Source organism: Schistocerca americana, chromosome 7, assembly GCF_021461395.2.
Source record: "Schistocerca americana isolate TAMUIC-IGC-003095 chromosome 7, iqSchAmer2.1, whole genome shotgun sequence".
Taxonomy (NCBI): Eukaryota; Metazoa; Arthropoda; class Insecta; order Orthoptera; family Acrididae; genus Schistocerca; species Schistocerca americana.
The window spans coordinates 590,035,958-590,273,552 of NC_060125.1; the positions used below are offsets into that span (position 1 = coordinate 590,035,958).

General features: G+C 39.6%; 2 protein-coding genes across 2 annotated transcripts; one reads left to right on the forward strand and one right to left on the reverse strand.

Moving 5' to 3' along the window:
- Positions 1-21,040: 21,040 nt before the first annotated feature.
- Positions 21,041-67,553, reverse strand: LOC124621999 (T-complex protein 1 subunit beta). Its single transcript, XM_047147546.1, has 9 exons — positions 67,440-67,553; positions 63,442-63,751; positions 63,136-63,265; positions 48,164-48,366; positions 42,953-43,181; positions 30,742-30,916; positions 23,215-23,392; positions 22,876-23,079; positions 21,041-21,453 (listed from the first exon to the last, which is right to left on the reverse strand). The coding sequence occupies exons 1-9, from the start codon at positions 67,440-67,442 to the stop codon at positions 21,281-21,283; spliced, it is 1,605 nt and encodes a 534-aa protein (XP_047003502.1). The 5' UTR covers positions 67,443-67,553; the 3' UTR covers positions 21,041-21,280.
- Positions 67,554-67,618: 65 nt separating this feature from the next.
- On the forward strand, positions 67,619-190,743 carry LOC124621962 (anaphase-promoting complex subunit 4). The gene is given in 13 exon segments (XM_047147490.1): positions 67,619-68,038; positions 82,227-82,377; positions 89,336-89,464; positions 92,986-93,248; positions 102,101-102,178; positions 102,180-102,347; positions 130,521-130,756; positions 139,826-140,114; positions 152,046-152,230; positions 153,994-154,117; positions 158,247-158,510; positions 176,058-176,399; positions 190,208-190,743. Coding segments are annotated over 12 exon segments (2,346 nt in total). The 5' UTR covers positions 67,619-68,038; positions 82,227-82,268; the 3' UTR covers positions 190,367-190,743.
- The last annotated feature ends 46,852 nt before the right edge of the window (positions 190,744-237,595 follow it).

Here is a 237,595-nt window from a genome sequence, read left to right on the forward strand (position 1 = left end):
CCCCCCCCCCCCCCTCTCTCTCTCTCTCTCTCTCTGTGTGTGTGTGTGTGTGTGTGTGTGTGTGTGTGTGTGTGTGTGTGTCAGAAAAAAGATTTCTTGCACCTTACTTCCTCAGTGATGCATTTGTGCATCGCAAAAACAATTTTATTAGTCAGCTAGGATTACAATGAATCACATGAGTGACTATCTGAATGCACAAATGAGTCAGCACATGTAACATTACAGTTAATTCTTATGTAGATAATAAACAGCTGTCATAGTGAGAGTGCATCCAAGAATATACACAAAGGAACTACTGTTATGAGATACAAACAAAGAACAGTCCATTACATGGGCTCTACATACATGATTGATAGGTACCATTCCGGCATCCACTCTGTGACCCTGCCCACTGCTCTGTTAGGCAGTGGAGTAAGAGCCTGTGGAGTGCAATTTTGATACCTCCTATGGTTACAGTGGCTGATTGTTTACATGTGTGTCTTCAATTTTAGACTCGGTCATTTGATGCTTACCACTCTAAATTTGACACATAGGGTCCAAACTTGCAACATCTGTTGCTGTGACAGCAAGCCTCGTACTGGAATGGATAGCTCTGTGGCATACCCAGCACAGGAGTCGCCTCATGTTCTCACGAGGAGACCATGCCTTCTTATCATCACCTATTTCGTCCAGATTTATGGTATATGGAGGGAGTGGCCAGAAATGAAAGACAGAAATGGGAGGTCAGATGCATTTTTGGCATGGATCAGGTGAGGCATTAGCCACTTACGTTAGTGTACTTACCAAACAGCATGGCAGTTGACCACAGCAGTAAAGATTACAGAATGGTGATCTGAGGTTCATGGGGTCGAGTCTCTATGCAAAAACTTCTTAATTTCAGTTTTTACATTACTTACACTGGGAACCATGCATCCATGGACCTTGCCATTGGTGGGGAGGATTGTGTGCCTCAGCAATACAGATAACCATTCTGTAGGTGCAACCACAATGGAGGGTCATCTGTTGAGAGGTCAGACAAATGTGTGGTTCCTGAAGAGGGGCAGCAGCCTTCTCAGTAGTTGCAGGGGCAATACTCTGGATGATTGACTGATCTAACCTTGTAACATCCACCAAAATGGCTTTGCTGTGCTGGTACTGTTAACAGCTGAAAGCATGGGGAAACTACAGTCGCAATTTTTCCAAAGGGCATGCAGCTTTATTGTATGGTTAAATGATGATGACATTCTCTTGGGTAAAATATTTCAGAGGTAAAATAGTCCCCCACTCAGATCTCTGGGCGGGGACTACTCAGGAGTACGTCATTATCAGGAGAAACCAAACTGTCATTCTAGGGATCGGAGCGTGGAATGTCAGATCCCTTAATCAGGCAAGTAGGTTAGAAAATTTGAAAAGGGAAATGCATAGGTTAAAGTGAGACATAGTGGGAATTAGTGAAGTTTGGTGGCAGGAGGAACAAGACTTCTGGTCAGGTGAATACAGAGTTTTAAATAATAAAACAAATAATGGTAATGCAGAAGTGGGTTTAATAGTGAACAAAAAAATAGGAACGTGGTCAAGCTACTACAAACAGCATAGTGAACGCATTATTGTAGCCAAGATATACACGAAGTCTGTGCCTACCACAGCAGTACAAGTTTATATGTCAACTAGCTCTGCAGATGCTGACGAGATTGAAGAAATGTATTATGCAGTAAAATAAATTATTCAGATAGTTAATGGAGATGAAAATTTAATATTCTGGGGGACTGGAATGTGACTGTAGGAAAGGAAGAGAAGAAGTAGTAGGTGAATATGGACTGGGGGCAAGGAATGAAAGGGTAAGCCACCTGATTTAATTTTGCACGGAGCATAACTATGTCATAGCTTTCACTTGGTTTAAGGATCAAGAAACAAGGTTGTATGCATGGAAGAAGCCTGGAGACACTGGAAAGTTTCAGATAGATTATATAATGGTAAGGCAGATATTTAGGAACCAAGTTTTAAATTGTAAGACATTACCTGGGACAGATGTGGATTCTGACCACAATTTATTGGTTATGAACTGTAGATTATAACTGAAGAAACTCCAAAAAGGTAGAAATATAAGGAGATGGGACCTGGATAAACTGAAAGAACCAGAGGTTGTAGAGAGTTTCAGAGATAGAATTAGGGAATGATTGACAAGAACAGGGGAAAGAAAAACAGTAGAAGAAGAATGGGTAGCTTTGAGAGATGAAATATTGAAGACAGCAGAAGATCAAGTATGTAAAAAGATGAGAGCTAGCAGAAATCCTCGAGTAACAGAAGAGCTATGGAAATTTAATTGATGAAAGAAGGATATATAAAAATGCAGTAAATGAAGCAGGATAAAAGGAATACAAATGTCTTAAAAATGAGATTGACAGGAAGTGCAAAATGGCTAAGCAAGGATGGTTATAGGACAAATGTATGGATGTAGAATCGTGTATCACTAGGGGTAAGATAGATACGGCCTACAGGAAAATTAAAGAGATCTTTGAAGAAAAGAGAACCACCTATATGAATATCAAGAGCTCAGATGGAAAACCCATCCTAAACAAAGAAGATAAATTAGAAATGTGGAAGGAGTATATAGAGGGTCTATACAAGGTGCGATGTACTTGAGGAAAATATTAGTGAATGGAAGAGGACATAGACGAAGATGAAATGGAAGATATGATACAGTGTGAAGAATTTGACACAGCACTGAAAGACCCAATTCAAAAAATGGCCCCGGGTATAGACAACATTCCATTACAACTACTGATAGCCCCAGGAGAGCCAGCCATGACAAAACTCTTCGATCTGGTGAGCAAGATGTATAAGACAGGTGAAATACCCTCAGACTTCAAGAAGAATATAATAATTCCAATCCCAAAGAAAGCAAGTGTTGACAGGTGTGAAAATTACCAATCTATCAGTTTAATAAGTCACGGTTGCAAAATACTGACACAAATTCTTTACAAAAGAATGCAATAACTGGTAGAAGCTGACTTCAGGGATTCCACAGAAATGTTGGAACACGTGAGGCAATACTGACCCTACAACTTATCTAAGGAGATAGGTTAAGGAAAGGCAAACTTATTTTTCTAGCATTTGTAGAGTTAGAGAAAGCTTTTGACAATGTTGACTGGAATACTCTCTTTCAAATTCTGAAGCTGGCAGGAGTCAAATACAGAGAGCAAAAGACTATTTACAAATTGTACAGAAATCACATGGCAGTTGTAAGAGTCCAGGGGCATGAAAGGGCAGCAGTGGTTCAGAAGGGAGTGAGACAGAGTTGTAGCCTATCCCTGATGTTATTCAATCTGTATATTAGCAAGCAGTAAAGGAAACAAAAGAAAAAATTGCAGTAGGAATTAAAATCTATGGAGAAGAAATAAAAACTTTGACGTTTGCTGATGATACTGTAATTCTGTCAGAGACAGCAAAGGACCTGGAAGAGCAGCTGAACGGAATGGAGTGTCTTGAAAAGAGGATATAAGATGAACATCAACAAAAGCAAAACGAGAATAATGGAATGAAGTCTAATTAAATCAGGCGATGCTGAGGGTATTAGATTAGGAAATGAGACACTTAAAATGGTAAATGAGTGTTGCTATTTGGGGAGCAAAGTAACTGATGATGGCTGAAGTAGAGAGGATATAAAATGTAGACTAGCTACGGCAAGTAAAGTGTTTCTGAAAAGGAGCAATTTGTTAACATCGATTTAAGTGTCAGGAAGTCTGTTCGGGAAGTCTGTATGTAGTGTAGCCATGTATGGAAGTGAGACATGGACGATAAACAGTTTAGACAAGAAGGGAATAGAAGATTTCGAAATGTGGTGCTACAGAAGAATGCTGAAGATTAGATGGATAGATCACGTAATTAATGAAGTGGTACTAAACAGAATTGGGGAGAAGCGCAATTTGTGGTACAACTTTGAGTAGAATAAGGGATCGATTGGTAAGACACATTCTGAGGCATCAAGGGATCATCAATTTAGTACTGGAGGGAAGCGTGGAGGGTAAAAATCGTATATGGAGACCAAGAGGTAAATACACTAAGCAGATTCAGAAGGATGTAGGTTGCAGTAGTTATTCGGAGATGAAGAGGCTTGCGCAAGATAGAGTATCGTGGAGAGCTGCATCAAACCAGTCCCTGGACTGAAGACACCAACACTGAGAATAAACTGAAAATGCTCAACATATTGTATTTATTAATATTTTTGTAAAAGGCTTGGAAAGGAAAGGTCAACAAAAACAATAATTCATCACAAAAACAAGTGAAGCAGAAATTTTTCTTCTTAACTTGCATATGTTACGAACGCGGCATTTTTACAATTTCATGGTGGTTTGAGAGTTTCTACAGAAAAACCAACTTGGTTAACATTAGTAAAGGGTTCTCTCCCATCACACAGTGTGGCTGCTAACAATGCATACTTCATTTCACCAAATACTGGCAATGGTATTATTTTGATGTGGTCTTCCTGATTTCTTTCTCTCTCTCAGTAAGATGGGATAGGAGCAGTTTTTAAGCATTCTCATCAAATTTTTTATCTAAAAATAAAGATAGTCATCACAGGGTTGCACTAGCAAGTGTGTTTAGAATGGGGGTTTGGAAGAGTGGGGGAATTACTTTACTACTCCATGTAGCAATCCTACAGCTTTACCAAATTTTCCTTGGTCTTTCCTTTTAATGTCTTTTCTGAAAATAATATTAAATACAATATACTGAACATTATTTCAGTTCATTTGTAGTGTAAGTAGCAAAAAAACTGAAAATTTAAAAAAGTTTCCGCCTCGCTATTTGACACTACAGCTCTTGGCGTTCTGTACTCTTTCTGCTACGCCAACAGCTGCATGCAAAATATGCTGCCACAAAATGCTCATGCCTCATCCAATCCACGCCTAAAATAAAACAATCAAAAATCAAGGATGGAATGTCACAACATTATGAAAAGGAAACTTGCTACTCACCATATAGCGGAGATGCTTAGTCGCAGTTAGGCACAACAAAAAGACTCACAATTGAAACTTTTGGCCATTAAAATCTTCATCAACAATAGACGAATAGACGACACACACACACACACACACACACACACACACACACACACACACACGACTGCAGTCTCAGACAACTGAGTAGCAATGTGATTTAGTTGTCTGCGACTGCAGTTGTGTATGAGAGCTGAGAGAGAGAGAGAGAGAGAGAGAGAGAGAGAGACAGAGAGACAGAGAGAGGGAGAGGGGGGGGGGAGGGAGGGGGCTGAAAGCTTGAATTGTTAGAGTCTATTTGTTGTGCCTATCTGCGACTCAGTATCCAGGCCCTGTACATACCATAAATTTGCGTAAAATTGGTGACAAGGAGTAGGTACAGATATCTTGTTTCTGCAACATCTGCTTTTGGGGTAATGTTTGTGCTCACGCATCTCAATGTAAACTCTACAGTTAAAAAGCCAGGTAGTGAGCTGCCCCTTCATTATTGACAGGTCTGCAGCGCTTGGTGAGCATCAGATATGCATATAGCTGCTGCACCTTACAGGCAGGCCAGTACTGATTTCCATTGTGGTTGCTGATGCTCGCAGTGAATGCTACTCGGGCACTTCTGCTCTCCCAGCCAAGTTAGGAGATTCAGGTGACATTGCTGAGCACAATATTATTGATACATTTGGCTTGAAAGTAAGACGGTTTTAAGGACAGTCTATGTGCTGTTTTTGCATTCCACTTGTTGTTGTTGTTGTGGTCTTCAGTCCTGAGACTGGTTTGATGCAGCTCTCCATGCTACTCTATTCTGTGCAAGCTTCTTCATCTCCCAGTACCTACTGCAACCTACATCCTTCTGAATCTGTTTAGTGTATTCATCTCTTGGTCTCCCTCTACGATTTTTACCCTCCACGCTGCCCTCCAGTACTAAATTGGTGATCCCTTGATGCCTCAGAACATGTCCCACCAACCAGTCCCTTCTTCTAGTCAAGTTGTGCCACAAACCTCTGTTCTCCCCAATCCTATTCAATACCTTCTCATTAGTTACGTGATCTACCCATCTAATCTTCAGCATTCTTCTGTAGCACCACATTTCGAACATTTCTATTCTCTTCTTGTCCAAACTAGTTATCATCCATGTTTCACTTCCATACATGGCTACACTCCATACAAATACTTTCAGAAACGACTTCCTGACACTTAAATCTATACTTGATGTTAACAAATTTCTCTTCTTCAGAAACGCTTTCCTCGACATTGCCAGTCTACATTTTATATCCTCTCTACTTCGACCATCATCAGTTATTTTGCTCCCCAAATAGCAAAACTCCTTTACTACTTTAAGTGTCTCATTTCCTAAACTAATTCCCTCAGCATCACCCGACTTAATTCGACTACATTCCATTATCCTCGTTTTGCTTTTGTTGATGTTCATCTTATACCCTTCTTTCAAGACACTGTCCATTCCGTTCAACTGCTCTTCCAAGTCCTTTGCTGTCTCTGACAGAATTACAATGTCATCAGCGAACCTTAAAGTTTTTATTTCTTCTCCATAGATTTTAATACCTACTCCGAAGTTTTCTTTTGTTTCCTTCACTGCTTGCTCAATATACAGATTGAATAACATCAGGGAGAGGCTACAACCCTGTCTCACTCCCTTCCCAACCACTGCTTCCCTTTCATGTCCCTCGACTCTTATAACTGCCATCTGGTTTCTGTACAAATTGTGAATAGCCTTTCTCTCCTTGTATTTTAGCCCTGCCACCTTCAGAAATTGGAAGAGAGTATTCCAGTCAACATTGTCAAAAGCTTTCTCTAAGTCTACAAATGCTAGAAATGTAGGTTTGCCTTTCCTTAATCTAGCTTCTAAGATAAGTCGTAGGGTCAGTATTGCCTCACGTGTTCCAATATTTCTACGAATCCAAACTGGTCTTCCCCGAGGTCGGCTTCTACCAGTTTCTCCATTCGTCTGTAAAGAATTCGCATTCCACCTGTTATGACAATTTAAATAAAATAGTTGACACATAGTAGAATGTTATTTGTTACATATTACAATACTTTGTCTAATGGAAGTTGTAGCTACGTTGTAGCTACGCATTCACAAAACCTGAAGGAGTTCGATGACAATGGGACATATATATATATTTTGAAATTACAGTCTTTACCTTTGTTTTACTGTACACAGGTTCACAAACTTTATGCTGCCACATACCTAAATGAAATGACATGAATGCTGCTGAAAGACCCTTGCTGCACAGAATAATGTCTATTGCATTTAAACTGCATTTACACTTACATGCAAGATGTAACTTCTGGTAATCACAAAAGTCTTTTGTGTTTGACAGCAACAAAAGCCTATGTCTACCACGCTCAAGTTTAGCACTGACCTCAGTTGCTTCTCAAACAGACTGTTTGTGTGGTCCACTGCTTAAGTGCCTTTGAATGCTTGGCAATCACTTGGAACTAGGTAGGTTCCAAATGTTCCAGTGTATGGTTCCAACACTTTCACATGGTAAACACCTAACTACCAAGTCACTCACACACCATACCTCAGCAAGGTCCATGGCTCATATATCACAACTGTTACACTCCTGATGTTCCTGTTGATACATTCTTTTCATTCCACATTTTTATATACTTATCTACTTGTCATATTAAAGATTTTGGCTTCAAAGCCAGCTCACTAGATGTTTCTTCTTGAACTGTCCTCTGCTTTCAGCAACTCTTATAAATATATCAAGCACAGCAGCTACTTCATTCCTGGTAGGCAGAGGAGTTGAGATTGTTGTATCAGTCCCTTCTTCATCGGATTCGATATCTGACAGTTGAAATTCCTCTTGTGGCTCTCTCACACTTTCCACTATCTGTTAGTCTGATATTTCTTCGACTAAAGGTTCTTTATTGTAAACATTTATTCAGTCACAAAACTTCATCTCATGGCAAATTTCTTATTTCATCTTGAGCAACACCTAGCATGGAGGCTTTTGGCCAGAGTTTTCACTAAGACTTCCAAATAGTAGCAGTCTAAATTTTACAACAGAGAAATTCCGACGACAGCTGTAATCGGGCATTGAAATAAACCAAACAGCAACAAGTGAAAATCTGTGTAAGACCAGGACCAGAACCCATATTTACAGCTAAATATATGCATCTTGACAGCAAATAACGATATCTTGCAGGTGCCCTCTTCGTTCAACCTCTTGTGAGAATCAGGGGGCATTGCGGGCAATGGGTATAATGAACAGGGGACAAGACGCGTGTAGTGTGCGACGTATGGTAATTTGGTTGGGTGACTCGCAATAAGTGGGAAATCAGGTTTCGAGTCCCTATCCAGTACACATTTTCACTTGCTACCATTGGATTTATTTCAATGCCCAGTTGCAGCTGATGTCAGAATTTCTCTCTCATCATGTATATACAGCTGCAGCATCATGCCAAAAAGAACAGACACTACACATACAAACAGGCTTGACTTTATTCCAGTGGCTCCAAAAAGCTTCTTTAATGTTAATTTTTTAAAATCCCTCCCTGAACAATTCAAATTGATAAGCTCTTGGAGAAAACATGCTCTGTAAAAAGCTTTGAAATTTTGAATTACTGCCAGATCCATTGATTGGATCAGGGAAATAAGCCATGAGTATATTTCCTGAGATCAGTTCAGATGCTGCAGGGTGAGTTGTACAGTTACATAACAACAGTACAGTCCTCTATTCAGACAAACCAAGGCTTACTTAAAAAATCTCTCACAGAAGGTACAAAATTATGGAAAAACAAGTCCTTAAGAAATTCTAAAGTCATCCATGTTCTGGAATGAGCTCCATAAATTACACGAAAATTTAAAATGCCTTCAAAACTTCTTGTACTTTCCACGGCATAGAAGTCAAAATATGGTCATCTGAAGCATTTGAAAACAATAAAACTGTCAACCAATACTTTTTTTACCTTTGGTGCGCTTTCCAGCTTTACCTGCCGAAGCTGAAACAAGCAAACAATGCCAGATTTGATGCAGTTATGGAGTTCAGCCAAGTGCGAAAAGTTCCTTCATATTCATCAGCTGCATTTTGATCTGGAGATTGTTAACTTCCCATCTTATGTCAAACTTCCAAATTCGTGATGAGTTTCGAATTGGTACAGCCTACTACGAGAAAATACACATTCAGTTTCTGATAACCCCAAGTCATCACTGATCTGTTTACCTTTTTCCGTAATCATATGCCCTGTTACAGGTTTCCCTTCAGAACTTTTAGCACAGAACCACTTGCACAAAATTTCATCCAACTGATCTAGTTTCGGTTTTTTCAGTTACTCGTGATTCAGTGTCTTTTACTGCAACTGTCTGTGAGGCAAGCTTTTGAACCTGACCTTTGTTTTCTTTATCATCATACATTGCTGAACAACCAGTTTTATATTTTTCAACAATCTTATTTCTATTCTCACCTTTCTCAAAAATACCACTACCCACGTGCCACTCGCCGATTCTGCTCACTGCGAGATCTAATGTTAACTTACCAGATGTTGAAGCAAATGCATTAATATTATTGGTTTTGTACACAGTTGAGATGTAAGGAGACACTTACTTGTAACTGTGAGCTTCAGGAGACGAAATTATTTATTCTCCATAAAAAATAAAATACGCAACTGGAAATTTGTGTCATTCTTCAGTGGGACTCAGTTCTCCAACTGTTGAGTTTAGCAATATTATTGAAATATCTTTACGGGCACATGAGCCCCATTTTTTACTGTTAATTTATAAGAGAAATATAAAGTTTAGGATTGTTAACTACATGAAATCAAAACTTTCACTGGCTGGACAATGAGGAATGTAGAGAACACAGACTTTTAATTTTGAATCATCTTGTGAAATGCAAGTTGTATTACAGCTGCAGAACAATTCTCAAAGTCTCAAAACTGAAGGTTATAAAGAATATGTAGTTCATTAATATTGCATTTAAGTGTCAAAGATTCTCCTTTAGACTGCACAAATAAGTTTCGTTGTCATTCCTTGATCACACTATCATGCTTATCTAGAAAGAAGTAATGTGTTAAATCTGAGCAAAACAGTACTGCTTGTGACAATAGTAGGTGCGCTGCCCGCAAAGTTAAGATGTTTACCGTCTCAGAATTTTTTATTTTACTCAAGATTTTTAAAGTTTCACAATATTTTTTCGAAGATATCGTTAAGCACATACATGAAATACTATTTGTTTGCAACTAACAGTGGTTGTACTTAAGAACATCTACAGAAATATTTAGAAAGGAAGCAAAATCTGCTTCTTAAACTTATTTATCTCAATGTGAAAACTATATTTTTATAACTCACCTAATCCCTATACACACTCTATGCAAAATAAAGAATTATGTTTGTAATGTCAGGACACAAAACCCACTGCACGGTGTAATATTTGTCAGTAAATTAACTGATTATATTTCAAAGACGTTGAGCAGATTTTGAAAGCTTTCTAGTGTTAATCTGTATGTGAAGATTTTTTTACCACCATAATCCGTATCAGAAGAGCTATATAACAAAGAGGAAATAGACGCCATGGAAAGTGAGTGGGAAAACTATGCGACTGCAATAGTCTGCATTTAAACAGTAACTTGTGAGACATGTTTGTGTTACTTTTCATTTATTTCATTTCGTATATAATTGTGAGAAGTATTCCTATAGCAGAAATAAACTTGGCTTGTTGAATGACAGGAGCTAATTTATGTCTTCAACAGAAAAATATGGAAAAAAATCACAGCCGATCTCGAGATACAGTAAGTCGTGTGCCGAATACACTTGGCGCGCAGCACTCTAGCCAAACACAAATCTACCCTGATTTACATCACTGAAGATACAGTGTTGCCAATTCCATGATACAGACAGGTCAGTTATCATTGTAGCGTCGCCTCCGACATCTGCTGACAGACGGGAAAACTATTTATACAGTTACCTGTTTCACCGTAAGGACGGTCAATCTGTTTCTTATGTGATCTGGGATTTCGAATGTTGGTGACCGATCTGTTCTGTGTTTGCATTCCTGGACAGGGCAAATGAAAAAGAAATTTAACAACATAGACAAAGGTCATAAAGTCGTAAAAATTATGACAATTCCTGCTGGAGCAACCTGCATAATACAGCCGCTTGACATTTACACATTCAGACGGTGGAATAATTTTATAAAACAATTCTCTGATGTCATGCTACTATACAGCTATGGCGTAAATTTGCACCTGAGGAATAATATCATGAAAATTCAATCTTTGATTCATAATCAGTTTTCATACCCTCGATTTGTGAACATGTCTAGGTACGCGTGGTTCAAGACCGGATACATCACAGAAAAACCTGATATCTGTGAACCTCTTGTTAATCGTTGCTTTAAAAATAGTGATACATGCTGTAAATTGTGCATAATCAGATGTGAATGGTGCACAATGTGTATGTATATGCAGCACTTCTTTGCAATGGATCCCCTCCTTATTGCACCGACTGTCAAAGGTAATGCAACGCAACCTAAGTACTGTAAAATAATGAAGCAGATTTCAACTGTAATATCCAAAACCAAACAGTGGAGAGATAATCTACAAACAGAATCCCCTTTGCATCCCAGAACACTGATGCCATGACCTTTCCCACCAAAGTAGTTGTCTTTGCTTTCTTTGGTGGCAGAGAATCAGCATGTTTCCAGTGCTTTGACTGTTGTTTTGTCCCTGGAGTATAGCTCCCTGGGGTATAGTAGTGCACCCAAGTTTCATCTGTGCTCACAAACCGGCACAAAAAATCTTGTTCGTTTTTCCTAAAACAAGCCAAACATTGTTCCGATATGTCCATTCTCACACATTTTTGATCCAGCGTCAAGGGTCGCACCACTCGTCTTTCAGATAATTTTTTTCATTCCTAATTCTTCACTCAAAATGTGATATACCCTTTCAGATGACATCTGGCAGGCATGAGCAATTTCCTGCACTTTCAACTGGCAATCCTTCATGACCATTTTGTGCACTTTTGCAATGATTTCTGGAATAGTGACACACCTTAGCCGACTACTGCGCGGATCATCTTCTAAGCTCTCCCGACCAAATTTAAATTCATTTGTCCACTTGGCAACAGTTGAACAGGAGCAGAGTCACCCAGCATATTCTGGAAATTGGCATGAACGTCCTTTGCTTTCATACCTTTCTTTACAAAGTACTTAATCACTGTTCGAACCTCAATTTTTTCCAACTTCGCAAATCACTATGCGGGAACAACAGAGCCACGTCACCGCCACAGCCCTCTTCCAAGAGCACTAACATGGCATGTGTTTACAGGCAAAAGTCCAATGAATATCACGTGAACAACTTGTTGCACTAGCGCTGACCTCTCGTGATGATTCCAAGAACTTTGAAAACCACCCTGTATATTCGACTACTGTGATTTCGATATGTGACTTTATCATACTTAGTTGCATTTGTTGCTAAATATACTATTATGAATTAATAGAGGGAAACATTCCACATGGGAAAAATATATCTAAAAACAAAGATGATGTGACTTACCAAACGAAAGCGCTTTCGTTTGGTAAGTCACACCATCTTTGTTTTTAGATATAAATATACTATTAGATTTATTACACATAAACTTTTTACCATTTCAAAAATTGTGAGGTGAGAGGAGGATCAAAATGTTTAAAGACGTGATTGCAAAGTTGTAAAGTACAGCAGCAACCACGGACATTATGTTTCAATTTTTTTTTCCTTTCTTTATATCTCCTACTGTTTCGACGATATGTGCTCAGAAAAAAAAACAACAGTGTTGTCTTAAGGAGGGTTTTCAGCACTTCAACAGCCATATGAGCATGTATAAAAAATGTGTGTTTTACATTTGGACCTAGATTATAACATATTCGAAGTGTATTGGAATCGGTGGGTGGATTTTCATGGCTGGCTCACATTTTGTTTTGAGAGGTGCTTGGTTGAGAAAACATTCCCGCAACAATATGCAGCACTACTGTAACTGTGATATAAATGTCATGTGGCTAGGGCCTCCCATCGGGTAGACTGTTCGCCTGTTGCAAGTCTTTCGATGTGACACCACTTCGGTGACTTGCGCATCGATGGGGATGAAATGATGATGATTAGGACAACACAACACCCAGTCCCTGAGCGGAAAAAATCTCCGACCTAGCCGGGAATCGAACCCGGGCCCTTAGGATTGACAGTCTGTCACGCTGACCACTCAGCTACTGGGGGCGGACATTGTGATATAGAATATCAATAATAGTTACAACACTTTTAAACACCAGTTTTTAATTGTTGTAGGCAATTAGTGCAAGACAGATGCTATCAGATACGTGACCAACAATTGTTGGCACTACATGACTCAAAATCGTTTACCACTGCCAAGCGCGATCGAATTCCGACAAATGTATCTGAAAAATAAGTATTTACGAAGTGATGCTAGATTATGGTACTGAATGTGCCAGACTGTCTGATGCCAGATTAACATGATTTTTACTGTACTTGGATTATATCAGCGTAGTTGAACCAACGCTCGCAGATCAAAGCAGCAAAGGTACGTCGCTAGTGTGGAAAAAAATTCTCAAGCCAGCTCTGAACATACCTTTTGAGTGGACTACTGGATAATGCCTTAGAATGCTACAAAAAAAGAAGCTGTCAGGATCATCACATCAAGCAACAGATTGGAACACTGCGATCCTATATTCACCCAGTTAGGAACAATGACCGTTTTCACTCAGTATATTATTCATGTCTCATCAGTGTAAAAGGGGACCAAGGAATTTTTCACCACTAGGCAAAAAATACATTATGCCACCCATGACATAAGAAATACCAAGCTGTCAACTGTCTGGAACAATCGTGTCAGGATGTAGTCGATGTATATGGAGAATAAAGCAGCACCATGACTTACGGGATATTTTAAGAGATACAAAGAAGGGCAGAAGGAACGCGCAGAGGTTTTTTTTGAGAGGTCACTAAGAAGCTGAACAAGCTAAACTGGTAGACACTTGCAGACTGACACACACACACACACACACACACACACACACACACACACAAGAGTACTTAGAAAGTGTCTAGAATCAATTAAGTGATGAATCTAGGAATACATTACAAACCCCTACATATCCTCCCATACAGACTGCAAAGACAAGACTAACTACAGTGTGCACAGAGGCATTTCAGCAATCATTCTTCCCATGCTCCATGGGTGAAGGAAAAGGGAGAAAGCCCTAATAACAGGTAGAATGGGACTCATTCTCGGGCATGCATTTGACACTAGTTTTGAGAGTATAGATGTAGAAAAATTGTAGCCCTGTACAGAAGGGAAATGTGGATGGTAAACCATTCAGATGAGAACAGAATCTTTTGTAACGTGATCCTACAGAAGTATGCTGAAAATTAGATGGGCAGATTGTGAGATTAATGAGGTGGGTTGGAATCTAATGGGGCAAAAAGAATTTTCTTGCACAAATTGGCTAAAAGAAGGGATCAGCACATCAGATACAATGGAAGGTATCAAGGAATTGTGAATTTGGACTGGAAACAATAACAAAAAAACAAAATTAGACAAATTTAATTAAGAGAAATGAAACCTTTGTTTGCCATGCAAACGCCCAACAAAGGTGATGTTTACATTAAAAAAGTTTGTCTCACTTTCACTTAATCATGTCATTCGGTGTGATATTTTATGGGAACTCATTATGTCGAGCTTCAGTTTTTCACATTCAAACCCATGTAAAACAAATTATCTATGATTTAAATTCAAGACTTGACTTCCAGAACCCTCTTCAAAGAAATAGATATGTTAATTAGTACTTCTCAGGATATTTGTCCCATAATGAAATTTTTTTAAAAACTAATAAAACTCTCACTTAAACTGACACACCAGTTAACAAATCCATATTATGAAGAAGAAAAAGCTTTGTAAGGACCTGGCCACTCATTTTGGTCCAGGAAGATAACCATTATATAGGACAACAATTTGACATAGGCTGCCAACAACCATAAAAAGGTTAACAATGAATAATGTACACTTCAAATGGAGCCTAAAGGATCTGTTGGTGGTCAAATCCTTCAACTTCGCGAATTAATTTCTTAGGAGAATCAATTGGTATACTAACTATTAAGCAAAGTCTCTTAAATTTAACCTTATGTAATATCTGATTTTGGCACAGCTTGAATGCAGTAAAGTGGTCTGTGTAAGTAAGCCCTGCTAACTGTTTTTGGTTTTGAAAACACTTGGCTATAAGAGAAAAGGAATTAATATATGCACTTTGTTATGTAGATACTTAAAGCTGTCTTCACACAGAATGAGTTAGCTAACATTGACATGGCTCTCTACAAGTTTTGTGACGTCACTCCCTGGTATTTCATGTTGAGGAGCAATTTTGTTGCACGAAATAAGTTATGCAATATTTCGACAACATGTTCTGTAAAATAGAACCAATAGGAAGTAACACCACTCCCTAAGCCACAACCAAAAAGTGAGACATCATACAGTATCTGTCGTGTTCAGTAGAAGCCCATACTCCCAGCGGGTTGTGTTATACCTTACACACTATGAATATATGCTGTTCCTAAGCACCAGCACATTGAATGTCTCAAGAACAAATCATTATTGGTATGATTTGTTGTAATAAAATGACATGAATCATCATAATGGTGGTCAAAGAATTTTCATATTTATTTTTTCATTATAACTTGCATGTTATGAAAGTAAGCAGTTTTAAGGCAGCAGCACGGAAGATTAATGAAAAACATGTCATTCTTATGATGATTTGTTATAATTAAATATCATTTAATAAAATTTCAGTTATTAGAGACTGTAGAAGTCCATAAAAGACTAGTTTGCTGGTAGCAGATCTGAACAGCTTAGTTACTAGATGCACCAAGTTATGGAACAGAGGGTACACTGGTAGAGGGATCACATTGTGCTGTATCCAGTTTTTTTTCTCTTTTTTTATTTTATTTTCCACCTTTGGCTTTTCTAAAAGGTTGTGTGACATTCTTATGAAATCAAGATAGATAATTTCTTTACTATTTGATGTTGTGTAAATGTAAGTGGACACGCTGTCAGGTGCGAGTTTGTTCAATTTGGAAAACTTTTATTACTTGATGTCCTTTTTTTTTTTAAGTCATCAGTCTTCCGACTGGTTTGATGCCGCCCACCATGAATTCCTCCTGTGCCAACCTTTTCATCTCAACGCAGCAACTGCAACCTATATGTCCTCAATTATTTCCTGGATGTATTCCAATCTCTGTCTTCCTTTACAGTTTTTATTCTCTACAGCTCCCTTTAGTACAATCGAAGTTATTCCCTGAGGTCATGTCTTGTCATCGTGCCCCTTCTTGTCATTGTTTTCCATATACAGTGAAACTCTGCTTCTACACATTTCAAGGGACTTCAAAAAAATGGTGTAAACCGTGGGAAAATTTAAAATGTGGGAAATAAGTTTTAAGCTGTAAAAGATACGTAAAGGAAACCCCTTTGCACTTTATGTATGATATATGTACATAACAGGCATCAAAAGACTTGTCAGGGACTTTTTTACTATCCAATGAAGGTTGTTATCTAATAAAAACCGCTGATGTAAGTGGAGCTGATAACTGTCTGGGAAGTGCGAACGTCGACTCGATTTCATGTCATAATCAGTGTTTTTGAAAGCCTGCAGCTGTCATTCATTATTTAAATAATGAAATACTGCTCTAGTTACATATTTTTTCACGCTTACAATGACACGTTTCGAAGATTTTTTTGTCGTTGTCAAGTGTAAAAATCTAAATAAGTATTTTGTATGGCGTTTGAATATGTGTTATTCTGCGTCTCTTGGACTGTAGTCGTCTTTTTGAGGTTATCAGGTACTGTGCCTCATCAGTTATGTAGAAAATGATACACACACACACAAACTATCACTCACATTGTTTGTGTAACATCACAAAAAATACATATGTAAATACTGCACTTAACAACGAGAATAAATTCTCGAAACGCGCTTTGCTCAGCATGAATACAATATGTAACTGGCACTGTGTTTACAATAAAAACAACTGAGCAACGCAAAGTGAATGACTGTGTCAACTAGCACTCCACGTGGCCATATGCTGAAACACACCCATAAGGTTCGACAAAGGTGTAACTATGATCACAACAATCACGAAATTGCATTTGCGCAACAGAGACAGTTTGGAAATGGTTGCGATTGGTCATGATATCTTCATTCGAATGAACCTAGTTCCTCCCATCAGCCACCATGCCAAGTGGAGCTTGGCAGCGGTGGGAAATACGACACGAATTGTTACAACTTTTACTCATTTACTGGTTCAAATTCATTGAGGAGAGTGCCCTGGTGTCAAGAAACTTAACCATGCAATATTTGTAAACACTGCTGGACAGCCAACTTCATGCCAGCATCATATTTTCTCCACAAACATTTTTTCGTAATGCATAAATCGTGGGAAAATTATAAATATGCTGACGCAAAATCATGTGCAAATTAACATAGTGGGTATAGGAAATTTCACGGGATCAATAAAAAATGTCGTAAACAGCAGGAAAACGTTAATTCCAGGAACGTAAAAGCGGGGTTACACTGTAGTCTTTCCTCACTGATTTGGCAAACAGCCTCCTCATTCCTTACCTCACAGTCCACCTAATTTTCAACATTCTTCTGTAGCATCACATGTCAAATGGTTTGATTCTCTTCTGTTCCAGGTTCCCCACAGTCCATGTTTTACTATCATATAATTCTGTGCTCCAAACGTCCTTTCTCAGAAATTTCTCTCTCACATTCAGGCCTATGTTTGATATCAGTACACTTCTCTTGGGGAGGAATGCCCTTTTGGCCATTGTTAGTCTCCTTTTTGTCCACTTTGGTTCATCTGTCATGGGTTATTTTGCCGTCTAGGTAACAGGATTCCTTAACTTCATCCACTCATGACCGCCAATTTTCATGTTAAGTTTCTCACTGTTCTCCTTTCTGCTACTTGTCATTACTTTTGTCTTCCTACAATTTCTCTCAATCCATACTCTGTACTCATTACACTGTTCATTCCATTCAACAGATCCTGTAATTCTTCTTCACTTTCATTGGGGATAGCAATGTCATCAGCAAATCTTTTCACTGATATCCTTTCACCTTGAATTTTAATCCCACCTTTGAACCTTTTATTTCTGCCATTGCTTTTTCGATGTATAAATTGAACAGTAGGCAAAAATACTGCCCTGTCTTATATCCTTTTTAATCCAAGCACTTCATTCTTGGTCTTCCAGTCTTATTGTCATCTCTTGGTTCGTGTACATATTGTACATTACTCATCTTTCCCTATAATTAACCTGTATTTTTTTTCGGAAATTTGCACCATTTTACTCTGTCAAACTCTCTTTTCAGGTCGAAAAATCTATTGAATGTGTCTTGATTTTTCTTTAGTCTCACTTCATTTATCAAACGCAATGTCAGAACTGCCTCTTTGGTGCCTTTACCTTTGCCACCTAACAAATCCTCAATTTTCTTTTCCATTCTTCTGAATTTATTCTTGTCAGCAATTTGGATGCATGACTGTGTAATAATTCTTGCACTTGTAAGCTCTTTCAGTCTTTGGAACAATGTGGACGACATTTTTCCAAAAGTTTGTGAGTATATTGAAAGTCTCATACATTTACACACCTAACGTGAAAATATGTTTCATTGCCACTTCCATCAATGATTTTAAAAATTCCAATGGAATGTTATCTGTCCCTTCTGCCTTATATGATCTTAAGTCCTCTGAAGCTATTTTAAATTGTGATTCTAATACTGAATCCACTATCTCTTCCATTCCGATTCCCGTTTCTTTTTCATGTCATCAGACAAGTCTCGTAATCCTTCCACCTATTCGCTCTCTCTTATGCATCCTTAATATTACCGACCTTGCTTTTAATTCCACCAAAGGTTGTTTCGACTTTCCTGTACGTCAAGTGAGTCCTTCCAACAATCATTTCCGTTCCTATTTCTTCACATTTTTCATGTAGCCATTTCACCTTAGCTTCCCTACACATCCTATTTATGACATTCCCAAGTTCCTTGCATTTCTATATTCCTGAATTCCCCTGAACATTTTTATACTTCCTCCTTTTGTTGACCATCTGAAGTATTTCTTCTGTTTTCTATGCTTTCTTTGCAGTTACCTTCCTAGTACCATTTCTCTTTCCAACTTCTGTGTTTTCTCTTTTTTCAGATGTCCATTTCCATTTCTCTTAAACTGAACTACCTACTGAGCTATTTGTTATCGCAGTACCTATAGCCTAAGAGAACTTTAAGCGTATCTCATCATCCCTTAGTGCTTCCACAGCACAATTCTCTGCACAATGACTCTTCTTGGTATGTCTCTTAAGATTCAGCCTTTTCTTCAGCATTACTAACTTGTGATTCATGTCTATAACTGTTCCTGGGCATACCTTACAATCCAATATCTGAAATCTTCCCATACCTTTTACAAGTGTATCACCTGCTCTTGTGATTCCTGAGCAGTGTTCGCTGTTGCCATCCAAAATTTATTGCAGAACTCAATTGGTCTTTCTCCTATCTCATTCCTACTACCAAGCCCATATTCTCCCTTCAATCTTTCCTCTACTCCTCCTCCTACAACTGCATTCCAAGCCCCCATGGGCATCAGATTTTCATCTTCCTTTATGCATTGAATTATCTGTTCACTATCCTCACATACTTACTCTTTTTCTTCAGCTTCTGCTTGGGACAATGGCACAGAGCTAAACTATTGTCGTCAGTGTCAGTTTGCTGTCAAATCTGATGAGAACAACCCTATCACTGAACTGTCCACAGTAGCTCACACTCTACTCTTTCTTCCTGTTCACAACAAATCCTACAGCCGTTATACCATTTTCTGTAGCTGTTGATATTCGCGACATCCATCCAACTAGAAATCTGTTTTCCTTCCATTTCTCTTCAGTAACCCCCACTGCATCTAAACTGAGTCTTTGCATTTCCCTTTTCAGATTTTCTATCTTCCCTACCATGTTCAAACTTCTGACGTTCCATGTCCCGACTCTCAGAATGTTACTCTTTCATTGGTTACTCGATCTCCTTCTCATGGTCACCTCCCTCTTGGCACTCCGTTCCTAAAGATCTGAACAGAGGACTAATCTGGAATCTTTTGCCAATGGAGAGCATCAAGACATTTTTTCAACTACACGCCATATGTCCAGTGGAACACAAAATGTCTCTAATGCAGTGTTTTCCACTGCCTTCTCCATTCTCATGCTAGTGATCACTGCTGGTTCTTCCATCTTTTAGGGACAGTTTCCCACCATAAGAGCAAGGCAGTGCCCTGAACCTGTGCCCCATCTTCTGCACTCTTTGACAAGGCCGTTGGCGGAACGAGGGTAACTTCTTATGCCAGAAGTCTGGAAATTTACCTTTACTTTTTGTCCTATTACATGTTCACGGATATCTAAGTTTTTATTTATACATACCACAATAAGAATATACGACTAGCATATGGATAAGGGAGGAAATAAGCATTTTAACAGAGCAAATGCAATAATTTTATGCGCATACATTTTCATGAACAAACTGTGTGGTTTGTGAGCCAAATAAGGTGGACAGTTGTCACTGGAGAGTGCATAGAGCAAAATTTTGATAACCACTCCTCTCGTGCACAAATGGCACTGTTTCTCATAATGCTGGATTTTCCATCTGTGTGGATCTCCAAGTTAGCTGCTTCATCCCATGTGACAAAAGCTTAGGTGTTTGTGTTAAGTTATTTAATTGCTGTGTAAATTAAAATGTACATTTTTTAACTTTTCACTTTATTAGTGAGGATGTTATTCTTGTGCTGCTGCACTCTCAGACAAACACTCTACTCAACATGTCAAATGCAAATTAAACGTGTTCAATACTAGATGAAGGTGAAATTTTCTAAATGCATATTCTTTAGACTGGATGTTGATATCATGAATATTAAATCGAAGATAATCAGAACTTTCACTTATACATTATTACAATTAGTACCTGAATGACAATTTTGCTTAAAAATTTACTCTAGGTGTTATTCAAAAAATCGTAGCAGTTCTAGAAATACTGACATCATAATAGTTGATCACATTTGTTTATTAGAACTTAATCATAACAGTGTAACAAAAATTAAACACTTAGTTACTTACAAAAGCAATTATATGATAAGTCTTTTAAACTGACTGTAGTTCAGTAGCCACTCAGCAAGAGTAATTAATATTTTTAGAGGGTGGTATAAATATGTTAAAAACTGTTGAAAAGCTTTCTTCTCTGAAATGCAATGGAAAAAAGGAAAAAAATACTTAAATTAACAAAATGTTAACAACGACCACGGTCCTGGACACGTTTGCGGGGTGCAGCTTTTATGATATTGTCCACTCTAAGAATCATCTCTGCAGCCTCAGCTGCAGAAAGAACAACTTGACGCTTCACAACAAAAGATTCTGTAATACCCAGAGCTTTCATGCAACCAATTCTTCCATTTTCCATATCTGTGAAAAGAAATTCATTCTTTAAAAGATGTACTTAGCTTTTACTATGCAAATTATCTAAACATCAGGTGTTAAGTTCACAATCTATGATTGTTTTTAAAAGAAATGCTGATGTTCACAGCAAATATAGTGGTTAAAAGGAGCTTTATTAGATCTAAAGGAAAATTCTACTGAGATAATTATACACTTACAAGACGGGATACTTGGCCGGGACTTTCTTACAGGAGGTAAAAGTCTTAGTACTGCTCACAAGCAAAAATGGAAGTAAAAGAAATTATCCTAGATTCTGAAACTATTACTTCATTTCTTTGTGGGAAGGAAGGGTAGATGAAAGGGCCTGTTAAAAGGATGAGGTGAGGAAAAAAAAAAAACCAGTATGTTGGTAAGCACTCCAGTCCATAAATGGTGAGGACACACTTGAGAACTAGAAAATTTCATTTCTAGTTAAGTATTTTGACAATACTGAACAATGGAAAATCCAGGATGGAATAATGACAATATTATGAAAAGGATAGATTTCTACTCACAATATAGCAGAGATGTTGAGTCACAGACAGGCACAACAAAAAGACTACTGAACACATAAGCTTTTGGTCAGAAGGCCTTCTACTGAAGCGCGTGCACACACACACACACACACACACACACACACACACACACACAGGCAAATGCAGCTCTCACACGCATGACCACTGTCTCTGGTTGGCATCAGCACCCTATTTGTTATGCCTGTCTGTGACTCGACATCTCTGCTATATGGCGTGTAGCAATCTACCTTTTTCATAATACTGTCATTAAACAATGTACTGATAATTACATGACCCATTTCTGTCCAGCATTTGTCAGGCATTGGACACTGGGCCATATTGTATTGACAGCTACTTTCCATATTTTGATACGTAGTATGTTACCTGCTCCACTTTGACAGAGAGATATCCATTAACAATGATGCAATCAGACAGGCCCAAAGAGACTGCAAATACCATCTTCCTCCAATTATTTCCCTACTGTAATAGGATTCTTGTGACTGGAGTTATTTCTTACAAAAATTTAAAACTGGTACAGTGACCTGTTCAATCTCTGAACAAGAAAAAGAAGCATTTCCTCAAAGCATTAATGAACTGCCAGTCTTAAAAAACTACACATCTGCTCACCAGTCTCCTTTCTCTTAAAACAATTAACACTAACCAATCAACAGCTGCCATAAAACTGAAAGGAACAGCTCAAGCCCTACCTAAAATGTGTGCATGGTTACGGAGTTGATCCAAAAATAAAAAGGAGTGAACTAAAGTGGATTAAATTTGAATAATTTGGTCCCTCTGTGGGCTGAGTATGTGTATCACTTTATAATAAGATGAGCCGTCTTGTGCCCAACTAAACATGGAAATATCTCCCCCCTCCCCACCACCCTCTTTTACTCACCAAGACCCATTGTATGAGATCCCTGGCTGTGTGCAGCCCTCAGCTCTGAAATCAACTGCGCCGAATCATAGCCTGCATTATCAGCTATTGCAGTAGGCAAAGTCTGTAGTGCACGGGCAAATGCCTCCATTGCCACAGCCTCTTTGCCAGGTGTTTTTGAAGCAGCTGTCATCACTTCACCAGCCATAAGCATTTCACTGCAACCTACCCAAACACAAATAAAAGAATATTATGTCAATTATGCACAATATAATGTTTGATACTCAACAATAATATAGTTTCCATGAATCACTAAAACAAAATGGCTTAAAACCAATATAGCCAAATGTCATTGTTTACCTCCCCCATAGACCGTGCGAGATTCTTTGACTGTTGCTGCAAGTACACACAATGCATCGTGAAGAGATCTGTCAGCTTCATCAAGGATTTGCTGAGTCGCTCCACGGATCACAATGCTGCATGCTTCACCCAGAGCAACACCTCCAAAGTGCAGCAGTGTGTCTTCACCAATCATGACCTATTGTAAGAGCAAAACATTTTCGCTTAGATTTTAGCTAATTAGCTAAAAATATTAAAAATACAGAATCATAGTTGCTGTTAGAAATCTCCACCATAAAATAGTAATCAGCCTCTGACAGTTTATAATGTAACTGTTAGTCATAGAGTTTCTCTGAAGTGTTTCTTTAGAAATTAATGAGAACGACATGAGTACCCACGCAGAAAATATTCTTACTAATTCATACTACTAATTCTGTCTGTACTAAAATGGCAATCAGTTCCTTATTACAGAAGTTTTGCATGAGAATAATGCTCCTCTAGTATAAGTGTTTTTACTTTTTAGCATTCGCTGGGCATTTATTACACAACATGAGCACAAATTCTTTACTGAAATATTAAATTTGTTACACTGGTCTAGTAAAAAAGAAAATAATAGGGCTGCTTGTAAATGAGAAACTTCGATGAAAGACATGTCTGATGTAACATTAACTTCTTCAGGCATTTCCTGCTCTCTTGCCTTTTACCTGGTAGACCACAACCAGGATAATGTGCTCTTTATGAAGACTTGTCTCACCCTATTCACAAAATATTTCTCTGTTCTGAAAGAACAGCCACCTCAGTTGCCTTCCACTCTTGTGCAATATGTTTGCATTCTTTTTAAATTTTATAATAATAATTAACAATAATATAATAATAATAATAATATAATGAAAAACATGTTTCCTATGCTCCACCTTGTTGTAGGAAAGGCAGATGCAAGCTAAGATTCATTAGAAATCTAGTTGAATGTAATACGCCCACAGGAACTGTTCTACTGCCAATTTTTGAGTACATCTCGTCAGTCTGGGATACCTACCAGAAATGTTTAATACAAGAGGTGGAGGAGCTCCAATCTGAATCTGTGTATTTCCTTAAGGGTTCGTTTGACAAGCACAAGATGTTCAACCAATAGCAGTGGCAGACACTGCAAAAGAGGTACTGTGAATCTCATTGCAATATTCTATCGATATTCAGAAGACGCACATTCTAAGAAGAATCAAACAACATAATTATTATTTCCTCCATGACCACAGCAGTAAAATCAGAGAAATTCGAGCTCATATAGACGCTTTTCAGCAGTTATTATTATTATTATTATTATTTCTTTACTTTCTCAGACGTTAAGTCTGGTTAAAAATGGAAAGTGACGAGGACCTTGATCAAGCGTCACTTCCTTTTAACTGTATGGTATGTGTTATATTGCAGTTAGGAACTTTCAGGTAATTGAACATGTATCAATAGTTACAGATTTCTGTAGTTGTATATATAAGTTTGGATGTAGCTGTATTGTATTGATGTACTGGTGGATATTGTGTGGTATGACTCCTGTAGTTGATAGTATAATTGGTATAATGTCAACTTTATCCTGATGCCACATGTCCTTGACTTCCTCAGCCAGTTGGATGTATTTTTCAATTTTTTCTCCTGTTTTCTTTTGTATATTTGTTGTATTGGGTATGGATATTTCGATTAGTTGTGTTAATTTCTTCTTTTTATTGGTGAGTATGATTTCAGGTTTGTTATGTGGTGTTGTTTTATCTGTTATAATGGTTCTGTTCCAGTATAATTTGTATTCATCGTTCTCCAGTACATTTTGTGGTGCATACCTGTATGTGGGAACATGTTGTTTTATAAGTTTATGTTGTAAGGCAAGCTGTTGATGCATTATTTTTGCTACATTGTCATGTCTTCTGGGGTATTCTGTATTTGCTAGTATTGTACATCCAATTATGATGTGATCTACTGTTTCTATTTGTTCTTTGCAAAGTCTGCATTTATCTGTTGTGGTATTGGGATCTTTAATAATATGCTTGCTGTAATATCTGGTGTTTATTGTTTGATCCTGTATTGCAATCATGAATCCTTCCGTCTCACTGTATATATTGCCTTTTCTTAGCCACGTGTTGGATGCATCTTGATCGATGTGTGGCTGTGTTAGATGATACGGGTGCTTGCCCTGTAGTGTTTTCTTTTTCCAATTTACTTTCTTCGTATCTGTTGATGTTATGTGATCCAAAGGGTTGTAGAAGTGGTTATGAAATTGCAGTGGTGTAGCCGATGTATTTATATGAGTGATTGCTTTGTGTACTTTTGCTAGTTTCTGCTCGTTCTAGAAAGAATTTTCTTAAATTGTCTACCTGTCCGTAATGTAGGTTTTTTATATCGATAAATCCCCTTCCTCCTTCCTTTCTGCTTAATGTGAATCTTTCTGTTGCTGAATGTATGTGATGTATTCTATATTTGTGGCATTGTGATCGTGTAAGTGTATTGAGTGCTTCCAGGTCTGTGTTACTCCATTTTACTGCTCCAAATGAGTAGGTCAGTATTGGTATAGCCTAAGTATTTATAGCTTTTGTCTTGTTTCTTGCTGTCAATTCTGTATTCAGTATTTTTGTTAGTCTTTGTCTATATTTTTCTCTTAGTTCTTCTTTAATATTTGTATTATCTATTCCTATTTTTTGTCTGTATCCTAGATATTTATAGGCATCTGTTTTTGCATCGCTTCTATGCAGTTGCTGTGGTTATCCAATATGTAATCTTCTTGTTTAGTGTGTTTTCCCTTGACAATGCTATTTTTCTTACATTTGTCTGTTCCAAAAGCCATATTTATATCATTGCTGAATATTTCTGTTATCTTTAGTAATTGGTTGAGTTGTTGATTTGTTGCTGCCAGTAGTTTTAGATCATCCATGTATAGCAAATGTGTGATTTTGTGTGGGTATGTTCCAGTAATATTGTATCCATAATTTGTATTATTTAGCATGTTGGATAGTGGGTTCAGAGCAAGGCAGAACCAGAAAGGACTTAATGAGTCTCCTTGGTATATTCCACGCTTAATCTGTATTGGCTGTGATGTGATATTATTTGAATTTGTTTGGGTATTAAGTGTGGTTTTCCAATTTTTCATTACTATGTTTAGGAACTGTATCAATTTAGGATCTACTTTGTATATTTCCAATATTTGTAGTAACCATGAGTGGGGTACACTATCAAAAGCTTTTTGGTAATCAAGGTATGCGTAGTGCAGCGACCTTTGTTTAGTTTTAGCTTGATATGTCACCTCTGCATCTATTATCAGTTGCTCTTTACATTCTCGCGCTCCTTTGCAACAGCCTTTTTGTTCTTCATTTATAATTTTGTTCTGTGTTGTATGTGTCATTAATTTCTGTGTAATGACTGAAGTTAATATTTTGTATATTGTTGGTAGGAATGTTATGGGGCGATATTTAGCTGGGTTTGCTGTGTCTGCTTGATCTTTAGGTTTCAGATAAGTTATTCCGTGTGTAAGTGTATCAGGGAATGTGTATGGGTCTGCAATGTAACTGTTAAATAATTTAGTTAGATGTGAATATGTTGAGGTGAACTTCTTTAGCCAGAAATTTGCTATTTTATCTTTTCCAGGGGCTTTCCAATTGTGAGTAGAATTAATTGCTTGAGTGACTTCATGTTGCAAAATTATCACTTCAGGCATTTGTGGTATCATCTTGTATGTGTCTGTTTCTGCTTGTATCCACCGTGCATGCCTGTTATGTTGTACCGGGTTTGACCATATGTTCCTCTAGAAGTGTTCCATGTCTGTTATGTTTGGTGAATTGTCTATTTTAATGTGTGTGTTATCTATTGTCTGGTAAAATTTCTTTTGGTTTGTGGTGAATGTTTGGTTTTGTTTCCTTCTATTTTCACTTTTTTTGTATCTTCTAAGTCGTTTGGCCAACGCTTGTAATTTCTGCTTCTTTTCATCTAATTGCTCTATCGCTTCTTCTTGTGAGATTTTACCTAACCTTTTTCGTTTTTTTTCTGACATCTCATTTCTTATAAATTGTGTTAGCTGTCCGATGTCTTCAGTTTTTCTATTCTGTGTTGCCATGTTGGTTTTGTGGGTTTCTTCTGTGTGTTGGTTGGTTCTGATCTCTGCCTAGTGTGTATATTTAGTGTAGTGAGTGCTCCTATATAAACCAGTAATTGTAACTCGTCCATAGTTGTGTTTTCATTTATTTTGTTTTGTATGATTGTGTTGATAGTTTTTATTGTTGTTTCGACTTGTGGGTTATTTGGCGGACTATGCAAGAATGGTCTAATGTCTGTATTTGTGTCTTTGTATTCTATATATGTCAGCTGAAATTTTTCTTCTATATCTAGCATGTGTGTCACTTCGTGTTCTATTTGTGCTTGTTCTGGTGGCTGCCTTGAGATTTCGTTTTGCTCTGATTGTTTAATTGATGCGTGTTGTTCTTTGTTTGTTTGCTCTGGGATGTTTGAGTCCATTACTGTATTTTCTTCTTCTTCTGATTGCACATTATTTTGTTCCAGTATTTGTTGTACTTGTTGTTTGATGTTTTCTAATTCTGACTGGGGTATCCTGTTATTTTTGATTATTACACGGATCTGATCAGCTAGTCGTTGTTCTGTTAAAAATTTTAATTCTGGGTATCTGGTAATAAATGTTGTGTATACCTGTGATCTGTATCCAGTTGTGTTGGTTTCTAGGTTTGTTGCTTGGTAAAAACAGAACACGAGGTGTCGATTAACTTCATCTGACCATCTCATCCTCTGTCTTTGTTTTCCTTCTAGGGTGGTTGCAGGAAGCATATCCTGCAAAACACCTCTATTTGGATTTAAATCATTTTCCAGTTGGCTAGCACTTTCGTTACCATTGTGGGCGGGCATAGGGTTCAAGCGTCGTCCCCGACCATGACAGCGCTTGTCCGAGGCTTCTTTAGTTCTGTCCTGAACCAACTAATCACACTAAACGGGGGGTTAGCCCTATTAGTGGTTTGTTCTTTTCGTCGCCTTTTACGACTGGCAGAACATACCGGAGGCCTATTCTTTTCCCGGGCCTCCACGGGGTTTATTATTATTATTATTATTATTATTATTATTATTATTACTTTTAATGTGAGTAGTCCATCAGACTGTGTGTAATGCTGTGAAATCTATGCAAATGAAAAGTTCACCACTGCCCTAGTGTGCGAACAGTGCTCACAACAGAATGCTCTATGAGCTACTCCTTCACAAATCCAAGTACCAAGTAACATGGCATGTACTGCATGAGAAATGGACTACATAAAACACCTGAACATACAGCACAACCTCAAGTTAATGAACCTGCTTTTAAGGAAATCCCACATTAAATAAATATTTCCGCCAGTCCCGGTGAAATTTCCATACAAACAATGTTATTCCTGCCTACTTTTAACAACCCCCACTGTAAAAGGTAGTCCGCTTTTAGGGTATAAACATTAAAACTTTCTGCAAATTAATATCCAGTCTTTATGCAATTCGTAATGTGTCCAAATGAGTTTCCAATTTCTATCAGTTTCAAACAGGTCTTTTTCACTGTGTGATGGCAGTATACGGCCAACTATTCTTTCAGTTGACACTATCAGATCTCATTCCCATGTGGCAATACAGGAAAAAGCATTTAATGAACCTGAAATTATTTCGTCCTGCCTACCATGCAACCCTGGTCACATGATAGGCGTCACTCTCACTGAGTTACGAAGTGTCAGCTGTGACATGATGGCTGTCGTTATTGTCGAATTTATCAGTTATACTTTTGTGGCATAATGACATAAAACTTTCAAACATGGTGAAGAACTACTAGTCAACACCACCTCCATTGGGCAGCATTCTCAAAAACAAGGAAACACTCTTATTATTATTATTATTATTATTATTATTACTTTTAATGTGAGTAGTCCATCAGACTGTGTGTAATGCTGTGAAATCTATGCAAATGAAAAGTTCACCACTGCCCTAGTGTGCGAACAGTGCTCACAACAGAATGCTCTATGAGCTACTCCTTCACAAATCCAAGTACCAAGTAACATGGCATGTACTGCATGAGAAATGGACTACATAAAACACCTGAACATACAGCACAACCTCAAGTTAATGAACCTGCTTTTAAGGAAATCCCACATTAAATGCAAAGGGAAGAACATTCACATGTCAGTGTTCAGTGATGTGGAAACTATTCTTTTAAAATGGTTTCAAGGAAAGGGAAGAGGTAGCATTCATGTAAGTGAAAACATAATGCAAGAGAAGGCTCAGGAAATCTCCCTCAAGATCATAGTTGAAAATTTCAGGGAATTCAATGGCTGGTTAGAATGGTTAGGCTTATGAGCCCAGACACATTTTTTAATGCAGATGAAACTGGCATCTTTTGCAATTTACTTCCTGCAAAAACATATTCTGTTCCGAGAGAAAACTGGCATGGAGATAAAAGTAAAGAAAGAATGACTACGTTACAGTGTTTCAACAGTGATGGAAGTCAAGTTGCCTTCACTCATTAAAGGGATTTTAAATCTCCCAGATATTTTTTTACAATGTAGAAAAACTATCTTGTATCTATGAGTATAACAGCAATGCCTGGATGGCATTGTAAATCTTTACAAGATTTCTCAGGTACTCAGGTATTTAGGTGCCATGATGGGTGCAGCAGACATGAAAATAGTGCTCATTATTTACTGATGAATGTAAATGATGTGATTCTTCAATTTCTCCAGGCATATTTTATGACAAAATAAATCTCGTGAGAACAGCTTGGTATGAGTGTGCATAGAACACAATATTTCAGCAATCGACCACATTGCCATCATCAGGTGCGCTGATGATGGCAACATGGTCGATTGCCAAAATATTGTGTCCTATGCACACCCATACCACGCTCTTCACCCAAGATTTATTTCGTCAATGTAAATGATGTGTTCCTTCCACCGAACAGCAAAAATCAGCATCAGTAACTGGGCATAATACACACTGTTAAAGACAAAATTACATTCCCTGAGAGGAAAGAAGTGATGAGAGTCAACATCCTGCAGACTATGCATATGGTTGTTGCTGCCTGGAATTGTGCAACACAATCAACTGTGTTAAACTGTCTCCCAAAGGTTAGTTGTGGCACATCAGTTGCTGTTCAGGACGACATTGCTCCTGAAGAAAAATGGAGTAGAATCACAGATGTTCCCAAAAATGTGGCATTCCAGAACTGTCTTGTTATAACATCCTGACTGCCATACCCTAAATGGAAGTTGAGTGAGATGTGTATAATGCTAGTGAAGGAAAATTTAGGTAAGTGGTGGTGGTGGTGGTGGTGGTGGTGGTGGTGGTGGTGGTGGTGGTGGGGAGGAGGAGGAGGAGGCACCTGTTGAATCTGATCACCATCCAATTGAATGTGAGTCCAGTGTCTTACCATCGTGCCACTTCACTCAGTCCAGCATAAAGAGACTCCATCAAAGATATGAAAATGAACTTGTGATCACAACAATGAATTTACTACAGAACACTAAATGGAACAGAAAAACTTCTCACCTAAATTCTACATACCTGCTCAATAACATCACAATGTCCCAGTTTCACTAGTTCTGGGTTGTCAAAAGTGGAAACAATTTCACCTCCAGTTACAAGTGCTAGCCGTTCAATGCCATCGAAATCTGCATGTTCTATAGCCATAACCCCAGCATCTGCAAAGAGCTGTTCTGGGTAGTTATAGATGAGCTGCCTGTAACAAAATGTAGAATATCTGAGTAACTTGTTCTACACTGCTTCAATGCACACATATAGAAGACACTCAGTATCTCACCAAAACCAGCGGTATTCTCAACACTACAACTGTAAGTAATTTGAAGAGTATCAACTGCTGTATTAAATCATTGGCATGTCAGCCTGAATGCAGAACTGCTGATTATTATAGTAATGGCCGCCTGCCTCCTGCACGACTATGTCACATTTTATTACAGGTTATATACGCAAATAAGAAAAAAAATTCCCAAATTTCACAGTTAAAAATACATTTTATTCTGTGTTAATTAAAAATATATTTCCCCCCAGAGCTGTGAAACTTATCAATCCTTTGAATAGTAAAGGTTTTATACACCAGCATAAAACTTCCTGGCACTTTAGGAAACAAACCACAGCAAAAAATAACATGCTTTGGAAAGATCTTTAATGCATGGAAACATGTAAATTGCATATTTTTTGTATCATGAAAGTCGAAATGTGAATTCCATCAAGTACAGCATGGTAGCTTCCGAAGCACTGAAATCAAGGTTGCAATGTGATCTTGTCAGTCATTCACATCTGATGTCAGGTGATCTAGCCAGACAATGACAACAGACATTCAGAGCAGATGACACATAATGTAGTCAGCAAATAACAACATCACCGTCAAGTAACACAAACATGCAAATAGGAAAAGTTGGTTTAAATTAATACACACATGGTATAGCTATAACAAAAGCTAAGCTTTCACTTACAGTGTTGATCTTTTTTAGCGTGTATTATCCCTTAAGTTATACCAAACACAAAAAAAAAGTGCCATTAAAATTTTAAATAATAGTAGAAATAGCTGGTCTTCTGGGTCCGAAATTTTTCTAGCTGGATGCTTAGTTAAGTGTTAAGTTTTGAATGAGAGTCAAATGATCCGTGAAATTAAGAAATTCATCACACATTCTCACATGCAACATAATTTATCTTGTGTAAAAGGAAATTTACTTTGAAACTTTGAAAGCAATGCTTCTCAAACTACCATTCGCAATATTTTCCTGCTATCTGTTAAGAGCCCACACACTAGTGACGGATGGCAGTGATCCATCAACTGCGGTATCACTTTTAACTGGTCACTCGCCTTGACACACCAAGCACGAGCAATTTGTCAAGTAATTTCGATCAGTATAATGAACACCATTGTGTCAGGAAATTCTGCTACAGAAAATGAACTGTTTAGCAGCAGTTGCAGCTGATTTTTGTATCCCCAGGAATACTTGCAAAACAAATTTAAAATAAAGGATAATTATAATTTATTAAACTTGTTTTGAAATGCTTTTCCTGGGAACTGCAGGTTACTTAACACAATATGTTACATTTTTTATTGATGACAAATGGGTTGTGCAGATTGTTCCAGTGTGTATAGAGATGTCAATAGCAGCAATACTTATTACCGTAACTCTTGTTATAGATTGTATGTAGAACAATTAGATTACATGAACAAAAGGTAATTGAGTACAACTGTATAATATAAGGAGGGACTCAAAAATAACTGGAATCTAAGAGTCACACACACATGCTTTGCAGTTACGCGTTGTGCCGCTAGGTGGTGTTAGTTTGGGGTCTCCCATGCCACTCGGTAAACAGGCGTCAGTCGTAGTTAAGTGGTTTGTTTGTGGTGCTCTGTTGATCGTGTTAGTATTTCAACCCTTTGGCGATTAATGATGTGGTCATCAAGAAGGAATAAAGCGACTATTTGAAATTTTGTTTTCTGTTAGGAAAATCTGCAGCCAAGGCTACTGGTATTCTGTGGCACGCCTTTAATGATGATGCTTTGAGGAAATTGCATGTCTGACAGTGGTTTTCGTATTTCAAATCCAGCATGTCAATTGAAAACATGTGAGGCCCCTGTCCCTCAACAGCAATAAATGACAAAAACATTGGCACAAACATGCAATTGATGAAGATTGTTGAGGACCTTAATTTTTGAGGAAACAAGAGTGTCATGGAGCACGGTCCAGCAAATTTCAACCGAAGATATGCACATGAGAAAGGTGTCTGCAAAATTTGTTCCTCACTTGCTCACAGACGACCAAAACCAAAGAGAAAATTATGTGAATATTTGCCATGACTTGAAGAGTGAAACGCAGTGAAATTTTCTTAAAAGAATAGTGAATGGGGGTGAGAGTTTGTGCTATAGGTACATTCCACAGGCAAAGCAAGTGGAAAACTAAATCACCACCATGACCCAAGAATGCACATCAAGTGTGATCCAATGTGAAAGGAATGTTGATTTGTTTTCTGATATCAAAGGCATTGTCCACAGGGAGTCCATTCCTCCAGGACAAACAGTGAAGCAACATTTTTATCTGGGTGTGTTATGAAGGTAATGAGTGCGTGATGAAAAATGGCCAGAACTGGGGAGAAATGGGAACTGGTTGCTCCAACACAACAATGCTCCAGCCTACACAGCTCTGATGGTCCAATACCTCATGGCAAAAAACAACATGGTGCTTGTGTCTCAGCCACCCTACTCACCTGATCTGGCTCTGTCTAACTTTTTTTGTTTCCACAGGTGAAGCAAACTCTGAAAGCAAAGTGATTCAGTGACATGGATGACATCAAAGAAAGCATATTAACTGCTTTGAACAGTATCCTGTCTCAAGAGTTCCAGAACTGTTTTCAGCAGTGGCAAAAGCACTGGCACAAGTGCTTTAATGCACATGGACAATACTTTGAAAGGGACTAAGGTATTGTGAACGTAAAGTTCAATAAAAATACGTGACAACAGAAATTCTGGTTCTTTTTGGATCCCCCTTCGTAGATTTGCCCTGAAGATTTAAATAAAAATGTCCTCTTAATACTACAAGAGGCACGAACATCATTCAGTTTGAAGTTAAAAACTTTAACACAGAGCATAATTATTTCATAAATAATTCAAAACCATAAGAGGGAGCCCACTGTAGCAAGAATATGAACTTTCCATCAATTCTTCTACAGCACAAGCTTCAAAATGCTAATCACTGCACAATCTATGGGTATATTTTGTTTTGCAACTCTGGCTTCCACTTCACTTCTCTAGGTAGTTCGTTGTCCTTACATAACCATGAATTCTAATGTAAATTTCTCACTCAACTCGGCAATGTGAAATGAAACAAAACTGTGCAACCATGCTTAATAACTAGAGAAACAAGTTACTGTCATACTGCCTCACACCACTCTTAACCAGCCAAGCAGCCATTTTGCGTGCACGAATAGCGTGTGTTAGCGATCAAATTGTCTGGGTTCATATTATTTGGGATTTCCACACAAACAGCTATTGGTGACCGGTCACTGTAATTTGCTCACACACAAGCGATCTATGAAACAATCATTCGCCCATGCGACAGATTGCTGTGATCCATTGCTTGGGCATGGGACCCTTTAGATACGTAAATAGCTGTGATGTCTTGCTCATTGAAAGTAGTTTATTAATAAGAAGTATTGCATAGTCTTCGTATTAAAGCCTGTGACACTTTTTGCTGTAAGCAGACACTAATGTGTGCAGTGTATTTTGTTGTTGTAAATGGCACACTTTCTTTGCAACTGAAGTTCTGTTTTGGTGTTATTCTCTCATTTATGTACTACTGCTGCAGCATTGTGCTAAAGTAAAATTCTTTGTTAGAGTATCAGTTCATACCAGTCAAAGTTACAAAGATTTACCTGAAAACAAACAATGAACAGAATTCTAAAAAATTCCTGGGTTTTTCCCAGTTTTCCCAGGGCATATACACATTGTATTAGTAAAGATATATCTGGAAGTAGACACACATTCTGTTACCCTAACTGGCTGGTATAAGTAAACAACTACAGCTTCTGACATGGTGGTTAGTGGCACCGATTCACTGGTAGTGTAAGAGCGTGTGAGCGTACTGACTGCTCCAAATGTTCTTTTGGTGTTAACGCGATTTGTACAGGAGCATAAGTAATTTTTAATGGCAGGCAGTTGGGCTTTTGAGAACTATGTCTCTTTAAGGGTCACACCAACTGCAAAGTGGCCATAAATTGTAGTTCAGCCAGGCAGTGATAAGATCCATTCCGTTTCCACTGGAGGAACATCAATTTGGTATCTGAGAAAGCAGAGAAGGCAAAAATGGGACCACCAGTACTCAGACTCAACCTCATGGGGGATGGGGGCTGGACTGACTGGAGCAGCACAATTTGGCTAAAATTTCAATTTTTATTCTGGTTTCTGTGAGGTTTCAGTTTCTGTTATGATTTTCCTGTCTTGACTTCTAAGACAGGAGAGGACCATTCTTTTCTACAACCTACAAACTGTGGATCTGTCAGCCACTAACTGATGGTTTACTGCTGGTCTGTTTCATTCTGTGAGTGGGGCACTTTAATAGGTGTCCTCTTCAGTGATGCGAGAGCAGGATGAGGCATCTCCGTCATGATGTCACTCATCTGATTAGAACACTCACCATGGGCACCTCCCCGCCACAGTAAAGTCTACTAGGCACAGTAGCTGTTGCCTTGAGCTCTGATGCCCCAGATTAGACAGGCACCTACTCCTTAATGTACAGGAAGTTACAGCTCAGGTATCTGCAGAGTAATCCCTGTGTTATCCAGAGGCTACACCTGTGGGGCTATATGACGCCTTCTCCACAATGGATTGGCTACTGCATTGGATTTCATGTACAATCATAAAACCATTATTAGCAGGATACGATATGAACCTTCAACAATGGCAAGTGAAAAATCCTTCATGGGAACCATATGTAATCAAATCAAAATGGTGGAGTGAAATGTAGTGAACTGAGCAAAACAGAAAGATGTACTAATAAAAACTGTGTCATCAATGTAAAATCTTGACTAGATATAACATCTTTTAGATGCTTCCTATAACAGGCAAGGAATAACAGCGGATCTATTCTAACAGCCGACACTACAAAGGGTAAAATATAACCAAATACAAAGCAGTCAACACTATTTGTTTTTGTGCCTCTAATTGAATATTTTTAGTAATTTCCATGAGACGCCAATGCTACACACAAATTTGGAGAGTATCCTCCACCTTAAAAAATATTTGTCAGCACTGTGTCCCTGGCTACTACAAGGAATAATATCCAATTCTGCAAATAGATCAACTCTTTCACACCTACCCCACTCCTGCCATACAGATCTAGCACGGTACTTTCAAATGTACTGTCTCATCATTCACATTAAATCGCTCAGGGACACAGGAAACTTAAAATCTGGGTGACAGGATGTGGGTTTGGAACATGCTCTTTCCAAACATCAAACCAGCGTCTCAACTTTGTGACAGGCTAAGAGGATGATGTCATGGTGTAAAGTGTAACCATCAGCACACGATCATCATAAGTCATCTTGTGCATTGCTGAGCAGAGTGACCCCATGTATCAAGTGTCTTCATCCCGGAAGGTTACCAGCTTCTCGTAGAGCCTGCTGAAGGAGTAGATCAGTGATTTTGATCTGATCTATCCACCTGCTCACTGTTCTTCCCTTCCATAATTATTTTCCTAAATTTTCTCTGTCTCTTCTCACAATATGGTCAAACTGGAGAATTATCTGGCTGACATGAGAAGAAAGGTGCCTGGAAATACTGAGTTAATAATGGACACATCTTTTGGTCCATTTTAAGCACAGTATCCTGGCCAGCACCAAAGCTCAATTTCATCAATACACTGCTCGCCTCTCATCTTAAGAGTTCATATTTCGTAACCATAAAAGATGGAAAACACGAATGTTTCAACAACACCTTTGTGGTGTTTGTTATTGCTTTGTTCAGCCACATTTTGCTAATCTGTTTCTTAACCATTCACCTTAGCATGATCCATAGTCTTCTCATCTTCACAGCCTGCCATGTTGCTGATGTCTGACCCAAGATACGAGGGCTATTCAGAAAGCAGGGGACGTTTCTGTCTGACGCCGCTAGACCTGCACCAATTGCGTACATTTTGGTATGTGCATACTCGGCAGCTCAGTCGGCATCCATCCATGACAGTGGGATCGTCTCTGCGTGTCTGGTTTTTTCAATATTCAAATTTGAAATGTGCGCTGCAATCGAAAATCCCGCCAGTTGTAAGGTGCGGTCTATGACACAGTTTTTGTGGCGGTCTGTGATACGGTTTTTGTGGCAAAAAACCTAAAACCCATAGAAATTTATTGTGAAATGTGCGAAGTGCATGGACACAACATAAAGAGTGAATGTTCTGTCTGCAAATGGTGCATCCGGCTTAAAAATTATCGAAAAATGTTCATGATGAAAAGGAGAGCGGACGCCCGAGCACTGTGACTGACGATCTTGTCGTTAAAGTTGATGAAACTATTTGTGAAAACCGTTGCTTCACAATAACGGAGCTTTTGCTTCCTTTTCCACAAGTTTCACGGACTTTGTTGTTTGAAATTGTCACTCAATAGCTGGGCTACCACAAATTTTGTGCACGATGGGCGCCAAAAATGCTTACAGAGCACCATAAAGAATAGCAAATTGGGGCAACATTGACATTTCTGGAGGCCTACCACAAACATGATGATTCATTAGTGGATCGAATCATTACCAGTGACAAGACTTGGGTGAAACACGTCAATTGTGAGACAAAATTAAAGTCCATGGAGTGGGGGCACAGAAGATCCCCCCAAAAAACAAGAAAATGTTTGCAAACCTTGTCAGCAAAGAAGTTGATGGTGACAGTGTTTTGGGATAGACAAGGTGTGCTTCTTATTGATTTTCTTGAACGTGGAACAACCATAAATTCTGTCCAGTACTGTCAAACTTTGCACAGCCTTAGAAGAGCAGTTCAAAACAAAATGCCGAGGAAAGCTGATGTAGAAAATTTCGTTTTGGTGCAACAATGGCCGACCTTGGATGACAAACCGCACTAAAGAACTCCTTAATTCATTCAAATGGAAATTTTCCTTCATCCGCCCTACAGCCCCGATCTTGCACCAAGCGACTTCCACTTGTTTCTCAAGATGAAGAACTGGCTTGCAATGCAGCACTTTGATGACGATGCGGAACTCCAGGTGGGCGTGACTCACTGGCTGACGTCTCAGGCAGCAGAATTTTATGACAAAGGTATTTCAAATCTTGTCCACCGCTATGATAAGTGCCTCAATGTGTTTGGTGACTATGTAGAAAAGTAGTATGTCAGTCCTTCTTTCAGAACTATATAATAAAATGTATTTCTTGTACTTACATTTTTTAAATGCCAAAACGTGCCCTACTTCCTGAATAGCCCTCATATATGAAAGAACGCATGACTTCCAGTTCCTTTAACAGACCAGTGAGTTGAACCTGTGCTCTTCTATCAACTATCGTGAGTTTGGACTTGTTGAGACTGATGTCTAATCCACGTGATACACTTACATCCTTTACTTTTGTTAATAGTTCAGTAAGTTTGTCTTCACGGCTAGCAACAAGCACAGTGTCATGAGCAATCTGCTAGGTCATTAATAGTTTATCACCTATTAGGATGCCTTTAATCCAACCATCAAGAGCACTCCTAATGACATGTTCCACATAGATTTTGTACAGTTGGGGGACAGAAGAACCCTGCCTGCCACTTTTTGATACACTGAAGCAACCAGACTTGCCAGCACTTCGTCTTCACAGCTGGAAGGCAATGATTGTACAGACTTCTGATCACAGCAGTCAAGTGTGGTGGGACACTGAACTCTGTCAGCCCTGCCACAACTTTTCCCAGACAAAATAGTTAAACACTTTCCTGTAGTCAACGAAGTAGATGAAAACAGGAACTCTTGTGATTTATCAGTTATTTGTTATGTTGGGAATCTGTTCACAAGTTCCTTTTCCTCAACAACAAAATGGTTCAAATGGCTCTGAGCACTATGCGACTTAACTTCTGAGGTCATCAGTCGCCTAGAGCTTAGAACTAATTAAACCTAACTAACCTAAGGACATCACACACATCCATGCCCGAGGCAGGATTCGAACCTGCGACCGTATCGGTCGCTCGGTTCCAGACTGTAGCGCCTAGAACCGCATGGCCACTCCGGCCGGCCCTCAAAACACCTTCTTGTCCTGTTCTTATGTGAGACTGAAAATACAGTTTCAAACACTAGTTCAAAATTTTGCTTGCATGGGATATGAGGTAAACAGTTCAGTAGCTAAAGTGGTTCCTGATTGACACTTTCTCAATTAGGGGGTTGAAGACGGACTCCCACCGATCTTCTGGCCACTCCTCAGATTCCCTTATTCTACACAACGAATGCAATACATCAACACATTCCTTACCCATTTCTTTGATCATCTCCCCAGATAAACTGTCTAGACAGGGGATTTATATTTCTTTAGATCTCAAACTGCACTCTCTCTTTCACTGCATGAGACTCTAGGTTCCGATGTAGAGTGCTCAAATGTGTGATTGCTTGTACTGGTGCTAGTTCCAGAATACAATGTTTCACAGGAATGTTTCCACCTCACAACGTACAACCAACAATAAATGAAAAGCACCAGTTTGCTTTTGTTCCACAATGTTACTTTATTATGTTAACCGGTTTTTGGCTTGCAAGGCCATCTTCAGACATTTACTCAGTACTGTCAGCAAAGAAGTAACAATGTTACAAAGTAGAAACACTACAACTAAAAACACAGTAATACCTGCTTGCTCACAACATCCCATAGCTCACAAACATACAGCTTTCCACTCAATGGTGCACTGTCTCATATCTATCCCCGTGTCCAGAGATGATTTTGAAGCACAGTTAGGTGCAATAAAATGTATTGCCACAACCAATGGCTACAGTCCACAGTTATTACTGACCACATCTTGCACAGGAAACAAAAACGGAAAATTATACCCCTCCTCTATGCCCCACTTGCTTCCCCATCCTGTGTCTGCAAGAAATGGTGCACACTACCATATCTAGGTGTGGTATCACAGATTGTAGCCAAAGCACTGAAAGCCTGCAAGTATACGGGCTTTCCTACTATGTTAAGAGCACGACAGCCCAGTGTATTTTTAATAGCAAAGATAAGATCCAGTTACTAGCCAATAGTGGGGTACACAAATCCACCTATCCTGATTGTGACAAATTTTACATTGGCCAGTCAGGCAGAGACATAGCAACTAGGCTGGCTGAGCATGAACGCAGCTGGAGGTCGCAGAGTTCTGACTCCGCATTTGCTGAGCACGTACTTAGTGAGGGTCACAACTACCAGCCAGTGTCCCAAGTACTTCAATTATCAAGCCAAGGCCATAAACTCAACTTGCTGGAAGCCCTGGAAATTAACAAATGCCTAGCCCACAGTCCAGATCTAATCCTAAATGACCAGACACAGCTCAACACTTCCCCTCTCCTAAACTTCAGATAATCATCTCTGGTGTTCTTTACTTCCCACGCTGTCTGTTCCTACATATTCCCATTTTCCTGTATTCATTAAGTTCTTTTGTTTTATTGAAGTTGTCTATGTATTCCATACGTACTGTAGTTTTAATACGAGGGCTATCCACAAAGTACATTACGTTTTGGAATTAAAAATAAAGTATTGGAAGCTGTGCATCATCATCAAAACGCTGCATAGCCAACCACTTCTTCATTGCTGGGAATAAGTGGAAGTCGCTCGGTGCCAGGTCGGGACTGTACGGCGGATGAGGAAACAACCCCACTTAAAAGATTCGAGAACTTCGCAAGCGGCATTTGCCGTGTGGGCCCAGGCGTTGTAGTGAATCAGCAAGATCTTTGAGCCCAACTTTCCCCTGCACTTGTTTTGTATTGCTCTTCTGAGGTTGTGCAGAGTTTGGCAATACCTTTGAGAGTTTATTGTAGTGCCTCTTTCCAGGAAATCCACAAAAATCACACCTTTTCTGTCCCAAAAGAGGTAACCACGTGGTTGAAGGCGCAGGTGGCCAAATTTTATGACGAAGGAATTTCCAAGCTCGTCCATCGCTACGATAAGTGCCTTAATTTAAATGGCAACTATGTAGAAAAGTAGTATTTAAGTGTGGCTTTCATCTGTATATAATAAAAAAAAATTCCAATACTTTATTTATTTTTAACTCCAAAACATAATGTACTTTGTGGATAGCCCTCGTAGTTAGGGCTTTCTTTTAACTGGTACTTGTATTACTGTCCATGTTTAACACCTCTTGTAGTTGTCTCATCAGATATAGTTTGTATTTTACTTGGTTCATTTATTTAATGCAAATTGTACATAGCCAGAGTTTTGAATATAATGTTAATGTTGAAATGCAGTACCACCACACTCTCAAAGATTGCATTTACTGTATGTTCCCTCAGACTCCTCCACTTCCCAGCATTTATTTATTTCTGTTTACCTTATTGATATTGCTTAAGTTCCTTATGTATTCTGTAGCTATATTGATTATTGTTTCTTCTTTTAATTGGTTTATGTATCACTCTCCATGCTTTATACCTCCTGATGAAGCCTTGTCAAGTACTAATTTCATTTTATTAGTTTTATTTATTAATATAAACTGTTATGCAGGCATGCTGTTCCTATTTTGTGTTAAAGTTTTTTCCTGTTACTCCATTTTTATTTATTTATTGTTCAATTTCCTACTTTTTCATTGCATTACCACCACACTGTCAAAGATGTTACTTACTGTATGTTTCTGCTTCAGTCTAGACATGTTACTTCTCTTCCAATGTTATTTGCAAACATTGTAACTTCTATGGTTACAATACTCAGTAACTGTCTGAAAATGGCCTTGTAAGGCAAAAACCGGTTTAACACAATAAAAGTAATACTGTGGAACAAAAGCAAACTGGTGCTTTTAATTTACTATAATGTTGTTCCACCAAGAACCGATGCAAGATTCTGTTAACATAATACAACCAACAATGTTTTCACTTGCATTTTTCTCCCAAGAACTTTGGTTCTTGAATATCCTGGTGACATATGACTGACCTCTGTTCAAAAATTAGTGGAGTACTCCGACAGCATGTTACTGGTCTTAACTTGTCCTCTGGCACATTGTCTTCATATGAATCAACGTGGTTCTTGAATAAAAAGGAAAATTCACTTGAGAAAACTACAGAATTACAAGACAATTGCTGGGCCAGAAGTTACATTCGAGAAGTGAAATTGCAGCACTGCCAATAGAAACATTAAAATACATGTCACAGCTTTCGGAGCTAGTATTTCCTTCTGTAGGGAAGAAATAGTGGGGCATCTTTCTAAGGTCTGTGAGGAACCGCATCAGGAACGGATCTTGAGCCTGAAACCTTTGCCACTCACGAGCAAATTCTCTACCAACTGAGCTATCCAGCACGACTCATTGCCCTCATAGCTCTACTTCCACCATCATCACTCTCTTGCCTTCCCAAATTCATTAAGTTGCGCATATGTTGCGGGACTAGCACTCTTTGAAGGAAGGATACTGCAGAGAAATGGCTTGGCCACAGCCTCGGGAACTGTTTCCAGAATGAAAAGTTATGGGTTCGAGTCAGTGTCTGGGAAACAGTTTTAATCTACCATTTCCTCACATTTTTTGCTGTAACCATTTTGATTTACATTCCTTACATTTCTATGTTAGTTATACTGCTGCAATTACTTCTCTTCTTTAAAATTTCTGTACTTATCTCTTTCATCAATCAAGTGAAGTTTGATATTCCCACGAAGAAACAGAATATCTGGTCAATACTTACTTTCAGAAGACAAAATTCCAGTAGAGCTGACAGACATTTACAACTTATTTGTTTGAATAGTGTAGCTAGTCTGAGTGACTTGTTAATATTTTTTTAAATGAAACTTAAAAGTCTCACTAGCTCTAAAAGGTGCACTGAGATTTTGGTCACTACCTAGACTGGGTAAAGTGGAACTTACATCAATACAAAACATGGTGAAAGACATGAAATAATTATAAATAATATTGCTGTGGATTAAAGAAGTGTTACTCATGAGCGCATTTCTTGAGGATGAACTTTCACATCAGATCACTGAGCACAAACTTGCCAAAATCAGAATTAATATTTATGAAATCCACTAGAGAACTTCTCTAATTTAGGAATTATCAGTATAATGAAACATTGTCTCTAAAAATGAAAGCAATGCAAATGTTACCTGTTGATGAACACATTGCAATTGTGTTTCAAGATCTTGGCTACTTTGTCCTTCATTTTTTCTTTCTCGGCAAGTTCCATCTCTGCAACTTTGGCCATAGAATCTACTCGTACCCGTGATCCAAAGACCTTGATTTTGTCTGTGTCCATTGGCGTATTTGCAATAAGTATTCGAGCATTTTCAACACGTTTTGGTTGGTGAAGACCCACTTTCTTGTCCAGCAGAAAACCTGTAACATGTATATTATTATAGGCTTTGCCGGCATACAATTATTTGAACAATGGAAAATATTAACAATAAAAGGAAGCTTCGATGGTCTGAGCTACTGGAGATGGCAATTATGTGTGCGTGTCTCCCTTTATAATGAAATCGTCAGCCGAAAGCGAAATGTGTAACAGTCTTTTCATTGTGCCTGTGCAACTCAGTATGTCATCTTTACGGTGAGTAGCAATCTATCCTTTTCTGTATGATTATTTCAAAATGTTTTTAGATATTTAGCCAGATTACTAATGACTAGGGACAGGAAACTTTCGCATTAACTACAACATGAGGACAAAAAAACATTTTTAGCAACATATCACAAAATTAGCTCTTTTTAACAAGCTATCGTGAAATTTGGCATTTTTCCAGTTTCTGTATAAAAATTTCAAAAATATTGGTGCAGCAGTATATTGCTAATGGTAACTAATAAGTTATTTAACACTAAAACTGGATCTTAAGCCTCAAATTCACAAACTATAAAAATGACCATTTCTCACAAAAACATCTGATGTCTTACAATTCATTTAAAGTGTCTGATGGAAGACCAAAGAAATCAAGTATACATCTTTGAGATTACTTGGAGGACAAAAAACTCCGTTCCTATCACAGTGTAAACTCAATTTAAAACATATATAGTAACCACCGAAAATGTTGTTTAATAGCAACTGGTTTGTGTGGACATCACCACGGAAAGTAGTTTGATGACTTTCTGTGCCAAAAACGAATTATTTACTACTATATTTACTAACTCAAAATTCATCTCACTCCAAGATCTCTGGCCGTGCATAATAGCTGCTCTGTTTCACATTTTTGTCCAAATAGCGCACAGTAGTGTCTATTATGTTTTCTTGTATTTTCTTTCTGTTTACTTTGATCTCGTTCACAGAAATAGTTTCCATAATTGTAAAAAAAAGCCGAAGCATGTAGTTACTACCAATGAAAGAACACAGAAGTTTGAAGCTGATGTTCTGTATGCTCCCAATAAATATACAGTATTCTGTAAATACTGCAACATCAAGATATTTTGGGGCAGAAAAGATAATGTACTGAAACATGTGCATAATGAGAAGTACAAATGAAATAGATCCAGGATTTCCAATGTGAAAACAAAGTGCAAGCTTCGATCAGGGACAGCTTTCAAGTCCCAAGAAAAATGAAAACTACTGCAAACACCTGGCTTGAAGGACTGTGCAAACGTTTTCGAAACTGAACATTTCGCTTCACAAACTGGAAAAATAAAGATTTTCGCCAGTGGATGAATGAATTCATCCAAGGTAATCTGTGTTTACTGATAGTACATAGCGTGATAAACTAGTTTCCAGCTTCATCAGGTTACCTTCCATTAGGAATGTGGGTGCACTCAGCGACTGTGATATGATTTATAAATTATAGAGCGCAGCAATCAGTTGTCCTCCTTTTGCAGGTTTTATTTGGCAAATCCAGATTTCAGCTAGTGCCTAGTCATTATCAACACACTATTTTCTAGTCTCAAAGCATGTCAGTTCCCTGTTGTTCGGGCACCAGTCAGTATTCAAAGAACTGTGACTGACACTCGAACAAGGAAATCTATTGGTTTAATACAGGGTACGGCAGTCAAACCTGCATTTTTAAATGAATGTAAAATACGCACGGATGCAGATATCAAAATTTTATTCACACACTCTTATTCTACATTGAAAAGCATTTAAGAAACATCAAAACATTTTTTTCTTTGTTTGGAAATAACATCAGCAAGATGACATCCTTCTCGATCACGGCATACTCTCAGGCAATTTACGAAGCAATCCATCACATGACAGAGCATACCCTGAGGAATTCTCTAGATTTCCAGCCCAATTCTTGCTTTGAGATCACCAACATTATGAGGTCTACCTACATACACTTAAGGTAACCCCATAAGGGGGGGGGGAGGGGGGAAACAGAAAGCTGTAAGGTCGGGGGAGGAGGCAAGCAATCACTCCATTCTTGGAAATCACCCAGTTAGGAAAAACTTCATTGAGAACATTAATACTCACATGGGTTGTGTGACATGTTGCTCCATCTTGTTGAAATAATATTTCATCATTCACTGCATATTGACTGACGACGCTGAGGTATGAAGAATGTCCTCAACATTGTTGAATAGTGCTCAGCATTCATGGTAACAGACTGCCCTCTTTCGTCCTCAAAAAAATAAGGGCCTATTATTCCCGATAAGGACATTGCACACCAAACTGTTACCTTGACTGAGTGGAGGAGTTTCTCATAGAGCTTGAGAGAGTTCTGATCACTCCAATATCTAAAGTTCTGTTTGTTCACATATCCATTAAGGTGAAACTGTGCCTCGTCACTCATCTAAAGGTTGTGAACAAGCTCCTCGTTTTCTTAAATCATTTGCAAAAGACTTGTACAGAAATGCTGTTGGACCACGAAGTCATTATTATTCAAAGTGTTAACCACTTGGATTTTGTATGGGTGGTGATGTACCATATTTACTCGAATCTAAGCTGCACTTTTTTTCCAGTTTTTGTAATCCAAAAAACCGCCTGCGGCTTAGAATCGAGTGCAAAGCAAGAGGAAGTTCTGAAAAATGTTGGTGGGTGCCGCCACAACTAACTTCTGCCGTCGAATATATGTAGCGCTACACAGGCATGGTTTGTAGGCACAAAGATAAATACTGGCGCCTAGACCTCTGCGTCAGTAAATAAATTTAAAAAAAGTGGAAGACGAGCTTTTTTTCCTCCGCCCCGAGTTTCGACCACTGTACTTTGATATATTATCCAACAAAGTAAATACAAATTCCATATTGTTCATCTTCGAATGTAGCAGCATTTCAATGTACTACAAAAATCCGACTGGCAAGACTGTTTGGGATGTTTGTCAATATGGCCAACTCTACGTTCTGAATTTTTTCTTACCTGTGAGAAGAGATGGTCGCTAATAGGAAATTTTATGAATTGTGAATCACATGCAGTATTCTCTTCACCATAAGAATAATATGAACATAAACATTTTGACATGTATTGTTTCGAGTTTGCTGCTATCTCATTTAAATCCTGTCTGCTTAATAAACTACGAAACTAGTGAGACAACAGCAAATGCGGAAGAATATAGATATCATGTCATGTTTATATTCGTATTATTCTAATGCCTAATAGTGATACAGTCAGAAATGAAGCACGGAAATTGACTAGATTTTTAAATCTAAGATGACTAATTTCTGTGCAGAATGTAATGTACTAAAGAGGCGCCTGCAAAGATTTTCAAACGGAGAAAAATTTTCGCTAAACTCTCGTTCAGAACATTTTCTATCATACGCAGTCTATTATTTGGTTCTTGTTGATCATTATCAAAGAAAACAGCAGTGTAAGTAACAACAAATAGCAGTCTCTTGTCATTGTTTCGCTAATGAGACGACTCCTCTCTTTTTCATTTTTTTTTTAACTGTAAGCGGCGGTGGAGCGCACAAAAGCAAGCCATGCCGCGAGCGGTGACAGGCCGTAAACATGCACTATCAGAATGCGACAAACAATGCATGACACAGTACAGTAATGCATTTTCAGCTTAGAATGATGTAAACACCTATAACAAAGAAAACCGCGCCTATCAGATCAAAGAAAAATAAGCAATCAGTTCAAACCAGACGAAGCACGTGAAAAAGGAAGGGTATCCGTATAAATATGGATGGAGCGCCTGACGCATAGCAATGGCTACCTGGTAAAGCTTAACTGCTAAGCTTACGACTCCAACCAAACTAATGTAGCTGTATCGTCATTCATTCGACCTAAATTGTGTCTCATATTACAATGGACCAACTTTGTTTCGATTTAGAGATGCGGCCTAAAACTTTTCTCTCCCCTTGAATTTCGAGTCTCAAATTTTAGGTGCGGCTTAGATTCGGGAAAATTTTTTTTCCTTGATTTCGAATCTCATTTTTCAGGTGCGGCTTAGATTCGAGTGCGGCTTAGATTCAAGTAAATACGGTAAGTCTAACCTCAAAATCCTTCGGACAGTCCTATCAGAAATTCCAAGCGCAATAATCTGTCTACGCGCTGATCTCCGGGGCCTTCTTCCCACAGCAGTTCTTGCATGTTCCACATTCTCAGGAGTATGCACTGTCTTCGCTCTGCCACCTCTTTTCCTTGTCGTTTCACCAACATTTTCAGACTTTTCGACCCAAGTTTTTATAGAGTTAACCAAAGGCACTGGCCTATTACGATTAATCTGAAAATGCACCAGGAAACAACGCTGAGTGGCTACATAGCTAACGCTTTGGTAGAACGCTTTCACTGCAAACGACCACTGCTGCTTAATCCACTGCTCCAGGGCAACTGAAATGCTTTGTATTGGGGAACGCAGTGGTCACCTTGGTTACTCGCCCCCCACTACTTCCAATGCTTCCGCGCACTAATAATAAATGCAGGTTTAACTGACATACCCTGTATAAATGTTTTATCTTTCTGTATAGTAATATAAATAAATTTTAAGTTTAATCTAATATATACAACAGAGGTATATTTTCATTCTCAACAAAGTACTGGATTACAATTAAATGAGAAAAAACAACAATTATAAATATTTGTTGGGAAGATTTCTTTTTTGTCCAAAAATTGAAATAAAATTTATTTTCAATGTCTATCAAATATAATTTAATTGAGAGGTATGTTATCATTTATAATGTAGCGCTGAAATAAGACAAAAACAAAGAAGAAATTTGAAAAACATGCATTCAGAAAATATTACCGAATGGCAAAAAATAACACTGAAATTGGCTACAAAATCAAACAATTTTTTCCTGAGCCTGCTAATGACTAACCAATCAGGACTGCCTGAAGATGACAGGAAGTCATTCTGCCGGAATATCAGCCAGTCTGGCTGACATCACTTGCTTGGCCGAATACCTGAACATTTTTGTAACATATATTAACACCTACACAAGACAAATAGCACAAAAAAGAATTTGTAACATACCTTCATCGAGGAATGAGTCTTCAAGGCAACCACCAGTCTTCTTTATAATCTGAATGGCTGAAAGATTTCCTGATCCTTTCAGTCTCAACACAGCAGTAACTGCAAGCTTTGCAAAATGATCCTTGTGTTGCGACAGAATTTTAGAACTAAGGGTAGTTGATGCAATATTGTAGAGATCTTGATGAAATTTTGCCTCATCACCACTACAATATAAGAAAAGAAAAATCATATTAATGGTTTCCTGGAAAGATAAACTAATAGCATAATGTGTTAGCTTATGTTCTTAGAACAGTTGCACATTTCAATAGAATGAAGTTTGCTTCACAGTTACAATGTCGTACAGATCATATAGATACAGTTGGTGGAATTTGTTATCTGGATAAAGCCCAAGTCTATGGCTCAGTTAGGTGTGATGGGGGTGCCATCACAGTTTGTTCATGACTTAGAGAATTTTAAAAATATATTTTACTAACTGCATCTATCTAGTGGGAGGAGGAAGAGGATGAATGATGTATACTTGTTATGTCATTCAATACATACGCTACTTTTCTAATGTCCTCAGTTCGGTTACTGCCTCAATGCCATGAAAAAAATGGGGAATGTAAAACTGTAACTACTTGCCAACCCCAGTTTTCATGTGCCACATATCATTAGACATTTGATAACAATAATTGTAATTCAGAGAAGTAATGGAAGGAGTAAATGTAACAACTCACCATAGAATTTAGGCATTCAGTTTTTGATTTCATGTAAACAAGACTGAAAATATTGCTAAGCTTCCAGACAATGTCTACCTTTACAGACAAGCACTGTTTAGCAGTGTTCATAGCCACTGTATATCATATGAATGGCTTTCAGGGCTTCAGTTTTTTGCTTTTTCACCATATCAGCAAGCCAATAGGTGTTCTTGTGAAACTTTTACTCCTTCTTATGAAATCAAGCTGTGCTGTTACAATGATGTGAAGTCTTCCGCTCACTGAGGTCAAGTTGCTAAGTTTATGATTTCAGCTTCTCACTTGTGAGAGGTGAGGCTCTCTCTTCCAAGTTTGTACTACTATCAGCAGTATCAACTTTCTGCCTGTTTGTCATTTTGATTGGGACATGGGGTGTTGAATGGGTTGGTTGATCTGGGGGAGGGGACCAAACACGAGCGTTAGTCTTCTTTGTGCTAACCTGGTGTTGGCTGAAGGGCACTATAAGAAAATTTTACATCTGCCCGCAATACATTTCTGCTGTGTAACAATATTTTGGGGTAACAGGGAATTCGCAAAGAATATTACTTTCCAAAGAAAGGATGAGAACACATTGTGGTGGCAATTTGCAAACCTTCAGCCATACACTGCTCGAGTGTCAGAATTTTGATACAGTTGTCACCGTGCATATATACTGTCTTTAGATTTGTGTTTAATGAAACAAAAAAAAATGGGAAGTGCTTGAAGGGCACAGCAGTACTGTTGAGCATACACCACAGAGAGGATGGAAATGAAGCAATCAGAAACATTTCAAAAGCCCGGAAGATCAATGAACATTAGTTGGCTCAAGAATGAGACACTGATAAATAAAAAAAATCCTTAGTAATGAGTATAACACATCGAAAAGTGAACTGTCTGGCATGTATGACACGAGGATGGTTTGAAAAGTTCTCAGAACCAAATAGGAAAAAAGTACTTACATCACTGAAACTTTTTATATTTTTCAATGTAGTCTCCTTGTAGATTAATGCACTTGGTCCAATGATGTTCCAGTACCTTGATCCCATCTCGGAAATGAGTTTCCTAAAGCCTGCAAAATAGTTGTCAACTCTGGCTACCAATTCTTTGTTTGATGCTAATCTTCGTCCACAAAGAAAAATTTTCAATTTTGGGAAGAGATGAAAGTCTGATGGAGCCATATCAGGTGAATAAGGCGGGTGTGGCAACAATTCACACCTTAGTTCATGTAATTCTGCCATGGCGGCGGCACATGTGTGCAGGCACTGGTCAAAAGGCACGGCACCTATCTTGCAGATAATTTTTTCATTTCTATTTCTTCAGTTAAAATGTGATCTACCCTTTCAGATGATATCTGGCAAGCGTGAGCAATTTCACGCACTTTCAATCGGTGATCATCGATGACCATTTTGTGCACTTTTGCAATGATTTCTGGAGTACTGACACATCTTGGCCAATCACTGCGCAGACCATCATCTAAGCTCTCCCGACAAAATTTAAATTCATTTGTCCACATGGCAACAGTTGAATATGAAGGAGCAGAGTTCCCCAGTGTATTCTGGAAATCGGCACGAATGTCCTTCGCTTTCACACCTTTCTTTAGGAAGTACTTAGTAATTGTTCTCTATTTTTTCCATCTTCGCAAATCACTACACGGGAACAACAACAGAGCCACGTCACCACCACAGCCCTCTTCCAAGAGCACTAACATGGCACGTGTTTACAGGCAACAGTCCAATGAATATCAAGTGAACAACTCATTGCACTAGTGCTGACTTCCCGTGGTGATTCTGAGAACTTTTCGAACCACCCTCATAACATTAGTTGTTGCTAAAAACTGTCACTGATGGAATGACAGAAAAAGAATTGCTAGGGCAGGTTAGCTATATGTACGTAAGACAGTTCGATGATGATGTAGTACACAGTAGTCCTATTGGAATGAAGAAAATAGCTGGCAAACGAAAGGAATGAAGATCTGTATCAAATCAATCTTAGGATTCATAATCATAATAATACTAAACCACCAGGAAGGAACTGCATCATTAACCAAATGAACACTCACTGCTACCATTTTCTTTTCAGGAACAATAAATTACATATCTTGGCAAGGACCAAAGAAAACAAATTGATATTAAGGTTAATTAACAAATCATAAACAGTGCTGAATATGACTGTCACACAGCCCTCTCACATTTCAAGCACTCACATTCTCTCAATTTATAGACACATAATCTGTATCACTTCAGGCAGGGGGGAGGGTACCTTAATAATCTCAGATGTTATTCAATTTAGCACATGTTAAAATTCAGGAGTAAGTAATAAACACATATTTTTTTGTTTTCTCCGAAAAAAATTCCTGCGCTGAGATACACGCCTCCAAAGATGACACTGCGAACATTTTGAAGATGCGATTATCAGAAAAGATTTTTAAGATGCTGTTATCTCTGTAACAGTTCCAGATACTTTATTAGAATTGTTTTATTTGAAAGATAATTGCTTTGTGGTTACAATGGTATCTTTGGACACATCTGTCAAAGCTCTTTTACTGTCACCTTTTGAATCTTTTTCATAATTCGCAGATTTTTTTTTTTCAAAAATGCCAATCCAGAAAAGTTAGATTTTTTTCCTGTTGATTAGTACCATGTAGTACTATATTCTCTGTAAAGGAGAGCTTCCCACTTTTAAGTTGGACAGGTTTTATTTTAAAAAATCTTTTTTTAACTTCCAAGGGTAATGTATGTCTTCACTGAAGTTGTTTCTTACTAATTTCTTTGTTACAATGTTTATTTCTATTGTCTTTGTTCCATTTATTACTTATCACTTTGTTGCAGTTATTTCTTTTTACTTTCATTGTTGTAGATATTTCTTACAGTTTGTTGTAGTTTCTTGTCAGTATCTTTGCCATGGTTGTTCATTGCAGGTGTCTGTATTGTAGTTGTTCAGTGATAATTTGTTTACTGAAGAGGCTTCTAAGAAATCTGAGACAATCCAATTAGTTATGTGTTTTTTGTGAGGAATTTGCCAGTTGACACAGTTGCAGTATGTTTTGTGAAAAGGACTGTTTGAAATGTCTTCTGACTGGGGCCACAGGAGAGTGATGTGTGCTGACTGCATATCCATAGAAGGATAAACAGACTATGTTGAGGCTGGGAATAAGTGTTCTCGTTTGAAGACTCTGTTTCAAAGTGAAGATGTTTCCAGTGACGACTTTTTGTGTTCCAAATGTTTTGCCAGAACAACAACAATGATAGTATCTGTACAAGGTGATGTCTCCCATGGTGCATATGATGCAAATTTTGCATCAATAGAGGAAGAATTAAATACCCTGATTCAGTCAACTGCAGAGGTAGGTATTAGTCCTGTTAAGAAATCATGGTCAGTGAAGTCGAGTCATAAGCTCTATGCATCAACAAACTGCAGAGATATTACTAAAGCTGTGGATAAATACACTACAGTAAAACTGACCACACTCTTTAAAGTAGAAATTCCATCTTCAGAAGAAAATGAACCAAAGCACTCTTTTCAGGAATTTTTCACAAATATCAATTCAGCTGTTGAATACTGTGCATCTTGCAGTGAAAAGGTGCAAATTTTAACTATTATTCCAGAGACATTTTCAAAGAAAACAATTTTGAACCATGTTCCATCAGTATCAAAGCACATGGTCAAATCAAGAAATGTGAGATCTGTAAAAGGAGTCTTTGGAAGACCAGATCCCTTTTATGGACATCCTGTAGAAGCAGCTCAAGTTCAAACAGTGCAGTCATTTTATGTGGAAGATAAATGGGACTGTTCTCGTCAGAGTGCCAACAAAAAAGACTATAGCTGTAACAGTTGAGGTCAAAAAGTTGTGAAAGTGAAGAGATACATGACTCGCAGTATTAAAGGAACTTTTGCAATTTATAAGAGCATCTATACAACTTCACATATTGGAAGAACAAAATTATATGCAATACAACCTAATGGGTAGTTCCACACCCACCTAGAGATGTCTGCTTATGTGTGTACTTCGCAAATTTTGAACTTTGTGTGGTAACTTTGAAGAACTTATTGGAGCATGTGACATATGACACCTTGGTTGGGCATGTAAAGTCATTAGTGGTCTGTGACACATAGCGAGAGACCCGCTTGTATCAAGAATGTGGTGACTGTCCTGGAAAGGGAAGACTGTCTTTACAGACACTTGGCCTGGAAGACACAGCAGCTAACTCTGCAGAAATATGTGACATGGGAGGAAAATAAACAAATTAAGGAAACTGTTGCCTTTGACAGTTTCATTGATGAACTTGGTAAATGGTCAGTGAAAGCAATAACACAACAGCATCTGAAGAAATTGCAACAACACATTGCAGAAGTGAAAGGGTGTGTACAGGCTGAAGACTATGTTTAGTGCTTCACTGTGATTTTGCTGAGATTTGTAGTTTATTGTCAGTGTGGAAGGATATTTTTATGTGGTGCGGTGTGAAGAGATTTGCAAGTTTATATAACACTTTGCCAAGGAATGAAAGACAGACAAGTTTTGGTATTTCTTTCCTGGTTTGTAATGGTGATGGTGGTTGCTTGAGTTTACTATGGATTTTTTCATCTAGAGTGTTTATCAAAGAGGCATTATAACCATTATTTTGGGCTATAGATTTAAGTATGTTCATTTCTTTACATGGACCTTCTTCACTGATTGGGGTGCGGAGCATATGGTTTACAGATGACCCGATGAAAGCAGTTTTAAGTTTGTTTGGGTGGCATGAGGTATTGTTAATGGTAACATCACTGGTAGTGGGTTTTCTGCGTATTTGGAAAGTATGCTTGTTAATGTGAGTGAAGATAGTCATGTCAAGGAAGTTATCCCATCAGTGGTCTGGTATTCAACTGTGAATTTAATATTTGGGTGCATTTTATTCATTTCCTCTGCTAGGTTACTTATTTCTTCTTTTGGACCCTTGAAAAGTACTATTGTGTCATCTTCTATAGTACAAAATTTTGTCAGTAAATTGTGGGTGTGTTAAGAAGTCTTGTTTCAGATTATGTATAAATATGTCAGCAAGCAAGCCTGCAAGGCTGCTACCCATTGCTAGACCGTTGTTTTGCATCTGATATTTGCCACTGAATGAAAAGTAATTATGTGAGAGGACTAATTCAAGCAACATCTTGAGTTCATAAATTTCTGTATTGTTTAGCTTTTTGTATTTGATTAGATTCTTTTGTATTATTGCGAGAGTTCCTTTGCAGGGGATATTGGTGCAGAGGTTTATTATGTCAAAGGAGGCAAATGTTGCTGTGTCTGGCACTATTAGATTATGTAGTTGATTAACTCAAAACTGTTTTTCATTGAAAAGCTGTTTTCAAAGGTGTAATTTTTCTTCAGTATATCATGAAGTTTGTATCCTGGACTGTCTACTGTACTGGACATATGGGACAACCAGTTTTGTGAATCTCTGGCTGAGACCTTAACCCAGGAGTCTGTGGATTCATTGTAACACAGTACTGAGCTTCATTACTGGTCAGTAGAAAACTGCGGTTTTTAAGTCGTCTTTTCAGCTTCTCTTGGTACTTTTGGGTGGGGTCTGTTTGTAGTTCAGTGATATTATTAGATTCAAAAAATTCAAGGGTTTTGTTACTGTAGTCTCTTTGGTACACGATAACTGCCCTGTTGCTTTTATCTGCTTTTTATTACTAGGGCTTCATGACTAGTAAGTTTTTTATTGATGTTTGCAAGTATTATGTGCCCACAGTGGGCTGATTTTGAATTTTTATTTTCTATAAGATTTTTCTTTATAATTCGGTTTGCTTTATGTGCTATGGCGTTCTGTGTGTTGTGGCTTAGTTTGGCTGTGGCACAGGCCATTTTTGGTTCTAATGATTAAATTTTTGATATTTTTCTTATTGAGAGCAATGTCATGCTTCCGCCCTTTGTTTAGTAGGCTCAGCTAATTACTGTTAAAAGTTATGTCAGTATTATTCACAACTCTATGATGAAATTTATGTGGTGTACAACAAGATCAGATCTGAAACTTTTTTTCTTTTGCTTTCACTCTACTTCCAGTTGTACTTTATTAACCTGTGCATCAACACTGTCAAGAAATTGTGTAAGGCGACTTGGGTCGATGACATCACATAGTTCAAAGTGCAACTCATACAGCTGCTTAGTCAGGTCGGTTGGTCTGTTTGTAGTGCTTTCCTATTTCCGATTTTAGCCATAAGATTCCACAATTTCTTTTGGCCTTCTGTGCTGACTTGCTGTTATTGATCTTTACATTAATGTGGTTTGGAATGACGTTTTCAGTTAGACATATCTCATTAAACTTGACAGCTTGGGTGAATTTTATCAGTTTAAACTTTTTGTTCCTGTAGGTGTTCGTTTTACCTGGCGAGGTAGTGGTAATTTCAGTATATCCATTGTGGATGATGAACTGTGACTTATTTAAATTTGTGTTTATCTGGTAATAAATATGCAACCAGTCGCTTTTTTATGATTTGTTCAACCATGAACATGTTTTTGAGCCACTGCAGGCTCATCTTCATATGGAGGAGTTACAACACAACAACATAATGCTTGTGTAACATCTCCATCTGAAAGTAAGCCTGCAGTGGCTCGAAAACATGTTCATGGTTGAATAAATCGTAAAAAAGTGACTGGTTGCACATTTATTACCAGACAAACGCCAATTTAAAAAAAAAATCATCTTGAACCCATATTGAATTGTATACCATAGGAAACTCATCGAAAGTGCTGAAAACTGACATCTCCAACCATTTTAGCTAAATTAGGAGAGTTCCTACAGCAATTTGAAATTATGGTGATGTAGGGTTTTTCAGTGATTTTTGAAGACTTTACATCGCAGTATTTTCATAATGAGTCAATGGATTTTAACAAAATTTGTTACTTTTCTAAATCTATCTGTCTGCTACCTTTGCGCCAAGTTTCATCAAAATCTGAGCTGGTGAGTAAAATTACTGTGCTGATTTAACAAAATTGGGTATTTTTCTTAATCTATGTGTTTGCTACCTTTGCACCAAGTTTCATCAAAATTTCAGATGGTGAATAAAATCACAGTGTTGATTTGACATGGAATTACCCTGCAACAATGTATAATCTAGCATGCACTACACATTAACTCACAGTGAATCCTATTGTTTGCAAACTATTTGCATTTCATATGGTGGCCACATATTTTTGAAACATCACAATAATTAAGACCATTAACGAGAAGATAAGTCAGTTCGCGATGAAGCAGACATATGGGACTCCAAGTAAGGAAAGAAGCAAATTTTTTTTCACTGAATAGTTTATTGAGAATTGTGAGAGACAGAGTAACTGGCATGCAGGCAATGCTGTGGCAAAACAAGTCCTATATCATTGTGAGAGATACAGAGGTGAGTGAGTGAGTGTGCTGAGACTTGCCCCAGTTCACAACCACTAGGGCCACGTAAGGTGTGTGTGCTTAGCATACAAAGGATTGCACCCTAATCTAAGAGTGAGATTAAAAATTAAAATAACTTTTCCAAATTTTGTCAATGTATGCTTCACTATATTAATGTCAACACTGTTAAGTCTCAGCAATAAAAAGTTACACGACTGAACTTGACTGGAGCGCAATATTTTGGTCAAAATCGGCGTTTTTACAAAAAATTGAAGTGCTAAATATCAGACACCGAAAGATCAAAATTCATATGTAGCCTCAGTTTGACATAACAACTTTAACTATGTGACTCCATTACACTACCTCTATTAGTTTTTAAATTATTTGCTAAAAATCAAATTTGGAACAAAAACATCCCTATTCATAATAGATTAACTATCGTTTGTATTGTTATAGAAATTTCTAATTTCAGCACTTGATTACATGATGAAATAACACAGCTGTACCAAGTTTCAAGACTTTAGTGTAAATAACAATTATTACACGGAATCTAAAACAGGCAGCTCAGGGTTCATGTTCTACTGTTCATTCCGTTCCAAAAATTCTAGCCAGCTATGACTTTTTATGAAACTAAAGCCAACTTAACAGCGTTCATATAAAAATTAAGAAGACTATAAATTGTTGCACAACCGAGATATTAATTAATGTGTGTCCAAGAAAGGGGATATTTAGATGTAGGACTATCAACAACGTAGGGAAAGATAGATTGTTATGTATCATAAAGAAGACATGTTAAGTTGCACACAGGCACAATTAAAAGACATTTACACAAAGCTTTTGGCCAGAGCCCTCATCAAAAAAAGGGAAACAGAGAATGCATCCTGGCCCCAGTTGCCGGTCATGTGTGCGTGAGGTATGCTTGCTTATTTTTCTATTTCTCTTTTGCTGGCGAAGGCTATGGCTGAAAGATTTGTGTTTTGATTGTGCCTGTCTGCAACTTACCATGTCTTCTTTATGGCAAGTAGCAATCTATTATTCCCTACATTGTTGTTACTGACTTAATGCACCAACTGATACAGGAGTCATCATCAACGAGTACTAGTGCTCTCACAGTTAGTAAGCTGTAGGTTCAATTTCCCATAAATTCAAACGGTGGAACACATTGTTAATATTTGGCAGGTTCAGGGTAGTGCTGGAATGTGTACAATTTGTTCCGTACATAATTTCTGAGTTGCACCAGATATTCCATTGAGCGTTTTAACAGCAGTAGCAACAGAGCTTGGAGAAAGAAATGAGTTGTAAATTGAAACATAATTCACAGGAGACTAGTGTTTACATGGCTGACAATGAACAACTAAAAACACAGCAGTGATCAGCAGCTGTGGTACTTTTTCATGAAATGAAAAGTCCTGTTGCAGCTCGCAGGTGGTTGAGGTGGTTTCCAAAAATAGTTTAACACACAGTGGGCCCCTTGTAAGAGAACCATTCACAGGCTGTATGATCAGTTTGTACAGAAAGATTTACTATAGAAGTGAAGCAGCTTCAGCTATTTGTTCCCAGAGAATACTGAAGCAATGCAAGTTGCTTTAGCGTCCATTTGAAGTGATCCAATGAGGGTTGTTTGACCATTTTTAAATATTTTTATTATTTTATGTATCATTAAGCTACAATTGAGAAGTTCAAAACAGTTTAAAATTACCTTGCACCATTACTGAATGTTGGCTATTTTTATCTCCAAGTGCACAACGGTTTTTCAATTTGGAGAAATCTGCATCAATTTGAAATCTCTGCACTGAGTTAAGCTACAACATTGCAATTGACATGACTGAAGTCTCCTCTACAACATCGTTTATTACCCAAAACACCTTAAATTCAAAAATAACCAGTCAACATTATCTCCAAGTTTGGTGCTGAAAGTGTAGAAAATCCACTTTTTAAACCCAAAAATAACTACCAAGGAGTGATTTATCAGTGTGAATTTTTTTACTCTAATTAGATATCATTAACAACTAGCCTCATACAGAGCAAGAACACTGACAAATGTTTTCTTAATTTTTTTTAATTTTGAAAATCTCTATTTTTTGTGAAGTTTGGGGCTAGTTAACTCTGGTGGGGCTGAATATAAAAAAAATTGATTTTTGCACACTTCATACACCTATATGATAGCAAAGTGCTTTAAAAATTTCATCATTGATATTTGACTGTGAACGGAGGTACGGATTTTTGAAAATAAGGAAATAATTCACATTACACTGCAACTGATCTGATGTTGTTGCCTATTTAATTGGCTTATTGTTTCATTGTAATAAAATTTAGCTGTAACCTACATTTAGTTAACACTATCACCCTATATTTAGGTAGTATTATTTATTTCAATGGTAAAATATTAAACAATAGGAGCTTTTCCTTTAGTTTTATGTTAAAAAAATGCCCATTGATATCCAGGTTTTTTCTCATTACAACATCATTACAAGTTCAAAATGATAAAAATTAAAATAATAAACACGCGGAATTTCTCTATTGTTGAGAAGGCTACAGCTTTGTGCATGAGTTTAGTCCTCAGGACAAGTGTGTACAGGGACTCAGGGGACAGAGTAACAAGTCTGCACATGAACCCAGTAGTCAGTGACAAGTCTGTACAAGAACTGTGTACCCCACTACACTCATTTGGTATGGCATTGTTGTAGTAGGTCTGTTCAGAAACAGTGGATGTACATACTTCATTGAGGGTGTAGAATATTTTATGTGGTTTTGGTGTGAGTGTAATTTTTAATTAACTAAATCGATTTTAAAATTAAACATTAGCTAAATTTGAAAGACCAATTGCAATGCAATAAAATGGATGAACAGTGCTCTAGCAGACAGACAGTAATTGAAGTGTGTCACAAAACATTTTATTGTTTAGATTCAAAAATCTTAAAAAATGTTGATGACTTCAATGAAGACAGGCAAACTTTGTTTAAATTACAAAGTTCTTCTCTATCATCAGTTCATGAGTATCTTGAAAAAATATATACATTCTGAAGTACAATTACATTTTTGCAAAAAGGCTCTGATACACTCAAAGCTGAAATACTAAACACCTTTTTCCAAAGCTGTTTCACAGAGGAAGACCGCACTGCAGTTCCTTCTCTAAATCCTCACAAGAAAGAAAAAATGGCTGACATCAAAATAAGTGCCCAAGGAATAGAAAAGCGACTGAAATCACTCAACAGAGGAAAGTCCACTGGACCTGACGGGATACCAATTCGATTCTACACAGAGTACGCGAAAGAACTTTCCCCCCTTCTAACAGCCGTGTACCGCAAGTCTCTAGAGCAACGGTAGGTTCCAAATGATTGAAAAGAGCACAGGTAGTTCCAGTTTTCAAGAAGGGTTGTCGAGCAGATGCGCAAAACTATAGGCTTATATCTCTGACATCGATCTGTTGTAGAATTTTGGAACATGTTTTTTGCTCGCATATCATGTCATTTCTGGAAACCCAGAATCTGCTCTGTAGGAATCAACATGGATTCTGGAAACAGCAATCGTGTCAGACCCAACTCCCTTTATTTGTTCATGAGACCCAGAAAATATTAGCCACAGGCTCCCAGGTAGATGCCATTTTCCTTGACTTCTGGAAGGCGTTCGATACAGTTCTGCACTGTCGCCTCATAAAGTAAGAGCCTACGGAATATCAGACCAGATGTGTGGCTGGATTGCAGAGTTTTTTAACAAACAGAACACAGCATGTTGTTCTCAATGGAGAGACGTCTACAGACAAAGTAACCTCTGGTGTGCCATAAGGGAGCGTTATGGGACCATTGCTTTTCTCAATATATATAAATGACCCAGTAGATAGTGTTGGAAGTTCCATGTGGCTTTTCGCGGATGATTCTGTAGTATACAGAGAAGTTGCAGTATTAGAAAATTGCAGCGAAATGCAGGAAGATCTGCAGTGGATAGGCACTTGCTGCAGGGAGTGGCAACTGACCCTTAACATAGACAAATGTAATATATTGTGAATACATAGAAAGAAGGATCCTCTATTGTATGATTATATGATAGCAGAACAAACACTGGTAGCAGTTACTTCTGTAAAATACCTGGGAGTATGCATACGGAACGATTTGAAGTGGAGGAGGTGGCTTGCAAAACACTCATTTGACCTGTGCTTGAGTATTGCTCATCAATGTGGGATCCGTGCCAGGTTGGGTTGACAGAGGAGATACAGAAGATCCAAAGAAGAGTGGCGCATTTCGTCACATGATTATTTGGTAAGCGTGATAGCGTTACGGAGATGTTTAACAAACTCAAGTGGCAGACTCTGCAAGAGAGGCGCTCTGCATCACGGTGTAGCTTGCTCGCCAAGTTTCGAGAGGGTGTGTTTCTGGATGAGGTATCGAATATATTGCTTCCCCCTACTTATACCTCCTGAGGAGATCACGAATGTAAAATTAGAGAGATTAGAGCGCGCACGTAGGCTTTCAGACAGTCGTTCTTCCCATGAACCATAAGCGACTGGAACAGGAAAGGAAGGTAATGCAGTGGCACGTAAAGTGCCCTCCACCACACACCGTTGGGTGGCTTGTGGAGTATAAATGTAGATGTAGAAAGCTCATAAAAAGCCAGTTAAAAAACGTTTGAGCAAAATAAAACTTGAACATTTGTCCTTGATAAGTGTGTGTAAAACAGTTTCCAGAGTAAAACTTGATGTGATTCCTGCAAGTTCCTTTGCCGAAATTGTTACTCAAAAATAATTTTCATGATCCAGAATCTGTAACCTTGATAATGACATTTATATTCTTAGTGAGGAAGATATTAGTAAATTTGATTTTGCTTTTTCTAATTTAGAGGTATCTCCCACTTCGAAAATAAGAAAACAGTAGCAGAAAAAAAAGCAGCTACCGTAAGAAAGGTATAACGAATTTCAGATAAAATTAGAAGAGACTTAGAATCATGCTTCAATAATGCAGATACCAACAGCATTTCTAAAAAAAGAAGAAAACCTACCTCTAGAATAACCCGGCACTGAATATTTAAGCTTAAATGACAAATTCAAAAAGTAAATGTTCAGTGACACCTAAAGAGAAAATAGTTAAAATTTTAAGTTTGCTCCCTGTCTCATAGTCAAGAGAAAAAAGTAGTTCACAAGTTCAACATTTCTGATCATTCAATTAGACTAACCTGGAAATTAGTAAAAGAGCAGGACATTCTACCAGTTTTAGGAAAGGAGAAAGGAGTAGGTTAAAGTGAAATAACAACTGAAAAGATCTAGCAGTTTCTTGAAGATGATGTAAACAGCAGAATGTGCTGGGGTAGCAAAGATAGCAAAAGAGTTGTTATAAATGGAGTTAAATGTAAGAAAACAGAAATTACTACAAAATGGAGTTAAATACGTGAATGGCCTACCCGATCACCAGATCTCACTTCGTGTAACTTTTTTCTGTGAAGACACATTAAAGATCTGGTGTATGTACTGCCTCTACCACGTGATGCAGCAGAGCTCCAGGAGAGAATACGAGAAGCGACTGCTACAGTTGATGATGCTGTGCCGGGATGGGTATGGCAAGAATTCAATTACCATATTGACGTCTGCCGGGTCGCTCATGGTTCGCATATCGAATTTTTGTAAAAAAACTTTCAGAGTTTCTCTTCAAAATGCAATATGTATGACAACCGTAGAATGTTTAGTTCTTGTGCAATAAATAACTGAAAGTGTTCCCAGATTTTATGTACACCGAGTGTGTGGTGATCACGTCAACTGCAATTTTGTAACTTAACCCAGTGCAGAGATATTCACATTGATGCTTATGTCTCCAAAATGAAGAACCATTGTGCATCTACAAATAAAAATGGCCACCATTCAATAACAGTGCAAGGCAATTTTTTAAAATCTGTTTCCAACTTCTCAACTGTAGGTTAATGACGTATAAAAAACCCAAAATATTTGAAAATGGTCAAGCAACCGACTTAATTTTTATTGAATCACTTGACTTGGATGGACCCTCTACAGACCAGCCCTGACAAAATGTGCAAAAAATTAGCAGTGCAACTGGGCATACCTAGACACTCAGTTCAAAGGACTGTTAAAAGTGGTCTTGGGATGCACCCATGCAAAACAACCTCTGCTCAGAGGCTAAATGCATAACACAACCTGGGGGACTGATGACCTTAGCTGTTTAGCCCCCCTTAAACATCCCAACAACCACCACCACCATAACACAACCGGCCGAGTCTCCTAAGATTAGCTTGGAACTTACTGAAAAGTTTAATGTCATCTGATGCTAGCATTTGCCCATGAACCAATACTTAACATTTTGAGACTCATGGGTTCTGGACGTGTACTGGAGCAGATAGATTTGTGATGGTGGTCATACAGGTTGACAATTTAATGTTTCAGAAGTAGACTTTCGCACAATGTTATGAGACACTGAATAGCATTTCAGTATATTTAATGTTGACTTTAGTGACACTAAGGTGCCACAGGGCTTTGGACTAATACAACTTTTAAATAAAGAATAGGTATCTGCAAGCACCTGTTTGCATATACACAAACTCAACTGAACCTGTCACTTTTCAAATGGCTCTGAGCACTATGGGACTTAAAATCTGAGGTCATTAGTCCCCTTGTGACTTTTTACATATTTAGATAGCACTCCACTTGTATCCATTCTTTGAAACTGGGTGAAATGGTGGTCTGAATGAAAATTTATCATATTTTGTGCCAGTTACTATCACCATAGCTACTGGATCATATTCGCGTAATTCTTATGTAATTTGCAAATGTGTCATAATTGAGTCGACCATATAACTTGTAAAAACATTTCTTCCAATATATTTTTAATTTCAGGTACTTGATCAGTTGAATAAATACTTCACAGTAAGAGTACAAAATGAATGGAAAACTGGATACACAGCCTACCTGTTATCCATGGCTGCAGCTGAAAGAGCATCAACTGCAACCTGCAGTGCCTTCCGCCAACCAGCAATAATTATCTGCGGATGGATCTTCTGATCAATAAGTTTTTCAGCTTCACGTAACAACTCAGCAGCTATAATAGAAATTACCTTATTTCTTAACTGTTAACATAGTCTAAGGAAGGTCTTCAAGCACTCAATATGCAAGAGAAATTATATGAGTAATCCAATTAAAAACTGAAAGTGGAACACACATACACACACACACACAGAGGGGAAGAGGGAGAGATACTGTGGCTGCTATACATACCAAGAACTGTAACGGAAGTAGTTCCATCTCCAACTTCATCATCCTGGACACGTGACATGTCAACAAGGATTTTGGCAGCTGGATTATCAACACCTACAGCTTTCAATATTGTTGCACCATCATTTGTAATTTCCACCTGACCTTCATTACGGCCCATTGAAACAAGTATTTTGTCCATACCTTTTGGCCCAAGGGTGCTCTTTACTAAATCACCAATAGTAATGGCACCAATAAAGCTTGACATCCGTGCAGTCTCTGCTTTTTCCTCCTCCGCCTCATGCTTGAGTATTCTTTGAGGATTTAATGACACCTAGGAAAAAGTAGGAAAAGATAATGACACTATTCACAAATAATTCAATAATGTGGGCTATAGCAATGCAAACCACATGAAGCAATACAGTAACTTCACAATAGCCTACATAGCAAATGGAATCGTGCTGACAGATACAAATTATGAAAAAATATCAAATTATAAACTGCCCTTATGAAAAGAAAAAGATGTGGGTAATAAGTTGAAAACACGGGAAAGGAAAAAGTTCCTCTAAATCAGCTTGGAAAGAGAAACGAAGCAGGTAACTAGTCTGAAACAAAAATAGTTTACAAGGACCAAAATTCTGAACTATTAACACAGAGCTACAGGTAATTAATAAATCAAAGGTACCAGTGACAGTTTAATAATGAAATGTAACTATGAGAAGCATATGAATGCAAAGCATGAAAGCACAGGAAGTAGGGACAATGGTTGGGGAGAGAAGGTTGAATGGGGAAAAGCACTAACTGGAGAATTTTTGTGTGTTGTTTATGTGTATTAATATACTGAGAGTTGCAATTTACTATATGTTAAATGTTCAAAGAAAACACTAATTAAACACAATTGATCAGTCAATTGTCAAATGGTGCAGTACCTAATTTCCATATACTGGCACATTATGACATCCGAGAAATATGATCCAGAGTTTGGATGTTTAGGAATATGGAAGTGTCCGATTTCACCCGTCTGCTTTGACCCATGACATCATCAATAGGGTGGAAATGGCTATTCTAAGCGTCTCCAATATGGCACCTATGATATCAGCACATACACACGGCAACAAACATGAAAATACTTATAAATAAGGCAATAACATCACCCTCCAAAAACACAATCAAACTAACGGGACAACTGCGGGAAATTGGGGGTTTTAGGGAGGGGTCTAGCTAAATATAACACTAAAAAAAACACACACACACCATGATCCCAACACACAGAAGATGGAGAAATAATAATAATTACAAAATCTACAGGAATCGGACACTTCCTTTGACCTACATAGGTCAATGGCAGCTGACAATACCAAAACACCAACGCCTACAGCAAAATCTATGGAAATTGGAATCAGACATTTCCCTTGACCATGGCTGACAGTACCAAAACACCTATACCTACATATTAAAATACGAAAATTGGAATCTGTCATTTCCCTTGACCTATATAGGACAACTATAACTACTGATATGAAAAAAACCAACTACTACAACTACGAAAAACAAAACCAAACCACAACACCTCAAAAATTAAAAACTCAAACATCCCTATGTAAATTAAAACAACACATTCAGTACACAATAAATACACAAAATATAACTTTTTAAAAAACCAATTACTTACCACCAACAAATTTCAGCCAGCCATTCCAAACACACACACACACACACACACACACACACACACACACACACACACAGAGAGAGAGAGAGAGAGAGAGAGAGAGAGAGAGAGAGAGAGAGAGAGGGGACACCATCAAACACAACATCTACAAACACAACCAACTCAAATTCTGCACCGTAATGACGTCACACATAACACCCTTACATCCTGGGTCAAAGGCAGGTGGAATCAGACACTTCCATTGAGCTGCTCTCAGAGATCTGAAACAACTGTTTATTTCCTTCACCTCACTTTTTTATACTGAAGGTACCACTAACTCTGATCCCTAATCACATAAAATGCCGACATATGTGATAACTAATTCAGCACAAAGAACAGAAACAACGATTATCTCTAATTACTATTAATGGAAAAGCAATGAATAAGGTAACAATAGTTCACTGTAAGTATCTACTTTAGCATTTGCCAGGAATGATTATATAGGCAGTTTGGGAAAACCACCAAAACAGCCTAAGGCCAGATGAGATACCGATAGTTAAATGGGTCTCATGTCACTGGCTGGTTGGTTAATCTGGGGAAGGGAACCAAACAGCGAGGTCATTGGTCCCATCAGATAAGGACAGGAAGTCGGCCGTGCCCTTTCAAAGAAACTATCCCAGCATTTGCCTGGAGCAATTTAGGAAAATCACGGATGCAGGTTTTCACTGTTCTCCTCCCACTGCGAGTCCAATGTGCTAGCCACTGTGCCACCTCGGTCGTTAATATTACTGCAAAAAACAATAGTACTCTCGTTCATCAAGGGAAAAGCCGACACTTCTGACAGTGTAAACGAAATTCTATGCAGCCTAATAAAATAAGATGCAAACTTTATTAGGAAAATAAGTTGCCCAAGGGAAAATTACAGAAATCCCACAGCACACCTGATATTTTAAACCACAGATGAAAAAGTTCATCTTCAGCTACGTGATAGTGTAAACAAAATTCCGTTTCCTATCATTTAAAAACTGAATGTAAACTTACAACTTGCCAAAAATTTCTTAACACCATTTCATTTAGAAATATACCACAGTCTACACATTCATAAAACTCTCTCTTTTCTTTAAATTGTCTAATGTTCACATCAAACTGACATGTCAACTGAGAAACCATGTAGGGCAATATAAATTGAATTTATGGGCCTGGCTCAGAAATCACAGCCGTGATAATCATGATAACGAAAATCAGACTCCAGTTAGAAATCACACAGGCAAAAAAAGACATTACGTTTGCTACTAATTGCATTACCCATGGACACCTTATGGACAGACACAAAATTCAACTTGTCATTTGTTTCAAGAAAGTGATAACATTCTTGATTAATGATAAAACCATCTACACAATTACTGAGAAATGGCTTCAGTAGTCAATCGCACCTGGCAGACACCAGAAACCCTGTCAAACACTTTAGGCTCAATCACAGCAGTGTCAGAGCCCTTGTATGTCAGAATTACCATGGTATGCTTTTCAATGAAAGAATGGCATGTAAGTTGGACAACATTAAACTGGAAGCACCTTTTAACGATATAGGGCTGATGCACAGAAATCTCTAGGGATCTGAGAGATGGTAAATTTCTCAAGAATAGCAGGATAAGGACAGAGTAAGGGTGGGGCAAGGTGTTCTTTTATAGAGCAGATACATATGAAAAGGGGGAGGTGTAACAATGTAGACATTAAAATGATTTGAAAAGGTGTCACAGTGTACGCAGCAAATAATTTACAGCTGACCTTTCCACCCTGGCGTAGTTCGAAACGTTTTTCGGTGGGAAACTATGTTTACTGGGAAATTAAATGATGAAACGTTCTGTGATTAGACCAGGATGTTTCATACTTCACACACCGTCCCTGGTTACATTCCGAATATCAGATAATTACTAAGTAAGCTGTGTGTTTTGTGTACTGCAGCGTAAATAATCATAAACTTGATACGTTGAAAATTACAACCTATTAAGTACCGTTCCAATCATCTGACGAAAACCAGGGACTGCCCCGTTTGCATGCTCTTTTCTTGCTCACAGAAGACGCCCGCCCACATCTTTTTACACCTTTCCAGTTTATCATAAAAGGATTCAATTTAAACCGTGAAATATACCCAATGTAGTTTGGTAAGGTCTTTTTCCTTTATTTCAATATCGTAGGAAACTTCATACAGAATCAAATTGTTCACATTTATTTTACATTGTGCACTAACTAGAATTTGCTGTTTCTTAGTGTTAACACAGCACATTAGTGAAAAACAAACTGTTTAACATAATAACAATTAGGGAGCTGTCTTACATTCTTATTTGTGAGGAAACTACTAATTTAAATTTACCATTTTGTTTTGTTCTAGAAGTCTACGGCCGCTTCCTTAGTCCGAACTTGCACGTTTTTGGCGTAGCGACACTACCAACCAAACATAGTTAGTTCACAAGATACTACATTTCACACACTGCGCAAAGATATTTACACAATTATTTTGAGCACACTGTTTCAACATGTGATTTTCTTTCTTTGAAATAGTATGTTATATGTTTGTTTCTTGGCGCGAGTGTTAAGCGAAGTTGAAAGGATGGTTTGGTTACATTGTTCGTCGTATTAAAGTAGAATAGAGAATTGTGAAACTTACAAGAATGTCATTGTCATCGAATCTAGTTCGTACGTGACGAACAATGGGGAAGGGGGCAATATTGCAGAGTGACGCCGGGTGAAAACGCTTGTTATTCCAGTATAACGTATAGTTGTGATAGTTCGTAGTGCAACTTACACCAGCTCATTTTCACGCTGTTCTTACTGATACGTGTTTTATAGAATTTCGAGAAAAAATAAACTAATATTCACCAGCGTAAACGAAGTGATTCCGTAGTTGTAAGATACAGTTTTGTTAACAATTGCTTATCCTGCAAATCAATATGTAGCTGTTGATGTGTAAGTGTAAGTATTCCTTACTACTGCCAGAAAATCCATAAATAAATAAATAGCATACATTACTAATCATTAGCTGTCCACCCTTCTTTTTATCCTTTGTTACAAAAGGAAAAATGTAGTACTCTGCTAAAGTAAAAACTTGGGATAATTGACTTTCTCGTATAATTTGCCGTAAAGTCGGGAAAAAATTACCAGATTTATAATGTGCAGCTGCAACATTCACCGAAAATGGATGGGAAGTAAGATTTTATATTCTTGTAATTGCTATCGGACCTTACTGGCGGGTGCCAGATTGGGCCTGAAAACCTTGGTCGTTATTTAGTGGGAATCGTTGTCAACGAAACACAACTCATAATTGAACCGAAAGCAAAAGAATAAAATTCTGGACCGGATGAAATTTGAAATAAATCCCAGTGTACTAACAATTTTGGTTTCCGTTGCGACATCCATAATCAGCAAATCACTGCAAAGTTCGTGGCAAGGGTTTCTTCCCATACCATTCACAAATGAAGATCAGGCAGAATGACTACTTAAATACCAATGTGCCCAATACAATTAGTTCAATCGTATTGTGTACAGGAGCAGTATGTATGGGCCTGTTTCTTCTTTGATTTCTCACATCTTGAAACTTAATAGGTAGAATTTTCCGAGTTATTTGAGGTCTATCTTCAAATGTCTGGTATTTAACCATTTTTGTGACACAAACCTGTTAGTCCTATTTGGTACAAGTGCCACACATTTAAGCAGACTTCTAATGAGTGCCCTACATGAGTTTGGTGAGCAGTCTCCTCTGTAATGTGGTTGAATTTTCCCGGTATCCTACCAATGAACAGAAGTCTGCCAATTACTTTACCTATGATTCTGACAGTCTTTCTTCATCTGTAATCTGCAAACCACTGTGACGTGCATGGGATAAGATAGCTGTAGCTGTTAAGTCTATGAGAGCGGTAAGTAGGGGGCTGTAATATATTCCGGCATTAGGGAATCGTCCAATTCCATCCGTCTGCTGTGCCTCATGGCGTAATCAGTATGATGGAAAAGCCTTCGTCCCGCTTGTAGAAAATGGTGTCAATATTTTCACTACATATACATGCAACAAAGGGGAATAAAAGAATGACTCACTCCGACAGTACAATGAAACTAACGGGACAGCCGTGAGAAATGGGAACCTAAAGCGACAACAAGCTAAATTCAACTCATGACATAGTGCTACAGCTACAAAACAAACAGGAATCGTACACATTACTCGACCTATACAGCTCACACCAAGCACTCAATTCCAAAAAAACCAACCTCTGCAATTCTGAAAAGCAGAATCAGACATTTCCCTTGACCTATACAGGGTGTTACAAAAAGGCACGGCCAAACTTTCAGGAAACATTCCTCACACACAAAGAAAGAAAATATGTTATGTGGACATGTATTCGGAAATGCTTACTTTCCGTGTTAAAGCTCATTTTATTACTTCTCTCACATCACATTAATCATGGAATGGAAACACACAGCAACAGAACGTACCAGCGTGACTTCAAACACTTTGTTACAGGAAATGTTCAAAATGTCCTCCGTTAGCGAGGATACATGCATCCACCCTCTGTCGCATGGAATCCCTGATGCAGTCCTGGAGAATGGCGTATTGTATCACAGCCGTGCACAATACGAGCACGAAGAGTCTCTACATTTGGTACCGGGGATGCGTAGACAAGAGCTTTCAAATGCCCCCATAAATGAAAGTCAAGAGGGTTGAGGTCAGGAGAGCGTGGAGGCCTTGGAATTGGTCCGCCTCTACCAATCCATCGGTCACCGAATCTGTTGTTGAGAAGCGTACGAACACTTCAACTGAAATGTGCAGGCGCTCCATCGTGCATGAACCACATGTTGTGTCGTACGTGTAAAGGCACATGTTCTAGCAGCACAGGTAGAGTATCCCGTATGAAATCATGATAACGTGCTCCATTGAGCGTAGGTGGAAGAACATGGGGCCCAATCAAGACATCACCAACAATGCCTGCCCAAACGTTCCCAGAAAATCTGTGTTGATGATGTGATTGCACAATTGCGAGCGGATTCTCGTCAGCCCACACATGTTGATTGTGAAAATTTACAATTTGATCACGTTGGAATGAAGCCTCACCCGTAAAGAGAACATTTGCACTGAAATGAGGATTGACACATTGTTGGATGAACCATTCGCAGAAGTGTACCCGTGGAGGCCAATCTGCTGCTGATAGCGCCTGCACACGCTGTACATGGTACGGAAACAACTGGCTTTCCCATAGCACTCTCCATACAGTGACGTGGTCAACGTTACCTTGTACAGCAGCAACTTCTCTGACGCTGACATTAGGGTTATCGTCAACTGCACGAAGAATTGCCTCATCCATTGCAGGTGTCCTCGTCGTTCTAGGTCTTCCTGCAGTCGCGAGTCATAGGCTGGAATGTTCCATGGTCCCTAAGACGCCGATCAATTGCTTCGAACGTCTTCCTGTCGGGACACCTTCGTTCTGGAAATCTGTCTCGATACAAACGTACCGCGCCACGGCTATTGCCCCGTGCTAATCCATACATCATGGGGGCATCTGCCAACTCCGCATTTGTAAACATTGCACTGACTGCAAAACCACGTTCGTGATGAACACTAACCTGTTGATTCTACGTACTGATGTGCTTGATGCTAGTACTGTAGAGCAATGAGTTGCATGTCAACACAAGCACCGAAGGCAGCATTACTTTCCTTCAATTGGGCCAACTGGTGGTGAATCGAGGAAGTACAGTACATACTGACGAAACTAAAATGAGCTCTAACATAGAAACTAAGCGTTTCCGGACACATGTCCACATAACATCTTTTCTTTATTTGTGTGTGACGAATGTTTCCTGAAAGTTTGGCCGTACCTTTTTGTAACATCTTGTATAACTCAAACCAAGCCCTCGATGCCAAAAACCCACAACTCCAAAACATGGAATCGGACATTTCCCTTCACCTGTATACTCAAACGCAGCTCTCTATACCCGCCGGCAAACTACAAATTAAAAAAAAGCAATCAAAAACGTCTTCATTCACAAACAACCACCGAAAAAGAAAACCCGACAACTCGATAACCCAAAAAAAAAAAACATATTTGATGCATCAATTAAAACAGGACTGAAATACCACAAATATAAAACGGGCAAAACATCAAAATTACTGATAAAAACAAAACAAATGCCTCTCTCTCTCTCTCTCTCTCTCTCTCTCTCTCTCTCTCTCTCTCTCTCTCTCTCTCTCTCTCTCACACACACACACACACACACACACACACACACACACACACACACAGAAGATGCCCAACAAAAGTGCCACACACAAACAAAATGAAAAAAACCAGTACTAAAAAGTGTCATCAAATACGAGATCCACAAACATGAACCAAATCAAAAACAACATGCCATAGTGACTTCACACTACATCACGGGTCAAAGCAGAAGCGTGGAATCAGACACTTCCAATGGCTCTATATTCCTAGATCTATTACTTAAAATTGGTTCTATAAACTTTCTAAGTAGATTTTCATGGGATAGTTTGCGTCTGTCTTTAAGTGCCTGGCTCCAGTTATTTCAGCATCTTCATGAGAATCTTTGCACCACTATGAAACCGTATCAACATCTGGCTGAATGTTCGTACAGTTTTTTTACAGATAGTTCATCTTTAACTTAAGGGCAACTGCATCATCTGCTAGATTCTAGAGGTGCTATTAATATCAGGTCATTAGGCCTAATATACAATCTGAACAATAAGGATGTCCCTGGGGTGCACCTGTAGTTACTTTTACACCCGATATTGTGATATCGCACTCATAGGCCGATGATGGCAGATATATAAGCCTTACTAAATGAACAACAGATGATGTCACCAGCATCAAGGAAAATAACCTAACAAAGTTTCAGGACCGCCATGTGTATATGAGGTTTGGGGGAGGATGTTCCTGTTATTAAGTTGAGAAAATAGAGGCTGTTGTCAGGGACAAATGTAACTGGAACACACAATGTCTGTTGAAAGAAAAGATTGTCAAGGCACATTCATTGAATTTGTTGCTGACCTACAACCAAACTGACTCCTTCCAGCTTAACCTAGGCATCGCGCAAGTATACAGATCAGTCTGACAAAGTTAAGATTTTACTCATGAACCTACCAATGCCACCAGTCTGCTTTGATGCATGACATCATGAAACTGGCAGAATAAATCCTCATATGTGTAACATAAGTTCCATTATTTGACTTATAGTTATTTTCATGATGTCACATTCAGTTTCTTCACTAACTCTCAACCAAACTGCCACCTTTCAGTCTAACTTAGACTAAGGGCTATGCTAAAGATCAATCTGTCACAACAGCCTACATTTCAAAACATAATGTACATGTAAACCAAATTTTGTCATTTTTGTGTTCTCTTTCTGTTTCCACACACATGATATCACATGCAACATCACACTATTATGTCATGTCAAAACCAGTTATATGTAGGTTTGATTGACCCATTCAGAATAATACACTAAGTCATCAACTATGAGTTGTAAATGACTAATTATGAACAAAATTATCGAGATGATAAATTGTGACTCATATAGCAGAGATGTTGGGTTACGGATAGGCACAACAAAAAGACTACTGGAGATATGAGCTTTCCTCCATAAGGCCTTCTGAAGTAGACAACACACACACTTTCACACAAGCACAGTTCACACACATAACCAATGTCTCTGACCAGTCTCTGTCCTTGGTAGCCAGAGGCAGTGGTCATATGTGTGAGAGTTGTGCCTGTGTAAATTCATGTGTGTTGTCTACTTGCGAAGGAGGCCTTCTGGCCAGAAGTTCAAGCAGTCTACTCTTGTGCCTGCCTGTGACTGAATATCTCCTCTGTATTATGAGTAGCAATCTATCCTTTTCATGGTATTGCCATTATTCCATCTTGGATTTCCCATTGTTTTAAATTATTAACAACACTCAACTGAAACTTAAGTAAAAATGTCCTACACATCATCCACATATCATATGACATCACACTCCAAAAAATGTAAAGTGTTGACTAGATTGAATAACTTTCACTCATGATAACATGCAGTATACTCCCTTCCAATAAATCTTTAATCCAGTCAGAAATTTCATTTGCTACTCCGCATGACTCTCTTTGTTAACGGCATTGATGTTGAAATTGAATTAAATGTTTTTTGAAACTCAGGAAGTACTGTATCTCCATGTTTATACCGATCAGTGGTGTCATGTAAGAAAAACAGTTTGAGATACATATACATGTGTGAAGTCAGGATATGTTACAAGTTTCCTTTGAAGCTAAGTCCTGGTCATCTCTTCCATAAATATTAAAGTAAATGGCCTGAATGTTCTGTTTAGTCATCAGCTCCATTGGAAATTTGGCACACACACACACACACACACACACACACACACACACACAGAGAGAGAGAGAGAGAGAGAGAGATATAATTATAAAGTTAGGCCTACTAAATTGTTAGTGTTTTGTACGCTATGTGTCATCTGCAAAATCTTTCCTTCCACAATAATAATTATTATTAGATTTGTTGGAAATGTACAGTGTTTAAGTATCAAATGAATTTTGTTTCCCAAAATGAGAAATACCTGGTAAGTAATATGTAGGACTGTTCAGTTAGAAAATTTTACTCATCACATGTATTGTATTAATAATAATTTGGCTCCGACTATACTATAAAGATAATCAGCCATATTAATAAACAAAAATAATGAGAAGCATTCACTTGCCTGTAGCAGGATGTTTATAGGGCATAGTAATACATTGTCACTGTATGGCAAGAAATGTTGTCAGCATGGGACATTGCCCACTGAAATGGCATACACCATAGCAGGGGCATTTGATCATTCAACAACCATCATAAGAGACAAAACTTTAAAAATCTTCCTCATAGTTGTTAACTGCAGTCAACAACAGCTGGTGACTTATCTACAACTTATGGCTCATAGGGACCCCAAGGAGAATCCAACAGCACTGTGTGTTAAAAAATTTTTTGAGGCAGCAGGACTATGTCAACCCAGATACTACACAATCATTACCACACAATTTGGCCTTTAGGCATTCATTATAAGCAATAATACAAACCCCTGCACAATGCCGTAAAAGAAAATGAGCAAGAGAAAATATGAAACGGAATTTGGATTTACCAAGTTCTCGTGACGAGCAGGTTTATGATTGATGAGGCATGATAATCATCAGTGGAGTCAGCCATGTACTAGTGCACATCTCAGGCATATAGCCCAACAGAATCAGCAGAAAGACGAGTCAGTGCAAAACAGGCCAGTATCATCAATAGATGTTAGACACCTCTCATTGCTGTCAAGGCTAATATGAGTGCTATGCTTTATTAGGGCAGGATTTCCAATCTGTTTTCCAGCCCTACATGCAACATTTCAACGATCAGTACTTCTCTCAAGACAATGATACCAGCAAACTATGTCCTCCACATCAACGTCTTCCTTAGGAAATTAGGAATCATTGAAATGAAAGGTCTTTTGTATTTGCTGACATAACTGGAATTAACGTGCTTGGGTACTGTTTAAATTTACTGTATGTCGTCACATGAGAGTTGCTCACACTGTGGGTGACCTTGGGGGGACCACAATTGAGGAGCAAGACAAGCTTTAGAAACAATGTGTTGACCATCTTGTGTGAGTCTTATTTCAAACAAATTTCTTTTGTGTGCAACACTTCATTCGTCTGGACCTCTTTTAAAGTAGTCTGTCTGAAGTATTTAGCCCTAAAAGGCTTACCTCTCACAACTGTAATAACAGGAATTTTCAAATACTATCTATCATAGCCAAAACCCTAGACAATAACATTATCTCCAGTGTGAACTAAAGCATTTGTCACTAATGCAAAAGGGATGGTAGGGTAGGTTACTCTGTGCTAAAATGAAAACCTTCAATTCTGCATGAGCAATATTAAATGCATGAGAGACGACAAACATTTCTTGAAAAACAAGTTTAAGTGAGTATCTGCATGATGTGCCTCTCAACGGAAATACAGCAGTAATAAACCATTATCAAATTATGATGTGTCAGAACACCTTCCTCTTATTTGCATTCAAGAGGTGTTAATTATAAATAGAATAAGTAGAATTCCATAAAACTGAAAGGAAACTAGTGTAGTTGTAGACCATTTTGTACATTTTAAGTTAAGTAAAAACAATGGGTTGGGGAGGGTTAGAATGGAATGACAGGTCACTGGGGTCCCACTTTGTTCTCACCTGTTGTGAGAACATTCATGTTTGTCAGCAGCATCACTGTATTCAGATGTGTTATTGACATCTGCAGTCTCTCTCTCTCTCTCTCTCTCTCTCTCTCTCTCTCTCTCTCTCTCTCTCTCTCTCTTGCAGTGTAAGTAGGGAAATAACCTGTTGGCTAGTAACTATTCATTTTGTTTTAATTTTGTTGTTGTACTCTGTATGATGGGGAGTGGAGAGTGGAATTCAGTTGTAGGAAAAGGAGGAGAAGGACTTTTTTTTTTTTTTTGGGGGGGGGGGGGGGGCAGATGAAAAAGGAAGCTGCCCGATAGAATCATCTGCATAAATAATTCAGTCATCACTAACACTTGGTTTAAGAATCATTAAAGGAGGTTGTGAATGTGAAAGAGATCTGGAGACACCAGAAGGTTTCAGATTGATTATATAATGGTTAAACAGAGATTTAGGAGACAGATTTTAAATTGTAAGAAATTTCCAGGGGCAGATGTGGAGTCTGGCCACAATATATTGGTTATGAACTGTAGATTAAAATTGAAGAGATTGGGATATGGTAGGAAATTAAGGAGATGGGACATGGATAAGCTGGAAGTGCCAGGGGTTGTCGAGAGCTTCCGAGAGAGCATTACAGGTGACTAGAAAAGGGGATAGGAATACAGTAGGAGACAAATGGGTAGCTTTAAGAGATGAAATAGTGAAGGCAGCCAAGGATCAAACAGGTAAAAAGACAAGGCTTAGTAGGAATCCTTGGATACACAAGTGACATTGAATTTAATTGATGAAAGGAGAAAATTTAAAAATGCAGCACATTAAGTAGGCGAAAGGAATACATATGTTTAAAAAAATGAGATTGGTAGGAAGTACAAAATTGCTAAGCAGGAATGGCTAGAGGACAAATGTAAGGATTTAGAAGCATTTTCATTAAGGGAAAGATAGATACAGCCTACAGCAAAATTAAAGAGACCCTTGGGGAAAATAATAGCAGCTGTATGAAAATCAAGAGATCAAATGGTAAACCAGTTCTAAGCAAAGAAGGGAAGCCTGGAAGGTGGAAGGAGTATGTAGAGGGTCTATACTGGGAAGGTGAATTTAAAAGCAGTATTATAGAAAGGGAAGTGGACATAGATGAGATGGGTTATATGATACTGCGAGAAGAGTTTGACATAGCTCTGAAAGATCTTAAGTCGAAACAAGGCTTGAGAGTAGATGATATTCTGTCAGAACTACTGATTGCCTTGGGAAGGCCAGCCCTGATAAAACTCTTCCATCTATTGTGCAAGATGTATGAGACAGTCAAAATACCCTCAGAATTCAAGAAGAATGTAGTGATTCCATTTCCAAAGAAAGCAGTTGCTGACAGGTGTGAAAATTACTGAACAATCAGTTCAATAAGTCATGGTTGCAAAATACTAAAGCGAATTCCTTACAGAAGAATGGAAAAAACTGGTAGAAGCAGAGCTCATGGAAGATCAGTTTGTTTCCGGAGAAATGTAGGAACACGCAAGGCAATACTGACCCTACAACTTATCGTAGAAGATAGGTTAAGGGAAGGAAAACTTATATTTATAGCATTTGTGGAGTTAGAGGAAGCTTCTGACAATGTAGACTGGAATATTCTGTAGGTAGCATGGGCAAAATACAGGAAACAAAATGCTATTCACAAATTGTACAGAAACCATGCAGCAATTATAAGAGTCAAGGGGCATCGAAGGGAGGCAGTGGTTGAGAGGGGAGTGAGACAGGTTTGTAGCCTCTCCCTGATTTTCTTCAATATACATTGAACAAGCAGTAAAGGAAACCAAAGAAAAATTTGGAGTAGAAATTAAAGTTCAGGGAGAAGAAATAAAAAGTTTAAGGTTTCCCGATGATATTGTAATTGTATCAGAAACAGCAAAGGGCTGGAAGAGCAGTTGAATGGAATGGGCAGTGTCTTGAAATGAGCATATAAGATGAACATCAGCAACAGCAAGACAAGGGTAAATGACTGTCGCCGAATTAAATCAGATGATGCTAAGGGAATTAGATTAGGAAACGAGACACTTACAATAGTAAATGAATTTTGCTATTTGGTCAGTAGAATAACTGATGATGACCAAAGTAGAATGTAGACTGGGAATGGCAAGAAAAGCATTCCTGAAGAAGAGAAATTTGTTAACATCAAATATTGATGTGAAGTTTTTTCTGAAGGTATTTGTCTGGAGTGTAGCCATGTATGGAATTGAAACATGGACGATAAACTGTTTAGATAAAAAGAGAATAGAAGCTTTCAAGATGTGGTGGTACAGAAGAATGCTGAAGATTGGATGGGTCAATCTTGTCATTAATGAGGAGGTACTAAATAGAAGTAGGGAAACAAGGAATTTGTGGCTCAGCTTGACCAAAAGAATGGATCAGTTGATAGGACACATTCTGAGACATGACGGAATCACCAACTGATGATCCTGTAGTTTGGTCCCTTTATACCCCAAACCAAAACGAATCACCAATTTAGTATTGGAGGGAAGAGTGGTGGTAAAAAGTCTTAGGTAGAGACCAAGAGATGAATACATTAAGTAGGTTCAAAAAGAAGTAGGTTGCAGTAATTATTTGGAGATGAAGAGGCTCGCACAAGATTGAGTGGCATGGAGAGCTGCATGAAATCAGACTTTGTACTAAAGACCGCAATATGTCTCATGTAATACTTGTATTGACCCATTCCACATCTGACCAACATGGACCCATGAAATATTTACAGGGCTAACAGTAATTAAAATATAAATAAAATACTAGTATTATATTTGTGATGTTGAATGTACTCTAAAATAAATATGAAACTATGGAATATTCAGGATGGCATGTGACAATATCATGAAGAGGATAGTTATTACTCACTATATAACAAAGATGTTGAGTCGCAGATAGGCATAACAAAAATACTGTTAGAAAGTGAGCTTTTGTCCAAGAAGGCCTTCATCAGAAATATACACACACAAACAAATGTAACACACACAAACACACATGATCACAGTCTCCAGTTGATGAGGCCAGATTGCGAGTAGCTGCGCTTGATGGGAGAAGCAAGTGTTGGGTGGAGGGGCAAGGAGGAGGTTGAAGTGAGGGGGACAGCATGTTGGGGGTGGGAGATGGTGAAGTGCTGCTTGTGGGAGCATACAGGGATGAAGTGTAGAAAGGGTAGTACAACTAGGTGCAGTTAGAGGGTTAGATGGGCGGCAGAGGGTGAGGTAGCGGAAAAGGAGAGAACTGAAAAGACTGTGGGTATGTTGGTGAAATAGAGAGCTGTGTAATGCCGGAATGGTATCAGAGAAGGGGCTAGATGGGTAAGGACAATGAGCAACGAAGGTTGAGGCCAGGAGGGTTACGGGATCATATGTTATATGGCAGGGAGAGTTCCTATCTGCTGCACAATTCAGAAAAGCTGGTGTTGGTGGGAAGGATCCAGATGGCACAGGCTCTGAAAGAAGAACGTCGTGTTGGGTGATGTGCTCAAGAACAGGGTGGTCCAGCTGTTTCTTGGCCACAGTTTGTCGGTGGCCATTCACGTGGACAGGCAGCTTCTTGGTTGTCATGCCCTTGTAGAATGCAGCACAGTGGTTGAAGCTTAGCTTGTAAATCACATTACGGTTTCACAGATAGCCCTGCCTGTTATGGGGTAAGTGATGCTTGTGACTGTTCCTTTACCATATGGTGCCGTGCTCATCACTACTGATGCCACCTCTCTTTACAGTAACATCTCTAATTCCTCTCAAAATATACGGAGGGTCTCACTGAGGTGTTCACAGACCATAATTACCCTCCCAACCATGTACAAAAACAGATCTCCTGTGCCTTATGTCTCCAGTCACTTACCACCTCCCAAAGCCCTACTGTCCGGCCACAAAGGAGCATGCCCCTCGTGACTCAGTACCATGTGGGGCTGGAGCAAATGAATGACATTCTCCGCCAGGGTTTCAACTGCCTCTGGTCGTGCATTGAAACGAGGAATGTCCTACCCACTATCCATTCCACCCCTTCCACATTGGTATTCCACCACCCACCAAACTTACAAAATATCCTCATCCACCCCTACACAACCTCTTCTCCCAATCCCTTGCCTCATATCCCTGTAATAGACCGAGATGCAACACTTGTCCCATACACCCTTCCACCACTATCTGCTCCAGTCCAGTCACAAGCATCACCACACCGTAAAAGTCAGGGCTACCTGTGGAACCAGTCATGTGGTCTACAAGTTAAGGTGCCACCACTGTTCTTCATTCTACATGGGCATGACAGTCAACAAGCTGTCTGTCTGCGTGGATGGCCACCAACAAACTGTGGCCAGGAAACAGCTGGACCACCCCGTTGCTGAACATGCTGCCCAAACCGACGTTCTTCATTTCAGTGACTACTTCACAGCCTGTGCCATCTGGATCCTTCCCACCAACACCAGCTTTTCTGAATTACACAGGTGGGAATCTCACTGCAACATATCCTACAGTCTCATAACCCTCCTGGCCTCAGTCTTTATAAGTCATCATTGTCCTTATCCATTTAGCCCCTTCTCTGTTACCATTGCAGCACTGCAAAGCCCTTTGTGCCACCAGCACACCCATAGTCTTTTTACTTCTCTCCTTTCCTGCTACTCTGCCCCCTGCCCTCATTCTAACCTCCTGACTGCATCTAGCTGTACTACCCCTCCCACAAGGAGCAATTCACTATCTCCCACTGCTAACCTGCAATGTCTCCCACTCCGAACCCAAGTCTCCTCATTACATCCGCCGTCCACTTGCTTCTCCCATCATGCGCTGCTGCTCCCAGTCTGACCACAGCAGCTGGAGACAGTAGCTGCACGCGTCCGCGCGCGCGCGCAAGAATGTTCAATTGATGAAGTTTGGGAAACAAGAAGCAACCTGAGATTAACCTAGGTATCTAATATATATTTGACAGCTACAGTATTGCAAGGCAAAGGTCCCGAGTTCGAGTCTCGGTCTGGCACACAGTTTTAATCTGCCTGGAAGTTTCATCTACAGTATTGACTCAATCTGGATTAGCTTTTGGAGGCCAGAATCACATTGTGTAAAGATCATCTCCTCATATGCTGCTTGTCACTAAAGCATAGGGTAATTGATCATCTTTCCCAGGTATATTCTGCATTGGATTGTAAGAAGGGTAATTTATTTGTCCAGTGTCTGATATTCTACTGATATGTGTGTTAAAGAGGACTGACTTGTGCTGATTATATCGACTGAAGAGACAAAGGCTTTATAAGAGTTGTCGTTATTTTACATAGCACTGTATTATAATGCAGTTATGATCACAGTTATATTACATAACTTTTTCTGTCGTTCATTGAGTAAGCAGAACACAGTTTATGATTACCCATACTGTCATTGGCACAGAGCCTGGGAACAAACTGGTGGTCCCATTGGTCAGTTATGGCAGAGTTCGTGAAGTTAGCAGGTAGCCAGAAGTGAAGTCCAGAGAGTAGCAAAAGTCATTGCAAGTGTGCACAAACAGTCCATTGAGAAATGCAAATATAGGTGAGATCAGTCACTTTACAAACAATCTAGGAAGAAATAACAACATTATAGAAATGGTAGATTGCTTCTCACCATATAGAGGAGATGTTTAGTTGCAGACAGGCACAATTATGAAAAGGTTCATAATATTGATTTTACGTTCAGTGACACATATCAAAGGGTTCAGAGAATAGTGATAACTGCCAGACAAGTGTAGTGTGCGATATTTATGGACGCTGTCGTGTCAGTAGAGGGCCAATTTGACATGTCCATGGTGATGCCCTTCACAGGAGCAAACTGCAGTCCTAGTTTGAAGCCCGAGTATCTCTGATCTTCCCTCCAAATTGACACTCAAGCTGGTTGTGGAATTCAAATCAGTGCTGAATACTAAAATAAGCTTCTAAATTAACTAATTTCAGCCAGTGTCACTTGAGTGTGGTAGCTATATCCTGAATGTTAAAAGGTACTTTATGTTGGGAGACAGTACCCAAATTGATAATTTTCATAGGCCATAACTAGTAATTTAATAAAGATATGAAATATATATGTGACCTTGATGGTGCATTTTAATAAAATTATGGTTGTGTTAAGATGGTTTAGAATCTCAAGCAGTTCATTATGCTTTTCCATACTTTTAATTAACATTTCACCAACACACCAATGATATTCTGTTGCATAAAGAAACTTGAACTTTCCATGCTTGCTTTATCCTGTTGTTCTCAAATATTAGTATTTCACTTTAATTGTTGATAATGACACTAATTAAGCCCATGGTGACTTTTAGCGATATCTTCCTGAACAATGAAACAGAAAAGCTGTGATTTACATAATTTAATCCAATGTCGAATTGCTCAGCTGAAATATTGAAGACAACTTCATATTTAGTGTAAGAAGCTGTATGTGTGACTTCATAATTAGTATTTTGCCAAAGTGTACATTGGTCAATCAGGAGCACCTACAGCGAGCCTTTGTGATCATTCGTCTAATGGATCATAAATAATTCTTACACCCAAACTAGCAAGTCTTCCAATTTGCACATGATCTTCTGCATTTCATCATTGTACAATACTTTATGTATGTCTGTGGTGCAAGCTGGTTGAATTTCAGCTCACTTGTTATGCTGTTATATTGATCTAAAATGAGTATTTTGTGACTTCGGCTTCTCTTATGATGCAATCCTTTTTTTTACTGAATTTTGCACACCACCTGACTTCTGGAAATTAATTGCTAACACACAGACACATCTCAAGATTGAGAATCCTTAGTCAACCAAAATCCCTATGCTAGTAAGTTTTTGCCAGTTGTAGCTGCTGTTTCTAAGAGCGAAGAACTGAATATCACATTAAAATAAGAATCATTGTTATTCATCATTTGTATTAGCTGCTATACAATTCTTCTCATATTTTAATTTTTTATTTTAATTTCAGACTTCTCTTTATTTTTGAGAAACTGGAAAATAAGTAATAGACATGGCGTCAAATGCTATGCGCCAGTTGGAGGAGAGGCATGTTGCCAGTAAAATTGAGCGTATGGTGTGGTCCAACAAAATGGATCTTCTAGCATTGTCCAATGTTAGAGGTCAGTATTTGTATTCAGTTAATTTCACTAGCAATTTTCTACCTTAGATATTGGATTTACGACTGATTTCAACTAAACCTTTGCTCTTGAAAACAAAATGGTATTAATAATATTTGTTACAGGTGAGGAGATGTCTCCTAGCAGACATAAAAAAATTAAATTATATTTGAATGTCCATCTTTCAGAAATTTCAAACATTACTTTCCCGGGGTAAAGACAGCAGGCATGTTACAGAAACTGTGTATCACGTGTGCTGAAGGAAGAAAAAGTTTCTCCAATCCATCTCATCAGAGACAAAATGTATAGGAAATGATTAGGAAGTAAAATGAATGAACGGCTCGCATGAGAGAGCAATATTTTAGATATCTTGACAACAGACACACTACATGTCAAATAATATTAACATATATAACGGAATTATCTATCGCAATTCCACTGTAGTGAAAGCAGTTACTAAATGCACAATTTGCCAAGAAGGCAAGCAGGGCTTCAATGGTTGCTGCAACAGATGAGCTATCACTGACATGTTAAATTTGCGAAACAAAAATAGAATGTTTAGAGGGTGTACCAAACACAGTCAGACAGGTTGAGGTCCAATTCTTAACATGCCATCTGCCAGCTTTTTTTTTAGAAATGAGACCTAAGTAGCTTGGTAATGGATAAAACAGATCCACATTTGTTTAATAATTTGTAAAACTGAAGTCATGCACTCTCAGTACAAATGGGATCAGAGCCAAGAGGTAGAACCTAACAAAACCTCATGCATCAAGAAGAGAGCCTTTTGTGACACATAGTGTCCACAATTGTAATTTTCCAGAGAAACACAGAAAATTATTATCCTATGTGGAATTGTTTTGCTAATGAAAAACTTGTGCATATGCTATCATGGTACAATTTCTTACTGAAAGAGAGGAAATAAAATTCAAAGCATAAATCTGAAAATATCTTTTTTCATAATCGATTTTACAAAATTATTCAATAATTGCACCACTTGACTGCTGGACAAACACCAAAGTAGATAGCATAAAATCAACCAGTTGCAAGTTCTTGAAACTGTTGAAAATGTGTAAGACATCAGGCCATGAGGCAATTTATCTCATATTATACACAGTGTATGTTCCAGTTAACTATCTTCTTAACTGAGATTTATTGTGAATCATAGAACAAACAGTTGTATTGGAGAAGTGATAATTATTTCTGTGAAAATGCAGAAGTATAGTGTTGTATCATTAACATCTATGTACTCCAGGATTCAAAATCATACTGTGAGCTAGAATGTAATGGCCTATTGAGAGAGAGAAACCTTTGTGACACATGGTGAGTAATCATCACTCACATGATACATAATTCACATATTTGACAAGGTAACTCACAAATAATGGTTGCTAGCAAACAAATGCTTTCTGCATAACTAAACTTCACAAGATGATCAACATCGTGACACACCTTCAACTGATAGACACTGCTGGAAAAGAAATTAGTACACCCATTTAGAGATTTCCAATTCACTCAAGGTTTAATTGTTGCAACAGTGCGTATGGAGTTCATGAAATAAGTACATTTACAGATCAATATCGTAAGCAGTTCTAAGATACCAGATATGGACCCATGCTGAAACACCCATGTTAGTACGTCATGTAGGTTCCACAGGCGTCAATGCAGGCACTGACTCTGGCATCTAGTCGACCATATAGGTGCCAAATACTGTCATAGGATACATTATGCAATGCCAGCTTGACCTGTTTGCATAGTTCTGTTAGAATTGTTGGTTGCACACACAACTTCTCGTCCCATCATATCCCACACATACTCAACTGGAGACAAGTCCAGAGATTGTGCTAGACAGGACAGTTGCTGCACATCTTGCAGAGCACATTGAGTTTCTTGAGCAGTGTATGGACGAACATTATCTTGTTGGAATAATACATCACCTCCCTGTTGTAAGAACAGCAAAAGAATGGCTCTAACAGTATTTTGCATGCACCAACTGCCAGTTAGTATCCCCTCCAGAAACACCGAAGATGAAGAAGAGGTGTAGCTTATTGCACCGCAGACTATAAGGCCTGGGGTGGGGCCAGTATTTCTTGGACAGATGCACTTAATGAGACAATGCTCGCCAGGTCTATGTTGTACGTGTAAACAACCATCACTTCCATGCAGGCAAAATCTGCTTTCATCGCTGAACACCACAGTGTGCCATTCCATCTTCCAAGTGATACTCTGACAGAACCAGTCTAGCCGTACAGGTCAATGCTGTGGCATGAGTGGAAGACAGGCTAGCGTTGTGCATGCCCGTAATCTCAATGATAATAAACAGTTCACAATAGCTCGTGTCGACACGTCTGACCTCACAAGCCCTCTTATCTGTGTGCTGTGTTAACTGTACGATCTGCTACTGCTGCCCTTAACAATACGATGATCCTGGCAGGCAAATGTTCTGTGTGGCTGTCCAGAACCTCATCTACAGATGTGAGAGTGTTCACATGACCACTGATACGTGCATTGCACAACTGATGCACAATGTCCAGCTTGTGTGGGCAATTCTCTGAAAGGCCCATTCCAATACATTGAAAGCCATAATTTGACCCCTTTCAATCCCACTTAATTGGCAGAAGGAAGCACGAATGAGCTTCCATGGCACGGTTGCCTGCTTGTTTCACTCGTTTACACCACACTGAGCCTTCTGGCTGTGAGCATTCCCTATTAAAGGGTAGACACAGATGACACTCTGGTAGGTGTGCCACTACGCTGTCTGTTTTTGTTGTCAAATGATGTTGAAACCATTGTCAGTCCATCTACTAATGCCCAGGTGGCATATGGCGTCATCAGATCAAAATCCATGCCGTCTTTCCAGATTACTAATTTTATTTTATTTTTTATTTATTTTTTTATTTTTTTTCCCACATCATATGTAAATATTTTGAACCATAAAGCTCTTTTCTCTCCTATTCAATGCAGCCCATCATTGTTGATTTCTCAATTTACCTACCTAATCTCCCACATTCTTCTGTAATACCACTTTTCAAAAGTGTCTATTCTCTTCTTGTATTGTTTAGCCTTCTCTTTACACCTCTGGATATGGCTACATTAAAAAAGAAGTACTTTCAGAAAATATTTGTAACATTTAAATGTATATTTGATGTTAGTACAGTTTGATTTTTCAGAAATGCTTTTCGTATTATTGTAGCTACATTTTACATTCTTTTAAATCTGCCTTTTCTTTTTGCTCAGTGTACAGATTGAATAACATTGAGGATATGCTAGGACTCTCATCTCTCAACTACTACTCCGCTTCTGGGTTCGAGTACTCTAATAACTGCAGTTATCTGGTTCAGTACAAGCCTTAGACGACCTTTCTCTCTGTGTACTTCATCTGTAATAATTTCAGAATTTAAGAGAATGTGTTTGAGTTGACATAATTAAAAGCTTTGCCTAGCTACAAATGCTATAAATGTGGGTTTGTCTTTCTTTAATCTGTCTTCCAAGATAAGCCATAGCATTAGTATTGACTCACATGTTCCTACATTTCCTAAGAACCAAAATGAACATTCCCCAGTTTGGCTTATACAAGTTGTTCTGCTCTCCTTTAGGTAATTCATGTCAGTATTTTTCAGCCATAACTTACTAAGTTAATGTTTTGATATTACTCAGATGTGTCAGCACCTGCCTTATTCAATATCAGGGTTATTGTTTTCTCTTCATTCTCAAAGTATTTTTCCTACCCATTATATCTCGTATACCATTTGGAACATTTTTGTTGTAGTAGGTTCTCCCAAGGATCTTAATAGTACTTAGGGAATATTGTCTGTTCCAGATGCTTTGTTTTGACTAGCGTTTTCTGTGCTTTGTTAAGTTCTGTTTACATCACGTCATCCATCTCATTTTTATCCAATTGTTTTTTTTTTTTTTCATATTGTCTGTAAGTTTCTTTCCTTTATATAGTCCTCCATATATTCCTTCCATCTTTCAGCCTTCAGTGTTGCTTAGTACTAGCTTGCTACAGGAGCTGTTAATTTTCATACAACTGCATCTCTTTTCTGCAAAAGTTTAATTAATTTTTCTACAAACAGCACCCATTTATTCTGTTGATTTGCGTGTTCTTTCTAGCATTCATTCCTGCCTGTGCCACATTGCACTTCCCATCAGTCTCATTTTTTAGGCATCTATATTCCCTTTTGGCTGTTTCATTTGCAGCAGTTTTATAGTTTCTTCTCTCAGCACGTAAATTTAACATATCATGGTATCCAATTATTTCTTTTGGGCCCTGCCCCCCCCCCCCTCTCTCCCTCTCTTCCTCCCTACCCCCTCCCTCTTCCCTCCTCCCCCATTCCCTCACCCTCTCCTCTCCCTTGCCCTCCCTCTCCCCCTCCCCCTATCTATCTATGCCTCTCTCTTTATTTTTTTAATCCCCCCCCCCTTTCCCAGGGTACTCCCTGCTGCTTTCATTATCCACCTCTAAAACATACCCATTCACCTTCTGTTTTCTTTTTTCCCTTTTCAGTTAAATGTTGCAATAACAATCTGTAGTGTTTTTTAATGTATCCAGATCTCATCTCATTAGAAATAAACATAACATTGGAAGTGCACTAAGGATGTGTGACAGCAGCGTTCTTGTTCCCAACAGGTATAAACAACCTCTGGTATGCTGTGAACAACACACACTGATTAATGATGCTGCATGTGTTTCTTTAAAGTTTCACCCTTAAGTAACCGTAGAAAGTCCGCCCCTGGTAGCTGAGTGGTCAGCACGACAGAATGTCAATCCTAAGGGCCTGGGTTCGATTCCTGGCTGGGTCAGAGATTTTCTCCGCCCAGGGACTGGGTGTTGTGTAGTCGTAATCATCATCATTTCATCCCCATCGACACACAAGTCGTCGAAATGACATCAAATTGAAAGACTTGCACCCAGTGAACGGTCTACCCGACAGGAGGCCCTAGTCACACGACATTTACATTTATTTTAACTGTAGAATAATTCAGAATGACTCCAGACAAAATAACTATATGGCGTAAATGTGGGTGTATATAATACAATGACATGAGTAGAAGGGAGATTGATTGCTTTTGAAACAATCTACAACTGGGCTCATTCACATCAATAAATATGTAAAGGTAATTATAAGAAGAAAACTAAAAAAATAAAATTATATGTACAAAAAAACAAATATACAACTTAGATTTATTAAGAGAACCAGGGAAAGTGTAATGCAGTTGCAAGAGAGACTCCTCCGTGATCTATGTTTGAGTATTTGAGGTCTCTATCAAATTGGTTCCACAAAGGAAATTGAAAAAATTGACTCTAGTAACCCTGTACTCATTCAGAACAAAATATTGCTGCGATTTCCAGTGATATCAAGTGGAAATCTTTGGAAGAAAGTAGATATTTTTTTCACAAAATTATATGTGAAATAAGTATGAAAGCCAATATTTTAGACAGACTTTAAAATTATTGTACTACCTTCATTGTATATTGAAAGATTTCAGAACAAGGTTAGAGGGACTCGCGTGTTTGTGGAAGCGTATACACAGTCATTTGTCCTTCACCGCATTCATGAGTGTAACAGGAAAAAATGGGATAATGGGGCAAATCGCCCTCTGCTGTGCTCTGCCGTGTGTCTTTTGGAGCATTGACATGGATGATCAGTTAAGATTCATTCCAAAACCATTGACTCATTATAAGAATTAATAACAAATGAAGTAACAAGTGAAAATGTGAACAAAACAAAATAAGTAAAGGCAGAAGTGGTGTGGGGGAAGAGTTTGAAAGATTGAGACTAGGAGAACACACAGGTGTAGTTAAGTGATTGTGCAGTGCAAATACATAACAGTATATTCTGTATACATATTTAAATTACTTACATTTTTATGATTCATCCAGCTAAAGTTATCAGGTGCAGTATGTACATGAGCACAAAACCAGAACAAAATACAACTACTATCGGAAAAGAACAGTATTGAAATGAAAGATAGGAGCCCATACATCAATGGTTTGATCTGTTTAACAAGTGACCAAACTACTTAGAACATATAAAAGGATTGATTTTAATAATAAATTAAAATATTTTCTTATAGAAAAATATTTATATTCATTCAATGAATTCTAAGACATTGCTCATGATACACCATGAAGTAAAGTAATAACAGTATAAAATAGATGCAAGATGTAACAACTGTAGTATGTAACATATTTTGTAAATGTAGTTGTTGCTGAGTTATTATTTCTGACTTACGAAAAACCCATATTATGCTGGCTCCATGCAAAGAAAAAGTAAATAATAAAAGTATGACTGACCTTAACTCGTAAGTTGATTTAATCATTGGCAAGATGGAGATGAAGGTTTATATGACCTCTGTGGTGCAGCATTGCATATATGAACACATAGTGTGTCTAAAAAAAAGTAGTTCCCCATTCTGTTACTGTAGTTAGTACTGTTTGAAATTAAGTAAACAAAAGTTCTGTAAATATATGTGGAAATAATACTGGAGATATATCCCATTTTTACTTGTCTGTTCTTATCGATATTCAATCATCATCCTATATTTTACATCAGGCAATTCATATGTATCATTTTGAAGTTGTACTGGCATTACAACAATATTAATGACTGTATTGTGTGACAACAGTATTAACAGTGAAGTGCGGTCCTGTTATTCCCTGCAGGAAGTGGTAGACATTTGCCTGACTTTAATCCCAAATATTTCTGGCTATGGGGATGTTTAAAGGCATTGTATTTTCCATATCTGTTGACAAAGTGCACACGTTACAGGCCCATTTTTCCCATGCCTGTAACCAAATACGAGAGCACCTAGCTCTGTTTGCATGAGTTTTTGATTCATTGAAGAGGGGGGGGGGGGGGGGGGCTGAAAGATGTGTATGAATGAGTGGTAACCATGGCATTGTTTATTTTCCCGCAAAGTTTTATTCTGATTTTCAAATGTATTCTGTTTTTTTTTTCAGGTGAAGTTGCATTGCACAGATTAACATGGCAGAAGGTTTGGTCTTTTCCACCCCCGTCAGAAGGATTGTCTGTGAAGGGGATGGCATGGAGACCAGATGGGAAGGTGATTGCTATTGGCTATAACAATGGTATGTTAATATAGAATCCCATTACCTTTCAGTAGAGCCATGAAACACACACGCACACACACACACACACACACACCATGAAGTCCACCTAAAATACAGGGTGTTTATAAATGAATATTGGGGTTTTAATGCTTTATAGTATATATTATATTAAACTTACAGTTATAAATGATATGCCAAATGAAAGCGCAACTCAAACAGTTTTACCAAGAACCTTATAAATGTTCAATGTGAGCACCATTTGTCAGACAGCACACATCATGTCTATAGCTGAGTTATTCCCAAACATTGATAAATGTGTCTTCAGTGATTGTAGCAACAGCTGATCCAATCCAGTTTCTTAATTCAGCGAGGTCTTCTGGTAGCAGAGAACGTACACACAATCATTGATGAAGCCCCAAAGGAAAAACTCACATGGTGCTAGGTCGGGTGAACATGGAGGCCATGCAAAGCAAGCCCTGTCAGTGGGCCCTTTGCGGCCTATCCAGCGTGTGGGTACAGTGAAATTCAACCAATCGCGTACTTTGCTAGCTATACCAGTGAGGTGATGCACCGTCTTGCTGGAAATAAGTTCTCTGGCTCACTTCTTCCAACGGAGGGAAGAGCCGTTGCTCTAGTGTATCAAGGTAAGAAGTGCTAGTTACAGTAGGTTCACCAAAAAAGAAAGGCCCATAAACTTTCCGCTTGGATTCGGCACGAAAAACAGTCACTTTAGGGGAATCTCGTTGCATTTGTATCACCTCGTGAGGATTTTTTGAGCCTCAGATGTGCACATTGTGAGTGTTAACATGTCCACTAAGGTGAAAGGTCGATTCATCACTGAAGACAACATGATCCAGAAAATCATCATCATGAAACAACATTTCGTTTGCGAAGTTGACACGTAATCCATGGTCTGCCTGCTTTAGAGCCTGTAATAATTGTAAATAGTAAGGATGTAATTGTACGTGTTTTAAAAAACTTTCCAAACAGTCGACATGGGAACGAACTTGTAATTCATGACTAGCCTTCCGGACTGATTTCTTTGGGCTACGACTGAACGACTCTCTCACTCGCTCAACAGTCTCTTCACTAACTCTTGGTCGTTCTGTGCTCTTCCCTTTACAAAGGCAGCCAGTATCTTCAAATTGATGATACCATCTACAAATGTTGTCATCACTTGGAGGATCACAATCGAACTTCAGCCGGAACGTACGTTCCACAGTAACTAAAGATTCGGTCTTTGCAAACCGCAAAACAGAAAACGCTTTCTGTTCACTAGTCACCATCTTTGCTACTACTGCTGTCTAGCAGATTGTAGCGGAAACTTTGCTTGTTGCGCATGCGCACTGGTGCCAAACACAACTGTTTGGCCGGCCGGTATGGCCGTGCGGTTCTAGGCGCTTCAGTCTGGAACTGCGTGACAGCTACTTCGCAGGTTCGAATCCTGCCTCGGGCATGGATGTGTGTGATGTCCTTAGGTTAGTTAGGTTTAAGTAGTTCTAAGTTCTAGCGGACTGATGACCACAGATGTTAAGTCCCATAGTGCTCAGAGCCATTTGAACCTTAAAACAACTGTTTGAGTTGCTCTTTCATTTGACATACCATTTATAACTGTAAGTTAATGTAATAAATATTATAAAGCATTGAAACCTTGATATTAATGTATAAACATCCTGTATTAATCAAATTAAACAATAAATGTGGAAAATCTGTAATACATTTTTTTCAAATAATTGTGTGTTTGCATGCTGGTTAATTAGTCATTGTTTACTGTTTTAAGTTAATGAAGAACTAAAATTAAGTGTACCATATGGCTATTAGTTGTCATCTAGCTACTGAAGAACATGGTCATGTATCTGCCTGTGTTTAAAATAGTGTGAACCTAATCTATGAACTTAATAGATGTAAGAGAACTATGCATAGAGGCAAAATTTGAAACTATAGGCCAAAACAGGAAGTCGTAGTTTCTTTGGAATACTGCACCTCCCCCCCCCCCCCTCCCCCCCCCCTCCCCCCCCCCCCCGCCCCCCCCCCCCCCCCCCCACACACACACACACACACACACACACACACACAGACACACACACATATCTCAGTGAAGAACAGAAATCTTAACTATATGATAAAAATGTTATGATCTCTTAGCTTCTGCACTATAAAAGACTAACCCACAATGCAGGCAACATGAGTGGGTAATTTGATAATGGTATGTAATTTCCATCGGTGCAAAAAATTATTTGTTACTTGGGCACTGTGTGTATTTCATAAGGGACTATGGCTCAGACAGACCCTTAAATGCACCAAAAATATCACAGTTTTAAGACTGATTAATGACTCAAACTTAAACTATATGAGAAATAAATTGAATTCAATAAAATGGTATAAAACTGCTATGGAATCAAATTGTGGAAGAAGAATGGTGGAGAGACAGAGTAAAGTGGCAAAGTACCATTGATACCCCAACCCGTCCAGATGTTGGATATAGGAGAAACGAATATGATGATGATGAAAATGGTATAAAATAATAACCAGTGTCGATGCTAACAAATTGACCAGAACATTTATAGACCTGTTAATTAAAAATATTGAAGCATATTGCCCTAGCTGCTACAAGAAACCACCCAAGCAGTCACTGTACAAAACCACAAAATCCAAAAAATTTGTACACCCAACATCTAAGCAGAATAAGAATTATGATGCTACTATATCATGATAGGTCAGAATGTTGCCGTGGCAGATACAGAAAAACCTCAAGGAGGGGGCGCTAAAGATATCTTGAGCTACCTTTACTTTTACCATGATAAAAAATAATCTAGTCACATGCAATGTTTAAGAAAGTTTTATTTAAACTGATTATACACATATACAAGTCAATGCCATCTTATGATATAAAAAAGTTACAATTGTGGTTCTCTTTCTTAAATGAAGTGTTAGCTATCTACGTGCCATACAGAAACATATAACATTTGATTATGCGGATGCGCGTGCTATGTAGGTAAGTACAACTATTCGATAACTCATTCAGTCAACTGACGAAAGAAGTGAATGAATAGCGTGCGGGCTGATTGGAAGGGGTGGCAATGCAGGTGGCCCTACGCACCCCCTCATATATATCCACCATCAGAATGTTGTAATGCTAACAAGGATATGTATGTGAAAGCTTTACAGGTCTGAAATCAGGGCAGCAAAGTGCAAAGCAAATGATAAATGTATAATGAATAAATTAATAGTGAATAAATGCAAAGCTGCAGGGGAAATTATTAACACAGAAATAAATCATGAAGATTCCAATTTCACCAAACACTCTAAAAGCAAATTTTGTCAGTGCTAACCCGTATGAAATGTATGTCAGGCAGAGGCGCTACAGCCAAGAAGAAATAGTAAATTAACGGAAACTTCTCACTAAACTCCAGTATCAGAGAAGGTGGTCACTGAATAAGTAACTAAATGTAATTTATTATCATTATAATCTTATCGGTTTTTTGTGCTGTACATGTAAGAAAGAAAAAAATATGTCTGTTGGATAATTTTTGACACAGGTGAAATACTTTTGGTGGATGTGGAGAACAAAGAAATATTACATTCCACACAGACTCAAAAAGAGGTTACATGTATTTCATGGGTCCAGGAGAGAGAGAAATCCAAAGATGTCAGAAGGAAGGGAACTGATGACAGCTCAACACCTCAGTCTTCTACCATTAAACATTGCAGTCCATTCCTGCCAAAACTGCCCTCTCTTTCCCGCAGCTTTGGCCCTGGCACTGGTTGTGTGGTCGACGATAATCCTGAGGACTGCAAAAAGGTTACATGTTATTACTTCTTCACTAGCATGTCATATACGAGGTGCATCGAGAAAGTAAGTTTCCAAATGTTGTTCCCTTTAAAGCAGATATGTTCAGCCAGGAAAATTATGTGTGCACAACAGATTTATGACATGCCAATCAAATGCTGGCCAGACAGGTTAGTTTGGTGTCAATACTGTGGCAGCAGTGCCCTGAAATGGCATCTCTTATTCATTCTCCCGCCCCCTGTGAGATTCGGGCAATGATAAGGTTCCATAATGCACAAAACATAGGACCCATCAGAATTCATCGCCAGCTCTGTCAGGTCTATAGGCAGAACATCGTGAGCAAACAGATGGAGCATTGCTGGTGTAGGCTTTTTTGTGGAGGTCGTCAGTGTGTCCGTGATGAAAAGCGTAGTGGGCGACCGTCCCTCATCAGTGATCATCTGGTTGAGCTGGTGCAGCAGCGCAACCTGGAGAACTGTCGCATCGTGATTATGGAGCTCAGCAGCCATACTCCGCAGATATTGTGATCCTTGTTGCATGAAATTGTCACTAAGCGCCTGCCGTTCAAGAAATTGTGTGCCAGACACCTGAGCCCAAAGTGAAATGGTTTGGAGCAGCACTGACATTTCTGCAGCAGTATCATGATGTTGTTGTTGTTGTGGTCTTCAGTCCTGAGACTGGTTTGATGCAGCTCTCCATGCTACTCTATCCTGCGCAAGCTTCTTCATCTCCCAGTACCTACTGCAACCTACATCCTTCTGAATCTGCTTAGTGTATTCATCTCTTGGTCTCCCTCTACGATTTTTACCCTCCTCGCTGCCCTCCAATGCTAAATTTGTGATCCCTTGATGCCTCAAAACATGTCCTACCAACCGATCCCTTCTTCTAGTCAAGTTGTGCCACAAACTTCTCTTCTCCCCAATCCTATTCAATAACTCCTCATTAGTTACGTGATCTACCCACCTTATCTTCAGCATTCTTCTGAAGCACCACATTTCGAAAGCTTCTATTCTCTTCTTGTCCAAACTAGTTATCGTCCATGTTTCACTTCCATACATGGCTACACTCCATACAAATATTTTCAGAAACGACTTCCTGACACTTAAATCTATACTCGATGTTAACAAATTTCTCTTCTTCAGAAACGATTTCCTTGCCGTTGCCAGTCTACATTTTGTATCCTCTCTACTTCGACCATCATCAGTTATTTTACTCCCTAAATAGCAAAATTCCTTTACTACTTTAAGTGTCTCATTTCCTAATCTAATTCCCTCAGCATCACCCGATTTAATTTGACTACATTCCATTATCCTTGTTTTGCTTTTGTTGATGTTCATCTTATATCCTCCTTTCAAGACACTGTCCATTCCATTCAACTGTTCTTCCAAGTCCTTTGCTGTCTCTGACAGAATTACAATGTCATCGGCGAACCTCAAAAGTTTTTACTACTTCTCCATGAATTTTAATACCTACTCCGAATTTTTCTTTTGTTTCCTTTACTGCTTGCTCAATATACAGATTGAATAACATCGGGGACAGGCTACAACCCTGTCTCACTCCTTTCCCAACCACTGCTTCCCTTTCATGCCCCTCGACTCTTATAACTGCCATCTGGTTTCTGTACAAATTGTAAATAGCCTTTCGCTCCCTGTATTTTACCCCTGCCACCTTCAGCATTTGAAAGAGAGTGTTCCAGTTAACATTGTCAAAAGCTTTCTCTAAGTCTACAAATGCTAGAAACGTAGGTTTGCCTTTTCTTAATCTTTCTTCTAAGATAAGTCGTAAGGTTAGTATTGCCTCACGTGTTCCAACATTTCTACGGAATCCAAACTGATCTTCCCCGAGGTCCGCTTCTACCAGTTTTTCCATTCGTCTGTAAAGAATTCGTGTTAGTATTTTGCAGCTGTGACTTATTAAACTGATAGTTCGGTAATTTTCACATCTGTCAACACCTGCTTTCTTTGGGATTGGAATTATTATATTCTTCTTGAAGTCTGAGGGTATTTCGCCTGTCTCATACATCTTGCTCACCAGATGGTAGAGTGTTGCCATGACTGGCTCTCCCAAGGCCATCAGTAGTTCTAATGGAATGTTGTCTGTTCCCGGGGCCTTGTTTCGACTCAGGTCTTTCAGTGCTCTGTCAAATTCTTCACGCAGTATCTTATCTCCCATTTCGTCTTCATCTACATCCTCTTCCATTTCCATAATATTGTCCTCAAGTACATCACCCTTGTATAAACCCTCTATGTACTCCTTCCACCTTTCTGCTTTCCCTTCTTTGCTTAGAACTGGGTTGCCATCTGAGCTCTTGATATTCATACAAGTGGTTCTCTTCTCTCCAAAGGTCTCTTTAATTTTCCTGTAGGCAGTATCTATCTTACCCCTAGTGAGACAAGCCTCTACATCCTTACATTTGTCCTCTAGCCATCCCTGCTTAGGCATTTTGCACTTCCTGTCGATCTCATTTTTGAGACGTTTGTATTCCTTTTTGGCAATGAATTCCTTGACGAGATCGTCATGGGCGATGAGACACGAATTTCTCACTTGACACCTGGAACCAAACAGCAGTAAATGCATTGTCATCACAGTGGATCTCCGGTCAAGGCGAAATTCCAACAGACTGTGTCAGTGCAGAAAGTGATGTGCATGATGTTCTGGGATAGGAATGGCATTCTGCTCGTTCACTTTTGGTCCAGAGGTGAAACGGTGAAAGCTGACCATTACTGTGAAACAATGCGGAAACTGTGATGTGCCATTCAGAACAAAAGGCGTGGAATGCATACTGCAGGTGTCATGCTGCTCCATTACAATGTTCGTCCCCATACAGCTCAGCGTACAGCAACTGTTTTGCAGAAGTTTGGCTGGGAGCTGTTTGATCATCCAGCACACAGTCCTGATCTTGCTCCCAACAATTTCTATCTTTTCTTGCACCTCAAGAAATACCTGTCCTCTGGCCAACATTTGACAACATCGAATAGCTGAAGGTGACTGACACACAATGGTTCCATTCATAGGCAGCAGACTTCTGCAACACAGGAATACAAAAGTTGAGCTCATGATATGACAAGTGTCTCAATTCGTTTAGTGACTATGTTGAAAAATTGCTCAAATATTGCTGTACCTGTTGCCAATAAAGTTTTTCATGTAACTATGTTGTCTTTGTCTTTAAAAAATGGGGAAACCTACTTTCTGGATGCACCTCTTAACAGATTAATGCCATGGATACCTTGTAAATGGTTGAGATTGTGGATAAAAATGTTTCCTATACAAGAGCAAACACAAGTGATATTCTGTGTGACATATTCCAGGCAATGCTTAGGTGGACATTAAAAGAACTTGGAATTTTAAACATTTTATTGGCTGTTGTACAGCAACCATACACTATTTAATTACAAAGTACATATACAGCCACTTCAGTTGCACAAAATTTTGTCATTTGATCATTGTTTCAATTGCACTAGGGCAACCTTCATCAGAATAAAAAGTTACATGGAATACATGTAATCACAGCATGGTGCTCAGACATTTTAAACAATAGTGTGATTCCATGTAACTTTTTATTCTGATGAAGATTACCCTAGTGCAATCGAAACCATGGTCAATTGACAAAATGTTGTGCAACTGAAGTGGCTGTATACACATTCTGTAATTAAAAGAACTTCCTGCTGAAACATAGGCAGTGTTTGCAAACCAATGTCACTTTTCAATTGCCCCAAATCTTTTGTGAAATAGAAAGTTTGTACCTGTCAGCAGAATAAATTTGAGGTAAACAATATTGTAATAAAATTTGTGCAGATAAATGCAGCTACTTTGAAGCTTAATCATCATAAGCTCCAGTAGTGGGGTTATGTTAAGCTGTGGAATGTCAGTCAATTTTTTAAATGTAGGATAGGCAGTGTACTTCAGATATGTCATCAGCTCTTCCTTTGGCTTACCTGCCCACAGAGTTGTGTTCAATGAAGATGATATTGACCACCTTTTTGATGAGTACTTTCCATTCTTGTACCAGAAAAACAGTCCATGGAAATGAAAGTGCTGAGGTAGATGTAAACAGACTATACTAAGTGGAGTGTCATGTATCATAATCTTTGAATTCCAGGACTATACCCAAGTAGTTTTGAACCAAGTTGCAATAATTTATACCATGATACACTCCCCTAGAACTCTTTGTTAGCTTATGTGGTAAACAACGTGTGTTGGGAATGTTGTTGAGCAGATTTGTGTAGAACATTTGGCTGGCAAACTGTCGCTTAATTTGTATTGGCAAGTAATGGGAGAAGGCTGTAGTCCATTCCAAATTCTGTTATATTTGGCAAGGAATCTTTCAGGCCATACAGATCATACTTTTGTGTCTTTATGCAGTGTTCAGATACTTCTTCTACCAACTGAAAAATTTTGTTATTACATTTACCTAAAAATTTCCTTGTGTGGAATTTCATTTCATTTAACATTTTTGGTTGAGAGACTATGTTGGAGAGAATTCCAGGTCATCCCCTTGTTACCATTGCTGCCTGGACAGCTGCCACAATTCTGATATGTGATAATCACCTGGAGACTTGGACAATGTTACTTGCCATGTTCAATGTTACTTGCCATGTTCAAGAAGTATATCTCAAACAAAATTTGTCTTCTATTTAATAGGAAAAAATGTACATGAGCAAAGTGACTCAGGGAAGTTCAAACAGTACAGACAGTGTAATCAAATTTTAAATAATTTGTCATGTAATTTCTTTTTATATATTATGCTATATTCCCATTTCTTGCACATTGTGCATAAGCTGAATACGGGCATGCATATCACAAGATGTCATTCTCAATGAAAAGTCTTCAGACATAAAAGTAACTTCAGGCATATGCCAAGGGAGGGTTATAGGACCACGACTTCACAGAACATGTATAAATGGCCTAGGAGACAGCATCGGAAGCTTCATAAGGATTTTTGCAGAGTATGCTGTAATAGACAGAAAAATCGCAATACTAGAAATTTTGATGTGGGAGGCTAGATTTTGGACAATGAGGGCCAAAATTGTTTTAGTGGGACCACAGTAGTTAGCTACAACAGGGCTCCAGTATTCTGAGGAGCATGTAGAAGATGGGTGCGGAGGGAAATGGATTCAGGAGAGAGAAGATACCAATCACTTCCTTCACCAACTCTCCTCCATCCCCCCACCACTGTACCTCCTGGATCCCTACTCGTCACTGTTGATGCCATTTTCGCATACACCAACATTCCTCATGCCCATGGTCTTGTCTCTATTGAACACTGCCTCTCCCAATGTCCTTCAGACTTCAAACCCACAGCCTCATTCCTCATACACCTTACTAACTATATCAATATAATGGAAGGAAACATTCCACGTGGGAAAAATTATATATAAAAACAAAGATGAGGTGACTTACCGAACAAAAGCGCTGGCAGGTCGATAGACACACAAACAAACACAAACACACACACCAAATTCAAGCTTTCGCAACAAACTGTTGCCTCATCAGGAAAGAGGGAAGGAGAGGGGGAAGACGAAAGGAAGTGGGTTTTAAGGGAGAGGGTAAGGAGTCATTCCAATCCCGGGAGCGGAAAGACTTACCTTAGGGGGAAAAAAGGACAGGTATACACCTCGCACACACGCACATATCCATCCACACATACAGACTCAAGCAGACATCATCCTTACACGAAGGGAAAGTGAACAAACAAATTCATGGTACAGCCATGTGCAACCTCATGATATTCTCTTATGCTAGTCTGTTTATTGGCTGACTAGAGCAAACCTTCCTAGCCACCCAAAACCCCAAACTCCTGGTCTGGTTCAGGTTCATTGATGATATCTTCATGATCTAGACCTAGGGCCAGGACACCCTACCCCCATTCCTTCACAACCTCAATGCCTTCTCTCCCATCCACTCCACTGGGTCCTCCTCAACCCAGCGTGCCACCTCTCTGATGGCTCCATTCACACTTCTGTCTCCATTAAGCCTACTAACCACCAACAGTACCTGCGTTTTAACAGATGTCGTCCCTTCCACACACAAAAATCCCTCCCATACACCCTGGCAATTTGAGGATGGCTTATCTGCAGTGACGGAAGGGCCCTTGCTAAGTAGGCTGGAGATCTCACAAAGGCCTTCACAGACAGACACTGTCACCCAGACCTAGTCTGCAGACAGATATTTTGTGCTATATCCCAACACTCTCCCCCAAGCCTCCCATCACTTCTAAGAACCAGTTACAATGAAGTGCCCCCTTTGTCATTGAATACTACTACTGACAGACTGGAAAAGCTGAACCACATTCCTCGTCAGGATTTTGATTATCTATCATCATGCCCTGAAATTAGGAACATCCTACCCAAGATCCTTCCCATACTTCTTCAGGTGGTGTTCCATTGTCCACCCTAGCTCCGCAACATCCTAGTCCATCCCTATGCCATGCCCAAACCAAATCCCTTGCCACAGGGATAAGGAGCAAGACCTGCTCAATCCACCCACACCCCAGCACTTCCTGTTCCAATCCTTCACAGGCTTCTCATATGCTATTAGAGGCCGGGCCACCTGTGAAAACAGCCATGTTATATAACATCTCTGCTGCAGTCATTGTTCAGCTTTTTACATTGGTATGTCTACCAAACAGCTGTCCACGATGATGAGTGGCCTCCGCCAAACTGGCCAAGACCACAGTGTAGCACCCCGGTGGCACAAAATGCAGCTGCACGTAACATACTTTATTTCAGTGTCTGCTTCACAACGTGAGTCATGTAACCTACGGTCCCCCCACTGTCCAACAATTGTTTCTACCCCCCTCTTTCCTGTCACTTCCTCAGAATTCGTCTCTCATCATCCTCATTGTGATCTCTGCTGGTGCTTTTTTCCCCTTCTCTGCTCCTCTCCTCTCCTTTCCACTCCCAATATCCCCCCATCCCCCCCCCTTCCCCGCCTCTCCGTCCTCCACAACCTCTTTACACTGCACCTGTCAACCCTGTCCCGCCACCTGTAATCCATGCATGCTCTGCCAGGCAGTGTCGATCCCTCTTCCCTCATCCGTACTGTGTTGTTATCCCTCCTCCTTGCCCACCCCACTCCAGATTGTTGCCATCATTTGAGATGCAGTGTGTGTGTGTGTGGGGGGGGGGGGGGGGGGGGGGGGGGGGGGGAGGGAGGGAGGTAGATATTTAATACATTTACGTACATTTTTGTTGGTGATTTCATTTTCTGGCACACACAGGACAGTAACAGGTAAATCACAACTTAGCATCTTCACAAACGTCTGTTTACTTCTTTCCAAAGAGTTTTAAAATCAAAGATAAATTACTTACAATTTCAAAGACCTGTAGTGAAGACGAAAACTTTTATCTAGATGTATTGGCAATATGGAGAATGTTACATGGGATATATAATGAAAACTATTCTGTCAATGAAATAAACATTTAATGTTGGAGAAGTTTTTGAAGAAGTTAACATTATTACTTTCAAACTTATCATTTAATAATACATCTCCATGTGCTGTGCCAAGAATGAAGATTTCCAGTTCTTCATATAAGTCCATTTGGTTTTCCTTATCCTTTCTGTGTAATATAAGAAGATCATTCGCAGTATCATGGAATGGGTGGCCTGTGTCTTTTATGTGAGTGACTATTGCTGATCTGTTGTAACTGTTAGTGTGGTAAGCATTTGTGTGTTCATTATATCATGTTTGGAAGTCTCTCCCAATTTGACCTATTTTATAGATGCCTGGTTGTGAGTGTTTATCAGTGTGCGTGTGTATATTGTGTCTCAGTGTGTGTTGCAGTTTGTTGTGTTTTGTAAAGGCAATGTTAATGTCGTGTGGTCTGAGAAAGTTGTAAACAGACGTTTGTGAAAATGCTAAGTTGTGATTTACCTGTTACTCGTGCTTCGTGTGCCAGAAAATGAAATCGCCAACAAAAATGTAAGTAAATGTATTAATATATATTACCTAATCATGCTATTCACATAATTTACACACTGTAACAGATTTATCCTTCCAAACAGGTTTATTTTTCGATTCTTAACCCCACTGGCACACACAACTAATGTACATAACCAATCAGCTGACGTATAAGTAACTGTATAATGCACCTGATGATGGCAGCATGCTGCCAAATGCATTGTGCTAATAAAATATTAGTAAAAAGTGACTGCAGCAGTATAAAATTATCCCACATAGTCTTATAATACAGTCGCAGACCTCAAACAACATCCATATAACATTGATAAATTAAAAAAAAAAGTATTTTCATCATACCTGTCTGCAACTCAACATTCATCTTTATTGTAAGCAGCAATCTATCTTTTCATAATATTGTTGTAAATAAATAAAATATTGATTTAATAAGGTTGCTATTATTTTCCACCACAGAACTTACTGGATTCTAAATAAAAATTTTCCTATGGAATAGGAGCTCATTTCAAACTTTTTGTGTAATTTGTGTGTTTGGTGTCATTAGGAGCACATGCTGTATATAAATTTTAGTGTTGCATAAAAGCTATTTTGAAATGGTGTAACATAGTACAGTCTTTTTAATACAGCTACAGGAAAAGACAAATTACCATTACATTGTGATTAGAGTTACAAGAACAGCTTAAGCAAAGAATATTTTGTCTTTGGTTTTTGATACACTATAATTTATTCTCACAGTCTTAATATCCTTGTTGATGCTCTCGAAAATTGACATTAAAAATGCTTTAAAAAATAGCCAGAAGGTGGCAGCTTTCTTTCAGTTTGTAATGCTGTGCCTCGTGCGAATGTTAACATGTTCTGTTTTCAATGCAAGTTTTGTTTTATAAAATTGATGGTTTTTTTGTTACCTGTTTGTGGTTTATTGTGTCATTAATAGTGTATTTTGCTGTAGGTACTTGATCAGGAGCACATTAACCTCCTGTTGGTGGGTCTGGAAGGAGGGCAGTTGCACATGAGTGTCTTTGGGCTGTTTCCCCTGTGGTCATCTGGATATGCAGGAGAGTGTAACCGGAGGAGAACCATGCACAGTTCTGTCGGCGGATGTTTCTGATGACCTTCGCCTGTTGTTTGTAGTGCTTGGTGGACCTGTGAATGATTTAGGATTTACTGAAATTAGTGTTGCAGTCTTTGACATTTCTGTGAGTAAATTATGTACTTAAATAATTTTCTTCTTTTTTCATACATTTCAATTTTCATTATGAATGAAATGCCAGTCCTACCACTGTGTACCACTAGCTACTGATAATTATGTTGGTTCATAATTTTGGTCATATCTTATTTTGGAAAAGCCATGTCATGTAACATAGTCATGGTGATGGCTTTTGTTTGGTTAATACTAATCCCTGAGGCTCATTCCATATCAGTTCATCCAAAAACTAGGCATTTTCCCATCATCATCTCGTTTCGATGAAACTTGATTATTTTCTGCCTATAGAGACATGTAACCAACACATTTTTTTCCAGCACTTTATCATTTTCTGTTCATATCCACATATATAGACACACACACACACACACACACACACACACACACACACACACACACTCACACACACACAAATTTCAAGCTTTCGCAACCCACGCTTGCTTCATCAGGAAAGAGGGAAAGACGAAAGGATGTGGGTTTTAAGGGAGATGGTAAGGAGTCATTCCAATCCTGGGAGCAGATAGACTTACCTTAGGGGGAAAAAGGGTTGTTGGTAATGAGGATCACCCTGGGGCTAAACATGCCTTGGTGCACGGCCAGCACCTCTTGACACAGTGTTACATCGTCCGGGTTATCTGGATACTTCCCACCGACACCAACCTATCAGAACTCCGGAGATGGAGATTTTGTTGTTATCAAATTGCATGCACAAGGAGATGGAGATTTTGTTGTTATCAAATTGCATGCACAATGAAAAATAATGTTGAGAAACACCTTAAATAAGAGGGACATTCAGTTCACCGGAGCGAAAATGCTGCTTCTTCTCAACAGACCATTTGTTGAACACTTAAGTATAGCCATCTCCGGAGTTCTGATAGGTTGGTGTCAGTGGGAAGTATCCAGATAACCCGGACGATGTAACACTGTGCCAAGATGTGCTGGCCGTGCACCAAGGCATGTTTAGCCCCAGGGTGATCCTCATTACCAACAAACACTGTCTGCCTGTGTCCGTTCATGCGAATGGACAGTTTGTTGCTGGTCATTCCCACATAGAACTCGCGCACACACACACATATCGATCCGCACATATACAGAGACAGGCAGACGTATGAAAAGGCAAAGAGTTTGGACAGAGATGTCAGTCGACGCGGAAGTACGGAAGCAAAGATGTTGTTGAGTGACAAGTGACGTATGAGGGGCGGTAATTTGAAATTAGCAGAGGTTGAGGCCTACTGGGTAACGTGAAGAGAGGATATATTGAAGGGCAAGTTCCCATCTCCGGAGTTCTGATAGGTTGGTGTCAGTGGGAAGTATCCAGATAACCCGGACGGTGTAACACTCTGCCAAGATGTGCTGGCCGTGCACCAAGGCATGTTTAGCCCCAGGGTGATCCTCATTACCAACAAACACTGTCTGCCTGTGTCCGTTCATGCGAATGGACAGTTTGTTGCTGGTCATTCCCACATAGAAGGCCTCACAGTGTAGGCAGGTCAGTTGGTAAATCACGTGGGTGCTTTCACATGTGGCTCTGCCTTTGATGGTGAACTGAATGTCTCTCTTATTTAAGGTGTTTCTCAACATTATTTTTCATTGTGCATGCAATTTGATAACAACAAAATCTCCAGAATATTAATTTCAACCTTTTGTGGGCATTCATAGCTGTGCAACCCACACTTAACAGTGCTATCGATAGAACAGACAAGGCACTTAGTGTAGGAGTGGAGCTGGAAATAACTGTATTCGCACGTTGGGGGAAGAATTCCGGTGAGGTCGAAATATAGTGACAGGTTTTGTATTTCAGTTACTACAATGCATGGTCAGACTCTGTATACTGACAGACAGCCTCAGGTTTTGATAAATTAGAATTTTGATTACCAGAAGGAAGAGGAGCAGTGCGAGGAAACTAGCCCACCTCCCTCTTGCATGTCAGCAGCCTACATCTGTGTTCTCAAAAGCAGAAATGACACTTTATCACAAGATTCACTGATACCTTCTGATGTTGTGAGGGTTATAATCAAAATCTCTGAAGTACCATGATTTGTCTTTTCACACATTTCAAAATAAGAAAACAACAAGCAATGCACAGCACAAAACATTCAGTAATGGCTATTGCACAATTGGTTATTGAAGTTGGCAGAGTGTTGTGAACGAGGTAGGTCAGGCCAAATAAAGGAGGGTGGACCTGTCCTCTAGTGGTATTTAGTGCAATTACAGCTTAAACATCTGCCACCTGAAACTGCTTCATTAGAAGTGTACACACATTCTACCAACTTTGGAACTTTATTTAACGAACAAGCATGTGCATTTCTTTGTTCTAAAATGCTAGGTCCCACGACTGAGTACTGTGTTGCCATGTACATTGCATTACACAGTGTTTGTCTTATACAGACCATTCTTTGTCTTATACAGACCATTCAATGGCCTACAGTTGGCATGACACCTGAGCATTGAGCATACATATGCATTATTGCATTCATGCATGTTTTTTAAAGCATGTTCTTACGCTCATTACCTTTTCATATTGGGCTTTATCAAGTGGCGTGTAGTGTTAGTAACCAAAAACTGGTTATGTTTTCGATATTATGCAGAAAATAAAACAGTTTAAAACTGTTACTGACAAAAATGTTCATCGATATACAAATCGCTATGAAATAGTGGGAATTAGACAGTTTTGCATTTTGAGGCAGAATTCGCATCCATATTTGAATTTATTCCAGAATGCCAATTTTTCAGGTTCCGAATTATGAAAGAGAATTGCTAACCCTTATTTACCATTAAGAGGTGAAAAATCAGTACTGCCAAAAGTTGCATTTAAAATTTGTGAAACTATTCTAGCTTTCAGAAGTAGTAGTTCCCCTTCGAAGCTATTGCTATTTGTCCAGTTGCTCATGTTTCAACTTGCCTTCGAAGGTGCACCAGCGTTAAATTACTGTGGGACTGTTGTCAGCAAATAATTTCAGTCCTTTCTGTGGCAGCTCTTGCAGCGTTCAGACGAAAGGCTGAATGATCGAAGATTTGTGGACATCAGGGCCCACAAGACGTCAGAGTTCCTTGCATTATATACACGATGCAGCCTGTCTTTCACTCTCAGCAACATGGGGATGATGGCTCTCATCAGCCAAGTGGAAGGAGCTAAGTGCTCCCAGGCACTCACGTCATTCAGGAAAACAGCTGACATTCGTCTTTTTCATAATTCTCAGTAAATGAAGTGAAGTGCTGTGATCAATTAGTGATGCATAGACAAATATCGGCTGCCCGTGTAACACAATGCCTAGGGTCAGTGAGTGTGAAAAAAGTTCGGGAAAACAAAAATCACCACTGTGGAGCTGGTATTTGAACCCAGGACAGACTTGGGGATGTATCTTGAGTATACTTGTCACCTCACTTTGCCCTGTATTTGTGTATCCCCTCACAATCTAAGGGTTTCTTAAACCAGCTCTAGAATTTTTTTCTCCCAGTGCTCTTTATACCCTAACAGGATTTAATTTTCAATGATTATGTTGTTTATACCCTGCTGTTTTGGTGACGTGTTATGCCATTGAAAGGGTATTATTCGCCAGATGTTCCTGTTCTCCTCACTTACGTTTTAAAGCATTATGCTTTAAAATGTAATTGAGGAGAACAGGAACGTCTAGTGGGCTGGGAACTCAAAGTGACCACCAGACTGTGGCATTCTCGACCTATTCTTGTGCGGCTTGATGTAACCTATCATCTCATTTTCTAATTTTAATTTTGATATTCATTATGGAAACTTGCCATTTGATTTCCAGTGAAGAGGAATGACGACAGGCTATGGCCTGCCGCCCTGCATTCCCAATGTTTTTGTTCCTCTAACTTCCTCTTTAAATGAGGGGGTTGGTTTCATTAGTCCCTTCTTCATCACGCTCACTTAATGAAACCCCCATGTACCTATCTGTTAACAACCACTGCTCTTACCGTGATAGTATCACACGAGTAATAGCATCGTTGTCCTGGGATATTTGATTGTTTTCAGGGCACTGGCACTTCCTGTCATTTGGTGAGATAAATTGACATGATGAAGATGATCCCTTGACGCTTTATTAGATGAGATGGCAGTGACTGGTGAATTGGGGATCTTGCAGTTGATGCCAGCTCATCGTTCTGCCAGCAACTGTTTCCCACTGTTGCCTCCACCACTGCCACTAACACTGCATCAGCTAACAATTGTATTTCAGAGTACCTGATCCAGGATGATTTTATAGGGCAGAAATATAACGGACTGTGCAGGCCATCGAAAACTACGTGTCCTTTTCTACTATAGGTACGCAGACTGTTTTCTTCGCGAAGCGCAAACGCCTGCATTAGCCGCAATAGTGCTGTGACAACACTGAGGCATTGCTGTAGAGCCATTTACAAAATCATGTTATGTGACTTGTGGATCCAGACATACAAATCTGCCATGCTAAGCCCACTGTAGCTGTCAGGGAGCAACTTGGGCCGACTCAACTTTAGTGCTGATATCATAGTCGGATGTCAATGAATAGTGACCTGCAAATGTAGGATCTATTTTTGTCAAAATTTGCATCTATTTTGGCAAAATTCAAATCTACTTTTTTTAAAAAAAGATTCACCTGTACAATTTAAGGTTGCCACTCAATGTGCCTGAAGACAAAACCTTAGTGTTTTGCAATAACTTTTTGGTGATTGGGGAGCTTTTTGGATGGAATGTTTGCTTTTGCAAAAACTCCAACGGTACAGTCCAACCCCTCCCCCCCCCCCCCCCCCCCAACCTCAACCCAAAAAGAAAGAAAAAGTAAAGAAGACGACTCTGCTTGTTTTCTGTTTTCAGCTCTGTCTACACTGTTGAGAAGCAAGAACATTTTCCGACTGGTAAACTGAGAGCTTCTCCTATTTAAAGTATTCCTCTGCATTTTTTTTCTTTCCCAACCCAGTTCAATAATTACATAATCCACAGGATATTAATTTTGACCTTTTGTGGGCATTCATAGCCATGTGACCCACACTTGGCAACACTACAGATAGAACAGACAAGGCACATGGCATGGTAGTGGAACCAAAAATAACTATTTACATGTTAGGGGTAAAATTTCATAACAGTCAGAATACATTGAATGGTTTTGTTTGTCAGTTGCTGTTAAGCAGAGTGTTGACACTATGAACTGGCATCTGGCCATGAGAGCAAGCAAACTATAATTATGACTTCCAGAGGGGTGAGTAGCGAGTCAGAGAAACATGACTCCACCTTCTCGCAGGGCACTTGCTTACACCCGTGTTCTGTGTTGTGAGGGTCGTAATCGAATTCTGTGATGGACCAGCATTAGTCTGTTCTCTCGTTTGAAAATAAGAAAGAAAACAACGAACAAGACACAAAACACAACACATTCAGTAATGGCTATCAAGCAGTTACTTGCTTAGGTTGGTGGTGTCATAAACTTTGTGGTTCAGACCCAACCTGTACCAGCATTTGATGGAACCACTGTTAAAAACAACCGTTCCCTAAAACTTTGACATAAAATATGTATGAATGATACCAATTTTTGAATTTAAGCTTGCAGACAAATGTATTTGTTTCTTGGTTCAAAGATGCTAGGTCCCACAGTTGAGTACTACATTGCATTACGTGGTATATATTTTACACACACCATCCAACAGCCCACAACTGATATGGCACCACAGCATTGTTGCATTGCATTCTTGTACTTTTTATTTTGCAGACATATTCCTAAGCTCATTATCTTTCCAAATTGGCTTTCGAAAGATGATGATGTGCAGTACAGTAACTGAAAATTTGTTGCATTTTCGATTTTTATATGCAGTAAATAAAGTTATTTCAGTTTATCTCTGATAAAATAGTTAATCTGGATGCAGTTCACTATGAAATAGCTTCTATTAGAAAGTTTTGCTTTTTTCACATTTTAAGATGAATTCACATGTATTAAAATTTATTGCAAAATACAAATTTTTGAGGCCCCTACTCATGACTTCCAGGCAACATATGGGTAGTTAGAGAGAATGTCCTCAACAAGCAATAACATAGCGCCCATGAACATGCATGCAAAGATGATGATAACATCCACAAGAACGAAAGACTTAAGACCCTTAAATAGGGGTGCAAAATCAATGCACAAGCTGTCTCTTGTCTGATCTGAAAGAGGCCATGAAGAGAAATAGTGTGCCACATCACACTAGTTTCACATGCGTGTTTGATAAGTATGGACTGCCTGCTTATTGTCAGCATTAATATCCAGTCACTTACATATGATGCCTTGTCAGTGCCTTCGTCCTCGACTTCTACATCTACATCTACATCTACATCTACATCCATACTCCGCAAGCACACCTGACGGTGTGTGGCGGAGGGTACCCTGAGTACCTCTATCGGTTCTCCCTTCTATTCCAGTCTCGTATTGTTCGTGGAAAGAAGGATTGTCGGTATGCTTCTGTGTGGGCTCTAATTTCTCTGATTTTATCGTCATGGTCTCTTCGCGAGATATACATAGGAGGGAGCAATATACTGCTTGACTCTTCAGAGAAGGTATGTTCTCGAAACTTTAACAAAAGCCCGTACCGAGCTACTGAGCGTCTCTCCTGCAGAGTCTTCTCTCCTGCAGTTTATCTATCATCTCCGTAACGCTTTCGCGATTACTAAATGATCCTGTAACGAAGCGCGCTGCTCTCCGTTGCATCTTCTCTATCTCTTCTATTCTATCTCTTCTATCAACCCTATCTGGTACGGATCCCACACTGCTGAGCAGTAAAATCGAACTGGTATCCCATCAGGTCCAGCGGCCTTTCCTCTTTTGAGTGATTTTAATTGTTTCTCTATCCCTCTGTCGTCTATTTCGATATCTACCATTTTGTCATCTGTACGACAATCTAGAGAAGGAACTACAGTGCAGTCTTCCTCTGTGAAACAGCTTTGGAAAAAGACGTTTAGTATTTCGGCCTTTAGTCTGTCATCCTCTGTTTCAGTACCATTTTAGTCACAGAGTGTGTGGACATTTTGTTTTGATCCATGTACCGCTTTGACATAAGACCAAAATTTCTTAGGATTTTCTGCCAAGTCAGTACATAGAACTTTACTTTCGAATTCATTGAACGCCTCTCGCATAGCCCTCCTCACACTACATTTCGCTTCGCGTAATTTTTGTTTGTCTGCAAGCCATTGGTTATGTTTATGTTTGCTGTGAAGTTCCCTTAGGTTCCGCAGCAGTTTTCTAACTCGGTTGTTGTACCATGGTGGCTCTTTTCCATCTCTTACGATCTTGCTTGGCACATACTCATCTAACGCATATTGTACGATGGTTTTGAACTTTGTCCACTGATCCTCAACACTATCTGTACTTGAGACAAAACTTTTGTGTTGAGCCGTCAGGTACTCTGTAATCTGCTTTTTGTCACTTTTGCTAAAGAGAAAAATTTTCCTATCTTTTTTAATTTTTCTATTTACGGCTGAAGTCATCGATGCCGTAACCGCTTTATGATCGCTGATTCCCTGTTCTGCATTAACTGTTTCAAATAGTTTGGGTCTGTTTGTCACCAGAAGGTCTAATATGTTATTGCCATGAGTCGGTTCTCTGTTTAACTGCTCAAGGTAGTTTTCAGATAAAGCACTTAAAAAAAGTTCACTGGATTCCTTGTCCCTGTCACCCGTTATGAACGTTTGAGTCTCCCAGTCTATATCCGGCAAATTAAAATCTCCAACCAGAACTATAACATGGTCGGCAAATCTACTCGAAATATTTTCCAAATTATCCTTCAGGTGCTCAGCCACAACAGCTGCTGAGCCCGGGGGCCTATAGAGACATCCAATTACCATGTCTGAGCCTGCTGTAACCGTGACCTTCACCCAAATCATTTCACATTTCGGATCTCCGACAATTTCCTTCGATACTATTGCACTTCTTATCGCTATAAACACGCCTCCCCCTTCACTGTCCAGCCTGTCTCTGCAGTATACATTCGAATCAGAGTTTAGGATTTCATTACTGTTTACGTCTGGTTTCAGCCAACTTTCTGTCCCTAGTACTATATGGGCGTTGTCACCGTTTATTAATGAGAGCAGTTCTGGGACCTTTCTATAGACGCTCCTGCAGTTTACTATTAGCACATTAATATTGTTATTCCTTGTTGCATTTTGCCTACTCCTACCTTGCCGCGTCTCAGAAGGCGTCTTGTCGGGCCTAGGGAGGGAATTCTCTAACCTAAAAAACCCCCATGTGCACTCCACACATACTCCGCTACCCTTGTAGCCGCTTCCGGCATGTAGTGCACGCCTGACCTATTCAGGGGGAAACTACATGTCTCTACCCGATAGTGGAGGTCGAGAAATTTGCATCCCAGATCTCCGCAGAATCGTCTGAGCCTCTGGTTTAAGCCTTCTACTCGGCTCCATACCAGAGGACCGCGATTGGTTCTGGGAACGATACTACAAATAGTTAGCTCTGATTCCACCCTGTGAGCGAGGCTTTCCGCCTTCACCAATTCCACCAACCGCCTGTACGAACTGAGGATGACCTCTGAACCCAGACGGCAGGAGTCATTGGTGCCGACATGAGCAACAATTTGCAGTTGGGTGCACCCAGTGCTCTCTATCGCCGCCGGTAGGGCCTCCTCCACACCTCAGATGAGACCCCCCTGGCAAGCAGACAGAGTGAACACTGGCCTTCTTCCCCGACCTTTCCGCTATTTCCCTAAGGGGCTCCATCACCCGCCTAATGTTGGAGCTCCCAATAACTAATAAACCCCTCCCCCCGTGTGCCTGCTCAGACCTTGCTGAAGGAGCAGCCACATGTCCACTCACAGGCAGAGCAGGCGATGCCACACGGCCAGCCTCCACATTGACCCTCCGCCTTGTGCGCCGCGAACGCCGCTGAACCCCCCTTGGGGAGAGGGTGACCCAACCGCGCCCGGTACCCGCAAAGATGTCTCGACAGCAGGGACGGTGGGTGAAGCATGTAACACCTGGGGTGTACCTCGCGACGCACCAGACTCCCCACTGCCGCTACACTCCAAGGCAGCAGCCTGAAGACGGCTGACCGCAGCCATCAACACGTTCAGCTGTTTGCGAACAGTGACCAGCTCCTCCTGCGTCCGTACACAGCAGTCACACATCCTATCCATCCTAAGGAATCAGTTTACTGAAGAGAGTTAATCAACTTTTAACTAGACTGCTAATTCACTAAAGGCGGCTCATTATTGACTAAACTGTGATTGCTAGCCACTTCTTGTAGAAAACAAAGAAAATAGCACTACCTGTCTCTGGACTGTATTGAAAACAAACACTAGCACTACTGGCACTATGGTTGACTAAAGGGACTCTCTCTGATTGTATTCAAAACAAATACAAAATCTATGGAACACTATTAATAGCACTCGACAATTAAAGCTTCCTAAAAGCAAAAACACATGGAAGAAGAAGTGACAAGTAAGAAAAATACAGTTAATACTTAAATTAAGGTAGCTCGCTGCACAGCAGACGTGAAGCAGACGGCGGTTAGGACGACACTTCCCTCAGTGTGCTTCATTTAACTTACTGATGTGAGGCTAGAGTGTAGCCAGGATCAAAACCCGTCACTCAAGACTGTTCTGTGGCCAGTAGAAGTACCCCCAGATTAAACAATCACTTGTGCATCGAAAAAGAGGTCTGTAGCTTCAGTTCTGTAGATTGTAGCAAATACTCCACCCAACCAAACTGCACTTATTGTACTACATTGCAGAGTGTGGGTTCATGTTTTTCGAGTCTACTCACTTCCCAAGCCATCACAGAGAACTAATGTCTTCAGCTAGCAGGAAACAAAATACCTCTTGCTTGTTGAACTAGTGATCAGGACCCATCAGTAGACATAATAGGGGGTTGGTGTCTTGACGAGTGGGTCAGTAGCGGATCTCATAATGGTAACGCACAGAAACAGCTGTCAGTGCTGTAATTGTTGTGACGCGTTGTGGTATAAGTTTGCTTGAAAGCCAGAAAGTGAAACTAGCAACTTGTCCATGGCCTGGTACAATTTTGTTTCATATAAGAAAACATGGAGTAATTGATATCATAAATGATAGCCAGTGCCTATAATTACCTATGCCAACGGTGCAATCAGTTGTTCCATGCTGTCAGGTTAATTACATGATAAAACACCATCTATCCCCAATCGCAAAAATCTTTCACATTCCTGGTGCATATGTGCCCAGGCAAGGAGCAGGTGTGCCAGCACTTTTTTTTTTTTTTAGCCTCATTAATACTTCCTGGCAAAGGCAAGACCTCCGAAATCTGACACCCTTGTCTTCGAAGCCATTTGGGGTGATTTTATATCTGCACTGTTTTCTGTATAAATTTGCATAGTAAATTATCTTCTCAAGACCTCCTTCAAATCGCTGGACACAGGGAGAGTGTCAAATGTTTTTATGTGGGCCTGAGAGCACCGTTGCTTAGTATACGGTTTAAGTTATTGAGTGATCTGTTGGGAAAAAAAACTATACTTACATTATTTACACTTGATCCCACTAATTATAAGTCTATAAAATAGCTCCTGAATCAGAGGCTCAGACAGTTCTGTGACCATGTAGGCTGCAGATTCCTCAATTTGCGCCAAAGGGTGATTGGGTTTCGGGTTCCGCTGAATAGGTCAAGTGTCCACTATACGCAGGAGGTGGCTACACGGGTAGCAGGGACTGTGTGGTGTGGACTGGGCGGTTTTTTAGGTTAGAGGGTCTTGGGAAAACACAAGAAGGGCTTCAGTCACAAAGGGTGCAGGCTGACAACAGGAGGAATGTAGATACAGGAACCATTGGTACAACAGTTGTAAATTGTCATAGCTATGTTGGGAAAGTACCAGAGCTCCAAGCCCTAATAGAAAGCACTGATGCTCAAATTGTTACATGCACTGAAAGCTGGCTAAATCCGGATATAAGCTTAGGCGAAATTTTTGCGAAGAACCTAACAGTGTTCCGAAAGGATAGTCTAAACACGGTTGCCGGGGACGTGTTTGTTGCTGTGAGAAGTATTTTAACTTGTTGCGAAATTGAAGTAGATACTTCCTGTGAGTTAGTATGGGCAGAGGTCACTGTTGGCAACCAGAATAAAATAATAATTGGATCCTTTTGCCGACCTCCCAATTTAGATGATAAAGTTGCTGAAAGGTTCAAAGAAAACTTGAGTTTGATTTCAAACACGTACCCAACTCATACGACAATAGTTGGCGGTGACTTTAATTTACCCTTGATATGTTTAATTCCAGAGGTACGCATAAAATATCATCCGAAATTGTGCTAAACGCGTTCTCTGAAAATTATTTCGAGCAGTTAGTTCATGAGCCCACGCAAATAGCAAACGGTTGTGAAAACACACTTGACCTCTTAGCAACAAATAATCCTGAGTTAATAATGAGCATCAAAACCGATTCAGGGATTAGTGAACACAGGGTTGTCGTAGCGGGATTGAATATTGTAATCCCAAAATCCTTGAAAAATAAGCGAAAAATATACCTGTTCAAAAAAGCAGATAAAAATTAACTTGATGCCTTTACAAGAGACAATCTCCACTCATTCCAGATTAATAATATAAGTTTAGACCAGATGTGGCTTAAATTCAAAAAAAATAGTATCGGCAGCAATTGGGAGAATTATACCAAATAAATTAACAAACAATGGAGCTGATCCTCCTTGGTACACAAAACAGGTTAGAACACTGTTGCAGAAACAACAAAACAAACATGTCAAATTTAAACAGACACATAATCCCCAAGATTGGCGATCTTTTACAGAAGCTCGAAATTTAGCGCGCACTTCAATGTGAGATGTTCATAACAATTTCCACAACGAAACTTTCAAAACCTGGCAGAAAATCCAAAGATTCTGGTTGTATGTGAAGTATGTTAGCGGCAAGAAAAAAATCAATGCCTTCTCTGCGCAATAGCAGTGGAGATACTATCGAAGACAGTGTTGCCAAAGCAGAGTTGCTAAACACAACCTTCCGAAATGCCTTCACAAAAGAACACGAAGTAAATATTCCAGAATTCAAATCGAGAACAGCTACCAACATGAGTAACGTAGAAGTAAATATCCTCGTAGTAGTGAAGCAACTTAAATCACTTAATAAAAGCAATTCTTCTGGTCCAGACTGTATACCAATTAGGTTCCTTTCGGAGTATTCTGATGCATTAGCTCCATACTTAGCAATCGTATACAACCATTCGTTCGACGAAAGATCCGTACCCAAAGAGTGGAAAGTTGTACAGGTCACACCAATATTCAAGAAAGGCAGCAGGAGTAATCCACTAAATTACAGACCCATATCGTTAACATCGATATGCAGCAGAATTTTGGAACATATATTGTGTTCGAACATTATGAATTACCTCTAAGAAAACGGTCTATTGACACACAGTCAACATGGGTTTAGAAAACATCGTTCCTGTCAAACACAACTTGCTCTTTATTCACATGAAGTGTTGAGTGCCATTGACAAGGGATTTCAGATCATTTCCGTATTTCTGGAAGGCTTTTGACTCGGTACCACACAAGTGGCTCGTAGTGAAATTGAGTGCTTATGGAATATTGTCTGAGTTATGTGACTGGATTTGTGATTTCCTGTCAGAGAGGTCACAGTTTGTAGCTGTTGATGGAAAGTCATCGAGTAAAACAGAAGTGGCTTCTGGCGTTCCCCAAGGTAGTTTTATAGGCCCTTTGCTGTTCCTTATCTAAATAAATGGTGTGGGAGACAGTCTGAGAAGACGTCTTTTGTTGTTTGCAGAGGACACTGCCATTTATCGACTAATAAACTCATCAGAAGATGAAAACAAACTGCAAAATGATGTAGGAAAGATATCTGAATGGTGCGAAAAGTGGTAGTTGACCCTGAATAACGAAAAGTGTGATGTCATCCACATGAGTGCTAAAAGGAACTCGTTAAACTTTGGTTACATGATAAATCAGTCTAATCGAAAAGCCATAAATTCAACAAAATACCTAGGTATTACAATTATGAACAACTTAAACTGGAAGGAACGCATAGAAAATGTTGCGGGGAAGGCTAACCAAAGACTGTGTTTTATTGGCAAGACACTTAGAAAATGTAACAGACCAACTAAGGAGACTGCCTACACTACACTTGTCCGTCCTCTATTGAAATACTATTGTGCAGCGTGGGATCCTTACCAGATAGGACTGACGAAGTACATCGAAAAAGTTCAAAGAAAGGCAGCGTGTTTTGTATTATTGCGAAATATGAGAGTGAATGTCACAGAAATGATATAGGATTTCGGCTGGAAATCATTAAAAGAAAGGTATTTTTCGTTAAGACGGAATCTTCTCCCAAAATTCCAATAACCAATTTTCTCCTCCGAATGTGTAAATATTTTGTTGACACCGACCTAGATAGGGAGGAAGGATCACCACGATAAAATAAGGGAAATGTGAGCTCGTACAGAAAGATACAGGTGTTCATTCTTTCCGCACGCTATATGAGATTGGAATAATATAGAATTGTGAAAGTGGTTCAATGAACCCTCTGCCAGGCACTTAAATGTGATTTGGAGATTATCCATGTAGATGTAAATGTAGATAGAATTCTCGATGTGCTGCTCCCGGGTAGACCCAGTGACTATATTGTCATCTAAATAGTTCACAGCTTGTGGTTCTCCTGTTGCTGTAAGTGTTCTTGAATTACTGCGGGATTGCTCGTAACACCTAAAGGTAGCTTATTATATTGACATAAAGCAAAGGATGCATTGATTACCACAAAGCACTTTCATTCTGCATAAGGTAGTTGCAGGTATGTGACAGCTAAATCTATCTTAAAACAGAACTGCCCTCCTGATGACCTAGCCAACTTCTCTGCTGTACACAGGACTGGATAAACATCTGCCTTAGATTGAGTGCTAATTGATGCTCTAAAATTGTCAAATTATGCAAGTAGGCCTATAATTGCCTTCATGGGCTTTGCCTATTGCCTTGATGTTGTTGGAAACACAACACTTCACTGCAGGAAATATTATTAGATGTGAAATGTAGGAAGGGGAAAGGATGGGTGAGAAATCATGACAGATAGCTGCACAGGGTGTTGTAATAATGTAGTGGCAGAAGTTGAGAATTTGTGCTGGACTGGGACTCAAACCTTGATTTACCACTTCTAATGAGCAGTCACCTTAACTCCTTGGGTCATCCGGACACAGTCAGTGACTGACTCAAATTTACTACTTATCACATAGTGCAGTGCAGCATCGCTCATCCGTTAAACTCTCTGCTCGCAAATCCTGATTCCCATAAGAGTTTAGACAATATTTGTGCAGTCGCACTAAAACAAACACCAAGGAGCCATCTGAACTATCTGACAGAACAGACACTAATCAGATATATACATTTCTGAAAAAGAAGTTAACAGCTCCTCAATGTTTGTTCCAGTGCCAATGCACAAATATCGCCCAGACTCCCACGGGAACCAAAATGTGCAAGTATAGTGTTTAACAGGCAAGGGACTGTGCATTGCAGCTTGCAGTAAGTTGGAAATTTGAATCAGTCGGGGATCTTGTCCAGCTGGCTGAAGCAGTTAAGGCAGTTGCTCATTAGAAGTGGTAAATCTAGGTTCGAGTCCTGGTCCAGCACAAATTTTCATCTTCCGCCGTTGCGTTACCACAGTGCCCCATTCCGGGAAACTCGACAAGCCTGACACGTTTTTTGGCTTTGAAAAAAGGCAGCAGTAGGCGACTGAGATGCAGCAACAGATAAGTAAACCGCTTTTGTGACATTTACGAGTTCCTAACCAGGAGCGAATTTTATTGTATCATCTGTGTGCTTTAATTGTTTAGTTTCTTGAGTTTCAGCATGTGAATTTGAAATCTAATAGCCACAGTTCTCGCGTTTTTGTTTGCGTCAGAAAGTAAACCGATTTTGTGACATATTACAAGTTCCTTATCAGGGGCAAATTATTTAGTTTCACCTGAGTGCTTCAGTAGCTAGGTTTTTTAATATCTGCATATTACTAGACACAGTTTGTGTGTTTTCGTCAGGGTCTACAGTAGAGTTGCGCAGCACATGCCGATAGTCCGTTTATCTGCATAGTTTAGTTTTCCATGATCTTTAGTATGGACAGGGACTGCGATTGTAGTGTGCCCATGCGAGCCAAGTTGGTAACGCTTCGCTCTCAGCTTCAGGCTGTGATGGCTTCGGTTACACAGCTTGAGGCTGCAGTGGATGGGCACCACTGTTTTGGGCCGGCCGTGGGGATCCAACGGATGTCCAGCGCATCAGAGTCCTCCGATCGGTCCTCACCGGTGGCCAACCCAGCTACTGCTCGCACTGAGGCTGACCCCTCCCCTGTGGTCGAGTGGGAGGTCGCCCCAGGGCGAAGCAGGCTGCGAAAGACTTCCCAGGCGGCTGCACGTAAGGTCTCCCCGATTTGTCTGGCAAACAGGTTCCAGGTGCTGTCTGTGGCTGACACTGTCACTGAACAAGATGCCGTCGCCTGTCCTGTTTCAGAGGAAACCACTCAGCTTGCAAGATCCGGGCAATTGCAGAGGGTGGGATTATTGGTAGTTGGGAGCTCCAACATTAGGCGCGTTATGGGGCCCCTTAGGGACTTGGCTGACAAGAAGGGTAAGAAAACTGATGTGCAATCTGTGTGCGTACCGAGTGGACTCATTCCAGATGTGGAAAGAGTCCTCCCGGATGCCATGAAGAGCACAGGGTGCAGCCAACTGCAGGTGGTTGCTGACATCAGTACCAATGGTGTGTGTCACTTTGGATCTGAAGAGATTCTCTCTGGTTTCAAGTGGCTAACAGAAGTGGTAAAGGCTGCCAGTCTTGCTTGCAAGATGAAAACAGAGCTGACCATTTGCAGCATAGTCAACAGGACCGATTTTGGACCTCTGGTACAGAGCCGAGAGGAGGGTCTGAATCAGAGGCTCAGATCGTTCTGCGATCATGTAGGCTGCAGATTCCTCGACTTGCGCCAGAGGGTGGTTGGGTTTCGGGTTCCGCTGAATAGGTCAGGTGTCCACTATATGCAGGAGGCGGCTATACAGGTAGCAGGGGCTGTGTGGTGTGGACTGGGCGGTCTTTTTTTAAGTTAGAGGGTCTCGGGAAAACACAAGAAGGGCTTGAGTGACAAAGGGAACAGGCTAAGCACAGGAAGAACGTAGAGACAAAAACCTTTGGTATAACAGTTGTAAATTGTTGTAGCTGTGTTGGGAAAGTACCAGAGCTCCAAGCGCTAATAGAAAGCACTGAAGCTCAAATCGTTATATGCACTGAAAGCTGGCTAAAGCCAGATATAAGCTCAGCCGAAATTTTTGCGAAGAACCTAACAGTGTTTCGAAAGGATAGGCTAAACACGGTTGGCGGGGACGTGTTTGTTGCTGTGAGAAGTATTTTAACTTGTTGCGAAATTGAAGTAGATACTTCCTGTGAGTTAGTATGGGTAGAGGTCATTGTTGGCAAGCGGAATAATATAATTATTGGATCCTTTTGCCGACGTCCCAGATGATACAGTTGCTTAAAGGTTTGTAGAAAATTTGAGTTTGATTTCAAACTCTTACCCGCCTCATACGATAGTAGTTGGTGGTGACTTTAATTTACCCTCGATACATTGGCAAAAATACATGTTTAATTCCGGAGGTACGCTTAAAATATCATCCGAAATTGTGCTAAACGCATTCTCTGAAAATTATTTCGAGCAGTTAGTTCATGAGCCCACGCAAATAGTAAACGGTTGTGAAAACACACTTGACCTCTTAGCAACAAATAATCCTGAGTTAATAACGAGCATCAAAACTGATTCATGGATTAGTGAACACAATGTTGTCGTAGTGAGAATGAATATTGTAATCCCCAAATCCCCGAAAAATATACCTATTCAAAAAAGCAGATAAAAATTCACTTGACGCCTTCCTCAGAGACAATCTCCATTCATTCCAAATTAATAATATAAGTGTAGACCAGATGTGTCTTAAATTCAAAGAAATAGTATCGGGAGCAATTGGGAGATTTATACCAAATAAATTAACAAACGACGGAGCTGATCCTCCTTGGTACATAAAACGGGTTAGAACACTGTTGCAGAAACAACGAAACAAACATGCCAAATTTAAACAGACGCAAAATCCCCAAGATTTTTCTTCTTTTACAGAAGCTCGAAATTTAGTGCGGACTTATATGCGAGATGCCTATAACAGTTCCCACAACAAAATGTTGTCTCAAATCCTGTCAGAAAATTCAAATAGATTCTGGTCGTATGTGAAGTATGTTAACGACAAGAAACAATCAATGCCTTCTGTGCGTGAAAGCAATGGAGATACTATCGAAGACAGTGCTGCCAAAGCAGAGTTACTAAACACAGGCTTCCAAATTGCCTCCTCAAAAGAAGACAAAGTAAATATTCCAGAATTCGAATCAAGAACAGCTGCCAACATGAGTAACGTAGAAGTAAATATCCTCGGAGTAGTGAGGCAACTTAAATCACTTAATAAAAGCAAGTCTTCTGGTCCAAACTGTATACCAATTAGGTTCCTTTCGGAGTATGCTGATGCATTAGCTCCATACTTAACAATCATATACAGCTGTTCGCTCGACGTAAGATCTGTACCCAAAGACTGGAAAGTTGCACAGGTCACACCAATATTCAAGAAAGGTAGTATGAGTAATCCACTAAATTACAGGCCCATATTGTTAACGTCGATATGTAGCATGATTTTAGAACATATATTGTGTTCGAACATTATGAATTGCCTCGAAGAAAACTGTCTATTGACACACAGTCAACATGGGTTTAGAAAACATTGTTCCTGTGAAACACAACTAGTTCATAGATGTTCAGCAGCAAACTGTTGTAGCAGAATGCTGATTTTTTGCCTGCAAGGTATTAATGAGGCTTGTTGTTGTTGTGGTCTTCAGTCCTGATACTGATGCAGCTCTCCATACTACTCTATTCTGTGCAAGCTTCTTCACTCCCAGTACCTACTGCAACGTACATCCTTATGAATCTGCTTAGTGTATTCATCTCTACGATTTTTACCCTCCATGTTGCCCTCCAGTACTAAATTGGTGATCCCTTGATCCCTCAGAATAAGTTCTACCAACCGATCCCTTCTTCTAGTCAAGTTGTGCCACTAACTCCTCTTCTCCCCAATTCTATTCAATACCTCCTCTTTAGTTATGTGATCTACCCATCTAATCTTCAGCATTCTTCTGTAGCACCACGTTTCGAAAGCTTCTATTCTCGTCTTGTCCAAACTATTTATCGTCCATGTTTCACTTCCATACATGACTACACTCCATACAAATACTTTCAGAAACGACTTCCTGACACTTAAATCTATACTCGATGTTAACAAATTTCTCTTCTTCAGAAACACTTTCCTTGCCATTCCCTGTCTACATTTTATATCTACTCTACTTTGACCATCATCAGTTATTTTGCTCCCCAAATAGCAAAACTCCTTTCCTACTTTAAGTGTCTCATTTCCTAATCTTAATTCCCCCAGCATCACCCGACTTAATTAGACTACATTCCATTATCCTTGTTTTGCTTTTGTTGATGTTCATCTTATATCCTCCTTTCAAGACACTATCCATTCCGTTCAACTGCTCTTCCAAGTCCTTTGCTGTCTCTGACACAATTACAATGTCATCGGCGAACCTCAAAGTTTTTACTTCTTCTCCATGGATTTTAATACCTACTCCGAATTTTTCTTTTGTTTCCTTTACTGCTTGCTCAATATACAGGTTGAATAACATCGGGGAGAGGCTACAACCCTGTCTCACTGCCTTCCCAACCACTGCTTCCCTTTCATGTCCCTCGACTCTTATAACTGCCATCTGGTTTCTGTACAAATTGTAAATAGCCTGTCGCTCCCTGGATTTGACCCCTGCCACCTTCAGAATTTGAAAGAGAGTATTCCAGTCAACATTGTCAAAAGCTTTCTCCAAGTCTACAAATGCTAGAAACGTAGGTTTGCCTTTCCTTAATATAGTTTCCAAGATAAGTCAAAGGGTCAGTATTGCCTCACGTGTTCCGATATTTCTACAGAATCTAATCTGATTTTCCCCGAGGTCGGCTTCTACTAGTTTTTCCATTCATCTGTAAAGAATCCGCATAAGTATTTTGCAGCTGTGACTTATTTCTTTTTGCAGCTGTCACTTATTAAACTGATAGTTCGGTGATTTTCACATCTGTCAACACCTACTTTCTTTGGGATTGGAATTATTATGTTCTTCTTGAAGTCGGAGGGAATTTCGCCTGTCTCATACATCTTGCTCACCAGATGGTAGAGTTTTGTCAGGACTGGCTCTCCCAAGGACATCAGTAGTTCTAATGGAATGTTGTCTGCTCCCAGGGCCTTGTTTCGGCTTAGGTCTTTCAGTACTCTATCAAACTCTTCATGCAGTATCATATCACCCATTTCATCTTCATCTACATCCTCTTCCATTTCCATAATATTGTCCTCAAGTACATCGCCCTTGTATAGACCCTCTCTATACTCCTTCCACCTTTCTGCTTTCCCTTCTTTGCTTAGAACTGGGTTTCCATCTGAGCTCTTGATATTCATACAAGTGGTTCTCTTTTCTCCAAAGATCTCTTTAATTTTCCTGTAGGCAGTATCTATCGTACCCCTAGTGAGATAAGCCTATACATCCTTACATTTGTCCTCTAGCCATCCCTGCTTAGCCATTTTGCACTTTGTGTCGATCTCATTTTTGAGACGTTTGTATTCCTTTTTGCCTGCTTCATTTACTGCATTTTTATATTTTCTCGTTTCATCAATTAAATTCAATATTTCTTCTGTTACCCAAGGAGTTCTACTAGCCCTCGTCTTTTTACCTACTTGATCCTCTGCTGCCTTCACTATTTCATTCCTCAAAGCTACCCATTCTTCTTCTACTGTACTTCTTTCCCCTATTCCTGTCAATTGTTCCCTTATGCTCTCCCTGAAACTCTGTACAACCTCTGGGTCTTTCAGTTTACCCAGGTCCCATCTCCTTAAATTCCCACCTTTTTGCAGTTTCTTCAGATTTAATCTACAGTTCATAACCAATAGATTGTGGTCAGAGTCCACATCTGGCCCTGGAAATGTCGTACAATTTAAAACCTGGTTCCTAAATCTCTGTCTTACCATTATATAATCTATCTGAAACTTGTAAGTATCTCCAGGCTTCATCCATGTATACAACTTTCTTTTATGATTCTTGAACCAAGTGTTAGCTATTATTAAGTTGTGCTCTGTGTAAAATTCTACCAGGCAGCTTCCTCTTTCATTTCTTACCCCCAATCTATATTCACCTACTACGTTTCGTTCTCTCCCTTTTCCTACTGCCGCATTCCAGTCACTCATGACTATTAAATTTTCGTCTCGCTTCACTATCTGAATAATTTCTTTTATTTCATTGTACATTTCTTCGATTTCTTTGTCATCTGCAGAGCTAATTGGCATATAATCTTGTACTACTGCGGTAGGCATGGGCTTCCTGTCTATCTTGGCCACAATAATGCATTCACTATGCTGTTTGTAGTAGCTTACCCGCATTCCTATTTTCCTAGTCATTATTAAACCTACTCCTGCATTGCCTCTATTTGATTTTGTTTATAACCCTGTAGTCACCTGACCAGAAGTCTTGTTCCTCCTGCCGCAGAACTTCACTAACTCCCACTATATCTTACTTTAACCTATCTGTTTCCCTTTTTAAATTTTCTAACCTACCTGCCCGATTAAGGGATCTGACATTCCACACTCCGATCCGTAAAACGCCAGTTTTCTTTCTCGTGATAATGACATCCTCTTGAGTAGTTCCCGCCCAGAGATCTGACTGGGGGACTATTTTACCTCCGGAATATTTTACCCAAGAGGACGCCATCATCATTTAACCATACAGTAAAGCAGCATGCCCTTGGGAAAAATTAAAGCTGTAGTTTCCCCTTGCTTTCAGCCGTTCACAGTACCAGCACAGCAAGGACGTTTTGGTTAGTGTTACAATGCCAGATCAGTCAGTCATCCAGACTGTTGCCCCTGCAACTACTGAGAAGGCTGCTGCCCCTCTTCAGGAACCACACGTTTGTCTGGCCTCTCAACAGATACCCCTCCATTGTGGTTGCACCTACGGTACGGCTATCTGTATCGCTGAGGCACATAAGCCTCCCCACCAACGGCAAGGTCCATGGTTCATGGGGATGTAATGAGGCTTAACATTTACCAATAGTTAACTGGCCATATAACTGTGTAATATGTGAACAGTGAAAGTAAAGAAATGTGAAACTCAACTGTGCTACTGCTGACTATATCGTTCACAGTAGTCAGTGTTGAACTTCCACCTCCCATTTTTCAGCCAGTATAACAATGGAGTACGTCAACACCGAGGACTGTCAACGTAGAAATAAAGCAGGTGAATGTCACAACTGGTTGAAACATTGTGTAGCAACCGCTACGTGCATTTTCATCTCAAAGTGAATGAATAGCAAGCTGCACAAATCATAGAATGACAAGCTGCTAGGTTCTATAAGTGGCTGTAATTTGCAAACCTGCTCGTAATGTGACAACTATACACTGATGGGTCACAATATTATGACCACCTGCTTAATAGTTTATTTGTCCATTTTTGGATCGAAATACATCACTGATTCTGCATGTCAGAAATCTGAGAGTTTGTTGGTAGGTTTGTGGAGATTATGGCATTAAATGCCTCTGCACAGGTCAATTAATACACATAAATAACAGACCGCTGAGACAGCAGCAATAATTCACTATAATGCTCCTCAGACCTCTGTAGCACAGTTCTGGCCCTTCGAGGCAGTTATATTGGTGAGAGATGACATCACCGTTGGGGAAGACGTCAAGCATGAAGGGATGCAGGTGCTTCACAGCTGTTAGCATGTCTTCGATTACTACCACAGATTCCTTGTAAGTTCAGGAGAATGTCTCCCATAGCATAATACTGCCCACCAACCTGCATCTGTGGCAAGCTGCACGTTTCGAGCTACAAACATCGTGGTGTGAGGATGCAAAACTCGACACTAAATCTGTTGTTGTTGTTGTTGTTGTGGTCTTCAGTCCTGAGACTGGTTTGATGCAGCTCTCCATGCTACCCTATCCTGTGCAAGCCTCTTCATCTCCCAGTACTTACTGCAACCTACATCCTTCTGAATCTGCTTAGTGTATTCATCTCTTGGTCTCCCTCTACGATTTTTACCCTCCACGCTGCCCTCCAATGCTAAATTTGTGATCCCTTGATGCCTCAGAACATGTCCTACTAACCGGTTCTTTCTTTTTGTCAAGTTATGCCACATACTCCTCTTCTCCCCAATTCTATTCAATACTTCATCATTAGTTATGTGATCTACCCATCTAATCTTCAGCATTCTTCTGTAGCACCAGATTTCGAAAGCTTCTATTCTCTTCTTGTCCAAACTATTTATCGTCCATGTTTCACTTCTATACATGCCTACACTCCATACAAATACTTTCAGAAACGACTTCCTGACACCTAAATCTATACTCGATGTTAACAAATTTCTCTTCTTCAGAAATGCTTTCCTTGCCATTGCCAGTCTACATTTTATATCTTCTCTACTTTGACCATCATCAGTTATTTTGCTCCCCAAATAGCAAAACTCCTTTACTACTTTAAGTGTCTCATTTCCTAATCTAATTCTCTCAGCATCACCCGACTTAATTCGACTACATGCCATTATCCTCGTTTTGCTTTTGTTGATGTTCATCTTATATCCTCCTTTCAAGACACTGTCCATTCTGTTCAACTGCTGTTCCAAGTCCTTTGCTGTCTCTGATAGAATTACAAGGTCATTGGCGAACCTCAAAGTTTTTATCTCTTCTTCATGGATTTTAATACCTACTCCGAATTTTTCTTTTGTTTCCTTTACTGCTTGCTCAATATACAGATTGAATAACATCAGGGAGAGGCTACAACCCTGTCTCACTCCCTTCCCAACCACTGCTTCCCTTTCGTGCCCCTCGAGTCTTATAACTGCCATCTGGTTTCTGTACAAATTGTAAATAGCCTTTCGCTTCCTTTATTTTACCCCTGCCACCTTTAGAATTTGAAAGAGAGTATTCCAGTCAACATTGACAAATCTTTCTCTAAGTCTACAAATGCTAGAAACATAGCTTTGCCTTTCCTTAATCTTTCTTCTAAGACAAGTCGTAAGTTTAGTATTGCCTCACATGTTCCAATATTTCTACGGAATCCAAACTGATCTCCCCCAAGGTCGGCTTCTACCAGTTTTTCCATTCGTCTGTAAAGAATTGGCATTAGTATTTTGTAGCTGTGACTTATTAAACTGATAGTTCGGTAATTTTCACATCTGTCAACACCTGCTTTCTTTGAGATTGGAATTATTATATTCTTCTTGAAGTCTGAGGGTATTTCGTCTGTCTCATACATCTTGCTCACCAGATGGTAGAGTTTTGTCAGGACTGGCTCTCCCAAGGCCATCAGTAGTTCAAATGGAATGTTGTCTACTCCCAGGGCCTTGTTTCGACTCAGGTCTTTCAATGCTCTGTCAAACTCTTCACGCAGTATCATATCTCCCATTTCATCTTCATCTACATCCTCTTCCATTTCCATAATATTGTCCTCAAGTACATCGCCCTTGTATAGACCCTCTATATACTCCTTCCACCTTTCTGCTTTCCCTTCTTTGCTTAGAACTGGGTTTCCATCTGAGCTCTTGATATTCATACAAGTGGTTCTCTTTTCTCCAAAGGTCTCTTTAATTTTCCTGTAGGCAGTATCTATCTTACCCCTAGTGAGATAAGCCTCTACATCGTTAAATTTGTCCTCTAGCCATCCCTGCTTAGCCATTTTGCACTTCGTGTCGATCTCATTTTTGAGACGTCTGTATTCCTTTTTGCCTGCTTCATTTACTGCATTTTTATATTTTCTCCTTTCATCAATTAAGTTCAATATTTCTTCTGTTACCCAAGGAGTTCTACTAGCCCTCGTCTGTTTACCTACTTGAGCCTCTGCTGCCTTCACTATTTCATTCCTCAGAGCTACCCATTCTTCTTCTACTGTACTTCTTTCCCCTATTCCTGTCAATTGTTCCCTTATGCTCTCCCTGAAACTCTGTACAACCTCTGGGTCTTTCAGTTTATCCAGATCCCATCTCCTTGAATTCCCACCTTTTTGCAGTTTCTTGAGTTTTAATGTACATTTCATTACCAATAGATTGTGGTCAGAGTCCACTTCTGCCCCTGGAAATGTCTTACAATTTAAAACCTGGTTCCTAAATTTCTGTCTTACCATTATATAAGCTATCTGATACCTTCTAGTATCTCCTGGATTCTTCCATGTATACAACCTTATTTCATGATTCTTGAACCAAGTGTTAGCTATTATTAAGTTATGATCTGTGCAAAACTCTACCAGGCGGCTTCCTCTTCCATTGCTTAGCCCCAATCCATATTCACCTACTATGTTTCCTTCTCTCCCTTTTCCTACTCTCAAATTCCAGTCACCCATGACTATTAAATTTTCGTCTCCCTTCACTATCTTAATAATTTCTTTTATCTCATATTGCATTTCTTCAATTTCTTCATCATCTGCAGAGCTGGTTGGCATATAAACTTGTACTACTGTAGTAGGCGTGGGTTTCGTGTCTATCTTGGCCACAATAATGCATTCACTATGCTGTTTGTAGTAGCTTACCGGCACTCCTATTTTTTTTATTCATTATTAAACCTCCTCCTGCATTACCCCTATTTGATTTTGTGTTTATAACCCTGTATTCACCTGGCACTAAATCTATTGTCAAAAATATGGTAGTGACGAGACAGTATGAATGCAAGAAAGGTGAACTGGAATCGGTATCAATGAACTAACTTAACCACAATCTTGTTAAAAGTAACAGACAATATGAGAGAGTTCCAAGTCCAGTTCAGGTCTAGAGCACAAAGTAACAGGTGTAGTGGAGAAACAGCATATGGAGGCTTCAGTAAGAGATTTGAACTACCTGTCCACTTTTTAAGGGCAGGTATTTAAAGGGCCAATGGTCATCCATGTGTTGTGTGTTTGCCAAGACCTGTAACCAAAACTGTAACTATGTGCCACAAAAATATTATTGTATTGTATTGTACTGTATTACCATCATTCTCTAGACTAAGACTGGAATGGTAGTATATCATATTCCTAGCCCTTCTGATTTAGACTCTCTAACTAGTACAAGGGCAAGGCAGAGATGTAAACCTCACTGAAAAGTAGTGCCCCTATTGTAGTGGAGAGTGAATGGACTTGGAACTCATGCAGAAATTGAAACTGTTGTCGTAAGGAAGATGTCTGTGCTTGTGCCCACAGTGGACACATTTTAATCCTGCTGACATTTGTTCATGACTGAAATGTTGAACTTTGTGTGAACAGGATGAAAAATGAAGTGTCCGTCTATGGGAGCAAGACATACCACACCTACATAAATGTGCAAGTAATAGTGGGTTAAAGTTGAAACACAGTTCTTCAAAATATTTTAGTAAGTGGATGATGATTTCATAAAATGCCTGATTTATTATGTACCATTGAGGTCTGGTGCTGACTAAACAAGCCCATTATGAATTTCACAGTTCTTGAATTCTCTCTCTTTTTTTTCTCTGCTCCGGTAATCTAACTTAGTAATGGCACTAAATGAATTTAGTTGATTATAACAATAGTGCAAACATTCAAATGTTCAGATTTGCTTTAACGTTGTAGTTTCCCCATATTGTAACCTGCAAAACAGATTCTCAGATGTGTAGATGGTTGAGTTTGTCTTGCTGGCAGAGTATTTTATCACAGTGCTTTAGTGTCATAGCTTACAGTCACCATCAGATGTTATCAGTGCTTGTAAGATGCCAAGAAAATACTTATATACTCTGATCATCACTTTTCTTGTGACTTTTTCCATATTAATTCAATCCTGTGTCACCTTGGAACATCCCCTGTGGACTTTTGTTCTGTATTCAGTTCATTCCTGTAAATTCACTTACTTTGCACCCATAGATATTAATTTTCTGGTTTTCTCCAAAGCTTCGTGGGATCTCTAGGTGGTTTGATCTCACTATAGGTGCTGCCATCCCCATAATCTAGAGCACTCTGTCCAGTCCAGTCCTGTTGTTTGCTCAGAGCCCCAAGTGTTACGTAATATGCTCACTCCTAAATGTTGGTACTGCGGGGTAAAAGCATACACAGATGCTTGCAAAGTATTCCAGTTTTATTTCCAGATACAAAATGGCACTGAATGAACTTTGTGTCTCAAAAGATGGTTGTAACATTCACCTGCTTTATTTCATCGTTGATTGTCCTCGGTATCGACATACTGTGTTGCTATACTGGCTGAAAAAAGGGGGGGGGGGGTGTAAGTTCAACACTGATTGCTTTAAAAGATTTAGCCAACAGGCGCACATCTGCATTTCACAGTTCTTTAATTTCACTGTTCACAACCCCCAGTAATACACAGTTAATTGGCCAGAGCACAAATGTTTAACTTTTGATAAGCCTCATTAATAATTTGCAGGCAAACATCAACATACTGCTACAATAGTTTACTGTTGAACGTCTACGAGCAGTAAAAACCTAAATATATATTTCAAAGTCTTTCAAATAAATTGAACAAACAGTCATTGCTTTAATACGTGGCCTGTTGTGTAACACTTATTTCATGGTTAAGCTGATGCATTGTTGTTGTTCTAACCAACACAGGCCTCTTGTCTGAAACTCGGTCGTGGACTGTCTGTCTCATGACCAAAAACTGGACCTTTATATATCAGCACAATAGTAGATGCTGAAACTACACATTGTTCAATGTTTTATTTACAGAAATTACAATTAAAACATAATTCGTTCAATCAACTGAATACATCAAAAAATTGCGTCTTTTTAACAGTTTCTTGTACTGCAAGAGTTAGACCGAATTACTTGTTTAAATGATGAAATTAACAGATATCGTTATGGAAACAATACTTTTGACAAAACTGTTAATTAGTTTGGAATTAATTAAGGGCTGGTTTTGCTAACATGTTTTCGAATAGAGCCAAATACATTCTTTAAGAATACTATTAGTTGTTCCTCCAAATGTTTATAATTAGTACAGAATTTATATTTGTTTATGAGTCAACAATAGAATTTAAGTTATGCAACAATTACTGATTTCACACTATAACAAAGGATACTAACTAGGAATAGTCAAAATAAATCAGGAAATTAATTGCATGCACAAAACTAAGCACAAAATTAGATCTGGTCGTATATTCTTTAAAACTGAAGGCCATCCTTTCTCTTTTATGAAAATGTAGATTATACTTGCGTATGTTAATGGCAATTAGTCAGAAATGAATTTTAAGGAGGCAGATGGCAAAACAAGAGGGGGGAGTAAAAAAATATCCCAGTTTGCTTCGTCACATGGTCAGTGAATCAATTTAGGTTGCTGTATCATCAAACTTGTTTATACAAATAAAAATGAAAAGCTTTGGCAGAGATATTGCTTCTTTCCGTCCAACTCTTAGGAGTCACTATTATGTTCTTAGTGTGCAGGTGGAGTTAAAAAAATTACTGACCATAGAGTATCACTTTTACAGAGAATTTATTGTCTTACAAAACAGCAAACCAATGAAAAACATTTGTGAGCTACAGTGCTAATGCCACAATTCCTGTGAGTAGAAACGAAACAAAACTGAAAATAATGCAAATATGTGCATGTTATGTAAGTTAGCCCGTAAATTTGGTGGTTGAAGGAATGATGAGAAAGTTTTTGGCTGAAACTCTCATCTTTTTATTGTAAGTGAACAGAACGCCATGAGCTTTTATGTATCCTTGTTGTGTTAACTGCTGGCTTTTTCTTAGACTTTTAACACTTTCAAGGAAAGTCCGTCTCATATTAACTATCTAGCCGGCACTGTGTTGAGTTGTGGCGAGGGGAGCTGCTTTAACTTATTTGTATCTTGATTTTAAACAGAAATGTAACCCATGTTTTGTTCTTCAAGCAGAGCATCAATGAAGTTTAAACATGACCAACAAATCTGATAAATGCTTAAATGTTTCATGAATTTAAATGAAAATTTCTTTGGAAGGTGATGGTTGCACATCATACTGTATACTGACACAATGAAATATATAAGTTCTCACAAAATTCTAGCTAGAGGTTAATTGTTTGTTTAAAGTACATTTTTGGTACTATGTGTAGTCATGGAAACACATGTGAAAACACGTTATTTCATTGTAGGTACTTGCTGAACGGTCAACTGAGCTCCATGACGTGGCTTTGAAGCATGCTGTTATTGACAGTCTGCTGACATACACAGGACTTACAGTCCAGTCTATTGCAGAAGCCTGGGAGAATATTTTGCTTGAAATGGACTCAAAGTTAGCCTCCTATGCTGATACAGTCCCTGAAGGTTCTGTGTCAGCTGACTTCCTTGACCTCCTAATGTTTGGAACAACATCACTTGAATTGGAAAAGTGAGTAATATTGATATATACAAGATCATGATTACTCTGTAAAAAGTACTGCATAAATCGATAAATAACTTCTTGCTGACTATTAAAGATATGGCATTATTCAACATTTTATTACTTCACAACGATACTGTAAATAATGATACCAGGCATAAGTGGATTGTGACATAACAATGTGAAACCTTTGTCAAACAACATGATGATATGTGCAAGCAGAATAATAGCTAGCTGGTTACATGGTGGTTTTTTTTTTTTTTTATTTATTTATGAGGGGCAAGTCAGCACATGCCAGATGACGGGCAGCTGGCCAACATTTACTTTTGGTTGGGCAAGTGGTGCCTCACATTACCCCAGGAGGAAAATCCTGTCTATTGTGAACCATATGTGCTGTCTAATCACGGAAAAGTGGTGGTATGCAGACTGACTGTAAAAACGCTATCACAACATTTTCCGTTGTTCAGATTAGTCGTGATATATCGCGAAGGAATAGTGTTATCAGAAGGCAAAAATGGGAGGTTAGAAGATGATGATGAGATGGAGCTGCTGGTCATTAGAGCTCTCCAATAAGACCACTTGTTCCAGAGCTACAGCTAATCAAGAAACCTATTTCACTGTCACACTTCTTCATAGGAATGTTATCAGTGATGACTTTTGAGTAATACATAACTTCTCCTGTTGCCTTGTTAAAATCTGCTTCTTTTGTCAAAATGTAGTATAGTTTACAAATATTAATCTCAATAACATTCTAACGTAGCTGAAGCTGAGCAGACTCTTGAGACAATGTATTATTAAAGTAGTAACTCAAGGCAAGACAGATCAGTAGCTCATGCAAAAGTCCAGTCTCAGTTTAAAAATAAATGTATAACTTCACTTATATTGTTTCAAACCCCACAGTAAGTCTCACTTCACCAGTTTATTTATTTATTTATTGTGATCCAACTTACAGGCTATGAACAGTTAGTATTTTAAATTATTTAAACAAATTTCTGCAGGACTCCCTTGCACATCTTATCTGTAGGATAAGTACACTTTCCATATTACCTTTACTGCTTGGCCCCCGTACCTCTATCCCATAGCTGAGACGGGACTCAAATAGTGCAAAATGTATTTGCCTCAGAGTGGTAATGTTTACAAAAAGGTGTCAGTTTTCTTGGAGCATGTATGCTAGTAGATAGCTTTTTGCACATGTCATTTACATGATCAGACCAGAAATTTGGTCAAGTATTCTTTTTTATGGATTCATCACCACTAAAATTTGGTTTTCAGGAGTTTAAGCCTCCAAAGATCAAATTCAGTATGTTGTTGTTGTGGTCTTCAGTCCAGAGACTGGTTTGATGCAGCTCTCCGAGACTGGTTTGATGCAGCTCTCCATGCTACTCTATCCTGTGCAAGCTCCTTTATCTCCGAGTAACTACTGCAGCCTAAATCCTTTTGAATCTGCTTAGTGTATTCATCTCTTGGTCTTTCTCTACGATTTTTACCCTCCACACTTCCCTCCATCACTAAGTTGGTGATCCCTTGATGCCGCAGAACATGTACTACTACTGTATTTACTCGAATCTAAGCCGCACCTGAAAAATGAGACTCGAAATCAAGGGAAAAAAAATTTCCCTAATCTAAGCCGCACCTGAAATTTGAGACTCGAAATTCAAGGGGAGAGAAGAGTTTTAGGCCGCACCTTCAAATCGAAACAGAGTTGGTCCATTGTAATATGAAACACAATTTAGGTCGAATGAATGACGATACAGCTACAGTAGTTTGGTTCGAGACGTAAGCTTAGCAGTTAAGCTTTACCAGATAGCTATGGCTATGTGTCAGGCGCTCCGTCCATATTTATACAGGTACCCTTCCTTTTTCACGTGCTTCATCTGGTTTGAATTGAGTGCTTATTTTTCTTTATCTGATAAGTGTCATTCTCTTTGTTATAGGTATTTACGTCACTCTAAGCTGAAGATGCATTACTGTACTGTGTCATGCATTGTTTGTCACATTTTGATAATGAGTGTTTACGACCTGTCGCCGCTCGCAGCCTGTCTTGCTTTTGTGTGCGCTACCGCCGCTTACAATTAAAAAAAAGGGGGGGGGGAATCGTCTCATTAGCAAAACAATGGCAAGAGACTGCTACTTGTTGTTACTGACACTGCTGTTTTCTTTGATAATGATCAACAAGAATCAAATAATAGACTGCATATGATAGAACATGTTCTGAACGAGAGTTTAGCGAAAATTTTTCTCCATTTAAAAATCTTTGCAGACGCCTCTTTAGTACATTACATTCTGCACAGAAATTAGAGTCATCTTAGATTTAAAAATCTAGTCAATTGCCATCCTTCATTTCTGACTGTATCACTATTAGGCATAAGAATAATACGAATATAAACATGACATGATATGTATATTCTTCCGCGTTTGCTGTTGTCTCACTTTAGTTTCGTAGTTTATTAGGCAGACAGAATTTAAATGAGATAGCAGCAAACACGAAAGAATACATGGCAAAATGTTTATATTTGCATTATTCTTATGGTGAGGGGAATACTGCATGTGATTCACAATTCATAAAAGTTCCTACAGCAACCATCTCTTCTCAAAGGTAGGAAAAAATTCAGAACATAGAGTTGGCCATATTGACAAACATCCCTAACAGTCTTGCCAGTCGGATTTACGTAGTACATTGAAACGATGCAACATTTGAAGATAAACAATATGGAATTTGTATTTACTTTGATGGATAATGTATAAAAATGCAGTGGTCGAAACTCGGGGTGGAGGAAAAAAAGCTCGTCTCCCACCTTTTTTTTTTAAATTTATCTACTGACACAGAGGTTTTGGCGCCAGTATTTATCTTTGTGCCTGCAAAGCGTTCCTGTGAAGCGCTACATATATTCGATGGCAGAAGTTAGTTGTGGCAGCACCTTCCAACATTTTTCAGAACTTCCGCTTGCTTTGCACTCGATTCTAAGCCGCAGGTGATCTTTTGGATTACAAAATCCGGAAAAAAAGTGTGGCTTAGATTCAAGTAAATATGGTAACCAATCCCTTCTTCTAGTCAAGTTGTGCCACAAATTCCTCTTCTCCCCAATTCTATTCAGGACCTCGTCATTAGTTATGTGATCTACCATCTAATCATCAATATTCTTCTGTAGCACCACATTTCGAAAGCTTCTATTCTCTTCTTGTCTAAACTATTTATCGTCCATGTTTCACATCCATACATGGCTACACTCCATACAAGTACTTTTAGAAAAACACTTCCTAACACTTAAATCTATACTCGTTGTTAACAAATTTCTCTTCTTCAGAAACGCTTTTCTTGCCATTGCTAGTCTACATTTTATATCCTCTCTACTTCGGCCATCATCAGTTACTTTGCTCCCCAAATAGCAAAACTCATTTACTACTTTAAGTGTCTCATTTCCTAATCTAATACCCTTAGCATCACCTGATTTAATTAGACTACATGCCATTATCCTCGTTTTGCTTTTGTTGATGTTCATTTTATGTCCACCTTTCAAGACATTGTTCATTCCATTCAGCTGCTCTTCCAGGTCCTTTGCTGTCTCTGACAGAATTACAAATTCATTGGCAATCCTCAAAGTTTTTATTTCTTCTCCATGGATTTTAATTCCTCCTCCAAATTTTTCTTTTCTTTCCTTTGCTGCTTGCTCATATACATATTGAATAACAGCGGGGATAGACTACAACCCTGTCTCACTCCCTTCCCAATCGCTGCTTCCCTTTCATGCCCCTCGATTCTTATAACTGCCATCGGGTTCTTGTAAAAATTGTAAATAGCCTTTCACTCCCTGTATTTTACCCCTGCCACCTTCAGAATTTGAAAGAGAGTATTCCAGTCAACCTTGTCAAAAGCTTTCTGTAAGTCTATATATGCGAGAAAAGTAGGTTTGCCTTTCCTTAACCTGTGTTCTAAGGTAAGTAGTAGGGTCAGTATTGCCTCACGTGTTCCAACATTACTACAGAATCCGAACTGATCTTCCCCAAGGTCGGCTTCTACCAGTTTTCCCATTCATCTGTAAAGAATTTGTGTAAGTATTTTGCAGCTTTGACTTATTAAACTGATAGTTCAGTAATTTTCACACCTGTCAACAAATGCTTTTTTGCAGCTGTGACTTATTAAACTGATGGTTGGGCAATTTTCACACCTCTCAACACCTACTTTCTTTGGGATTGGAATTATTATATTCTTCTTTAAGTCTGTCTCATACATCGTGTTTGCCAGATGGTAGAGTTTTGTCTTAGCTGGCTGTCCCAAGGCTATCTGTTGTTCTAATGGAATGTTGTCTACTCCAGGGACCTTGTTTCAACCTAGGTCTTTCAGTGCTCTGTCAAATTCTTCACACAGTATCACATCTCCCATTTCATCTTCACTTACATTCTCTTCCATTTCCATAACATTGCTCTCAAGTACATCGCCCTTGTATAGGTCTCTTTAATTTTCCTGTAGGTAGTATCTATCTTACTCCTACTGATATATGCCTCTACATCCTTACATTTGTCCTCCAGCCACCCTGCTTACCCATTTTGCACTTCGTGTCGATCTCATTTTTGAGACATTTGTATTCCTTCTTGCCTGCCTCATTTACTGCATTTTTATATTTTCTCCTTTCATCAATTAAATTCAGTATCTCTTCCATTACCCAAGGATTTCTACTAACCCTCATCTTTTTACCTACTTGATCCTCTGCTGCCTTTACTATTTCATCTCTCAAAGCTACCCATTCTTCTTCTACCATATTTCTTTTCCCTGTTCCTGTCAGTTGTTCCCTAATGCTCTCTCTGAAACAGTCTACAACCTCTGGGTCTTTCAGTTTATCCAGGTCCCATCTTCTTAAATTCCCACCTCAGATTGTGTTCAGAGTACACATCTGCCCTTGGAAATGTATTACAATTTTAAACCTGGTTCCTGAATCTCTGTCTTACCATTATATAATCTATCTGACACTTTCCAGTATCTTCAGGCTTCTTCCATGTATACAACCTTCTTTCATGATTCTTGAATGAAGTGTTAGCTATGATTAAGTTATGATCTGTGAAAAATTCTACCGGGCGGCTTCCTCTTTCGTTCCTTACTCCCATTCCATATTCACCTACTACGTTTCCTTCGCTTCCTTTTCCTACTACTGAGTTCCAGTCCCCCATGACTATTAAATTTTCGTCTTCCTTCACTATCTAAATAATTTCTTTTATCTCATCATACATTTCTTCTATCTCTTCATCATCTGTGTAGCTAGTTGGCATATAAACTTGTACTACTGTGGTAGGTGTGGGCTTTGTGTCTATCTTGACTACAATAATGCGTCCACAATGCTGTTCGTAGTAGCTGACCCCTGTTCCTATTTTTTTTATTCATTATTAAACCTACTCCTGCATTACTGTTATTTGATTTTGTATTTAGAACCCTGTATACACCTTACATGAAGTCTTGTTCCTCCTGCCACCGAACTTCTCTAATTCCCACTATATCTAACTTTAACCTATCCATTTCCCTTTTTAAATTTTCTAACCTACCTGCCTGATTAAGGGATCTTACATTCCATGCTCCGATCCGTAGAAAGCCAGTTTTCTTTCTCCTTATAACGACATCCTCCTGAGTAGTCTCCTCCCAGCGATCTGAATGGGGGCCTATTTTACCTCTGAAATATTTTACCCAAGAGAACGCCATCATCATTTAACTGTACAGTGAAGCTGCATGCCTTCAGGAAAAATTACGGCTGTAGTTTCCCCTTGCTTTCAGCCGTTTGCAGTACGAGTACAGCAAGGCCGTTTTGGTTAATATTACAAGGCCAGGTCAGTCAGTCATCCAGACTGTTGCCCCTGCAGCCATCAAGTACTTGTTCTGCATAGAAAGAAATGTTACACTGAATCAAGTTGAATGTAGCGCGTATAAGGCGAAGTTAATGGAACTAGCTATGTTGTACAAGCCAAAAACTACATGTCACCTGGTTGACAAAGTAGCTGATGCTAAAGGAAATAGTTTAATGAGGCTACCTTCATATCACTGTCATTTAAATCCAGTTGAAAATATATGTGCCTACATGAAAAGTAAGAAGGGAAAAAAAAAAGAAAAAGAAAAAAAATTCAGTGAAGTTCAAATACTGACGAAAGAAGCCACTGCAAATGTTACACCACATGACTGTTCTTGAGTTGTCAGCCGTACCAAGAAGGTAGTTGAGGGATTCGTGAAGGACTGTGACACATTTTGAGTAATACGTAACTTCTCTTGTTGATATGTTAAATTTGCTTCTTTGTCAAAATACAGCAGAGTGGCACTGAGTTAAAAAAAATTTGCAACACAGTCCTGAAACAGTGTAATATTAAACTAGCAACTGAGGGCAAGACAAGTCAATAGGTTATGAAAAAGCCTATTCTCATATAAAAATGAACATGTAAATTCTTCACTGACATTGTTGCAAGACAAACAGCAATTCTTGTTTCACCAGCTATCGATCGTGCTTAAAAATCACATTATTTCATTGAAAAAATCTGTATTTCTTTGAATATTGTGATATATACGGAAGTTTCACGCATTAATTGGCAAAATACTCTCTTCTTTGTATGCTATCATTTGCCAAAATCTTGTTCCGATATCTCATACTGTTTAAGAGATACAAGAGGTTTGTGAATATTTCATTCTGGTTGTTTCACTGGCGTGTGCACACAGCGCTCTTTACATAGACTCCATTTTCTCAAGACTGGAGACAGATAATGATATCCTTTGAAGTTTAAATAATAAAGCAGACTTTAACTTCTTGAGGTAGGTTACCTAATATCAAGAATTCACAATAACTATGACCATTAGCAATATGATAGGCAGTTCTTCACGAAGTTGATGAAATATAAGGTGTGTGAGAATGAGAGTTTATTACCGAATAGTTTCTTTAAAATCATTTGAGAAAGATCACAGATCAGCCGGCTTGCGCGGCTTGCTTTTCATGCAGACGAGAGAGCTTGACAGGTACCGTGCACAGTAGGCCCTGTTGACGTGTTCAGTAAACGCTGGCAACTGCGCTTCTCTCCACTCGCAATGTACTCAACTGTCAAAACTCACAACAAATTTACACTCACTATAGTTGCTTGAATATCATCTGGAAATTTTGCATAGTAATCACTTGGAAAAATACTATCCTCTTTGTGTGCTATCATTTGTGAAATCTTGTTTCTATGTATCAGATCTTTTATGAGATATGAGGGACTCATGAACATTTCATTCTCGCTTTTTCATTGGCACACGTCTTCAAGACAGAACACTTTACATACATTCCATTTTCTTGAGATTGGAGACCAATAGCATAGCCATCAAAGCTTAAAGAATAATTCAGTATGTTATATGTATTTATATGCAGCAACCTATGACCTAACACACACCAAACACAGATTCATAGAGACCCCTAATTCTCCACTGCAACTTTAACAATTTCTTGCAGTAGTTTACCTAATCACTAAATATGACAATAACTATGACCATTAATAAAATGTTAGGCAGGCCATCATGAAGCCGATGAATGAAACAAAGCTGTATGAGAATGAGATTTTTTTTTTTACTGAGCAGTTTCGTTAAAATCATTGAAAGATCACAGATCGGACGGCAGATGCATGGCATTCTTTTTTGTATTGATGGTAACTGGTGCTGTCTGAGAATTCCCACTCTGTAAGCTGTGACGTCAGACAGGACTTAACAAGGAGAATAGCATTGGAACTATCATCAAAACACGCACAGCCTGTTAGCAGATGACATAACTTGTAAGGGAGCCATTGTGCGAGTCACCAAGTAAGTGCACTGCAATCGTTACACCACGTAAGACTGGCTTTATTTAGTAAGGTTATTGATGTTACAATTTGCACAGTCGCAAATAAGACACAAACATTATTTTCAAGAAGGCTTGCCTCCTTGCCTGTGGTTCAGAGTTCAGTTATGAACTGATGCAAAGCTATTCAACTGGCTCCCATCTAACATAAAGAAAGAAATTGTGAATCCCTTCCTGTTCAAAATAAAATAAAAAAGATGCCCCATTAGTCTCTCTTTCTGCAAATTATATGATTACGTAGATTCAAGGATTGCAAGGATCTGTTAGATACACAGCAAGCAGCATGTTCATGGCAGAACTGCGTGGTGTGGTAGTGTAATGTAAACAAGCTTCTGTTATTATAGATGTAGGCAACTTTCAAAAATACTGTTATGATCAAGTAAAATTATGCTGCTAACAGGAGATAAATAGTGGCTCTTAAATGTAACTTGAAAGCAGCAGCTTTTACTGAACAATGGCATTGTGTCATAAGACATAAAACTGAGTTACTAGGCTACATTTAGCTGCTATAAACAATGGTTTTAACAGTACAGTGATACTTGGTTATTAACCCAGTGTACAGCATATGTTTTTATGAGTTTCTTCTCGGTTGTTAATCTGTACCTTGACTTATTCCACATCCCTGAAGGTACTTCTGCTTAGTATCTACACAACATGATGAATAAAAGAAGGAATTAATTAAGTAACTGATATTAACAAATTATGAAACAGAATTTGTAGCCAAGACGTTCCTTCAGGGAATGAAATACTTAATACTGCCAATAGACACATACTAAAGTACACATAAGCAGGGCCGGTTTAAGGCACCAGGCTGAAGGGGGCCACAGAGGCGATCCTAGTGATAAATTTGTACCATGATTAGTATTGAAAACAATCCATTTCCACACTCACAAGGTTTAGGGTTATTTTTATAGGTCTTACTAATCGCTCACGCAACTCCAGTTAATGTATGCACGAGGGAGCAAAGGAGCATCACCAAGTTATGTCACTTTTTTTGGAATAATGGAGGGTGGGGGTGCCAAATGATAAGTCACTTATGTGAAAAAATGGTAAGAATGAAAGTAAATACTGGCCAATAATTCCGTCTCATCATTTTATAGATTTTTGTGTGTGTGTGGGGGGGGGGGAGGGGTCTTTTTCTTTTTTTTTACTGGTATAATTCCAAATTTTTCATGTTGTTTGTGGCAAGCATTTAAAATTAAGTTTTATGTGTAAGAACTAGTTACATACCATTGTCTCTCTTCTCCAGATTTCTTCTTCATGACCTGACAGAAAAAGGATTGAAGAAACTTGGACATTCTATTGAACTTAGTTACTCAAATATTCAAAAACTTGTACTGAAACATCTGAATACAGTTGGACAGAGTCTAGCATATCATTTGGCAGAAGTACGTGGAATGTCACGGCTAGAAGACCGCTACAAAGTATTGGGACTTGAAGAAGTTGCCGTCACAAAAGCCATTGCTGCCACTGGAGCATTTCTGGTTAAAGCAACAGAAATACAGCAGGTTATTGACAGCTCCATGAAGAATTACAAGGTGTGTTGAATCCACTTGATGCTCCACCTGAATGTGTTGAGCTTGCTTCAGTAATTTTTCTTCTCATCCTCCATCTTTTACCAAGGGTTGTTTTTTTTTGTGATGCTGGTTGGGATCTGATACATTGTGTCATTCACTAGTATTTTGTTTATGATTATTTTCTTTCAGTAACACCTAGCACTTAATATAAGTATTGCTGTTGGATCTTACTGGATGTTTTCTGACCAAAATAGCTTAAAACGGCAGGGCCATTAGTCAAAGTTGCCATGTAGTCTCCCAATTTCGGTGCAAACTATGCAGTGTTCTACATGGGCACGATCGCTAATGAGCTGTCTGCGCTGTTCTGACTACAAACCCAACAAAACGCACAGTTGTAAAAGAGATAAAATTTATTAGATCACAGAGTGACATCCACAAGAATACAATTAAAGTAGTTTACACATTTCATACACGTCCAACAATTTAGGGAGGAAGGCTAGGTATTGCCATCCACAATGCCTTGTTTGAATACGTGCCTGTGGCAGTGGGCAGCAGAAAAAGTGCAAAAAGTTCCCGATCCACACAGACTGGTATGCACAGATAAAAGAGATTATCTAAAAACAAAGAAGATGTGACTTACCAAACGAAAGCGCTGGCAGGTCGATAGACACACAAGCAAACACAAACATACACACAAAATTCAAGCTTTCGCAACAAACTGTTGCCTCATCAGTAAAGAGGGAAGGAGAGGGAAAGACGAAAGGATGTGGGTTTTAAGGGAGAGGGTAAGGAGTCATTACAATCCCAGGAGCGGAAAGACTTACCTTAGGGGGAAAAAAAGGATGGGTATACACTCGCGCACACACGCATATCCATCCACACATATACAGACACAAGCAGACATATTACATTAATATGATAAAAGAGATTAGTATGACAGCAACCCCATCACCCATCAACCCTGGGGCGACTGGTGGACAGGAGCCACCTGAATGTCGGAATCCATGACAAGGGGTGCAAACCTAGGCTACGACAGCAGCAAATTTGAGAGAAGAGGCTCTGGCAATAGACCTGGCCTGTGTCCTCACTAATGACATTGCCTGCTCAGTGCAGTGGGAGACCCTGGCACAAGTTACATGAAACAAACCTGCTGTTGATGCTGACAAAGCCCTGACCATCTGGGATAGGTTGACATAACCAGGCCTGCTCGATCCGCAGAAGGGCCAGGGCCAACAAAGAATAAGGCAGCAGGCCCACAACACAGGGAGGGGCCTCAGTGTCCATCTTAGGATGCAACTGGTTCTGATGCATGTCACAAGTCAATCCTTGGTGCGAATCATGAACACACTGCGACCGCGCTGGCTATGGACCAAGGCCTGAATCCAGTGAGGTTGCCATCCAAACGACCTGGCCCAGTGCCCAGTGTCAGGTGCCGGGGGGTCTGGTGTTGCTGGGACACACCTGCCTGGCAGCAAGAGGCTGTGCAGCATCCATGGCTGATGGTCACGCAGGTCAGCCCAAATTGGCACCGATCTACAAGAGCTTAAAAAAATAGGAGAACCTCTCAGCTGGGAAATCTTCTATGTACTTGTGCGTTAGCATCATAAATGTTCAGACAAAAGGTTCCACCTTGCCATATAGCTGCAGATTGAATAAAAGTACCATCACTCGGCAAATGCAATTACATGTACAGAAGTCCTTGAAAGAATGCACCAAGAACTGAGGACCATTATCTGGAAACAGAGTGCAAGGGAAGACTTCTAAGGAAAATATCGTCAACACATCCTTGACAGTCACATATGCTGTTGCAGACTGGCTATGAATGACATATGGAAAATGATAAAGGGCATCAGTTGCCAATAACCAGAAAGAGTATAAAAAAGAACCAGCGAGATCAATGTGGACTCTTTCCCCAGGTTTTATAGGGGCTGGCCCTGGCAAAAAAACAGTGAATAGCACTGCCTGCTGATCTGAACTCTTGCAGCAATCTCCAACTATGTGTTTGACTCCACCCAGCCAAAACACATGGCAGCACACTAGCAGTTTTGTGCGAGAGATCTCTCAGTGACTCTGATGTAATAAAGCAGAAGACCTCCCGTCATGGAGCTGCTGGAACCAGAATGTGGGGAGTAAACCCTTCTGTCAACAGGAGAATAATGCCATCCAAGAGGGAGAGGCAGTGGTGCAACACAATAATTCTGAAGCAGGCCCAATGTCTGGCCTGACGAACAGTCGGTCTACCTGTGTTGTATCATGCATATGATCTTCTGGAGCACTGAATACGCCACCGCAGCAGAGGCAATATGGGAACTGGTGATTGGGAAGCCATCCTCCATGTGCCTCACCTCCATATTCAGTTACCAACAAAGCAGACCCTCCTCATTGAACAACAGATCAGGACCCATGGGGACTGGGGTAGAGCATTCATGTTTGCATGTTGCAACATGGGCCGAAAGTGGGTCTTATAATTGTACTGGGAACAGAGGCCATCATTGAAGACAATGAGTACTTTTGTCTGGTAAGGACATCAACAGGCTAAATGGGGAAACCAAGAGCTCATAGTCAGCAATTAAATGGAATGTTGCACCAACAAGAACAAATGATTTCTTTCAGGCAAAGACTATAGCAAGAGCTTCTTTTTCTACCTGAGAATAATTTTGCAGAAACAAGTTTAGCGTTTTTGTTGCAAAGGCAATAAGTTGTGCAGAGCCTCTGAAGGATGCTGGGCCAAGATTGCCCCCATCCCTTACTGGGATTTGTCCATGGCTAGGACCAAATGCTTGTGGGATTGAAATGTTGCAAGGTACGGTGCAGAGCAAAGACTAACCTTAAGCTGCACAAAAGCATGCTCACAGTCTGCAGACCAGATGAAAGGAGCACTTTTCCAAAACAACAGATGTAAGGGGTGGGCAATAGTAGTCGTTAAGGGAATAAACTTGTGATAGCATGCCACTTTTCTAAGAAAAGCCTGAAGTTCTTGTAGATTAAACAGGTGGGGCAAACCCATAATAGTGGCAACATGTTGTTCCGTGGGGTGCACACCCTGTCAGAAAATTTCATAACCAAAATGAACAATGGAAGACTGGAAAAGTGAGATTTAGGGAGATCACATGTGAAGCCCATGGCCTGTAAAATGGTAAACAAAGGATAGATGTTACTTAGGTGATCCTCTCTGGTAGCACGTGTCAAGATGATATCATCGAGATAGTAATGTAATAAGCGACAACTGTCGTAATCAGTTTTAAGAAAGATGGCAGGCTCTATAGTGACCCCAAACATTAGCCGTTGATATTGATAGAGGCCAAAACACATATTAAGCACAAGCAACTGCTTTAATGCCTCGTCTAATGGAATCTGAAGGTAGGCTTTGGCCCAGTCAATTTTTGGAAAGAATAGTCCCCCAGCCAACTCTGTGAGCTACTCATCCAGGTGAAGAATGGGACAAATGTCTGTGACTGCCTACGCGTTAATAGCAACCTTGAAGTTGCCACAGAGCCAAAGCTGATTGAGCACTTTCTTTACAGTCACTAAGGCTTTAGGCCATTCACGTAAAGAAATTGAGCTAATCACTCCCAATGGTGTTAAGTGATCCTGCTCCATCTTAACGTGGTTGCGTAAATTTACTGGCATTGGCTGTGCCCAGAAAAAGTGAAGACAGGCAGAAGGTTTGAAGTTGATGCATGCCGTCAAATTGTTTGCACAGCATAACCCTGGGCCAAGCAGATTTGAAAAACTCAACACAAGGAGTCCAGTTCATGATAAGGCATGTGGTCTGACATCAGGTGCAACACATGAACAATAGGTAAACCTAAAGTAGCAAAGGCATCTAACCCGAACAAATTTTCACTAACCGCATCGTTAACCACCAAGTAAGTAATTGAATGGACAGCTGACTTGTAAACTGTGTAAGCCATTAATAGGAATAGGGTGTTGTTAATAGGTTACCAGCTGATTCTCAGTATGTGCAAATGGTGGGGACCCTAGCCTGACGTACGTCTGTGAGCTGAGTAGGGATGCTGTAGGCCCTATGTTGATTTGTAGGATTACTTCACCCGCACTTCAATGAAAAGTTTGTTCTGGGCTGCAGACAACAGCGAACCAAATGACGCAACAGTATGAATATCGATGTCCATTGATTCCTGCAATTACTCATCAGGGAGGGGATCGTCATGCAGCTGCTAAGTGACCCCCTTTTTTTTAAATTTTCTTTTTAAATTACTTAATTATAAAAAAGGCAAGAGATCCACAGCTTGGGGCAGACTGCCATTTCCTGCTGTACTAAACAAGAGGGTCACGAAAGAAGGAAGTGGTGTTTGCTGTACCAACTGACGCGTTTGTCCACATCGGCCTAGTGGTGTTTGTACTGCCGCTATCTCCTCTTCACCAGGACATTAGGCCTGATGCACTGGGCTGCACGCTTCCAACTATGGCAGCTTCACTCCAAGGCCATGAAATGAGAATGAAAGACTGTGCAATACTCAGAACCTCTTCTAATGTAGAGTTCTCAAACTGAAGGGAACGTTGAATCACCTCCTTGTCTGGGGGCAAATAAATGATATGTGTATCTTACCATGGCATTCGCATACGACTCCTGAGACTTGGCCATAACGAACTGACACTTTGAATGAAGCTCAGCCAACCAACTCGACACAATTGCTGCAGTTGTTTGTGACATTGGTAGAATTCAGCACACACAGCAACCATGTGTATGCGTTGTTTGGTAGGATGACAGCAAACTACACAAATTGTCAAAAGAAAGTGAGGCTGATTCCTGCAGCAGAGCTAACTGTCACAGTAAGTGATAAGTGCGAGGTTGTATCCAGAATAAGAAACGAGCCTTACAGACATCCATACCGACTGCCAGGAACACCATGAAATGTTAGTGAAGTGGTTTCGTGTAAGCATCCTAGACTTCCATGGATCCATAATATGGGGGGGGGGAATGGTGGTGTGTGAACAACCGTTGGCTGAGCCTGGGTCAGCAAAGTCAACAATTGTTCTGACAGTCGCATGCAACTACTGCTGTAGCAGAAGTGTTCATGGAAGAACCAAACGGCAGAAAACCACAGAATCTGAAACACACAAAAATTTGTTCATCGGTGTCACCACTTGTGTTCTAACTAGGGTCACAAGGAATCAAACCTGTAAAAGGAATATAATTTATTGGGTCATGAATTGGCATTCGCAAGAATATAAAGAAAGTAGTTTACGCATCTCGAACACATTTAACAGCCTAGGGCTCAGAGGCCTGTGCATGCCCTTATAAAGAAGTTATCCATGTCACATGTCACTGGTGTAGTGCTGCACTTACATGACAGACCTGGTGACAGTGGTCAGTGACAGGGCAGCCCCTGGTGGCTGCCTAGTGTAGTTGCGGGTGCGCCATTTGAATGTCGGCATGCACTACGCTTGCTGTAGTGGCACAAAATGCCCGCTGTGGGCTGTAGATGTAGTAACCGACAGGTTACTACATGTCCGCATGAATAACCACTGCCAAACTGTAACAGTGGACAGTTAGACCACCCGATTGCCAAGCATGCCACACAACACTGTGTACTTGAGTACAGTGACTGCTTCCCACCTGGATTCTTCACACCAACAACAGTTTTTCTGAATTTCACAGTTGTAAATTGTCTCTAACTATGCATCTCTCATTCCTTTAAGCCCCCTGGCCTCAACCTGCTTCTGCCCCCTTCCCTGCACCCACTTCAGCTTCAATCAAGCCTGCTATACTCCCAGCACATCTGCCTAATCCTTTCCCTTCTTGCTTCTCTCATTGGGAGAGTAAACATCACAGATGATGTAGTGAAGAATCATATGCCACAACTGCAATGGTCTGGTGGCCAACCACAGGAATATAATGTGGAACAAGTGACACTTCTCCAGCTGGGTGTTGTAAAAGTATCTTATTGCTATGGGGATGAAGGAAACAGAAATTGAAATACTCAAAAAATTTTGAGACATGAGGACACCAGTCATGTTTGATGGGAGCAGACGGTAAACAATTTGTTTGGTTACAGCTGAATACTCCAAATGTTATGTCAATCAGTGGGAAAATGAAAGTAATAGATCCAGGTCACAAAATTACCGGGAATTTTTATTGTTAAAGCAGGTGACCATTCCTAGTTAAGAAATAGTGATTCAGTCCTGTACAGGTGTACTGTAGTACAACACACAGCTTATTGCCCTGTAATAGCTCTGAGACTGCTAAGCATAATGCCTGCTTGTACAGATGGATGACTGTCAACAATATCTAGGGAATTATTTTTTAAAAGCTGTTGATTTTCAAATTGTTTACAAAACAACATTATCCCCTTCAAAATATTCTCCATTACATCTAATACATTTCTCCTGCAGGAGCTTCCACTGTTCAAAATATTTTCTGTAGTCATCTTTAGAAATGGCTGACAGGTCTCACCTTTTTTTGAGTTCTTTAGTGGTGTTAAATTGGTGTCCTTCCATGTGTGGAAATAATGAAAAGTCACACAGAGCCAGGTCATATGAGTAAGGTGTGTGGGGCAGCAGAACCGTGCCATTTTTAACCAAAAACAGTCTATCAGAGATGGCTGTGCTGTTGTTGTTGTTGTTGTTGTGGTCTTCAGTCCAGAGACTGGTTTGATGCAGCTCCCCATGCTACTCTATCCTGTGCAAGCTTCTTCGTCTCCCAGTACCTACTGCAACCTACATCCTTCCAAATCTGTTTAGTGTATTCATCTCTTGGTCTCCCTCTACGATTTTTACCCTCCACGCTTCCCTCAAATACTAAATTGGTGATCCGTTGATGCCTCAGAACATGTCCTACCAACTGATCCCTTCTTCTAGTCAAGTTGTGCCACAAACTTCTCTTCTCCCCAATCCTATTCAATACCTCCTCATCTAATCTTCAGCATTCTTCTGTAGCACCACATTTTAAAGGCTTCTATTCTCTTCTTGTCCAAACAAGTTATTGTCCATGTTTCACTCCATGCAAATACTTTCAGAAACGACTTCCTGACACTTAAATCTATACTCGATGTTAACAAATTTCTCTTCTTCAGAAACGCTTTCTTTGCCATTGCCAGTCTACATTTTATATCCTCTCTACTTCGACCATCATCAGTTATTTTGCTCCCCAAATAGCAAAATTCTTTTACTACATTAAATATCTCATTTCCTAATCTAATTCACTCAGCATCACCCAACCAAATTCGACTACATTCCATTATCCTCGTTTTGCTTTTGTTGATGTTAATCTTATATCCTCCTTTCAAGACACTGTCCATTCCGTTCAACTGCTCTTCCAAGTCCTTTGCTGTCTCTGACAGAATTACAGTGTCATCGGCGAACCTCAAAGTTTTTATTTCTTCTCCATGGATTTTAATACCTACTCCGAATTTTTCTTTTGTTTCCTTCACTGCTTGCTCAATATACAGATTGAATAACATTGGGGAGAGGCTACAACCCTGTCTCACTCTCTTCCCAACCACTGCTTCCCTTTCATGTCCCTCGACTCTTATAACTGCCATCTGGTTTCTGTACAAATTGTAAATAGCCTTTCGCTCCTTGTATTTTACCCCTGCCACCTTCAGAATTTGAAGGAGAGTATTCCAGTCAACATTGTCAAAAGCTTTCTCTAAGTCTACAAATGCTAGAAACATAGCTTTGCCTTTCCTTAATCTAGCTTCTAAGATAAGTCGTAAGGTCAGTATTGCCTCACGTGTTCCAATATTTCTATGGAATCCAAACTGATCTTCCCCGAGGTCAGCTTCTACCAGTTTTTCCATTCATCTGTAAAGAATTCGCGTTAGTATTTTGCATCCGTGGCTTACTAAACTGATTGTTCGGTAATTTTCACATCTGCCAGCACCTGATTTCTTTGGGATTGGAATTATTATATTCTTCTTGAAGTCTGAGGGTATTTCGCCTGTCTCATACATCTTGCTCACCAGATGGTAGAGTTTTGTCAGGACTGGCTCTCCCAAGGCCTTGTAGTTCTAATGGAATGTTGTCTACTCCCGGGGCCTTGTTTCGACTCAGGTCTTTCAGTGGTCTGTCAAACTCTTCACGCAGTATCGTATCTCCCATTTCATCTTCATCTACATCTTCTTCCATTTCCATAATATTGTCCTCAAGTACGTCACCCTTGTATAGACCCTCTATATACTCCTTCCACCTTTCTTCTTTCCCTTCTTTGCTTAGAACTGGGTTTCCATCTGAGCTCTTGATATTCATACAAGTGATTCTCTTTTCTCCAATGGTCACTTTAATTTTCCTGTAGGCCTAGTGAGATAAGCCTCTACATCCTTACATTTGTCCTCTAGCCATCCCTGCTTAGCCATTTTGCACTTCCTGGTGATCTCATTTTTGAGACATTTGTATTCTTTTTTGCCTGCTTCATTTACTGCATTTTTATATTTTCTCCTTTCATCAATTATGCAGGTGCATTTCTTGTTGGAAGAACCAGTCTCCTGTCTGTCACAAATCAGGTCTTTTTTTGATGAACAAGACAATTCACTCATCTCTGACAGTTGATCAATAGTCTGTCGACAGTCTCTGAACACAAGCTCTCAAATTTTTTCAATATTTTCGTCGATTTGGATGTCCAGAACGAGTTTGTCATCAGACGACATGTTGCCATTTTTAAATTTATCAAACCATTTGTACACTTGAGTTTTTCCTGTAGCATCATCCTGGTAAACGGTTTTCAACATTAAAAAAAGTTTCAGTGGCATTTTTACTGAGTAGAAAACAAAATTTCACAGCTGCACGTTGTTCACTTAAACTTGCCATCATAAAAAATGAAACAAGAACAAAATGGCACCAGCAAAAAAAATCACTGCTGATGAAGATAAGAAGCCAGGTCGACAACACAGGCGCCACTGAACTGGCAATGAGATGTGCTATACTCATCTAGTGGCAGAAATGTGTAATACAGAGGCTTTGCCCATGGCAATATTGTTCTGTTTTTTTGAGTAACCCCTCGCACAATGTGGAAAGGTTTGAAACCTGTTGTTAAGCCAGGGCACTGCACACAGTCTGATGATTAGGAACTTTATCACTATGTCTCCTATCACTGTCGGGCACCAGGACTCGAATAGGCTTCCTCTGAGTGAAGTGCCACTGCCCTAGTGTGTGTTGACAGCCTTGGATTCAGAAGATGATAGCTACGAGATATGGTGTGATGTTGGATGTTGCTTCTGTGGTTAAAAAGATCACCTTATTTTGTATTTAAAGAACTGATTGGGGAGGGGGGCAAATGTTATACTACAGCTACTCCATAACAGAGTAAACTCAGCTTGCAGGATGGTACTAGAAAGCTAAGAATTATGGAAGGTATGACCCATAGGAAACTATGAAGTAATGCGTGGGCAGACCTTATATCACAAAAAAGTTCTGTATTTACACAAAATAATCTTGTTGCTTGAGGCTATAAAAATGATATGTAAATTTTCAACAATGTAGGAAAGGCAGATTGGTATTCACCACAAAGAGAAGGAAATTAATTGCAGACAGACACGATGAAAAGGAATACTAGAAATATTTTCAGATTATGGACGAAGTTCTCCTTCAAAAGTAGAACTTTCACACATTCACACAACAGCAACTCACATACACATGGCCACTGCCACCAGGCACGAAGATCTGAGTGCACCACCTAGACTGTTGATAATAGCCATTTGTGTGTGTTCCTGTTGTGTGAATGTGTGAGAGTTCTACTTCTGGAGCTGAAAATATTTCTAGTGTTCTTTTTCATTGTGCCTGTCTGCAGTTCAATGTCTCCAGTGTGTGGTCGGTATCAGTTTATCATTTCAATATTGTTGTTATTCCACCCTGGACTTCCTATTGTTTGATATGCAAATTTTCTCCATTTAAGAGATAATGTTTCAAAACTGCTGAAGTCAAATGTTATATGTAACACTGAGGAAGAAATGGTGTTTATGTTGGTGTGCAGATGTCCAAGACAGAAGCTTCTGTAATTAACTGTGTTTGAAAACTTTGTTAAACCCCACTCTCTCAAAACATAGTCAGTCAACTGCCGCTAATACCGTATTTACTCAAATCTAAGCCGCACTTTTTTCCGGTTTTTGTAATTCAAAAAACCGCCTGCGGCTTAGAATTGAGTGCAAAGCAAGCGGAAGTTCTGAAAAATGTTGGTAGGTGCCGCCACAACTAACTTCTGCCGCCGAATATATGTAGCGCTACACAGGCATGCTTTGTAGGCACAAAGATAAATACTGGCGCCAAAACCTTTGCGTCAGTACATAAATTAAAAAAAGAAAATGTAGAAGACGAGCTTTTTTTTTCTCCGCCCCAAGTTTCGACCACTGCATTTTCATACAATATCCAACGAAGTAAATACAAATTCTGTATTGTTCATCTTCGAATGTAGCAGAATTTCAATGTACTACGAAAATCCGACTGGCAAGACTGTTTGGGATGTTTGTCAATATGGCCAACTCTACGTTCTGAATTTTTTCCTACCTGTGAGAAGAGATAGTTGCTAATAGGAACCTGATGAAATGTGAATCACATACAGTATTCTCTTCACCATAAGAATAATACGAATATAAACATTTTGCCAAGTATTCTTTCGTGTTTGCTGCTATCTCATTTAAATCCTGGCTGCCTAATAAACTACCAAACTAGAGTGAGACAACAGCAAACGCGGAAGAATAGACATATCGTGTCATGTTTATATTTGTATTATTCTAATGCCTAATAGTGATACAGTCAGAAATGAAGCACGGCAACTGACTAGATTTTTAAATCTAAGATGACTCTAATTTCTGTGCAGAATTTGATGTACTAAAGAAGCGGCCGCAAAGATTTTCAAACGGAGAAAAATTTTCGCTGAACTCTCGTTCAGAACATGTTCTATCATACGAAGTCTATTATTTGGTTCTTGTTGATCATTATCAAAGAAAGCAGCAGTGTAAGTAACGACAAATAGCAGTCTCTTGCCATTGCTTCGCTAATGAGACGATTCCTCTCCTTTTTTTAAATTGTAAGAGGCGGTAGCGCGCACAAAAGCAAGCCCTGCCGCGAGCGGCGACAGGCCATAAACACACACTATCAGAATGCGACAAACAATGCATGACACATTACAGTCATGCATTTTCAGCTTAGAGTGACGTAAACACCTATAACAAAGAAAACGGCACTTATCAGATCAAAGCAAAATAAGCAATTGATTCAAACCAGACGAAGCACGTGAAAAAGGAAGGGTACCCGTATAATTACGAACGGAGTGCCTGACGCCTAGCAATGGCTACCTGGTAAAGCTTAACTTCTAAGCTTACTACTCGAACCGAACTACTGTAGGTGTATCGTCATTCATTCGGCCTAAATTGTGTCTCATATTACAATGGACCAACTTTGTTTCAATTTGGAGGTGCTGCCTAAGACTCTTCTCTCTCCTTGAATTTCGAGTCTCAAATTTCAGGTGCAGCTTAGATTCGGGAAATTTTTTTTTCCTTTATTTCGAGCCTCATTTTTTAGGTGCGGCTTAGATTCGAGTGCGGCCTAGATTCAAGTGCGGCTTAGATTCGAGTAAATACGATACCTCTGAGATACTGATAAGTCACTGTATATATTTTATAACTCATTGAAATATTCTGAATTTGTTTTTCAGTGTCTAGTGTTGTGTTGCCTGGTTTCCTATTCTTAAATTTTTCCCCTGCTATATTATTATTATTATTGTTGTTGTTGTTGTTGTTGTTGTTGTTGTCACTGTCATCTCACAATTAGTACACTTGAACAGTTGAACAGCATTTATGCCAGGAGATGGAAGATACACAATAATAACAAATACTAATAAAAAGAACAAAAGTTGATATGGAATAGCTACTCTTTGACAAAGGAGAAATCACAGTATTTTTGGTCTTTAGAGAATTGTCTATTCACAGAATCTAGTTTATGCACCTGACAAGTAAATATCTCTAAATTACAATGTAACGGTTCATTTTCATCCAGGCATTCTTTCGCTGGCTGTATCTTGCTATTCTGAGACTGTCTGAAGAGCGCATCCCACCTGAAATATCTAAAATATCACAGCAAGAACTAGCATTTATAGCAGATTTCTTGTATAACCTTGATGATCCATCAGAAAAACCTGGAAGCCCTACTGCTACACCAGGAGGCTCAAAACGAAAACACAGGTATTGTTGATAATAATCGATATAATTTTCTTTCATTTAACAAACTTTGTTTTCTTGTGTAATTTAATACAATTTTGGCAGTATATCACAATTCAGATTTTTTTGTCCTCTGTATTGTAATTGTTTTAATAACCATTCTTATGAAGCTGATCGTTATTCGTAATCTCACTATAATTAAGGAGTGAGGCACATTGGTGATTGACTGTAAGAAATGAAAGATGTGTGTATATCTTCACACGGTACTCATATGCCCCGCTTTTGTAGAATGAAGACTTCTACTTAGCTGCACTGCCTCAGGAAATAAAAAGAAATAGAAAAAGTACCCAAGGTAACGCCTTTATCTACAAGTCAATGGCAGATAGCAGTAGTTGAGCTTCCTTTTTCCCATGAAAGATGCCTATCCTCATAGTTCAAATTTAATCTGTGTTTCATCTGTAGACTTTTATCTAATTTGCCTGTGTCTAAAATCGGACATTTCCATAACATGTGCTCTTCCCCCGTCCCCTTGGGACTTTTCTCTTCCCATTACAGATTCCTCTCCTGTGCCGATCTCGTCATCTCAGAATAGCACTTGTGACCCACAACCTCAGTTACTTGCTGAGTGTATTCCAATCTCTGTCTTCCTCAATAGTTTTTGCCGTCCACAGATCCCTCTAGTACCATGGAAGTTATTCTGTGATATCTCAATTGACAGTATTTTCTGTATGTTCTTTTCTTCCTCGGTTTTGCAGGAAACCATTTCATTCCTTACATTATCAGTCTACCTAATTTTCAACATTCTTCTGTACCACCACATCTCAAATGCTTCGATTCTCTTCTGTTCCAGTTTTCCCACAGTCTGTGTTTCATTACCATACAATGTTGTGCTCCAAATGTACATTCTCAGAAATTTCTTCCTCAAATTAAGGCCTATGTTTCATGCTAGTAGACTTCTCTTGGCCAGGTAAGCCTTTCTTGCCAGTGCTACTCTACTTTTTAGGTTGTCCTTGCTCCATCCATCACGGGTTATTTCGCTGCCAATGTAGCAGAATTCCTTAACTTTGTCTACTTCGTGACCCCCAATTCTGATGTTAAGTTTCATGGTGTTCCCATTTCTGCTATTTCTGATTAATAGTTTTCGGGCAAACCTCCACAAACTGCTACCATAGTTTTCTATTGAATATTTATTAGCAGTAAAAACCTAACCACAAAGTTCACAGTTCTTGAAGAATAGCAAGGTACGTATGGAGCAGACATTGTCATTGTTTTAACACATGGCCTCATTGGGTAACACTTATTTAACGGATGCATTGTTGTTGTTCTAACCAACACAGATTTCTTGTCCGAAACTCGGCCGTAGATTGACTATCTCGTTACCAAAAATCGGGCCCTTATATATCCTCCAATAATAGGTGCTGAAACTACAAATTGTTCAAAGTTTAATTTACAGAAATTACAATTAAAATTTAAATAATTAAATTAACTGAATACATTGAACATTTTTTTTCCACTGAAAGAAGTAGTGCTTACATAAAATTTGTGTCCTCTAGCAATTAAAACTCTTTTTTCAGATCATCTGATGCCCACCAAATTCCTACATATTTATTTCTATTTCAAGTTTTCTACTTTGTAATGTTTCCTTGCCAGAATGAGTGAACAGAACTTCTCAGAACAAATGTTAATTATAAAATATGAATTTTCATATCTTCTATGACTTGGATCTAACTGAAATTTATTTTTGTTTGTAGTATCGTTACTTATATCAACTTAAACATACTCTGTAGGTTCAACTTAGAGCGTCTGGGACAGTATCTGGTAGACTCTGAGCTGACATGCCCACCACCAGCAGAAGCAACTGCATGGGCAAGATTTCTTGCTGGAAATCCTGTGGTAGCTGAACACCCATCAGTTAGTATACATTTAAATAAATAATCTTATCAATCATTTACTGGTATAGTAACTAAAAGCAGGTCAAACATAATTATTAAAATGCTTAAGAAATTGAAATTTGCTGTAGTTTGCAATTTCTTTCTCAGTTTTGTTTTAGATGTTGATACAGAGGTAATACTTTTGTCATCTGCTTTTTTATTGCTTTTATTGTAATGTTCTGAGGCTGTATTTTTCAAGCAATTATAGTATATCTGAATGACTATTAACCAGTCATGTTTATATTGTTAGTGATGTTGGGAGCCTACAGAGACTGTATTAATTTAATATAAAGAAAGAAACTTCATTCAAAATTGATCATATAGAATGAACATATAGATTTTTGGATTGTAAGGCCTGATGCATGGTAGTTTGAATGTATTGCAGGCACATATGTTGACTTCATGTTAAGCACTTGGTATGTAAGTTGTTGCATATTTATACTTTTAAAATCTTCAATGCTGTGGAAATAGTTGTTACAGGGAGGGGTCAGGGGGACTACAACATAACACAACCAAGGCAGTATTGGAAAAATGTTAAAATCAGTAATGAATCAGTTTTTCAACATCTTGCAAAATATTTTGAACATGACAAATGTTGCCACATGCTGGTTCCACAACTGCTCACACTGATTTGTAAAGTTCCCCAAACCGAGGCGGCAGTAGAAATGTTGCAGCTGTGTCAGGCCAATCCAAATAACTTCTTTAACTGTCTAATCACCATGGATGAATGCTGTGTGCATCACTGTTACCTTAAGACAGGGAAGCAAAACAAGCAGTGGAAACACGTGACTCACTGCAACTGTGAAAGGTAATGGTCAAATCACCATCGGGCAAGATTATGCTGAATTTTTTTTGTTACTGTAATGGTGTGTTGCTAACAGGCTATTTTTGTAAAGGGCAAACCACAGAAGCAAACTTTCCTGATTAGGTCATGTGTAGTATTTATGGTTACACATCACATGAAGTTGTCTGTGTTGGTTTTATTGCTACATGACAACGCCTCAGTGCAGGACATAGTCACATCTGCTGCTGCTTTGGACTATCAGATTTTGCCTCGCCCCCTATGCTTCTGATGTGCACCCAGTGACTTATTCCTTTTTCCTCAGATGAAGAGACATTGTGAGGTAGCCATTTCCAGAAAGACAGCAAGATGATTTTTGAGGTGAAACTTATACTAAATAGCAAAACTGCATACTTGTACAAGGGTGGTTTGATAAGTCTGGTAAATTTTCATGAAAGAATGGAACATTTCCGTTGCACCTTCATGGTTGGTAAGCTTGATTATTCCAAGGATTGTATAAAGAATTCCAACACTGTACAGCATACAGTTCATTGTTGATATCCGTTTGAATTGACCAGTATCTCGACTGTGAGTGAAAATGGAGAAAACTGCGTTTTGTGTTGTTATTAAAAATTTTATTTGAAGGATTGGACTGCCACACTAATCAAAACAGAATTGGATGAAGTTCACACGGACTCTGCACCTTCATTAGAGAACATGTACTTTTGGATTAATGAATATAAACATGGGCAAACAAGCACAAAAGACAAAGCATGCTCCAGCAATCCAATTGAGTTCACCACATGGGAAATCATTGAAAAGACACAGTATATGGTAATGCAAGGGTGCCAAATAAAAATTTGTGAGACAGCTGAGACTGTAGGCATCTCAGCTGAGTCAGTGCATAAAATCCTGCATGGAGAATTATCTGTGAGAAAGTTGTTTGCAAGGTGGGTGTCACAATTACTCACAGTCGACCAAAAGCACATCTGACATGGCACTTCAACACAATGTCTGGCGATATTTAATCGCAGTCTGCAAAACTTTTTGTGTCAGTTTCTGATTGTTGATGAAACCTGGGTCCATCATTACATACCAGAGCCAAAACAATGGACAAAACTGGTGAAAGTGCACCGAAGAAGGAAAGATCATTTTGTCAGCTGGTTATGTGATGGCCACAGTTTTTTGGAATTCCCAAGGAATAATCCTCAGAGATTACTCGGAAAAAGACAGAACCATAACTGGACCCTATTATGCTTCATTGTTGGGTTGTTTGAAATTTGTGTTGGCTGAAAAAATGATAAAGGTTGGCACAGGAAAAATTCCTCTTTCACTAGAATAATGCACTATCCCACAAATGAGCGATAACAGTGGTGAAAGTGCATGAATTGGTCTTTGAATTGGTTCCTCATCCACCCTATTCACCAGACTCAGCCGCAAGTGACTTCATTGTGTTCCTTAATGTGAACTTTGACTGGGGAGGAAGAAATTTTCATCAAATGAAAAAGTGATAGTGACAGTCAGTGATTTTTCTGTGGAGTGTGACACAACCCGTTTTTCCAGTGGGATGAGAAAGCTGGGATATCGCTGGCCCAAGTGTGTATGCCTCAAATGACACTATGTCAAGATGTAAGCTGAGTTGTTTACAAAATAAAATGTTGTTCCTTGCCTTTTCATCAAACATACCAAATCACCCTCGTACATTCAAGGTCTGTTCCAAGTCATATATAATTGATAAAAATGTGAAAAATATGTAAAAATCCTCCAACCGGTTGCATAGGTTTTCCATATACCTTGACCTCACACCCCACCTTTGTTACTTACATTTTAATGTTTGACTTTTTGAAGAACATTATGTCTTATATTTTAATGTATGACTTGAGCAACTCAGCTCTTAAATTACTGTACATCTTTGATGATATGTTATTCATGTAATTACCTTACCTTCTGATAAAGTCACCCTTAGAGGTGACGAAACCTGGTCAAGGTATATAGAAAACCTATGCAACCGGTTGGCAGATTTTTACATTATTCAAATTTGTGTATACGGTTGCTGCAGACGTCAGCCATGTTCAAAATTGTATGCTAAAAATGTATTGTACAGGAGGGTCAATATGTATAGAAGTAACATCACCACCCATTTCTTATTTGATTACCTTTATGTAATTAAGTAGTTAGTTAGGACAGTTACATCACATTTAGGACATTGATGAACAAAACAGAATTAAGGAATCAGGCTCTGAACCAACTCATTCCTCACCGTTGTGTAACTAATGGACACTATATTGTAGTAAAACTTAAAACTAAATTAAAGAAATATCTCTTTGACAGCTCTTACCACTCCACTTATGATTAGCTTCGCAGAAACTTATACTGTTAGAAGTTTAGTGTATATTATAATTAAGAGTAGCTCTATAATACAATGAAATCTCACAATTTTAAGTCATTTATTGTATTATGCTTAATTATCATGTAAATTCTTGACTTCTTCACACGAGACCCCTTTCTATAGGATCCATGTACTATGCCTAATGTAATTAAGCAAGATTTCATAGTTCGTACAAAACATTCTTTTTATTAACATTCTCTGTGTGCATGAGAGAGAGAAAGAGAGAGAGATTCTCATCATGCTCTCTGTTACACCAAGAAAGAATTCAGTTCCTTATGTCAGTATTATGAGAAGGAAAGTTGCTATTCACCATATAGCAGAGATGCTGATCCACAGATAGGCACAACAAAAAGACTCTCACAATTAAAACTTTTGGCCATTGGCCTTCGTCAACAATAGACAGTGCCCCTTCCCCATCAGAGGTTCGAGTCCTCCCTCGGACATGGATCTGTGTGTTGTCCTTAGCGTAAGGTAGTTTAAGTTAGATTACGTAGTGTGTAAGCTTAGGGAGCTTTAATTGTGAAAGTCTTTTTGTTGTGCCTTTCTGTGACTCAGCATCTCCACTATATAGTGAGTAGCAGCTTTCCTTCTCATAATATTGTTACATTCCATCCTGGATTTTCCATTGGCCAGTTACTTATATAGTTTATTTGATTTCTCATTTTATACTTTTGCTCCTTTTTTAAATTTTTGTGAGCATTTATTGATGTGATGTGTATTGTGTGTTGACTTGGTAAGCAGAAGTTTTCACTATCATTATGTGATTGTAGCCTTAGTTTTCAAATTCATTTCTATACTATTTTTAAGACACCTTCTTGCCATTATTATTTATTTTTGAATAATACTTACAGACAGTGCTTTGGTAAATCACTTATTGATATTTTATTAGTGTGAAAGAATTATTAACAGATTCTGTGACAAAAAATTGTGACTTTACAGATTGTGTCCCACAATCGTACGTTTTCACTTGTACAACAACATGCAGAGATGGTTAAAGTTCTGGGTACTGCATTTGGAGAGCCTGAGAAAACACTTACTACAGCCATGAAGTTAGCTCATTCAGTGTGTGGGCTGGACGTTTCTGGCAAGACAGCTGGTGCATCAGGTCTTCGAATTGCTCACACAACATTGCAAGATCCTGTAAAATTGCTTGTTGTGTTCACTGATTCACCACCACCAGCAACTGGCATTTATATGCTTCAGGTAAAAGGAAGAAGTAAACAGGAGAAAACAATGACAGTCGTATTTGAAATAGGATTGCTGTTGTTATTGTTTCTACTGTGACCACCACCACCACTACTACTCTACTCTACTACTACTACTACTACTACCACCACTACTACTGCTTCTCCTTCCCCTTCTCCTCGCTCCTCCCTACTTCTCCTCCCTCCTCCCCCTCCTCTTCCTGAAACATTTCTGCTCATGCAGTTCATTCACAAAGCCTCTTCTAATCTTCTCTTTTCTCTCACAGTCCTACCATTCCACATTTTCTCCCATTGTGTTCCTCACCAATTCTCATCGTTCTTCACATAGTCTTGTTTGGGGTCTTCCATTTGGTCTTCTTCCAGATTCTGTTCTTTTCTCATTCTTTTAACGTGGCCACAGCATTTTAGCTGATTCATATCCATAGATTTTTTTTTTTTTTTTTTTTTTTTTTTTTTAAGGGATTGATATGAAGCATGTTTCAAATTGTTTCATTTCGTGTCCTGTCCCTTGTTATTTTACTCAGGATCCTTTGTAGAAAGCACATTTCTGTCATTTGTATTCTACTCAAATCTTTCTTTGCCCAAGCCTAACATTTTGATGGAAAGGTTAATATTGGTGCATAATATGATTTGCAAACAATGAAATTTGCTTTGACAATTATTTTCTAATTCCTAACTATGTCTGATCCACAATAATAAAATGTAAAATACAGGAAAGACAATGGCTCACCTATAGCTGACTTGTGTGTGGCACATAGAAACAAGCAAAAGAAAACAGTACTCACACTAGCTCTTGAGCTCTTGCTCTTTCTCCAGCAAAAGTACATACACCAATATAATGAAAAGGATAGTTGCTACTCACCATATAGCGGAGATGCTGAATCGCAGAAAGGCGCAACAAAAAGACTGCCGGAAATTAGCTTTCGGCCAGCGAGGCCTTTGTCACAAATAGACCACCCCCCCCCCCCCCCCCCCCCCCCCCACACACACACACACACACAAACTCAAACACACACACGACCACAGTCTCCAGCAGCTGGCTCCAGCTGCCAGAGATAGTGGTCGTGTGTGTGTGTGTGTGTGTGAGAGAGAGAGAGAGAGAGAGAGAGAGAGAGAGAGAGAGAGAGAGAGAGATGTCTATTTGTGACAAAGGCTTGTTGGTCAAAAGCTAACTTCCCGACAGTCTTTTTGTTGTGCCTTTCTGTGACTCAGAATGTCCGCTATTTGGTGAGTAGCAACTACTATATAGTTACATTCCATCCTGGATTTTCCATTGTTTAAAAGTACATATACCACAGACACAACCACACAGACACCGAAATGCACACACTAGTTGCTGCTGTGTTGGTAACGTCTTTTGTGTACGCCATATGTGTCAGAAAATGATCACAAAAAATCTAGATCTTTGGTGTTCATTGCTTTAGAAAAGGCCTAAAATTCTGTCCCAAGGAAGTTACTGTGAACAGTGTTGGAAAATGTTGGAGCATTACTAGAGTTGGTGAATTATTGTGTAACGGGTGATCAAAAAGTTTCCATTTGAGGGCATTACTGCAGCGTATGTGCAACGTAGAGCAAGGAAGAACACCAGTATACATCCATTGTAGAGTGAAGAATGAGTATGGGGCAGCACATGTGTCGAAAACCCCTGTTGTGCTCTTAAGTTCTGGCCTCGTCCATTATGGAGAAGTGCAAGACATTTGAGCAGCCACCCTATAGTCCTGATCTCTTCCCATGCAATTATCACACCTTCGGTCCATAAAAGAGACCTTGAAAAGTCATTTCCTGTCAGACAAGGATGTGCAGCAGGCAGTTACTAACTTCTTCATGCAGCAGGATTTTACCAAAAATTTATCTTCAACCTGTTGCGTCAGTGGGGTGATAGTCTCAATGCTCACTGTGATTTTGCCTGATTGGAATACCAATTCTGGATTTTAGAGCCTTTGAGTGGAAACTTTTTGATATTTATTTCTACCACCAGTGCGAGGCAGTTATGAAGTATGGTGGTAAGATGTCAGAAAGTTTTAAAACAAGTAAGGTTAAAACAAGAATGTTTTATGGCACCAACCTTATTTAGGTTGTATTTAGAAATTGGTCTTATATGGCAGTATGGCACCAACCTTGACCCTCTTTACTGTTTGCTGACAATCAAGTAGTTATATCTCTGGATAAGATGTATCAGATGAGAAAGTTAGTAGGTGCTTATAAAAAAAGGGACTAACAGTCAGTATGGATGAAACAAAATATCTTGTTGATGGAAGTGGGCAAGGTGAGCATTTGAATTTTGAGTTTGGCTTGATAAGAAATGTTGATGTGTTCAAGTATCTGGGTTCACTAACTGATAACACTGGCCAGTGGGAAGTGGACATACCCCACATGATAAGTCAAGCTAGGCTAGGTATCACACCATTAAATGGTATCTTTTGAAGTCTGCACATATCCATATGAACAAAGAACGTAGTGCGATGTGTTGTGGTTGAAGAGCATTCTGACATATGGCTTAGAGTGTTGGACATTGACAAGAGATGAAGGGGGAAAACTGAAGCTGCCAAAATGGGTAGGTTATGGTGGAGCATAAGAGTAACCTGCCTGAATCAACTGAGGAATGAATACAAGGTTGAGAAACTAAATATCTCGAACACACCACATCAAACAAAACAAAACAAATATTCTAGGTGAAAAGAGGACATCTGTCTGTGCTGCAACTGGTCACCTCCTAACCACCTCTCCTTCATGAACTTTGTGTTTCCAAATGGGAACCTCTCATTTTTGTTCCATATTTGGATTCTATGCCAAAAAGTAAGTACAGTTTACTTGAACCATTGTTTTCCATTTATAGTATATGGCACTGTAATCAACAAATATAAAATATGCCTGCTTTTGCAATAACTGACACATTTTATTCTACATTTCTTTTATGTTGTAATTGTGGTAAACTTTTATGTTCTAATGGTTGGTATTTATGTTCAAAATTTACTTTAGTGTTGCAAATTTGATTGTACATTGCAATATGGTCAGCCATTTCAGTGTCTGGTTAGAGACTACGTTTAGCTATTTACTATGGATCAAGTTTAAAAGAATAGCTAACTATTCACTGGATAGATATGTACCCAGTAGAACACTACATAATGGGAGGGAACCTCCATGATATACTATAAAGAAACACAGATTACTGTATAATAGGTGTAAAACAGAGCATAGGGCTAGAGATAGAGAGGTGCTGAATGAAACATGTTTGGCTGTTAAGACAGTAGTGTGTGATGCTTTCAATAACTACTGTAACAGAATATTGTCAAATGATATTTCATAAAACCCCAAAAAATTCTGATCGTATGTAAAGGCTGTTAGTGGCACCAAAGTTAGTGTTCAGTACCTAGCAAATGAAATGGGAATGGAAATTGACAGTAGCAGTGCAAAAGCTGGAACACTTAATTCCATTTTCAAATGTTCCTTTACAAAGGGAAACTGAGGAAAACCACTGAAAAGATAAGTGAAATAAGTATTAGTGTCTGTGGTGTTGAAAAACAGCTGAAATTGTTAAAACTGAATAAAGGTCCAGGACCTGATGGAATCCCTGTCTGATTCTATACTGAATTTGCAGCTGAGTTAGCCCCTCCTCTAATCGTAATATATCATAGATCCCTCAAACAAAAAACAGTGTCCAGTCCTCTGGACTCTCACTCGGGAGGACGATGGTTCAATCCCGGAGGACGATGGTTCAATCCCGTGTCCGGCCATCCTGATTTAGGTTTTCCGTGATTTCCCTAAATTGCTCCAGGCAAATGCCGGGACGGTTCCTTTGAAAGGGCACAGCCGGCTTCCTTCCCCGTCCTTCCCTGATCCGATGAGACCAATGACCTCGCAGTTTGGTCTCTTCCCACAAACAACCCAACCCAACCCAGTGCCCAGTCCTCGGAAAAAGATAGGTCACACCTGTCTTTGGAAAGGTTAGTAGAAGTGATACACAAAACTACCAACATCTTTGACATCAGTTTGTTGTAGAATCTTAGAACATATTCTGAGCTCATATGTAACGAGATATCATGAACAAAATGACTTCCTCAGTGCCAAACAGCATTAATTCCAGAAACATCCATCAAATGAAAATAACTCGCGCTTTTCTCACATGACATACTGAAAGCTTCATATCAAGGCAGTCAGGTACATGCAGTATTACTTTATTTCCAAAAAGCATTTGACTTTGTACCACACCTAATTGTCAAAAGTACAATCATATGGGATATCAAGTGAAAGTTGTGACTGGATTGTGAATCTTTCGGTAAGGGAGATGCAGAATATTATCGTGGATGGAGAGTCATCATCAGATGTAGAGCTAATTTCAGGTGTGACTGAGGGAACTGTGTTGGGACCCTTGTTGGTCATGTTATACAGGGTGTTTCAAAAAGAACACACTATATGATCAAAAGTATCCATACACCCCCAAAATCATGCATTTTTCATATTAGGTGCATTGTGCTGCCACCTAATGCCAGGTACTCCGTATCAGCGACCTCAGTTGTCATTAGACATCATGAGATTGCAGAATGGGAAACTCATGGACTTCGTACGTGGTCATGTGATTGTGTGTCACTTGTGTCATACATCTGTACGTGAGATTTCCACACTCCTAAACATCCCTAGGTCCACTGTTTGTGATGTGATGTGATAGTGAAGTGGAAACATGAAGGGACACGTACAGCACCATAGCATGTATGCCGACCTCGTCTGTTGACTGACAGAGACTGCTGCCAGTTGAAAAGGGTCGTAATGTGTAATAGACAGACATCTATCCAGACCATCACATAGAAATTCCCAACTGCATCACGATCCACAGCAAGTACTATGGCAGTTAGGTTGGAGGTGAGAAAACTTGGATTTCATGTTCGAGCGGCTTCTCATAAGCTACACATCACACCAGTAAATGCCAAATGATGCCTCGCTTGGTGTAAGGAGTATAGATATTGGACGATTGAACAGTGGAAAAACGTTGTGTAGACTGGCAAATCACAGTACACAATTTAGTGATATGATGGCAGGGTGTGGATATCGCGAATGCCCGGTGAACATCATCTGCAACGTGTGTAGTGACAAAAGTAAAATTCAAAGGTGTTGGTGTTATGGTGTGGTTGTGTTTTTCATGGAGGGGGGCCTGCACCCCTTGTTGTTTTGCATGGCACTATCACAGCACAGCACAGTGTGTTAAGCACCTTCTTGCAACCCACTGTTGAAGAGCAATTTGGGGATGGCGATTGCATCTTTCAACAAGACCGAGCACTTGTTCATAATGCAGCGCCTGTGGCGGAGTGGTTACACAACAATAACATCCCTGTAATGGACTGGTCTGCACAGAGTCCTGTCCTGAATCCTATAGAACTACTTTGGGATGTTTTGTAATGCAGACTTTGTGCCAGGCCTCACCGACCGACATTGATACCTCCCCTCAGTGCAGCACTCCATGAATAATGGGCTGCCATTCCCCAAGAAACCTTCCAGTACATGATTGAACTTATGCCTGTGAGAGTGGAAGCTGTCATCAAGGCTAAGGGTGGGCCAACACCATATTGAATTGCAGCATTACTGATGGAGGCCACCACAAACTTGTAAGTCATTTTCAGCCAGGTGTCCAGATTCTTTTGATCACATAGTGTATGTTAAACTACATATCCCTTCCCTTAGACAAATGATACTGCCACATCTATAAAAATCGTAAGGAAATAACTGTCAATTAACATATGTACTTTTTAATTCATCAGTTTTAAATTGCACTATTAACTGTATTTTTATCATAATGTGTTATATTGATTATTTGTTCAAACTGAATTCAATAAAGATCAGTTCCTTTTGTGACTGTAATGTTAGCTAACTTTGTCTGCAAGCTAGTAGGGTATTACTACATCTTGGACAGTACTGTGAAAACAGGTGGAAGTATACAGACAAGAGAAGGATTTGCGCATTGGAACTGTTGAATTTGGAAAGGAGGAGGATAGAATGCTACTCCTTATCATGGACCATCTCTACTATGCTGCAAAAGTTATCTCCATAAAGACACCTCCGGTGTGGCTAATGGATGTACATTACTTCGTAGAGATGGTCATGATGTCCCCTTCTTGATGCTGCTGGGTCAGCGTTGTCCATGTGGCTCCTTATTGTCTAGGCGATGATTCCTCTGCTGCTCTGGGTGCAAGAAAGGTGCAGATGTTGATTATCACTAGCCTAATGAAATCATGATGTAGGATTCCACGGTTTGTTTAAAAAAAAAGCTCATATTTATTGCCAGAACTTGATAACAACTACTCCCCACTGCGGCCAAAACTCAAGTGGCCGAAATCTCGTTGCTCACCAAAGATCAGTCATAGTGACAAAGAATATACATTTTCTGTATCAATTATTGATTGCAACTCCTACCCTAAAATCGTACAAAGTAAATGCTTTTCAAAACAATTTTAATTAGTGTATAACATAACAAATGGGCTATTTGTCAGGTCCATTACAATAGCCGCCTTAGAATTTTGTAAGTATGAACATGTGAACAAAATTCTGACTCCAGAATAATGGAACTGCCAAGAATATGATTTTAAATAAATTAAAATTTTTTATAGGACTGTGTTCTTTGAATTTTGCTGACTTTCTGCCCATAGCAATTGGCATGACATTAGGTTTAACACTGAAATTGTGTTACACAAAGTAAAAGAAAACATACAATTGTCCATTGTAAGGTAAATGAAATACAAAAGATGATTTACAATTTTCACTTATATGAGTCTATAATGTCGTAGCACTTCACATTGAATCATTGAAAGGTTATAATTTTTGAGTATTGGTTTGTTTTACTTTCTTTTATGGACCACATTACTGGCTATTCACAGTAATGTCCCACATTGTCCATCTGCAGTTAACTGACCTCCCTTAATAGGTTTGATTTCTGCTTGTACTGAAACAAGTCCATTTCCACAGCTTAGCTGTTAGTATTGCTTCATTGATTATAGTGCCGTGTTATCAAAAAATCAAATACAGAGATCACCTTTTGGTTACATAATGTTTATATGTAAGTACATGGTTAGGATACGTATTTCTCCTTCTGGTAATGTTTATCTAGTGGGAGAGGTTTACAGGATCTGTCAGAGTAATACTACACAGGTATGGACAGGTCCAAAAAGGATCCTGTAACTAACAATAAATTCAGTAAACTTGTAACACAAATGCATTAACATATTGGATGTAAAATGTCTTATCGCAAACTATAGCACTTACACCAAGGATAAACAAAAAATTAAATTGTTTTCAAAAGTAAAGCTACAGTCAGTCTGCTACAGCCTGGGTTCATATTCACAGTAAAAGTGCAATGGTAGAAACATGGTTGTTTGAAAGTTCTGGGATGATATGTAGACATCAAAATTAGAAAAATATTACTGCCTATTCTTTGCAGTGGTTGAGAAACAAATATACAGTAATTCATGTTATTTACTTAAAACGATTCCCTTCTTGTTTTGTTGGATATTTCAACAACTTGGTGTGTAGTAATTAAGACACTGCCTTTAAGATTAAAAAATATTTTTAAAAAACTGTTAATTGTTGTGAGACAGATTTAGTGCTGATTAGTGGTTTACATTTTAAATGATGTCTCAATGGGTGTGGTGTGAGAATGTTACACAAGCTAAAATTACACACATTATCAAATATTATTCAAATTACATAAATATATAGAAATATCAAGAACTAACATGATGAGCATATTACACAAAGAAAATTCGTTGCAAACACTTCATACAGCAAATACATTTTAATGAAATAATAAACATTTTCAAGGACACAAAACTGTATCATAAAATCATCAATTTTTACACACAACATTTCATAATTTCCAGTGAAAAACTTTTGTTGAGTCACCTTTTAACTTTCTCGGTATAGTCCCCCCCCCTTTTTTTCCCCCCCTTCCAACGAAACACTATTCCTTAGCTCAAGAATTTTCCTGGATTTAGGATACACCAACCTGTATGCGTTCGGGTGAGGATTCTCCACAATCTCGAATGGATCCATGTAGATATCAAAGAATTTCTTTATTTCAGAAGTTAACATTTTTGATTTCTCATGTGATTTTACTAAAACATAATCTCCAACTTGGTTGCTTTGATCTTGCTATCATGTCGTCTTTTTCTAATTTCCTCATTTTATCATGGTTTCGTTGACTATGGCTTCACATTCACACGTAGTCATCATTGTGCATGGTGGGAATTCTACGAGTTCAGTGATAATGTCTGGTTTTAGATGAAACATAATTTATAAGGTGAAAATCATGTGGAAGTATGTTGCAAGCTGTTCATGGCCTCTTCAAACTCTAGTACTGGGTCGTACCATATAGGATGTTTAGACTGCAACATGTACGATGTAAGCAACCAATCTCGCGCATACACCTCTCAACTGGCTTTGACGACAGATTATATACAGATATTTGAACATGTTTGATTCCCGATTTATCGACAAAGGCTTTGCAAACTTTTGATAAAAACTGCGCACCACTATCCGACAGATCACTTTTGGTTTCCCGGCATTTAAGAAATGGTCTTTTTCAACTTTTGTAACTATCTCTTTACCTGTAGCTTTTCTGACAGCCCCCTGTGGGTCAGGGGGTTAGAATAGGCCCGAGGTATTCATGCCTGTCATAAGAGGTGACTAAAAGGAGTTTCACATGTTTCAGCCTTTATGTGATGGTCCCCTGCAGGATTTGACCTCTTTTCTTCAAAATTTTCCCGAAGAGCGAGCCATTTGGGGAATGGCGCCTTACATGGTGGATCATGTCCATTGTGCATCGAGATCTTTAGCCCACTTTCTAGCGGCCATTAATGTAAACTAGACTATGTATTGGTTTCTCCAATAGCTGAGCCGAGGCGCAGCGATCGATAATTTGGACAAAATAATACTTACATATATTCTTTTTGAAACACACTGTGTATTAATGACCTTACAGATGATGCAGTTATCTATGATGAAGTACTGTCTGAAAGATAATATCTTGATAAGTTTTCAGAGTGGTGCAAAGATGGCAACTTGCTTGTTCAGAAATGTAAAACTGTACACGAAGTAAAAAAACATAGTGTCCTATGACTATAATATCAATGAGTCATTGTTGGAATCAGCCAACTCATACAAATACCTGGGTGTAACACTTTGTAGGGATATGAAATGGAATATCACATAGGCTCAGTTGTGGGTAAATCAGTTGGTAGTCTTCAGTTTACTGGTAAAATACTGGAGAAGCAATCAGTCTACAAAGGAGTTTGCTTGCAAATCTCTCGTACAACCAGTTCTAGAATATTGCTCAAGTGCATGGTACCTTTAATGAATAGGATTAACGTGGGATACTGAACATATAAAGAGAAGGGCAGTATGAATGTTCATAATTTTGTTTGCTCCATGGGAAAGTGTCACAGAGATACTGAAGGAAATGCATTGGAGGTCTCTTGAAGATAGACGTAAACTATCCCAAACAAATCTGCTAACAAAGTTTCAAGAACTGGCTTTAAATAATGCCTGTAGGAATTTATTGCAACCCCCTGCATAGCGTATACATAGAGATTGTAAGGATAAAGTTAGAACAATTACAGCATGCACAGAGGCATTCATTCTCCCCGCACTCCATAACCTTCATAAACTTTTTGCCTTATTACAGTGGTTGTGTTTCGCATTCCGCCGGTAGCTGTGTAGCGGCCACTGTGGTGGTTGGAGGGAAACATACACCAAAATCAGTCACCATGATGGCGGGTTTTGAGGGCAGTGACTGGAAGAAGTAGAATCTACTAGATTCTGAGGTATTACTGTGGATAATGAGCGTAAATGGAAACAATATATTTTTTCTGTCTCTGTAAGAAACTCATCTCTGTCATACTCATAATGAGGCAGCTATCACACTATGCAGACAAACAGCGTCTGTGCACAGTGTACCATGGACTCTTCCTCATACGTGCAGTATGGAGTGATAGTGGTGGGAACTCAAACATTCAAGAAGCAAAAAGTGTGTTCACAATACAAAAAAAGCAATCATGATCTTATTAAGAAGAAAGACTTCTGAAACATGTAGAAACTCCTTCAAAAGACTAGGCATTTTAACTTTTACATCCTTGTACATATATAAAACAAAAGATAGTGTAGAGTGGACTACAGATGCTAGCGTACACACACATAATACACAGAGGGAGAATGACATATGAAGCACGTGCCACTGACTGATAATGCACGAAAAAGGACCCCAGTAGTCAGGCATCGTATTACTAAGAAGTTTGCCTAAAAAGCGGTGCAACAATGTACATGACACTAAATTTTAAAAGAACCTCAACGACTATCTAGTGGAAAAGAAATTTTATAGAATTGCAGAATACTCATCACATTAAGTTTGTATGTACGTGGACTGTTCAAAAAATTCCGAAAATTTGTCCACAAAATTTTCTACACTTACCTTTTACTTATGTGCATGGTCTCCTTCCAAATATTCTCCTTCACAATTGATACACTGCTCCCAATGCCATTTCCGGGGGCAGTCTTGGTACTCCTCTTGCTGCATCGCATGAAGTGCTGTCTCCGAATTTTCTTTTATCTCATCTATTGTCACAAATTTTCATCCTTTCAACGCTGTTTTCAACTTTGGAAATCTGTGTGTGTGTGTGTGTGTGTGTGTGTGTGTGTGTGTGTGCTTGCGCACGCACGCAATAATCACACACCAACAGGGATGAATGTGCGAGTGCATTATCATGGTGCAAGAGCCCCGAATTGCCTCACCACCTTTCCAGCAGTTTTTCCTTCTCACATTTTCTTGCAGGCACCACAACATGTCGCAATAGTACCATTGAAACTTCCTGGCTGATTAAAACTGTGTGCCGGACCGAGACTCGAACTCGGGACCTTTGCCTTTCACTAGCAGAAGTATATTTGTGAGGGTGGGTTGAGAGTCGTGCTTGGATAGCTCAGTTGGTAGAGTACTTGCCCAAGAAAGGCAAAGGTTCCAAGTTTGAGTCTCTGTCCGGCACACAGCTTTAATCTGCCAGGAAGTTTCATATCAGCGTCCACTCCGCTGCAGAGTGAAAATTTCATTTTGGAAATAGTATCATTTATTAACAGTTTGTCCCTGTGGCATGAATTCGTGGTGAACTAATGACATGAGCATCATCGGTAGCCATCGAAGGGCGTCCTGAACGAGGGTCCTATTTAATTCTGAATCATTTGGTGTATCTCTATAAAGGTTTTATTGAGTTTTACACAAAATTTAATTCAGACGCATTGCTCCTCTACCTCTTCCATCATGAGATTTGCAAACTGTGCAACACAACATTCTACTCAATACAGTACTAAACAATAACTAGCAGACATACAACAATGAAACTTCCGGCAGATGTAGATTAAACACAGGCGTGTGCAGAGATGCCAACCACATTTAGCTCCAACCCACCAGTGGCACAAAATTATGACTTTTCCGCAATTTTTTGAATATAGCTCATATTTTTACTTATGGTCAATGATGTTAGACTAAGAAAATTGGGAAAGAAGTATGTTATAATGAATGTTTTCTATTTTTGACGTGTCCTGTGTTACAAGTTCATTCAGTGTACACCATGGAATCCTACAGCATCAAATAATATTCAGTTCAGCTCAATACGAGGTGCATTCAAGTTCTAAGGCCTCCGATTTTTTTTCTAAATAACTACTCACCCGAAATCGATGAAACTGGCGTTACTTCTTGACGTAATCGCCCTGCAGACGTACACATTTTTCAGAACGCTGATGCCATGATTCCATGGCAGCGGCGAAGGCTTCTTTAGGAGTCTGTTTTGACCACTGGAAAATCGCTGAGGCAATAGCAGCACGGCTGGTGAATGTGCGGCTATGGAGAGTGTCTTTCATTGTTGGAAAAAGTCACTAGGAGCCAGGTCAGGTGAGTAGGGAGCATGAGGAATCACTTCAAAGTTGTTATCACGAAGAAACTGTTGCGTCCGTTAGCTCGATGTGCGGGTGCGTTGTCTTGGTGAAACAGCACACGCGCAGCCCTTCCCGGACGTTTTTGTTGCAGTGCAGGTAGGAATTTGTTCTTCAAAACATTTTCGTAGGATGCACCTGTTACCATAGTGCCCTTTGGAACGCAATGGGTAAGGATTACGCCCTCGCTGTCCCAGAACATGGACACCATCATTTTTTCAGCACTGGCGGTTACCCAAAATTTTTTTGGTGGTGGTGAATCTGTGTGCTTCCATTGAGCTGACTGGCGCTTTATTTCTGGATTGAAAAATGGCATCCACGTCTCATCCATTGTCACAACCGACGAAAAGAAAGTCCCATTCATGCTGTCATTGCGCGTCAAGATTGCTTGGCAACATGCCACACGGGCAGCCATGTGGTCGTTCGTCAGCATTCGTGGCACCCACCTGGATGACACTTTTCGCATTTTCAGGTCGTCGTGCAGGATTGTGTGCACAGAACCCACAGAAATGCCAACTCTGGAGACGATCTGTTCAACAGTCATTCGGCGATCCCCCAAAACAATTCTCTCCACTTTCTCGATCATGTCGTCAGACTGGCTTGTGCGAGCCCGAGGTTGTTTCGGTTTGTTGTCACACGGTGTTCTGCCTTCATTAAACTGTCGCACCCACAAACGCACTTTCGACACATCCATAACTCCATCACCACATGTCTCCTTCAACTGTTGATGAATTTCAATTGGTTTCACACCACGCAAATTCAAAAAACGAATGATTGCACGCTGTTCAAGTAAGGAAAACGTCGCCATTTTAAGTATTTAAAACAGTTCTCATTCTCGCCGCTGGCGGTAAAACTCCATCTGCCGTACAGTGCTGCCATCTCTGGGACATATTGACAATGAACGCGGCCTCATTTTAAAGCAATGCGCATGTTTCTATCTCTTTCCAGTCCGGAGAAAAAAAATCGGAGGCCTTAGAACTTGACTGCACCTCGTATTTGCAACACCCAAGTAATGTTTGAACACCAGTACCAACCATTAGAACACAAAGATTTAAATTCATATTGTAAATGAAATGTAGAATAAAATGTGTCAGTTCTTAATTGCAAAAACAAGCTCACTTGATATTTGTTGATTAGAGTGCCATCTAGCATGAGTGGAAAACTATTGTTTAAGTAAACCATGTATATTTTTTGCCATAGAATATGAATATATATATTAAAATTTACATGGGAGGGGGTCCCATTTGAAAATATGAAGACAACCCCACTTATGCAGGAAGAGTGGTTAGGAGCTGGCCATGGCCAGTTGTAGCAGAGGCCGATGTCCCCTTTACAATATTAAGTTTTCACCTAGAACGTACTGTTTTGTACTTACACCGTTTTCAAGATGTTTAGTTATTTCGAGTAAAACAAACACCCTGTAAGAATGGAGGAGTATGTGGATGAACCAGTCACAGGCAGGATTAATGCTCAAACACTGTGATGGTATGAACAAGTCTGATGGATGAAGAAACAACAATGGCCACAATGTCTGCTCCACTAGTCTTCACCAGGGGGGAAGGAGCCGAGGGCAACATGGAGGGGAAAAGGGGAAATACACCCAAAGCAATGGAAAGGAGAGGTTTTTCAGAAGAGGATTAGCAGGATAGAAATTTGTGACAGCTGAGAACAGGCAACTGCTGGTCAATAGAAATGCCTGCCAAGTATGGTAAGTAACTCAAGCTTGATACCTATTTACAAAGTACCATATCAGCAATAGTCAGACTAATACTGATAGATAGAAAGAAAGATGAAACTAACTTCCAGAACATACTAATTAAGTTGAATGTCAGGAGAAGAAGAGATACAGGATATAGGAGAGGTAACTGAAAGATGAGGTGGAAGATGATAAATCAATGAAAGAAGGAAAAAACCTTGCAATTCAAGAGAGGAGAGGGATAAAATGTAGTCCGTATGGGAAAGCAACAGTAGATTAACATCCGAAATCTTAGTTCTAAAGTACTGTTACTAATTAGAAGCTGGGAATAAGTGGTACAATGATGTTTGTTGAAAATGATGGAAATCACAGACCCAAGACAAAAAATTGCACACAATATAGTGAAAATGGAGGAAACAGATAAAATAAACGAACAAAATCAACAAAACTATTGAAAGGGTATACAGAAAGAAATGAAGTGGTAATCAATGGCCACTAGTATACTATTTGGACCGTACTATAAAAATTTTGCTAACCCTTTTTTCTGATCTATAAATGAAGGATTTGAGTATACCTATTATCCCAATAATAAGATCCTTTACACTAAATGGCAAAAGTCATGGGATAGAGATTGGCATGCATACAGATGGTAGCAGTATCGCATATGCAATGTATAAAAGGGAAGTATGTTGGTGGAACTGTCGTTTATACTCATGCGATTTATGTGAAAAGATTTCTGGAGTGATATGGCTGCACGACAAGAATTAACAGACTTTGAACGCAGAATTGTAGCTGGAGTTGGATACATGAGATATTCCAATTCAGAAATCATTAGAGAATTCATTATTCAGAGATCCAGAGTGTCAACAGTATGTCGAGAGTACCAAATTTCAGGCCTTACCTGTCACCACAGACAGCGTTGTGGCCGATGGCCTTCACGTGACAACAAAGAGCAGTGGTGTTTGCGTAGAGTTGTTAGTGCTAACAGACAAGCAACTTTGCATGAAATAATTGCAGAAATCAATGTGAGATACTCAGTGAACATATCCTGCAGCGTCTCTCCTAGGCTTGTGTCCATATTTACTGGAAAACCATGCCCTGGTCAGATGAGTACCAATTTCAGTTGGTAAGAATTGATGGTAGGGCCCAAGTGAGGTGGAGACCGCTCAAAGCTCTGGACCCAAGCTGTCAACAAGGCACTGTGTGAGCTGGTGGTGTCTCCAAATGGTTGAGCTGTGTTTACATGGAATGGACTGCGTCCTCTGGTCCAACTGAACGCATCATTGACTGGAAATGGTTCTGTCCGGCTACTTGGAGACCATTTGCCGTCATTCATGGACTTTATGTTCTCAAACAACAATGGAATGTTTATGGATGACAACACACCATGTCACTGGGCCACAATTGTTCTCTCTTGGTGCGAAGAACGTTCTGGACAAATTGAGATAATGTTTTGGCCACCCATGTCGCTCAGCAGGAATGCCACATGCATTTATGGAATATAATCGAGATATCAGTTTGTGCACAAAATCCTGCACTGGCAACACTTTCACAATTATGGATGGCTATAGAATCAGCATGGCTCAATATTTCTGCAGTGGACTTCCAACAACTTGTTGCGCCCATGCCACGTCGACTTCTGCATTACACTGGGCAAAAAGTGATCCAACATGATATTAGGAGGTATCCCATGATATTTGTCACCTCTGTGTACTATTTACACCTTACTATAAAATATTCTGGTGACTTGTCTTCTTATTTTATATAAGTGAATTATATACTTTCCCACAATTCTCTCAATAAACTGACATTGACCATTCACCCCCTACCACAATCCTTACATACTTGTTCCATTTCATATCACTTTGCAGTGTTACAGCCAGATATTTAAATGACATGATGGTGTAGCAGGACACTACCAATGTTGTGTCTGAACATTACAGGTTTGTTTTTCCTACTCATCGGCATTAACTTGTGTTTTTCTGCAATTAGAGCTAGCTGCCATTCATCACACCGACTAGAAATTTTGTCTAAGTCTTCTTGTACCCTCCTGCAGTGAATCAACTTTGACATCTTCCTGAACACCACAGCATTGTCAGCAAACAAATACAGATTGCTGCTCATACTGTCTGCCAGATCATTTATGTCTATACTAAATAACAGCAGTCATATCTGACCCTTGTCTCTGAGAAAAGATCAAGCTGATTTTCACATGAACAATTTTTCCCAAAACCAAGCTGATTTGTGGACATAAGCTTTTCGGTCTCAAGATGATTTATTATATTCAAACTAAGAATATGTTCAAGGATTCTGCAGCAAACCAATGTTAGGGATATTGGTCTGTAATTTTGCAAGACTGTTCTTTTGCTCTTCTTATATGCAAGAGTCACCTGCACTTTTTCGGTCACTTGGAACTATGCATTGGGAGAGAGACTCACAATAAATGCTAGATAGATAAGGGGCCAATTTCTACAGTACTCTTTGTAAAACCAAATTTAGATTCCATCCAGACATTGTGACTTATTTATTTTCAGCTCTTTCAGTTGTTTCCCTACAACAGAAATGCTTACTACTATGTCGTCCATACAGAATTCTGTTTGATGGTCAAACACTGGTATGTTTGTATGATTCTCGTGTGTGAATGATTTCTTAAATGCGAAATTTAAAACTTCAGCCTTTATTTTGCTACCATCAGCTGCCACATCGACTGGTCAACAAGTGACTGGATGGGAGCAATGCAATTGCTTAGCAATTTTACATAGGACCAGAATTTGTTTGTATTTAGTGTCAAATCTGTTGCTAAAGTGTGATGGTGGTAGTTGTGGTATGCTTCACACACATATATCTTTCCAAAAATGCATGAATCTCTACAAACTTCGCCTGCCATCATTTGCATGTTCTCTTTTGAACTGAGAGTGCAATAGCCTCTGCTTCCTCAGCATTTCCCGAATTTTGTTGTTAAACAGTAGTGGGTCTTTTCCATCCCCAATCCATTTACTAGGTACATAGTTCTCCAGCTCATGATTTACAGTCTACTTAAACTTGGTCCATAATTCTTCTGTGTCCATCTTACGAGATCTGAGTGATGTCACTTCGCTGTGTGAGCGAGATTCTAACAAATGCTTATCTACTCTTTCTAGAAAAAACGCTCTTCTAGCTTTCTTGACTGATTTATTAACTTTCATAACCATAGTTGCTGTAACTTCATCATGTTCACTAATCCCCATCTCTATACTGATGATGTCGATAAGTTCCAGCCTGTGTGTAGCTACAAGGTCTTAGATATTTCCACTGCTGCCCAACTATCTGCTCAAGGCAGTTTTCAGGAAATGTGTTCAAAAGTACTCTGCATGTCTGTGTGTGTGTCTGTACTCCCCGCACTGAGTAACCTGACAGTTATTACTTTTCTCCTACCAGTCCATACATGTATAAATATATAGACGCAACTTATCGTAAAAATAGTCTCATTATTTTCACAAAATGCACCTGTATTCTTTCTATGTGCACTTGACATTACTTCATTAATTCTTTTCACAGCATAGTCCTGCAACATTCCTTATCAAGAGACTTTAATGTTATTAGTATCTCTTAATCCAAGAAAACCGTATCATTTTTACACACTCATCCACCATCAAAATTTTAGACTACCATCCACCTTTGCCCGCTTCAGCAACTTTCGACCTCAGCTTCATAGTTTTACTGTATTGCTACATACATGTGTGAACTAGTAAAAATGAAAAGAAATCCATATAGAAAAGATATAGATATATGTTACAAATTTCTGATCTGGCTTTGGGAATTAGACAGACTTTGCTTGTTTTCTCATATTGTTAATTTTAAGCCTCTACATACATTATAACACTAATACTTTTCTTCCTGTTCATTTTGTAGGTACCAACGGCGAATATGAACTTAGAGCCATCTCAGTGTGTGAAACTTAATTTCCAAAAGCCTGGTGAAGGAACACTGCTTGTACTTGATGTGCAGTTCTATCTGCCAGAGACATTGTCAGTGTTGTTAAAGCGTGCGAATGGGGAGGCAGCATATGCACAAGTGCCCTCGAGAATCGCTTCAGGATCAGCTCTGCAGCTGACAGACCAGGAAAATCGTGCAGGGTCTCGGGTGCTTGATGCTGTTCCCACAGTTGAGGTGGTTGCCCTTCTTGAGGCAGGTGCCCTTCGTGATCTCGAGAATATGGCAGCACTGAGTTTTGCAGTATCTGGCTCACGCAAGGTATTACATATGTGTGTTTCTGTGAAAATAAGCAATATGATTATTCATTTTTATGCAACAGAGTAATAGAATTTTAGTCATGATCTTTCACTTCAAAATATTATTTGTATGATGCATGAGACACTATAAAAACTGCTTATATCTCACTAGGTAGCTTCTTTGTGATAATCCCACAATTAAGTAACAATATGTAACCTTGTTTAAGAATATCTGAAATTAACTTTTGCAACTAAGTGAAGAATGTAGAGATATTCTTCAGCTCCATACCTACCACTTCCGTAGGGATTATTAGACATAGTTAGACTACTTACAGTGTATACAGAGGCATTCTTCCTGCAGTCCAGACATGACTATAATGGGAAGACATGTGATACCATTCTCACTACCCTCTGCCATGAACATCACAGTGGTTTGCAGAGTATGTATGTAGATAGATTTTTTTCTTAGCTCTGGCATTAGCTCATTTGTGATATTAAATAGACTTTTCCTGTAGAAAATGAAGAAATGCAAAAGAGATGTGCAGCAGAGGAAGATCACTTTTACATCCTTGTACATATATAAAACAAAAGATAGTGTAGAGTGCACTATAGACGCAAGTGTACACACACGTAACACACGGAGGGAGAATGACATATGAAGCATACTGTTAGACAGAAGTAATTATTTTGATATGACTGCTCTGGCTACAACATGTATGTCACTGTGCTTTTGTAAACATTTGAACATCATAAAAACATCAGCCAACATTGACTCCTCTTACACAACACAGATTATCATCATCATATCAACAGCAACAACAGAATCATCAGTAAGGTTTAGGTTTCTTGAGATTGTTTTGTCTTCTGATGACTTTACTAGATAGTAAATTACAGCACCATCTGCAAATAATGTAAGAGGGCTACTCAGATTGTCTCTGAAATTGCTTATATAGATGAGGAATTGCAGATGGCCTGCAATGCTTTCTTTGGTGATGATAGATCTCAGTTCTGTTTTACTTGATAATCTTTTGTCAATTACTGTGTAGTGTGACCTTTCTGACAGGAAACCTGCTCAGCGTATCCTTTGTCAAATTGATTCTACTGAAAAACACTCCACAGTAACAGATCCTTATGCTAAGGCAAACTTAGCTCTCATTACTGATCAGACAAAATTATCACTTAGAAAAACTATTATCTCATTGTATTCCATCAAATTGCTGGAGATTTCACCCTGGAAGGTGATATACATACAACTCTGGCTTATTCTTTCCACACTTTACTCCAGGCAACTATGTTTAAAGTTGTAATTCCTTAATGTTAGAAAAGGCTGTACCATGACACACTTCTGTCGGTTGATAGTTATCTAATATACTGACTGCACTGAACACAAACACTTCTACCATACCACTATTAATGTTAAGACCAAGTATTCAAGATGGTTTTTACTGCATATTGCCCCTGATGCTGCACCAAATTATACTAATTTCACACTTGAGCTGATTACTTCAGATGTTAATTGTCCTCCACATACGCTGACACCTTTCATTTTCTGTTTACCTTACCTCTTTGACAGAAATTCCTTAGCTGTGACACCAGTTTACTGTCTTCCATCCTCTTACTCTCTTACTTATCACTAACATAACATAAATAGATAATACTGGAGAAACCTTTTCTAAAATATTTCTATACTTAAGTATCCTGCTGTACAAAATCACATGAAAGTAGAAGATAGAATGTTTCTGATTCACTTATAAACTACAGATAGGATAGGAGAAGAGTTTGACTGCCTCAGGAAACACGAAACATGAGACAGACATCTGGGGTAAGCATTGTCGCCACATAATGAATCCAACACAGAATGTCGAACCCCTATTTGCTTGTAGGTCTTACTTCTGGTTCAATGCATATTATAGTAAGTTCCTCCTCTCTTTTTACAGGATAAACATTGCTACCCACACCATCATTCAACATCTCACTAGAATTAGAATTTACATCTATCTTACTACTATAATTTACATTACCCTTACCTGTGATTACAGCAAATTTATATAAAAGTGGCTCATCATCACTACCTGCTCTAGTGCGAGCCAAAACTGGAGCATTATCTACCTTAAACGGTTTGATCCAGAATTAAAATCATCTCCTCCATTTCCTTTACTTGAATTTGTCCTACCATTTCGTGTCCATTCTGGTTATCCTCCGCCCAACCATTCCTTGAATTTCTACTGTAATTAGTCCTGTTCAGCCTATCTACATGAAATTCTCTGCCTCATTGATAATTGTCATCAAAATTCCTCCTACGGTGTTCCACTGAGGGTTTCACCTTCTCCACTTTATCAACATAATTCAAAAAATCACTTAAGTTATGCCTGGGGGCAGGTACAAGCAATTCTCTAATTTTTTGAGGCAACTTAGTTTCTAAACCCATAATTATTGATTCACTACCTAGCTCTTTGTCCAAATATTTCAGTTTGTTTATCCAAAGCTGACAGAAACCTTTCACAGTGCCCTTCCTGGAGTCAAATCTCTCTCCTCCCCAAAATTCACTCAAAATTCTGTGCTGCTTATCTTTGGACCACTATTCATCTAAACATGCTTTCTCAAAGGTTTGCCAATAAGTACCTGAGCTGCCCATCCGTAAGTGTTCCTTTTCAAAAAGCCTCTCACAAATGACATTTTCTCTTTGTCATTCCATGTTTCCGGCAAATCATGAAGTTCCCTAATGAAATCCATTGGATGCACTTCCCCATATGGTTCAAAATTATTAAATTTCTTACAACTAACACATGAAGGACTGTTTGGGACACTACATACTCTATGATTTAGATTTTGTACCTCTTCCATCTTTTTCTCTATTTCAGCCAGTTTTGAAAGTACATTTTTATGTACTTTTTCCAGTTTTTCGTCTACCACTACTGCACACCTGCTTTCTACTTTTGTTTCAAAATCATTTTTAATCTGACCAATTTGGTTCTCAAGTTTAATCTTATTTGCAGCACAAAATTTCCTGGCAGCTTTTACTTTATCTTTACACCGTTTCTCGGAAGTCTCCACCTTCCTACTATATTCAGCACGACATTTCTTTCTCTCTTCTACACATTTACTACCCATCAATGTTAATTTCTCATTAGTGTTATGTACTACTTTCTTTATCTTTTCATCACAATCTTTAGCTACCGTCTCAACCTTGTTATTTAATTCTGAAAGATCAGAGCTGAGTACCTTAATCTCCTTTTAATTTCTTTCTTCACTTCATCCTTTAAGCTAACTATGTCAGTTCTGATACTATCAGTTTTCTTTTCCACACTATTAATGTATTCTTTCATACTATTTTCCATCCTATTAATCTCTTTCTTCTTTCATACTACTAATGTCTTCTGTCATACTCATATTCCTCAAACTACTCATAATTTGCTTTAACATCACTTCCACTTTTCCATCTGCCATAAATGTTTGCCCTTGCTGACTTTTGCTACCAGATTACTCCTCCTTAGCCTTAGATTTCATCCTCGTCAGTACTGTTTTCGTCCATTTCGCTCATCTCACCAATACACTGCAGATGACATTTTCATCATTTCATCTACAATAGGACTTTTGTCCCCATCATTCAACGTTACATTCATGTCTGATTAATAACCACCATTGTCTACTGAACCAGTCACATGTTGTCCCTTGTCTCCCATCACACAGTCTTTTTTTCGTTAAGGCCATTCATTATGTATCACTTAATATGAAACAGCTTTGGCTATGAAATTACCTTATTCTTATTCACTTGCCTGCTGTTGCGGTTGTCATCTTGATTCATCGTCTGCACAGCTAAACCCATGCACTGATTGGCTGTTGCACTTCCTTCATTTGTTCTTGAGTTCATTATTCAAAATTTGCGAGTCCTAGTTTATTGTGCCCACATACAAAATTTCTCACTCTCAAGGCCACCATATGTGACGTTTGCCCGCTTTGTTTCTTCGTTGATGGTCCTCGGAGTTGATGTACTGTGTTGTTATACTGGCTGAAAAATTGGGGGGGGGGGGGGGGGGGGGGTGAAAGTTCAACACTGACTACTTTAAATGATGTATCCAACAGTTGCCTTTCATAGTTCTTTACTTTCACTGTTCACAACCCCCCAATATACACAGTCAATATGGCCAGTGCACTACTGGTTAATTTTCGAGAAGCCTCGTTAATAGTTTGCAGGCATATGTCAACATACAACTACAATAGTTTACTGTTGAACATCTACGAGCAGTATAAACCTAACCATACAGTTCACAGTTCTTGCAGAATAAAATGGTATGTATTGAACAGACACTGTCATTGTTTTAACACATAGCCTAATTGTGTTACACTTTCACAGATGCACTGTTGTTGATCTAACCATTACGGATTTCTTGTTTGAAAATTGGCTGTGGACTGACTGTCAAGGCACCAAAAATTGGGCCCTTATATATCATCACAGTAAAAGGCACTGAAATTGCACATTGTTCGATGTTTAATTTACAGACATCACAATTAAAACATACCTCATTCAGTTAACTGCATATATCGAAAAATTGTTTCTTTTTAACGATTTCTTCTTCCACAAGAGTTGTATAATGATGAAATTAACAGATATAGTTATGAAAACAATACTTTGGACAAAACTGGTAATTACTTTGGAATTAATTAAGGGCTGGCTTCGCTAGCATGTTTTTGAATAGAGCCAAATAAATGGTTAAAGAATGCTATTAGTTGTTCCACCTCCAAATGTTTATAATTAGTACAGAATTTGTATTTGTTTATAGGTTAACAATAGAATTTAAGTTACAAAACAATTACTGATTTCACCCTATAACAAAAGTTATTAACTAGTAACAGTCAAAATAAATTATAAAATCAATTACATACATAAAACTAAGCACAAAATTAGACCCGGTGTTATATTCTTTAAAACTGAGGGCCAACCTTTCTCTTTTATGAAAAGGCAGATTATACTCACGTGTGTTAAAGGTAATTAGTTAAAAGTGAAAAAATGAATTTTAAAAAGGCAGATGGCAAAACGAGTGGGGAAGTAAAAATATCCCAACTTGCTTTCTCACACATTTATGATAACTTTACAGCTCTGTAATTCAGAAATCAGGTGACATATATCACTAAAAGTAAATATTTTTTTAATTCTGTATCAACAGTACACATGTGCCAAATTTTAAGAAAATCTGAGACAGTGAGGTAGAAAATGGTCTTTTTCTGTGTCGATCTGACATGGAATGACCCTTCTGGCCAAATCCCTTCTTCAGCAAAGAAGGCACACACACATTCACACAAGCAAGCACACCTCACACACACCTGACGACTTACACCCACAGTTCCGACTGGAAAGCCAAAATCTGTGTGTAACAGTGTTTTCGTTATGCTTGTCTGCAAGTCAGTGAGCCATCTTTACATTGTATAGCAATCTACTCATTTCCTAATACTGCCCAAAACATATAATGTTTACTAGTGATGCATTAAGGACTCAAACTGAACCAAACCTGACACAGACCAGATTACAATCACACAGGCCTGCAACTGGTTGAAAGTAGTTTATCTTAAGCTCGCCATGGCTTGTATTACGAAATTTCAGACAGATAAAACTGATCTGCTGCTATTGTAAGTAAAGATTATGTGTGAAATTCCTTGTAGTCCCACGGAATAAGAAGGTAAAATGGGGTGTGCAGTAGATAATCAAGCGTTTCAGTTTGGCATGTTTTACACTCATAAGGAAAATACACTCCTGGAAATGGAAAAAAGAACACATTGACACCGGTGTGTCAGACCCACCATACTTGCTCCGGACACTGCGAGAGGGCTGTACAAGCAATGATCACACGCACGGCACAGCGGACACACCAGGAACCGCGGTGTTGGCCGTCGAATGGCGCTAGCTGCGCAGCATTTGTGCACCGCCGCTGTCAGTGTCAGCCAGTTTGCCGTGGCATACGGAGCTCCATCGCAGTCTTTAACACTGGTAGCATGCCGCGACAGCGTGGACGTGAACCGTATGTGCAGTTGACGGACTTTGAGCGAGGGCGTATAGTGGGCATGTGGGAGGCCGGGTGGACGTACCGCCAAATTGCTCAACACGTGGGGCGTGAGGTCTCCACAGTACATCGATGTTGTCGCCAGTGGCCGGCGGAAGGTGCACGTGCTCGTCGACCTGGGACCGGACCGCAGCGACGCACGGATGCACGCCAAGACCGTAGGATCCTACGCAGTGCCGTAGGGGACCGCACCGCCACTTCCCAGCAAATTAGGGACACTGTTGCTCCTGGGGTATCTGCGAGGACCATTCGCAACCGTCTCCATGAAGCTGGGCTACGGTCCCGCACACCGTTAGGCCGTCTTCCGCTCACGCCCCAACATCGTGCAGCCCGCCTCCAGTGGTGTCGCGACAGGCGTGAATGGAGGGACGAATGGAGACGTGTCGTCTTCAGCGATGAGAGTCGCTTCTGCCTTGGTGCCAATGATGGTCGTATGCGTGTTTGGCGCCGTGCAGGTGAGCGCCACAATCAGGACTGCATACGACCGAGGCACACAGGGCCAACACCCGGCATCATGGTGTGGGGAGTGATCTCCTACACTGGCCGTACACCACTGGTGATCGTCGAGGGGACACTGAATAGTGCACGGTACATCCAAACCGTCATCGAACCCATCGTTCTACCATTCCTAGACTGGCAAAGGAACTTGCTGTTCCAACAGGACAATGCAAGTCCGCATGTATCCCGTGCCACCCAACGTGCTCTAGAAGGTGTAAGTCAACTACCCTGGCCAGCAAGATCTCCGGATCTGTCCCCCATTGAGCGTGTTTGGGACTGGATGAAGCGTCGTCTCACGCGGTCTGCACATCCAGCACGAACGCTGGTCCAACTGAGGCGCCAGGTGGAAATGGCATGGCAAGCCATTCCACAGGACTACATCCAGCATCTCTACGATCGTCCCCATGGGAGGATAGCAGCCTGCATTGCTGCAAAAGGTGGATATACACTGTACTAGTGCCGACATTGTGCATGCTCTGTTGCCTGTGTCTATGTGCCTGTGGTTCTGTCAGTGTGATCATGTGATGTATCTGACCCCAGGAATGTGTCAATAAAGTTTCCCCTTCCTGGGACAATGAATTCACAGTGTTCTTATTTCAATTTCCAGGAGTGTACATTGCTAGTGCCCCTTAACAGGTGATCTTTTTGCTAATGCGGCCAGATTACTGATCACCATACTAAAATAAAATATGCTAAACAGATGATTTGAACAGATATTTCATGCAAGGCTTCCACATAGGTATGACCCACTTTGTTGGTTGTTGTGATTAGGAGGGGCCTCCAAACTTTTGAGCCTTGATCTCTGCTAGTCCTCGTCTTCTACGTAACTGTACATACTGTTTAGTTTTCTGCTCTTGTTGCCATCCCTTTTCCATATGGTTTACACACATCCTTCGTTCCCTCTCTTATGTTATTTTATAAGCTCATGTACGTACCTTGCAACTGTCCTCAGGCTCCATCCATATTGTGTCCTCATTGCACATTGTTTTCTTAGCAGTTTCCTTCCATGTGCTCCCAAGCCCTTTCCAGCACCCCTATGTGCATCCTTCATGACACAAAATTCAAAGTACTGTTGATTGGGCTCATAAAAGTAGAAACAACTATCCCAGGTTATGTGAAATGTTAGTGTCTTCCTCTGGGAGGAAAAAAGTTAGGAATGGGGGAAGTTTAAGGAGGAGAGGGGCAGGTCACTCAAATTTCAGATTGAGAGGGACCCACCTGCTGTCAAGATGAGGGCAGACTAATGAAGAGGGATGTATCAGAAGATTGAGAGATCAAAGATAGTACACTGGCAAGCACTGTGCCAGTTTCAGTCCACAGATTTTGGGAGAGGGAGGACTGAGTAAGAGAAAGATAAATGTGAAGTGAAATGAATAGTGCATTTAAAAGAAGTAGGAGGAAAATGGAGAAAAACAAAGATAGAGAGGAAACTAATTGATGTGCTTGTTCTGGTCTTCAGTCCAAGACTATCCTGTGCAAGACTCTTCATCTCCAAATAAGTACTGCAACCTACAACCTTTTGATCCTGATTACTATATTCATCTCTTGATCTCCTTCTACAATTTTTACTCCCCACACTTCCCTCCAGTCCTAAATTGGTGATCCTTTGAGGTCTCAAAATGTGTCCTGTCAACCAATCCCTTCCTTTAGTGAAGTTATCTCACAGTTATCTTTTCTCCCCAATTCTGTTGAGAACCACCTCATTGGTTATATGTTCTATCTATCTAATCCTCAGCAGTATTCTGTAGCACCACAATTCAAAAACTTCTATTCTCTTCTTGTCTGAACCATTTATAGTACATGTTTCACTTCCATACAAGACTACACTCTAGACAAATACTTTAAGAAAAAAAACTTCCTAACACTTGGATTTATATTCCATGATAACAAATTTCATTTCTTCAGAAAAGCTATACTTGCCATTGCCAATCTACATTTTATATCCTCTCTTCTTTGGTCTACTTTGGCCATCATCAGTTATTTTACTGCCTAATTAGCAAAACTCGTCTACTACTTTTAGTGACTCATTTCTTAATCTAATTATGTCATCGGCAAACCTCAGCATTTTTATTTCTTCTCCCTGAAATTTAATTCCTACTCCAATTTTTCTTTGGTTACCTTTACTGCTTGCTCAATGGACAGATTGAATAATATTGGGAATAGGCTACAATCCTGTCTCACTCACTCCTCAATCACTGCTTCCATTTCATGCCATTCAACTCATATAACTACCATCTGGTTTCTGTACTAGTTGTGAACAGCATTTCACTCCCTGTATTTTACCCCTCTTACCTTCATAATTTCAAAGAGAGTACTCCAGTCAGCATTGTTAAAAGCTTTTTTAAGTTTACAAATTCTATAAACATAAGTTTACCTTTCCTTAACCCATCTTCTAAGATAAGTTGCAAGTTCAGTATTGCCCCTCAGGTTCCTGCATATCCATACTGATCTTCCCCAATGTTGCTTTCTACCAGTTTTCCCGTTCTTCTGTAAAGAATTCATTGGTAGTATTTTGCAACCATGACTTATTAAAATTATGAATTTTTTAAACATTTGTATTCCCTTTTTCTTGCTTCCTTTGCTGCATTTTTATATCTCCTCCTTTCGTCAAAAGATAAAAAAGTGAAAAATAATACAATAAATTATTGAGCAAATTAATAAATAGAGAAGTACAGAAAAATGCAAAGGTTGGGGGGTTGTAAGTTAACTAGCATAAGTCCAGGAGAGTTGTTGGGTGCACATACATCTCGAAGAAAGATTTTCCATTTCTGTAGTTCAAGGAAGCTATTACCAGTTGGGGGCCCCAAATGGTCAGTGTAATACTGTAGCCACTCAGGTCCTTCTCGTCAAGCTGTGGAGGATACTAATCTATTGTCTGCTAAATTGTTCCAGGACAGACATTTCTTCTTTGTCCATTAATGCATTCAGCCAGCTCAGTGGTGTTCATTCATATGTACAAAGTAGCCAGCGAACACATTAGGTGATGAACAAGAAGTATGGTTTCACATTTTATTCTAGCTTTAAAGTTTCAGCAATTGCCAGTGGTGATACCAGAGTAAATGTTGGTGGATGGGTGCAAGGGACAGATTTTGTAGTGGAAATGATTGCAGGGGTAAGAACCTCAGGATAAGGATGACGGTCTGGGAATATCTTACAGTTTGACAAGGATGCTACAGAGCTTGATAGAGTGAAGGTGGTGGGCAGTAGTGTGGAGAGGATATCAGGGAGAGATGAATTCATTTCAAGGCTCAGCATTCCCTTTCATATTTCCAGGTGCAGATATGTGGATTCACATCAAATCTCTTTTTGCCCTGGAATGGAATGATATCTGGTACACTAATGCTCTCAGTAACAAACTCTGCACTATCAAGGTGACTACTGCAGTTTGGTGCTCTTCCTTCCACTCCCCGTGGAAGGAGTCCACTGTCTTATGTCATCTGCGCATCATTCATACTAGGCAGACCCATTGATTTATCTTGCGCAGTGAGCCAACTGCACAATGTGGGTGTGGAGCCAGACTGACTGTCTCCGATATATTGGTGGAATGACCCCTTCTTTTGGCCTTTCGTACTAATTATAGCCTTCCAGATTCCTTGTTGTTAATATTAGCAGACAATTCACGGATGGTTGAACTGGTCTTAAGTTTCCTTCATGAAAGTAGTTTTTATTTTCAGTTATAAGGTTTTGCTTTCCTCCTGAAGCGGGGGCAGTGTGGTTGTGCGTGGGGTCTCTCTCTTCATGTTTTCTGGGCCTGGGACTCTTGGCCATTCGACCTTTTAATGACCACTGTTTTATCCCTCTGTTTTTCCAGTTTTTAGATTTGACCTACCCTTTTATCCCTTCTAATGTTTGTGTTTTTAGCTTCCTCACTTTATAGTTTGACACCTCTGACTGGATCCACTCACTTTTCGCGGATGCCTCTATTTTGCTCACATAGCTTTTGAAGTACAGGACTGATGACATCGCTGTTCAGTCCCATAACACCCCCTCCCCCCTTCCCCCAATCAGTCAGTCAAACAAGGCTCAGCTTGAGAAAGTCCTAGTCTGGCAGAGTAATTCATTAACCCCAGGTGGTACTGGGTGACAACAGGTATGCTTCTGAGATTTTTTGGTATTGGGAATTCTCTTTTTCAGAGTGTAATAGGAGAACATTCCCCAGGAGATTCGTTCATCGAAAGATCTTAGAGGTAGTTGTAGTAGCGAAAAGCCTGATGGAGGTTGTTGGCATAGATGTTGAGCAATTCGAGAGTGGAGCAAATATCTTTGCCATGAATATGTAGAATGCAGGGATGGGAACTTTTATTGTGAAAGGGCTATTATGGGCTAAAGTGGAGGTATTGTTGCTTATTGGTTGGTTTCATGTGGGCTGAGATTTAGATGAGAGCTTCAGTGAGATAGAGATACACCAAAAAAGGTGGCTTTGGAAAAGTATTACGTGAGTGTCCCAGCTCATATTCACAAGACTGTAGTCAAACAAATACTTTGAGAAAAGTCTTCCAAACAAACAAATTTATGTTTGATGTTAACATGTTTCCCATTTTCAGGAAAGCTTTCTTTGTGGTTGCCATTCTGCACTTTATATTCTCATTACTTCTGCCAGCTGCTTCTTATATAGTAAAACTCCTGTACTACTTTTATTGTTTTATTTCCTAGTCTTATTTACTCAGCATTACTTGGCTTAATTTGACTGCAATCAGTTATCTTTGTTTTGCTTTAATTTATTCTCAAATTTCTGCTCCCTGAATGTGAATTCCATATATAATTCATTCAGCCTTCTATTTTTTCTTGATGTTCGCACAGCTGCTTCTCTCTCTCCAAAGGTTTCTTTAACTTTCTTATGAGTGGCACTTAACTTTCCTGTAACAGTGCTTGCTTCTACAGCTTTGTATTTTTAGTTTAACCATTCTGATTTGTCCTTTCACATTTTATATCAGTCAGCTAATGTAGGTCCTATCTCCATGGCTGTCTACTTTTTATAATTGTTTCAGCCTTAGCTTGAAACTTCATGATCCCTCCCCATCTCTTCCACCTATAACCTTCTTTCATGATTCTTAAACTAAGTATTTGCGATGCTGTAAGCAAAATTCTACAAAGTGGCTTCCTCTTTAATTTCTGTCCTCCAGACCATGTTCTCCTACTATTTTCTTGTCCCTTCCTTTTTCCACTATCAAATTTCAGTCCCCCATCCCAAATTTTTGCCTGTTGATTATAGAATAATTTCTTTTAACTTATATATTATTTCAGTTTCTTCATCACTTGAAGGGTTATCATGAGATATCCACTATGCTCTTCATAGTAGCGCACCAGCATTCCTATTTACTTGTTCATAATAAACCTACTCCTGCATTACCACTATGTGATTTTACACGATACTCACCTGACCTGAAATTCCTTGTTTCTGTCACCGCACTTCACTAATTTCTGCTATATGCTACTTCAATATAACAATTTCTCATTTCAAATATTGTGTACCTACCTACATAATTAAGAGTCTAACATTGCAACTGGGGGACTTTTTTATTTGGGAGGATGCCGCCATTAACTTTGAACAATGCACAGGAGTTACATGTTTTTAGGAAATATAATGGCTGTAGATTCCCCTCTCTTTAGTACGTCAGGCCTTGTTTGGATAATATTACAAGTCTAGATTAGTCAGTGATCCAGACTGCTTCCCTTTCAACCACTGAAAAGGCTGCTGCCACTTCTCAGGAACTATAGCATAGTGTAGCCTCTCCAGAAATAGCCTTCCAACATGGTCACAAATGGCTTCATTTACTGTGTCATTTAGAGACACAAGCTATCACAACAAGATCCATGATTCATTGAGGGGGGGGGGGGAGGGTTGTAAAATTAGAGATAAAATTAATTTGCATACTTTATTGACCAGAAATTCTAAGTTAGAGTTTAAGATATTGGTCTCCACACCCAATGCAATAGAAATATTTCCATTATATGCCCCCCCCCCCCCCCCCCCCCCCATGCTCGCTCCCTCCCTCCCCTCTCTCTCCTACAATAATAGAGGAGAAGTCACGTTGAGTTGCAGACAGATACAAGACCAGGTGCAATATCTGCCCAATCCACTCACCACTCACCCAGCACTTCCTATTCCAGTCCTGCCACAGGTTTATCCTATCCCATCAGGGGCCAGCCACCTGTGAAAACAGCCATGTCACTTACCAGCTATGCTGCAGTCATTACACAGCTTTTTATATTGGTATGACTAACGACCAGCTGTCCACCAGGATGAATGGCCATCGCCAAACTGTGGCCAAGAACAAAGTAGACCATCCTGTGGTACAACATGCAGTTGAACATAACATATCTGATTTCAATGGCTGCTTCACTACCTGAGCCATCTGGATCCTTCCCTCCACCACCAGCTTTTCTGAACTGTGCAGATGGGAGTTATCCCTACAACACATTCTCTGCTCCCGTAATTATCCTGGCCTCAACCTATGATCATGTACTGTCCCCACATCCTCCACCCAGCAGTTTCCTTCCCCTCTGTCCCTGTCATCTCTTCCCCATTCTCGCCTGCCATCCTTTTTATTCGCCGCACCACTGCCAATGCAAGTACCTATCTTTCCCTGCTCTTCTCCATTTTTTCCCCATCTCCCTGCCCCATAACCTCCATATGCTGCACCTGTTGGCATTCTAGTCCCTGCACACTCCAGTGTTTGTCTCTCTCTCCCTGACCCCTCCAGTTTGCTGCTTGCATCTTTGTTACGGTAAAGTAGCAATCTGTCTTTTCCCTACATTATTGATATCTCTCTGCCTCCCCTCTCTCTCCCCCCTCTCTTTCCCCCCCCTCTCTTTCCCCCCTCTCTTTCCCCCCTCTCTTTCCCCCATCTCTTTCCCCCATCTCTTCCCCCCTCTCTCCCCCCCTCTCCCCCCCCTCTCTCCCCCCTCTCTCTCCCCCCCTCTCTCTCTCCCCCCCTCTCCTCTCTCCCCCCCCTCTCTCTCCCCTCCTCTCTCTCTCCCCCCTCTCTCTCTCTCCCCCCCCCCCTCTCTCTCCCCTCCTCTCTCTCTCCTCCTCTCTTCTCTCCCCCGCCCTCTCTCCCCCCACCCTTTTCCCTTCTCCCCACTTCCTCCCCTCCTCCTCTCCCTCTCCTTCTCCGTCTCCCTCTTTCCACTTGCAGTTTCTGTAATTTAAATTATTTAGATAACTATGGAATCACAATGTATGTATTTATGTGGTTTTTTTCCTAGGTAGTTTAAGTTACTTGTGATCCATATTAACAGTTAAACCTGTACCTTCAATATAATTTTGTTTCAGGTTGCAGTAATCCTCTCAGAGAGTCGAAGAAATGTTCGCTTGTATGAAATGGAAGTGGAGGAAGAAGAAGAAGAGGAAGACGGTATGGATGGTGCAGCAGGAACCACCGATTCCCTTACTCTAGATACTAGTCAAGGTTCAGAAGTTGGGTTTGACTGACTGAGACCAAGCAATGCGCTCCAATCACTGTGCTCAAATAGTTAATGGTGTTTACTGCTGTTATTTAGCATTAAACGTATTGTATAAAGGCTGTAATATTTTTTACTAACCTTCATTTCTTCTTAACTTGTCAGTTTGTCTTGCAAGGAACCTTTAATTTCCGTTGACTCCATCTGGGAAAAACTGTGAGCCCTGTGTGGGTGATGTATAATTTTCTTCCTCATTGTTCAAGTCCATGTCATTTATTTAATTATTTATTTATTTATTTTAAGAAATATATTGTATCCCAGCAAAGAGGCATCATTTTGTGATATATGAAAATTTGGATGCTGGATACATTTCTCACATGATTTCATAAAGTTTTTCGTTTTTTGTAATATATTTGTTTTATTTTTTTGTAGACCTTTACATTTGTAGGGCAAATTCAGTGTTGATATGAGTTGGAGGTAGTTTGAAACAACATAATGGAAAGGATAGTGCGGATGCGGAGTCACTGCGTAGTTTCTGCAGATTATTCTGTGATTGGGTCCAGAAGATTACACAATGCCAACCAGTTAAACTTCTGCATAGGGCATTAGCAGGTGGCAGTCTTGAAGAAGCAGATGGTTAGCACACCAGCATGTATGTCATGAATGGCAGCTTATGAAACCAGATCCCCTAGTTCCCTTTTGGTAGAGTTTCAATTGTCTTCGCTGGTCTAATTAAGCCCAGCTCCATTTGACCTACCAACGAGAAACACTATTAGTGATGGAGATTGAACACAGGTTCCCTGTACAGCAGGCTTGTCAAACTTGGTGCCTCCTCAGGAACTCTGGTAGGCAAACTGTAGTTTAACTCGAGTCTACTGTAAATTTATGACAAACACTGCAATTTCATATGAATTGAAAGTTAGTTCTGTGACCTGTAGTTCTTGGTATAGGCATATCAATTGCAGTAAGGCTCTGACTGTACATATGAGAGTAAAACACTGGGATACTGTATACCAGTATTCACCAAACATATGAAGCTTCTGAGGTACTATATTGTTTTGAATCCTGCTGTGAGCTCCCAAAAGAAACTAGAACAGAAATAATTTTAAAAAAATAATAATAATACTTTTTGTATTGCTTATAAACTTACATTGCCAATAAATATGAATGAATTTTAATTAAACTGTGTGTAAGGAAAAGAAATTGACATCACACTGTACTTAAGAAAGTAACTGAGGTGTCATTAGTAATAAATTACAAATGTTAGAATAAATTCTTTTATCAGACTTTTTAACTTTTAATGAGAATGATGGCACTCTTTTTATGTCGCCAACAATTTTTTTTTTTTTTTTTTGGTGTTGGGAGAGCAGATAGTGGCTGCCATTCAAATAACCAGCCGGTCAGTCAGTCAGTTCCTGTACTTGTTGTGTATACTGAAAAAGAAGAAAATTGCAATCACTTTGAGATAAACTGGACCAAAATTGTGTATTTTTCTTCAGGTGCAAGAAGCCAAATAGTTTCTGAGCTTCAAGAAAGTGATTTTAAAAATAAATAATTTTTAAAACCAGTCAGTTCCAAATCTTCTTGAAAATCAAAATGTTCCGTGGCACAAGTAACTAACTTTGCAGCATCAATCTCTATAAAAGGTGATTTGACAACAATTCAAATGCTTTTGAAATCTTGGAATCATTTGTGGAATTGACTTCTCAAATCAGAAAGAATTTCAATATATTGTTTACTGTTGTAAGGAGGCTTTCAAGAGCCTTGCTTCTCAAGGATTTGTTTCAAACAGGCAAAGTGTTAGTATTCATCTTGGATGAGACTTTTTTTTTTTGGGGGGGGGGGGGGGGGGGGGGATGAAGCAGCATCTGAAATTGTCCCGCCAATATCTTTATCCTTATCTTACTTAGGGCTTCAAGTTATGGATGTTTAACTTTTCCAAGTTATGGATATTTAACTTTACAGTGATGTCTGCAAGGAAAGCAAAATCCTGCATCCCAAGGTGTTTCTAGTTCACAGAAGGATTCATCTTGTTCTTTCAAATATTCTAGTGAGAAAGGAAGAAGCTCTTTTAAACATTGTCAATCTCTGCCTCTTCTAAGACAACAAATATCTGTATGAAGCAGTGGATCACCATACTGGTAATCTAGTTCATAAGGTAGCATTGTCAACAAACCTCTGTGAATTGCATGTGCTCTAGCTTTGTTCACTACAAACAATGGAAAGACCAGTTTAGAATATCAATAATATTATGAAAAGGTCAGACTGTTACCCACCATAAGGTCGACACATTGAGTTGCATACAGGCACAAAAAAAGACTGTTACACATTAAGCTTCTGGCCAAAGCCTTATTTGGAAAGGAAACAAGCACATCTTCGCAAACATCTTCACATCATCCTTCCCAGGATGGATAGGATGTGTGACTGCTGTGTACAGACGCAGGAGGAGCTGGCCACTGTTCGCGAACAGCTGAACATACTGATGGCCACTGTCAGCCATCTTCAGGCTGCTGCCTTGGGAGTGTAGCGGCAGTGGGGAGTCTGGTGTCTCACATGGTACACCCCAGGTGTTATATGCTCCACTCACGGTCCCTGTTGTCGAGACATCTTCGCGGGTACAGGGTGCGGTTGTGCCACCCTCTCCCCAAGGGGAGTGGCTGATTCAACGACGTTTGCATCGCACGAGGTGAAGGGTCAATGTGGAGGCCAGCCATGTGGCATAGCCTGCTCTGCCTGTGAGTGGACAGGTGGTCATTTCTTCAGCAAGGTCCGAGAAGGCACACAGGGGGAGGGGTTTATTAGTGATTGGGAGCTCCAATGTTAGTCGGGCGATGGAGCCCCTTAGGGAAATAGCAGAAAGGTCGGAGAAGAAGGCCAGTGTTCACTCTGTCTGCTTGCTGGGGGGTCTCATCCGCGATGTGGAGGAGGCCATGCTGGCGGCGATAGAGAGTACTGGGTGCACCCGACTGCAAATTGTTGCTCATGTCGGCAACAATGACTCCTGCCTTCTGGGTTCAGAGGTCATCCTCGGTTCATACAGGCAGCTGGTGGAGTTGGTGAATACGGAAAGCCTCGCTCGTGGGGTGGAATCTGAGCTAACTATTTGTAGTATCGTTCCCAGAACCTATCGTGGTCCTCTAGTTTGTAGCCGAGTGGAAGGCTTAAACCAGAGGCTCAGACGATTCTGTGGAGATCTGGGGTGCAAATTTCTCGACCTCTGCTATCGGGTGGAGAAATGTAGGGTCCCCCTGAATAGGTCAGGCATGCACTACTTGCAGGAAGCAGCTACAAGGGTAGCGGAGTACATTTGGAGTGCACATGTGGGTTTTTTAGGTTAGAGAATTCCCTCCCTAGGCCCGACGAGATGCATCCTGAGACACGAAAAGGTAGCACTAGGCCAAACGCAACAGGGAATCACAATGTTAATGTGCTAATAGTAAATTGCAGGAACGTCTATAGAAAGGTCCCAGAAGTGCTCTCATTAATAAATGGTCACAATGCCCACATAGTGCTAGGGAAGGGAAGTTGGCTGAAACCAGATACGAAATTCTAAATCCAAATTGGAATGTATACCGCAGAGACAGGCTGGACAGTGAAGGGGGAGGCGTGTTTATAGCAATAAAAAGTGCAATAGTATCTAAGGAAATTGACAGAGATCCAAAATGTGAAATAATTTGGGTGAAGGTCATGGTTAAAGCAGGCTCAGACATGGTAATTGGATGTCTCTGTAGGCCCCGTGGTGCAGCAGCTGTTGTGGCATAACACCTGAAGGAAATTTTGGAAAATATTTCGAGTAGATTTCCCGACCATGTTACAGTTCTGGGTGGAAATTTTAATTTACCAGATATAGACTGGGAGACTCAAACATTTATAACAGGTGGCAGGGACAAAGAATCCAGTGGATTTTCTTTAAGTGCATTAGCTGAAAACTACCTTGAGCAGTTAAACAGAGAACCAACTTGGGGCGATAACATATTAGACCTTCTGGTGACGAACAAACCTGAACTATTTGAAACAGTTAACGCAGAACAGGGACTCAGCGATCATAAAGCGGTTACAGCATCAATGATTTCAGCTGTAAATAGAAATATTAAAAAAGGTAGGAAGATTTTTCTGTTTAGCAAAGGGGACAAAAAGCAGATTTCAGAGTACTTGACGGCTCAACACAAAAGTTTTATCTCAAGTACAGATAGTGTTGAGGATCAGTGGACAAAAGTTCAAAACCATGGTACAATATGCATTAGATGAGTAAGTGCCAAGAAAGATCGTAAGAGATGGAAAGGAACCACCGTGGTACAACAACTGAGTTAGAAAACTGCTACGGAAGCAAAGGGATCTTCACAGCAAACATAAACATAGCCAAAGCCTTGCAGACAAACAAAAATTACACGAAGCAAAATGTAGTGTGAGGAGGGCTATGCGAGAGGCGTTCAATGAATTTGAAAGTAAAGTTCTATGTACTGACTTGGCAGAAAATTTTGGTCTCATGTTAAAACGGTAGGTGGATCAAAACAAAATGTCCACACACTCCGTGACCAAAATGGTACTGAAACAGAGGATGACAGACTAAAGGCCGAAATACTAAATGTCTTTTCCCAAAGTTGTTTCACAGAGGAAGACTGCACTGTAGTTCCTTCTCTAGATTGTCGCACAGATGACAAAATGGTAGATATTGAAATAGATGACAGAGGGATAGAAAAACAATTAAAATCGCTCAAAAGAGGAAAGGCCGCTGGACCTGATGGAATACCAGTTCGATTTTACACAGAGTATGCGAAGGGACTTGACCCCCTTCTTGCAATCGTGTGCCGTAGGTCTCTAGAAGAGCGCAGCATTCCAAAAGATTGGAAAAGGGCACAGGTCATCCCCGATTTCAAGATGGGATGTTGAACAGATGTGCAGAACTATAGACCTATATCTCTAACGTTGATCAGTTGTAGAATTTTGGAACGCGTATTATGTTCAAGTATAATAACTTTTCTGGAGACTAGAAATCTACTCTGTATGAATCAGCATGGGTTTCGAAAAAGACGATCTTGTGAAACCCAGCTCGCACTCTGCATCCACGAGACTCAGAGGGCCATAGACACTAGTTGCCAGGTAGATGTCGTGTTTCTTGACTTCCACAAGGTGTTTGATACAGTTCCCCACAGTCGTTTAATGAACAAAGTAAGAGCATATGGACTATCAGACCAATTGTGTGATTGGATTGAAGAGTTTGTAGGTAACAGAACGCAGCGTGTCGTTCTCAATGGAGAGAAGTCTTCTGAAGTAAGAGTGATTTCAGGTGTGCCTTAGGAGAGTGTTATAGGACCATTGCTATTTACAGTATATGTAAATGACCTAGTGGATAACATCAGAAATTCACTGAGGCTTTTTGCGGATGGTGCTTTAGTATATTGAGAGGTTGTAACAATGGGCAATTGTACTGAAATGTAGGAGGATCTGCAGCAAATTGACGCATGGTGCAGGGAATGGCAATTGAATCTCAATGTAGACAAGCGTAATGTGCCGCGAATACATAGAAAGAAAGATCCTTTATCATTTAGTTACAATATAGCAGGTCAGCAACTGGAAGCAGTTAATTCCATAAATTATCTGGAAGCTGGCATTAAGAGTGATTTAAAATGGAACGACCGTATAAAATTAATTGTCGGTAAAGCGTGTGCTGGATGAGATTCATTGGAAGAATCCTGAGGAAATGCAATCCGAAAACAAAGGAAATAGGTTACAGTACACTTGTTCGCCCACTGCTTGAATACTGCTCACTGGTGTGGGATCCATACCAGATAGGGTTGATAGAAGAGATAGAGAAGTTCCAACAGACAGTAGCGCACTTCGTTACGGAATCATTTAGTAATCGCAAAAGCGTTACAGCGATGATAGATAAACTCCAATGGAAGGTCCTACAAGAGAGACGCTCAGTAGTTCGGTACGGGCTTTTGTTGAAGATTCGAGAACATACCGTCACCGATGAGTCAAGCACTATATTGCTCTCTCCCATGTATATCTCGCGAAGAGACCATGAGGATGAAATCAGAGGGATTAGAGCTCACACAGAGGCATACCGACAATCTCTCTTTCCATGAATAATACGAGACTGGAATAGAAGGGAGAACCGATAGAGGTACTCAAGGTACCCTCCGCCACACACCGTCAGGTCGCTTGCGGAGCATGGATGTAGATGTAGAAGTAAGCAAACATCTCAAGCACATGACCACCAACACTGGCTGCTCCAACCATAATGCAACTGTTGCACTGAATGAAAGCAGCAAGGGAGAGGGGTAGCAGGGTAGTTAGCTGGCAGCAGGACGGGGCTGCCAGGAGCCGTGTCAGGAAGCTTTGGGCGTGAGAGGGAGCAAAATGGGAGTGAAATAGGAGAAGGGCAGGCAAGAGGAAAGGACCAGTGTGTGGGTTGGCAGAGGGTGACGCCCAATGAGGCTGAGAGATGTGAACTGGTAGGAGATGATAGGACTGAGGGGGTGGAAACTGTTGGATGGAGGGTGTGGGGACAGTAGGTTACTGTAGGTTGAGGTGGAGGCAGGGATAATTTCATGCTATGCTCTGTGACAACGCATCCAATGGTCTACCATTAGACTGTACACTCAGAATGTTAAATGTGAGATGCACCCTGATATGATGAGAACTGTATGTCATGTAAAGTTGTGTTTAGTTAAATACAGGGTTCCAACAAAGGAAAAAAAGAGCACCCATTACATCATTGTGTGAGGTTTTCAATTATGTCATAATGTAGGGTGTGAAAAAAATTGCCATGAAGAACATCGTATGATGTGCTGTGGCATCGATTCTAGGTTTTTCTCATGGACCAGCAAACATCATCATTTGTGAACATTGAATTTTTATAGAGTTTGTGGGTGTTGGATTCCCCACCAGCTGAACCTGAGCTACAAATGGCACAAAATGGGTCTATCCTTGTTTCACTTCAGGCATTATATTGGAGGAGGAGATGATTTCTGGATGTGGATGATTATAGAGAGTGAATTTTGGGTTGACCAATACCAACGTATGTAAATGCGAGCCTCTATAGAATGGAAGCTTTTCAAGTGACTTGTGGTAACTGTTTTGGGACATGCAGGTGTCATATTGTAGAAATTCTCCTGGAACTATGACAGGTTATTTGGTGCATAGGCCAAGTAATGCTGGAAAAAAGTGTCATAATTCTGGATAATGTCTACCCTTCAGCACAAGACAAACATGAGGGTTATTGCAAACATTTTATTGAGAGCATTAGGGACATCTACATGTTTATTATCCGTGATGTTGTGTTGTTGGGACAGTAATCAGTTTCTCGGCTTCATAAGATTAATGGTGCTTAAACCATGCTGCCAGTAACAAACAGTTCTTTAGAAACACTGTCTGAGAATCAGTATTAGCTCTAACAAGTCACTAAAACAAAATGACAAAGTGTGGCACAGAATGCAGTAGATATTTACACTGTACATCACAGTACACATGCCGTCTTGTAGTAATCCATCAGATAAAAGTGCACTGGAGTAGTTCACTTAGTTCAGTCCTCAATGAAAGTTACCATGTCCATCAGCTGCTCATCCCAATGACAATGAAGATGCAACCCTCCCACCAACCAAAGAACAGTTCTATCAAAACATTCTCAAACTTGAATTAAAGAAAACGTTTGTAAAGTCTCAGGCACCGACAGTATTGGTTTTTTGCCAGTACAGGTTTGTGTATTTTCACAGACATGTTACACATAGTTGTTCCGTAAGTAATTGTTGAGCAGACTCTACATAGGTGTTGCTTGTTGATTCGCTTGACTGGGACTGACTATTTTTTACAATCAGGATGTATATGACCCAGGACAACCGGGAGCTCCGGGATAAACCAGGGAATTTTTTCATCCACGAGAAAACCGGGAAAAACCCAGGAATTTTTTAGAATTCCGGGAATTTTTCATTGTTTTAGTTTCTAGTTAAATTTTTGTAACTTTGACTGGTAAGAACCAATACTCTAACAAAGAGTATTACTGTAACTCGTTACTGCAGAAAAATACTGCAGCAATAAAAAACAAATGAGAGAAAAAGAAATGAATATAAAACTTAAGTTGCAAAGGAAATGCACCATATACAACAAAAAACACAGTGCTCATACAAGCGTCTGCCAGCAGCAAAATGTGTCAAAGGCTTTAGGAAGACTATGCAATGTTTCATAACAACAAACTGCCTCCAATGAGCGTGACGTCACAACTGTTTATATTAGATTCAGATATGACGATTCCAAATTTACATAAAAATTTCGTACTACTACTTTTCAATCTCATGCTTCAGAAGCTAGAGAGTATGAATGAAATGTGAAACTATTTCCTAACAAAAAACTTTTTTCTTGTAGTAGGCCTAATAGGCATTTGATATTGGTACTTCGTGAATTATATTCCGCTGTGTTATAAAAATGACCATTTGTGCCAAAACAGTCTTGTTTATTTGGTGTGTGTAACAATTGCTGCAATATTAGGGAGACCTATTTCGTTTTGTCTAGCAGACAGTGACAAAATACACGTAATCAGATCGAGAAACCACACCAGTCTTTGGTACAATTTTTATTAACAGCTTTTCTAGTATTAGACAACGACATTTCATTTTTTCATGTAGCAAAACGTTGACGAACTTTGATAAGGTAATAGATTCTTTCCCAGAAAGGAAAGTACACCATATAAAGCTGTGGCAAGATTAGAGAGAAAAAAAAGCTAGGACTTAAGGATTGAAGAAATTTGTATGGTCTTGCTTCTCTCAGTATTTTGGCAACACCGATTCTGGTACACTGCATTGTTGGCAGATGTATCCAATATGGTGGCGATTACGTCATCTAATATGGTGGCATGTTGACTTGGCAACAGCGCATGATGTCATTCAGGATGGCGGCTTGTGGCGGGAAAGTGCCATGCCCGCTCCCCAGGAAAAATGGCGGGAAGTTCAAATTCCAACAGGATAATGCATCACAGCCCGGTTATCTCAACTAAGCAAAGAAAATCACAGGCAAATATGTCACTTGGCCTACCTCCACTAACTTACGTCACTCAACCACCACTTCCTCCTATGAACTGGAGCCAAGTTTGAATTTTGGCGGTAAACAAATATCACTTGGGGTTTCGCTGCTAAGCTGAGAAAATGGCGCAAAAGAAATGACACTTGTACTAATCTCAGTCGCCCGACTGCCACCTCCTCCTAAGGATCCGTGGGAAAGGGACTTGGAGATAAGTCTTTATTATTTAACCAATTTCATGAAGGTGTGTTCGCCACGAGGTCTGGACTCCAACTGGCTTAGTACACGTCGCCACCACCAGAGGGTGCTCTCATCTGTGACAGAATCCAAGATGCCGTCCACCAGTGTGTACACCACGAGGTCCAGAGCCCAACTGACTTAGTACATATTGCCAGCACCAGAGGGCGCTACCATGGCATCAGTTGATGACACAAGTACCGCTATCCAAGATGGCGGCAAACAGTGTATTCACGACGTGGTCTGGAGCTAGTACCCAGCACTGGCACTAGAGGGCGCTGCCGTGACGTCAGCTATGATGTTCTGGGGTGGGGGAAATTGCAGGAACCAATAGGAACCCTTAATCGAGTCACTTGTTCGACTTCAGCCTGAAGGATGGAAGTATCTGGTGACGTCATTGTAGGAGATAGAGGTGAGGCTCAGCAGCTCTGGGGCCTCAGTCTTGTTCAGTCAGTCAGCAGAAGAAGAAGAATAACCATGAAGCGTAAACAGCAATCGCACTCCAGCACAGTCATGCAGAACATGATTAAATGGAAAAGTAAGTATCCCATATCGCACTATTCTCCCTGGTTAACCTTATTACTATTATTATTCAGAGTTTTCACGTATAGCTCCATATCTAATGCTTCCTCGTCTTTGTTCAACAGGGTTGAGCGCCAACATGCCTAGCTCTGCTGACACGTCCGGACCTGTAGCAACCTCATCTGCCATCCTTCGAAACCTAACCTACAGCAGCAGCCTCCAGCACGTCTGAACCAGTAGTGGCACAAGTGGGATCCTGTAGCGCACGTAGCCCACTTGTTGGAGCAGAACAAGGAGTTTCTGCTGTCCGTCCCACTCATCGATTTGTGTGATGAGGACACGCGATCTGCACACAACACATCGAATGCTGTTGCTGGCGGTGTTAAACAACAACAAGATGGAGGTCAGCACTGGTCACCAACATATGACCCATCCCAGCAAGACATTCCTGTGACAGCGAACCCACAGAGTGCAGACGCTGTGGATAAGAAGAAGGCGTCAAGTGCACCTATGCTTTACACCTCCACATAAAATTTAACTCCCAGTGGATTGAAATGTGTGAACATTGCTATAGATGCGCATCATGTCTGGGGCTTGCATGCTAGAATGGAGATTGAAAATGTATCCAAATGTGTTAAAGTGCCAATATCCAAGCTCGACTGGGGTGAAATATGTGGTGCAGAGTGCTACATCAATCAGCAGCTGACTACCGAATATTATCCAACTCATTCTCCCCCAAACATTTGCCTTACTGGTGTGACACTCTCTATTACAACAGTGTACGATGACTGTGCATTATGTGTGATATCAGGTGACAACTGTGTTTATCTAAGACGTCCCTCAGTTATGAAGTTATACGATCTGGACTCTTGTCATACGTCTTGCACTGGACAGACTGAATCGTTGGTTGCCTAGCATAGACTCTGCATGCAATTATGCTGTAAACTCCCTACGTGTGCATAGTGTACATGTTGATGATCTGAGTACTGTGAGTCATCTGTTGGCTTGAGTGAGATACACGCTGGATTTATTGCTTGCCAAAATGCTTTATTTGGTAAATACTGTACATCTACATCTACATCCATACTCCGCAAGCCACCTGACGGTGTGTACAGGCGCGAAGAAGAAGAAGATACATACCGATTCTAATGATAGTCCTGAAATTTTTAAATAAATAATTTATTTATAATCTCAAACCATGTTTGTGCTTTATTTCATACCTCTCTCACATTATAATCAAACTATTACAATTAATTTTTTTTCTTCAATGCTATATGAGTTACTCAGATGTTCAAGTTGCTCTTCATGAGTAAAATATATAGCTGTTTTCTCTGTGTAATCAATATAGCTCAGTCGGTTAAGTGATGGAACTATAGTGGCTGCACATACTATTATTATCCTTACAACTGTATTTTTCTATATGTAGGTCAACTACTTGTCTGTACCAGGCGCATTTAGTATCATGGCGGGCTTGGTGAAGCACCCTCGCCACAAGGACTTTGTTGTCGGTGACTGGTCCTGTGAAGATGCAAATGAAGACCTGAAGAAGAACGGAATTTTCCTTCCTGATAATGTACGGGCTATTATTGTAGGTCCATCCAATTGTGGGAAGACCAATGTCCTCATGACTCTGCTAACACATGTATTTAGGGTCCGATTTGAACATGTTTGTGTATTCTCAAAAACACTGTTTCAACCTAAGCATCAGCTATTGCAAGAGATATTGCGCGGTGTAGATGGTGTTACTTACAGGACATTCAGTGAAAGTGGTGATATCCCTCCACCTGAAAAAGCAAAGCCAAACACAGTCTTCATATTTGACGATGTTGCTGTGGAAAACCAAGACAAAATTCGAAAATATTTCTATATCAGTCGTCATATGGGTGCTGATGTATTTTATCTAAGTCAAACATACTCCAGAATCCCCAAACAGCTGGCTATCGATAACGCAAACCTCATTATAGCCTTCAAACAAGACAACCTGAATTTAAAACACATTTACCAGGCACATATCAGAACAGACATGTCATTCAATGATTTTGTAAAGATATGTGCAGATTGCTGGAATCATTCACACTATGGGTTTCTCGTTATTGATAAAACACGAAAACTGAGTGATGGTAGGTACAGGCGAAACTTTCAAGACAGAACATTCGCCTGTACGTGGATGCTAAAATTCAAGCTATGGTGCATAAAGTTGCAGGTATGCACAGGGAACTATAGACATATTACCAAACTCTTCTGAGAATGGTGATTGCATTGAATGAGCTAGTTAATCAAGTCAATAAAAAAGTAAGCGACTTAACTGATAAGGTCAATGCTATTCAGGGGAAAATAGGTGATTTCCTTGTTGTTGAGAAGGGCAGTCAGGAACATAGTAAGAGGAGGAATAAAATGTCTGGATATATAAAGCGTCACACCGCAGAGATGTCTGATTAGTATACACTGAGATGTCGACGAAGCAGAAAGTGATTCAGGCGCATAAAGCAGTTCATGAGAAATTATGGCTGCTGAGGTTAGGGCATATGAATCAACAGCAAACACTAAGAGACACCTTTAACCCGGTTACTGAGTCTCTCTGACAGCTCCCAGCTAAAACAAAAACACAATAACGAGGGTGTTGCCAGTGAAGAGTTCATCATTCGTCACACCCCAGGTACTTCCCCGCGGAATTTGTTGCTTTGGACATAATAGCAAGTCGCTTGTCTCTCCATCCAAATTATTAGGATATGCGATGTCTGCCTCAAGCACAGACCCTACATCAGAATCAGCCGCAAGACCCATTATTTGTCCACCTAATCCCTTCAATTCGTTTTCGGGCACCCATTGAAACCCACCAACCAGCAGTGGCTGCATCATGGCATGCCCATATATCTTGTTCACTTCTAAGTACATAATGTAACTCGAATCAAGGAGTGCGTTAAACTCGACACCCATCCGCAGGTTATTTGCCTTGGCATGCCTGTGAACGCATTGACAAAGTCCCCCATGGATCCCTCGCTCAAAAAATAGATGCATTGCAGCATCCGTCAGAAGTTCGATGCTGTGCCCAGTTTTTTTGAGCATAGCATCCTAGGACAACCCAGGTGTCGTGTAATAAAAGGCAGGGTCCAGAGAGCACGTGGCCTTACATACACTCCGGAACTTTTTGAAAACATCTGCAAGCAAGTGAACGTCCATGTCCATGTATAGTCTTACATATTCTTCCAAATTGGGGATGTTGAATTCCCGCCAGACATTCACGGTATGCTCATAATCTGCTGTAGTTACGGCATTGCCTGTGAGAGTACTGGTAAATGCAGATATGTCGGGAAGCCTGGTTTCATTGAGTTTTGCCATACTATCAACATACTCGTATGGGAAAACTCCTTTCCTAGTCGCAAGTTGGAACTTTTCCTCATCAGGAAATGCAGATTGAGTGACATGCATATCATTCCAAGGTAAAGTTTCTGCAGTGAAGTCTGCATAAAGCGTAAAGAGTCAAGGAAGCGGAGCGTAATTTTTGGCGTCATTCATTTTGAGAAAACACTTTCAGGGATCATTCTTCATACCGAAATTAGCTAAGTGCTCAATGAGAAAATGAGCATCATACCCGCTCAAATTATGAAAAAAGACGGGTATGTGTCTTCACTTCCCTTCACTTGACTTCACTTCAAATTGCATGTGTTGTGAGCTTCACCGCGGAACTTAGCTGTAAGATGACAGTGGTCCCTACAAGGAGTTTCCACATTTCTATCTAAGGCTAGCCCACAAATATGACATTTAACCGCCTTTTCATTCAATTCATCATCTTCCTTTGATTTGGTCATGGGAATGTTGGTGCTGTAGAGCTTATCAACTTCCCATGAATGTTTTTCAAGCTCGGTGAGAAGCCAAACTGCACGAGTGTCCCCTTCATAAGACTTGTAGCAGTTAAGTTTAGAATCATATCCACGTACAACTTGGAACGCTGCCACATAAGGTACGCGTTTTTGGGTGAAGTTCGTGTGTGAGGTAAGGGGTTCCCTTCACAATGAGTAATAGGAGCCAGCAGGCATTCAAAGTTGGCGTACACTACAGAGGGACATCGCTGCTTGTGGTGAGCATTTTGAAATTTAATGAAGTTATTTTCCTCTGTGGGCATAATCACATGTACCAGGTCCTTGGAAGCACAATCGAATTGATGTATTGCTAATACCTCTTCAGATGAAAAATAATTCAGATACCTTAAACAAATATGTTGTTTATGACCAAATTTATTTAGTTGGGAGAAGAGGAGTCAGGACATGTCTTTGATCCAGACATAGCGATAATTATCACCTTCAGAGAAGAGCAGCATGTTTACATGCAGCTCTCACTCATCTGTAAGTTTTGAGAAATTGAGAGGGCCTACTACGGTGTGCTTGTCTTGCTCATCTGTCTTGTTATTCTTATTCTTCTCCAGACCATAAACGTGAACCAATATTCTGGTATTCTGCACCTCAAACTTATGTATGTCCTGGATCTTTACGGGGAACTCTGTACCATCAAAGTTATAATATGTCTTAATATCACTCACTTTGTAAATGCACTTAATGGCATTAAATCTCAGATCGTCTAGGACTTTGAGGAGCTCAGTCTCCAAGACAGTGAGGCATGCCTCTAAAATCCCAACAGGGCCGTGATACCTCCCTCCCGTATTCTCAATCCTCATGAAAGAGATGCACCCCTCAAAAGACCTAGTAACTGCTGAGTATTCCAGGGGGTCATTATGCCATTATTCTGATCCACTTCACTATCAATAGGACAGGGAAGAGCACTATCACTAGCCACAGGATAATCACTATTACTATTAGTACTACAGCTATGTGTCCAGCCAGTCGAAGATGGGGCTGATGATGGCGTTTCATCTGTAGGGAGGGGTATACGTTCAGGTACACACAGTTTTTGTTGGTGGCAGGGGTAAGCTGGCTGAGGAGGGGGAGACAGTGATTTCCGACTGGAGCAACCGGGCTGCGGGGATGGCCCACAGGATGTGATGCTCCCATTACCGACTGGTGGGGTGCGAGACCAATGAACCTGCTGTACTTCTTCCACTGACTGAGTCCAGTGGGCGCCAGAGGGCTTGCGGTGAAGCAGGGGGAGGCACTGTGGCTGCCTCTCACACAGCTCTGATGAGGACTATACACGGCGCAGTGTGCCTCTGTGGTTGTGTGCCCCCAATTCCCCCGCCCCCGCAACCACCGCTCTAGGTATACGGCGCATGCCGTGTGATACACCTGTAACATAAATAAGAAAAAAATAAGTTTAATGATATAGATTTAAAAGAGCAATAAATAATAAGGCTAAATAATGGCAATTATTTGCTGTAATCATAAAGTTCAAAAATATTCACCTTCCCCACTCTGGCTCCGTGGCTTGAGCAACTCATCAGCACATTCACCGAGGTCTCCCACCCACTCGGGAATATTGACCTCTTCCTCTAAAAGGGCTATAATATGACGCCTTTCAGTTTCTTGTTGTTGTTGTTCTGCAGCGGCAGCCATCTCATGGACCCAGTCAGGGATTTCACCCCTACCTTGCACGCCGTTCTCGGTGCCCCGCTCCGTATGCGTGAAATCATCTAGAAAGAAAAGAAAAGAATATGTCTAAGAAAGCTCAATCTAGACACTTGGAAAACTACTATATGTATTACAGGAAGTTATTTCATCTAAGAACTACGTTTTTTACAAATGTACTTACACTCACGCTGTGCTTGAGCCCTCTCAGCCTCTAGCTGCTGGTCTAGCTCAGCCAGCATTTGCAGGATGTATTCTAGAAATATGGAAGAGACTGAGTATAATATCGAGTATGGAAAAAAATCTCTGTAGCATACACACACACACACACACACACACACACACACACACACACACACACACACACAATCACTTAAAGGGTGCAGCAATCTACAAAAACAAACATAGAGACATTGAACATATAGACATTGAATACAGACACACAGACATAAAATCCGTTAAAGGACACAGCATTCTTGGTAGAATGCGGTGGAAAACCAGATATAGCAAAGACATAGAATCCGTTAAAGGATGCAGCATTCTGTATAGAGTGCAGTCCAAAAATAGATATTTTACATCCAAAAAATCCGTTAAAGGGCGCAACGGTCTGGATAGAATGCGGTCCAAAACAGATATAATACAGACACAGAATCCGTTAAAGGGCTCAGCAGTCTGTATAGAGTGCAGTCTGAAAACAGATATAACATAGAGACATTGAACACACACAGACATAAAATCTGTTAAAGGACGCAGCATTCTGTATAGAATGCAGTCCAAAACAGATATACCACAGACAGAGAATCTGTTAAAGGGCTCAGCAATCTGTGTAGAGTGCGGTCCAAAACAGATATAACACAGACATAAAATCGGTTAAAGGGGCCAGCAGTCTGGGTAGAATGCGGTCCAAAAACAGATATGACATAGAGACATTGAACACAAAGACATTGAACACACGCACACAATCTGTTAAAGGATGCAGCGTTCCGTATAGAGTGCGGTCCAAAACAGATATTTTACAAACACAAAATCTGTTAAAGGACGCAGCAGCCTGTGTGGAGAGTGGTCCAAAAACAGATATAACATAGAGACATTGAAGACAAAGAAATTGAACACTCACACAATCTGTTAAAGGACGCAGCAGTCTGGGTAGAGTGCAGTCCAAAACAGATATTTTACAAGCAGAAAATCCATTAAAGGACACAGCATTCAGTATAGAGTGTGGTCCAAAACAGATATGACACGTAACATATACATAGAATCTGCTAAAGGGCTCAGCAGTGTGGGTAGAATGTGGTCCAAAACAGATATAACGTAGAAACATTGAACACGCACACACACAATCTGTTAAATGACGGAGCATTCTGTATAGAGTGTGGTACAAAACAGATATAACATAGAGACATTGAACGCAGAGACAATGAACACACATACAATCTGTTAAAGGACGCGGCATTCTGTATAGAGTGTAGTCCAAAACAGATATAACAAGAATACAAAGAGTTAAAGGATGCAGCAGTCAGTGGACTGTGGCTAAAACAGAATTTGAACACTGAAAATGTACTTACCAGGTAATTGAACTTCATCTATTTGGCAGCGCTTGCTACTACTGCTGCCACTGTCGCTGCTGCTGGTGGATCCTGATCGCTTCATGGTGAAACAGAAAGTGTAGTAATGTTAAATGCACTGAAACAATTATAGAAGCTGAGTGAGGGCGAGTTGGGTTGTGGTTTGGTTTATGTAGGTTCTATGAAGTTGAATCACGTCACTAATGCAGTAGCCAATAGGAGTGCAGCATTCCAGGGGTGGGCGCTGCTACGTCATGAATGAATGAACACTGTGCTCCTATTGGGAAAATGTGGAACTTCTCTTTTGATCACTGAATATTCAAATGGTACGTTCAGTTATCTCACATGATTAAAATTGAGATGGAATGAAGTACTTAGGTAATTCAAACGTTAGATGCGTGATGTGGGTGTCACATGTCTGATGTGTTCAGTCACATTCGTTAGGATATTTCCAGAAGACTATCTGTGGTGCCCATATGACCGTGCGGGCTAGAGGCTGTGACGTCAGCAGCCGAGTGCTCGCGGGCCAAGAGGCTGTGACGTCAGCAGTCACGTGCTCGCAGCACACACTGTTATAAACGTGTGAGAGGAAAAGCATTACAGCATCTCTCTCAGCGCTTGATTACAGGGGTGACGTGTGTTTTATGTACTGTGAGCTACGATCCTGGATTATGAAATCGGATCATGCAGTGGCTGTGTCCTAGAGCACATGGCGAACAAAATGTATGCAGCCATCTTGAATAACGGTACTTGCATCATCAGCTGACATCGCGGTTGTGCCCTCTGGCACTGGCGATGTGTACTAAGTCAGCTGGAGTTCGGATCTTGGGATGAACACACTGGGTGCCGCCATCTTGGATTACGTCACAGATAAGGGCACTCTCTGGTGGTGGTGATGTGTACTAAGTCAACTGGGCTCTGGACCTCATAGCGAACACACCTGCATGAAATTGTTTAAATAAAGACTTATGTTCCAAGTCCTTTTCTCCCACAAATCCTTAGGAGGAGGTGGCGGTCGGGCGACCGAGATTAGTACAAGTGTCCTTTCTTTCATGCCATATTCTTAGCTTATCAGTGAAACCTCAAGTGACCTTTGTTTACTGTCAAAATTCAAACTTGGCGCCAGTTCATAGGAGGAAGTGGCAGTCGGGTGACTTAGGTTAGTGGAGGTAGCCCTAGTGGCCTATCTTCCTGTGATTTTCTTTGCTTAGTAGAGATAACCGTGGTGTGGTGCATTATTCTCTTGGAATTTGAACTTCTCGCCAGTTTTCTGGGGGACGGAGGGCGTGGAACTTTCCCGCCAAAATTCAAACTTGCTGCCAAAACCGCCATCTAGGATGACGTCATTGCTGTCATCTTGGATACATCTGGCAACAATGCAGTGTCTCAGAATTGATGTTGCCCCAATACTTGTGTCTTGTCCTTACTCGTTTTATGTATCCTATATTTAATTTTATGTCACACAAAACAGCAAGTTATTAGCTAATAGGCAGTAAAGACTGCAAATTTTCTGCAGAGTTCTTGTTCTGCCGGTTACAAATAAACCCATCCATCATTGATTGCGAGATTTTTTTTAAAGAGGGGCAGGATGTCAAACAGGCTCAATGGGAGCAGGAGAGGCACCACAGGACATTTTAATTTCCACTAGCCTGAACATAGTTTGATGGCACTCATTACAAAATATTACACAGAGTGAAATACACAGACGTGCGATGTACGAATGCTGTGTGAAGAGGCGTGGCACTGCACTTTGGCACACTTAAGACCAAATAACATCTTACGTTCCCTCGAACATATATGTTTTATGTATCAGACTCTTCAGAAAGATGTGCGCTACAAAATGAAGATGTTTTTGAAAAGTCAATTTTTTTTTTATTTTTGGTGTCCTACCTAAAATGCTCGAGGGAGGGGGAGTGCCACTATTTAATATTGCCCCAGTTTGGAAATATTGTAGAGCAGTCTGAGTTGTAGTGGGGAGGTGACCCGTGTTTACGTTAAATGATTTTGCTGCTTCCTCTTCATTTATTGCTCTCACATCAAATGAAAACAAAACGGATTTTTGTGGCTGAGAGTTATCAAGTGAATTAAAATAAATTACGGAAGGATAAAATATTTTATTTGTTTCAGATTTTATTTTATGTCCATCTTCCTGACAGTCAAGTATTAATCATCTTGCAGAACAACAGACATTATTTTTGTCGGTTTTTCTACAGAAATTTGGCTTTTATTAATCTTTTCCACTGAGGCAGTCTATTTATTTGAAACGACAGGTTTAATTCCACACTATTGGCTATTTTCAACTGTTTGCTGTATTTCAAGTTCACATTTTCATCTTTTGTGCCATTGTGCCATAATAAAGAACCAAACATGAGATAATACAGTACTGGTACTCCAAGAAAATTTACATCTGAATCTGGACATACAAATGTGCAATTTAATCCGAATTATGCATTTTAGTATGGTTCACAAAATTCCCATGCTCTTGGAGTATCCTCTAATGTCTTGTTTCTTTTGTGGCATACTTTAAGATCTTTTTATGTTTTACACGTACGAACGTATGGGCTCCTGGGTCATCGTAGCTGCGCAAGCACGGCGATGCATGTTATCTGGCTGGCACTCTCTCGCAACTGCTGAAACAAATCTATTTCTAACAGGTCGCGTGAAAATATTGCGAATGGTGGTTTGAAAAGTGTTACTTTCAAAGTAAATTTCCTTTTACGCAAGATGAACTCTGTGCACGAATGTCTGCTGAATATCTTAAATCACAGAGCATTTGATTCTCATTCAAAAATCATATCTTTGAGGACAATCATTTAGAATATTTTCGAGCCCAGCAGATCAGACATTTATGTCGTTGTTAAAAATTTTACTGGCACTTTTGTGATGTGTATTAAAGTGTAACACATGTAAAAAAGATCAACATTATGTGTGAAAGCTTAGCTTCTCTTGCAGCTTATTAATCTTAGAGACCAATATCATATGTGAAAGCTTTTATTTTCTTGTAGCAACACTGTGTATATTAATTTAAACCATTACCTTTTCCTATTTGTGTGTTTGCACTACTTATCAGTGATGTTGCTATTGGCTGACTACATCACATGTCCTATGCTCTGAATATCCGCTGTCTTCGCCTGGCGAGATCGCTTGAAATGAGCTACAACTGGCTAGCAAATATGCATCGCAATCTCGATTTCAATCCTTCAGAAAGTAACATGCGGTGTTTGGTGGAATTGGAATGTATACTTTTGTAATATGAAAATATGCAATGTACATGTTGCTGCACATCAGACATCTTTCCAAAACGTGTTTTTTTCCCCTGAATTACGGTGTATAAAGTGCCGGGAAATTGTACGCCGGTGTATAAAACCACAACCATTGAAAGGATTGATAAGTTTTACAGTTCTGAGGAAAAATATACTGTTACTTTACACAGAAAAAGTGTATTTTCATCTGGGAGAAAGTGTATTTTTAACCAGGAAATCCGGGAATTTTTTTTTCTCGTCCAGATATACACCCTGGTGATGTTCAACTAAAAACTGAGGTAAGAACAAATTGTTATTTTGGAAACTATACAATCATTTGGAAAGCTGCTTGTTTGTGTTCCGCTACTCTGGATAGACTACAGCTATTGACAATAATATGATTACAAAATATTTGATGGTCTAGGGACTCGGGGAAGTTTATGGGACTTTTTTATGCATATGCATTGGGAATAACCTATTTACATGTACAATCTTCATATTGAAATTTGTGGTAAATTATCCAAAAATCCTAATTAATGACTAAATCCCTTATGAAGTATGCCACATTGTGCATAAAAATTAGGTTAACAAAAGTATAATGGCAAAGATCGGAATCTAACAAGCACAGAGGCAAAATCTGCAATGGAAAATGTGGCTACTTCTGATCTTTCATATTAATTATTTCAAAAGTTAAGTAGTTCCACAGAATTTTAACTGTGTTACTGGGCAGAATTCCAGTCTTTATGATGAGTGATGTCATCATTATCAAATGTATGTATTAGCACAAAATGTTTTCACCATTACATGCTGTAGTAGAATTTTTAGTTAGGTACAATTTCTAGTAAATGTTGTTTTAAACAAAACTAATTATATTTTTGCAATCAGATTATCTGAGACTACAACTGTTATAATGAAACAGAATGAAATCTGACCTAAATAATACATGGAGAGATTTATGCCTATGTCACATATGCATTTACAGGAAATCACACTTAAAACTAGGAAACAGGAAAAAAGTAATAACTATTAGTAGGGGTGTATCTAGAGCAGGTGAGACAAGTCTGCTTTCTCTTTCCCTATGTCAAATGGTAATATAAGTGTTTAAATTTACAATGGAAGTATAATGAAAAGTAAAATCAAAGGCATAATGCACATTCCTGCAGATGGCCAGTAAGCAGGTTGGCATAGGAGAGCGCCAACAACTGTGCTGCAAATTTGTTTGGAAACTTTCCCTTTAAACGAAAGTAGTTATGGGTTGGGATTTAGTTGGTAAGTGTATAAGGAAGCAACACCCTCCACAATTACCTCCTACATGCTCCCCAAAATCCACACCCCCAACAATCCTGGACACTCCATTGCAGCAGGCTTTTGCACTTCCAATTAAAGAATTTCCGCCCTTGCTGACCAACACCTCCAATGAATTGCCCAAAACCTAGCCTCCCTCATCAAAGGTACTAATCACTTCCTTCACTGACTTTCTACCATCTGCTCCTTTTACCTCCTATATCCCAATTCATCACTGTTGATGCCACCTCCCTATATACCAACAACCCTCGTGCCCATGGCCTTGCTGCTATCAAACACTATCTCTACCAATGTCCTTCAGATTCCAAACCCACCACTTGATTTCATATACACCTTACCACCTACATTCTAAAGTCCTTGCAGTGACTATCAATCATAAGAGCATTAACTTCTTTGTTTCACTTACATTCTCTTGGACTGATGCCTTTTGCTTCACTCCTGTTTGCGGGTTTTCATGTGCTTGTTCATGGTGTTAATGTCTCTAGTGAATAAAAGTTTTCTATGATTAATCGAGTGTTGGTGACTTCTGACTCCCTTATCACACAACTAAGGGATGGAAATTACCACATTGGTGACTGCAGGCTTGTTTCATCTCTCCACTCATTATTTTGGTGACAGGTTACTGTGAAGTGCTGCATCTTACAAACAATGAGCCTGCCACCATTCAACTTATCATATCTGGTGTTCTTGCACTACGCTGCTCCTTCAAACTGTGAAGCTCAAGTGTATTACCCTCTACAAGCAGCTGTTAAAATGGAACGGGAGCACTCACCTCCTCACACGACACAACTGAGCCCTCTAACCTCATTGAGTTCACAGTGACATGAACCCAGTGCTTTGTCTTCCATGCTTACACCACATCATACTGACATCGCCACCGCACAAGTTCCACAGTCTGATGCTCACACGTGTTTCGGACCGGATCTCACTGCTCAGTGCAGCACAAGTGCATTTCATACTTCACCATCAACCTTCAGGGGCCAGCATACAGTGAACTATTTTGCTCAACATACTACACAGAGACTATGTGCCTCTGATCTTTTATTCTACACAACTTCATTAATGACTGTTACAGCCACAGCTGTTCCACCTGTGACGGGTGCCCACACCTCCCATGCTGCGATATCCCATCCCTCTGGTCATTCCGCCACTGTGGGGATTATAGAGTCCTCAATGCCTTCACCAGTGGATTATCCAATTCCTCATATTCAGGACTTCACTCAACTGCTCAATAGAGTGTAAGTGTTAAGCGTACTTGATTGCTGCAAGGCGAAGTTGACATTCCTAAGATTGTACTAATCACCTCTTTCAGACTGTTTGAGTACTATTTCATGCCATACAGCCTCAAAAACACAGCTCAGACATGGCAATGCTTTAACAGTTTGATACTGTTTAACCGTTTTTTCCCCCTTCACTGTTGAGAAACGTTAACAGCACCTGGCAGAAGTAACAATGGTGTCAAAATCAAATCCCAGCTAAATAGTGTCAGTGTGACTGTCCTTGGGTTATAACATATCACCTGATGGTATTGAACCAACATGTGACTTCATCAAATTTATTCGTAACCTCCCTCTACCCACAGACTACTGCTTGCTTTGCAGATTCCTCAACATTATGAACTTCTACAATCGGCATCTCCCCCATGCTGCCTCCATGGAAGCCCCAGTTACTGACACTGTGGTTGGGAAAAACACATTGGGTGCAAGGAAAGTGCCATGGACATATGAGATGCTTCAAGCTTTTGACCGTCTAAAGTCCGCCCCTGCTTGAACTGTCACACTACCTCATCCGATACTGACACCCGCATCATAATCACCACCGATGTGACAGATACATCCATAGGCAATACACTGCAATAGCATGCCAGTTACGCCACTGAACCCCTTAGAGATTGTTTTCCAAAAAGCTCTCATCTGCCCAACGTAAATGGTCAATGTAAAACCTTGAACTCCTTGAGGTGTAGGAGGTGGTCAAATACTTCCACAAGGACATAAAGGGGTATGAGTCCACTGTCTTTACCAATCACTGTCATCTTGATAATGCCATTCACAATCACAGCAAGTATGTGCCACATGGATCAAATTTGCCAGTATTCAGTGGATGTTTGCTATATACACAGCTCTGACAATGTGGTTGCCAACTGTCTGTACAGGGTGAACATCATCATATCCCCTATTGAAATGAATGAACCAGTTCATCAAGAGACCAATGACACTAAGTTTGCAGGCAGACTCAAAAACCTGAATTACATATTGACTCTTACCTGTACTGTGTGTGACACCTCGATGGGTAACCTTTGCCAGGTAGTGCCCCCATCTCATCAAAGGACAGTGTTCACAGCCAGATACAATCTAGCCCACTCTCACACCAAAGCCACTACCAAACTGGTCACCAAATGATTCATCTGGCTAGGGATCAAGAGTGACTGCCACAAATGGACTCATGTTTGCATTCCCAACCAGTGGAGTAAAGTCAGCAGGGTATGCATTGCCCCCCCCCCCCTCCCCCCTCTCCATGAATGTTCAGTAGCTCAAAAAGATACCTGTACCACATACACATCAACATTGTTTGCCCATTTTCCCCCTTTGATTGCTTCCACTATATGCTCTCCATAGTTAACCAAAATATGAGATGGGTCAAAGCCATCCCACTAACAGATGTCATTGCTGATACTCTTGGACTTCTCACTTCAGTTGCCCCTCCTGTATTACCTCTGACCATGACCATCCTCATTGCCATATTCTGCAGTGTTGCCAAATTCCACACCACTGCCTATCATCCTCAGAACAGCGACCTTGTAGAGAGCTGGCACTGCACCCTTAAAGTGGCACTCAGGTGCCATGGTGGTTCCTGGTCAGAGGCACTTCAATGGGTCCTCCTTAAGAGTACATGCCACCCACAAAGAAGATTTTTAGGCTTCACTTGCCAATATACTCTAGGGGGAGCCCCTAATTCTTCCCACTGAGTTTATCACACTCCCCATATGACAACAAACTCCCCACTCTGGTCAAGCATATACCAATCGTATTTCCCATATCCACACTCCACAACCAAGGCCTCACACTATTCCATGAGTCTTCATACAAGAGAATCTCGTACACTGTACTTTTGTCATGCTGCGTGATGACTCTGCCTTTGCCTCTCTCCAGCTTCCCCTACTCAGGCCCGCACAAGGCCCTCAATCAAGGGCAAAATACCTTGGGCATTTTCTTCAACAGCAAATGTCAAATAGCGTTTGTCAATAGAGTGAAACCAGCCTGGTCATTGATAGAAGCACCCCTCCTGACTGTGCCTATGTTAGCTGCCGTGGTCGAGGACACCTCCCTCTGACAATTCCGTCACCAACTCTCTACGAAATGCAATGCCAGATGCCTACTATGATCCTGCATATTTGTGTGACTCCTCGCTCTCTAGGTCACCTACTCCTAACTCCATAGTTCTTACTATCGACAGCAGCAATCTCAGTCTGGACAACCTCTCCATCGAGATTCCTGAGCACATCGTCTTCATTTTAGGCATCTCTTCATCTATACAACAAGATGCCTCAATGACATCCAACAGTTGGCTGTTGGGCTGCTTTGAGCTCCCTGCAGATGTGACGACCTAATCACAGCCAAGGCCTTAAGTGATGGAACATTCTCAATTGCCATTCCTTGCCAATCCCAGTTTCTGGATCCCACTCCAATCAACGAACCCCCCCCCCCCCCCCCCCCCACCGCCACCATTCAAGCAAAAGGAAGTGAAGGGGCTCCCTGTGACAAATGTTGACCACAAAACATTAACTGTGTTGTTTGTCTTAAATTCTCTTGGACTGATATTCTTTACTTTGTTCCTGTTCACAGGTTTTCACGTGCTTCTTCATTGTTTTATTGTCTCTAGTGAATTTTCAGTGTCCTATAATAATCAAGTGTTGGTGGCTTCTGACTCCTTTATCCATGGCTGATGGACAGAATTTACCATACCCTGTTTATAAAAAGTTGCTTCAGCCTTTTATGTTTGCCAATAATGACATCTTACCATCGGTCACTGACCGTCATGTGGTACTCGGCAGCCATTTTTGAGTAAACGTAAGCAAGAATGTCAATTGTAAAGACGTACTTATTCAAGGCTAGATATAAAAATTTTGTATTTAAATTACTGTGGTGCACCACACAATAACGCGCATTTTTCTTTGTCTGGGGAATATTTTAGTTAAGTCATGTCTGTCTGATGTTTAATAAAATATTTTTATGCTGTCTTTTGCATTAACAACAAATAACTGTGTCTTTCTGTCATTTCATCTAACAGTGTAATTACATAGCTATTTTTACTTTACCAAACATTAGCACATATAAGAGTGAGTTTCACCAACGTGGTTGTAACGTAATGCGTAAGATGTCTGTTTCGTGAATTGAAAGATGTGTGGGGTGGGTTTGATCCTCGTGTGTGTGTGTGTGTGTGTGTGTGTGTGTGTGTGTGTAATTCTTTCACTAATAATGCCTCACTGTTGTGCCATTAATTGTAGCTCAAGGCCAGATCATGCTACTCAAAATCATATAAAGGGAAAGAAATGCAGAACATCAGAGGATGTGGTTGCACAGAAGAGGATGAAATGATCAGTTCTCTTAAGCATCACCTAAAGTGGATGAGGTAAGGAACAACACCTATGTAAAATTGTTGTATCCCATCAATGAATGATATCACTTTCCTCCACTGAGCTGAACTGTGATAAGAGTTATTGAAGTTAGCAACAATAGAAGTTTAAATGTAGGTCCTACAATTAATTACTTTAATTTTTTTTCTTTTCTCAGCATCATTTTACGCTCAATCAGTTCGAAAATAATCAAATGGATGGTATAGAAAGCTAAACCCAAATGCTTTACTATCAATTTTCAGCATCGTCCTGCAAAGAAGGAAAGGAAACCACAGAAAAATAGGAATGATCAAGTGATTTAGAGGGCATTTTACATGATTATCTCTAACTAGGTATCTGGTCCCTTCATTCCCACAAACCAACCTCTAACTAGGTAACATTTAAACATATCAAACAATTTACAAACTTTTTCCTCATTCCTTACAATTTTAGACAGTCAAATGTTTATTGTAGCACAACAAAATACTTTTTCTCATATTTTCAGTAGATGATGTATTCAACTGAGATTTTTCATCAGATGGCAGTGGAACAAACTTGAAAAGAACTCCTGAAAACGCCTTACAATCGGAACTTGAAGATTTAAAGTGCAAAATACAATTACTACAAAAGATATTGCACAGTGCAAATGAGCAGACTGTAAGTATGTGTGCTTCGTTGAAGCATTTTATAAATGAAAATCAGTTAACCACACTGGACAAGGAAATAGTGAGGGGAACTAGATGGTCTTTGGAAATTACGAAAAATGCACCGAGTTCCATTTAGCCTGCAGAAGCATCAGCTTCAATATAGTGAGGGAACTGGGACAACCACTGCCTGGTGAGAGCATGTTCCAAAGGCATATGGGACTACTGCTGTTTACACCTGGTATTTTAGAGGGTATGGTATCTGTATTGAAATTTAAAATGGATGCCCTGAAGCCTCAGGGAAAACATGCAGCCCTTAAGCTAGCTGAGATGAGCACACCATCAGGGTTAGAATATGGAGCTCATGCTTCATATGCAAGGCTTCCCACATACTGATTTCAAGTTACATGGACAAGTATATGATGGAAGCAAGTTGTAGGTATGATTTAATGGGAAAATCTATTTCACCTGTGGCTCTGAAGTCATTCTTGTGGGAGCTTATTAGGATGTATGAAAAAAATGGCCTAATGATCTATGTGACTGTCTCCGATATCTATGGACAAAATCAAGCCTTACGGCTTGAATGTGGCTTTATAACTGGTAGATATCAGAAAACAAAAAACTGATGCCAACATCTTTGTTCTTTTGAATGAAAGCTATATTTTATGCACGATGTGTACCACACATTTTTAAGAATTTGAGGAATTATCTCACAAATTTAGACAACATGTTACTTACAAATGATATTGTACAGTTCCAGTTGCTTCAGTTCAACCCCTCCATAAATTGTATAATGCTGATGTGAAGAACAAACTAGACATTGCATGGGACCTATGGGAAAATATGTTAAGAAGAGGGCATTATTAGAAAATGGAAGTTGGCCTAACTTACGCACTCCTGAACAATGGTGTTTTGGTGGCAACATAGTATGCAGCTGAGCAGAAAATACTTTATTATTTTGCTATGACATCACCATAATTCTCAGAAACCATCTCTCATTGGTTGAAGTTAATGACCCCAAGAAACATAGAAACTGCTATGTACAATGCAGGAGAGGAGAAACACGATGATGCTGAGCCATTCTTGAAGGATTTTATTGTTTTATTTGAGAATATTAAAATAGAAAAAAGAGGTGCTTGGAAACCAGTCCAGTCTGCAGTCATTCTCGCAACTACCATTGCAACTAATCTCCTAGATTATCTTTTAAATGAGAAAGGTTTCTTTGCAGACTGCCATAACATACACTCAAAAATCTTTTCGGCACTGTTCGTACAAACATACCTGTCCCTAATGCTGTGGCATTCAAAAGTACTTTACACCTTATAGATGTTTCACAATATGTTCGCTTGAGTCAGTACAGGAATTACAAGAAAGCAGATGCTGAATTTCTTGCAGATCGTCTAGAATACAGGTGTACATCTCATGAAATGAATTGTACAAATGATGCGGTGACACTTGAAGTCAAAGACATCTGTCACATGGAAGACATGTTGCCAGAGGAAGAACTATCTCTCTATTATCCAACTGGGAGAACTATACAATAAATTAAAGGGGGTATGTCCTGTGGCTAAGCATCCATTGAAGGTCTAAGGCTGAGCCTACCAAAACAATTCCAAAATAATTCATCCAAAGTGAAGTTACTGCGATCAGATTATGTGCTCTCATAAAAGCTTTCAAATAATTTACATTTGAACTTCGTATATGCACTATATGCACCTACCCCCCCCCCCCCCCCCCCCCCCATGAACCATGGACCTTGCCGTTGGTGGGGAGGCTTGCGTGCCTAAGTGATACAGGTGGCCATACCGTAGGTGCAACCACAACGGAGGGGTATCTGTTGAGAGGCCAGACAAACGTGTGGTTCCTGAAGAGGGGCAGCAGCCTTTTCAGTAGTTGCAGGGGCAACAGTCTGGATAATTGACTGATCTGGCCTTGTAACAATAACCAAAACGGCCTTGCTGTGCTGGTACTGCGAACGGCTGAAAGCAAGGGGAAACTACAGCCGTAATTTTTCTCAAGGGCATGCAGCATTACTGTATGGTTATATGATGATGGCATCCTCTTGGGTAAAATATTCCGGAGGTAAAATAGTCCCCCATTCGGATCTCCGGGCAGGAACTACTCAAGAGGACGTTGTTATCAGGAGAAAGAAAACTGGCGTTCTACGGATCGGAGTGTGGAATGTCAGATCCGTTAATCGGGCAGGTAGGTTAGAAAATTCAAAAAGGAAATGGATAGGTTAAAGTTAGATATAGTAGGAATTAGTGAAGTTTGATGGCTGGAGGAACAAGACTTTTGGTCATGTAAATACAAGATTATAAATACAAAATCGAATAGAGGTAATGCAGGAGTAGGTTTAATAATGAATAAAAAAAATAGGCGTGCGGGTAAGCTACTACAAACAGCATAGTGAATGCATTATTGTGGCCAAGGTAGACACGAAGCCCATGCCTAATACAGTAGTACAAGTTTATATGCCAACTAGCTCTGCAGATGATGAAGAAATTGATGAAATGTATGATGAGATAAAAGAAATTATTCAGATAGTGAAGGGAGACGAAAATTTAATAGTCATGGGTGACTGGAATTCAAGTGTAGGAAAAGGGAGAGAAGGAAACATAGTAGGTGAACATGGATTGGGGGTAAGAAATGAAAGAGGAAGCCGTCTGGTAGAATTTTGCACAGAGCATAACTTAATCATAGCTAACACTTGGTTCAAGAATCATAAAAGGAGGTTGTATACATGGAAGAATCCTGGAGATACTAAAAGGTATCAGATAGATTATATAATGGTAAGACAGAGATTTAGGAACCAGGTTTTAAATTGTAAGACATTTCCGGTGGCAGATGTGGATTCTGACCACAATCTATTGGTTATGAACTGCAGATTAAAATTGAAGAAACTGCAAAAAGGTGGGAATTTAAGGTGATGGAACCTGAATAAACTGACTAAACCAGAGGTTGTACAGAGTTTCAGCGAGAGCATAAGGGAACAATTGACAGCAGTGGGGGAAAGAAGTACAGTAAAAGAAGAATGGGCAGCTCTGAGGGATGAAGTAGTGAAGGCAGCAGAGGATCAAGTAGGTAAAAAGATGAGGGCTAGTAGAAATCCTTGGGTAACAGAAGAAATATTGAATTTAATTGATGAAAGGCGAAAATATAAAAATGCAGTCAATGAAGCAGGCAAAAAGCAATACAAACGTCTCAAAAATGAGATCGACAGAAAGTGCAAAACGGCTAAGCAGGGATGGCTAGAGGACAAATGTAAGGATGTAGAGGCTTATCTCACTAGGGGTAAGATAGATACTGCCTACAGGAAAATTAAAGAGACCTTTGGAGAAAAGAGAGCCACTTGCATGAATATCAAGAGCTCAGATGGAAACCCAGTTCTAAGCAAAGAAGGGAAAGCAGAAAGGTGGAAGGAGTATATAGAGGGTCTATACAAGGGCGATGTGCTTGAGGGCAATGTTATAGAAATGGAAGAGAATGTAGATGAAGATGAAATGGGAGATACGATACTGCGTGAAGAGTTTCACAGAGCACTGAAAGACCTGAGTCGAAACAAGGCCCTGGGAGTAGACAACATTCCATTAGAACTACTGACGGCCTTGGGAGAGCCAGTCCTGACAAAACTCCACCATCTGGTGAGCAAGATGTATGAGACAGGGGAAATACCCTCAGACTTCAAGAAGAATATAATAATTCCAATCCCAAAGAAAGCTGTGTTGACAGATATGAAAATTACCGAACTATCAGTTTAATAAGCCACAGCTACAAAATACTAATGTGAATTCTTCACAGACGAATGGAAAAACTAGTAGAAGCCGACCTTGGGGAAGATCAGTTTGGATTCCGTAGAAATACTGGAACACGTGAGGCAATACTGACCTTACGACTTATCTTAGAACAAAGATTAAAGAAAGGCAAACTTATGTTTCTAGCATTGGTAGGCTTAGAGAAAGTATTTGACAGTGTTGACTGGAATACTCTCTTTCAAATTCTAAAGGTGGCAGGTGTAAAATGCAGGGAGTGATAGGCTATTTACAATTTGTATAGAAACCAGATGGCAGTTATAAGAGTCGAGGGGCATGAAAGGGAAGCAATGGTTGGGAAGGGAGTGAGACAGGGTTGTAGCCTCTCCCCAATGTTATTCAATCTGTATATTGAGCAAGCAGTAAAGGAGACAAAAGAAAAATTCGGAGTAGGTATTAAAATCCATGTAGAAGAAATAAAAACTTTGAGGTTCGCTGATGACATTGTAATTCTGTCAGACACAGCAAATGACTTGGAAGAGCAGTTGAATGGAATGGACAGTGTCTTGAAAGGAAGATATAAGATGAATATCAACAAAAGGAAACCGAGGATAATGGAATGCAGTCGAATTAAGTCGGGTGATGCTGAGGGAATTAGATTAGGAAATGGGACACTTAAAGTAGTAAAGGAGTTTTGCTATTTGGGGAGCAAAATAACTGATGATCGTCAAAGTAGAGAAGATATAAGATGTAGACTGGCAATGGCAAGGAAAGCGTTTCTGAATATGAGAAATTTGTTAACATGGAGTATAGATTTAAGTGACAGAAAGTCGTTTCTGAAAGTATTTGCATGGAGTGTAGCCATGTATGGAAGTGAAACGTGGACAATAAATAGTTTGGACAGGAAGAGAATAGAGGCTTTCGAAATGTGGTGCTACAGAAGAATGCTGAAGATTAGATGGGTAGATCACATAACTAATGAGGAAGTATTGAATAGAATTGGGGAGAAGAGGAGTTTGTGGCACAACTTGACGAGAAGAAGGGACCGGTTGGTAGGACATGTTCTGAGGCACCAAGGGATCACAAATTTAGCATTGGAGGGCAGCGTGGAGGGTAAAAATCGTAGAGGGAGACCAAGAGATGAATACATTAAGCAGATTCAGAAGGATGTAGGTTGCAGTAGGTACTGGGAGAGGAAGAAACTTGCACAGGATAGGGTAGCATGGAGAGCTGCATCAAACCAGTCTCACGACTGAAGACCACAACAACAATAACAACAACAACAACAACATATGCACCTACCATCATAATACATCACTCCTCCAGCTTTTCAGACAATAGCAGCTTGGAATTCTGTGCCTGTTAGGAGCTTGCACAGTAAGCCCGTTTCTTTCACGTGGAGGACTGGGATAGCTACAGCATGCATGTAGTTGTGGTCTTCAGTCCAGAGACTGGTTTGATGCATTTCTCCATGCTACTCTATCCTGTGTAAGTTTCTACATCTCCAAATAAATACTGCAACGTACATCCTTCTGAATCTGCTTAGTGTATTCATCTCTTCGTCTCTCTCTACAATTTTTACCCTCCACACTTCCCTCCAGTACTAAATTAGTGATCCCTTGATGCCTCAGAACATGTCCTAACAACTGATCCCTTATTCTAGTCAAGTTGTGCCACAAATTCCTCTTCTCCCAAGTTCTGTTCAGTACCTCCTCATTTGTGACCTGATCTACCCATCCAGTCTTCAGCATTCTTCTTTAATACCACATTTCAAAAGCTTATATTCTCTTCTTGCTGCTTGTCGTCCATGTTTCACTTCAATGCATCATTACACTCCATACAAATACTTTCAGAAACGACTTCCTGACACTTAAATCTATACTTGATGTTAACAAATTTCTCTTCTTCAGAAACACTCTCCTTGTTCTAGCCAGTCTACATTTTATATCCTCTACTTCAGCCATCATCAGTTATTTTGCTCCCCAAATAGCAAAACTCATTTACTACTTTAAGGATCTCATTTCCTAATCTGATACCCTCAACATCACCTGATTTAATTTGACTACTCTCCATTATCCTCATTTTGCTTTTGTTGATGTTCATCGTATATCCTCCTTTCAAGACACTGTCCATTCCGTTCAGCTGCTCATCCAGGTCCTTTACTGTGTCTGACAGAATTACAATGTTGTCAGCAAACCTCAAAGTTTTTATTTCTTCTCCATGTATTTGAATTCCTACTCCAAATTTTTATTTTGTTTCCTTTACTGCTTGCTCAATACACAAATTGAATAAAATTGGGGATTGGCTACAACTCTGTCTCACCCCCTTGTCAACCATTGCTTCCCTTTCATGTCCCTTGACTTTTATAATGGCCATCTGGTTTCTGTACAAATTGTAAATAGCCTTTCACTCCCTGTATTTTACCCCTGACACCTTCAGAATTTGAAAGAGGGTATTCCAGTCAAAATTGTCAAAAGCTTTCTGTAAGTCTACAAATGCTAGAAACATAGGTTTGCCTTTCATCTGGTCTTCTAAGGTAAGTCACAGAGTCAGTATTGCCTCGCGTGTTTCAACATTTCTACAGAATCCAAACTGATCTTCCTTGAGGTTGGCTTCTACCAGTTTTTCCATTCATCTGCAAAGAATTTGTGTTAGTATTTTGCAACCATGACTTATTAAATTGATTGTTCGGTGATTTTCACACCTGTCAACATCTGCTTTCCTAGAGATTGGAATTATTATAATCTTCTTGAAGTCTGAGGATATTTTGCCTGTTTCATACATGTTGCTCACTAGATGGAAGAGTTATGTCATGGCTGGCTCTGCCAAGGCCATCAGTAGTTCTGATGGAATATTGTCTACTCCTGGGGCCTTGTTTTGACTTAGGTCTTTCAGTGTTCTGTCAAATTCTTCATGCAGTATCATATCTCCCATTTCATCTTCATCTACATCGTCTTTCATTTCCATAATATTGCCCTCAAGTACATTGCCCTTGTATAGACCATCTGTATACTGCTTCCACCTTTGATTCTCTTTTCTCCAAAGGGCTCTTTAATTTTCCTGTAGGCAATATCCATCTTACCCCTTGTGATACATGCTTCTACATCCTTACATTTGTCCTCTAGCCATCCCTACTTAGCCATTTTGCACTTCCTATCGATTTCATTTTTGAGACATTTATATTCCTTCTTGCCTGCTTCATTTACTGCATTTTTATATTTTCTCCTTTCATTAGTTAAATTCAATACCTCTTCTGTTACCCAAGGATTTTTGAAAGTCCTTGTCTTTTTACCAACTTGATCCTCTGCTTCCTTCACTATTTCATCTCTCTAAACTACCCATTCTTCTTCTACTGTATTTCTTTCCCCTGTTGTCAATTGTTCCCTAATACTCCATCAGAAACTCTCTACAAACTCTAGTTCTTTCACTTTATCCATGTCCCATCTCCTTAAATTCCTACCTTTTTGCACTTTCTTCAGTTTTAATCTACATTTCATAACCAATAAATTGTGATCAGAATCCACGTCTGCCCCTGGAAATGTCTTGCAATTTAAAACCTGGTTCCTAAATCTCTGTCTTACCATTATATAATCTATTTGAAACCTTCCAGTGCCCCCAGGCCTCTTCCATATATACGACCTGTACTCATGATTCTTAAACCAAGTGTTAGCTGTGATTAAGTTATGCTCTGTGCAAAATTCTACCAGATGGTTTCCCCTTTCATTCCTTATTCCCAGTCCAAATCCACCTAGTACTTTTCCTTCTCTTCCTTTTCCCACAATTGCATTCCAGTCCCCCATCACTATTAAATTTTTGTATCCCTTAAATATCTGAACAATTTCTTTTATCTCATCATATATTTCTCTAATCTCTTCATCATTTGCAGAGATTGTTGGCATATAAACTTGTATTACTGTTGTTGGCATTGGCTTCGTGTTTATCTTGGTTACAATAATGGATTCACTATGCTATTTGTAGTAGATATCCACATTCCTCTTTTTTTATTCATTATAAACCCATTCCTGCATTACCATTATAAGATGGATACGGTTCTTAAAAACTGGCGTTGGATTTGTTTCTACTTCTTGCCAACAGGTGGATACATCCCTAAGTGGAATGACTAGTTGTGCAGCAGTTCCCTAATAGATAGCACTACTTAACTTTGTCTAGCACACTAGCAGCAAACCGGGCTAAATGTGAAACCATTAATTGTTGATATAAGAGTTCATTTAAAACACAAAGAACAAGAAGAAATTCATAATTCATAAAAAATAAATATGAATACAGTATTGGATGTTGTTGCAAAATGACAGGAAATAGCCTATGTATTTTCATTGTTTCTCTGAATAAAATTTATTGGCCTTACATATTTCAAACACTGGTAGTTTCATAGTGTGTCTGTAGGTTTTCATATAATAGTACTAGGCATGTTTATGGTGAAACCTGGGACATGAATATCGTAATTAAAATGTAGGAACTAACAGTTGTGGTTAACTGATTACTGAAGTATATTTCAGTTTGTCCAGTCACATGTGATGTGTCATCATCAATTTGTCTTTTCATTGTGTTGTCAAAAGAAAATCTGTAAGTTGTCTAATATTTAAATCATTACCTTGTAATGCATTATATTGCTGACTACTGCAAACTGCCATGGACGTGTTTATTTCATCAGAAGAGCTATTGAATTTTTCAAGTGAAAACCCCGCATTCTCCTCTTGTCTTTCCTTGGAAGATAAACTCCTAGTAAAAGAATGAAAGCTGACACTAAGACGGTCTACTAAGAAGTCTTATTGAAAATTTTAAGATGTTTCCAAACACGATGGTACAGTTCAAAACTGCGATTAAGTTGTAGCATTGAAGGAACAAACTTTTTAGTTTTTACTGTGTACTAATTGGAATGGGTAATGATGGTTTTGAGTGGTGTAAGTGAGGAGTACGCAAAGAGAGTCTTCAAAATTTCCTATCAAAAGCTAAAATGCATAGATGTTCCACTTCACATATCAAAGCAACTGTTAAACATAATCAGCAAGGTACAGTAAGAAATGGCCATGTTCTTTTACAAACGACATGCTTGGAAGCTTTGAAACATAATAGAGAGAAGGTTGATCTAATCAGAAGTATAATGAAGAGACATTTTGGCTACCTGCTTTTTAGCAGGTCTTCAAGGTCATGACAAATCTGAGGTGCCAGTCAATAAAGGAAATTATTTAGAACTTTTGGATTTCTTGCTAGAAGAAGATTCGTACATGAAAGATTAGCATCCGATAGAGTATTTAAAGGGACTTCTTCTGACACACACAATGAAGTAATATCTTGTGTTACGGATGGGTTTAAAGAACAAATTTCAAGTGAGGTTAAAAATAGTCCTTTTATATCAGTAAAAGCTAATGAAACAACAGATGTCTCAACTAGAAGTCAAATGAGTGTAATTTTTTATTTTGCAAATAACAAATAAGGAGAAACACAAGAAAGACTCATAGGTTTTCTGACCTATCCAAAGGCCGGAGTGATCAAGACATAGCCACTGTGTTGTTGTAAGTGTTAAACAGTTGGAATATTAATAAAAACAAATTAGTATCACAAACATACAACAGCTATTATGCAATAGCAGGGACGAATTATGGTGCCCATTCTGTTGCGAAACAAGCATATCCTCAAGCTCTCTTTATCTCATGCTATGCACATCAGTTGAACCTAGTCCTCCTCTGTGCTTGTTAAAAAATTTCTCAAGTAAAAGCTTTTGTGGCAAATCTATCAGGATTTCATGCATTTTTAGCCATTTAGAAGTGAATGTCTGATGGAAAGGGAGTTTAAACTGCCAAGTCCTTGTGATACAAGTTGCAATTTTCATTCACGTGGTGTACAAACCATTATTCTTCCCTATACAGAACTTAGAGTAGTATTTAATGAGGTGATAAATAAAGAAGGTTGGGATGATAATTCTTTACATCAAGCAATTGGGCTAAATAGTATACTGGGTGATCAAACTTTTCTTTTGCTACTGCAGCTGTACAATTCGATTTTCCAGCATACAGGTATCTTGTTTGACATCTTCCAAAGTAAAAATGTGGGCATAAGATGCAGGTCAACTGAAGAATGGGGTACAAACTACCCGCTTTGACCAATGTCTTCATAGTTTACTCATAGATATTAATATCTTTATTTTTGAGCCATAGATAATAAATAGGTTTTCTTCTGTAGTGAGGTGTCATCATTCTAAATTGAAATATATGAATGTATTTTTAAAAGACAGGGCTAGACACTGTGTGTGATTTTTATTACTTGTATTAATTTGAATTATTTGTTTCTTCCCATTCATTTGGTACTTATTTTCATCCTTAGTAAGTTTGAGATATTTTGAAAGAATTGTTTTTCACTCTGGACAATTTTTACCTTTTGATTTTCATTTGTAGGTATGGATTTATGTATTCCCATGAATATGGAGGACTTGAAGTAGGGTTCATCAACTGCAGTACGAAATACAAATTTTACAGTTGTCACTTTTTTTTGCCTCCGTTAGCACTAATATTACTACGATATTTTTCAGTCAATACTAGTAGTATCAAAGGCGAAAAGACCGACACATGAAAAATTTGTATCTTGTACTTCAGTTGACCTATATAAGTCCTAGTATCAGATGAAGAAAAGGATGCTACTAGTAGCGGAGGCGAAAATAGCAGCACATGTAAAATTTGTATGCTGTTCTTCAGGAGACCTATTAATGCCGGTTAAAGTGAAAAGGTCAACATACACTAAATTTGTATCCTGTACAGCAGTTAACCTACACTCTTAAATGTCAACTGAGGTATTCCATGCTAATGTTACTTCTGTCCCTTTTTTTCTTTCTTTTTTGCACCAGTATCCCATTCTTCAGTAGAGCTATATTGGGCAACTGAAGAATAGGATACTAGTACTCAAAGAAGCAAAGTACTTAACATTATGTTCAAAATATGAATGTACATGATATACGTCTACCATCTGTTTTCTGTGTCCAACATTCCTGTGTTCCTCAACATTTGCCTTTGCTGTTAAATCTGTGCGATACAGCATCTCTGGTAACTTCTGACAACCATGGTCAAAGCCGATGGGTTGTCTCCCATTCTTTAGTAATCCCTAAGATGCTATAAACTCGAAACTGAAAACTACTTTAAGGCTGTTGAAAGACTATGTTGTGAGGAAATAATTTTGAAATGCTTAGTGAAAGGCAAGAACTTTATAAATTCAGCAAGAGTATTTGAAATTAATTTTAACGAAACAGAAGCAATCTGATGACCTCAGATGTTAAGTCCCATAGTGCTTAAAGCCATTTGAACCATTTATTTATAGTGGGCCAAATAATTTCCCAATAGATGAATTTGGAAAACTACTCAAAATATATCCTTTCTTTGACAGTGAAACCTACCTTCACAACACAATGACCAATGACAGACTGTCAGAATTGGCGATTTTGGCTATAGAGGAGGGAACTGTGAAATCTTCAACCAAATGATAGGATTTCATATCTTGTACTATCAGTTTTTACACCCAGAAAGAAGACAGGAGGACAGAACTAATTTATAAAAAGAAATAAAGCTGTATTACTCTGTGTTGTACTTTTTAAATGTTTAACATTTTTATGCATTTATTTGTAACAATTTTTGTAGTAGTGTCAATCATCATCATCATCTTGGACAGTTTCCAGCCACTGGCTGGGTCTGTTGGGAACACAAGCCTCTCCATCGTGTTCTGTCTTTCCACCATTTCCCCTCTTCCACCTTCGTCCAGTTCTCTCCTCTTCTCGTCACACATTCCTTCACTCCCTTCACCCAACTATCCCTTGGTCTTCCCCTGGGCCTCTTCCCCTCCAGTTGCAGATCAAACATCCTCTTTGGAGTTCTTCCCTCATCCATTCTCTTCATGTGTCCATACCACTGCAGTCTTGATTTTTCTATCCTGTCCTGTACTGGTTCCTCCTTTAGTCTTTCCCTCACATACACATTTCGCAATCTGTCTCATCTTGTCTCCCATAAGTCCAACCCCTCGTCCAAGTCGTGGGAGACGGGCAACGGCACAAAGTAGGGGACTGCCTATAGGGGCGATGTACAGCGGGGACTTCGTGTGCCCCAGGACCGCTACGGTAGCTGGGAAGGCCCTATGGGAACCCTGAAACGTGACGGCTAACGGGACTCTGGTGAAGCTGCGATAGGCCTAGCAAGCCAGTAGTGGATAAATCAACTGCTTTCAAAAAGGGTAACAAGTAGTGTCAATCTTAGTAGAAATATATAGCTAAGTTACTTTTGCAGTGTTTCTATATTACAAGTTTGTTTTACAATCTTTTTTTTTTTCGGATTTCGTAATTGTCATCTGAGCAGTAAAAAGTGCCATGCTTCACCACTGGGTATGTCATATGTGAGGTATTTGAGGACCATTTTATGCAAGAAGATCAGAATGTGAAGAAATCTGTATATTAACTTGAATGTGAAGTAATCTGTATATTGACTGAGCTTAAAAACTATGCTGTCAGTGACCATTTAATGAATGCTTCAGAATTGGTTTTCAACATGTTGAAAGTGGTGGACATTTTTGGTGTGAATGAAAAACTTCTTCTTGGCTCTCCATTGTCCACAAGTGTATAAGAGACTGACACTGTCTCCGCTACAAAGAACTTTGCTCACAATATATTGTTCTGTCATTCTGCTGTAGACAAAATTGTTCATGTATTCATTACAGCAAAGATACATATACTTCTCAAGAAGTATAATCAATTTGTTCTGATAACTACAAAATCACAATACATTAGCAATAGTATGAGCATGAAAAATGCAAAATGAGATTACCCACGAAAGGTAAAGGCCCCGAGTTTGAGTCTTGGTCCAGCACATAGTTTTAATCTGTCAGGAAGTTTCAAGATTGTAAATAATTGTAAATGTGTTGGTAACTGCCAGAGCAGTAAATGTCATGATAAGTGCCAGAACATTAAAATAATTATTTGTTATTATATTTCTTTCTTTTTATTAGTTTATTAGGAATAAAAGATGTAAACATATATATAGTTGTAATTTGAAACTTTCATTCTGATTCTGCAGTGATACATTTGTCAAAAACTTACAGCTCCATAAGAGTTATATTACTGCACATTATTTCAAAGTAATTGTAAATGCTTGTCCAAAAATTTTTGAGACTGTTTAGAGAACATATTTAATATTTCTTTGCACAAAAATTTATTATGATTTCATTCCTACCAACATGGAAATGAAAGCCTGTGTTTAAGAACTTGCTCTGCCAGAAAGATTACAGATTCCGTAGTGTTGACTGCTTCTATCTGTAGTTGTAGCATTTAACTATGGAAAACTGTAATGCAGTGCATATTTTAACTACTACACTATCATTTCCACTTTCAGATCCATTGTAAACTGCTTATAAAATCATTGTAAAGCAGTGGGCCTTTGTTACGCTAAAGGAGACCCAGAAATGGAGTTAGTGCTACTTTATATATACAGGGCTTAATGATATCCTGACCCACAACAATTTATCCTTTGAAGGGAGGATTTACAAACAAATCCACAGAAGAGCTGTGGGCACCCTCCTATGCCAACCTGTTTATGGGCCGTCCATAGGAAACCTTCCTAGTCTCCCCAAACTCCCGACCCCTAATCTGGTTCAGGTTCATTGATGTATTTATGATCTGGGCTCAGGGCCAAGATACCCTCCCCATCTTCCTTCACAACCTCAATCACTTTACTCCCACCCTCTTCACATGGTCTTCCTCTACCTGACTTGCCTCATTCCTGGACGTTGACCTCCACCTGTCTGATGGCTCCAGCCACACCCCTCTCCACATTAAACTCACTCACTGCCAGCAGTACCTGAATTTTGACAGCTGCAATCTCTTCAACACCACAAATCCTTCCCATACAGCCTAGTCACCCACAGACTGTGTAACTGCAGTAACGAGAACTCCCTTGCCCAGATTGCTGAAGGCCTCACAAAGGTCTTATTCACAGAGAGGCAATACCCTCCAAACTAGTCCACAAACAAATATCCCATGCCGTATTCTCATGCACTTCCAATCCTCCCACCACCTATGAGAATCAGCTACAAATTAATACCCCCTCATCACACAATATCACCCTGGACTGCAACAACTGGACTGTATCCTTCGCTTGGGGTTGGACTTTCTCTCATCCTGCACTGAAATGAAGAATATCCTATCCAAGATCTTTCCCATCTCTCCACACCACTTATGGTGTTCCATTACCCACCCAACACAACATCCTAAACCATCCCTATGCCACCCCCCACCCATTCCCTTGCCATAGGGATATGATCCCTGTGGCAAACCAAGGAGTAAAACCTGCCCAATCCACCCACCCAGCACATTCTACTCCAGTTTTGTCACAGGCCTATCCTACCCCAGGTCGGTTGCTAAAGAAGCAATGTCATACACTAACTGTGTTGCAAATATTGGACAGCTGTTTATGTTGGTATGACTTATCAACAAGCTGTTCAACAATATGAATGGCCACTGCCAAACTGTTGCAAAGAACAAACTTGACCACCCTGTGACACAAGACACAGCCGAGCACAACATACTCAGTTTCAATGGCTGCTTCACATCCTAAGCCATCTGGATCCTTCCCTCCACCACAAGCTTCTCTGAACTACACAGATGGGAATTAACCTTACAATACTTCCAGGATGATTAAGGAATCATCCTGGCCTCAATCTCAGGTAACTCAGTGCCCCCACAACTTTCCTCCATCCTGTCATCTCCTCCAAATTCACATCCCCATGTTGCCTTCAATGTGTACTGCTTCTCACTGGCTGCTACAATCATGCCACCCCGTATATCTGTCACCACTCCCTCCTATATTCCTAGCTAGCAAACCAGGTGCTTCACTCCGAGCTAAAAGCCACCCAAACCCAGCCCCTCTCCTTCCTTTCCACCCCATCTACCCACCCCATGTGCCACTGCCCAACCGCAACCAGCCCACCTAGTGGTAAATAGTATTGGCACTGTTAGTTCAGCTGACACCATGTAGGGGCATACGCGAGCGCGCGCGTGTGTGTGTGTGTGTGTGTGTGTGTGTGTGTGTGTGTGTGTGTGTGAAAGATAACGCTTTGTAAGGGGTGAGTTAGTTATGCCAGGGAATCGTCCAGGAACTGCCAAAGGAAGCTTTCTACAAGCACAAAACAAACAACATCTCTACGAAAAAGAACTGTCTGGAGTGGTGGCTGGTTGAGCTACAGGTGCATGCAGTCTCATGCAAAAGTGGATCCACCAGTTTGTTTCTACCTGGTGGCCCACATCAGCAATGATGCAGCTTGCAAAACTCACCTTGAGTGAGAAAGGAAGATAGAGAAGTGAAGTGACTAGAGCAAAGGGATAGTGTATGATGGAGAGAGAGAAAGAGAGAGAGAGGAGGTAGATAAAAAGTAATAAAGAAAATAATTTAGGATAAAATGTACGATAATATAAAGTTTATTTTAATCAGAACTCGCCACATGATTTATTCAGTTTTGGCAGTATAGCCCATAAATATTTCTTTGTTGAAGGCTGCATCACAACTTGCTAGGAGTCAACATTTCATTGAGGCTCCTACTAGTGGACTATGATAATAACTAGTCTGTCAAAACTGATATAGCCATTAAACAATTTATGTGAGCATCACTGACATAAATTAAAAAATAATGCATCACTGTTGCTGTCTGCCAATAACACAGCAAATACAAATATACACTGAAGACCAAAGAAACTGGTCTGTGCATGCACATCCAAATATAGAGATATGTAAACAGGCAGAATACGGTGCTGTGGTTGGCGACGCCTGTATAAGACAACAAGTGTCTGGCGTAGTTGTTAGATCAGTTACTACTGCTACAGTGGCGGGTTATCAAAATGTAAGTAAGTTTGAATGTGGTGTTATAGTTGGTGCACAAATGACGGGACACAGCATCTCCAAGGTAGCAATGAAGTGGGGATTTTCCTGTACAACCATTTCACGAGTGTACCGTGAGTATCAGGAATCCGGTGAAACATCAAATCTCTGACATTGCTGTGGCCAGAAAAATTACCTGCAAGAACAGGACCAATGACAACAGAAGAGAATCATTTGATGCAACAGAAGTGCAAACCTTCCACAAATTGCTGCAGATTTCAATGCTGGGCCATCAACAAGTGTCAGCATGCAAACCATTCAAGAAGCATCATTGATATGGGTTTTCAGAGCTGAAGCCCCACTTGTGTACTCTTGAAGATTGCATGACACAATGCTTTATGCCTTGTCTGGGCCCATCAACACTGAAATTGGACTGTTGATGACTGAAAACATGTTACCTGGTCAGACGAGTCACGTTTCAAATTGTACCATGAAGATGGATGTGTACGAGTATGGAGACAACCTCGTGAATCCATGGACCCTGCATGTCAGCAGGGGACTGTTCAAGCTCGTGGAGGCTCCATAATGGTGTGGGGCATCTGTGGCTGGAGTGATATGGGACACATGTCTAGATATGACTCTGACAGGCGACATTTATGTAAGCATCCTGCCTGATAACCTGCATCTGTTCAATCTTTGTACATCCATAGTTGAAATGGAGGACAGTGGGATGTCAGCTGGTATAAATTTATATTAAAAGTCAGGAAATTACTCCAGCTGTATTTAAGGTGTCGATTTCATTTTGGCAACTAGTTTCAATGTTGTGACATCATCATCTTCAGGCCCATACACTTGTATGGGCTCTGTGTGGAAGGTGGTTAGTAACCACCTTCCACACAGAGCACATCTGTATCTCACCACTGACTTCTAGTATCAGCTGCACCCAGCTGTCCACAATATCACTCAGACGAGCATACGCATAATCGACACAACGCGGGTGATTGTTGATGACGCAGAAGCCGAATGATCGAACGAAAGTTATTACGCTCGTCACACATACACATATCTGGTAATAGTCCTCCTTGACACTAGTAATGATATAACACTGTTCGTAAAGTTAATTTTTCAGTTCTCAGTTCTCATGTGTACGAGCATGCCCGTAACCGTCGCAGCACGGCTGATTGTTGATAATATGGAAACACGATGATCAAACGCACATCCTCATGCTCACTACAAGACACTGGCACTTGACAGCACTCTTTTATGGTGACTAATTTCTACAGAGTCACGTCAGTTCATTCTGGGAGACCGAACACGGCGTGGATGATTGATACAGTATGGTACGACATGCAACAAGAGGATACACAAATACGTTATCAGCAGCACTGCTCAATTTTAAATTACTTTTTGACACACTTTCCTCTTAATTATTTACTTATTTTATCACTTTACTGTAATAGCACTTGTAGCAAAACTTCAACTTCCATACTAACAATGCCTCTCACATGCAGAGCTACACACAACACAACACAACAGTTCCGTGTCCCGCGCTCGACAATACAGATGCGGCTGCCCGCAAATACTCCATAACCAAGCCAGTGATATGACAGTATGCTTACAAGTGTATAATAATAATAATAATAAATGTTGTAGGAATGTTTGGGATGGAGATTAGGTCCTGGAGGATTATGAGATTAAAGGATAGCTCCATCTATGGAGTGCAGGGACACTAGTACATTATGAAAAAATCCAAATAACCCATGTGGTGCAACAGGCCCTCAGGTTCCCTGAGTCATGCGGCAGAATGTGCTCAGCTATTAGTTACTTGGTATTCCCAAGATGGAACATGGTCATTCATGTGGTCAGCCTGTTTGGCAGTGGTCAGTCCAACATAAGGCACTGTGCAGTGAACATATTTAAGCTAGTTATGAGCTTGTGTGGTTTCACATGTAGGATTTGGAAGTGGAGTGGGTGAAGAGACTGGTAGTAGGTTGGTTGTGTGGAGCAGGTAATACAGTAGGAATGATTCCAAGAGGAAGAATAATGGTAGGAATGTCATACGGTGTAGAATGGATGTAACAGAGGTTGGTAGGACAGTGGATGGCTACAGTGAGTCATGTGCTTAGGATATCTGAGAGAGATGATCTCATTTATGGGCTTGACTTGAGAAAGTCGTAGCCTTGATGAAGTTAAATATTCTGACATTTGAGCTTTGAGTAGTATTGGATGACAAGGAGATGGTTGCTTCTACTCGCATTAGAAGTAAGTGTGGGTGATGTTGTTGATTAGGTGTTGAGGGACTCGGTGGTGAAACAAATATATTTACCATGGATATCTAGGCTTTAGGGGAGGGAGTACACAATGTGGAAGGGATGGGAGCAGTCACAATGCAGGTTGGTTGTTTATTGATGTATTTTATACTGATTCAGGTTTGGATGTGAGCATTAGTGAAAGGGAGGTCATTGTCAAGAAATGTAGCTTTGATGAATCATATTGTTTGTATGTGGCCGCAAATAAACAGTAAAATAAGCAGACTTGCTTTTGTGTATACAGGCAATAACAGCACAAGGACTGGCTTCCAAATTTTTTGTGTGAAAACTTTTAAAGCTTTTTAAATAGAATAAACATTATTAACATTCTAAATCTTTATTTTTAATGTCTGCAAAGTTATTTCTCAACTATCACCCTGGCAACTAACACATTTCTCCCAACAAGACTGGTTTGTTGGTGTCATCGCTGTAGAATGTTCGATTTTTTTGATAGACCCACAATTCCACCGCTTGCACTACTTCATCTTTATCAAAGTTAAGCACTCAAATCTGTTCAGTAAGTCTTGGAAACAGATGAAAATTGGATTGGGCCAAGTAAAAATAGTGATTCCAGCTTTTAGCACCTATCACAATGATGTTAAAGAAACTATCACCCACAGGCTTAAAACGTAAAAGAAATTGCTAACCGGTGTCCTATCTCCTCTATTTCATGTCAGGAGTGAGCATTCGAGACACCTACCATGCATACAGTTTTCTGTGCCACAGTTCCAAATTGATGGCTCTTACACAATCTCATAATGTGCCACACTTATGTGAGAGCTGTGTTTGTGTTACCCAATGATTTTCTCTGATGAGTTCATCGAACTGATTCTGATGAGTCTTATCGGTTGCTGTACGTGGTCATCCATTCTGAGTTCTGTCACACACATTGAGGTTAGCACCACCGTTTCTTTCATTAGAATAATGAAAAACACAAAATTGCACATTACTGATGTCAAGACAATCGTCACTACACATAGCTCTCATTTTCTTTTTATGGATTCCAGTTGGAGGCAGGTTTTCTGTGATTAGAAACTCAATTACAGCATGCTATTTCTCATGTGTCAACATAGTTACGTTACACACTGCCACGTTACTCACTACAGTCTGGAGCCCTCTAGCAACAGAAGGCTGGAACTTGCATCAGCAAAGCTGGGAAAGCCAACTAAGTAATGTGCTTAACATGTGATACATTAACCAATGTTGTGAAGAGAATAAAAAATTCAAAACCATTACTTTTCAGCACACCTTCATAGTTGGAAAGTTCTGGTAGAATGTAAATAATTGAGGAGCAAAGATCACTCACTGAATAACCACTGGGCAACCTGTTATGTTTCCAGGAGGCACAGTGTGTGTGTTAATGTCATTCATCATCTTCATACAGGCTACAAGACACCATAAATAGAAAATGTAGCTCTGAATTTGAAAATGTGCCGGGTGACTTTGAGTTGGTAAAAAGAGTTAAGGTGTAGCATGAAGTGAAGGAGTTGTTCTTCACTGTGAACCCAGACCACATAGATACCGTCTGTAAATCTGTAACAAGCCAAGGGGCCAGTTTCTGGGTCTTAAGGAATGTCTCTTCCAGGTGTCCCATCGAAAGATTAGCATAAAATGAGACATTTATGGTTCCCCCGATCTATTTGTAGGTCTGACCCTAAAATGTTACATAGTTATAGGTAAAGATGAAGTTGACTAAGGTGACAGTAAATGAGGTTTTTGGAGACTTTTAGGTGGCTGTTGGAGAGGTAGTGTTCTAGGGATGATAAACTGTGTGTATATAGCATTTTTGTGTAGAGTAAGATCACATCAGTAACAGCAAGGAGTGTTCCAGTTTGAAGAGGAGTGGAAATCGATATGGGACATTCCTAGATGTTGTTGGTGTCTTTTATTTAGAATGAGAAGCTCTGAGTAATGGGTTTGAGTTTCTGGACAACCAGAGCTGAATTCTGTTTGGTGGAGGCTTTAAAACCAGTTACAATGAGGCAACCAGGATGATTGATTTTGTGAAGTGGGTAGGTGTGCTTGTGTGAATCTGGAAGGATAGGGAGTTATATGGAAGCAGTTTTGAGTCCTTGTGATGGGCTTAGCATATTAATAATTTTATACAGCTTAGTTTTCGTGAAAGGAATGAGTTAAGAACTACTGTAGCGAAGCCTTTGTCCAACAGGAGGATGATGGTATAGTGGCCTGCCTTCAGGTAATGGACAGCTCAGAATTAATTGTGGTTAAGGTCTGGGTTTCAATGATATTTTTTCAGGCAGGGTTGGGAGGTTACACTAGAAGTGAAGAATTCCTGGAGGGCTTGGAGAGAGTGAGGATCCCTTTGGAATTTGGGATGGAACTGTTTTAGGTAGGATTCATTGAAACTGAGTGGGGAAGTATTATTTCCAATTAAGATTATGATCATTGATTAGGACAAGTGTGATTGAAACGGACTATGGGACTGAAAATTAGGCGTTTGCAACTGGTGATTCAGGACCGGTGAGGGGTCTGGATGAGAAGTTTAGGACTGAATGCAAGCCATGATTATGAGATGTTGGTGTTTGATACTGACTATGGCTGGGTTTGATAGATTACATACAGAAGCCAGACTTGCTTGTTGGCTTGGAAGATGGAGAACGAGGGGAGAGGGGGAAGGAAAGTTGTTGTTGTTTGTGGTGGTGGTGGTGGTGGTGGTAGTAGT

Excerpts from the sequence above, each read along its gene's own strand:
- LOC124621999 (XM_047147546.1), bottom strand. Across the intron at positions 23,080-23,214 it reads TCGCACGGTCTATGGGGGAG|GTTGCAGTGAAATGCTTATG; the intron begins GTAAACAATGAC and ends GTGTTTGGGTAG. Across the intron at positions 21,454-22,875 it reads ATCTCATACAATGGGTCTTG|ATATGGAAAATGGAAGAATT; the intron begins GTGAGTAAAAGA and ends TTCTTTTCACAG.